The sequence below is a fragment of the Eubalaena glacialis genome, chromosome 15 (genome assembly GCF_028564815.1).
Source record: "Eubalaena glacialis isolate mEubGla1 chromosome 15, mEubGla1.1.hap2.+ XY, whole genome shotgun sequence".
NCBI classification, from domain to species: Eukaryota; Metazoa; Chordata; class Mammalia; order Artiodactyla; family Balaenidae; genus Eubalaena; species Eubalaena glacialis.
The window spans coordinates 82,904,031-83,192,388 of record NC_083730.1 but is presented as its reverse complement, the minus strand read 5'-3'; the positions used below and the strand labels follow the sequence as shown (position 1 = coordinate 83,192,388).

The following is a 288,358-nucleotide window of genomic DNA, read 5'->3' as shown; positions in this document are numbered from 1 at the left end:
CCAGCATCATTTTTGGTGGCCAAAAGTGTTATCGTAAATGGATTTGCTTAACCAATCCCTTATCATTGGACATATACGTTGCTATCATTTCTCTTTTCTGTTAGATGGGACTTTAGGATGAATAGCCATGCCAAGAGTCCCCAGGAGAAAAGAGAGCACAAGAAGAAAGGGTGGTTCCAGCAAATGTCCTGGTGCCAACAGGTGGAGAGCCAATGACACATGAGTTCCCAAGGGGGAAGGGAGGGGAGAGGAGGGACACGACACCTGAAATCACTCAAAGGAGGACAAACAACTGTTTTTCATTCTTACACTAACTGACCCAATTGTTTCACTGGATCGGAGACAAGAGTGATGGAACAACCTACAGCCACCAGAGTGATATTTTAAAATCTAATTCAGACACACTTTCTTCCTTAAAACAAAACCCATTCCCTTTATCCTTGTAGGATTTGGCATCTGTCCCCCTCTCTGACTGCAGCTCCTATCACTATCTCCTTTGCTCACACCAGTCTGAACACGCTGGCCTCCTTGCTAGTTTTCCAACTTGGAATGCTCATTCCTGCCACAGGACCTTTGCACTTGATCTACCCTTTGCTTGGAATACTCTCCCTTAGATCTTTGTGTAACACACTATGCATGATGCAGGTCTTTGTACCTGCTCTGAAAGATCTTCCCTGACCTATAATTACAAAGCTATAGTAATCAAAACAGTATGGTATCAGCATAGAAACAGACACATAGACAAATGGAACAGAATAAAGAGTCCCAGAAATAAACCCACACAAATACTGTCAATTAATATTTGAAAAGGGAGCCAAGAACACTCAGTGGGGAAAGGACAGTCTCTTCAATAAATGGTGCTTGGAAAACTGGGTATTCACATGCTAAAGAATGAAATTGGACCGCTATCTTACACCAGTCATAAAAATTAACTTGAAGTGGGTTAAAGACAAATTAAAAGAGTTGCAATCATAAAACTCCTAGGAGAAAGCACAGGAAAAAAATCCTTCTGACACTGGCTATGACACTAAAGCATAGCAACAAAAGCAAAAATCATTAAGTGGGACTACATCAAACTAAAAAGCTTCTACACAGCAAAAGTGACAACAAAACAAAAAGGCAAGCTACAGAATGGGAGAAAATATTTGCAAACTATATATCTGTTAAGGAGTTAATATCCAAAATATATAAGGAACTCATAAACTCAACAGCAAAATCATCATCATCATTCTATTTAAAAATGAACAGAGGATCTGAATAGACATTTTTCCAAAGAAGACATACAAATAACCAATAAGTACATGAGAAGGTGTTCAATGTCACTAATCATCAGGGAAATGCAAATCAAAACAACAATGAGATATCACCTTACACCTGTTAGAATGGCTATTATCCAAAAAAAAAAAAAAAAAAAAAGACAAGAGCTGGCAAAAGCTGGTGAAGATGTAGAGAAAAGGGAACCCTTGGGCACTGTTGATGGGCAAGTAAACTGGTACAACCACTATGGAAAACAGTATGGAGGTTCCTCAAAAAATTAAAAGTAGAACTACCATATGATCCAGTAATTCTACTCCTGGCTATACATCTGAAAGAAATGAAATCACTATTGTGAAGAGATATCTGCATCCCCATGTTCAGTGCAGCATTATTCACAATAGCCAAGACATGGAAACAACCTAAGTGTCTGTCCATGGATGAATGGATAAAGAAAATGTAGCATATATACACACTGGAAGATTATTCAGCCACAAGAAGAAGGAAATCCTACCATTTGTAACAATATGGATGGACCTTGAGGGCATTATGCTGAATGAAGCAAGTGGGGAGATGTTGGTCAAAGGGCACAAACTTCTAGTTGTAAGATGAATAAGTTCTTGGGGCATCTAATGTACAGCATGGTGACTATAGATCACTGCACTGCAGACTTTAAAGCTGCTAAGCGAGTACATCTCAAATGCTCTCACCACCACCACGACCACTGAAAAAATGATAATGACGTGAGATGAAGGATGTGTTCGCTAACCTTACTGTGGTGAGCATTGTGCAATATACAGGTGTGTCAAATCACCACACTGTACACCTTAAATTTATACAATATTACATGTCAATCATATTTCAATAAAGCTGGGAAGAAAACAAATATTCATCCAACTATCTGCTCATTTTTCAATGATTTTCTTCTTGTTTCACAGTTCATACATCTATCTATCAACTGAATCCATCCAGCCTCATCCATCCATCTATCCATCTATTTACGGTTTAAACTAGTACTTATCAAGCTTATTTTGAAGGATGCTGAGGCAACAACAGAGAGATTAGAAGCATGAGACCATACTAGTACCAGCATTTTTAAACATCCCTCTGAAGCCAGCCCAATTATGCCTGGGGGCCCACCCCAAAATGTGCCCCTCTCCCCCCAATCCAATACCTCCTCCTTCCAGCCCAGGGACACAGGCCCCAAGACTCAGCATCCATCCCTCTAGCTCCCTGCAGCCTGGGGCCTCCATCCCTCTCTCAGCTTCTGCCAGTGTTTAGTTTGCAAACAGAGCTAATGCCTTCTGGGCCACGGGAGTACACGTCACCCAGCCTGAAACACTAGTGAGATCTCTTCCTCTGCCTTGTGCTGGGATGGCACTATTCTCCCAGGTGCCTAAAACACCCAAAGCTTTGGCCATCTGTCCCTACCCCAAATCTAGCAGTTATTCCTGAAGTCTCATTCTCTGCATGCCGCCAGGGTGGGGAGGCCAATGGGGCTCAGGAATGATGATGAAGATAATCATGATAATGATGATGGTACTAGAACTGGTGTCCATGAAATTGGCTCCTGCCAATTAGCGAGAACAATATCCAAACATATTTATCAAGTGGGACAATCCAACCAGTCAGAGGAGATGCTCCCTGCAAATAACCATTGGGACCAGCACAGCTATCCCAATGCCTACCAGCTGACTATCTGCCTGCTTTGCATATCTATCAATTAATGAAACCCCTAAATAGGCCAGGAGGCAGTATTATGAGCCCATTTCTCAGATGTGGAAACGGAGACTCAGAGAGAGAAAAATCACTCACAGAATACGTAAGCAGATCTGGAATTTGCTGAGTCCTGAGTTAGCTTGCTGAGCTCATTTTGTATGTTTGTATATTTATTTGTATTTATTATGAAAATATTTGCTTTATTTGGTAAACACCTTAGCTGTATTTTTCCCCATTTTTTTTTACTTTTGAAAAATTTCAAACCTATAGTAAAATTAAAAGAATAGTTTTCTGAACACCCATGCATGCTTCACCCAGAGTCATCAAATTCTCTCTTGCCTTCTCTCCCTCAGAAGGCACACGCACACCTTTTTATTCTGTTCCATTTCTAATTAAGTTATAACCACCACGATGGTTCATCCTTAACTCCTGCATCAACTTTACACTGGTAAGCACTGCCCCACATACACTCTTGTTCACACAGCCCATTACAGGGCTTCTCTTCCTTCCCAGCCAGAAGCGGTCTCGCCTGTGCTTCTAGACGAGCTTCCCGCCGTCTGCTGCTCACCCGTGCCGCCTAATGCGAGGCTCCTCAGCCACAGCTCCGCTGAGTGGATCCCATCCCCTGACATGGGGACCAGGGAGGGTCTCTGACCCAGAGGGATCCCAGCCACAAGCTGGCAGAGGCCTGTGATTTGGATGGAACGAGTCAATCAGATTTCCCCTCTCAGCAACTTGAACTAAGAGGAGAAGATAGTATTTAGGGAGTTAACAGGCACTAGCACTTAGAAGGTCATGTTGATTCAGGGGCTACTGTGAAGGTGGAAGCCATGAGGAAGCAAAAGAAAGATGGAGCAGCTGCACAAAAGTAATGTAGAAAAATATAACAATAACAACAATAGCAGCTAACATTTATTGAACAGATAGAATGTGCTAAGTACGGCACAGTCAGTAACCCATTTAATACTTGACATAGAACTACATACAGTGTCATCTCCCCTGTTGAGACTGAGACACAGAGAAGTAAAGTAACTCACTTGAGGTCACACAGCAAGCAGCTGGAGGAGTCTGCTTGCACCCAGCACCCTGCTGGCTCCAGGTACTCTCCCTGCCCTTCCTGGGTCCCCTGTCCTGCTGTCTCTAGATTCCCACGAGACGCGTCTGCATCTCACAGCAAAGCCTCAATTGCACTTGAGCTCGCTGGAGTGGGTTTCTGTTGACTCCAATCAAAGGGACCCTGACTAAAGCCCCTGGCCTCCCAGGTGACTTCGACGTGCCTCTACCCTGAGACTGGATTTCCTTAAGAACACTTATGCCCACCACTCTGACTAGTGGCCTTGAAGTTTGCAGAGATAGGCCCGCACATCTAGGGAGCTGAGGGTGACGCGTGAAGATAAATTATACATGACCTGTTATCAATAATTTAATATGCATAACCTGTCTTTGATGATTTCCTTATTTAGATGCCACCTTTGCTTTATTTTATGTAAAAGAAAATTTATCAGGACTCTCACACTTTTACTTGTGACCTTATACAACATAACCCATTTTCCCAGAGAAAACCCTAAGCTTCAGGGCTTGAATTTTTCCACCAGTGAAATTTTCAGGGAACTACCGCTTGCTCGATTAGGGAGAGACTTTTTTTAAAATCATATTCAGGTAACCAATTATTTGAAAATTAGCATTCCTCAAAGTACAGTTAACACTAATGACAGCAAACATAATTGAATCTCTCTCCAATGATTTAGGAGGTACTTCTGAATGTCACTTCCCTTTATTTGAGACTGTAAAAAAAAAAAAAAAAAAAAAAAAACCCGGATAATAAAATTAAATCCTTACCTTTGCTTGCTGGAGCTTTCTGGGTGTTATATGGTTGCGAAACTAAGTCAAGCACAGATGTCACATCTGCTATGCTGGGCTGTTTGTCAGAATCATCAGAGTCGCACTGAACAGTGTGAGAAGATACTCAGCTCCACTGTCTGGGGTCACTCTACTGATTCTACCGTAGATGCCTCCACCAAGCTGGTTACATGCCTAGATCAGCTCCTTTAGAAGTTGGACATTAGCTCTGAATTCCAAGGTGGTTGGGAAAAAGCAGGGAGTTCTCATGTTTGGGAGATAAAAATTCCCACCTAGCAGAGCTCTTTTGAGGATGGGTGATTTATATGTCATGTTTATAATACAGTGTCTTGTGCTTAATAAGTGCTCACTAAATAGTAAGTGTTATTAAGGAAATAAGTACTTGAGAGTTTGAGAGGAGCCAAAAATCTATGCTTCTGGCTATCTCCTAAATATTCTGACTAGTATTTGTTTTCATAGCAGATAGAAAATCAATTCTACTCCATTATATTCTCCTCTTTAGAGAACCATTCAGGTCCCTCTTAGCGGAGGAAGATCCAGAGGGAAGGAAAATGAATGCAGGAGGAAGCCACAGGTTCGAGGAAGCATTGGTGTCGTGGAAATTCACGGGACCTGAAGGCAAAAGAGTGGGATTCGTGTCCCCACTCTCCATGGCCAGCACTTTTGAAGCAGCCAGTTTCACAACAGCCCGTGTTGGACATGGCTCAATACTACATAGTGTTTTGATGGAATCCACATCCGTTTCTTTTTTAACTTGCACCTCCTGGCTCATTTGTTTCTTCTTTCATCGGGCAAAGGTACATTAGGCACCTGTTGTGAGCCTGGAGCTGTTCTTGGTACTGAAGAAACACCAGGAAATGAATCGGACTGGGCCTGCCTTTACAAAAGGTTTCAAAGGAGAAGTGCAGATGAGACAAGAGAGTGTGAGGACCTTGTCCAGTCCTGGGGGTGGCGAGGAGGAGCTTCAGAGAAGACATCCCGGAGAAAGTGACCTTTAAGCTGAGACCTGGAGAACAAGAAGGAGTTAGCATCCAAGGTTTTCCTTGAAGAGCAGCACAGAAAAAGTCTTTACCTTCCAAACATTTGAGGTCAGCTCTCTGACCTCATTTCCTATTACTTTCCTACTCTCTCAGTCTGATTGGACCACACTGGTCCACACCGAGGATTTCCCTTCTCCCAAAATAACATTCTCTTTCCCCCAGATGACATGATTCTAGGCCCTTTACCACCCTAACCAACCCACCATCCACAGCGCCATTGGTCAAAGCTTCTTAAAAGGTGGTGTCTCATGAGTTTCTACCCCTGGCCACAAGGCTATATGATGAAAAATTATACCTTGATGCCAACACGAGGATTGGAGTCTCCTTGTGTGACAAATCTCCACATCAAGAATGCCTTTCTTACTTATGTCCACACAAACTTGTATTCAAATGTTCATAGCAGCATCATTCGTAATAGTCGAAAGGTGGAAAAACCTGACAAAGGGATAAATAAAAGGTGGTATATCCACACAGTGGAATATTACTTGGCCAGAAAAAGCAATGAAGTACTGACACATGCTACAATACGAATGAACCTCAAAAACACGCTAAGTGAAAGGAGCCAATCACAGAAGACCACGTATTATGATTCCATTCATATGGAAGTCCAGAATAGGGAATTTGTAGAGACAGAAAATAGATCAGTGGCTGTGGGTGGGGTGAGGAGAGGGATGATAGCTAAAGAGTAGATTTCTTTTTAAGGTGATAAAAATGTTCTAAATTGACTGTGGTGACTGTTTCATATTTCTGTGAATCCATCAAAACAATGGAATTGAACACTTTAAATGGGTGAACTGTATGGTGTATGAATTATATCTCAAAAAACCTGTTAAAATAAAACTTAAAAAAAAATGTCTTTCTTCTCTTTGTTTGTTTGGAAATGTTTCTAGAACTCCAATGATGTGCCAACCAATGTGCCAGACACAGTGAAATTATTTTGTTGAAAAGAGTAACCTTTTCAACAAATGGTGATAGGACGATTGGAGAGCCACACACAAAAGAATGGAGTTGGAACTCTAACACATACAAAAACTAACTCAAAATGGATCAAGGACCTAATTATAAGAGTTAAAGTATAAAACTCTTAGAAGGAACCAGAAGTATAAATCTTCATGACCTTGGATTAGGCAACAGTTTCTTAAATATGAAAACTAAAACACAAGCAACAATAACAACAACAAAAAATAGATAAATGAGACTTTGTCAAAATTAAAAACTTTTGTGAGTCAAAAGTCATTATCAAGAAAGTGAAAAGACAACCCATAGAATGGTAGAAAATATTTGCAAATCGTATACCTGATAAGCGTCTGCCTAGTATCTAAATATATTAAAAACTCTTACAACTCAACAACACAGGTAAAAACAAACAACTCCCCCCCCCAAAAAAAAACAATTTAAAAGTGACCAAAGGAATGGAATAGACATCTCTCCAAAGAAAATACACAAATGGCCAATAAATACATGAAAAGATGCTCAACATCATTAGTAATAAGGGTAATGCAAATTGAAAGCAGAAGAGAGACCACCTCACAACCAGTAGAATGGCTATAATAAAAAAAAAATAGAAATTATCAAGTGTTGAAGAAGATGTGTGGAAAAACTGGAGCCCTTGTATATTGCTGATGAAGATGTAAAGTGGTACAGTATTGTGGAAAACGGTTTGGCTGTTCCTCCAAAAGTTAAACAAAGAACTACCATAAGACCCAGCAATTTCATTCCTAGCTAAGAGAATTAAAAACATATGTTCAAACAAATGTTTATACACAAATACCCGCAGCAGCATTATTCATAATAGCCAAAAAGTGGAAACAACCCAAATGTCCATCAATGGATGAATGGATAAACAAATGTGGTATTTCTATGCAGTGGAATATTATTCAGCCATAAAAAAGAACGAAGCGCTGACTCATGCTACAACATGGATCGACCTCAAAAACATTATGAAAAAGGAAAGAAACCAGTCACGAAAGGCCACATATTGTATGCTTCTATATATAGGAAATGTCCAGAATAGGCAAATCCATAAGAAACAGAAAGTAGATTAGTGGTTGCCAGAGGCTGTGGAGAGAAGGGAATGGGAAATGACAGCTTAATGGGTATGCAGTTTCCTTTGGGGTGATAAGAATGTTCTGGAATGGGATAGTGGTGATGGTTGCAAAACATTGTGAATATACTAAAAACCAGTGGTTAAAAACCATTAACTTTTAATGGTTAAAAGGATGAATTTTGTGCTATGTGACTTTTATCTCAATTTTAAAAAGGGGAGGAGAAAGAAGAGGAACAGGATGTGGTGAGAACAATCTACTAGGGGCATCACACAAGGCCTGTGGAAGAAGGGCTTGTTTATTCTTGTCAAACTCCATCTGCTGACTTTCAGGTGGTGTCTTGCCTGAGAATGGGGCTAAGAAATTTTTTTTTTCTGAACAATGGAAGAAAGTAATTTAGGAGTTAAAGAGATGGTAAAGTGAGAGTTGGGGAAAGCTTGTATGACCTCTGAGGCTTTGATGACCCCAGTGTCCAAGGGAGGATGACCTAGGTGAGAATTTCTGGCCAGATGACTTTATGTTCTGCAACTGACCATCAGGACAGAATAGGGAAAGAGGAAAGGGAAGAGAGGAAACAGCACAGAGGCATAATCCAGGAGGAGGAGGAGGAGGAAGAGGACAGACAGAGAGAGAGAGGAAAACATTCTTTTCTTCCTTTTGTCTCCAAAGCCGGGTGATAGAGAATGGAAACGGGGGATGTAGATCAGAATGTACTTTTCCCTTACAAGCTGCGCTGAGGCCAGGGGCTGGGGAGGTAGCTTGCCCCGGGGAGCTGCTCACTCGGCCACAACTCATCGGCAGCCCTGCACAAAAGCGCCCTTATTAAAGGTCAAACGGAGCCAGCAGGGGAAGGGTTGATGGAAGCAATAAAGGGGCACAAGAGGGAAGAGGCCACGGGGGCAGCTGGTTCTGATTGAGAAGTTTTCCCAAGCAGGGCAGAGGCCAGTCATTCAAGCTAGCAGATGATGCCTCTGACACCCACCGGGGACCCCTGGGCTGGAAAACGCTGCCTTTGTCTTCATGGCCCAAGAATTTCCCTGGTCTCATGCAGAGATCAATGGCCAATCAATAAAACACTGGCTTGTATAAGAAACAATTATCAGCAAGCCAGAAACACAGGACTGGGAGCCCTCTGCTCCTGTCTACCTGCCAGTGGATGCGAAGGTTGCTAACCTCTCAGAGGTCAGGTAGCTAAAGAATGACCGAAGTTCCCAGGTGCCCAGCTCAGGATAATTCATCATCATTATTAGTTACTTCTACTATCTGTCAAACATTCTACACAGTTCATGATCTCATTGGATCCTCTCAACAACATACACACAAGTGCTGTTACTAATCCCATTTTACAGTCAGGAACACTGAGGCTCAGAGAGGTTAAGTCACCTGCCCAATAGCACTTACCTAGTGAAAGGCAGAGTCAGGATGTGACCCCTATCTGTCTGACCTCAAAGCCTGTGCTCTTAATCACAATATCTGTTTCTCACAATGACCAAATTATTATTGAGGGCCTACTATGTGCCGGGTCATGAATGCTTTGTTGGGATTTGGGTAATTCATTTCTTCTCTCGGGGCCTCAGTTTTCTCATCGATCTCATGGAGAGTTGTCACTGATGTTCTCTCCTAGGAGGGAGGTTCTGAGCATCAGGTGATAGTCATTGGTACCCATTTGGATATCCAAGTCGTTATCCATTTGGAAAATGGAAACCCTGAGTGTCTCAGAGGTTGTCCCTCCCAGGGTCTTTCGCACTGCAAATGCTGTCCTACCTAGAAAGTAGCACAATCCTGACACAGACAGGCATCAGAGTCCCAAGCTGAGACTAGGATAGATTATTTGATTTGTCACTGATCCCGGAGTAGAAAACAACAAAAAAAGTGGAGGTCACAGGGTGGGAAAAGAGGAATGAGGAATTGCAGTTGACTGTATGATAATCAAATGCAACATTAAATAACAGGTATGGCCCAAACCATCAGGCCTCTGACCCTTCCCTGTGAATAGATAACCAATAACCACTTGCTAGTCATGGTCTTGCCCCCATAATGATGAGCTACCGTATTTTTAACATGTGTATATCAGTTTTCTTAAATTTTTTAAAACATGAAGCATTATTTTTACTTTTAAAAAGCCCTAGGTGGACGCTTTTATAGCCCTCACTTGGCTGGCTAGAAAGGGCTGCTTGGAAAGTGTGAGACGCATCCACCTCAGCAGAGAACAGGGCTGCAGAAAAAAATTTTTTTTCTGAGCAATGCAGGAAAGTAATTTAGGAGTTAAAGAGATGGTAAAGTGAGAGTTGGGAAAAGTGTGTGTGTGTGTCCATAACAGATCTCATGATAGAACATTAGAAAGCTCTAGACCTTTTATTTAATTTGTCTTTTAAATATACCTTTAATGCCATCTTATTTGTTTCCTCCTGACCCGATGGCATCTATGAGACTTGATCTTGCAAACAAAGACTTCGCCAGGGATAACAGATGCTTGTGGTGCTCAAGTCACAGCCTTTCAGCTCACCCTTGACTGTGGCCCCACCAGTCTGGGCACACTGACACCATTCAACTTCAAGCTCCTGCCCAGAACCCAGAACCTCTCTGCTTCAATGCCCTCTCTAACACCACAAGGACCCGCTCAGCCTCAAGTAGGTGAATTCTGAAAGTTTGGGGCAGTTAACACCCTCGGGGAAACCCTCAAATGGGTGACTGGAGTCAGTGGATACATAACTCAGCTGTCCTGCCTCCTATGCTTTAAACAGGGACTTCTGGGAGACAGTGTGTACACTTCTCAGACGCCCCGATGGACTTGAGCCCCACTGTCTACAGCAGCAGCTTGTAAATAATGAATTCTTTATTGGCTTTTCATCATTTCCTGATTTCACTCTCCCTGATCCTTCACTTCTGCTTCCTGGGATTAGCTCCCAGATAAACTACTTGCCCCCAAGTACTTATATCACGGTTCTTCTCTGGGGGAATCCAAGATAAGACCCCCAAGCATGCATCTTTCAGGAATAAAACTTCCCTGGTAGGTGTATCAGTCGGGGTTCAATCAAAGAAGCAGGTCCACTGGGAGGTGTATATATATATTAAAGAATTCGTCCCGGGCATGTGACCTTACTCAGTTGTGATTGATTAAACAGTCTCCATAAGGCCGTTGTTGTCTTTGCATCTGTTGCTGGAGTTTGAAATCTGCAGGGCAGGCAGTCCCGAAGGGCGGACAGATGAGAAGTGAGAGAGAGCAAGGACAAACTGGAATCTGTGAGCACAAACTAGGACCCACAGAACACAGACTCAAACCATGTTGCGTCTCACTGCCTCTGACCTTGTTAGAGTCAAAGAAGAAAGAGTCATATTTGTAACTGGTACACACTTATGGTTTGTTACTGCCCAATATCCATCCTCATTTCTCCTAACAACACAACAGTTTCCCTTGTGGAACAACTCTCCTCAGGCCTCAGTCAATGGGAAGCCCAATTCAAGATTGGGAAACTGAGGCCCACAGACATGTGAAATAACTTGCCGCATGTCACACGGCATGGTGAAGCCTGGTTAAGACCCATGACTTCAAGGCTAGGGCAGTGAACTCTCTGTAAGTCCACCAGCAAACAATGGTGAGCTGACCCTACAGGGCAGGCCCGGTCAGCTGTGGGAGGAAATTCAAACAGAAACTGGAATTTGTTTTCTCACCTTTGCTCTCCCTCTCTTGTTCAGTCAGGAGTAAATGCTTGAATAGCATGTGCAGGAAGAGAACCCAGCTCGTTAAATTGCTAATTCTCTCCCTCCTGCGCCATCCCCAACAAGGCCCCAAAGTCAGCAAAACCCGTTATCTACTTAATCTGATTTTATGCCATGTGGCAATTTATTTTTGAAATTTTTTTCTTGTTGGATAATGGCAACTCTTGAGAAAGCTCTATTGATTTTTTTGACTGCAGGTTTATCCGGGCTGAGTCAGCCCAGCCTTCCACCACCTGGAGTCTCCATTTAGATCTTTATCTTGTCTCTTCATAGATTGAAAGAGTAAGTTTAGTTAAGGCCACAGGGATGGGTCCTGAGAGTCACATTCACACTCATAATGAAACAAAATTAGAAACTGCTTTAGGTTCTAATGACCACTGTATTCACCGTGCTAAACTATACACCGAGGAAAGAGTATGAACACGGAGGTGAAGTTGGTATTTCCCGAATGCTTGTAGTCTAACTGCAGCCGTATAACTTTCAGGGGGTTAAAGCAGACAGAAAACCTAAACTTGGCCCTGATGCTGACACTGTGCACCCACACTGAAGTGCTCACCATCTCCAGATCTGTTCTTCATCCCCAAATGAAGGAAATATTTTCTACCTTCCTTATGACACCACAGACTTATCAATAAAATTGATCATCCTCAGTGGAAAAATACTTGAGAATAGATGATCAGTATCCACACGGTCCCTGGTCTCATCCTTCAGACACTGAAGGGGGGTCTTAAAATCTTGCTTTCTCCAAGAATCTTTCCATCATTTTTCCTTCATTTATTCATTCAGAAAACATTCATTGAGCAGATACTAGAGATATGAATTATTTCCACCCACACTTACACTCTCTTCTTAGACATCCTGCCCATACCTCCTTACTGGACGACTTGTTTGCTCCATTTCACATCTCACATCCTCTTGGCCCACCTCTAGTCACTGCTGCAGCAAACCACCAGCTCACAGGTCTATTCTGATAGCACCTTGCTTTAGCTGAGCCACGTACCTCCTGCTTTCTGCTCTAGGGATTTGATCTAAGGGCCATTCTGGTACAAGTACAAAACTGGAAATGAGATGAAGATAACACCCTTTGGGGCAATCCTTTGACCAACAGGGACAAGGAGCTGATGAATAAATTCTTCCCTCTCCCATTCTCAGGAGGGCATCTCTGAGGTGCATTCTACATAGTTCAACACGGGATCGCTGTTGAGCATGAGCCTCAGTTTCCCACATCAGCTCAATAACACACCTTTGGACTGGCTTGCCCTCCTTCTCTATTTGACTCTTCCAAGTTCCCCCTCTCCTATTCCCCAGCATCTCTTTCCAACCAAACCAGCTGCATGCGAGCCCTTCTCATAAGCTCTGCTTTCAGGGGGGAATTTCAGCTAAGACCTCCATACTGCAAAGAGATACTTCCAATCTTTAGAGCAGCACGGCACATGATTCCATTCCCCTGCCCCTAAAACCAGTTGATTGGCCCAAGAGTAAATGTCTGGCAGGAGTTAAAGCCAATCAAATTTTCTCTTCCCTGGGAATTTAGAATCAAGATGCTAATCTCTGTGTGTTGTTCGAAGTGGAAAGCATTGTAAAGCCTGGGCTGGGGACATCCATGTGCCCGTGGAGCAGAGAAAGCCAGTTTGCAAAGAGACAGAAAGAGACATCATGCAGTCTTAGAGAAACACAGGGGGAAACTGCTGGGTCATTTTCTATTTTTTTTTGGTTCAAGTTCCTTGCTAGCCCAACTCCCCTTCCCACCTTTGGGCTCTCTGAGACCCTGTTGTCCTTCCAATAAATTCATTTTTCTGCTTATACTAGCTTGAGGGGGATTCCATTATTTGCAATGAAACAGTTGCTAAATCCAAACATCCTCTTATGTGACAGGCACTGTGTTAAGCTCTGGATGTACAATAATGAACAAGACACAGCCCCGGCCTTCAAAGAGCTTAACATCAAACTGATCAATAAAAAATGAGGTAGTGTCTCATAACATTTCCTATGCTGCCAGAGCTAATTCTTTTCAACACAATCCTGTATATTATGCCAAATAACTAATTAATCCATTCATAGTAATTGCAACCATTTCCTAATCCTTAGCATGTGTAGAGCACTGTGCTTTATGTGTGTCAGATCTTTTCAGCCTTTACTGAAATGGTTCTTTAGTGTTAGGAATATTGCAGTAAATAACATCATTTCAAGTTATGATAAGTGCTGTAAAGAAAATCAACCAGGTGATGTGACAGAGAGATAAGAGTCAGGGTGGAGCAAGTGGATGAAAACTATTTTAGATGATGAAAGGAGAGGGTCAGAGAGAGCTTCCCTAAAGAATGAACATTTTCACTGAGACTTACAGAATGAGAAGCAAGTAGATGTGCAAACAAACAAACAAACAAACAAAAACCCAAGGGAAGAATATTCTGGGTGAAGGGAAAGGAAAGTGCAAAGGCCCTGAGGCAGGAATGGAATGAAGGAATAAATGAATGACTAGACTCCACGTAAGACAACTCTTCCTGACCCTTGAATTACACCTGTCATTCTCAGCTCTCTAGGTGCACAGTGAGTTTTTAAAATACCCATGTTTAGGCCACTCCCTGCCAAGATTTAGATTTGATCAATCTGGGGTAGAACTAAATCATCTTTTTTTTTTTTTTTTTAAAGCTCCCCAGCAACTGTGATTCACAGAAAGGGTGGAAAATGACTAGACTAGATGGACATTGGTGTAGCAGAATTTACATAAAAAGGAAGCAAACATGATGGGGAAATGTGATGATTGGTTATCTCTCAAATCTTGGATCAATTCCTTGGTTCCTATGGCAATAGCCTGTATCCAGGCAACAGTCTCCCAAATGTGGGTTTTTGGAGACAGGGTGAAGGGATGTGATACATCCCAACCAGGAAGTGCTTCACTATAAGAAACTTTGTCAATGTTGCCAGACCCTCCCCTAGGCTGGGTAAGGCCTCACCTCTCTTCTCCTCAGCCCCCATACTTAGCCCCACAAAGCACTTATCACATGATGTGATATATGCCTGTATATTTGCTCATCCAGTAGAATTCCACGAAGGTAGGAACTGTGTCCTCTTCCCCAAGGCATCTTACATGTCTTTCAGGTCTCAGATTAGATACTACTTCCTCCAGGAAGCCATCCTTGACTTCACCCCAGGAAAGTTTAGGTACCTCTGTTGGGGGTCGCTTTATCATAGAACTTATTGCCCTATATTCCAACTGTATTTACACATATCTCCCTCAGTAGTCCGGGAACTCTTTGAGTCTGAGACCATATTTATTGATTCATTCCACTAATATCTATTGATCACCTTCTATGTGATGCATATTGTTCCAGACACTGGAGATACAGCAGTGGAGAAAAATGGACCTGCTCTCATAAGGCTCATGTCACTGTGGTGGGAGGACAGGCAATGAACTCATCAGGCACACAGTATGTCAGACAGTGGTAAGTGCTCTCAGTGTGATGGGAAGACACGGAAAGCCACTGGGTGGCTTTAAATAGAGGAGTGAAATGACCTCACTTTCCTTTTAAAAGCATCATTGTGAATTCTTTGTTGAGAAGAGAGTGTGAGAAACCAAGGGCAGGTGCCAGAAGGGCACGGCATGGGGCTATTTCAATTAACCAGGTGAGAGATGAAATGGTAGCAACAGAGATGGTGAGAAGTGGTCAGATTCTGGGTATGTTTTTAACAGCTTAATTGAGGTAGAATTGGCATACAATAAACTGTACATACTTAAAATACAACTTCATAAGCTTTGATATATGTTATACTTGTGAAACCATCACCACAATCAAGGTAATGAATATATCCGCCACCTCCCCAAAGTCTCCTCGTGCCCTTGGTCATCCCTCCTGCCTCCTCCTATCCGCAACCATTGATCTGCCTTCTATCACTATGGATTAGTATGAATTTTATGGAATTTTATATAAATAGCATCATATAGTACTCTTTTGCATCTGGCTCCTTTCACTCAGTATAATTATTTTTGAAATCCACTCAGGTTGTTGCATGTACCAATAGTTTGCTCTTTTTCATTCTTGAGTACGATGCCATCGCATGGAAGTACCACAATTTGTTTATCCATTTACCTGTTGATGGACATTTGGGTTATTTTCAAGATTGTGGGTATATTTTGAAGGTAAAGCTGAAAGGATTTGCTGGTGGAGAGGCTGTAACATATTACAGAAAGGGCAGAGTCACGAATGACCCCCAGCTTCTTCACTTCAACTGGGGAGATGGACTTTCCAATTGCTGAGATGGGAAACACTGCAGGGTTAGCTCAGAAGACCTCTAGCGCCCAGTATACTGCCTAGCGTATAGCAGGAGTTCCACAATGTTGGCTGAAGAAGGATGAGGACAGGAAGAACAAAAAGAAACGGTGTAAACTCAGTCTGGGGTGCTGGTCATTCAACTCTGAAATTTCAAGCCGAGCTATACCTATTCTCTCCTTTTCCACATCCCCCATCCGTTCCTGAAGCCCAGGCAGTCATAAGCATAAAGAGACTCCTTGGGCACAAAGGAGGTGGAAGGCAGGTTCAATTAGAGCAGGGCCCCTTGTTCTCAAATGGCCTCGGGTCCAGGAAGCATTGTTTCCTCCCCAGCATGGGGCTGAATGCACAACTGTCCTCTTTGGTTTCTGAACAATAACTTCCAAATTACTCTCCACCTGGCAGATCCACTTGAGATCTATGGGCCACAAAGAAGCGTCCTCCCTCTCCCCCATTTACTCTGTACTTCCCAAATGCTCCGGCTTGAAATGTGTCTAAATGAGCTGAGCCCCAGCGTGAACTGTTACTAAAATCCGCACACACCAACGTTTTCTATGGCAAAAAGATATAAAAGACAATCCACAAAACAATAGATACAAATAGCCAATAAACATAAAGGAGGGAGGATGCCCAGCCTCACTATACTCGAAGAATTGGAAATTTCTACAATCTTGAGAAAACATCTTATTCCTATTAAATTGGCATGATTAAAACAAATGCAAATAAGCTAGCATTGGCAAGAGTGTGAGGACACAGACAGGAATGTACTTTGCTGGTGGAAGTGCAAATTGGTACAACCATTCCGGAGGAAGCTTAAAAAATGGCCAGAGTCTTTGATCCAAAAATTCTATGTTTAGGAATTTGTCCTGAGCAAATTTTTATGGACGTCCGTAAAGATATTCATCACATGATTACCTATAACAGGAAATGTCACCAACCACCTTAACATGTAAAGAAATTATGACACTGCCCATCAACAGAATGGATAAATGCACTGTGTATATTCATACAATGAATTTTACAGCAATGAAAAGGAACAGAATAGTATACATGCAACAACATAGTTGGAGCTTTCAAACATAATATTAAGTGAAAAAAGGAAAAAAGAGAATACATAGAGTATGATTCCATCATGTAAAGTTCAAAAGTAGACAAACTTAAACTATATTGTTTAGGGATGCAAACACAAATGGTAAGACTGTAAGGAAAAACAAAGTGATTTCAATAAAAGACAACATAGTAGTTAACTCTAGGGAGGAGAGAGGGGGTACATACAGGGAGCTCCTGGAGTTTGGCAAGGTTTTATTTCTTGCCCTGCATGGTAATTATGTGGGTACTCAAACTGCTATCATCCTTTATGCTGTATTTTCCTACCCCTGGTCATTTCAACGCTAAGCAAGATCAGGGAATGAGCTTCTTTCTTTCAAAGCTTATGATGGAACCATACACGGAGCAAGGTTTGACCACTTGTATCTAAAAATTCTAACAGGCTTGGCATGAATAATCTGTCCTTAAGATTTCTTCCGTTAGACCTTTAGAAGATCTAAATTCTAAATATCAAATTCTACTTTGATAGGATTGTTCTGGAAGATAACAGGGCCACCTCATCTCCGAATTCGCTGAAATTTGGCATCACTAAGAGAGAGAGGGAGAGAGGGAGAACAGGTGATATTACTCACTAAAGTCCTTCTTTTTAAACAAGTTAGTTAAATAAAAATGTGGCTGAGTTTGGGGCAGTGTTGGAGGAGACAAAGACATCCCAGATAATCAGGAGGTCACAGGCTGAGCCACAATACACAGAGCTCTGCTAAGTGCTAAGCACTCTCCTTGACATTGGGGCAGAATAAGAGATAGCATCTGGCCTTAAGAAACTCATAGAGCAAGGGAAGGTGGCAGAATAGCAGTGAAATAGTCCATTTGGGGGATGAGAGAATAGTTTGAGGCCATAGAAGAAAAAAAGGAAATGAGGGCATGTGTTTCTTTTCTGAGCCACTACTTCTATCCTAGCCCAATTCAGCAGGATTTAGAAACCAACGGGTACCCAGAATGAAAGAAACCAACGGGTACCCAGAATGAAAGTTCAAGCACATCTTTTTTTTTTTTTTTTAATTAATTAATTTATTTATTTATTTATGACTGTGTTGGGCGAGCACATCTTGAGGCATCTAAAGCCTTCTGCTAGGAGGTAACGAGACTGCCGGTCCACAGGAAAATTGGGCTCTCTCTTGTCAAGAGGATATGGTATCTCAAGCACTCTTCACGTTAAGTATATTCTGCATCTAATTCAGAAGCTAAAGTGTCAATTTGTGACGATCATTAATTACGACAAGAGCAGCAGCAACAACAGTGAGGAGGAGGACTGTGAAGCTTACTGAGGAGACTCAGAAGTGTCAGAGGCTTAATTTGCATTATTTCATTTTCTCACGTAACATAACAGGTAGTATTTTTAGATATTATTAATGTTCCCATTCTACCAATGAGGAAACGGAGGGAGAGAGAAGGGAAGCCACTTGATCAAGGTCACACAGCTGGTTGGTGGCAAAGGTTGTGTAAAACCAGGTCCTCCTGACTCAATCACCACGCTAATTAGTACCACGTGAACACTGCCATGGCGCCGGCCCATCCTCCACGATGGGAGGGAAACTTAGCCATTGTGCCTTGCTCTGCTCACTCCAGAAGCACTGGTTTGTGAGTGAGGGGATCTCCAGGCTAAGGAGATAATACAGCAGGGCAGAACTGGAGTGATGTTGAATGGCTTTGGTGACTTATTCTCTGGCAACAATTGCGCAGCTCAGAGGGATGGTCAAGCATCTTGAGGCCCTAGAGACAGCTGACTGCATTCCTGATGTAATGGTGGTTTATTTAGCAATCTCCATCCTCTCTGTCATGTTGTCCAGGGTCCTGTGCATTGGAATTGCTGGGTGGTAAGGGAGTGGGAGAGAAGTTCTCGGGCGACATCAAGTCACTGGAGGAGGTATTAGATGAGGTGTCCCAGTAAGATCTTTGAATAATTCTCACCAGCACCAGGAGGAATGAGGGAGACAGCAGATTCCATACCACTGGTTATTTCCTTCACCTCTTGTGTCAAAGTGATGGGGCTTCTGCTGTCTTCCATCAAATCACCTTCTCAGCATGCTTTGGCGCCAGGATACAACACTTGGGACTCGTGGCTCATTCTTATGCCTCTGAGAGTGGGGAGGTCATTGCCAGTGACTAAGCCTTGGAGAGGCAGATAAGACTAAGGAGGAAGATCAATAGAATAAGGAGACTTGGGATGATTGGGAGGGAAAAGAGGAAAGTCATACAAAGAGTCCAAGACTGGTTCCAATAATGACCACCATTTGCTAAGAGCTTACTAGATGCCAGACCCTGTGCTTAACACTTTACCTATATTATCTCATTAAAATCTCACAAGAAACCTAAGAAGTAGGCATGAGCTCCATTTTACAGATGAAGAAATTGAGGCTTAGAGAGGTAAGATGAAGTCCCCAGGGTACACAATCACTAAGTTGTGGGTTTGGGATCCAAACCCTGATCTATCTCTTTCCAATGGTCCATGGTCTTAGCATTACAAGATACTGCTTCTCAACCCAGAACAATTAGTTCTGAAATGAATTCTGTAGCTCCAAGACAAAATTTAAGAAATTAAATAGATGAGGAGAGAAGAGAAAAAGAGAAAAAAGGAGAAATCATCAGAGTGCATTGTGTGTAGTGAAATATGAAACAAATAACGAATGTTTTGTTTCCCACTGTATGTGTGCACAGGCACATCACCAGGTTGTGGCGTAAAATGCATCTCTTACCATTGATTATGGTAGAAAAAAGTTTGGAGAAGCACTGCTTTAAGGTCTTCAATGTCCTCATTCATTGTCTCAACAAAGTTTCAAACAGGTACAATGTGCTGTCCAAGGTACTGAAAACACAAATATCAACCCAGGAGCCCCAAGGCATCGAAGCCCAACAGGGGAGCAGATTCTGTGCAAATAATGCCACGTGCAAAGAGATTTGATGGAGAAGCCCAGGAAGCTGAAGGAAAAGCATGGGGAGAACAGGGAAAGCTTTGCAGAGAAAGGTCTCCACGAGGCGAGTTCTGAAGTTGTCGAAGCACATAGGTAATGAGGCTCCTGGGAGAGAAAACTGCTCTCTCATTCATATGAAAAAGGAGAATGTTGGGTAGACTAGGAATCCATCCCCATTCTTGCTTCATGATCATGATATTGGATATTTACTGAGTACTGACTATGAGCCAACATACTTGATCCCACTTAGAATCATGTACATAGCAAACACACAAGGCAGGTCCAGGATTTTCTCCTCCAATTTACAGATGAGGAAACTGGGCCTAGAGAGTGATTTGCCCAGGGTAGCACAGCAGAAAAAGACAGGGCCAGGATTAATACCTGAGCAGGTAACTTCAGTGTGTGTGCTCTTAATCACTACCATATCACCCTCTCTAACCAAATCATTCAAGAGTCTGGAGAGAGGGGAGAAAAAGCAAGAGTGAGAAATGAGGCAGAGGTCAAGTGATCTTGAGATCATCACTCTATATACACAATCCCGACAGGTCTGTGAGGTAGGTACAATTATCCTCCCATTTTACAGATAAGGACAGTGAGGCTCAGAGTGGTGTGGTGTTGTCCTTCTCAGTAGCCACACCCACGTAAGCTCCAGTTCTGAGTCCCCACTGCTCAGGCTCTCAACTCCCTGCTCCAGAAGCTGGAAAATCCCTTTCCTCCCAGGCCTCTGTGGCGAAGCCTTCACTGCTGGCCCATCTGAGGAGGCGTCTCGTCTCTGCCTGGGAAACGTGGAAGCCGCGCACCAGTGGCCCCAGGCCCCAGAGGAGGCGAGGCCACTAGTTAGAAGAGTCTGTTCTGGTGTCTGCCCAGATGCCAGCAGACAGACGGACATGAGACGGGAATCCCACATCACTCTGTTTTAGGGCCTCGGAGTCTGGCGCCCAACTAAGATGACATTTCTGAAACATGGCAGTGGGGCCCAGCTCTGGGAAGAGAGAAGGGCGAAGGGCTGCAAGAGGGAAGAGAGCCGGCAACTGGGTGGGCGTGGGTGATGAGTTGATCCTTTGTCCCCTGAAGGCAAAAGAGAGAGAAGCATTCATTGACCTGGTTTTAAGTCCTGGAGGGGCTGGCATGAAGAGGTAGCTTTGTAAAGAGGGAAGAGCCCAGAGTTTAGGCATGGGAGACAGGGTTGAAGTCTTCCTTCTCCTCATAGCAGCTACCAGTATCCTCCTCTATGAAATGGATGTAAAGATTGCCAAATCTAACACTGACAGAGCACACACCATGTGCTGCTTTCCACTGTTAACTAGGTTAACCCTGAAAACAGTCCCATGAGAAAACAGTCCCATCATCCCCATTTTACAGATGAGGAAACTGAGACTTAGTGGCAACTCAGGTCATAAGTACAAGAGACAGGGCTTGAACCCCAATATATGTCCTTAGCTATTATTTTATGCTGCCACAAGGAAAAGTAAATCAGTGTAGCAGCTGCTGCTATGTGCTACTGAGCACGTATCATACCCACCTCCTCTCATTTGGTTTTCTTGGTATTGGTCTCAGCAGCCCTATTTTACGGATGGGGCAACTCTAGGGCCTGGCAATCTGTAGAGATGTGTGCAGGGTCCCACAGAAGCTGACTTCCAAGCCCACATACACAGCCACCACACTCGTGGTTCCCCTGCCTGGATAATCATAAAAATCACCTGGGAGAGGGCTAAACATTTGGACTTCCAAATTCCATTCTTAGAGCTGGTTTGGAGTAGGTCCTAGGAATGTGTATGTTTGAAATACACCCAAGGTGATTGTCATTATCAGTGACTTGCCAAAAGTGACATGTTAGAATTATATGAAATAATGAGGGAATGCATTAGTAAACTTCAAAATGCTATAAAAATGCGATAAAGTATGCTTTTAACAGTAATATAGTTCATCATTATTAATAACAACAAACCACTGTAAATGTTGCTGGAAGCATCGGTGAACATGTGCTAAGTTCTAATGAGCATAAAAGCTGAGAAAACAGAAGTCGCGGTGACTAACCTTAAGGAGCTAGCAGTCCAATAACTGAGATAAAGGATGTTTTGGTGTTTTTCCAAGAGTGAGTTGCTAAGGAACGTGTCAAGAAAGAATGAGATAATTCATGCTGCTGTCAGCATGTGAAGCCAGTGGACTTTCCATTACCAACGTACAGAGCGGAAGGATGCTAACGTGTGTCTGGATTCCTTGAACTCACTCTGTCAGAGGGTGAGAGAAACAGGTTGAAGATGCTGTAGATGGCAGGGAGGAGTGGCCATCTTAGACTATAAGCTTGGCATCTGGGCATGGAGGTGGGAGACTGTGTCAGAAATGGGACAGAACTGGCAAAAGAACATGAATGGATTTGCTAGTTGTCTGACAGTGTGTAGGAATCACCCAGTTGTCATCAAGATAGAAAAGAAAAACAAACATTCCAACCGGTTTAGCATTATTAACTCATATTGAGCTGCATCCACTTGGCTAGTGTTCTGCTTACGTGTTGATGGGAACTATGACTTGCGTTCTTAGGAACGTGCCTTCCTCGCTCTCCTTGCACTGTACAACTCCTAATAATGCTTGGCTCTAAGACTGGCCAATCAGGTGTTCACAGTACCCTGGTCTTATTGATTGACTAAATGATGGTGTTATGGCCCAATCAGAACCAAAGAGATTCTATTCTTTGACTTTTGGGGAAATGCTGGTAAGGGAGAATTACTCCCCTCTTTATTAATGGGCTTGCTGAAAGGACAGGATATAAGCCTGGAGCTGCTGGTGGCCTTCTTGTCATCACTGGGGAGAGCCTACCTGAGAGTGGAGCCAACACGGAGGAAGTAAGAGCTGAGATGGGGGAGAGGAAAGAGTGAGAGAGAGAGACTGTGGAAGATGTCATTTGAACCTATGGATCCAGCTGGAACTACCAAAGTCTCCATTGTACGTATGCATGTGTGTATATATAAATAAATAAATAGCTAGATAGGTAGGTAGGTAGGTAGACAGATAGATAGACAGATAGATAAATAAAATTTTGTGCCTAATTCTCTTTGAATTGGGTTTCTGTGCCTTGCCACTCAAAGTCCCAACTTTTACAGATGCATTCTCCCTCCCTCCTCAAACTCTCACTGCCCAGGCTCAGCAAGATTTGGAAATAAATGAGATGCAGGTGGATCATGCCGAGTTACGTCTACATTGGCTCCTCCCGTTAGACATGAGTAACTGGAGAGTCAGAACTCCCATGATGGGAAAAGAAAGAAGAGTATGCAGTGATGCAATTGTAGCAGGCGTATTTCAAGCTAAACTTTCACAAAGACTTTTTTCAACAAGAGGATTCTATTTAAAGAGAGTACCATTCCTACCAATAGCCTTTCCATGGTCCTTCTCTTAAATGCAGCAGGCAGCTCTTTTTTTTTTTTTTCCTCTTTGCCAATAGTTTATTTAACACATGTTCACTGCAGGAATTTCACAAGCCACTAGTATACAGGGTCATGTCTCTTAATAAGACAATAAAGAAATAATATACTCTAAACCAATGATAGGTTAATCACACTATTGTTCCGGGCAAGGGGAGATGACAGAAGTAAAGTCCAAATTAAGTCGAGGTGTACCTTTATGCAAGTTTGGTTTCTAGGGAAAGAAGGCTTAACCAAATGGGAGCTGACTTTCAGCTGCCAGTACGAAACGAAAGTCCCTTGTTGCTGGAGCTCGTTGCTAGGGAACCACAGCACCTGTGGGGCAGGATAGGCTCCTCCCAGGGTTATCCCTCCAGGGACCGTTGCCCACCTTACACCACTGCGAACGAGGAGTGCTCAAGACAGGAAAAAGATGTCCCTTCTCTTCTTTAGACTGCTGTACAGTTTAACACCACTGCCGACCAAGAGCAGCCTGGCCACGGCAGGAGCAAGTGGAGAGCTAGATCATCAACTCAAAGTCTGTAGCTTTTGCCCACACCGAAACTCTCGGATATTCCTCACAAACTCTAGATGCCCACAGTCTAAATGTCCCCTTGCCTTTAGTCCCCTTGCTTCTCCACGTGCTCTTATCGATAGGCCCCCAGCGGAGCCCCTCAGCAGCTGTGCATATCAAGGACAACTGATGTGACGATGACATCCTGACACTACTTCTAAAAACAACTTTTTTTTGGTCTTTGTCATAAATAAGTGCATTTGAAATCGTATCAAACCAATACACAACACAGGTAGACAGAGAGATGCTGAGTGAGCCCACCCGTTCTTGTCCCCAGTGGTTCAGGTCTTCCCAGCCTAGGAGCTAGACTTGTAAATGGATGGTTCCAGCCCCAGACACTGCCTGACTGTAATTCCATGAGAAACCCTAAGGGAGACTGGCCTCGTGGAGGTTGGTCAGCCCCAGAACCATGAGAGATAAAAATAAAATGATTGTTGTTTTAAGCCACAAAGTTTTGTGATGAATTGTTATACAGCAATAGATAACATAAACAGACCCCATTTCAGAATAATGTTTCCAAATGCTAAAAGAGCATATATAGGATTACAAAGGCACACTGAGAGATTAAAAACCCAGTATATGACAATACATGTGCTTTTCATCAATGTATTAAATAAGATCTAGTGTTGCGTATAATGACTACTATAATTTCAAAGTGTTGTTTGGAGTTGTCCACACAGCAGACATTTTTTGTCTGTGATATAAATAACATGATATAAAGATATTTGCTACTTTTTGATAAAGTCACAGGTAGTTCTAATACTATGGCCACATGCTGCCTTTATTCATTATGGAAGGAAAAGCTAAATGTCAGTTACCAATGAGTGAAAAGAAAGGAATAAAGGTGTAATTTTTTTCCCATCCAAGTTCATGGACTGCTTTCCTCCACCCCCCACACCCAACTGAGAACCACAGGAAGTTGGTGCTTGCAAGAATCTCAGGAATTATAAACCAATCCTGTCTTTTCCATATGTTGGAAGCGAGGGGTGTGCCATTAAGTCTGATGATAAATTGAGATTATAATGGAGTAATCATAGCTCAGGCATACAAAAATGGAGTCAGGTGGCCATTGAGGATCTGGTCTCAGACATGTCCCTGCACCACTGAGAACCAGAACTTCCTGTGAACTATGCCTACGCCAAGGACACCGGCCATTTTTAAAACAACATCTGGTAATTGCAAGCTTTAGTCTCAAGGTTGCTCCCCCTTGTAACTAATTATGCAACCATTTCGGACCCCAACCAATCCTTACTTCATAAGCACCCCTACTTCTTGCCAGCTCCATTTATGATTCTTGATAAACCACTCATGTAACTAACCGGAACCTTGCAGTTTTTGCCTTTATAGACCTACCCCATTTTGTAGTTTGGTGGAACACAATTCAAGTGCTTCTTGAATATGTGGTCCCCTGGGCTTCTTGAATCTGTGTCTCCTGGGCTGCAGTCCTAACAAACCCCAAATAAACACCTTTTTATTTCAATCAGGTCTCCATTTCTCAAATTTTGGTTAACAAGTCTTTGCTCAATATGAGTGGCTCTTTGGTAGCAGTGTATTTTCCCAAGCCACTCCTCTGTTCCCCTTCTCTAGAGTTATCTGTCTTGTACTCTCCCTTTCATGGATCTGTCTGCATCTCTTTTTCCATGGCCTTTTCTTCTTCTGTGAGCCCTCCTAGTCATGAAATTAAATGGAGAGCTTTACAATCAAAGTTGTGTGTATACTCACTTCTTTCTCAATCTTGCCCACGATTCAAGAATTCATTTACCGGGTACTCAGATTTCTTCTTTACGTGCTGCGATTTGTCTCGTGAACCCTCTACTTAGATTAAACAGATCATGAAACCATGTACATCCCTGTGCCCCACCCCCAGAATGCTCTGTCCACTCCTCCCCTTATCTAAATTAGTGTCTCCGCTGTATGTAGTCTGCGCTCTGCTCGTAGCAGAATCACTTGGCTCCACCTCTAACCTATAGACCGCCAGGGTGCAGATCTTAAGAACCTGCTTCTTAACAAGCTGCCCTGGGTGGTTTAATGGCCCTGACAGCTTGAGAACCCCCCACCCTGGTCGACAAATGTCCACACAATTTCCACCTCTTCTGCTCACCACAGCCTCACCCGCCTCTGACATTCCCATTTTCAGAATTGCTATTTACCTTATCCTGCCCTGCCTTCTTGATGGAAACTTTAGAGCAGCGAGGAAGAAAGAAGAGGATCAGGTGGTGAGCACTTGTCATGTGCCAGACATTCTATGAGATCCAGTGAAGTAAATGTTATTGACCTTGTTTTACAAATAAGAAAATTAAAGTTCAAAAAGTTGAATGACTGGTTCTGGGTCACACAGTTACTAAATGGTGGAAATAAACTTAGAGCTTTGATCCTTTTTTTTTTTTTTTTTTTTTTTAGCTCCAAAGCCTCTGTTCTTCTCCTGACACAGACCTTATTCAACTGAGCATCAGGGTTGAAGCATAGCCACTTTCCATATGCTAAGTCCCAATGTATGTTCCTTTTTCCCAATAACCTGAACTTAATAACCTGAGCTTTCCCTTGAGCCTTTACAGATTTTTCTCATTTTATGCCCCGCCCTCCCCATTCAACATATGTCTTTCTAAAAGTTCTTCTCCGGTGTCTTCTCTTTTCTCACTCTTCATACTGACCTCATTTTTTGACCTATATGCTGGATGCTCAAATCTATCTCCAGCCCAGACTTCTTTCTTGAGCTTCAAACCCAGATGCCCGATGCCTTAGGTACTAAAGTTCAACAAGCTGGATTCTATTTCTTGGCCCTATTCCCATCTACAAACCATCTCAGTCACTGTGGCAGATTCTGAGGAAGTGCTCTTTTAACATCTCTTCCAGCCTCTATCTAGTGGACATCCCCAATGCAGAAGCCGGAACGCTCCTTCTCTTCAACTCGACCTCTAAATTTTCCGGAGCCCAGAGCTCAGTCCTACACTTATACCTTAGGTGTTCTTTCGGTTCAAAGGCATTCAATAGCATATATTTGCTGATGAATCCTGAATTTCTCTACCAGACCTCTCCCTTGAGGTTCAGACTTGTATATTTGACTTCATAAGGGCAGTCTCCATGTGGGCATCTAATCAGCGTCCCAATATGTCCGGAAGAGAACATTGAGATCCCTGCTGCCTGCAATGCTCACCTTCCACACTGTAGATGACTTACTCCTCTATCTCCTTCAGATCTCTGCTTGGAGATGCCTTGCTCTACTCATCCTGTCTAAAATAGCAGGCAGCTCTTTCTTAATTCAACTCTCTGCTCTGGGTCCAAGATAATATCTCAAAAAAAAAAAAAGAGGGAAGGAAGGAAAGAAGGGAGGGAGGGAGAAAGAGAGAGAGGAAAGAAAGAGAGAAAGGGAGAAAGAAGAGAGAGGAAAGAAAGAGAGAAAGGGAGGCAAAAAGACTATTTCCTAAATCAACACTTCTCAACCCTGACTACAAGTTATGGAGCTTTTGAAAAATACTGATGCCCAGGTTCTACCTCCAGAAATTCTGATTTAATTCATCTTGGGTGGGAGGAAGTATTGGTATTCTTTGAGAACCACTGAGTAGTACTGGTGTCTTTCCTTGTGTGGCCCTTGGACCTAAAACATCAGCGTCACCCAGGAGCTTGCTAGAAATGTACAATCTCAGGCTCCACCCTGGACCTGCTGAATTGGAATCTGCATTTTCACATGATCTCTAGATGATTCCTGTGCACATTCAAGTTCAAGATACAGGGACTCCCCTGAAACCAGCTTCAATTCTGGGGAGAAAGCTGGCATAGCTCTGTACCCTGTGGCCATCACCGCATCTACAGGGGAGCCATCTGTCTTGGATGAAGCAGAGAGGAGAGGACCGTCTGGGTGGCCCACATCAAGGACAGGTGACTTCAGTCAGTGCCCCCCCTACCCCCGCCAGCCTTTCTATTGCTGCTGCTTTTCCAAGATAAGTCACGGTGCTGTGTAATGGTCACTTAAATCACCCAAAGCAGAGCAGCCCAGCTCCAGCTCCAGAGCAGCATCATACAATTACACCGAGGAAATCATTTTTATGTTTCATTAGTACTCTTTAACAGAGATGGCCTGCTGCCAGGTGTGACTGCCGAGGTGACAGGTGGACGGTCTGCGTCCCCTTTCTATCAGCCAACTTTAACGTGCACGTGAATCACCTGGGAGATTCTGATTCACGGTATCTGGAGTGGGGTTGGGCGCTGGGGGTGGGAATGTGCCTTTTTAACCAGGTGGTACTGAGGCTGCTGGTCCTTGGAGTATCGAGAAGGCCTTGGACTCCACAGGTAAACCCAGAAGGCCCACTTAGAAACATGCTTGTGCTGAGAGTTTTCTCTAGTGTGATCTCATTTAATCCTAACAATGCTGTAAAGTAAGGTTATTTAAAAGCTATTCCCATTTTCCATCTGAAGCAACCAAGGTTCAGAGCCCACTCGAATCGCAGCCAGCTGATTTCCCAAGTCTAGCTGTGCGTCAGAATCACCTGGGGACTTTTTCAACATACACTCCCTAGAAGATTTTGATTCTGAGGTGGCTTCAGGAACATGTATTTTTAAAAGGTCCTCGAGCAATTACAATGCAGCTACTCGGTGGACTGACTTGGGGGATTACAGATTAAGATGTCACTACCTGTCTAGAGCAGATCAGAGCAATTCGTGTGCGTCCCACTTCCTTTAAAGAGTAACTGCTTCTTATTTTCTTTACGTCCTTGACACCTAGCCCAACACCTGCCAAAAAGCAAGGGCTCCCTAAGAGTTACTGCCTCTCTAAATGAGTGGAGAAATGGATGGTGGATGGACAGAGGCATGTTTGCAGGGAGAAAGGAGGCAGAAAGGAGGTGGGGAGGGGAGGAGGAGAAGGGAGAGATGAACCAAGCTAGGGGCTCCTAGAGCTTGGCATTTACCCACACACTTGCATCGAGTCCTCAGAAGCATTTTTTAATGTCACAGATATAAAACAGGGGGTACTATCTTAGCAAGTGAGCTATCCAAGATGAGATGTCTGTATTTACAGGATACACTGAAACCCTTACCGACTAACAGACAATGTAGGCAGGGACGGGGGGAGCTGGGAGAACCTGACTCCGCCATAAGACGTGGAAGGATGGTGTCAGCCTCTGTGCCAACCAGCGTGATGAGCTCCCTTGCTGTGAGGCACTAACCTACAGCGGTGGCCTACTTGCAGAGAACAGGCCTGCCGTTCCCCAGGCTCATTTGCCACCCTCTCTTCCTCTCCCACTCTCCTTCCCGAACTCGCCTCCTCCTTATGTCAATTTCCTGCCTTCACTTCTGTCTTGTTCCCTGGGGTCTTAGAACCTTCTTTTCAAGGTTCTAGGCTCCCCACCTCCACCTCTCTCTACAGGTGAATTCGGAACCACTTTCTCATCAAGACCCATCCTGCCACCATCAAAAGCGTAGATCCAGCCTTTAGCACAACCATGAATTATGAGAAGGTAGTCTTCATTTTCCCACCTCCCCCAGCCCTACTGGAACTCAAGCTACCCTTCCCCTGACCCTCACCAAAGAGCCATTTCCGCATCCAGCCCCACAGCTTTCAAGAGCATCTCTGCACTGATGATTCTGTAATTTATATCTTCTGCCTCCACTCATCCCTTGACCTCCAGGCTTGTACATCCCGCTGGGTGATTAGGATCTCCAGTCGGAACTCTAACAGGGATCTCAAGCTTAACACACCGCAAACCCAACCTCTAACTCTCCTCCACTCTCCCCCCACGGTCCTCCCCACCGCACTTGCAGCACCACCACCTGCCCAGTTGTTCAGTCATTCGTGACCGCTTCCCCCTCTCACTCCAAGAGCCAAGTCTTCAGCAAGTTCCCAGAACGGCACCTTCAAGACATAGCTCAAACCTGACCCTTCTTGCAGCCCCTCTGCTGCCCCGCCTCTCTCCCGGATCATCACGACACCCTGCAAACTGGCCTCTGGCTTCTCTTCTTGCCTCCCACTAGGGCCAGTCTCCACCCAGAGCCAAAGCGAGCCCTTCCAAAGAGACATCAGCTCGCACTGCTCATCTGCTGAAGACCCTCGCAAAACTTGCCATCCACCAGCCACACACCCCACCGTGGCTTCTGAAGGTCTACACAACCTCAAGTCTAAGTTCCTCAGCCTTCAATCACATCTGCTGACACCCTCCCTGCTCCCAGTGCTCTAGAGTGTTTCTGTCCCCAGCGCCACGACCCTTCCCACCCCCCGCCTTTGGACTTCCTGCTGGTCTAGTCTTCACTCAGATACTCACAGGGTTCACTTGCTATCTTTGCTCAAATGTCACCTCCTCAGAGGGCATTTAATATGGTGTCTCACCATCCCTACCCTCTCTGCTGCCCCTGCCTTGTCCTTCATTCCACCTTCACCATCTCATTGTATTCATAGACACACACATGCACACACACCTATTCACACATGTATTTGTTGATTACCTGTCTCCACCCAACAATATGAGCTTCATGAGACCTTTTCTGTACTGATCTCAGCTGTATCCCTCACGCCGTGCACAGTGCCTGCAACACAGTAGATATTCAACCTAGCTGTTGAACAAATGGGTGAACTGCCTGCCCCTACCTTACTCAACGGTGTGTGAATCTGGATTGTAAGAACCAAGCTTTGTCCCTTAGCCTGTAGTTCATCCTCCTGGCGTCTTGCTTTTCAGCAAATAAGCTTGATAAATGCTTGCTACCACAGAGCATGTTAAATAAATAATGAAGCATTCACATCACAGACTTCTACATATTCTTACTCCATTTTTCTTAAAAAGCCATAATCCTTATAGAGAAGAAGACAAGGAGGATATACCCCAAACGGAGAATGAGATCATCTTGGCACTGTGGGATTATGTTTAAAGTTTAGTTTCTTCTTTGCCTTTTCTCCATTTTCTAATTTTTCTACAATGAAAATGTACAATCAGGACTTCCCTGGTGGCGCAGTGGTTAGGAATCCGCCCACTAATGCAGGGGACACGGGTTCGAGCCCTGGTCCGGGAAGATCCCACATGCCGCGGAGCAACTAAGCCCGTGCGCCACAACTACTGAGCCTGCGCTCTAGAGCCCGCGAGCCACAACTACTGAAGCCCACGCACCTAGAGCCCGTGCTCCGCAACAAGAGAAGCCACCGCAATGAGAAGCCCGCACACCGCAAGGAGTAGCCCCCGCTCGCCGCAACTAGAGAAAGCCCGCGCGCAGCAACGAAGATCCAACACAGACAAAAATAAAATATAAATAAATAAATTTATTTTTTTTTAAATGTACAATAAAAATCTAATTTTTTGAAAATTTCAATGTGCTCCTGTTTAGAGGTAAAACAACTAATCATCTAAGACTCTGAGAGTCGTTGTGCTGAGACCTGAATTCTCACTTCTGCTCCTTACGTTGCCTCAGCCAAGTCACAACTTCTCAGGACTCAGTTTACTCCTCTGAAAAATGGGGGCACCATCTGTTGTTCTTGATATAGAAGTGTGATGAGGCTCAAATGGCAATGTCTCCACACAAATATTTGGAAAACAGTAGTACATTTTGAGGGGTTATCACTAGTGAATTGTTTCTAGGGCATTGGTGGGTATCATAGAGCTTACCCCCTCTTAGCAAAGATGCTCGCACATCCATGCTTCACCCGAAGGCATGACTATTAGTAGAAATGGTAGGCACCGTAGGGAGGCAAACGGAGAAATCAGTTCATCAGGCAGACAAGGTCTTGTCTTGTTTACAGACAAGACCTGAGTTTCAGGGTATGTTCTGAAAGGACCCCTCCTGGGCGGAGGGATACAGTGGCAGCTCAAAGCGGGAGATGGAACCAAGTCAAACCCCCCTTCTTTGCCTTTCTTTTTCCCTTCAAGTCAGATCCAGATTCCCAACTACATCCATAACCTGCCCAAACACACACACACACACACACACACACACACAGGTGTATGACTAAACAGCCTTCATTTAAGTTCTGATGATTTTCCCTTTAAAAATAAAAGTGGGTCTGAGAGTCTGTAATATTTTGTGAAAATCGGGCTGAGTGCTGCAGACCAAGGATGACAGCAGACACAGGCGCTGGCTCATTACCCTTGCCTAATGTCTCCCATCACAGTCTCAGAGAAGAAGGCTCATTGGGCAGCCATCAAATGAGAACTCCATTAGGATCCTTCCCCCTATAGGGGTCTCAGTTTCCCCATCTATAAAATTAGGAGGATAGACTAGAACAGGGAAGCAGATAGGTGAATATCTCACATATATCAACTTGTACTCTCCCATTCTTTGAAATCCAAAAGAAATTAGCCCTAACCCTTATTCCACATGCAGCAACAGACCCAGTGTCCTTCCCATTCGTCCAGGGTTATTTGGCGGTGGGGATGAACGGTGTATTTCTCCAACTCTGGCTTCTCCATTTTTACTGAGTTTGGTTCAGTTTATGGATCATCAGTTCAGCATCCACATGTTCTCTCGTTTTCCTGTAATATGGCATCTCACACTGGACACCGCCTCTATTCCTTCATTCCCCTAAATGCCACCAACACAAGGCTCCATATGTAAAACAGACTTTTATTGTCAGTTTGGGGAAACAAACTACTTAAAATTGGAAACGAGGATCCAGCTCTTTGAAATCTTTGGCCACTCTGCCATCATGAAGTTCCTGTGTTGTCTGCCCTTCTCTCTGAGGTTCAGCTACCCACCATGTGGTGCAGCCTCTCCTCCCCTACAAGCTCTTTCACCCTCTCTCTTCCCTGCTCATCCATGACCTTGAATTCCTATTAATTATGCAAAGCAATTTAGTTCTCTCTTTGTTTTGCTGTGTTCTTACAGCTTATGTTCCTCATGGCCCATCTTCAATACCTAAAAGAGCCTACAAAAATACATTCTGAGACAGACAGTTTTCTCTCTTAGAGGAGTTCTGATGCCAACTGTGTCTAGCTTTTTTGACCCTACTCACATATCTGCCATCAATTCCTAGTTCCATGCCTGAAGCAGACATCACTAATCAATTCACCACTATTTGCCACTAATGAGGTCTCTTCCCAACAGAGAACTGTAAGTAGACACCACCAGTCAATAACAGCTGTCACCCTAAGTGCAACATTTTTGCAAATGTTTTGCATCTGAGCCCCAGATGACCTCAAAGTTTCCTTCCAGATTTGACTTTCTAGGGTCTGGTGAGAACAGAATATTCATTGAATAAAATTAACTGAGGACCTCATTAGTCATTTGCATGGAAATATTCCAGGCAATCTGAATAGGATATACTCCAACCTCAAACTTCCCCCTTCCCTCAGCTCCAAGAGTCTGCCACAGATCTGAAAGCAGCCCATATTTGATCATTCCTTTGGATTAAAATATGAAAGATCCTAGTTAAATAAGAATAGCACAACTTCATTCTCTGCTCAGAATGTTTTTCCCTCATCCTTTTCCTTGACCTGACTTCCTCCTAGTCAACCTTCTGGGCTCAGCTGAAATGTCACTTTCTTCAAAAAGACATCTCCGAACACTGCTCCCACCTCCAAAAATAGATCAGGTCCCCCTCCCCTCACTATGGACCCTTAGAGCACCATGCACTCCCCTCTATAACCCTTATCATCATTTAATTATATAATTATTATTTGTCCACCTTCCATCTAGACTTCAGCCCTAGCACCAAGACGTGCCTGCACATAGTAGATGCTCAGTAAATATCTGCTAAATGATAAATTGATTACCGATTAATTAATATCTACTTTCTGGGGTGGTTGTGCGACTTAGAGATGCACACTGTATATAACATGTTTAGCAAAGTGCCTGGCACATAGTAAGTGTTCCATAAAGGATAGCAGTAAGAATATGACTGATACAGGGCTCTGTGCCCTCTCTCTGTATAGCATCTCATTTAATCCTCACAAAATCATACACGAAGGCACTGTGACTGTTCCCAGTTGACAAGTGAGGAAACTGAAGCTCAGAGAAGTGAGGGGTGCCGATGCTGCAAAGTGGCACTGATGAGATGGAGGCCTAGGCAGCTGAGCCTCAGAGCCTCTGCCTGCAGGTTGTCCAAGAGGGACCAGGGGAGGGGCCTTAGGATGAGGACTTGAGGGTGAGTGAGGTTTCCACTGAAAGGAAAGGACAAGTGTAGCAGATCAGCTAAGGCTTGAGCCTTAGAGTCAGAACAGCCGGAGCTCAAATCCCTCCCTCGCCACTTCCTAGCTGGGCGCCTTGGGCAAGTGACTTAACCTCTCTGAACCTCAGTGCTCTCCTCTATAAAATGGGGATAATAATACCTCTGTCTGTAAGTGTATTATGTAGATGAAACAAGATCCCATAAGCGAAGCACTTGGCACACTGCCTGATACATGATACAGTGCTCATAAAAACAGAAGCCAAAATTATTACTTCCTCCTCATTCTCTTCCTTTCTCTTCCCTTCTCCCCCCTTCCTCTCCCAAAATTATTATTTCCTCCTCATTCTCTTCCTTTCTCTTCTCTTCCCTTCTCCCTCCTTCCTCTCCCTATCCCCCATACCCCCCCACACGCACACTTGTATACAACATCTGATTCTTAGAACATCATTTTTAAGTGGGTAAAGTAGTTAAGTAGAGGCTTCTTTACCCACCACCCAGTGGTATGTGTGTTTTGGGGAGAACTGGGGCTTTTTCCCCTAATGCCCTGAAACAAAGAGAGCTTACTGGGCACAATTAATTGTTCAAACTGCCAGAGATTTGAGAGCGGAGGGGTAAACAGACGCTGCTCTGAGCACTGCGCTCAGTAACGCAGAGAAAGGACTCATCTTCCAGGCATGATTAACTCCCCATCGCCAATGATTTACACAGCAGATGATCAAATGAGAACTCGTTATTCCACAGACAGAGAGTTTGGGCACCAGGCATTCAGCCTCCTTGGGACAGCTCTGTGCCCCAAATTCCTGGGGTGTCTGTGGTTTGTGCCTTGACCCAGGAAGATGCTGCTTGTCTTTGGCCCGGTTCTCCCAAGGGCTCTAAAAAGAGCAGCTATCCAAAGCAGCTCAGGGTAAGCCACAAGACCTCCCTCTGTCCCATGACTGGAAGGGACCCAGAGCCCAGCTGCCTTTGGTCTCCATGATGTCTTGCGATTGCTTAAAGGAACGCCTGTGCTTTGGAATATAAAGCCAAGAGTGGCAGGGCTCATGTTCAACCAAGAAGGCTCCCAGGACCAAAACAAAGAGTCAGCTTCATAGATTTCGAGATCCATAGAGAGTTGTCAAGTATTAATTGAGCACCTACTATGATATTACAAATTAAGAACATCGTAGCCTCTTCTTTCTCCATTGGATGGACAATGTCTTCCTTGAAGGCTACATGAGTACCTTCAGTACTGAGTTAGCAGGTAAAAATCCGAGGGGCTCTACATTGCCCTTACCTTCCAGAAAAGGGTAATTCTACTGCAAGGGCTTTCTTTAACCATCAGTGGCACAGAGGCCAAAGAATCAGGAACCAAAAGTATTCCAGAGAAAGGACAGGGCCTCTGCCCTTCATGAAGTTCAATCAAATAGCCTTAGATTAGTCACCATGAGCCAGGCTTTGTCAGGAAGATGGTGCTGAAGTAGACACATTCCCTACCCATGAGAAGTGGTGATGGGGTAGGGACATGGAGAATTAGAAGACAAAGTTTCCAAATGTTCCATTCCAGATCAAGGCTTATCTGTGATGAATTCCTTACTAGGACTCAGAAACAAGAGAAAAATAAGAACCATCCTTGTGTGAATTTTTCGTAGAACTAAATTTATTTCATTGTTAAAATGATTCCTTATTTTGAAATAATGCTCTTCCTCCCCTCTTTTCTCTTTTTGTGTTTAAATAAATTTCTTTTATGAAATGACGGTGGTGATAAGATTTGAGTGTTTCAAGGTCTTTTTGGCAAAGTCAAAAGTTGCCGAATCTATGTCAGACACCGCCTGCACCTTCTCAAATGTTAGTGGTTCATGAAGTCTCTACATCAGGCACCCACAGCTGTGTATAAAAGCAGTACAGATAAAGCTCTATGGGAACTCAGCAAGGAGGGTGAGAAATCTTCTCATTTGGGTGAAATCAAGAAAGGCTTTAAAAGAGTTGACATTTGGGCTGAGACTTTAAAGATGGATGGGCTTTGTATACCTAGAGTTTGAGGTAGATTTGAAAGGGAGGACACAGCTGGAACAAAGGCACAGGGGTGGGAACAGAATCCCACAATGAGTCATGCTGCAGGAATAGCAAAGACCTAGTTTAACCAGAGTAGTGGATTCCAACCTGTGAGCCACCGCCTCCTAGAGGACTGCAGAGGTATTGCAAGGTATCTGCCAATTTTGGGACCAATTTGCCAATGCCTCATCCCTAGTAGAACTACTTTTCAAATGTCTGTAGACCTGTTTATTCAAAAGCATTATTGAATTCATAGATGCATTTGGTCAACAAATTGTTTCCCAAGCCAAGTATATTAAAATATCAACTGTTAGTTTGGCGATCCATGATTTTTTTTTAATGTCAAAAAGGGAACTTTATGCCATTTCCTAACCATTCATTCATCAAGTATTTATTGAGAGCCCATTATGTGTCAGGCACCATGCTAGACACAACTTGCTGAGGTAAACAAGATCCGGAGCAGGGAGACCAGTGGGGAGGATGTTGTAATCTGGGTGAAAGATGGGGAAAAGACTTAGACTAGGATGATAGCAGAGGAAAGAATGAAAAGTGGCCAGACTTGGGCATATTTTGAAAGTAGAATAAAAAAAGTAGACTTGCTGGTGGATTTGATGCTTAAGGGTCAGAGGAAGAGGAATAAAAAGTTACTCCTAGGATTTTAGCCTGGACAACTGGTTAGATGATGACAGACAGCACTGTATGAGAAAATGAGAAAGGGTTGGAACCATTGGACAACAGAGTGAGGCTTGTGAAGGTGGGTGAGAGGGTCACTGGAACTAATCCTGGAGGTCAGATCAAGAGGGTGGGGACCTTAAATGCCACAGCAAGAAGTCTGAACATTCATAACTGAAGGCACTTTCTTTAATCACCCCCCAAAGTGGGAAGCTTGGGATCCCTGAGGATGCTTGGGGGAGATGCTCTTCATTCAACTACACTTGCTGAGTACCAACTATATGCAAGACACTGCACTTAGCATCGTGGGGGATACTAAGAAAGGCAGGACATAATTTCTGCCCTGAAGGCACCATCATCTGATCAGCTGAGTTTCAAGATTTACAGATGAGAAGAGCAAGCATCCCATCTTTGAATAGTGGCATAATAAGATAGGCTCTGGGGGGAAGTTGGGATTCCGGAAGTTGCCAAGATCTCTATGAGGAATCAGGTGGAAATATCCTGAGTTACATCAGGGTGGGTCTCCTCTGTATCTTTTTGTCAAGAGAGTCATCCTCATGTTACATAAAAACAGTCTTGATACACTCACTTTATTCAGTTTCCACTCTGCATCCTTCACCCTGACCACTGGAATGGACTTCATTGGTGCACCCAATCCGGACCACCCCTTACTAGCCCAATGCAGCCATCCCCCAGATGCTGTGAGTACTGGCTACTAGGCTCACATCTGCCCTGGGGGAGAACTGCTCTCTAACAGGAGCCACTTCACCCAGAAAGCCCACTTTGGGCACAACCCTCCCCCAAAGCATCCTGTATACAATGACTAACTGACCTGGAGTTTAAAAAGGCTCACCCCGGGGCCCCAAGGCAGATCAATTCTGCAGCACAGTTCATGCTCCAGAGCTCCCTGTGGGATTGGGCTGTGGCTAGTCTCCAACTGAGACCACATCCCTGTTTAATTCCTTCTCCTGGGCTTTCCTGCTTCCCCCACTCCCGCTTGCTTCTGAGAGCTCAATCTATCACATGCATGAGAACCCCAGGGAACCCAACCTAAAATATCAACTCTGTACTTTACTCTCTAACACAGTACTATTATTAATCATAACTAACATTTCTGAGCTCCTACTACATGCCAGACAGCATGCAAAGAGCTTCACGTACCTTCTAGGATCCCAAAGGTTCAGTGCCATGACCCCCATTTCACAGGTGAGGAAATGGAAGCTCTGAGAGGTTATCATGTGTGGCATCCCTAACACGTTTCCTCTGGCCTCTCAGAAGGAACCCAGACATAGGGGGCTGCACTTCTCCTTCTGCAAAACAACTGTTTCCTCCCCCTACATGTCCCTTGGTCCTCATTTTTCCTCTTACTACCTTTGCACCCATCCCCCTCTGAAATCCATTGGTCAATTACATGGGTTTCATTGCTCAAGATCTCCTAGGGCAGAAAATTCAATTGATTTCCATCTATTTTAGTTTTCTCTCAGAATGGCTTTCTTAAATTGGCAATAAGCACTTTAGTTCTCCCAAGAATTGTTTGCTCAACAAAATGTTCGTAGCATTCTTAACAGTTATGTGTGTTGAGGGGAGAGAGGATGTCCCACCACCATCTCTTCTAGATGCTGAAAATAATTGACAAGATCTGGGTCTGCTGTAGAATCAGAGGCTTCTCTCTCCCAAAGAATCAAGCCTCAGTGCCAGCAGAGTCAAAGGGGAAATATTGTGAAATTCCAAGCCCTTCCCTGAAGGAAGGGGCATAAGAGAATGAGGATGACTTATACCAGTCGTCTCTACAAAAAAAAGGGGGGGGGGGCGTGTGGTGGGCAGAGGGCTGTTCCTTTTGCCTGGAGTGTCTTTTCCCTTTCTCCAACCATTGAACTCCTACTCATGCTTCAAAACCCAGTTTAAACGTCATCAACTCTAAGATTTACATGAGCTTCCCCAGCCCCCAACACAGTCATTGATTTCTGTGGACATACAGAGTACAATCCACTCTCAGAATATAGAATGGCAGCAAGAGCTCATTCCTGGGTGAGATAACCCAGGATCAAATTCTCACTCCTTCACTGGCTGTGTGACTTTCTGCAAGTCATTCAACTTCTCTAAGCCTCAGTTTCCTCATCAGCAAAACGTTAGTGCACACAAACAGCACTCTGCCTGGAACACGATAAATGCTCAGTAAAATGGTAGCAAATTTCCTCTTTACTATCATCATGATCACTCCTTCCTCTGAATTCCCATAAGCACCATTTTCCTATTGTCCATTCCATTAATTTGCTGTTTACCCTAGATGGCCTTGTTTTGTTAATTAACATCTCATGTGTGCATATCTCCTCTCCTTAAATACACTGCAAGGTCCCTGGGGACAGGAATGCGTCTTATACTTTTATATCCTGTACAGCTGTGAGAACAGTACCAAACACGTAATACGTGCTCAAATATTTGCTGAATAAATTCTTAAAGCGTTGGCTATGAGTACAGGTACTTATTTTGCTTGGCAACAGAATAACATTTTGTATTTACATTCTCATTTCCAAGGCTAATTGATGTGGGTCTTATAATCATAAAAACCCCTCTAAACCCTCCCCTAATAATGGCAGAAGCCATCAACTAAACAAACCATTAGATGTATCAACAATCTATTAATCCGCTCTTAGGAGGGACACTGGTTGATTTTTCAGCTGTCTGGCTGCACAGAGGGATTGGATTTAACTGGAATATTCAGTTTGGTTTCCAGCTCTCCATCAGCACTGCTTACTCTATGAAATGAGGATTAGGTGATAATGGAGCTAATATAAATATGGAGTTAGAGAAAGTTATGCAGATAGCATCTAACGCAGTTCCCGGCATATTGCAAATCTTTAATACATGGCAGCTCTAAAAATCTGGGGAGAAAGCAGAGGTGGATAACAGAAAGGAGGTTCAACCCTGGCTCTGCCACTTGCCAGCTGTATGACCTTGGGCAAGTCATTTGATCTCACTGACATCCAGTTTTCTCGTAAGTAAAACGGGGATAAAAATATCTGCATTGTGGGGCTATTATGAAGATTAAGTGAGATTATATGTATAATACGATAGCTGTCTGTATTGGCACAGCTGGCACAGTGGAGGAAAAGGGACAGAGTACCTGCCCTCATGAAGTTCATAATCTAGGGGAAGACACAAACAATCAGTTAGGACAAGAGGATAGTAAGTGCTGCTACAGAGGTGGTACAGAGAACTGAGGAGACACACAAGAAGGCAAGAGAACAGCCTGGGCCCCTGTGGTGGTGTCACTGAAGGCTTCCCCCAAAGAAGGATTCGCTGGCCATTACAATTTCATTGCCCAGCTTCACATCCATCTTCCATCATCTCTGTGATGAAGCTGAGCTGCAACTACATCCCTACTTTTCAAGCTGCATCCCTGGCAGGTTCTGTAAGATGTAAGCCAGAGGTGACTACAAGGCTGGAGGAGACTGTATTCGCTTTCCAGGACGGCCGTAGCAAAGTGCCACCAACTGGGTGGCTTACAAAACAGAATTTTATTCTCTCACAGTTCTGGAGGCTAGAAGTCCAAAATCAAGGTGTCAGCAGGGTGGGTTCCTTCTGAGGGCTGAGAGAATCTGTTCCATGCCTCTCCCCTAGCTTCTGGTGGTTTGCTATCAATTGTTGGTATTCCTTGGCTGGTATAAGCATCATCCCAATCTCTGCCTTCATGTTCCACTGGACTGTGTGTCCAAATTTCCCCTTTTAATAAGGACAACAGTCATTTTGGATTAGTATGACCTATTCCAGCATGACCTCATCTTGCCTAATTACATCTGCAATGACCCTATTCCCAAATAAGGTCCCATTCTGAGGTCCTGGGGGCTAGGACTTCACCATATGAATTTGAGGGTTGGGGGGATACAATTCAACCCTCAGAAAAGGCAGAAGGGATTGCTCCTTCCAGTCTGCGTCCTGTTCCCATCAGTGTCAATGGTTCTCCCCTGACCCTGGGCAGTGCCAGTTGGTTCCAGAAACAGCAGTTAGCTCCTGTGTCCAGGTGTTTTTTCTCACTCTGCCGGGAACAGCTTCATTGTGCCCCATCATTCACCAGTATCAGCTGGCCAGGGCCACCCCCTCTGAGGCAGTCTCAGCCCTGTGGGGACCCTCCTCCAAACATCTAGATTCTAAAACCCAGCCTCTTCCCTTTAGGTATTAGCTTCTTTCTGCCCGTGAGAGGTAGTCTCTGACATGGTCCCCCCATGATCCCTGCCCTCTGATATTTGTGCCCTTGTGCCGTCACCTCCCCTGGCGTGTAGGACGGACTTGCTGACTCGCTTCTACTAGAAAACGGCAGAGATGATGGGATGTCACTTCAGAGATTAGATAATAGGACTGTGGCCTCTGTCAAGGATGTTTTCTTTTGCTTGTTCAGTTGATGATGTTTTGTTTTGCCACACTGCGAGCTGCCCTATGGAGGCCCATGTGGCAGGGAACTGAGGGAGGCCTCCAGCAAATAGATGGGGATAAACTGAGGGCTTCGGTCCAACAGCCCACGGGGAACTGAATCCTGCCAGCAACCACGTGAGTGAGCTTAGAAGCAGATCCCTCCTCAGTCGAGCCTTCAGAGGAGACCCCAGCCTCGGCTGCCACTTTTACTGTTGTTATGAGAGACCCTGATGGAGAAGATCCAGCTAAGCCATGCCCGGGTTCCCAAACCACAGAAAATAGGAGATAATGAATGGTTGTTTTAAGCTACTGAGCTGTGGGATAATTTGTTACATAGCAATGGATAACTAATCCACTGCAGTTACTATCTCTGTGACCTCAGTGTTCCCTTTTTATCTTTTCCATCTTCCAATAAGTGCTTAACCAACTCCCTATTAAATTCTCTCAGTTAAATTAGTTCCTGTGATTTCTATTTTCCTGATTGGACACCAACTGACACAAGATGACATCTGAATTGTGACCTTGAAGATGAGTAGGGGTTAGCTAAGCAAAAGGATGGGAAGAGTGTTTCAGGAAAAGGATAAAACATAGGTAAAGCCTTGGCACCATTCATTCTTTAAACATATTTATTAAATACCACTATGTGCCAGGCCTGGTCCTAGGAATGAGATTATGAATGAGAGAACAAGGTCCTACCCTCACAAAGACTATCCTCACGTGTAAGCCAAGACCGGTACATCAGAGACAGCCCCACACATGCATCCTGTCAAGATAGGAGCACTTGCCTTGGCGTCCCTAATCTAGGCACGAGATGAGGAACTACCTCCCAGCTTCAGCATCTCATCTGTGAAGCAAGGATGACAATGTCTCCCTCCCAGGACTGTAGCACTGACCAGATGAGGTTGGGGGTGGGAGGCGCTTAAAGAAGCTTTGTGTAGGAGTCCTACTTTAATAACTGGCACTCTCAACTCAGAATGATTCAAGTTCTTCATCTGCCCACGTGGCCAGCGGCCCTCTGCTGGCCTGGAGCTGGCTGCAGACAAGGCCTGGGTTAACAGGATTAAACAAAGAGCCTGTTGCTTCTGGCCCCAGCCAGCGGGTTGCTGGTCATTGATAAAAACCAGCTGTAATAAAAAGAGCAACCTCCCCCTGGCCACCCACCCCATAAATCATCAGCTACCAAGGGCTATTGAATTACCTTTAGAAGATGGATGACACCAAGCTGGAAGGCTGCTTGATAAGGTTTCCCTTTGAATAACTCCATGTAGAAAGCTGGGTTTGAGAAATGGGGTCCTTCCGCCAGCTCAGCCCCATCCATGCCGTCTCTGCCAGGTGCTTTCAAGATAAACATGTTTCCTTATGGGCTGCCAGAGCATCTGTGACAAAGGAAGAAAACTTACTGTCAGGTCCCAGGAAAGAATCTACTTCTGCCCAAGACATAAAAGGTGGTTTTGTTTTATTATTATTGTTCATGATTTGTAGTACTAACTTATTAATAATAGCTATGATTTATTAAGCATATTCTATGTGCCAGGCAGCGTGCAAAGCGTGTGATCTCATTAAATCCTTAAACAACCATATGAGGCAAGTCATGTTATTCTCTCCATTTGGTTGCTGGGAAAATTAAAGCTCGGAGAGGTAATATGACTTTCTCAAGGTCACACAGCTAGTAAGTGTTGGAACTGGGACTCAAACCCATGCCCTTAACAGGAATCAGCAAACTTGTTCTGTAAAGTGTCAGACAGCAAATATTTTGGGCTTTGTAGGCCATCCTGTCTCTGTTGCAACTACTTACATCTGTCCTTGTAGTACAAAAGCAGCCACGGACTATACATAAACAAATGGGCATGGTTTTGTTCCAATAAAACTTAATTTACACAAACAGACAAAGGACCTGATTCGACAGGTCAATGGACCATGACCTACTATGGCAACCTCTACTCTTAGCAGTTATATGGCACTAACTCTACATTTGGACTTTGCAGTTTCCTCCACTTCTTTATTTCCACGTAGAAAATGTACTGGCTCCTCATGGAGTTATTTCATTTATTCAATTCATTTATAATTCTTTTACTGCTTTCTTGAAGGCTCTAGCTTTAAGGAAAATAACAGAGATTCTGTGAGGTGGAGAAGCAAGATTTGTAATAGATTTCAATCATTCACTGTATAAGTGAGGAAAAGACCTGTTGAGCTACGGTAACAATAAATCCCCAAATCTTAGACTTAGAAAAGGGCTTCTTAAACTCGGCATTATTGACTTGGGGGGCTGGATAATTCTTTGTTATCCTGTGTATTGTTGGGAAAGGGGTGGAGGGGGAAGGTTAGGGAAGTCTTTCCCATAGAAGTGTCAAGAACTCTGAGGGGTGTGTAGGAATCAACTAGATAAAGAGGAGGAGGAAAGAGTTGTAGGCAGAGAAGTGGGAGTGAAGGAGCCTGCTGTGTCTGGGGGAGCTGAAAGGTCAGTGGGATGAACACCCAGGAAATAAAGGGTGAGTGGTGTATGAGGCGGCTTAAGAGGATGAGGGCCGGATCACCCAGGGATGCTATGAGAGTTTACAGAGTTTGGTTTTGCTCTTACAGGCAATGAGAAGTCACCCAGTTTTCATCAGGGAGTGAATAATTTACTTCGCGTTTTGAACAGATCATTCAAGCTGCAGTGTGGAGAATGAGGTAGAAGGGGGTGGGGGTGGATGCAGGGAGACGGATCAGCTGACTGCTACCGCCCTTCCAGGTGAGAGGTGATGGGAGCTCAGGGTGGTGGTGGGGAAGACAGAGAAGAGTGCATATATTTCAGAGATAATTAGGAGGTGAGATGTCAAGAGGGGAGAGGTTTTCAGACTGTCATCATTTCTGGCCTGTACAGCCAGATGGATGATTGTGAGGCTCACTAAGAAACACTGGAGAAGGACCAGGTTTGGGGGTAAGGGAGTAGGGAGACAATACAGTCTGTAATAGACTGCGAGCTTAACAAGTCTTTGAGGCGGCCAGGTGAAAATATGAAGAAGGCAGCCAGATATATTTGTCCGCAAACCAGAGGAAAGATGAGGCTGAAGTTACTAATACAAGAATTATCAGAACAATGCTCAACCCTTGCATTGCAGCTTGTGGTTTGCACCCCAATCCGTGGCTTCATCATTTGTGGCTGGTTATCCTTGACTAAATGGCAGTAACTATAACAACTCTACAAAGACAGAACATTTGTCTGCTTCCCTCCGAATTCATTCATTCATTCAGCAAACAGTTTTGGATCTCCTCATTTGTGACTGGTTATCCTCGATTCAGTGGCGATAAACCTAACAACTCTACAGAGATAGAACCATTTGTCCGCTTCCCTCAGAATTCACTCATTCATTCATTCAACAAACAGTCTGAAATGATACTGTGTACCAGATTTTGTCCTTGGGGGGGCTGATGCTACAGCAGTAAACGAGGACCAACAAGGTTACGGTCTTTACAGGCATTTGGTATTTTATGGCTTCTTCCTTTGTGTGAGTTGCTCACAACAAGGAACTCTTGTTCTTGCATGTCTGGTCTGGAGTAAATCACCCCACACTGAAGTAAGTGCTTGCCTTCATTGTAAAATGACCTCAAATTTTTAATAGGAAGATAGAATTAGAGTATCTCAGCCTTGTACTGTTAGGATCCATTTAATTCAATGACGTCAAATAGATTTCTTCTCACATGCCAACTTTAACTGATTGATATTGACTGCCTGGAGAAATAGACTGAGAATGTTTCAGCCAGAAAAAAACAAAGTGATCAATTAGTGATGTCTGTCAGGGGTTTGCTATGGAAGAGTGAGATGCAATGTGTCCATGGTTCTGATCTCAACTCTACCTTTTCATGTATTGCTGAATTCTGTTTGATAATATCTTGTTAAGGAACTCTGAGTCTATGTTAAAGATATTGGTCTATTATTTTCTTTTTTTAAGTCAGCTTTTCTTATGAGAGTTATGCTGACCTAATGATATGAGTTGGAAACAATTCTCTTCTTTATTTTCTGAAAGGGTTTGTGTAATCTTGGCATAATTTTGTCCTTATATATTTGATAAAATGGGCCTATAGTTGTGGCGGAGAGAAGTCAAGAAGAGTTTTTAAATTGTGAATTCAATTTCTTAAATAGATACAGGGCTTTTTAGATTTTCCATTTCTTCTTCTGTTAATTTTAGTATATTGTATTCTTCCAGGAATTTGTACATTTCATTTAAGTTGTCAAAGGTAACCCATTAATTTAAAAGGTGTGAAACTAAACCTTAGATATGACAACTGACAGGCCCCAGGACACAGAGTAAATGACAGATGATCAAATATAAGAACGCAGGGCTTCAGAGGCTGAGTCAATTGTTCTCAATCTGGCACATCCAAATGTATCCTACTTGCAAAAGCCACAGGGAAATTGACAAAGGATCTTTCCCCAAATGACACACACGTGCATTTTAAATGCCCACATGCTGCAATATTTAGCATGATCTGGTGACTTAGAGAAAAAGAGCTGCCCAGGGTAAAAAAATCACCATTAGCACCAAACTGGAGCCTCAGATTTTAGCGATCTTACCTGCCAAAGCCTGAGGCTTTTTGAAAAAACTCGTGGTTCACAAGAAAGAGAAACCCACTCCATTTAGGTTGCCCTGGGAAGTATCCCAGGCTGCTTTCCCCTCAGTTGAGTACAAGAAGCCAGGCTGTCCATGCAGATTATTGCCCCCTGAATCTAGGCCTAGCCATTGGAAGAAAAGTCCCTGAGGACCTTCTCTGCCTGGCCTGACCTACTTAGATGCGATGTGCCTAGTGAGAATGGGAATGGAGCTGATGGGGATGGACAAGAAGGCAGGCCCGGGGTGGCCCAAGGGAGATGAGCTCACAGGACTCGGCTCAAAATGCCTCTGGGGGAAGGTCTCTCCAGAGGAGAAGCATCTGTTAAATCTGGACACTCAGTGCCCTGCTTAAAATTTTTCAGTGACACCCCTGTGCACTCATGAAATAATCCAAACTCCTGCACATGGCCTCCAGGGCACTGCATGACCTGATCGCTCCACGCTTCTTTCCCCATCCTTCCCCAGACCACTGTCTTCTTTGAGTGAGACTGACCTACTTTTACCTGTAAAATGGTAACACGCTCTCCCTTCCCTCGGGGCCTGGCATGGGCTGTTCCGTTTGCCTAAACTCTGTTCTTCCTCTATTTTCACTTGGCTTGTCCTCCTCGATCTTCAGGTCACAGCTTAAAGATCACTTACTCCATAGTGCTTCCCAACACCACAAGTCTGGGGCCCTCCTTTGTGCTTCCACAGCCTGCTGCGCTCCCTCGTTGCTCCGGAACAACCTGCCTATCCACGTGCCAGTATCCCTCCCTAGTCTGTGAGCTACCTGGCCTCTCCGCTGAGTCCCACAGTCCTATGATCAACTGCCTACTTGATGTCTTCTTTTGGATGCTTACAGGCACGTCGGACCTAACCCGGCCGATACCAAACTTCCACATCCCCTCCCAAACTGTTCCTCCCACAGTCTTTCCCATCTCAGCAAACCGCACCTCCATCCATTTAACTGCTCAAACCAAAAACCTTGGAGTCATCCTTAACTCCTCTCATTTCATCACATCTCACATCTTATTCATCAGCAATATACCTTTCCAAATACGTCCAGAGTCTGGCCACATCCCGACGAGAAAGTAAGAGAGAAAAAAGAGAAAAGCCAATAAAGTTTGCATAATAAGCAAGTTACCGCTGGGGGAAACTCCTGGGGACCCTCTGGGAGACTGTGGTGAACACACCTCAGAATATTCCCACGGAGGATGGGGGAAGGGGCATTAAGCCACCAACTCCCATCCCCCGATGGTTAAAGGTTGCTCTGAGAGTGTCAATTTCTCCGCACTTCCAGGTTATACCAGAGCTCAGCAAGATGAGCTCTCAGGCAGAGGAGAGGCAAGCACTTGTGGTAAAAAGCTGTCAGCAGCACACTCTGAAATGTCTGAAGCTTAAGAAAAACTCAGGTGGACCAAAGAGATGCAAGGTGGGGCATCTACTATATTGGCGAAAAAAGTCTCCTGTAAGAAATCGGAACCCCAGGCATACTGTTACCAAGGCATGGGGGTCTGATTTTTATATTACCTGAATGATATAGAAATCCTCAGCCAAAAAATTAGCATAAATATAAGTCTGGATTTTGAAGCTCTTGAGCCTCAGGAGGAACAAAAGCAAAAACATTGCATAAAGATGGAATCCATTACCAGGAAGGTCTGTTGGGGTTTCCACCCCCCTGCACAGAGTCCATGGACAGCAAGCCAGACAGTGGAAATGACCAGCAGAAAGAGGACAGCTCCAGCCCCTCCCCCCGCCCCCAGCATGGAGCTTCTCCCACGTGGATACAGCAGTTAGAACTGAGAGGACAGTCAGCTCACCAAGGACATGTTAAAAAGAAACCTCCCAACAATGAGATACCACTGCACACCTATTAGAATGGCAAAAATCCAAAAGACCGACAACAGCAAATGCTGGAGAGCATGTGGAGCAACAGGAACTCTCCTTCATTGCTGGTGGAAATGCAAAATGAAACAGTCACTTGGGAAGATGATTGGGCAGCTTCTTACAAAACTAAACATACTCTTACCCATGTGGTCCAGCAAACACGCCCCTTGGTATTTTTCAAAATGAATTAAACACTTATGTCCACACAAAAACCTGCTCGCAGATGTCTGTAGCAGCTTTATTCATAACTGCCAAACCTGGAATGAACCAAGTTGAGCTTCAATTGATAAATGGGTAAATAAACTGTGGCACATCCACACAGTGTAATGTTATTCAGCGCTACAAAGAAATGAGCTGTCAAACCATGAGAAGACATGGAGGAACCTTAAACACATCTTACTAAGTGAAAGAAGCCAATTTAAAAAACTAAATACCTTACGATTCCAACTATATGATATTCTGGAAAAGGAAAAACCAAGGAGATGGTAAAGAGATCAGTGGTTGCCAGGGGCTGGGGCAGGGAGGGATGAAAAGGTGGAGCACAGAGGATTTTTAGGGCAGTGAAACTATTCTGTACGATACTACAGTGGTGGATACATGCCATTACACATTTATCTGAACCCACAGAACGTACAACACAGAGTGCACCTCAATGTAAACTATGGGCTTTGGGTGATAACAATGAGCCAGCGTAGGTCCGTTGATTGTCATCAACGCCCCACTCTGGTAGAGGATACTGATAGCCGGAGAGGCTGTGTATCTGTGGGGACTCTATGCTCTCCGCTGAGTATGCCTATGAAACTAAAACTGCTCTAAAAGATAAAATCTATGAAACAAAACAGAACAGAACAAAAAGAAATATCTCTTCCCCTCTCTCTCCTTCCCACCTCAACACAGCAGGAAAAAAGGAGCAGGAAAGCGTAGGGAGCAGGGGCGTAAGAGGCCAGAGCCATCCCCTAAGTCCAGTCCATGCTGGCAAACAAAAGGGGGAACTCTGAATGAAATATGTCAGTTGAAAAATGGCCTGGTGACTAGGCTATTTTAATAGCTCAAGGAGATTGAAGAGTTATGGAATCCAACTGACTTAGCAGGTGGCAAGAAGGTGGGATGGGGGTGGGAGGTGTAACAGAGACTGGCTTCATAATAGTTACTGGAGAAAATAAAATAATTTCATGTTTTGTTTTCTCAATGAGAAAAGACTTCTCAATCAATCAGGCTCCAGAAGCAATTTCTGAGCTCTTTTACAAATCAGATAAATTCTCCCTTGTTTCTACACTGAATGTTTACCCGTATATATACCGCAGGCGCGCACACACACACACACACACACACACACACAGCTGAGAAAAGCCTTTATGGCTGGCAACATCCTAACACCTGCTCTGGTCTTGTTGGCAGCACACAGGCCATTTAACAAGAATATGCTCTGGCTCTGCTGAGAAGCAGAGTATCAATAACAATCATAATTACAAAATCTCACACTTCTATTCCATTTTGTTTCAGGAGGTTTAAAACACTTGGCAGACTTTAATTCATTAGCATGGGTACACACACTCACCAACCATGGGAGGAATAGCAATTGTGAGATGCTCCTGCCCAAGCCTGATACGGTGTGATAAGATCCCAGGACAACTGTCAGACAGTTACACGTAGCACCATGTCCTGCAACTGTTCTGCAAAGGTTGAGACAACTTCCCTCAAGGCTTTCCATGTCCCCAGCGGTCAATGGGCTGCCATATTGGTTCTTTGAGTTTTATCCAAAGTGGTTATTTCTTCTCTACTTTGACTTGGGTCTCATCTCACAGCTTCTAGGGATATGGAAAGACTGACAAGGCCCCCAGAGAATAGTTTTCTAACAACAGTGAGGGTCTTGGTCATGACCCCACCTGCTACAGCATACCCTTCCTCTTCCCCACAAAGCACAGTAGCCTGATCAAGTAAAAACTTGGCCAAGTGCAGCAAAAAATGCCCTGATCCTTATCACTTTCCAGGATCAGAGAGACAGAGATGGAAACGAGTTAAGGCTGGGGGCAGGGATGTGTTCCCTCACATGCCACGTTCCCCCCACCACAGGACCTTTGCATGGGCTGCTCCCTCCACCTGGGACACACCCACCCCCATGCTCTCCCCCTCACTTAATTCCAGCACCTCCTTTAGAGCTCAGCACAGGTCACCTCCCCAACTCTGATGCAAACTTCTTTGTTAGACACTCCCACAGAAAGAAGCAAGTCCATTTCTCCACATTTTGTTCACTTTGTAACAACTTACTCATTTTTGAGATTATTTGATTATGATCTGCCCCCACACCACCTGGACTTTAATTTCCAATAGAGCAAGGCCTGTGGCTAATTTTGTTCACCAACGTAGCTCCAGAATTTAGCACACTGCCTGGTACAGTAGATACTCAATAAATATTTTAATGAATAAATCGATGAATCCTATTTTACTGAGAAATACAAACACATTCGATAAATACTTGTTGAATAAATTAACCAATATCTTTAAAACTGGCTTAATATTAGTACCTACTTAATAATAGGACCTACCTAATAGAGCTATTAGAATTACAGTGTTAACGCAAATAAAACTCTTAACAGTGCCTGGCACATAACAAGCACCCAGTAAATATGAGTTAATCTTATTGTTCATACTGGTAATCCCATAATAGGAAGATACTTTGAATTACTATGTAAAGGGAGTTTTCTTCTTTTTATTTTCTGGTAACCCAGCCCTTCTTTCAGCCTGGGCAACATTTTTCAGATATGGAAACAGAGGCTCAAAGAGACCCTAAACTGTACAGCTGGTAAATGGCAGAACTTGGATTCCAATCTACTTCTCTCAGACTCCAGAACACTAGTGTTTAACCCACATTTTCTCAAACCATCTAGCAACTGTCCAATGAATAAACAAACAGAACTTCAACTTTATTCATTTGAAAGATCAGCTTATTTTTTTATTTGTCCTCTGAAGAGAAAATATCATTTTACTGAAGAATCACTGTCATTACAAAAAGTACCTAAAACGATAATAATCCCATGTCTAGCTGCGAAATAAATTCTCCTTTTTTATTACAACAAAGACAATGGTGTACTGATGCATTATTGGAAACAATTATCTCTATCCTTGGTTTGGGCTGTAGCTCACCACAAGTTGCTGCCTCAGCCAATATTACTTAAAGATGGTGATTTTTTGTTTCAGTCGCATGAAGTGTACTTTAAAAGCAAACAGGAGGCCCTGCTTGAAAAATTGATTACATGTTTCCATTTTAATGTAAACATTTAGTGTCCAACCCTCCACCTCACCACCTCATTAGCATTTGAAGGCAAACCCTCACTGCAGACAATTACTTCAAAACCTTTTTTAATTTTCAGGCAGAGAAAGCAAAGACAGCAAAATAGAGACCTTAGCTGATAGTTGATCAAATGCAATAATCGTGATGAGGGCTGTGGGGCAAACTGCAGGAGAAATGGGAAAATATCAGCTTCAAATCCATCTCTGCCTCCAGGGAGCTACTCAGGTGCTTATTTGGATTTTTAGAGAATCTTTCAAGTTCTGTTTTGCAAATATTGCACCTCCAAAACATAACAATAAATAAGGTGGATTTTATCATGGTCAATTTATGCCCTAAATGACCAAATTTTCCTTTTCTCCATGCTGAGGAGTCACCCCTCTGAGGATACTAGAGAAGACTCCTTGGCTAAAACCCACAGGGTCAGAAACGAAAGTGCTGTTTGAAGCCCAGTGCTGTCCCCCCCTGGTGACATGGTGTCCTGCCTCCAAAGCCACAGAAAGCAGCCTGCACTCTTCCTGAAAAACATTCAGCCTGTCTGCGCCGCCATCCACCCAGCACGCCAGGTGTGATTGAGGCAATTTAGGCTGAGTGCAGTGTGCTCCATTTCAGGCTGAAATCACGCCAAAGACTCCTTACAAAAGCTACATTCAGCACCTCCAATTCCACATTCCATCCTGCGCATTGTCTGCCATTATCACCCAGGATTCCAAAAGCACTTGGCCGCATTAAATAAAAGTCAGGAAGGAAAAGCATAGCAAGGGACTGCTTGAGGACGCAAAGCTGGAATAATGAAAAGGGACGCAGCCAGAGACGTCAGCTGAGCTCTGAAAACAGACGCGGCTTAATGAGCAGGAGGGAGGTTGCGTTTCTCCAAAAAGGCAGATTCAACCAGGTAAGAACTGGATCATCACGCTCTACAGATGGGGGTGCGCCTTGGTTCAGCACCTTTGGAGGTTTGGCAGTACTCATTAAAACTAAAAAAGGCATGTGCTCTAGGGTCCAGACGTTTCTCTTCCTGGCAACTCTGCTAGAGAAAAATGCAGATGGATGCAATGCGCACAAGGAGGGATACACAAGGATTTTCAACACTGAGTTGCTTGTAAGAGCCAAAAGGTGGGAAATGATCTAACATCTGTCTACAGAGGAACAGTCACACTGTGGAATACTATGCAGCAGCAAAGGGATTATGCCCGAAGTGGAATTGATAATAATATCCACACATACCTGTCCAGGGCTTGAGATGTTCCAGAAACTCTCGTAAGTGCCTTCCATGCATTAAACCGTTTAATCCTTATAACCGTCCTTGAGTAGTTCTGTAGTTCGGCTCACAGAGCAACTCGGGCACCAAGACGTGAAATGACCTGTTACCCAATGCAAGTCCTTGTGCCCGACGCACCGTGAGGCCAAACGATACTAAAACGTCGGAGTTTGGAGCAGAGAGAGGTTTACTGCGGGGCCCAGCAAGGAGAACTGGGGGCTCATGCCTTAAAAAACCCCGAACTCCCGAAAGCTTTCAGCAAAGCCCTTTTATAGGAAAGGTGAGGGAGGGGCGTGGTTAGTTGCTGCAGACTTCTTGGTGGCAGATCCTTTGTTCTTGAGGCCAGGTCCCAATGTTCCATAAACCTCCACCAAAACAAATGTTCTCTCTGTTCTGACAAGAGAGGGAAAGGTCCCAAGGCTCAACTTTCCCCTCCGAGGTCCCGGCCCCCGGCTAAGGGGGGGCGGGGTGGCGGGGAGGGTCCCTGCGCAGGCCGGTTACCCTGCCTGGGTCTTCCCGCCAGTGGCTAGGCCTGGCTGAGCAGGCACATCTCAGCTGGCGGCGCCCTCAGGGCCAGACCCCAGACCCTGCCCAGCCGTCATCACTGAGGGAGCCAGGCGCCCAAGACCCCGCCGGCTCTCGGGCTCCTCAGGCTGCCCAAAGCGGGGCTGGGCCCGAGGACCGCAACCCATGGAGACCACCGCCACCATTAGGTCGTGGAGCTGGGGATGCGGGAGAGGTTCGCGGCTGCTCCGAGGCCTGTCCCCGGGCCCCCCAGCTCACCCGCTGGCCGGAGGCCAGAGGGCCCCGGGGAGAAGGCCGCGACCCGCCTCGTACCGCACTCTCTGCCGGGAAGACGCCTGCGAGCCTGGGACCAGGACCACTAACCACCAAGCTAATGGTCTCGCGCTCGCAGCAAAGGTTGCGGGGCTGAGGCTCTCGCGCTAATGGTCTCGCGGTAACACTAACAGCGGCGCACACGCCCCGCCCCTGTTACACACCTGCCCAGGATCACGCAAGTCCGCAGGGCATTTAAACTCACGCCAGCTGGATCCAAAAGTCATACTGCCCCTCAAGGAATTTTAAAACAGATTTTTGCCCTTTAAATTAAAAAAAAAAAAAAAAAAGCATGATGTTGTGGAATGGTACCTACAATCTGCATCTGCCAGCTAGAGTCTCAGGTGCCAAAGAGCCTCATGGCCTGTGGCCTCTCGTTGCTTAAACGGCATTGAATGAACTTGGCCACCAAACGCCACTCTCTCACTCCTTCCTCTGCTTCCCGGGCTCATCATTCCCTTCCCATAGCACATTATTATTATGTTTAGATACGTTCATTCATTCAGTCAGGTCTCAGTCAAGTTTGTCGTCCTGGGGGCCCTTTTGTTTCTTCAACATGTGCCCTGCGCCAAACTGGAAGTGGGGGGGAGGGAGTACCTGGAAGGGTGGATTCTGGAGTCTGACAGGCCTAGGTTTGAATCTGTGCTCTGCCTGTGTGTCCTTGGGCAAGTGACTTCGCCTTTGTGAGCCTCATTTTCCTCATCTGTTAAATGGGGACATTAATAGTTCCTACCTCATGGGTTGTGACGATAATGTTTGGGAAATGTTTAGCATAATTCTTGGTACATGGTAAGCCTCTCTCTGGTCCATGCTCAGAGGGGAAAAAAAAATCACATTTTCTTATGTCTTCCTTCTTTGGGATGCGCCTGACTCTACCCAAAGGAGGAAAAGTAGCAGATTCAGTTCAACATATAACATTCACTGACCACCATCCAGTCTACAACTCCTCTTCCTGTTGGCACATGGACTTCCATTTTGGAAACTCTCCCACTGAGAATGGTTCTGGGATGAGTGTCCCTTCCCACTGTTGAAACCCATAAGGGGACAGGAGAATGACATAGTTTCCTCTAGTCACCTGCTTTCTCCAGAGGCTTGGACTCTTGAGCTGGTGACGAAAGGATATAGAGATGGTTGAGGCTGTGAACTGGACAATTTCTGCTGATGGACATGTGCTATAATTCTTGATGCTTATTCCCTTGCAAGCCTGGTCCTCCAGCCCGTCATTCATTCCATACACCCCATAGCCTTCCACATATTCTCCTTTAGTTGAAGGAAGCTGGAGTTAGGTTTGTGTCCCTTGCCACCAAGAATGTCGGCTGATACCTGCTATCCACAAGATGCTGTGGATATGGGAACTAATATGATGTCATCAGTCCCTGTGCTCAAGTTGTCCACAGCCTTGCAGGGAAGTTCAGAGCACTCTCATTAGGTGCATGGTTAGGTAGTATTCATCCTCCCCACCTCCCAAAAAAGGCAATATCTGAGTGGAGCTGAGATGAGAGAGAAGGGCAGGAGAGTCATGACTGAACCAGTGATATTTGATTTCTCTGCATACTACGACCCCATTCTAGAGACCAGAGACCATACCCAAGCTTAATCTTATGGGCCTATTTAGAAGTCTGGCTAATTAATGGCTGTAAAAGCAGTTTGAACTTTGCAAGTCTTTTATAATATGCCTCATTTAGTCATAATGGGCTCGAGACTGCCTCTGGCATCTTCAAGAAATTAAAAATCCAGTAGGCAGTGGAATTGCCTCTACCTGGTTTTCCTATTAGCTTTATTTTTATTATGATTGCAAATAGCGGCATTACTAATGGTACCTTGGACCAGGAAGCCTTTCCAGGGAAGGCCTTGCTGTTTCCCCATGTCCACAGCATGATTTATTGGTCTTTTAGCCAGCAGTGTGCTGGCTCCTTCCTCGTGGTATTAAACTCTCACCAAATGGAGGGGAGCTGCAGGGCTCCTGAACACGTGACCCACTACAAAGGGAAACACCGTGTATTACCCTCCAGCTTAACAATACAAGTCCTAATTGATCTTTGTCTAATCCTTGGCTCCAGACAAGCAGGTGTCTGGTATGCATGGGCTGGACAAGATTTGGTATTCTGGAAGTCTGGGATAGCACGTGGTGTAGAAAGATGGCAGCAGATAAACTGGGCAGAGGAGGAGGCACGACTAACAACAGTAATAACAATAACGACTCCATCCATTATTTGCAAATAATCATAATACTGCTACCAACTGAACAGAAAAAAATTGTAGTGATATCAAGAAGTTCCTGGCATCTCCAATGAGAATCAAAGGATTACGATCAGGGATGATATGCCCAGGAATGAAACCCAGTCTGTACCACTTCAGCACAGACAACTGCTACCACTACTCGTTACAGACACTTCAGTTAACATTAGCGCCTCCGGGTTTGAAACACCACCACCTGCCAACGCTGCTCCTAAAAAGCTGGGTGTGTCTGCCACCATGCTCACTCAAAGATGGAGTTCACCCATACCTGCTTCCCAACACTGCTCACCTCCAAACTGAAGTTTTGCATAGGTGAATCAAATTGGTGGGACAAGGTCAGAGGCATGCCAAGGGCAGTGGGAGTGGTCTGCCCCTGACACAAAGAGTAAGAGAGTGCATGGTTGAAAGAGAATTTAAAAGCAATATAATAAGACTGACGACACTCACCCAGCTTTATATGTTTACCACGAGACAATAATTCTAAACAATGTCAAAGATATAATACATCTCTGGGTGGGACACCCCTCCTCCTTATACGCCATGAGACTAGTTTACGTTTTTGTGCCTCAGCTGCAAAAGAGGGATGCATTTGTCAATGGGGATAACAATAGAACCTACCTCATAGGGTTGTTGTGAAAAAAAAAATGAATCAATATTGTAAAAACGTCATTTCTCATCAAATTGATCTAGAGACAGTAATCCTAATAAAAATTCCAGCAAGTTTTTGTTTTGATGGAAATGTACAAGGTAACACTAAAATATGTGTACAAAATGAAAGAGCCAAAATTATCACAAAGAAGAACAAAGTCAGATGACTTTCACTACTGGATATCAGGAGTTATTACAAAGCCATAGAAATTAAGGGAGCGTGCTTTGATACGAGAAAGATAAATAGACCTGTGAAACAGCATCGAGAGCTCAGAAACAAATCCACACATGTAAAAACACTTGATTTATAACAAAGGTGCCACAGGAGAGCCAAGGGGAAACGATGGCTTTTTCAATAAATGGTGCTATGTCAATTGGCGATCCATATGAAATAATCTGAATATTGATCTCTAACTCATAATATACACAAAAATCAATTCCAGGTGGATTGTAAATCTGAATGTGAAAGGGAAAGAAAGATAAAGTTTCTAAAAGACAATATGGGAGCATATCTTGAGCTTGAAATACACAAAGAAATTCTTAAACAAGACAATGGAACCAGGATGGCTGACTCCCCACTGTGCATTTGGTTCTGCATAAGAGGGAATCCACAAATCAAACTCCTTATCTAAGTCCCATCGATTAAAGTTTCACTGCCTAAGAAGCTTTTAAAATCTCAGAATGTTCAGGCTGCAGCATTCCAAAGGAAGAGGGACTTCCCCATGTGCTCTCCATGGGGAGCATCTATGTATAGGCTACTTTTATAGAGGTAGCGACTCTGATGTCATATATAGTGATTGTTTACTACATGCCAGGCACTGTGTAAAGCACTTTGCAATCATTTTCTTATTTATCTGTTTTTCAGCCAGTGGTTGATGCTTGCCAGTTGGTGACCATGGAAATCACAACACAAGAAATTCTATCTTCCAAACTCCCCTCCACTATCTCACCCCTTAACATCTGAAATTTTTAATTAATAAAATTAAGACCCAAAGAATCAATCATGAAATTGAAGTTTAAATCAGTGCTTCCTGATTGTTTTGTTCAATTTACAGTAAACCTTAATATCAAGTTGATGACTTCAACTTTCAGAAATACATTCCCCACATTCAAAGAAAGATAGACAAAATGAAAAGGCAGAGGACTATGTACCAGATGAAAAAACAAGATAAAACCCCAGAAAAACAATTAAATGAAGTGGAAATAGGAAACCTTCCAGAAAAAGAATTCAGAATAATGACAGTGAAGATGATCCAGGACCTTGGAAAAAGAATGGAGGCAAAGATCGAGAAGATGCAAGAAATGTTTAACAAACACCTAGAAGAATTAAAGAACAAACAAACAGAGATGAACAATACAATAACTGAAATGAAAAGTACACTAGAAGGAATCAATAGCAGAATAACTGAGTCAGAAGAACAGATAAGTGACCTGGAAGACAGACTGGTGGAATTCATTGCCGCAGAACAGAATAAAGAAAAAAGAATAAAAAGAAATGAAGACAGCCTGAGAACTCTGGGACAACATTAAATGCACCAACATTCGCATTACAGGGGTCCCAGATGGAGAAGAGAGAGAGAAAGGACCCGAGAAAATATTTGAAGGGATTATAGTCGAAAACTTCCCTAACATGGGAAAGGAAATAGCCACCCAAGTCCAGGAAGCGCAGAGAGTCCCAGGCAGGATAAACCCAAGGACAAACACACCAAGACACAGAGTAATCAGACTGACAAAAGTTAAAGACAAAGAAAAATTATTAAAAGCAACAAGGGAAAAACGACAAAGAACATACAAGAGAACTCCCATAAGGTTAACAGCTGATTTCTCAGCAGAAACTCTACAAGCCAGAAGGGAGTGGCATGACATATTTAAAGTGATGAAAGGGAAGAACCTACAACCAAGATTACTCTACCTGGCAAGGATCTCATTCAGATTCAACGGAGAAATCAAAAGCTTTACAGACAAGCAAAAGCTAAGAGAATTCAGCACCACCAAACCAGCTCTACAACAAATGCTAAAGGAATTCTCTAAGTGGGAAACACAAGAGAAGAAAAAGACCTACAAAAACAAACCCAAAACAATTAAGAAACTTGTAATAGGAACACACATATAGATATTTACCTTAAATGTGAATGGATTAAAGGCTCCATCCAAAAGACACAGGCTCGCTGAATAGATACAAAAACAAGACCCATATATACGCTGTCTACAAGAGACCCACTTCAGACCTAGGGACACATACAGACTGAAAGTGAGGGGATGGAAAAAGATATTCCATGCAAATGGAAATCAAAAGAAAGCTGGAGTAGTAATACTCATATCAGATAAAATAGACTTTAAAATAAAGGATGTTACAAGAGACAAGGAAGGACACTACATAATGATCAAGGGATCAATCCAAGAAAAAGATATAACAATTATAAATATATATGCACCCAACATAGGAGCATCTCAGTACATAAGGCAACTGCTAACAGCTATAAAAGAGGAAATCGACAGTAACACAATAATAGTGGGGGACTTTAACACCTCACTTACACCAATGGACAGATCATCCAGACAGAAAATTAATAAGGAAACACAAGCTTTAAACGACACAACAGACCAGATAGATTTAATTGATACTTATAGGACATTCCATCCAAAAACAGCAGATAACACTTTCTTCTCAAGTGCACATGGAACATTCTCCAGGATAGATCACACCTTGGGTCACAAATCAAGCCTTGGTAAATTTAAGAAAATTGAAATCATATCAAGCATCTTTTCCAACCACAACGCTATGAGATTAGAAATAAATTACAGGGAAGTAAAACATAAAAAACACAAACACATGGCGGCTAAACAATACATTACTAAATAACCACTAGATCACTGAAGAAATCAAAGAGGAAATCAAAAAATTCCTAGAGACAAATGACTATGAAAAGAAAACGATCCAAAACCTATGGGATGCAGCAAAAGCAGTTCTAAGAGGGAAGTTTACAACAATACAATCCTACCTCAAGAAACAAGAAAAATCTCAAATAAACAATCTAACCTTACACGTAAAGGAACTAGAGAAAGAAGAACAAACAAAACCCAAAGTTACTAGAAGGAAAGAAATCATAAAGATCAGAGCAGAAATAAATGAAATAGAAACAAAGAAAACAATAGCAAAGATCAATAAAACTAAAAGCTGGTTCTTTGAGAAGATAAACAAAATTGATAAACCATTAGCCAGACTCATCAAAAAAAAGAGGGAGAGGACTCAAATCAATAAAATTAGAAATGAAAAAGGAGAAGTTACAACGGACACCGCAGAAATACAAAGCATCCTAAAAGACTACTACAAGCAACTCTATGCCAATAAAATGGACAACCTGGAAGAAATGGACAAATTCTTAGAAAGGTATAACCTTCCAAGACGGAACCAGGAAGAAATAGAAAATATGAACAGACCAATCACAAGTAATGAAATTGAAACTGTGGTTAAAAATCTTCCAACAAACAAAAGTCCAAGACCAGATGGCTTCACAGGCGAATTCTATCAAACATTTAGAGAAGAGCTAACACCCATCCTTCCCAAACCCTTCAAAAAAATTGCGGAGGAAGGAACACTCCCAAACTCATTCTACAAGGCCATCATCACCCTGATACGAAAACTAGACAGAGATACTACAAAAAAGAAAATTACAGACCAATATCACTGATGAATACAGATGCAAAAATCCTCAACAAAATACTAGCAAACAGAATCCAACAACACATTAAAAGGATCATACACCATGATCAAGTGGGATTTATCCCAGGGATGCAAGGATTCTTCAATATATGCAAATCAGTCAATGTGATACACCATATTAACAAACTGAAGGATAAAAACCATATGATCATCTCAATAGATGCCAAAGAAGCTTTTGACAAAATTCAACACCCATTTATGATAAAAACTCTCCAGAAAGTGGGCATAGAGGTTACCTATCTCAACATAATGAAGGCCATATATAACAAACCCACAGCAAATATCATTCTCAATGGTGAAAAACTGAAACCATTTCCTCTAAGATCAGGAACAAGACAAGGATGTCCACTCTCGCCACTGCTCTTCAGCATAGTTTCAGAAGTCGCAGCCATGGCAATCAGAGAAGAAAAAGAAATATAAGGAATACAAATTGGAAAAGAAGCAAAACTGTCACTGTTTGCAAATGACATGATACAATACATAGAATATCCTAAAGATGCCACCAGAAAACTGCTAGAGCTAATCAATGAATTTGGTAAAGTTGCAGGATACAAAATTAATGCACAGAAATCTCTTGCATTCCTATACAGTAACAATGAAAGATCAGAAAGAGAAATTAAGAAAACAATCCCATTCACCATTGCAACAAAAAGAATAAATACCTAGGAATAAACCTACCTCAGGAGGTAAAAGACTTGTACTCGAAAAACTATAAGACACTGATGAAAGAAATCAAAGATGACACAAACAGATGGAGAGATATACCATGTTCTTGGATTAGAAGAATCAATATTGTGAAAATGACTATACTACCCAAAGCAATCTACAGATTTAATGCAATCCCTATCAAATTACCAATGGCATTTTTTACAGAACTAGAACAAAAAATCTTAAAATTTGTATGGAGACACAAAAGACCCCGAATAGCCAAAGCAGTCTTGAGGGAAAAAAACGGAGCTGGAGGAATCAGACTCCCTGACTTCAGACTATACTACAAAGCTACAGTAATCAAGACAATATGGTACTGGCACAAAAACAGAAACATAGATCAATGGAACAAGATAGAAAGCCCAGAGATAAACCCACGCACCTATGGTCAACTAATCTATGACAAAGGAGGCTAGGTTATACAATGGAGAAAAGACAGTCTCTTCAATAAGTGGTGCTGGGAAAACTGGACAGCTACATGTGAAAGAATGAAATTAGAACACTCCCTAACACTATATACAAAAATAAACTCAAAATGGATTAAAGACCTAAATGTAAGACTGGACACTAGAAAACTCTTAGAGGAAAACATAGGAAGAACACTCTTTGATATAAATCACAGCAAGATCTTTTCTGACCCACCTCCTAGAGTAATGGAAATAAAAGCAAAAATAAACAGATGGGACCTAATGAATCTTAAAAGGTTTTGCACAGCAAAGGAAACTATAAACAAGATGAAAAGACAGCCCTCAGAATGGGAGAAAATATTTGCAAACGAATCAATGGACAAAGGATTAATCTCCAAAATATATAAACAGCTCATGCAGCTCAATATTGAAAAAACAAACAACCCAATCCAAAAATGGGCAGAAGACCTAAATAGACATTTCTCCAAAGAAGACATACAGATGGCCAAGAGGCACATGAAAAGCTGCTCAACATCACTAATTTTTAGAGAAATGCAAATCAAAACTACAATAAGGTATCACCTCACACCAGTTAGAATGGGCATCATCAGAAAATCTACAAACAACAAATGCTGGAGAGGGTGTGGAGACAAGGGAACCCTCTTGCACTGTTGGTGGGAATGTAAATTGATACAACCACTATGGAGAACAGTATGGAGGTTCCTTAAAAAACTAAAAATAGAATTACCATATGACCCAGCAATCCCACTACTGGGCATATACCCAGAGAAAACCATAATTCAAAAAGACACATGCACCCCAATGTTCATTGCAGCACTATTTACAATAGCCAGGTCATGGAAGCAACCTAAATGCCCATCGACAGATGAATGGATAAAGAAGATGTGGTACATATATACAATGGAATGTTAGCCATAAAAAGGAACGAAATTGGGTCATTTGTAGAGACATGGATGGACCTAGAGACTGTCATACAGAGTGAAGCAAGTTGGAAAGAGAAAAACAAATATCATATATTAACACATATATGTGGAATCTAGAAAAATGGTACAGATGAACCGGTTTGCAGGGCAGAAATAGAGACACAGATGTAGAGAACAAACGTATGGATACCAAGGGGGGAAAGTGGTGTTGGGGGTGGTGGGATGAACTGGGAGATTGGGATTGACATATATACACCAATATGTATAAAATAGATAACTGGTAAGAACCTGCTGTATAAAAAATAACATAAAATAAAATTCAAAAAAAAAATACAGTCCCATGCATTTCTTTATAGAATCTCTATGAGATAGCTATAGTGGGCATTGTAATTTCACTTTTCCAAATGGGTAAACTGAGGCACACAGAAAGCATCTATCAGGGTCTGGAACCAGCACTAAATATTTTAAGCCATATCCAACGTGAATGGAAGAGTTCGTCAGTTTTGCAGAGGCATGCGCAAGTGAAAAATGGGATTGTTATTTGGGATTGTCTCCTTACAGGTGAGTAACCACAGAGGGTGAGACAGAAATGTACTCGGCCTTCACTTCATTTAGCCTCATTCAGAACCTCCTCACCTCATTCCTAAACTGGTCCTCCTGCCTCCAGTTTTCCCCTGATTCCACACACCTCTTAGCAACACTTTCAGATTTATCTTTCTACAAGAGAGTTCTGATGTGTCATTTCCTTGCTCAAAAAGCATCAATGGTTCTTCTTTACTTTATTTTTAAATATGGGATTTGTAACCAAACACCATCAGAAATAAATCTTGGGTTCATTGAGTGGTTTTGGTCTACTTAATCTCTCTAAGTCTTGGTCTTCTTGTCTGTAAAATGGGGTAAGACTAGGGTTGATGAGAGGGTTAAAAGAGATATTTTAAGTGGAATGACAGTGCATTGATGTGCTGGTTTTAAAAGATAGAATGAAACACTTGATTCAATTAACAGTAAAACTTAAAAAAATTTTTTTTTGCTATTTAGATCTTGCTGTGCACCAAGTTCTGTGCTCACACTTTTCATGCAGGCCGTTATCAAATCTGCACAACTACCCCTGAGGTAGGAATCACTATTTTTGCATTTTATATATACACAAGGAAACTGAAACTCACAGGTGTCACCCAGCTGGTAAATGGTAGCATTTAGTTTTAAACTCAGATCTCACTGAGTTCAAAACTCATTCCCTTCACTGCTATGTTTGGACCACCTACATCAAAGTCACCTGGGGTGGCGGGGCCTTGCAAAAATGCATTCTGGACTGGGGCACAGAGATCAGCTAGACTACCGACAGAATCCATTCTCCCTTTTCTTAGTGGCTGATAAGATGGGGGCATAGCTAGAAGACTGTATTTCCTCATCATTTTTGCAATTATATGCGGCCATGTCACAAGCTCTCACCAATGGAAGGTGAGCAGAAGTCATGGGGACCAGCTCCAAGCCAAGGTGAGTAAGAAATAGATGCAGCTTCTCCATCTTCTTCCACTGACTGGAAGCTGGACATGGTAGGAAGTGAGCCTTGACTGAGCAGATGATGACAAGTTTATAGAAGGCAGAGGAGCCTCATGACGGAAGGGTCTCTGGACCCTTCTGGCCTATGTGTTTTGGTTATCAAAGCTGCACAACAAACTGCCCTAAACTGGCCCAGTGTTGCTTCCGTAACATTCTGTTGGTCACAGAGCAGTGACAGAGCCTACTCAGATTCAAGAGGAGGGCACATCAACCTCATTTCTCAACGAGAACAGTGTCAAATAATATGTGGCCATCCTTAATCTGCCACATCTCATGAAGATATCCACCAATAAGCAACACTCACCTTGGATTGCAATGTGTGTGAGAGAAATATGTTCTTTGTTCTCTAAGCCATGCTGTTATTGGGCCTCTAAATAGCCTTTTGCCATAACAAATACTCCTAGTGAATTAAAACAGGGGGAGGGGGTGAAGAATCTGCATTCTGACAAGGAACCTGACGGCTTACCGCACACCCGAATTTAAGATCCACTCTGCTAAGCCGCACGGCTACTCCGTCCCATGTCTGACCTCCCAGCGACTCTGAGATAGTTAAGCCCTTTTATCTGATTGTTCAAGGGGTTCACATCTTAGAACAGACAACATCTCCACGGGGTTGTTCTGAAGATCCACGATCTTGCTAAATCCCACTTGGAGATACTCAGAGGGGACTTGGAGTTCACCTAGTGAAACCCTCACTGGTCCGGGAGCTCTTAATACTCTAGGGCTCCAGGATGCTCACTTCAGGGGCAAAAATACAGAAGGCCAGGCAAAAGGAAGTGTTTTCTAATGCAACTCCTATAGGCACTCAAATAAAAGGATTGAACTATTTCAGAGGCATAGAGAAGTTAGAAACTAGAGGTGTAACAGTGTTGCTTAGCTGAGTGGATCTTGAATACGACAGACTTGCTGTCAACCAATAGTGAATGACTTTGTGGGTTTCACACATGTCACATAACAGGGGAGCCAGGCTTCTACACCAGCATGTTAAAACTCTCTAAGCAAGAAAGTTGCAGGAAAGAGCAGTGGTATTTAAAGCAATTCGTGAAGGTACCCAACCCAAAAAAAGGACAGTTTTGTTTTTAAATTTTTGGCTGCGTTGGGTGTTCGTTGCTGCCCATGGGCTTTCTCTAGTTGCGGCGAGCGGGGGCTACTCTTGGTTGCAGTGTGCATGCTTCTCACTGCGGTGGCTTCTCTTGTTGCGGAGAATGGGCTCTAGGCACGCGGGCTTCAGTAGTTGTGACACGTGGGCTCAGTAGTTGTGGCTCACGGGCTCTAGAGCGCAGGCTCAGTAGTTGTGGCGCACGGGCTTAGCTGCTCCGCAGCATGTGGGATCTTCCCGGACCAGGGCTCGAACCCATGTCCCGTGCATTGGCAGGTGGATTCTTAACCACTGCGCCACCAGGGAAGTCCCAAGGACAGTTTTGAGCCCAACGTCTGGCTATTCAAGTCTCTTAGCACCTGGAGGGTCTCATAAAATCAGGTCTCTAATCCAAAAGCCTTATCCTCCTCCTAGCTCACTTCTAGTTCTGTGTGAATATTAAACTTCCTCATGGCTAATATCGGGTCCCTGCAGACTTAAGTTGGCAGTCTTCCTCAACAGAGATGATAATACCAATCCCATGAGGTTGTTGCAAAGATTAGAGAAGATAATGGAGATGTTCATGCGATGAAAATTCATGACGAAGAGCCACAGAACGTGCAGTGCAGTGTTGAGAACGACGTGGCTGCATAGTGAGTACAAGTCCCTCTTAGTCCCTTTCCATTTTTAGGAAATAACTTCTAAATCAGGAATGGCAGCTGTTATAGACTGAATTTTTATATCCTCCCCAAATTCACATGTTGAAATTCCAACCCCCAAGGTGATGGTATTAGGAGGTGGGGGGGCTTCGGGATGTGTTTAGGTTATGAAGGTGGCGTCCTCATGAATGGGACTGTGCCCTTACAAAAGAGACCCCAGAGTGCTCCCTCACCCCTTCCACCATGTGAGGACACAGTGAGAAGTCATCTGTCTATGAACCAAGAAGTGGGCCTCACTAGATACCAGATCGGCCAGCACCCTGATCTTGGACTTCCCAGCCTCCAGAACTGTGAGGGATGAATGTTTGTTGCTTAAGCCACCCAGTCTGCAGTATTTTTGTTATAGCAGCCCAAAAGGACTAAGACAGCAGCCCATAGATATTTGATTTGCTGTACACAATGACCTTTTTTAAAAAAAAAAGTTGCAAATTAGGTTCAAACATGAAAATTAGAAGGGCTTACATGAAAATTCAGATTTCTGGTTTCTTCTAAAAGAACAGAAGCTCTAGAAACACAGTCCAACCTGGCCCCTACAGGCATGAATTTGAGAGCCTGGGACTTGGTTCTCTCTCGTCAACTTTTGCCTCCTCAGTCTACTTTCCTGGGCTCAAATTTGTCTTCTCAGTTTGGGGGAATGGGCAGGGCAAGAATCTGTTGAAAGTTCTGACATCACCATGAATGTTGAGTGGAGAAATTTGTCTTTGATTCTTGGCCAAATGCTAGGTGCAGGCAATGAGAAAACACATGCCAATAGTACTGTTTGCTTCGGAGTCATCATGTTTTATTCCTCACAGAGTTGGTGACGCCCTACTATGCTCAGGGCATTATGCTCTAACCGATGGAACATACAAAACTGGCAAGAAAGAGACCTCATTTAGCTAACTCCTGTTCATTGCTTAAGTTTCACTATTAATGTCCCTGCCTCCAGAAAGCCCTCTCTAATTCCTCCAACTAGGTTAGACTGCAGGTCTACTCTTCTGAACTTCTCCTTTGTCACATTCCATGAACTCTGTCAATGTCTTTCTCCAGCTCCCTCCTCCGAGTTCCTTACGATGCCCTGTGAACTGCTGCATCCCCAGTTCCTAACATGGTGCCTAGTATGCAGTGGGCCCTTAACCATACGCTAAAAGAAAGAATAAATGAATGATTACATGAATGAATGAATGTACGAATGGCAGAAGATTGGATGTTTATGCAATTAATTGCAATAGAAGTGAGAAGTAGGGCAAGTGTATTCATTGGTCAATTGCTCATTTGTTAAACATTTTAAATATCACCCCCGAATACAGGAGAGTTAAGTGCCCAGTGTACCAGTAGCTGTAATTAATTAATAGCTATAATGATTACAAGCAGATAAAGTATTTTTCACTAAAAGGGCCAGTTCTCTCCCCACAAGGAATTTTGGTATCAAGTTCCTTATATAAATTAAGCTCCTAGAACACAGTAGGTGCACAGTAGGTGCTCAACCCATGACACAAAGTTATTATGAGCGCTGTGATTTACAATATCGCATCTATTATCTTCACTGCTATATACTCAGCACAGAATATGGTACACAGTGACGAATCAGAGGCAGAGACTCGCAGAGACACACCCAGCAACAGATCCAGGAACGGGAGAGACAGAAGAGAAACAGAGAGAAGCAGAGACTCAGAGACATCCCCCAGAGAGATGACACAGAAAACAGAGAGACAGAGTTGAGAGAGAGAGAGAGAGGTTGTCAGGGAGACACAGATAGACTAGAGAAGGACAAACACAGAAGGACAGAGACAGAAACATAGGGGATTAAAACAAAATAAATCACAGAGACATAAAACGAGAGTTCTACAAAGTAACAGAGAGAAGGAGCGAATGGAGGGGATGCACAGGTGAATCTGCGGGTCAGCTTTATCTGGAGTATGCAGCACTCGCCAGGGGTCCTGATCCTGGAGTCCTGGGGGCGGGGGGAGGGGTTGGGGAGGGCTGGGTGGCACAAGTTTCAAAAGCTCCCCAGGTGACTCTCCTGTGCAGCCCGGACTGAGAACAGTTGCCTAAAGCAAGGTTTCTTGTCAGAGGTGGGACTGTACCAGAATCACTTGGGTGTTTGTTTAAAATCCTTGGACCCTTCCTGGGCTATGAATCAGACCTATGCAACTGCATTTTGACATGTTCCTCTGGGAATTCTGAGGTACACTTCAATCTGAGAACCACTGTCCTAACCTGGTGGCTTTAGGGAAGACACACACACACACACACACACACACACGCACACATCTCAGAGCATGCTTGGAGATGATGTTCCCAGGTGCTGGGGAGAGCCCAACCTGTCCTTATGTGTGGAAGCACAAGACTCAAGGTCAGAAAACCGGGTCACAGCCTTGCTTCCTACACACTGAATCACCCTAGACTTGTCACTTAACCTCCGGAGCCTGTAATTACTCATCAGTACAGTGAGGTTAATAACTGCAGCTCTGCCTACCTCACAGGCCCTTGGGGTGATCACATGAGACAGAGAACGCACAAGAGCTCTGTAAGCTGAAGAGCCCTACACTGCCATCACTAGTATGACTAACAGCATCATTATCATAATAGGTATGTTGTCTTTTTCCAACACCAACAACCAATGCTCCACTTCTCTGACTCTCTGACACCAACTAGGTGTCCAACAGTCAACTCTAACACCACCCACAGGCTACCCACACTTCTGTCCAGCCAACTACAAACTCAAGGGCTCCCAAGACCCCTTCCTCAGGTTTGACAGTTTGCTAGAACAATTCACAGAACTCATGAAATTGCTATGCTTGCTATTACAGTTCACCATAAAGGCTGCAAATGAACAACCAGGTGAAGAGGTACATAGAGTGAGGTCCGGAAGGAGCCCAGGAGCTTCTGTGCCTGTGGAGTCAGGGTGCCCCCCACTCCCAGCATGTGGGTGTGTTCACCAACTATTCAAGAGCGTTTATAACCGAATCTTCAGGCCCCTCCCATCCCCAGGGATTGGGGGAGCTGAAAGTTCCCACCCTTTAACCAAGAGTTTGGTCTTTCTGATGGCCAGCCCCTATCCTGAATCTATCTAGGGGTCCCACCCTGAGTCATCTCATTATCAACTACTCCAGTGTCTAGAAAGGGGCAGAAAGTTATGAATAACAAGAGGTACTGCTGTCACTTAGGAAATTCCAAGGGTTTTTTAAGCTCTGGACCGGGAACCAGGGACAAAGCCAAATATATATTTTATTATACTGCAATGTGTAAATTACAGAGTGCTTTCAATCTTCTCAGTGTCCTGATCACATGCTTTGTTTCATTGGTTCCTTATAACTACTTTGTGACATGGATAATTTACTATGATTAAGCCCATTTTACAAATGAGGAAATTGAGGTTCATAGAGATCTAGTGTTTTGCCCAGGATCACAAACAAGCAAATGGCAGAGCCAGGTCCCTTATCATCTTAGATTTGAAAGGAATCTCAAAGACCAGTCCATATAATAACCTTCCTCTACAGGTAAGGACCTCCAAAGTTCAGAGAGATAAGGTGTCTGACCTAGGTCATAGAAGGAGTCACTGCTACACTCTACTGCAAATTATTTTAAACAAATTGCAGTCATGACAGACAACCTGATTGTGCATGTAGAAAATCCTATTAAATTCACACCAAAAAATCTACTAGAATAAGTGAATTTAGTAAAGTCACAGGATACAAGTCAATACATAATAAAAATAAATTCCATTTCTGCTAGTAAGAAATAATTGGAAAACAAAATTAGAAATACAATGGGATTTACAAAAGCATCAGCAAAGATATAATAATTAGGAATAAATTTAATTAAAAACGTGTAAGTTACTGAAAACTAAAGAAGAATATTAAGGGAATTTAAAGATGACTTGAGTAAATGGAATGATACACCATGTTCATGGGTCAGAGACATAATGTAGTTAAGATGCCCATTCTCCCCAAACTGACTGCAAGCCCAACCAAAATCTCAGACTGAAGAAACTGACACGCTGATTCTAAAATTCCATGAAAAAGCAAAACACCTATGTATTAGTTTGCTTGGGCTGCTGCAACAAAGTACCACATGCTGGGTGGCTTAAACAACAAACACTTATTGTCTCACAGTTCTGGAGGCTTGGAGTCCAAGACTGAGGTGTTGGCAGAATTGGTTCTTTCTGAGGGCTGGGAGAGAAAATCTGTTCCATGCCTCTCCCGTAGCTTCTGGTGGTTTGCAGGCAATCTTTGATATTCCTTGGTTTGTAGAAGCATCACCCTGATCTCTGCCTTCATTTTCATGGGGTATTCTCCCTGTGTGCATGTCTACATCCAAATTTCCCCTTTTCAAAGGACACAAGTCATATTGGATTATGGCCCACCCTACAGATCTCATTTTAACTTGCTAACCACTATAAAGACCCCATCCCCAAATAAAGCCACATTCTGAACTACTTTGGGTCAGGACCTCAACATATGAGTTTTGGGAGGACACATAATCTAGGAAAGCCAAGACAATCTTGAAGAAAAACTTACATTACCTGATTATTATAAAGTAACAGTAATCAATATAATATGATAGAATGATATAAAAGAAAAGAAAAATGTATCAATGCAACAGAAAAAAGATTCTAGAAATAGACTCACATGTTATAGTCAATTGTTTCTCTACAAAAACATCAAAGCAATTCTATGGAAAAGGAGTCTTTTTGATGGTGCTGGAATAACTAGATACTCATATGAAAAAAGTGAATCTCAATTCCTGTATCATACCATACAAAAAATTAATTTTAAGATGAGTCATAGGTCTAAACGTAAGAGTTAAAACTATAAAGCTTCTAGAAGGGAACATGGGAGAATATGTTATAATAAGCCAACAGTTCTTAAGACACAAGAAGCACTAAGCATACCTTTTTTAAAATTCATAAACTGGATGTCATAGAAATTTTAAACTTCTGTTCATTCAAAAGACACCCTTAAGGAAATTAATAGGGAAGGCATAAAGTGAAAGAAAATGGTTACAATACATGTATCTGATAAAGTCCTTGTATCCAGAATATAAAAGAAACTCCTACAACTCAATAATAAAAAGAAAAATAATCTAATTTTTTAAATGGTCAAAACTCTTAAACAGATACTCCACAAAGGAAGATATACAAATAACCAATTAGTGCATGAAAATGTATCTAATGCCATTAGTCATCAGGGAAATGCAAATTAAAACCAGACTGGAAAAAAAACACTGACTGCCCATCAAAATGGTTTCTTAAAAATCTAACCAACATAAAACATTGGCTAGGATGCAGAACAACCAAAAATTTGAAACATTCCAAATCGGGATACAGAGTGTACAACAATTTTTAGAAAAGATCTGGAAGTGTCTTATAAAATTAAACTTGCATCTACCTTGTAACCCAAAGAAACTCATTCCTAGCAATTTACCCAAGAGAAATGAAAACATATGTTCACACAAAGACTTGTACATGTTTTATTTATAATAGCCCCAAACTGGAAACAACCCAGGTGTCTATTAATAGAAGAACAGATAAATAAACTGTGGTACATTTGTACCACGGAACACTAGGCAGCAATAAAAAAGGATAAACTGCTGCTTCATGCAATAAAACGGGTGATTCTCACTGACAATGATGACCAAGAGAAGATAAAACAGAATACACACAGCATGGTTCCATTTTATATGAAGTTCAAAAACAGGCAAAATGAATCTAAAAGTGTTAGAAGTCAGTGGGGCTTCCCTGGTGGCGCAATGGTTGAGAATCTGCCTGCTAATGCAGGGGACACGGGTTCGAGCCCTGGTCTGGGAAGATCCCACATGCCGCGGAGCGACTAGGCCCGTGAGCCACAATTGCTGAGCCTGCGCGTCTGGAGCCTGTGCCCAGCAACGGGAGGGGCCGCGATAGTGAGAGGCTCAGGCACTGCGATGAAGAGTGGCCCCCGCTTGCCGCAACTAGAGAAAGCCCTCGCACAGAAACGAAGACCCAACACAGCCATAAATAAATAAATAAATAAATAAATAAAATTTAAAAGTGTTAGAAGTCGGAAGAGCTGATCACCTCTGAGAGTGGAGTGTTCACGGAAAGAGACATGATGGGGCCTCCTAGGGGACTGCGAATGTTCTGCATCTTCATCTGGGAGCGACTGCATGTTTAAGACCTGAACACCCTACAGATGAGTGGATAAAAAACGTGCAGTATATAGAATATCTCTTTATTAATTTTTTTACAACCCCATGGCGACATATCATACCTTCCCAGCATATCCAAGTGTCCCAGCACAGGAGTTGGGCAACCACAGTTTCGTCCAACGTTTTTCAAACTGAGTGCTGCAACCTATTCCTGGTGCCATGAAATTAGTGCATTGAAACTAGCATTTTTGAATGGAATGGAATGGAACATATCCTAGTACAACAGTTACGTGTGTGCCTATGTGCGTGACAGCATGCGTGCGTGCACACGTCTACGCACACAAGGCCACGTACTGGTTGTGATGTGAAATGTATCTTAGCAAGGATCGAATCAAAATATTTGAACCTGACTCTAGTCCGTTCCCCACTCCCACAGCCCCGTTTGGAGCACACACACACCTGCACCAAAAGGCACCTTGGCTGTTGATTTGTAGGTAGACTTCCTTGCTGACCGTCAACAATTAATTGATCCAAAAGGCAAACTCACCTGCAGCTATGGAACAAAAAGAGGTCTTCTGTGTTAATTGAGACGTTTACTCTAAGCAAGGCAGCGACCACTTGTGTGTGCTCACACAGTAAAGAGTGTGTACTTTTTGCTTTGTTTAGTTACCACGATCCCTGGTCTATGGAAGAACCCACAGACGCAACCAACATCCCTCTGGGTCCAGATACAACAGGTAGGGGAGGGGCTGGTGGCTCCCTCTCAAAAAAGGGCCAGGCGCCTCAAAAGTGGAGTTACTGGGATCAGACAGGTGTAAACTCCAATCCTAATGTTGTTACCTCCCATCTGTGTGACACCAGACAAGGGAAATCACTCCTTTGAGCCTCAGTTTCCTCATCTGCAAAAAAGAGATGATGGTAGTACCAACCACATAGGATTGTCGTGGGTTAATAATAATGATGGTTTATACCTAATACAGCGCTTACACTGACTATGCCTATTGACCCAGGTAATCCTCACTACAACTATGAGAAATGAAGGATCTATTTCCCCACTTTACAGGTGAGAAAACCGAGGCCATAGAGGTTCAGTAATTTGCCCAAGGTTCCCCAGCTGGTAAATTGGGTGGGCTGGGCTTCCCATTCACTCTCTCTGCTCAGTTTTAGCTACTTAATGAAAAAAATTAGTGACAGAGAAAATGATATATAAGAGATCATGCTAATCTTTAAGGCTGTTTACCGAGAATTTGGGGTTCTCTTTTCAGGCACATAGTTGGATTACTGTTCTCCACCCTCTTGAATTTCGGTAAATCCATCTGCTTGCTTTAGCTAATAAAATGTGAGTGGAAGTGATGAGTGCCACTTCTGGGCAAAAGGTTTAAAAGAGAGCATATTCCTCTCCTTCCTGCTGAGAGGATCATGAAAATACATCAACACGGAGCCTCCATTAACCTGCTTTCCTGAAAGGCTAGGGTGAGCGCAGACCTCCTGCCAATATGCCTTCGTCACACTACATGACTGAGAAATAAAGCTTTGTTACGTTAAGACGCTGAGATTTGGGGTTACCTCTTCTTATAGCAACACCTGGGCTACCCTGACTGACACAAGCCCTTCACAGATACCATTTACTGAGCTCTGTGTGTCAGATTAGGTGCTAGACACTTTACATACTTCAACTCATTTAACCTTGACCACAACCACAGACAGAAATCCTACGAGTGTGCCCATCTGCAGATGAGGAACTGAAGCTCCAAGAAGTTAAGTAAGTCACCCAGGTTCACACAGCTCCTAAGTGGCACGGTCAGGACCCAAACCTAGACCAAAATGATAACTGCCTCTCCCCCACTCGTGGGAAGTGAACACGGTCGTGTGCTGGAGCCAGCTTGTACCAGCTTGTGAGAGCGGGTTGTGGGCATCCCTTCCCAAGTTCACGTTCAGTGACACTGCACTGGGACCTTGAAATCCACCATGGTGGGAGCATTTACACCATGGAAATTGGCAAATGCTACAAATCAAGGCTTTTCTTTTTTATTGAAGAGCCAAGTTACCATGACACTACTGATTGGACCCCTCTTATCAGAGCCAGCCATGCTGAGCTCCAATCCACTCAACGTGCCCAGGGAAATTCCCAGAAGCTCATCCGGGACCCCTTGGGATTCCCCAAAGTGTTTTTAGTTAATGGGAAAGAATCTGTAGCACTACTAGCACAAAGCAGGGGAACCACAAGTTGAATTGTTAAGAGCAAGAAGAGAGAAGATGCTCTGCAGGGTGGCTGGAAAACAGGCTTAGAGAACAAGAGAGGGAAAATCTAGCGGAGGAAAGAAAGGTCTTCCAGTAAGGAGAACGGAGTCTTTAATCTGTGGAGCACACATTTCGTTAAGTCTGCGTAATTCATGAAACACAGGAACTTCCCAAGGACAGCTCAAGTTCAGGGCAGAAGATCAAGTTGACAAGATTGGCTGTGGGGTAAAACAAGCTGGGGGGGGGAGGGTCAGGAGGGTTGGCTGCTGGAACTGACCTATATTTCTCTGTGTTTACACTGCAGCAGGAGCTGTCTCTGCTCATCCATCACCTCAACTAGGCTTCACCCGCAGCCCAGTTTTCCCTGGGGGTGGGGGGCCTTTGGAGCACTGAACCACAAGGATGGCTATTGTGTTGGCTTCCGGTGGCTGCTCCCGCATCTCCAGACCACTATTCATTCTTGGGATGACAGTGAGAGTAACTCTGCCACTTCCAGGCAGGGTGTCCTCGGACAAGTGATCTTATCTCTCTAAGCCTCAGTTTACTCTTCTGTAAAGTGGGGCTGATAAGAACTCCTAATACATAGGGCTGTAATGCACAGTGCCCGGCACATAGTTAAGTGCTTAATAAATAGCGGCTTTCAAATTTTATTAGTACAAGGAAGACTAATAATAGGAATAATAATTATAATATTTAATAGTGTCCGATACTATTCGGAGAGCCTTGCTTAAAATAAATCCTTTAATCCTCACAGCAAGCTTTTTAGATAGGTACTATTACTATCCCCATTTTCTAGATGAGGAAACTAAGGTGGGAGAGGGAGTGTCGTTTGACCTCGGCACAGTAAGTGGTGGAGCCAACCAGCTATCGAGCTCCTAAGTGCCAAGGAGTTTCTCAACAGTATCATTCATCCTCACCTGCACACCTTTCAGAGTTAGGTATGTTTGTTTCCATTTTAAAGATGAGGAAACTGAGGCCAGAAGAGTTAAATTAGCTAACCCTGGGTCACTGAAAGAGTAAGAAGCAAAGTGGGAATTCAAGACTAGGTCTCCTCGTCTCTGAGTGTTTGTTTCATTCAACCATCCTTCATTCCCAGAAACAAAAGCAGCAATCCTTATGAAGACTAAATAATGTTTATTTGGCACTTAGGATATGCACGACACTAGACTAAGCATCCTCCTATCCCAACAGCTACAGGTGGTAGGCTTAGCCCCATTTGACAGAGTAGAAAACTGAGGCACAGAGAGGTTGACCACTTGTCCAAGGTCACCCAGCTAGTAAGTGGCACAGGTGGGATGCAAAACCAGCTGTTCCAAGGCAGAGCCTCCTCACCTAACCACTGGGTTAAATTCTGTCCAGCTCCAGTATCTATTCAACAAACATCCTTGATCTGCGATAAAGAATGGTAAGGCAGACTTTGTTCAGGGGGATACCACTGTAGGAATAGGGACCACTGCAATGGGATTTTGCAGCAGGGAAGAGAGATTGGGCTCAGCTCCAAATACAAGGAAAAGTGGGAATTTATAGCCAAGGAGCAGGGTGGAGGTCAGTGGATGGAAAGTCACTCAGAGAAAACATCAGGGCAAGGATTCTGGCTAAATTAGGATTCTCGTGGGATGAAGGACAGGGTGATCAGACATCCCCTGGGGGATGGTGGAGGATGAGGAACCCAATCAGATATCCAGGGTGATCAGTGAGCACGGCTAAACAGACTGAGAAGGATTCTTGCGAAATACAGAACGGAACATTAAAGTCCAAAAGTCAGGGTTTAGTCGAGAAGAGAATTCAAAGGAGACCAACTAAAGTTTGGTTGAGAGAATCTTAGTCACCTGCCATGAGGTCCTCTCACTCTTTTTGACCAGTATCAGAGTAGGATTGAGGGGAAGAGGAGGGACAGGGGTGGAGAGAACCCAGAGCTGGAGAGAGAAGGGCAGATAGTTGAGAGAGGGGCAATGTTGGAGCTAAAGATGACTGACAGGGAGCTCGACCAATGGCCCTGGGGGCTGGGCCAGCCCTCCTCCTCCCCTGGACACTCCTCCTTCCCTCTTGCCTCCAGAAGGGAAATTATCCCAGGTGTGTCCTGGAGGTCTCAGAACTACCAATTAAAATGGGTCTGGAAAGATCCCTCAGTGTCCTTGGAGATAAAGCGAATATCCCCACCTCACACCTCACTTCCCCCCTCCTGAGAGGGCAGCGGCAGAGACCCGGGAGGTCCCTGCCTCGGCTTTCTTGGCTGGAAAGAGTTATTAAAGCAGAACCTTCTGAAATGACAAAACAAAGGTCGGAGGCTGCCGGCTGAATGGACTTCCGGCTGAGTCTGACAGAGTCAAGCCAGGAGCCGGAGAAACACTTGGCTTGATTAACACCCCCCTCGCTCACCTCCGTGCAGGGTGGGCCTGGGGGTGGCTCAGAGGTGGGGCCCCACCTGGGGAGGAAATTTCGTGTCTCCTGTAGGTGCCAGACTGAATTCCAACCAAAGGAGAAGCCAACCCCGCAGGAAGCTCACCCTCCAGAACCTGCAGGCCTGCCCATGTCATCGCCGTGTCTCTCCCCTGTCTCCCCTCAAATGTTCCCTGGTCCCCGCATGAAACCCCCAAGTTTCTCGGCTGGCCTACAAGACCCCGTGTGATCTGGGCTCCGCCTGCCTCCCCAGTCTCATCTCACAATAGTCTTGGCACCGTTCTAGAAAGGCTGCCCCGCATGCAGCTCCTTGCCTACCCCGGGCTGTTTCTCCTCTCCTGGACTTTGATGGGGTCGTCCCTCTGCCTAGAATGCCCTTCCCCTGTCCCCTCCCATCTGCCACTTTCACCAGGAAGCCCCTAATCATCCCTCCTGATTCTCCTCATTCTTCCCAGTCGCTGTCTTCCTCCCCCAGTGCAGGGTCGGGTGCTGTTTGTGTCTCCTAGGGCTGCCGTAACCAATACCACACCGGTGATTTAAAACAACAGAAATCTACTCTCTCACAGTGCTGGAGGCTACATATCTGAAATCAAGGTGGCAGCAGGGCCATGGTCCCTCAAAGCCACTAGGGGAGGATCTTTCCTTGCCTCTTCCAGCTTCCGGCGGCTCTGGCTTTCCGTGGCAGGTGGCAGCATCACTCCAACCTCCATCTTTGCATGGCCTTCCTCCCTCTGTGTCTCTTCTCTTCTTAGAAGGACACCAGTCTTGGGATTTAAGGCCCACGCTAATCCACTGTGACCTTATCTAACTACTTACAACCTGTTGGGCTGCACCCCACTGGCCTGCAAGCCCTGTACTTGTCCAGCCTCAAGGCCGAAGAAAGAGCCCAGCATCAGCAACAGCGGCATCAGTGGTTTAATGGATGGGGGATCTTACACATCTGAAGCAAGGTCCTGGAGCGACACCCCACCATGTTCTGCAGATGCAGGCAGGACATGGCGGCAGTCTTTGCTATGGCGGGAGAGGAGAGGTATGGAAACTAGCAGAGGAGCACGCCAGCCCCATGGCCCTCACCCTCATGGTGGAGATGTTCTGATCTAAAGATTAGAACAATCACTAGCTGGGCCATAGGCAAGTATGCAGGCATTTACTGATTAGGCTCTATGTTTAAGAGGGAAGGTCAGTCCTGTGGGTAGGGTATAGGTGACGCAGGCACTGGTTGATCAGGGGATGTACAGAGAGCAAGACAACAGCCATCTTGGGTGGCCTGATCATACACATCTGCAAAGACCCTATTGCCAAATAAAGTCACATTCAGAGGTTTCCAGGTGGACATAAATTTTGAGGGGAAACTATTCAACCCAGTACATGCACTTAAAAAAAAAAAAAAAAAAGGCTGGGTCTCTGAGTCTGACTACGATGTCACAGGCAGATATTCCATTTGAGAAAAACGGCTTAAGTGAACACCCAAAGGTGGGGAGCCAGTGACCCCTTTAAAGCTTCCCTGGTAGCGGGCTTCCCTGGTGGCACAGTGGTTAAGAATCCACCTGCCAATGCAGGGGACACGGGTTCGAGCCCTGGTCTGGAAAGATCCCACATGCCCCGGAACAACTAAGCAAGTGCGTCACAACTACTGAGCCGGCGCTCTAGGGCCCGCGAGCCACAACTACTGAGCCTGCGTGTTACCACTACTGAAGCCCGCGAGCCTAGAGCCCGTGCTCCGCAACAAGAGAAGCCACCGCAATGAGAAGCCCATGCACCGCAACAAAGAGTAACTCCCGCTCGCCACAACTAGAGAAAGCCTGCGTGCAGCAACGAAGACCCAATGCAACCAAAACTAAATTTTAAAAAATAAATTTGAAAAAAAAAAAAGCTCCCTGGTAGGTTCAAGCCTGTGCCTGATAACATCTTTTCTCAAGGCCCTGATGACCCCTTCTTTTTGCTTGCCCCACTTAAAACAATCTGGCAGGAGAGGAGAAATACTCAACATCTGTAAACAGACCCCATCAGCTAATAAAGCAGAAAGCAATAATCTGTTGCTTTGAAAGTATGAGCCAACACGTTTCTCAAGAAGCTTTCCATTCTAGTAATAACATTAGGCTAGTAAACGGCTTGCCTCTCTCTGTCTCTCTCTCTCTCTCTCTCTCTCATCTGTGCATTTCCATATAATGAATGTCAGGTCATCTTTGGCAATATTAAATATCCAGGTGGCCCATGCAATTGGAGAGCAGGCACATTATTAATTCCAAAGGCAAGGGGGAAAAATGAAACCCAAAGCAAGAGAGAGTGATGGAGTCAGCGACTTGGGGGTTCAAATACTGGCTTCATCACTTACCGACTTGTGACTCTTGAGCCTCAATTTTCTCATCAGTAAATGGGGATAATAATCACACCTCCCTCCCTGGCTTGTTTCAGGATTAAGTGCCTGGCACCAAATGAGCACCTGAATAAATGCTACCTGGTGATGTTTTTTAAATAAAATTTTTTTGAGTAATCATATTGTTAGTTTGTTATTGTATATTTCTGAAACATGATATATTTGTATTACCAAAAAAGCAAGTAAGAAGCTAATTTCTTGTCATTAGGAGTTAAGGTTTTTCAGCTTAAAAGAGATACACATATAAAATCAAAATAAAAACAATGCATCCCAAGTGTGAATTAGAAATACATTTATGAACATGATGCAGTTTCTCCCACAAAACATATGCATTCTCTAATTGTCCTCTTAAAATCCCTGGAAACAATAGCTAACCCAGGAGCAATGAGCCCTGCTAACACCCAGATTATGGTCTCAAATATCATTTTCCTATTCAAAGAAAATAGGGCTCCTTGGAGAAACAGCTGACTCCTGGCCTTGGGCAGAAAATGTACGCTTTCAGATGAGTCTGAAAGCATCCTCATACCAGAGGGTAAGAAAGCTGTTGATATATTAGGGTCATTTCCAAAGGACTCAAGGGCCAATGTTAATATATTGTCTCCCACCAGCCAAAGATGAGATAATTTGAGCACTAATAAGAATAATGCAACGGAGTTAAGCACATCAAATATGTTAAAGATCCACGAATTCATAGTGGTATAAACAACTAATTCAGTTGTTTCATTTAATCCTCAATTCAATGCTATGAAGGAAGATCTAATTAGCTTCTATGTCACAGATGAAGAAACTGAAGCTCAGAGAAGTGAAGTCTCTCATCCAAAATCACACAGTTTATAAATGGAGGAGCTGGAATTCCAAACCAGATCTGTGACACTGCAAAACTGCAGGAAGTGTTCAGCAAAGTTTAACTTTCCCTCCACTACCCCACCACATCGGGGCAACAGGAAGGCAGGTAATAAACGGTGAGAAGAAGGAACTCTCAAAGTTGTATCCCGAGGTCTCTTACTCCCTGGTTATAAGCAACAGGTGCTGGCGGTTGAGTGTGTAGCATGATATATATGTAAAATGATAATGATGAACCAATTATAACCACTCTTGTGAAAAATCCATGAGAGCCATTAAATGGTCTTTGGTTTTAAAGTGGTAACCAGCAAGCTGTTTCTCAGATACTTCCTGATTCATGACTGTACCTTCCTGCCCCTTAGACCAGAGTTTCTTAAAGAGTGGTCTGGGAACCACTTTTACCCATGACCTAGGGTACTATCTAAAAGATGCAGATTCATGGGCCCCATCTCAGACCTACTAAATCGAGCTCTCTCTAAAGAGCCCTGTAATCAGTATTTTTAGCCAAGTTCCCTGGGAGGAATGTGAGAGCATTAAAATTTGAGGTACTGCCTAACATCCCCCAATTGTCATATGAAACACCCTCTGTCTCTTCCTGTCTCCATCCCCCCCACCCCATTCAATCTACTCTGCACTACAGTCAGAGTGATCTTTCTAGAAGACAAATCTGAAACAGCACCACTGTTAAAAGCTTCCAATGGCTCCCCAGTGTCCTTAGGACAGAGGCCAAATATTTTAGCTCCTTAACAATCTCCAGCCTTGTTTGCCATTGCTCCCAACACCACCTCAAACACTCCCTGCACCCCCATCACGGGGCACTCTGAACCTTCCCCAAGTACACTCATGCTTCTACGGCTCTTCCAGAATGCCTGTGCCCCCCATTCACTCTAACCCTACCCTTGTCCGCCTCTCCAAATCCTACTCATCCTTCAAATGTCCTTCTGGATTCACCGGTACTTGGCCTTCCTTGGTACTTTTAGCTGAGTTAAGGTACCCCTTCTGATCCCATTCTCTCTCTCATCTCAAGATAGTTAGTAATGGGCAGGTTATGTGCCCATCACCCAGCCTCCGTGCATCCCTGGAGAACAGAGGCCATGTCTTTTTCATGTATCTCCATCACCCGGCACAGTTCTGGCACACTGTAGGCTCACAGGGCTTATTAAATGAGTGAATGAATTAATGAACAAATGGCATCCCTCTCCCCATTCTCACTCCATCATGGTATACACCGTGGCTCACCCATCCTCTGAATTCCCCTTACCTTGCTTCACTCCCTCATCATTAATAATTTTCTCCCATGCTGCCCCATCGGGTCAGGGCCATGATCTTAGCAAAGGATGTGATGGGGGGATATTGTATCTTCCAGACGCTCCCTTTAACCTAAATAACGACTGGCCCTTCTGAAACACTTGCCAGTTTGCAAATTCCTTTGATAAATATGCCCTCCCTACAACAGTCCTTGAAGGCAGGCAAGGCTAGTCTTCATATCCCCACGACAGAAATGAGTGTGTTTATATATATAACTCAGGTTGCCTGTCCTGTCCACATCCGCTGTTTTGACCGCCCATGCTAAAGAGTTGGCCACAAGTAGCTGGTCATGTTATATGCTCGGAGCCTCCCCTCTGACCACAGCTGATTGGACCAGGACTGTACACTTGATTCAAGTGAGCCAATCAGGTTCAGTCTTGAAAATTTCAACTGGAAAAGAAAGAGGATTTTCTTGAAGGTCATTTTAGTATTTATGGAACCTGTAAGCTGAGCCAATGTGCAGAGAAAAGCAGAAAGGAGCCACTAGGTGGTTTGAGAAAGAGACAAAGAAAAAGAATGGTTTTCTTGGCTTCTGATCTCTGTTCAGTGCCCCGATGGGAATCTTGTGAGATCCAGCTCTGCATCCTGCCCTTGGGTCTCAGGAGGCCCTTCACTGTTCTTCCAATAAACTCTCCATCCTACTAGAGTTCATTTGTGTAAGTTTTTGTTCCCTGTAAACAAACAAGCCTGGCCCAGATAGGGCTGTAAGCAAAAGGAAGAACACTTGGGAATCCGAAGACCTTAGTGACTTTGCCACTGAGTGACTGTGTGACCCCCTAAGACCTCAGTTTCCACTCCTGTCAAGTGGGAGTAGTGATAATACCCACCACACAGGATCATATGAGTAACACCTGGAAAAGCATTTTGTAGCTACAGAATTATTAAATTAAGTAACCTGTCCAAGTCCACTGTAATGGTAGGAGATTCAAGCATCCTGATGGGCAGCCAATGAGAGAGCTACAAAGGAGAGACCCACTGCCCTTCAACCAGGAGTCACTTTCTACAAACAGCCCTCCCAGGACACTGCCTGGAGACAGGAGGAAGAATGTAATGGCCCGACCCAGAGGTTACCAGCTTCTGAGAGACACCAGCCTTCAGAGTAAGACCTGGTTACTCCATGAGGGAAGACAGCATCTCCCTCTGGCTCCATCAGTTTCTCTCTCTGGGTCCGTGAGTTCCAGGGGTAGGCATGGTGTCCGTCTTGCTAACAGGCCTACCTCGCACAGCAGGTGCTAATAGGTGAATGAATATCTCCGTAATTCTCTGTCTCCAAGTGTCTCTGTTGTGTCTACCTATGTTTTAGTGGTTCTGCCTGTCTTTTTCTGTCTCTCTCTGCCTCTCCCTCCCCCGCCCCACCTTGTCTTTCCTTTGTCTGCTTCTCTGTCTCCCCCTCTCCCGTCTAGCTCTGTGTCTGCCTCCCTCTCTCTCATGCCCTCTCGGTCTCCTCCCCACCTCGCCCGCACACACTCACACCTGCCCCGGGCCGCTCCCTCATACCGGCTCCCTTTGTCTCGGGCCCTCCTCCTTTGCCTGGAAACCGCCCTCCCTAGCAGCCCCGCGGAAACCATAGCAACGGGCCGCCTAAGTCGCCGCCATTCGTCTCCGTTTTGTCCCTCGCAAGCTCGCGGACGCTCCAATTACAGGTACTCGGTCGGCGGCGATGCCTTTGTCTGCAGCCCATTCACAGCGAGCCGGCTCCAGGCCCAGAAGCTGCTGGGCGCTGCCTCGCAAAGCGCCTTTTGTGCCTCCTCCGGGCGCCCCGCGCCGCGCTCAAGGACAAGGCGAGCTCTGACTCTTGCTCCGACACCCTACGCAGCCGGCGGGGGGAGGGGGAAACGGAGAGGGGAACGCGGGTAGAAGGTGCTACAGACAGACTGACCCCCCAGCCTCTGCAAGAGAAGCCTTGGGCCAGAAGGGCGGGGAGGGAACGGGCTCGGGCTCCCCACTTCTGGCTGTGTGCTCCTCTGGGCTCTGACCTTCTGTCCATCCCTCCAGCCTGTAGGTCATCCTCAAGCCACAGAACCTTCCCACGTTCTGTCCCCTCCAGCCCAGATCTCCCCTCTCTTTGCACACTGAGCTCCTACCCCACCTTCAGAACCCGCTCCAGCGCCCCTTGCCCACCTCCATCCCACTTCACTGGCGACCACAGCTCCCTGTGTGGTGCTTCCCCGTGTGCAATGATATGTGCATTTCTTGAGCGGCACATTAAATTCCTAGGGCTTCTTTAACAAATTACCACAAACTGGATGGCATTTATATCTCACAGTTCTGGAGACCAGGAGTGTGCAAGCCATGTGTCAGCAGGGCCACGCTCTATCTAAAGGCTTTACGGGAAGATATTTCCTTTCCTCTTCCAGCTGCTGGTGGCTGCCAGCAACCCTTGGCGATCCTAGGCTTGTAGAAGATCACTCCAATCGCTGCCTTGGTCATCACACGGCCTCCCTGTGTGTCTCTGCGCAAATTTCTCATAAGGACAGCAGTCACTGGATTAGGGTCACCCTAATCCAGTATGTCTTCATTATAAATTGATTATATCTGCAAAGAATCTATTTCCAAATACGATCACATTCTGAGATTCAGGGGGAACATGAATTGGGGCTGGGGGACTATTCAACCCAACATAGATTTATAAGCCCTGGACCTCAGCAAAGGCATCTCCCTTGCTCACCCCTCTTGCCTCAGTGCACAGTAGAGCGTCTGGTCAGTTAAGAGGTGGGTCAATATTTAGTGAATGAATGACTGAGCATGAGTCGCTTTGCCCGCACAAGGCTTAGTACTCCTTAAGCATGAAACAGAAATAACAGCATCGCTTCAAAGCATCACTGAGGAGAACGCCACACCTGGCGTGGAGAGAAGGCTCAAAAACCGGTAACCATGTGTATTCGTTTCCTGTGACTGCTGTTAACACCTTTGTGACTTAAACCACGGAACTGTATTCTCTCACAGTTCTGAAGGCTAGGAATCCAAAATCAAGGTATTGGCAGGGCCACACTCCCTCTGAAAGCCCTAGGGGAGAATCTTTCCTTGCCTCTTTCAGCTTCTGGGGGGGCGGAAACAGATGTTCCCCGGCTCATGGCTGTACCTCTGCCTCCATCTTCACATGGCCTTCTCCCCGTTCCGTTCTTCTCTTCTTCTTATGAAGACAATTGTGCTTGGATTTTGGGCCCACCCAGAAAATCCAGGATGATCTAATCTCCAGGTCCTTAATTACACCTGCAAAGTCCTTTTTTCCAAATAAAGTCATATTCACTGGTTCCAAGGATTTGACATGGATGTATCTTTTGGGAGGCCCCCATAAGACCTACTACACCGTGATTATTTTTTCTGTAACTAAGGTCCAAGCTCCGGTTGCTGACAATTTATAATTAATCAGTACTTGTGAGAACCAAGTAGCTGCAGTTCTGAAACGTACTCATTTTTATTTACTTTTCACAATGACTCTGAGAAGGGAAAATCTGTTATTCCCAACTTAGAGTTGAGGCAAATGAGGCAAGAGGGGTGAAGTGATTTCCCTGCAAGTCACAAACCTGGAAATCAGGGAGAATCCCCCCAAAGCATCCTGCTCTTCATCCCTGTGTGCATAAGCCATCCCCCTGCAAAGCCCTTTCTTTCTCCTGATTTCACTGCCTGGGTCGACTCATCCTTCAGGTTCCGTCTAACTGGATGTCCCTTTTCCAGAAAACCTTCTCTGCCCCCATAAGTCTGTGTTAGGACCCCTCTTCTGGTTTCCAAGGTATCCTCTATTTATCACTCGGTGTCTATGTGTGTCTCCTTCCTCTCAACTGTGATTTCCTTGAGGGTAAGCACTGAGTCTAGTTCAGTGTTACATCGTCATAACTTAGCATGGAGGCAGACATTGAGCAAGAGCTCCATAAATATTTATTGAAGCGAGGGACTTCCCTGGTGGCGCAGTGGTTAAGAATCTGCCTGCCAATGCAGGGGACACAGGTTCGAGCCCTGGTCTGGGAAGATCCCACATGCCGCGAAGCAACTAAGCCCATGAGCCACAACTACTGAGCCTGCGTGCCACAACTACTGAAGCCCACGTGCCTAGAGCCTGTGCTCCGCAACGAGAAGCCACGACAACGAGAAGCCCGCGCATCACAAGGAAGAGTAGCCCCCGCTCGCCGCAACTAGAGAAAGCCCATGTGCAGCAACGAAGACCCAATGCAGCAAAAAAAAAAACTATTGAAGTGAAATTATGCATGTAATGGCATCGTCATAGACATTCAACTGAAACACATCAATATCAGTTATATTATCATCATTATCATTATTATTATTATTATTACCTGTTTAACTGAGATCTCAGTCTCACAGAAATCTTGGTTTGGGAGGAGGCTAGTGGATAGTTATTCCTAGGATTTAAATAATTGCAAAGTTTTAAGACTTGTGTAATTGGTAAAATGCTGGTGCCATTAATAAAACGCAGAGAATCAATATGTAGACCAATGCTTATCAAACATTAATGTGCCCACAAATCACCTGGGACTGGTTAAAAATGCACATCCTATTCAGCTGGTCCGTGGCAGGACCTGAGATTCTGCACCCATGTGCTCTCAGATGATGCCCATGCAGCTGGCCCTGGAGAGAACTTGAGAAGCAAGGATGCAGTGGATTTGAGCAGAAGGTCAAAGATGATGAGTTAGATTTGGAAATGCTTAGTTTGAGTTGCTGAAGTGATTTGCAAGTGAATATTTCACTGAGGCAGCTGTAAACACAGGCCAGGACTTGGAGAGAGAGGTGTGGGCTACCGCTTCCAATATGGCGCATCATATCAGATGTTGGTGAGTTCGCATATGGGCAAGAAAAAACAAAGATATTGGGGGAGTACCCACATTTGGGAGGAGGAAAATGAGAGAAATAGAGAAGGAGTAGTTGGAGAGAGAGAGAGAGAAACCAGGATAGTGCAGAGTCACAAGACAGCCCCCTGCTGCAGGCCACGTGCACAGTGAGCCAAGAACTTGCTAATGGAACCTGTGACCTTGAAATAAAGGTTTTACTGGAGTCCAGGGATGTGTGAAACAGACACTGTTGCCCCCACCCCATATGCCCTTGGCCCACCTGAATTCACCTGCAGCTGCAGCCCACAATATCCCCATGCACAAGCTTTCCACCTCGAGCACCCGTATCTGTCTGTCCTCTTAGCCTGAGGGCCTCCTCCAGCAACCAGGGAGCTCGCTTGGCCTCAGCCCGGATGTATAGGGGAGTTAACACCCAGGAGGCCAAGGGGGCAACCTTAAATGATACAGTGTGGGAGTGGATGGATAAATACCCCAGTCCCTCGGTTCTCCAGGGGGTGGTTCTGAGGTGTGGTTCTCAGTAGAGCGAAGCTCCAACCGCCCACAGCAGTCATCCCCTCAATGACACTCCTCCTCTTCTTGGTTTTTCTCCCTTTCCCATCTCACTTTTCCACTCCCTCACTCATACTTCCTGAGATCACCTCCTTAATAAATTCTTTGCACATTAAGTCCTTGTCTCAGGGTCTGCTTTGGTGGGAGAGAACTCACCTGAGACAGGTTAGTAGCCATAAGGCAAGGGGTTAAGTCTGAATGGCTAATACAAAGAACAAGTGCATTAACACAAGAGATGCAAGGAGTTTTAAGCCAGTCTTGCAAATAGCCCCTCATCCACTAGCCCAGGCAAGTAATAAGCTGAGCCAGGCAAGTGATCTGGTGATTAGGTTGAGTGATTTCTCCTGCATGAGAGAAAGCCTTGGGGGCAGGTCCACCCGAGCACCCCCCTGTTCCCAGCATCACCACCACCACCAGTCCACCTTAACACTGGTCTGCACACAAAAGAGCAGACTTTGTCCCCGGAAATGGGCCAAACTTGAGGGAGAGGGTAGAGTTTGCCTTGGTTCACCTCTCTGGAGGGAGGCTCTGGGTGCAGCTGAGGTTGCTTCTATATGTAGCACACAAGCACAACTAATAAAACTGATTGTAAAGCACTCTGCAGATCCAGAGTGCCACATAAATGCTAAATATGAAAATTAATCTTAGCTACAAAGAACTCACATTGTGAGACTGGAGTGGTTTTGAGACTGTGCCAGGGAAAGGGCAGTGTGCGCCCTCTCCTGCTCCCACTCTGCCCTCACTCTGCCCCCAACCAACACAGGCTCATGCACTCCTGAGGAGCACGTGTGTTCTCCCGCGTGCACCCCTGACACACGCACACATACGCACACATGCTCTAGTACATATACCCGACACACATGTACACAGAGACATTTTTATAGCCAGACATGTACACCCAGATGCACCCTGATACATAAACACCTGCCAACACATACGCCCCCCACACATACTCACCACCTCACACATATGCACCCAGAGACACCTTCATAGCTGCACATGTACACCTACATGCACACCCAATACATACATCACTAAGACCAGAAGTCACCCATTAAGTGGCAAGGCTGAGATGTGAACCCAGACAGCATCTAGAATCTACACGTTGAACCCCTGTCAGGTGGGAAAACAGAGGCTCTGAGAGACGAAGTGATTTGCCCATGATCACCCAGGTCAAAGTGCAGAGCTGGGAGTTGGACTGGGCCTCCACCTCCTGACTGCGTGGTGCGTCTTGCTGAGCTGACGTGCCACGGACGTTTCCAGCCTAGACCCGTGATGCTAGAAGCTTCTGCTGATAACTTGCTCCTTCAGTCTGCTATTCTGTACCAGTTCCAGGATGACAGCTGCGTGAGACACTCACCAGTCGCAAGGCAGCTGGGTTGCCTCCTGAGTGTCACCTGCTGTCCCCAGCCCCCTCGGGGGAAAGAAAATGCCACCAGCTCTCTGCTGCTGTCTGAGGACGGCTGTGGTCTCTAGCCCCCTTCACACCAGCTTCAGATAGCACAGACCAGGCGGAAGGAAACATCAGCCAGATTTTCTGCAGGGCACGGAGACTGTGGAATAGCTTAGCAGATAGGGATGAACATTATGGCTGCCTGGAAAGGTTCTCTGTGGAGCCAAAGGGGTATCAGTCATCCCCTCTCTTGCAGGAGAGCAAGCTGGCCACAGGGCTAAACGCAAGCCAGGGTCCCCAAGGTCAGAGCCTCCTTAATTCTCAAGATGAGGAAACTTAACACCTGCAGTAACACCAGCTGGTCTTTACTGAGCACCTACTACACACTAAGCACTGTGCTAGGTGCTTTTGCACTGAGTTCTCTATAATCCTCACTATACTCTAGGGACATAAACCGTCATTAGGCCCCCTTTACTGAAAAAGAATGGAGGTCGGGAAGGCTTGCTCAGGGCCACACAGCCAGAACTGGCTTTCTGACCCCAGAGATATAGGTGCCCACCCACTCCAGACGGGAAAGTTCCTTGTCCCAGGTATCCTCCAAGTCAGTGACTGGCTAAGACCACAACTTCTGCACCCTAACACCTGAATTATCTTATACATCATGAAGCCTACTTTACAACTAGTAATGGACACAGATAGAGGATGAGTCATAGGGCCAGAATTAAGAGTATAGTAGTCACAAGTGTGGAGGGAGAGAACAGATGGTTGCCCATCATGGCCATTTCTCGACTCAGGAGTAGAGTCATTGTCTAAGCCATTCTCACTCCCTTGCCAGGGATTGGTTTGGGAACGGGATAGGGGACTTAGTTTTTGGCCAATGCCTTGTTGGAAATGTTTCCTTGCTCTTAAAGAGACAGAGTCGGGGTGGGGGTAGGGACAAATTAGGAGCATGGGATTGATTAACAGATAAAATAGATAAGCAACAAGGATTTATTGTATAGCACAGGAAATTATACCCAATATCTTGTCATAACCTATAATGGAATATAATCTGCAAAAAAAACACAACTAATCATTATGCTGTACACTTGAAACTAACACAATATTGTAAATCAACTATACTTCAAAAAAAAAAAATTAAGAGAGACATAGTGAAGAGAAGGCCTCTCATCTTCCCTGGATGTTATATGTGGATGTGACACCTGGAACCACAGCAGCCATTTTGTGACTTTAAGAAGAGTCAGACTAAAGGCAATTCCCATGAGTTTAGAGATGGAAAGAATCCAGGTTAGATGACATTGTTGAAATGCTAATTAACTAACCACAGAACCAAATTTCCTCCAGACTGCCTGTTAGGGATATTATGAAAGTCTTTCTTGTTTAAGTAATTGAGTCAAGGTTTTCCATTACTTGCAGCCAGAAGCACCCTCACTAATACAGTGAACCTTAAATTCTGGTGTCAAACTGCACAGGTTCTAATCCTCACTCCACCACCAATTAGCCATGTGACCTTGGGCAAGTCTCTTGATACTTCTGAGCCTTGGTTTTCCTCCTCTGTAAAATTTGGTGGGTCATAATAATCCAAGGTCATTGTGAAGATAAAATGAGAGGATACAAATCAAAACGCTTTGCAAACAGAAAAGTCTGAGGTATTGCTGGATATTATTACTGTTGCTGATGTTATAGACTCAGCAGGGCCAGAAGAAGCCTGGGGCATCCCAGGGGGCCCAGAGCCTGCCCTTGTTCCCGGCGATGGACTCAAGGAAGACAGCAGCTGCACACACTCAGATAAGGCCATATTTGCATTCCCCCAGCCTCTCCTGCCCATGATCTGCAGGCTGAGCCAGACCACAACCCTTCCCAGGGGCACAGGGCCAGCAGTGAGCAACTGATGGAGGGAGGGATGCTGAGGTGGGGGCTGAGAGGAGGCTGCACCTCAGCCATGGAAGCCCCACCAGAGAAGCTCACATGCCAGGAACAGCACAACATTCTAGCTGTCATATTCGGACAGTCTCCTGGGTGGCCAGATCCTTTGTTTTCAGCCTCTCATTCAACCCTCATAACAACTCTATGAAGTAGATTTATTCCTATATTATGGATGAGGGAACCAAAGCTCAGAGAGGTTAACAAACACGTCCAAGTTTAAACAGCCGGGAGTGGGAGGGCCAGACTCCAAAGCCATGCTCTTAACCACTGTGCTGTAGCCAAGAAAATTAGGTGCCCCTCAAGCTGCACAGAAAGAAGAAAGCATGAGCAGTACTGGGAAGAGCTGGCCTCCTGTGTTCACTGACCTGGCCTTCGTGGAGCTCACCGCCCAGCCGATGACGGAAGCATTCAGGCTTCAACTCTTCCTGCATTTCGCTTTTGACATCCTGGCCTATCTCAGAACTTTCCATTTCCTCCTGTGTCAGCTCTCTCAGTAAGGGTCCTGGTCCCCAGGAGAGAGCTCCTGAGGGAGACAGTGATCTCTGAAAATGGCTCCAGAAAAGTGGAGACACCACCTTTCACTAAGAGCCTGGGGGCCCAAGAGGGCAAGCGAGAAGGAGCACGTGGGAGTGGGCTGGTGTCACTCCCCCAGCCAGATGCGCCCTCTGCCATTCTATGCACTGCTCTCTGCCTCGGGAGGCTGACGCATATGAACGGCACCCATGGGCCCCCTGCCCTCTAGCTGCCCTGTGAGTTTGGCCAGTGGGAGGCACCGGGAGAGGCTGGAAAGCTAGGAGAGTTGGAGGTGTTTCTCCCATCCCCTTTCCTACTCCCTAACTCAGCACTGTGGTTCCGGCTGTGGCTAAGCCCTTCCATCACCACAGCTCCTCTGGCCTCCTCTCCCTGGCTGCACCTCTCACCAGGTTCTGAGAGCCCCATTCCTCTCCTTTATATTCAAGCCTTATGTTCAACTGCTCCCAACTATTGCTAGTGTCTGTGTCTCCCCACATCCCTCATCAATCCCCCTAACCTTGCTCACTCCTCTGTGAGCAGTCCTTTCATCAAATGTTCTTCAAACTCCCAGCTGTTTCCTCACAGGGCTCTGAGCGGTGGGATGTGTGCGTGGGAGAGGAGATGAGGCCAGAATGTAATGTGTTCTTAAGGAGTTGGAATGTCTTGGCTCAGCTATTCAGTAAATTGCCAGTGGGAGGGGTTTAAGGAATCACCAGAGGTTGGCAATGTCCCGTTGATGCCATTGGAAGAGGGTGGAGCTCGGTGGCTAGGGCGGTTCTCTATTTCTGAAGGATGCAAGCTTTGACAAGCCAAATTCCACCTGGCCTAGTCTGCCTGGCTCCCCGTGAACTTCAGAATGGTAAAGAGAAAACAGCCTATGACAGTGAGATGGTATCCAGCTCTCACACACAATAGCTACATGGCACTTTTAAATTGACAAAGTATTTTTTCATGAATTCACTCAGCTGAGGCTCACAATTATCCTGTGAGGCAAACAGATAAAGGCCACTTCCCCCCACTTTACAGATAAGAAAATTAAAACTGAGAGAAAGGAAGGGACCCAACTAAAGTCACACAGCCCCAGAAGGTCTCAACCACCAGCCATGGTGATCAAAGTCTGAGACTCCTTCCAACACACCTCACACTTCTAGCCAATGTACTCTCTGCCTCAGTGGCTGAAGGATCACTTGGCAAACCTAAGAAGGCTGTCCTTCCCTTAGACTCAAAAATAAATAAATGAATAAGAGCTAGCTAGCATTTGTCCACTGAGCACCTATTATGTACCAGGCACTGGGCAAAATACTTTATATACACTTTATCCTTTTTAACCTTCAACAATGCTGTGAGGTAGTTATGATTATCCCCATTTAAATGTGGAGGAAGCGGAGGCTCAGAGAGTTTAAGTGATTTGCCTAAAGTCACACATCTGGTAAGTAACAGACCTAAGATTTGAAATTAGATCCTTCTTATGCCTCCTCTGCTTAACCACTGCACTGAACTGCCTCTAGGCCAAATGTTCCAAAAAGAGAGCATTGACATGATGCATGAAAGGCATGTCCTTCCCCTCTGCCAATGCCTGGAGCTATGTTAGCAAGTGCAGTGAACTGCATATTGAAACTTGATCATTCTGCAAACAGCACCTGTAGTAAGGCAACCCCTGTCCTAGCAGTTTTCCTTAAGTTTTCTGATCCCGTACAATGTTGCCCTGGACTTGGGGGGATGAGAGAGTCAAGTTTCCACGGATGGAATGAATGATACCGCATACATCTCCAGCATTTCACATCTCAGGATGTGTTTTGACATTCAATGGGTCATTTCATCCTTACAGCAAACCTGTTGGGAACACTGGACAAATATTCCCTATCCTATCTTTCTTTGGAGAAAACTAAGGATGCAAAGAAGTAAACAGATTTTCCCAAAGTCACACAGCCGGTACAGGGGGAACCTGGATTCCAACTTACATAGATTAGATTCCAAAGCTTATGATCACTCTACTCTAACATGCTGTTTGGCATGGGATAAGAATCCGAGAGGGGAAGTGACTTGCCCACGGTCACACAGCAAGACAGTGTTACTGGGATTAAACTCAACCAACACACCACGCTGCATCCTGTCAGCCACCCAGACTTCCTCCTTTCCATCTCCTCCTCCCTTCCTGGCAGTTCTCCCCTCTAGGAGCTTTCCCTCAAGTCCCTCTTCTAGAAGCAGCTAGAACTAAGAGATGTCTCCCAACCCATAGCCTCCTTGGGGAGAAATAAAGGAGAAGGAGAGACTAATGAGAAGGGGGGAAAGCCCTGATGGGCTTTACTTGCATGAGCTGGTTACAGCACGGCTCGGGAACTCTTGGCAGTATCTGCCTGCTCTCGGTCTGCAGGAAGGAGGTGGAACAGCTGTGTGCACATCTGCTGGAGGAATTCTTTAAAGAGCAGAGATGATGCTATTTTTCTACCAGCAGTAGCAGCAGCAGGGCAAGTGCTTGAGGCTCATTTTGGGTTCATTCTCTCTCTGTCTGAGGTTCATGTCTTTAGAACAGCTGTACACACAGAGCAAGGCTATAAGGCAAGGAGGCCTCTGAAGCAAGATCAGGAGCCCCCAGTCAAATTCATGTAACTGACTATTCACAGGGGTTGCTTACAAACAGAAAATAATAGCTAAGACACACTGTGTGCCAGGCACTCTTCCACGCTATATACATATTTCATTTCCATATTCATATTTGTATTTCATATATATTAATTTAATCCTCAAAACATATAATCCAAAAGAATCTCTATGCCATAACTACTGTTACTGTGATCAGTAGTTCTCAAATTTTAGTGTGTTCAAGAAACACCCCCAAGACATTGTTTAAAAATCAGATTCTTGGGCTCCTGCCCTCTGAGCTCAGGAGAGCTAGACAGCCCAGGAATTTGCATTTTACTAAGCTCCCCTGTTTGATTCTTGTACAGATAGTGGAGAGACCACTCTTTGAGAAAGACTGGTAAGGAGATACATTCATTTGCAAACTTCATGGGCAAAAAACAATAGGCCAGCACCTGGGATAGGCATATAGGAGTTGAGAAGTAATTATAATGCTAGATGTTACCTGGATGTTAACTATATTCCAGGCACCTTGCTAAATGCCTTACATTCACTAATGCTTAATTATCAGAACAACCCCCTAAGTCAGGTAATATAACCTCCACATTACAGACAAGGAAACTAAAGTCCACAAAGGTAAAGTAACTTGTCCAAAGCCTCAGTTGTCCAAAGCCTCAAAGATAGCAAGTAGAGGAACTGGGATTTGAATGCAGGTCTGTCTGATTCCAGACACTGTGATCTTAGTCATGGATGCACATTTCCTACCCTTATGGAACTCCCAGACTAGTGGAAGAGCCAAGCTAGGGACCTAAATAGTCAAAGCAACACAGTAAAAAATAAAAAGAACCACAGGGTTTTATAGTTCTAAGAGTTGTGAAGGTTAGTAGGGGAGATAGATCACTTCCTATCAAAGGACAACCCTGGTAGGCTTCCTAAGGGAGGTGATCTTTATATAGGGTCTTTTTTAAAAATGGTAGGGTTTGAACACAGTAGTGATGGGAGTTGTAGGGAGACAATTCCAGGAAGAGGGAGTATCATAAGCAAAAGCACTGATGTGAGAAAGAACAGGGATTTGATGGGAAACATGAGCAATACCACTTGGTTGGTGTGAAACTATAGGCAAATGTGAATAATTCACCCCCTCATCGCTTTCAAATGTTTATTCAAATGTCATCATCTCCATAAAACCTTAGCTGGCCACCCCATTTACAGCTGCAGTGAAAATTCTGCCCTCCCTGTTCCATTACTCTGCTCTATTTTTTTTCCAAAACACTTTTAATCTTCTAATATATAATTTGCTTTTTTTTTTTCTTAACGTCTTGTCTGACTCCACCCACTAGAACAAAAGTTCCAAGAGGGCAGTGATTTTTGTCAGTTTCATTTATTGTTGAATCCTGGGTTCTATAACAGGACCTGGGATGTGATAGGTGATCGATTCAAATTTTTAAAATTTTGAATGAAGGAAGCAAGAAGGAGCATGAAGAGAAGAGTGTGCTCGGAGATTTCAGCACCTCAGACAGAGACCACTGTTGTCGCTCCTGGGAGTTTCATACCTGGCTGCCCAACTGATTGCAATTTGGTAGATCTGGGATAGGGGACCAAGTTCCTCCTTCCCTCCCTCCCTTTCTTCCTTCCTGCCTCCTTTCTCATTCTCCACTGATGAATCTAATGTACATCCAAGATGAGACACCAGGTCATATCCAGCTGTGGCAGCCTACATAAGCCACTCCTACTGCAGACATCAGTGGAGTTTCCAGGATCCTGACATTCTGACCAGGCTGGTGACATAAACAATGTCCCAAGTCTGGGGGATGCAGGAGGAGTTCTCCCATTAAGGCAGCCTTAGCCCACAGGAGCGATTCCCGAATCAATTCCCTACCACAAGACGGCCTTCTGCACTCTCTTCTCCACCACAACATCTTCGACAAATCCTATTCCTCTCCCTCCTCCTTTCTGATGAGTCCTCAGGGACTCCCACCAGTCTGTTCTGATTCATATTTATCAGCTTGGGGCTGTCTTCCCTTCCACCACCACCCTCATATTCTCCCCCAAGTTAATCAGGAAAGGCAGATGGATGATGGTACCCTGTGCAACCTAATTAAGATAAAAGCTTCCACTCATCTCCCTGCTGATGAGACAAAAGATGTTGCCAGCAATAACTCCTGGTGCCGACACGTCTGATATGTGTAGCCCCATGGAGGCTAGGGTCCTGGTAGCTGCCTTCAGAACAAAAGGATCCCAGTTACACAAGCTCCCAAGACATGGACAGCTATGGAAGATGGAGAAGATAAATCCTGAACCTCATGTTTGCTAAAAACTCTTAGTTTCTGTATCCAGAATCTGGCTACTCCTCACCACCTCCACCTGGTCCAAGCCCCCATTGTGTCTTACCTGGACTATTGCAGTGGCCTCTTCACTGGTCTCCCAGATTTCATCCTTGCCCCTCTATAGCCTATTCTCAATGCAATAACATTGCCATACCGTTGTGTTCCTTTTGAAACAAATTGACTCATGTCACTCCTCTTTTCAAAACCCTCCAATGGTTCCCCAAGTCACTCAAAGAAACAGCCAAAGTCTCTATATGGCCCTACCTGTTTGGCCACAGCTACTGCTATGATCACACTTCTTCCTACTCTCCCCTACTCTGTTCCAGTCGTATTGGTCTCCTTGTTGCTTCTACAACACCCAGCATACACTCTGGCCATCTGCTTTGCACTGGCTACTCCCCGTCGTGACCTTCCCCCAGGTAGCCAACTAGCTCATTCCCTCACCTCCTGACCACCTTATTTAACACTGCAACATACACCACCAATTACCCTTACTCTGATTTATTTTTTTCCTATAGCAGACATCGCCTTCTACTATACCAGATAACTCATTTGTCCGTTATCAGACAACTAGCACGTGAGCAACACAAAGACAGAGATTTTTGTCTGTTTCATTCCCTGCTGCTTCCCCAGCCCCTTAAATTGCGCCTGGCACATAGTAAGCACTCAGTAAACATTTACTGAATAAATGGATAAATAAATCAGCAGGGAAACAAAAATTTACATTACTCAAGATGGCTAGAAGGAACAAAGGCAACTGTGGCAAAAACATGGAAACCAACATAAGAAAACATTCCCTGAAGTGTAATCATCAAGGGCTTGACAGTCTACAGGTGTGCAACCTGACTGTATCAGTCCTGCATCTTATAAGTACACCTGAGGTCACATTAACGTCCTGGCTCTGCCATTCCCTGGCTGTGCGACCTTGAGCAAGTTACTTAACCACTCTAACCTTTGATTTTCTCATATGTAATAAGGGGATGATAATAGAAACCCACCTCATGAGTTTGTTGTGGGACTTAAATGACGATGTATCTAAGGGGCTTAGAATAATGCTATAAGCTTAGTGAGCAGTTACTACTTGGAGCCCTCATGTGCTGACATAGGTCCTAAGCCACTCACTGGAGGAGGGACACAGAGCGGAACACTGGGTCTCAGAGTTGCTCAAAGCTCTCTCTATGACTCCTGCCCCCTGGCTATATCCCCTAGAGGGCACCATGAACCCTCAGAGGCCAGAGCAGCACTGAGGCCTCAGGCAAAATTGTAGAGATGAATTTTCCTTAAATCAGGCTCCCACTTCTTTCCCTAAGAAGCCCTGCTTGGGTCCAGAATCACGTATTTCTTGCACCTGACAGCTCTGACTTTTCATCTTAACTGCTAACTTCACTGGAGATCAAAATTAGGCCATTAGCTAGGTGTGGATGGAGGTGAATCTGGTTAAGGGGAGGGACAGACACTTGGTTATTCTTATTTCCCTCTTCTTCTTCCCCCAGCCCTCCCCGGCCCCAAATCTCCCTTCTCCTTAACTACAAAGCAACAGTCCCCATGCATGTCAGTGAAAGCAAGCAATTCTAGCCAAAATAGTAACTGTTTGATGTTTAAGCTGCTAAGTTTCAGAGTTGTTTGTCATGCAACAATAGATAACTAATACATCTGGAAAGAGACCTGAAAATCTGCACTTCTAACAGCTCCCAGGGGATGCCCTGCTTCTATGGACCACCTTCTGAATAGCCAAGAGATTAGATGATTTGCTCAAGAAAAATATAGCTAGTCTAAGTGGTAAAACATGACTTTGAACTCAGATCAACCTGTCCACATCCCCCGGGCACTCACTGTTCCAACATATGCTGAGAGTGCTGGACAGCAAGCATTGCCAGTCTCCACCTGAGGGCCTCCTTCCTGCCCACTCAGGACATTCCGGGAGTTCTGCAACTTAATGCCCAATGGCAGCAGTTACCCGATGATGGCTGGGAACTGAAAGGGAAATACCCCAGCTTCCTTACCTCTTAAGTGGGATAACTGAGGTGTGTTCTACAACGCCTCCCAGAAGTCCCCAGAGAGACTGAGTTCCAGTGGTCCTAATTTGCTCAATATTAGAACCACTGGAACTCAGTGCTAATTTGCTCAATAACAACCCTTATTGACTTCTTTTCCCCTTCCCTATGTCACTTTCCCACTACCCTACCGATAATTCTTGGGTTCATCTCCCAAATAAACTACTTGAACTCAAATCCTTGCTCTGGGATAGATACAATGTGCCAGCCGCTGTGCAAAAAGCTCTAAATATATCATCTCACTTAATCTCTACAACAAGTAATATTTCCATTTTATAGACACCTGAGGCACAGAGAGGGTGACTGACTTACCAAAGGTTACACAGCTAGGAATGAGCAGCACAGGATTTGAAAACAAGCCTCTCTGACCTGAAAGCCTAGGTTCTTATACTTCTAGCCACACTCCACCCATTGCCACCTGCTCTCAGTCTAAAGCCATCCATCTCCATTCTCAGGTCCTTCTCCCCGCCCCCGCTTATAAAAACTTCCACGCCTCAGGCCCCATCCCAGTGTGTCTCTCGCCCTAGGAAGAGGCCACTAAATCAGTATGAATGTTCCCCAAACTAAGTTCCTAAGTAACTAAGATCTTCTCAAGACTTGTCCCCCAAAAAGCAATCCCAGCAATAGGGAATATCATCGCGTTTTCCGGCACATCTGAGGATCCAAACAGAAGAGAATCCACTGTGACAAGTGGATCTTAAATCAGTCCTCACAGGCGACAATAATTCAGCAAACTATAGGGCTTCTTTCTGGGGATGCGGGTAGGAGTTTAGCTTAGTACTCTCTGCTCCAACTCATTCCCACAAATGTTAAACAAAATCTACCCTGTGTCTGGCTCATAGCAGGCTCTCAGTAAATGTTTCTTGAATAAATGAAACAATCAGTGAATGGATCAGTGAACCGATGAATACAGGTGGACCGCCTAGCTGGGCACAGAGACACCCTGCCCACTCCCAGGATACCTCCTGCCCATTTGATTTCACAAAGGAGCAAAGTGCTGAACCACCTGTACTAAGAATCACAACTCTATATTCATGTGGAATGCTTCCCAAATTTTTCAAGATTACCCCCATGTGATGTCTCATTTTATACTCATCCCTCGCACAACAGCCTTTGAGCTTGTCGGAATGGGAATGGAAGGCAACTGAGTGTGAATGAAAGAACTTCAGCCCCTAAGTCCAAGGGACGTTAGGCTCTAGCCCTGGTTTTGCCACCATCTGCCACTAACATGCTATGTGACCTGGGGATGGCCTCGTCCCCATTCTGAGGACCAGTTTCCTTGTCTTTAAAATGAAAAGGGTCAAACTGAATTTAAGATCAGAGTCCCTTCTGGTGCTAACATTTTAGGATTCCAATATCTATCCAGATAGAAAGGGAGGGCAGAAGAGAGCCAAATTTTATCTATCGCAAATTTCCCCATGATTCCGCAAATCTCATCTGTGAATCTCGGTACAGTTATTCCTACCAACAGTAAATGCTGTTTTACTGTTTACTCATCGTGCTCTTGGGACTATGCAGGGAACGCTCTATACATTATCTTACTTATTGCTCACAACAACCTGTGAGCCTGGGCTTGATGTGTCATTTATAAATGCTTTCAACTGCCAGAAGCAGGAAACCTGACTACCCATGGCTTAAGCCACAAGGACATTCTTTTTTTTTGTTGTTGTTGTTGTTTTTTAAATTTATTTATTTATTTATTTATTTTTGGCCGTGTTGGGTCTTCGTTTCTGTGCGAGGGCTTTCTCTAGTTGCGGCGAGCGGGGGCCACTCTTCATCGCGGTGCGCGGGCCTCTCACTATCGCGGCCTCTCTTGTTGCGGAGCATAGGCTCCAGACGCGCAGGCTCAGTAGTTGTGGCTCACGGGCCCAGTTGCTCCGCGGCATGTGGGATCTTCCCAGACCAGGGCTCGAACCCGTGTCCCCTGCATTGGCAGGCGGATTCTCAACCACTGCACCACCAGGGAAGCCCACACAAGGACATTCTTAACAAGGAAACTGGATGTCCCACCGCTGGTTCAGTAACTCAATGACATCATTACGTATCTAGGTTCTTATATCCTTCTCTTCTATCATTCTCAGAGTGCTGGTTTTTCATTTACAGATTTGTTGCCTCATGATCACATGATGGCTACCATGGCTCCAGACATCATAATCCAGACACTATAACCCCACACAACAACATTCAAAGCAGAAAGGAGGAAAGGGAGAGAGAGAGATCCATCCTCAAGTATGTACTGCTCTCTTTTTTATGGGAAAAAAATCACTCCCAGAATCCTCTATACCAGCTTCCTTTTTATCTCATTGGACAAAACTCAGTCACATGGTCACCCTTGGCTGCAAGGAAGGCTGGAAAAGTATTTGGCTTTTTCAACCGTTACAATGAGAGGTAAACTCGAGAAAAAATAATGACACATGCTATTGGCTAGGAAACCAACAGTCTGCCCTACTCTTTATTTCCATTTGAAATTCAGGAAGCTGAGGCTTAGAGAGGTTAAGTAACTTGTTCAAGGTCATGCAGTGAATAAGTGGCAGAAGCATAAGCATAATTATCCCCACCTCCAAAGCCTGTGCACTTAACTACTGTCACAAACCACCCTGGGAACCAATTAGACCTTAAAAGGTTGAATGGTGGGCAATTTAAAGGGAGTTGTTTTTTCTAAAAGGATATTGAAAGAGAACAAGGATTTCAAATCAGGCTTGAAGATCCAATGATGAGAGAGATAGGAAATGAATCTCCTCTGGAAGGCAACAGGATTCTGCCCAGATACCTGGCAGGCTGGTGAAGATGAGGCAGCATTGTCCCAAGCCCTTGGCACCCTACCCCAGTCACAAGTTTGGCTGCACACAGCTTTGCCTTGCCCTCATCAGCATAAGCAGCTGAGTCAGAAGATGGTTCTCCTGGGGAGGGAAGCAGGAACGCTGGAATGGGCTGGTCATTCCTGAGCCATGTGTCAAGGGGCTTTTAATAGCATAATCACTCTCTCCTATGAAGGCCAGTGGTGACAGACCTTTTAATGAAGGATAATGGTATTTTGCATTTAAATATACTCAGCCACTGACTCATTACTGCAGTAGCCATTGGAAAGACAAGTAAATCAAAGGGAAGGAAGAGTTTATCAGGCTTGGGGAGAAACCAGGCTAAGATGTGGACCACCAGGGACCCACATGACCGCTGCAGCCAATGCAAGTAGCTCCTGAGCCCTCTTTGGCAGAGAACTGGACTGCATGGAACATTTCCATCATCGCAGAAAATTCTATTGGACAGTCCTAAAATGGAATGAGGCTGGAGGAGGGTTACTTTCCCAAAGGAAAATCAAGACGCTGGGACCTGAAGAAGGGTGGATGGATGTTGAAGAAGCAAAACAGATGCCCACTGAGAGTCATTCTTAATTTAAGAGTTGCAGACTTCTGAAACTAAAGAGAGCTATGGACCTTCTCCCCAGGCGGGATAAAATTGCAAACAATTCACAGACACAGAATTCTGCTTAGCATTTCGAAGGGGTCATAGGCTCTCATAAGCTCCCTTAAGTCAAGCAATGAGCAGTGACCCCAGTTCAGAATGGCTGGTGTTCAGCGAATTTTAGCAAGACAGTGGGTGCTGGAGGGAATAACTTTTAAAGGCTTTACTGCCTGAGGGCTGTCTCCAGAGCTTCCTTTATTCTCCACCCCAATGCCCTTAGTCTGGGAACAAGAAGAATTTGCCTCTACTCCTAATTATCGGGTAAGACACAAACGATGCAAATATTATGCTAAATGAGGCCCCTTAAAATAGCAGAGAGCAAACCAGGGCTGAAGATGCCTTGTCATTTGCAATTTGCAAACGAGTTTGATGCCTTTCTTCATTCTCTCCCCACTCCCCACCCCTGTGGTTGATGTTAATCTGAATTCCTGAAGGAGTCACCTTCCCCCCAGAAAGGTGTCTCTTGAGGGGAGGCAGGGAAGAAAATGGGGGGATGGAAATGCAGCTTGATTGCCTACATGTGATTAGTAATTACACGCCAAGAGTCGCTCTGGAGAGAAACACTGTCACCCTCTGATGAGGAAAAGGCTTTGAGAGGCAGATCTCCCAGGTGGAGAGTGGAAGAGGAAGGTGATGAGAAGGGGAGGGAGATGGTAATAGATATGCAGTTGGGGGGCTGCTGCTAGTTGGGCTGGGGGAGAGGCAGGCAGGTTATTCCATCCTTTGCCAGTGTTTGCACTCCACCATTCATCAGCACGGGGACCTTGAGCTACGTGTGGCTTAAACTGTGTGCCTCAGTTTCCTTATCTGTAAAATGGGGATAAAGCTGGTACCTGCTTCCTAGAGCTGTTGGAAGACTGAATAAAATCTTATTACAGTGCATGCATCCAAACAAGCTCCAGTTCAGCCTCCAATTGACAAGACATTGTGTTTGGGACGCTACAAGACCTCAGGAAGGCCACCCTGGTCTCTGCCAACACAGGCCCACATCCTTTAAAAATGGAACATGATAGTCTATAACCAACTTCCAACTACTTGTGTCACCAGAAAGGAATGCTGGTTTGGGCAATCCTAGACAAAAGTAACCCAAAATCGCATATTTGGTTTTAGCTGTTTTCATGAACTTTCTCACCATGGGTGATGAATGAGAAAGGTGATTCAGCTCACCCAGCATTCTCAGTTGTTCTAAATGCAGAAAAGACTCTGGAAGGAAGGACCCCCATTAAGTACCTCTCCCAAAAGGGCATGGATGGCACAATACCTAGTCAATCTCCCTCCCCATTCCTCAAAAATTGGAACATGTCACTCAGTCTACAAATTGCTGCGTGACCTTGGGTAACTGGCTTAACCTCTCTGGTCCTCAATTTCTTCGTGAGTAAAATGGAGATACTAAAACCAGGCTTCTGCACTGCTTGTTCTTCCCTCTGCATTTCATTTTTTTCTCTAAATGACTTAGATCAGAGCCCCTCTCCTCTGCCTCCCACCTACCTCCCCCCCACCTACCTCCCCCCTGAGCATACAGCCCCATAGCATTCCCCGAGATCTGCCTGGCTTCACCACACCCTATTTTCTGTTCCAAAAAGAAAGAGGTCCATTTTGGTATTGTGTGTACAGTACACGGGTATAGTGACTAGACTGCATTTTCACTGATTTGTACTGTTTATATCGTTCCGACGATGACCCTTCCCACTGAGGGAAGAATGCGGCTAAAGCAGTGGTCCTCAGTTGCGGCTGCCCATTGAACTCACCGGGGGGGTTTTAAAATATTGATGCCCAAGTTCAACCCCATCTCTCTACCCCCTCACTCCCACCCCCCACCGAGATTCTCATTTAATTCATTTTGGGTATGGTCTAGGCATTGGGATTTTTTTTTAACCCAGGCTATATTAATTTGCAGTTATATTTGAGGCCCACTAAGCTAGAGAAACTAGGACTAATGAATGATATACAGTGATAGGGTAAAGTCTTAAATCCATATTTTTAAATTTTATCATGAGGAAAATAATGATATATTTGACCACAATTTTTAAAAAAATCTTTTTTGCTCTCCCCCAAACCATAAGACAATTTAGGAAGCCAAACAGTCAACTTCTTAAAAAGAAACTGAAATAGATATGGAAGACCAAGGGGAAAGTACATATCCCCCCAATTACCCCCAGACAAATTTTAAAGCTCTGTCATATATAAAGAGCCACTGTAAATCAATAAGAAATATATAAAAAACCCTAAAACTCCAACAAAAGAAAATGAACAAAAGACATGAAAAACAATTCTCAGTAGGATAAATATACGTGTCTAATAAGTGTATGATTTTTTTAAACTCAGCCTTTTCAATAATCAAAGAAATGCAAATGGAAACAAGCCACTGGCTTTAAAGCTATTAAATTACCAAAGACAAAAAGAAAACCTCTATGCTGGCCTGGGTAAAGGAAGCACTCTCAAACCCTGCTGGTGGGATTGTAAATTAGTTCAACCTTTCTAGAAAGCAATTTGGCAGGACAATCCCAATTATGTTAAAAATATTTATATGTACATTTAGGCATATGAAAAAATACTGGGAAGATAAAAAACAAATGTTAACAGCAATTTTCTTCCTATAATAAGATTAGGGTGATTTTTATTTTCTTCTTTATACTTTTCTGTATTTTCCAAATTTCCACAGTGAACATGAATTGCTTTCATAATGAGGAAAAAAGAAAAACAATGAAAAGAGACACATTTTTTAATGTTATGTTCTTTTTTAATATATAAATTTATTTATTTTGGCTGCATTGGGTCTTCATTGCTGTGCATGGGCTTTCTCTAGTTGCGTTGAGCGGGGGCTACTCTTCGTTGTGGTGCGTGGGCTTCTCATTGCGGTGGCTTCTCTTGTTGCAGAGCACGGGCTCTAGGCACGTGGGCTTCAGTAGTTGTGGCTCACGGGCTCTAGAGCACAGGCTCAGTAGTTGTGGCGCATGGGCTTAGTTGCTCCGTGGCACGTGGGATCTTCCTGGACCAGGGCTCGAACCCGTGTCCCCTGCATTGGCAGGCGGATTCTTAACCACTGCGCCACCAGGGAAGTCCAAAAACCTTGTTATGTCCTTTTGAAATGTGTTTTTTACCATTTCATTCCAGGATGCTTGGTTTTGCAGTGCTAAGCTCTATCTGAAGAGTTGTACTTCATCCTGAGAGAGTTGTCCAGTAAAAAGAACTGGTTATTTTAGTACCTCTAGCAAAAAAGAAAGCACACCTGCTCTGTACTCAGCAGACCTGTGTAGGTGTTCTGGTTTTGCCCCTTCTTGGCTGTGTGAACTTGGGTGAGTCATTCAAACTCTCTGAGGTTTGGATTCCATATAATCATTCCTACATTGTGGGACTGAACGAGACAGTTTATTTAAAGTATCTGGGACCATGCCTGGAGCAGAAGAAGGGCTCAATAAATGGTAAATCGTACAAACCACATGGTGGGGAAAAGGCATGAAATCCTTACAAATGGGAAGCAATCATTACAAATGGGGGGGAAAACCCATCCCACTTGGAGAAAATTCTCCTGATAAGTACACCTCAGGTCACTGTTCCCATTTTACAGAGGGGGCTCTCTCATGAGGGAGAACGCTTTGCTTAAGACACTCCCAGGACTTCAGGGTTAGGAGATGAATGAGCAGCAAAGCCCAGCCTCCTTTACTCCTGGAATATACTCTGCTGTTTCCCAAGCCCAGAATGACGTGTCGTCCATCTTCTCAGGTCTCCCCAGACCAACGGCAGCATCTCCTCCCACCTTCCACCAGCATGATTCTCTCGTGTTCACCGCAGCACAGTCACAATGGGAAAAGTTTAAAGCCACCTAGATGTCTGTGAGCTCCCCGAGGACGAGAACCATGTCCATTTTGCAATCCCCATGTTGTGTCCTTAGCTTCTTTGAGTCAGAGTTAAGCTAGAACAGAAAGGGAACAGGGAGAGTCAAATGGCCCCTGGCCCCTGGCTTACTGGCCACTCCAAACAGGCGAGCTCGTTCTTCATTCAGCTGCTCTCAAGCAGAAGCGAGAAAGTCAGCTACTGGCTGAACACCAGGGGCAGGTTGTGTAGGGTCTGTAGGCCGTGGTGAGGACTGTGGCTTTTAATTGAAAGGCAGGGATTTTTGCCTTCTTGTTCACTGAAGCATCCTCAACACCTAGAGCACTGCCTGGTACAGAGTAGACACTCAATAAACAGTTGCAAAAATAAAAATAAATACTACGCAGCCAGCAAAAATTCCTGCCACAGGAAGATATGTGTAATATTAATATATTCTTAGGTTTTGTTGTTTTTAAAGGCTGATTACAAAAGAGTATAAAACTGGGCGATCACAAATTGTTGACGGTGGCCGGTTGTGAATTTGACAGGGGTAGTGAATTTGCTCGCCCCCCCCAACTTCTTTTCTGTTTTTCTAACTGAATATTTCCAAAAAAGAGCTTATGATATTTGTGTAAGAAAGGAGAGAAAAAAATGAATAAATTGGATGGAGGAGTGGGAGGGAAGAAAGGAAGGATCTAGGAAGAGGAGAGGTTAATTCAGGCTGTGAAATCCAGAACATGTCCTGTCACTTCCGTCCTCCAGCTCACACACACGCTCACATACACACACACACACACACACACACACACGCACGGGCGCGCACGCAGGCGCACATCTGGAAGCCAGCTTTCCCTTTCTTAGCCTTGCCCCTGGAGGCATTCCAGACTCTCTGCTCTTGGCGGCTCCCTCTCCCTCACCTCCTCCCTGTGCCCAGGCCACAGCAGAGGCTGCGTTCAGATCTGCAAACAAAAGCAATTAGCAAGGGTCTGCCGCCTGGCTCCTCTAATTGCCCACACTCCTGAAAAGAAAGAAATGATGGCTCTTTCTGAGGAAAATAAAAACATCTCAACCATTAGCCCCACAAGCATGAAGAACAGGCCTCTCCTAGGGACACCCAGAAATGGTCAGAGATGGGACTCACATGACAAGAAGGCCACTGCCCCAGGAGAGATGAGGCCAACTGACCAGGATGGCCCCTTGCCTGGCTCTCTTAGGACTGACCATTAACCCCCTAATGTGAAATCAGGCCTCTAGAAAGAACTGGGTTCAAATCCCATCTCTACCATTCACTAGCTGGGTGGCCTTGAGCAAATCACACAGCCTCTCTGAGCCTTGACTGTCAGTGGGAGCAGTGACAGCAGCAGCCTCCAGGGGTTACTGTGGGAGCTAAGTGAGAAAGCACCCAATAAAAGCTACTGACCATTGTCACTTACGAGCATATTTTCCCTCTGCCTATGCACCCTTCCCCCATCACTTTTCTATCTCACTAATTCTTATTCATCCTCCAAGATTCAGTTCATATGTTACCTCTCCCAAGATGCCTCCCTGACCCCTTCAGGCTGAATTGGCTGCCCTCGGCCTGTGCTCCCAGTTTACACACTGCTTATTTGTGTGTGGTCAGGGCTCATTGGTTGTGAGTGACAGAGACAGCCCCTGGTGAACTTAAGCAGCAAGGGAGTTTATTGGAAGGATATCAGAGCTCAAGAAATCCATGTGAGGTTGGAGACTGGGCCTTGAGAATGAACTAAGGACGCTCCAGGGAGCCGGGAAGTAGAATCTGGGCATGAGGCCACTGAGAACCTTGACCCTTTCGGATGCCTTGTCCCTCTGTTCAGAATCAAATTCCAGAGAGAATAGTGGACTGCCCTTGATAAGGGCACAGGCCCATCCCTTGTCCAGAGTAAAGCAGAGCCTCCAATAAAGCAGGCCCTGCTATGGGGAGAGGTTACCCATAAAGGAAGTGATCTGTGAAATATAAGTGGGTGCTGGTCAGTGAACAAACAACTGAAATCTGTCTCAAATACAAGCAGGGATTTCACCTCATTCACTTCCCTCTGAGTCTCTAGCACTTTACTCAGTGTCTCGCAAAGTTTGCATGAATGAGTGATGGAAAACCATAGCCTTCAAGGTAAGTAGCGCTAAGGGCCCCATTTGGGCACCAAGGGGGTTAGTGGTTAGAACCATGGACTTGGTAGTCGGACAGAGCTGAGTTTGAGTTCTAGCTCTGCCTCATTTTTGACTTTGTTATCTTTGACTTTGGGCAAATTGCTTTCTAGGCTTCAGTTTCCTTACCTGTAAAGATATCTTTCTAAGCTTGTTGCAAGGATCCAAGAAGATTTATGTAAAGAATTGATACAATGCCTGGGACATAATAAGTGCTCAATAAACCACACTGCTACTACTCCTTGGTTTTTATCACTGTTGTGATTACTGCAGGAGATGAGGGGAGGGAGGTGGTCTGCTGACTGAAAACGAGAGCCTTAGGGAGAAGGAATCACTGTGATATGTGTGTGGGCCCTGAGGGAGGCCCCTAGATAACTCCGCCCCAGGGATGCTCAGAGCTGAGAGAGGGAGACAGATGAATTCTCACCCAAGATAAAGTGTGAAAGTTACATTTTAAAAAAAATGAATAAAAAATGAAACTAACATATGATGAAAAACATATGCAGCCAGTAGAACCAGGTGCAGGAAGAAGCAGAATCGAATGTAGTCAAGGACCGACTTACTCAACTCACTAAATTCTGGGGGTAGTGACGAAACGCCCAAGCCCTGGGGAAGGGGGGAGACTCTGCTCCAGAAGTTTTCTCAAGTCGGAACTTGAGCTGAGGTTTGGGATAAGTTTGGAGAGGTCAAGAAGAAGGGGGGCACTCTAGGCAGGGGGCATGGAAGCTAGAGTATCAAGCCTTAGGAGGCTGTCTTAGCTCAGGCTGCTATAACAAATACCATAGGCTGGTGGCTCCAACAATAGACACTCATTGCTCACAGTTCTGGAGGCTGGGAAATCTAAGATTAAGCTATCCGTAGATTCAGTTCCTGGTGAAGACTCTCTTCCTGACTTACAGACAGCCACCTTCTCGCTGTGTCCTCATATGGTGGAGAGAGAATGAGCTCCTGTCTCTTCTTCTACTTATAAAGGCACAAATCCCACCATGGGGGCCCCACCCTCAAGACCTCATCTAAACCCAATTACGTCCCAAGGGCCCCACCTCCAAATACCATCACATTGGGTGTTCTGGCTTCAGCATATGAATTTGGACAAGAAGGGGACACAAACATTCAGTCCATAACAGAGACTTACATGGTGGGCGGGGAGAGCTAAAAGGGAGATGATGATTCTGCAGGTGGCTTACATTTTTGGCAAATCCTGTCTCTCCTCTAGATCTTTAGCTCAGACAGGGGAACCTAAACCTGGTCTTACATAAAAAGCAGTGCTGAGGTCTCCTTCTACAATTCAGAGTCCCCGTCTCTGCCCCAGATATACTAAAGCAAAATCTCCTGGGACAGGGACAGGAAATCTGGACTTTTTCATTTCCTCAAGTGGTTGCTTTTTATTGAGATACAATTCAAATAACACAAACGTAACCATATTAAAGTGTGCAACTCAGTAGCACTTAGCACATTCACAATGATATGATATGCAACCACCAACTTTATCTAGTTCCAAAGCATATTCATCATCCCATAAGGAAACTCCTTACCCATTAAAAGGAAACCCCCAGGGACTTGCCTGGCAGTCCAGTGGTTAAGACTCCACGCTTCCAATGCAGGGGGCGCAGGTTTGATCCCTGGTCGGGGAACTAATATCTCACATGCCATGTGGCATTGCCAAAAAGTAAAAAAAAAAAAAAAAAAAAAAAAAAAAAGAAACCAAAAGGAAACCCCTATATCCCATTCCCCCTTCCCACCAGCCCCTGGCAACCACTAATCTGTCTTCTGACTCTATGAATTTGCCTACTCTCATTATTTCATATAAATGGAATCATACAATGTGAGTCCTTTTGTGTCTCTCTTCTTTCACTTAGCATCATGTTTTCAAGGTTCATCTATGTTGTAGCATGTGTCAGAATTTCATTTCTTTTTATGACTGAATACTATTCCATTGGATGGACCACATTTTGTTTGTCCTTTCGTCCACTGATGGATATTTGGGCTGTTTCCATCTTTTGGCAATTGTGAATAGAGCTGTCCTCCAAGTGATTTTGAGTTCGCGGACTTGAGAGTTGCCATTTTGGAACCGTGCTGAGGTGACAATCACTTAAGAAAACCAGAGTTCTCAAACTTCAGTGTGCCTCACTCAGAACCGCCTGGAGAGCTTGCTGAAAACACCCGTGACAGGGCCCTACCTCCAGATACTCTGACTCAGTAGATTTGGGTGGGCCTCGATACCTTTATTTTCGATGAGGTCCCCCCCCTCATCCCCACAAATTTTGATGCAAATGGCCAAACCACCATTCTGTAAGAAACGGTGACTTAAAAGAAGGAAGTCAACCATGGTTGCTCGAATTGCACATTGTTTTTTTCCATTTTTTAAACACTTGCCAATATTTGTCAAATATTCAATAGTGAGCATGTTTTACTTTTACATTCAAATTTATTTTAAGTATTAATGAATTTTAAAAAAGGAAAAGGCTCTAATGCCCTGCTAGATTCCTAGCCTCTGCCTCTCTCCAACCCCCTCTCCCCACCAAAGAAGACTTCCTGACCCCCCTCCTGGGCTCCCCCAAGCTCAGGCTCTTTCTAAAAAGCACGCACACACACATTAAGAAAGTGAACCTCTGATTTCTATGCACGGGACACTTTTGCCTACGGCGTGTCATGCAATTTGCTTACTTACTGTGTGCTTTTTGGAGCATCTGAGGAAATCAAAGCTGGGGGCTGGATCTCTGTTTGTTTTCCTACAGATAATGATATTCTCCCACCACCTAAGTTAATAGATTGAGGCTTGCAGGCATTTATGAGTGGTGTCTTTAATACGGTGCTGGAATATTTGCCCTATAAATTCTTAAGAACAGACTTATAGATTGCCTGTTACCAGCATTATGGGCTATTAATAAATCAGTTACAGCCACGTATTTTTTTGAAATTGCATTTTCCCTTTGTGTTCACATTCTAAGCAGCTAAAAATCGGAGAGAGACAGAACACCCGTGCTGGATGACGGTTGCAATTTCCTACAGAGAGATGGCAGGGGAAGGGGGATGACAACTAGGTCTGCAAAGGCAAACAATTTGGAGCAAGGAAGAAAGAGGAGCAAAGGGCCCCCAGCAGCTGGGTGTTGTTGCAGCGTTTTAGAGCCACAATCCATCTCCTGGTGTCCTCCGGTAGCAAGGCTGAGTCGGGCAGTGTCATCGTGATTCCTTTGCTGTAAATCCCCCGGTAGTTCTCGACTCAGGCTGCTCTGTGTTAACTTCACATTTAAGGATACGCTGGTGTGGATGGTCACCTGAGCCTTGCTGGGACTCTCCAGCTGGTGTGCACAAACACCGTCACATGGGAGGACAGATCTCCACAGCCCCTTCCCCGGCAGGAGGAAGCCTGGGCCTCCTTCAAGGCTCCTGTCCCAATCTGGAAGCTGGGGAGTCCCCAGGGGCTGACACTGCGTGCATGTCTGGCACTTCAGGCAGCTGCTCTTTCCCCACCCCCACCAGCGCAGCACGGCTCTCCAGCCGTGGGACTCGGAGCTCCCTCGACTGGCACTCACCTCACGGCTGAGCGTCATCCACCCCTCGGCCTGCTCCACGGCTGAGCGTCATGTACCCCTCGGCCTGCTCCACGGCTGAGCGTCATGTACCCCTCGGCCTGCTCCACGGCTGAGCGTCATCCACCCCTCGGCCTGCTCCACGGCTGAGCGTCATCCACCCCTCGGCCTGCTCCACGGCTGAGCGTCATCCACCCCTCGGCCTGCTCCACGGCTGAGCGTCATCCACCCCTCGGCCTGCTCCACGGCTGAGCGTCATGTACCCCTCGGCCTGCTCCACGGCTGAGCGTCATGTACCCCTCGGCCTGCTCCACGGCTGAGCGTCATCCACCCCTCGGCCTGCTCCACGGCTGAGCGTCATGTACCCCTCGGCCTGCTCCACGGCTGAGCGTCATGTACCCCTCGGCCTGCTCCACGGCTGAGCGTCATCCACCCCTCGGCCTGCTCCACGGCTGAGCGTCATCCACCCCTCGGCCTGCTCCACGGCTGAGCGTCATGTACCCCTCGGCCTGCTCCACGGCTGAGCGTCATCCACCCCTCGGCCTGCTCCACGGCTGAGCGTCATGTACCCCTCGGCCTGCTCCACGGCTGAGCGTCATGTACCCCTCGGCCTGCTCCACGGCTGAGCGTCATGTACCCCTCGGCCTGCTCCACGGCTGAGCGTCATGTACCCCTCGGCCTGCTCCACGGCTGAGCGTCATCCACCCCTCGGCCTGCTCCACGGCTGAGCGTCATCCACCCCTCGGCCTGCTCCACGGCTGAGCGTCATGTACCCCTCGGCCTGCTCCACGGCTGAGCGTCATGTACCCCTCGGCCTGCTCCACGGCTGAGCGTCATGTACCCCTCGGCCTGCTCCACGGCTGAGCGTCATCCACCCCTCGGCCTGCTCCACGGCTGAGCGTCATCCACCCCTCGGCCTGCTCCACGGCTGAGCGTCATGTACCCCTCGGCCTGCTCCACGGCTGAGCGTCATGTACCCCTCGGCCTGCTCCACGGCTGAGCGTCATCCACCCCTCGGCCTGCTCCACGGCTGAGCGTCATGTACCCCTCGGCCTGCTCCACGGCTGAGCGTCATCCACCCCTCGGCCTGCTCCACGGCTGAGCGTCATGTACCCCTCGGCCTGCTCCACGGCTGAGCGTCATGTACCCCTCGGCCTGCTCCACGGCTGAGCGTCATGTACCCCTCGGCCTGCTCCACGGCTGAGCGTCATGTACCCCTCGGCCTGCTCCACGGCTGAGCGTCATGTACCCCTCGGCCTGCTCCACGGCTGAGCGTCATCCACCCCTCGGCCTGCTCCACGGCTGAGCGTCATCCACCCCTCGGCCTGCTCCACGGCTGAGCGTCATGTACCCCTCGGCCTGCTCCACGGCTGAGCGTCATCCACCCCTCGGCCTGCTCCACGGCTGAGCGTCATCCACCCCTCGGCCTGCTCCACGGCTGAGCGTCATCCACCCCTCGGCCTGCTCCACGGCTGAGCGTCATGTACCCCTCGGCCTGCTCCACGGCTGAGCGTCATCCACCCCTCGGCCTGCTCCACGGCTGAGCGTCATGTACCCCTCGGCCTGCTCCACGGCTGAGCGTCATGTACCCCTCGGCCTGCTCCACGGCTGAGCGTCATGTACCCCTCGGCCTGCTCCACGGCTGAGCGTCATGTACCCCTCGGCCTGCTCCACGGCTGAGCGTCATGTACCCCTCGGCCTGCTCCACGGCTGAGCGTCATCCACCCCTCGGCCTGCTCCACGGCTGAGCGTCATCCACCCCTCGGCCTGCTCCACGGCTGAGCGTCATGTACCCCTCGGCCTGCTCCACGGCTGAGCGTCATCCACCCCTCGGCCTGCTCCACGGAAGGACCCCGCGGCACTGGTGCTGGACCACAGTGTCGCACACTTTGCATTTTACACAGACACTTCTTTCCTCTCAACAGTGCCAAGTCCAGTATGACAAAAGTCAAAGCTGCATTTTGGGGTTTTTAAAACATTATTTTCTCTTTGTTTGTTTTTGTCAGAACTCCTCTTTTCTTCCAACCACTAAGCCTTCTTGCAGGGACTGAGTCACTGTGCCCACGGAATGTTTTCCCCACCGGCAGATTCACTGGAACAGATCCCTCTGTCACCTTACAGTCTCTTCTCATTGAGCCTCCCCTCCCCCTGCCACACTGTGGTGTGTGCGTGCTTGTGGTGTCTGAACACCACGCACTAAGGCTGGTGGAATTTTTTTTCCCAGAAGCCTCCAGTGCAAATCAGTGGATGCAAAGAGATACAGGGAAGAGCAGTTTCTGGCATCACAGACCCTGTGTGTGATATAAGAAGGTGTGGCCACTTGCTCTAACAAACCAACCCCATGTCTCAGTGGCCTAAGACAATCAGGTTTATTTCCCACTGACCTCACAGTCTGATGCAGATGGACAGGCTTTCCTGGTGGCTCTCCTCCAAGTGATGACTCAGGGATCCACGCTCCTTTCATCAGGAGCTGCTGCAACCTTAAATACTTCACCGCCACTGCAGAAGTGAGGGGAGAGGAACTTTCAAAGAGATGCCCACATTTTAGCCAAGGGCCTAAACCCAGTCATGTGGTTCCAACTTAATTGCAAAGGGAGCTGGGAAATTTGATGTGTGCCCAACAAGTGGAAATGAGATTGCTGGGCCATTTACCCAGGTTTCACTTTGGCTCAGCCAGGAATCCAGACACATATGGGTTCCCAAAGATTATGTATATTTTATATACAAATAAAATGTATAGGGGGCAGCCCCTACACATCCTGTCCCAACTTCCCAGCCAGAATGGGACAATTTGACAGTTAACCAGGAGACAGGAGAGTCCGAGACCGCTTGGAAGCTTCCCAGAATGTTCCCTACCCAGGCACCTGTTACTGAATCAGAACCTTCCCTAGTGGAATCACTCCTTGGATGGAGGCATGGTCAGAAGGCCCCTGATAAAATGCTCCTTCAGGGGAGAGTCCCTCACATAGATTTGCAAAGTTCACTTATCAAATGAGCTCATTGATTGATTCATTCATGTCATTGATGCCTACAGGGGCAAAGGACTGGGGATACCTTGTGACAAGAGTGTCCCCTTGGAGAATAGCAGGCAGAATGAAACAGGATGAGGACGCAGGATGGAAATAGGCAGCACAATCTGGTCCTGGGGCCCTAGAGCGGGGGGTGGAGGGGGGCTGACCTGAGGCATTAAGGAGGCACCGAAGGGCTCTGGGTATGAAACACAGGGAGCTAGAGAAGGGTTATTTAGTGATTTTGCCTGAGGCCAGCACTGCCCGAGATGACTTTGTCCTCCAGCCTCTGTCACATCCTCTGGCCTATTTCTTTGAAGATAAGGTCTGGGGCTTAAAACCAGAGGCTTTCAATTTATGTAAACAGAAAACCTTCATTGGCAAGATCTCTGGGCACAGTGGAAAGGCTGAACTGGAAAGCAGGAGCCTGGCTCTGGCGCTGACTCGAACTGGAGATGGTGGGTCTGTCACCTCTCTTCTCGGGGCCTCAGTTTCCCCGTGTGCAGTTGGGCCACACTACAGACAACAAGAGGATTGATGGAGCTGTGGGAAAGCCTGAGGCTCTAGTCTTAGTAAGAGCTGGGTTCACATCCTCAGACACACATTTAGCCCATGCGGCCAACAAGATGGATTCACGCCCACAGCCATCCACAGCCCTTCCTCTTGTCTTCCTCTTCAACAGAGGCCAGAAGGCTAACTTCTCACACTTCTAGAGGCTCTTACAGCTTGAGGCAGTTACGGTCTGTGAAGAGACACAAGTATCTAGGGAAAGCACCCCTCCTAGAATGAAAAGACAAAGCTTCAAGAGAAAGGGCTTGGGGGGACCTTCAAGATGGCAGAGGAGTAAGATGTGGAGATCACCTTCCTCCCCATAAATACATCAAAAATACATCTACATGTGGAACAACTCCTACAGAACACCTACTGAACGCTGGCAGAAGACCTCAGACTTCCCAAAAGGCAAGAAAATCCCCACGTAACTGGCCATGTGGCTGACAGGGTCTTGGTGCTCTGGCCTGGAGGGAGAGCCGAGTTCAGGACACTGGACCACCAGAGACCTCCCGGCCCCACGTAATACCAATCAGCGAGAGCTCTCCCAGAGATCTCCGTCTCAACGCTAAGACCCAGCACCACCCAACGACCAGCAAGCTCCAGTACTTGACGCCCCATGCCAAACAACTAGCAAGACAGGAACACAACCCCATACATTAGCAGAGAGGCTGCCTAAAATCATACTAAATTCACAGACACGCTAAATGCACCACCGGACACAGCCCTGCCCACCAGAAAGACAAGATCCAGGCCCACCCACCAGAACACAGGCACCAGTCCCCTCCACCAGGAAGCCTACACAACCCACTGAACCAACTTTACCCACTGGGGGCAGACACCAAAAACAACACGAACTACGAACCTGCAGCCTGCGAAGAGGAGACTCCAAACACAATAAGTTAAGCAAAATGAGAAGACAGAGAAACACACAGCAGATGAAGGAGCAAGGTAAAAACCCACCAGACCAAACAAATGAAGAGGAAATAGGCAGCCTACCTGAAAAAGAATTCAGAGTAATGATAGTAAAGATGATCCAAAATCTTGGAAATAGAATGGAGAAAATAAAAGAAACGTTTAAGAAGGATCTAGAAGAACTAAAGAGCAAACAAACAATGATGAACAACACAATAAATGAAATTTAAAATTCTCTAGAAGGAATCAATAGCAGAATACCTGAGGCAGAAGAATGGATAAGTGACCTGGAAGATAAAATAGTGGAAATAACTACTGCAGAGCAGAATAAAGAAAAAAGAATGAAAAGAATTGGGGACAGTCTCAGAGACCTCTGGGACAACAATAAATGCACCAACATTTGAATTATAGGGGCCCCAAAGAAGAAGACAAAAAGAAAGGGTCTGAGAAAATATTTGAAGAGATTATAGTTGAAAACTTCCCTAACATGGGAAAGGAAGTAGCCACCCAAGTCCAGGAAGTGCTGAGAGTACCATACAGGACAAACCCAAAGAGAAACACACAAAGACACAAATTAATGAAACTATCAAAAATTAAATACAAAGAATAAAAATTAAAAGCAGGAAGGGAAAAGCAACAAATAACATACAAGAGAATCCCCTTAAGGTTAACAGCTGATCTTTCAGCAGAAACTCTGCAAGCCAGAAGGGGGTGGCAGAACATATTTAAAGTGATGAAAGGGAAAAACCTACAACCAAGATTACTCTACCCAGCAAGGATCTCATTCAGATTTGACAGAGAAATTAAAACCTTTACAGACAAGCAAAAGTTGAGAGAATTCAGCACCACCAAACCAGCTCTACAACAAATGCTAAAGGAACTTCTCTAAGTGGGAAACACAAGAGACGAAAAGGACCTACATAAACAAACCCAAAACAATTAAGAAAATGGCAATAGGAACACACATATCAATAATTACCTTAAATGTGAATGGATTAAATGCTCCAAACAAAAGACACAGGCTTGCTGAATGGATACAAAAACAAGACCACTAAATATGCTGTCTACAAGAGACCCACTTCAGACCTAGGGACACATACAGACTGAAAGTGAGGGGATGGAAAAAGATATTCCATGCAAAAGGAAATCAAAAGAAAGCTGGAGTAGCAATTCTCATATCAGACAAATTAGACTTTAAAATAAAGGCTATTACAAGAGACAAAGAAGGACACTATATAATGATCAAGGGATCGATCCAAGAGGAAGGTATAACAATCGTAAATATTTATGCACCCAACATAAGAGCACCTCAATACATAAGGCAAATGCTAACAGCCATAAAAGGGGAAATCAACAGTAACAAAATCATAGTAGGGGACTTTAACACCCCACTTTCACCAATGGACAGATCATCCAAAATGAAAATAAATAAGGAAACACAAGCTTTAAATGATACATTAAACAAGATGGGCTTAATTGATATTTATAGGACATTCCATCCAAAAACAACAGAATACACATTCTTCTCAAGTGCTCATGGAACATTCTCCAGGATAGATCATATCTTGGGTCACAAATCAAGCCTTCGTAAGTTTAAGAAAATTGAAATCGTATCAAGTATCTTTTCCAACCACAATGCTATGAGACTAGATATCAATTACAGAAAAAAATCTGTAAAAAATACAAACACATGGAGGCTAAACAATATGTTACTAAATAACCAAGAGATCACTGAAGAAATCAAAGACGAAATCAAAAATTACCTAGAAACAAATGACAATGAAAACACAACAAACCAAAACCTACGGGATGCAGCAAAAGCAGTTCTAAGAGGGAAGTTTATAGCAATACAATCCTACGTCAAGAAACAAGCAAAATCTCAAATAAACAACCTAACCTTACACCTAAAGCAATTAGAGAAAGAAGAACAAAAAAACCCCAAAGTTAGCAGAAGGAAAGAAATCATAAAGATCAGATCAGGGCTTCCCTGGTGGCGCAGTGGTTGGGAGTCCGCCTGCCGGTGCAGGGGACACGGGTTCGAGCCCTGCTCCGGGAGGATCCCGCATGCCAAGGAGCAACTAGGCCCGGGTGCCACAGCTACCGAAGCCCACGCACCTAGAGCCCTTGCTCTGGAACAGGAGAGGTCACCGCAATGAGAAGCACGTGCACTGCAACAAGGGGTGGCCCCTGCTCGCTTGCAACTGGAGAGAGCCCTTGTGCAGCGGCGAAGACCCAACGCAGCCAAAAAATAGATAAATTAAATAAATAAATAAATAAATTTAAATTAAAAAAAAAAAAAAAAAAAGATCAGATCAGAAATAAATGAAAAAGAAATGAAGGAAACAATAGCAAAGATCAATAAAACTAAAAGTTGGTTCTTTGAGAAGATAAACAAAATTGATAAACCTTTAGCCAGACTCATTAAGAAAAAAAGGGAGAAGACTCAAATCAACAGAATTAGAAATGAAAAAGGAGAAGTAACAACTGACACTGCAGAAATACAAAGAATCATGAGAGATTACTACGAGCAACTATATGCCAATAAAATGGACAACCTGGAAGAAATGGACAAATTCTTAGAAATGCACAACCTTCCAAGACTGAACCAGGAAGAAATAGAAAATATAAACAGACCAATCACAAGCACTGAAATTGAAACTGTGATGAAAAATCTTCCAACAAACAAAAGCCCAGGACCAGATGGCTTCACAGGTGAATTCTATCAAACATTTAGAGAAGAGCTAACACCCATCCTTCTCAAATTCTTCCAAAATACAGCAGAGGGAGGAACACTCCCAAACTCATTCTACGAGGACACCATCACCCTGATACCAAAACCAGACAAAGACGTTACAAAAAAAGAAAATTACAGACCAATATCACTGATGAACATAGATGCAAAAATCCTCAACAAAATACTAGCAAACAGAATCCAACAACACATTAAAAGGATCATACACTATGATCAAGTGGGGTTTATCGCAGGAATGCAAGGATTCTTCAGTATATGCAAATCAATCAATGTGATAAACCATATTAACAAACTGAAGGAGAAAAAGCATATGACCATCTCAATAGATGCAGAAAAAGCTTTCGACAAAATTCAACACCCATTTATGATAAAAACTCTCCAGAAGTAGGCATAGAGGGAACTTACCTCAACATAAATAAAGGCCATATATGACAAACCCACATCCAACATCATTCTCAATGGTGAAAAACTGAAACCATTTCCACTAAGATCAGGAACAAGACAAGGTTGCCCACTCTCACCACTATTATTCAACATAGTTTTGGAAGTTTTAGCCACAGCAATCAGAGAAGAAAAAGGAATAAAAGGAATCTAAATCGGAAAAGAAGAAGTAAAACTGTCACTGTTTGCAGATGACATGATACTATACATAGAGAACCCTAAAGATGCTACCAGAAAACTGCTAGAGCTCATCAGTGAATTTGGTAAAGTAGCAGGATACAAAATTAATGCACAGAAATCTCTTGCATTCCTTTACACTAATGATGAAGAACCTAAAAAAGAAATTAAGGAAACACTCCCATTCACCACTGCAACAAAAAGAATAGAATACCTAGGAATAAACCTACCTAATGAGACAAAAGACCTGTATGCAGAAAACTATAAGACACTGATGAAAGAAATTAAAGATGATACAAAGAGATGGAGAGATATACCATGTTCTTGGATTGGAAGAATCAATATTGTGAAAATGACTATACTACCCAAAACAACCTACAGATTCAACGCAATCCCTATCAAACTACCAATGGCATTTTTCACAGAACTAGAACAAAAAATTTCACCATTTGTATGGAAACACAAAAGACCCTGAATAGCTAAAGCAATCTTGAGAAAGAAAAATGGAGCTGGAGGAATCAGGCTCCCTGACTTCAGACTATACTACAAAGCTACAGTAATCAAGACAGTATGGTACTGGCACAAAAACAGAAATATAGATTAATGGAACAGGATAGAAAGCCCAGAGATAAACCCACGCACATATGGTCACCTTATCTTTGATAAAGGAGGCAAGAATATACAGTGGAGAAAAGAAAGCCTCTTCAATAAGTGGTGCTGGGAAAACTGGACAGCTACATGTAAAAGAATGAAATTAGAACACTCCCTAACACCATACACAAAAATAAACTCAAAATGGATTAAAGACCTAAATGTAAGGCCAGACACTATCAAACTCTTAGAGGAAAACATAGGCAGGACACTCTATGACATAAATCACAGCAAGACCCTTTTTGACCCACCTCCTAGAGAAATGGAAATGAAAACAAAAATAAAGAAATGGGACCTAATGAAACTCAAAAGCTTTTGCACAGCAAACGAAACCATAAACAAGATGAAAAGACAACCCTCAGAATGGGAGAACATATTTGCAAATGAAGCAACTGAGAAAAAGATTAATCTCCAATATATACAAGCAGCTCATGCAGCTCAATATCAAAAAAACAAACAACCCAATCCAAAAATGGGCAGAAGACCTAAACAGACATTTCTCCAAAGAAGATATACAGATTGCCAACAAACACATGAAAGGATGCTCAACATCACTAATCATTAGAGAAATGGAAATCAAAACTACAATAAGGTATCACCTCACAGCGGTCAGAATGGCCATCATCAAACAATCTACAAACAATAAATGCTGGAGAGGGTGTGGAGAAAAGGGAGCCCTCTTGCACTGTTGGTGGGAATGTAAATTGATACAGCCATTATGGAGAACAGTATGGAGTTCAGTATGGAGAACAGTTTTTCCTTAAAAATCTAAAAATAGAACTACCATATGACCCAGCAATCCCACTACTGGGCATATACCCTGAGAAACCCGTAATTCAAAAAGAGTCATGTACCACAGTGTTCACTGCAGCACTATTTACAATAGCAAGGACATGGAAGCAACCTAAGTGTCCATCTACAGATGAATGGATAAAGAAGATATGGCACATATATACAATTGAATATTACTCAGCGATAAAAAGAAACTAAATTGAGTTATTTGTAGTGAGGTGGATGGACCTGAGTCTGTCATAGAGTGAAGTAAGTCAGAAAGAGAAAAACAAATACCGTATGCTAACACATATATATGGAATGTAAAAAAAAAAAATGGCTCTGATGAACTTAGGGGCAGGACAGGAATAAAGACGCAGATGTAGAGAATGGACTTGAGGACATGGGGAGGGGGAAGGGTAAGCTGGGATGAAGTGAGAGAGTAGCATTGACATATATACACTATGAAATGTAAAATAGATAGCTAGTGGGAAGCAGCTGCATCGCACAGGGAGATCAGCTCGGTGCTTTGTGACCACCTAGATGGGTGGGATAGGGAGGGTGGGAGGGAGACACAAGAGGGAGGGGATATGGGGATATATGTATACATATAGCTGATTCATTTTGTTATACAGCAGAAACTAACACAACATTGTAAAGCAATTATACTCCAATAAAGATGTTTAAAAAAAAAAAAAGAGAGAAAGGGTTTGCCATGTTTCTTCCTGTTGCCAAGGTCATGGAAAAGATACTTGAAGGTGCAGCAGCAGCCATCATGTAACCATGAGGAAGAAAGGCACACTATGAGAATGGAGAGTAGTAGAGCAGGAAGACAGAGGGAGCCTGGGTCCCTGAGGAAGTTCTTGTGGATGAAATCTTGAGCAGCTGACAGCAAGCCTCTTATTTCACGGGCCAAATAAAACCCTGACAGATGTGTCAGGTCTCAGTTACTTGCAGCCACTCGCAATTCTAACTAACCTTGAGCCAGTTCTTTAATGTTTTTTAAAATTAATATTTATTGAGCACTTACTTTGTGACAGGCATGTACCAGGCACACTGTATCTATTCTGTCCAATTTGTCACAATAACTCATTTCATAAATGCAAAATTTGAGGCTCAGACGGGGTAAGTAATTTGCTCAAGGTGAAACTGCATGAATTTGACCTCTAGAAACTGGGCTGTTAACCATGACCCATGCTCTACTTTCCTGAACTTCAGTTTCCCTATCTGTAAAATGAGACAGCAGGAGGCAGCGTTGTAAAGGAGCCAAGCCTATGGGCTTTGAATAATTCAGAGTGACATCAGCTCAAATCCTGCCTCCACCACTTGGTGCTGTGTGACTTGAGGAAGTAACTAAACCTCTCTGAGCCCTGGTTTCTTTTTCAATAACTGGGACAATTAGGGGACCTACCTCATAGGGTTGTCCTAAAGATTAAACATCAGGTAAAGCTGTGAGCACGGAGCCCAGCAGAGAGCAGGCACTTCTCTGCAGCTGAGATCATCTCCCCTCTCCCTTCTAGCACAGGATTTCCATGACCTTGGCGGCTGGTTGTACATCAGTGAAATATCCGACATCTTTCCTGGAGAAGAAGGACTACTGTGGCTTTCTAGGTACAGATGACAAACTGAATACAGAAATTTTTCATCTGAAACCAACTATTTTTTAAAACAACTGTTTACAAGTTAAAAAAAAAAAAAGGGACTTCCCTGGTAGCGCCATGGTTAAGAATCCGCCTGCCAGTGCAGGGGGCACGGGTTCGAGCCCTGGTCTGGGAAGATCCCACATGCTGCGGAGCAACTAAGCCCGTGCACCACAACTACTGAGCCCGCGTGCCACAATTACTGAAGCCTGTGTGCCTAGAGCCCGTGCTCCGCAACAAGAGAAGCCACCACAATGAGAAGCCGGCGCACCACAACGAAGAGTATCCCCCGCTCGCGGCAACTAGAAAAAGCCCGCGCGTAGCAACGAAGACCCAACGCAGCCAAAAATAAATAAATAAATAAGTTTTTTAAAAAAAGTATTAAAGCAACTGTTTACAACTTTGTTTACTCCCAGCAAGGGTTAGATCAAAGCATCCAGCCCCTCCCTGCCGCAAGTAACGGAGGAGGGAGAGAGGGAATCACCCTCCAGGGGGCTTCGCCGGACTCCACGGCTAAGCTCAAAACTTAAAAACCTGCAAATGGGAGGGAAAGGGGGAGGCGTGGAAATAATAAGAAGCCGGTCCCAAGAAGGTTATATAAAAACAATGAAATCGTAATATTTTCCACGACAGATTTCATCAGTGCCGACTGAGTGCATTTTATTAAACCTCATTTATTAAATTTTGAGGAACATAATTTAGATATAAGATCCCGGACAAACAGTTTGCAAACTAGCTGAATCCGGACGCATCACCGTCCCCCCATGCATGGAAAACAGGCTGCTTTTCATCTTGATGGTCTCAGGGCTCTCCCTCTACAGTTTGTGTGGGGGAAGGAGACAGTGAGACAGGGTGGGTGTGGAGGGCTCCATGCTGTTATTTGCCATCTTTCTCCCCCCTGGAGCCGTTTGGACGTGTTGGGCTTCCTGCCCTGTAGCATAAACATCTCTGAAGTTGAACGGGCATGCTTCGTTGTGTTCTGGAATCTGCGGGCTGAGAGGAAATAGGTGCACAGGTGCCAAAAAAGCAACATACACGCGCAGCACAAATTGTTGATTTGTTTATCTAAGGGTCTCCCCTGAGCCTCCCAAGACTCCCCCCACCCACTCGGAGAATCTCATTTACTGGGATTTACAAAGCAGGAGTTGACCCAGTGGATGAAACAGATGATATTTTCATTCTAGGATTTCCAGGTCACTGGGAAGTCTCCCTACTCCCACTAAACTCCCAGCCCAAAACATTTCCCCAGCCCTGCTTTCTAAGGCCTAAAATGCCCCTTTGTGAAAACCAAAAGAGTTAAGGCATGCCAGAGACTCTATGTTATTTCGTCTATTCCTCTCCTTGGTCCACTCAGGGCATGCATTAGTCATCCTGCTGCATGGAGGAAAACACAGACTCAGATTGGTGAAGCGACTTTCCCAGGGTCACTCGGTGATTAAGTGGCAGAACCAGGAATCCCAGCCCAGGGGATACTGTATACGATTTAAACATTCTTTTAATGGCAGGACACAACACACTGACACTCAAATAGAGGAAGGGCAGAAGTCTTTGTCACTGACAGCTCCAAATGAGAGAAGGCCACCATGCAGGGCCTCCCAGGGGTTTGCACTGGGTGCAGGGTAACGTCGAGTTGGAGCTGCTGCAGGGGCACCCTATGTACGGCAAGCACAGCGGGGCTATCTGGGTCTCTGGGGCTCCCTGTGGACTGGCTGCTACTTGCTCTGGCATGATTAGGGCAGGTGCAATGGGACCCCAGAGTGTGAGAGCCCCATCATCAGCTGCTCAAGAAGAGGAACTAAAAGCCTCCAGACAGGCCCTCAAAACTGGGTTAAGACAGCATTTTAAAAAAATATATAATATATATTATACATATATATATCTCATACATGTTATAGGTGGGTCTATTTCTGAATCCCATATCCTTTTTCTCTCTCTGTGTTGAAAATGCCTATCAACCTTGGGGTCACCCATCCGCAAGACATTCACTTGGTCACCTTGTCTTGTTTGCCCCATCTCTGAAAAGTCTCTTGGATCAGTCCCCTGCTCGAGAAAGTTATGCTCAGATCTCTTTCATGAACTACAAGGCCCTTCGAGAGAGCATCACAGGGTTAAGAGAAAGAAAGTGCGCTCAGAGGTCAGCATAGGGGTCAAATTGTGGCAGTGCCACTTGTTAGCTGCATGACCTCAGACATCAGTCTCCCGCTGAGGCTCACCTGCATCTGCAAAATGGGAATTAGAGGACGGCCCGCCGCTGGAGATCGGCAGGAGGGAAGAAGGCAGATTATCTGTTGGCAATCCTGGCAGAAAGTAAGTCCTCAGTTAAGATACTCAGTACTGCCGCTGCTGTGGTTCTGTCCGCTCCGGCGCAAACCTGCATTTCAACCTCACCAGCCACACTCTGCCCCCCAAACACTACCGTGCTCCTCCTTACCTCTCTGCCTCGGCTGGGGTATTTTTCTCTACACCTTTCCCACTTCCCAGCATGTCCTGGTCATCCTTCAGGGCTCACCCCCATGGTCTTCTCCTCCGAGAAGCCTCCCGGAGCCACTACCGACCCCAGCAGAATCCACCTCTCCCTGCCCAGCGCTCCCTCCCACTCCGTCAAAGTCTGAACTCGGGCATCTGGTGGGAAGGAAGTCGGGTTCCTACCTGCTCCCCCCACAGTGAGCTACGTGAGGAAGTGCAGAATGTTATCACACAGTGCAGTGGTAGCTGGCTTGATGTATTAGTCAGGGTTCTCCAGAGAAACAGAACCAGCAGGACAGATAGATATAGATGTAGATTCTTTGATATTATATATATAGATGGTCTATCAATAGATTATAGATCTATATCAGTCTATATCTATATCTACATGAGGGTATTTATTCTAGGAATGGGCTCGTGTGATTATGATCTGCCCTCTACAAGCTGGAGACCCAAGAGAGCCGGTGGTGTAATCCAGTCCACGTTCAAAGATCCAAGAAGCAGAAGCATCAATGTCCAAGGGCAGGGGAAGTCAACATCCCAGTTCAAACAGAGAGAGAGCAAATTCGCCCTTCCTCCACCTTTCTGTCCTATTCAGGCTCTCAACACATGGGATGATGCCCACCCACATGATAGGCACATCTTTACTCAGTCTGTAGATTCCAATGCTAATCTCTTCCAGAAACACCCTCACAGACACACCCAGAAATAATGCTTTACCAGCTCTATGGGCCTCCCTTAGCCCAGCCAAGCTGACACTTAAAATTAAAAATTATAGTTGATGAGGCACCTTTGAGTAGCTGCCTTCCCTTTCTTGTCTCACTCCTCCACTCTGTCACCTTCGCTCCTCAACTTGCACTCAAGTTCTTATCTCAGGGGCTGCTTCTGGGGGAATCCAGATTGACACGTAATCCCCGCTAGCCGTGAGATCTGGAGCATGTTACTTAAACTCTCTGTGCCTCTGCCTTCCCTTCTGTAAATGAAAATACTTTTACTTATGGAATTGTATTACGAGGATGAGATGAGCTAAGTTGAGCTTGGAAAAGTGCCTGAAAACTAGAAAACACTACAAATATTAGGTCTTATTATTCTCAAGGTCTAGCTAAGGACCTGGCATATGCTATGGCTTCAAAAAAGTGTTTGCTGGTTAAAGCATATTGAATCTCTCAGGATGGAGGAAGCCTGTATATTAAGCCTTTTCATTCCACATTAGTTAGGTTCTTCCAGTTGCCAAGAACTCACTCAAGCAAACACAAGCAAGGCAGCCTGTTTCAAGGATGTGCCTGCAGGAACAGAGACGGGCATCTCTAAGGAACTGCAGAACCACCAGCCAGGCAGACTGTACCAAGGCAGGAGCATGACTGGGGAATAGGAAGGTGTCTCAGATTCCGAGAACAGCCCTAGTGAATGGGTTATCTTGCCATCCTCCAAGAGCTGCAGGGTGTTTTTGTGTCTTCCCTCTAGAGATCTATCGCTCATACATCTCATCTGCTCCCTCTGTATTGCCTCTCTTTGTACAACTTTCTGGTTCCACTGAGGTCTCTGAGTTTCCAGTAACATCTCTTCCCCCCATGGGTTCTGATCCAGTTGAGAAATAGTCATAGGAGTCAAACTGGGATGAAGACATCAACTTTGGGGGTGGTAAAGCTGCACTTAGGAACACAGTGTAGACTTGTGACAAGAGGCAAGAATTCCACTCCTTCCCCCCACCTCCAGTCTAGACCTTGATTCTTCCCTCAGCAAGGAGTCTGCTCTCCAGCCAGCCTGGCCCACACCTGCTGACCAAGAAGAGACCTGACGGAGGAGAGAATACAGGTCATCTCACTACAGAGGAGCAGGAGCTGAGAACAGACGTCCTGAACAGCAGGGCAACTCTGAAACCAGAGCTTGACAAAGACACCAAGCTGGCCACACTCAGACCTGTTCCCAGCTTCACCAACAGATCATCTATTCACCCCACTGGTAGAGTGAGAAAAGGAGAAGGAGGAATGGACTGACGCCCTCCCTGGTACTTCTAGAAGGGTAGAAGTTGTTATTTTAATGGACTATGGCAGACTAGACAGGGGAGGGTTGGAATTTTTTTTTCCTGCAGCTACTAACTGACCAACCTTGCCTGTGTCTATAGTTCAAATTCCCAAGAGAGAGGACCTGATTGGCCCAGGGACTCATCTTCATCTCTGTTTGAACAGCTAGTTCATAAACAGCTAGCACAAAGGCCATTGGCCAGCCTACCCCTTAGTGCAACATGAAATTGCCCTGTTCGTTTATTTGTTTATCATCTTCCCACACCCCGACTAGGGTGTTCCTGAGGGACAGGAATCTTGTCTGTTATGGTCATTGTTTCATCCCCAGCATCTAGAAAGGTACTTGGCACAAAGTAGGAGCTGGATAAATATTTATTGAACATAAGATTGAAGGATTGATTAATGCAACAAATAAGTGAGTGAATGAACAAACCTAACAGGTTTATAAAAAGCCCTACCTACATCATTGGAGCCTCTCCTCTATCACCCAGGGAACTCAGCTTCAGCCCGCAGCTTGTTTAGCCCACGGGGCAAAGTCCCTCAGGTAATGAGACCCCACTCACCTAGAAGGCAATTGAGTGAGTTTCCATTGTCATGGCAGCGAGCCTCCGATCCCCATCAAAGCAACTCAGCCAAGTGTTCCTTCTAACCACTGGAATCTTTCTGAGAGATGTTCTGGCCAACACAATTTCCTCCATCTTATTCTATTTCCAGTGATGTTTTAGCCCTTCTTGAAACTGGACCAGTTCTCTGATTACCTGCTTCTTAATCCAACTCTGTCTGCACCAGTACCCTTGATTAACGCCTTTCCCACAGACAATAAAGTCTTCCTCCAACTCACTACCCAGGGCATTATTTAACAGAAACCTAAACCCAACATGCTAATGAAAACAGCTCTTGCAAATAATCCTTTAAAGGGGTTTTCAGTACCCAGTTCCTACTAAACTGATGTAAATTAATGACCTTTAGGAGGCTTCTAAAAACTCACTATTCTTTTACCCAGAATGGAGTAGCGATGAGGTCACAGATAATAAACACCAGAACAAATCAGTCCCAAGTTTAATCACTGCTGAGCCTGACACAGTGGTAAAAGGGGACAGTGCCCTGGAGAGCTCTGAAAAAGGAGACCTCAGTGTTGCTAAAAGAGGTAGACGGGGATGCCCCAAAGGAAGGGACTTTGTCCCAATTTCCTCAGCGTTGGTAAGAGGGGCTGGGAAACTTAAAGGCTGAGCTATACTCATGAATAAATAAGACCTCCAGGGCCATTGTGCAGATCAGAGATAAAATGTAAATGTAAATGTAAAATGTAAATGTAAATCTGCACATAGCAGATGCTCAATAAAGGCTAAATGTTGTTATGATGAAAACCACACGCTGGTGCCTGTGACAGCAGGGACCTGGAGAAAGAGGGTCAGCCCAGGGGCAGGGGTGTCTTGGCACCAAAGGGCTTGTGTGTGCTCAGCAAAGTGGAGGCTTTGGAGCTATGAGGTTTACAGTTCCAGGACATGCATTTAAGGGCCCCTACAGCCAAAAGGGCCAATTTAGGAGGGTCCTAAGTTAGCTGACTTGTTGAGAGGGCAGAGCAGAGGCTTCCTCTCAAGGGAGCTGAGGTCAGGGTGAACCTCTCCAATTCTGTGAGTCTACACTGGACCAGAAGTGACTTTCCTTGTATTCCTCTTCAAATTCACAGTGCACTCTCTACCCCTTCTCACCATCCCTGTCCTCTGATTTACAGCTCTAGGTTCACCTCCTCCAAGAAGCCCTCTTAGACTTTTGCAACCTACGTACTCTTTTTCCCGTCTCTATATCCCTATGACATTCACAGTCTGCAGCAAACAGTCTAGCCTCCTTTTTCCACTTTACACCTTACTGGTTTCTGGTACGTGAGATCTGGGAGTCCTCTTTTTTTTTTTTTTTTTTTTTTAATTACAACCGCGTGGCTTATTTATTTTATAACTGTAGGTTTTTACCCTGTATTCCCCTTTACCTATTTCTCCCAGTCCCCATGCCCTCCCCTCTGGCAATCACCCATTTTTTTCTCTGTATCTATGAGTTTGTTTTCTTTTTTTAATTTTTATTTTATTAATTTTTTATACAGCACGTTCTTATTAGTTATCCATTTTATACATATTAGTATATATATATCAATCCCAATCTCCCAATTCATCACAGCACCACCACCATCCCCCCCACTGCTTTCCCCCCTTGGTATCCATACGTTTGTTCTCTGCATCTGTGTCTCAGTTTCTGCCCTGCAAACGGGTTCATCTGTACCATTTTTCTAGATTCCACATATATACGTTAATATTCGATATTTGTTTTTCTCTTTCTGACTTACTTCACTCTGTATGACAGTCTCTAGATTCATCCACGTCTCTACAAATGACCCAATTTCGTTCCTTTTTATGGCTGAGTAATATTCCATTGTATATATGTACCACATCTTCTTTATCCATTTGTCTGTCGATGGGCATTTAGGTTGCTTCCATGACCTGGCTATTGTAAATAGCGCTGCAATGAACATTGGGGTGCATGTGTCTTTTTGAATTATGGTTTTCTCTGGGTATATGCCCAGTAGTGGGATTGCTGGATCATATGGTAATTCTAACTTTAGGTTTTTAAAGAAATTCCACACTGTTCTCCATAGTGGTTGTATCAATTTACATTCCCACCAACAGTGCAAGAGGGTTCCCTTTTCTCCACACCCTCTCCAGCATCTGTTGTTTGTAGATTTTCTGGTGATGCCCATTCTAACTGGTGTGAGGTGATACCTCACTGTGGCTTTGACTTGCATTTCTTTAATAATTAGTGAGGAGGAGGGGCAAGATGGCGGAAGAGTAAGACGCGGAGATCACCTTCCTCCCCACAGATACATGAGAAATACATCTACACGTGGAACTGCTCCTACAGAACACCCACTGAACGCTGGCAGAAGACGTCAGACCTCCCAAAAGGCAAGAAAATCCCCACGTACTTGGGTAGGGCAAAAGAAAAAAGAAATAACAGAGACAAAAGAATAGGGACGGGACCTGCACCAGTGGAAGGGAGCTGTGAAGGAGGAAAGGTTTCCACACACTAGGAAGCCCCTTCGTGGGCAGAGACTGCGGGTAGCAGAGGGGGGAAGCTTCGGAGCCACGGAGGAGAGCGCAGCCACATTGGTGCGGAGGGCAAAGCGGAGATTCCCGCACAGAGGAGCGGTGCCGACCAGCACTCACCAGCCCGAGAGGCTTGTCTGCTCAGCCGCCGGGGCGGGCGGGGCCTGGGAGCTGGGGCTCGGGCTTCGGTGCTAGCCGGGAGGGAGTCCGGGAAAAAGACTGCAGCTGCCAAAGAGGCAAGAGAATTTTTCTTGCCTCTTTGTTTCGCGGCGCGCAAGGAGAGGGGATTCAGAGCGCCGCCTAAACGAGCTCCAGAGACGGGCGCGAGCCGCGGCTATCAGCGCGGATCCCACAGCAACAGGGACGCAGAGGGAAAAACGGAGAGATTCCCGCACAGAGGCTCGGCGCCGAGCAGCACTCACCAGCCCGAGAGGCTTGTCTGCTCACCCGCCGGGGCGGGCGGGGGCTGGGAGCTGAGGCGCGGGCTTCGGTCGGATCCCAGGGAGAGGACTGGGGTTGGCTGCGTGAACACAGCCTGAAGGGTCTAGCGCACCACAACTAGCTGGGAGGGTGCACGAGAAAAAGTCTGCAGCTGCCGAAGAGGCAGGAGACTTTTTCTTGCCTCTTTGTTTCGCGGCGTGCAAGGAGAGGGGATTCAGAGCGCCACTTAAACGAACTCCAGAGACGGGCGCGGGCCGCGGCTATCAGCGCGGACCCCAGAGACGGGCATGAGACGCTAAGGCTGCTGCTGCCGCCACCAAACAGCCTGTGGGCAAGCACAGGTCATTCTCCACACCGCCCCTCCCGGGAGCCTGTGCAGCCCGCCACGGCCAGGCTCCCGTAATCCGGGGACAACTTCCCCGGGAGAGCGCACGGCGCGCCTCAGGCTGCTACAACGTCACGCCGGCTTCTGCCGCCGCAGGCTCGCCCCGCCTCCTCCGTACCGCTCCCTCCCCCCGGCCTGACTGAGCCAGAGCCCCCGAATCAGCTGCTCCTTTAACCCCGTTCTGTCTGGGCGGGGAACAGACGCCCTCAGGGGACCTACATGCAGAGGCGGGTCCAAATCCAAAGCTGAACCCCGGGAGCTGTACGAACAAAGAAGAGAAAGGGAAATCTCTCCCAGCAGCCTCGGAAGCAGCGGATTAAAGCTCCACAAACAACTTGATGTGCCTGCATCTGTTGAATACCTGAATAGACAACGAATCATCCCAAATTTAGGAGATGGACTTTGGGAGCAGGATATATTAACTTTTCCCCTTTTCGTTTTTTTTGTGAGTGTAGATGTGTATGCTTCTGGGTGAGATTTTGTCTGTATAGCTTTGCTCTCACTGTTAGTCCTAGGGTTAGGTCCGTCCGTTTTTTTTTTTTTTTTTTTTTTTTGGCTTAAAATTTTTTTTTTCCCTAATAAATGTTTTCTTAATGATTTTTTCCTTATTTTCTATTTTTAAAAAAATTTTTAATAAGTTTTTTCATATTTTTTATTTTAAAAAATTAAAAAAATTTTTTTCTTAATAATTTTTTCTAAATAATTTTTTTCTTATTTTTAGTATAAAAAATTAATAAATCTATTTTTAAAAATTAAAAAAAATTTTTTTTTCTTAATAAATTTACTTTTAATAATTTTTTTTCTTATTTTTTATTATAATTGCTTTATTTTATTTTATTTTATCCTCTTTTTTCCTTTCTTTCCATTTTTTCTCCCTTTTATTCTGAGCCGTGTGGATGAAAGGCTCTTGGTGCTCCAGCCAGGCATCAGGGATGTGCCTCTGAGGTGGGAGAGCCAACTTCAGGACACTGGTCCACAAGAGACCTCCCAGCTCCACGTAATACCAAACGGCGAAAATCTCTCACAGATCTCCATCTCAACATCAAGACCCAGCTTCACTCAACGACCAGCAAGCTACAGTGCTGGACACCCTATGCCAAACAACTAGCAAGAGAGGAACACAGCCCCATCCATTAACAGAGAGGCTGCCTAAAATCATAATAAGGCCACAGACACCCCAAAACACACCACCAGACGTGGACGAACCCACCAGAAAGACAACATCCAGCCTCATCCACCAGAACACAGGCACTAGTTCCCTCCACCAGGAAACCTACACAACCCACTGAACCAACCTTAGCCACTGGGGACAGATACCAAAAACAACGGGAACTACGAACCTGCAGCCTGTGAAAAGGAGACCCCAAACACAGTAAGATAAGGAAAATGAGAAGACAGAAAAACACACAGCAGATGAAGGAGCAGGGTCAAAACACACCAGACCTAACAAATGAAGAGGAAATAGGTAGTCTACCTGAAAAAGAATTCAGAATAATGATAGTAAGGATGATCCAAAGTCTTGGAAATAGAATAGACAAAATGCAAGAAACATTTAACAAGGACGTAGAAGAACTAAAGAGGAACCAAGAAACGATGACAAGCACAATAAATGAAATTAAAAATACTCTAGATGGGATCAATAGCAGAATAACTGAGGCAGAAGAACGGATAAGTGACCTGGAAGATAAAATGGTGGAAATAACTACTGCAGACCAGAATAAAGAAAAAAGAATGAAAAGAACTGAGGACAGTCTCAGAGACCTCTGGGACAACATTAAACGCACCAACATTCGAATTATAGGGGTCCCAGAAGAAGAAGAGAAAAAGAAAGGGACTGAGAAAATATTTGAAGAGATTATAGTTGAAAACTTCCCTAATATGGGAAAGGAAATAGTTAATCAAGTCCTGGAAGCACAGAGAGTCCCATACAGGATAAATCCAAGGAGAAACACACCAAGACACATATTAATCAAACTATCAAAAATTAAATATAAAGAAAACATATTAAAAGCAGCAAGGGAAAAACAACAGATAACACACAAGGGCATCCCCATAAGGTTAACAGCTGATCTTTCAGCAGAAACGCTGCAAGCCAGAAGGGAGTGGCAGGATATACTTAAAGTGATGAAGGAGAAAAACCTACAACCAAGATTACTCTACCCAGCAAGGATGTCATTCAGATTTGATGGAGAAATTAAAACCTTTACAGACAAGCAAAAGCTGAGAGAGTTCAGCACCACCAAACCAGCTTTACAACAAATGCTAAAGGAACTTCTCTAGGCAAGAAACACAAGAGAAGGAAAACACCTACAATAACAAACCCAAAACATTTAAGAAAATGGGAATAGGAACATACATATCGATAATTACCTTAAATGTAAATGGATTAAATGCTCCCACCAAAAGACACAGACTGGCTGAATGGATACAAAAACAAGACCCATATATATGCTGTCTACAAGAGACCCACTTCAGACCTAGAGACACATACAGACTGAAAGTGAGGGGATGGAAAAAGATATTCCATGCAAATGGAAATCAAAAGAAAGCTGGAGTAGCAATTCTCATATCAGACAAAATAGACTTTAAAATAAAGACAATTACAAGAGACAAAGATGGACACTATATAATGATCAAGGGATCGATCCAAGAGGAAGGTATAACAATTGTAAATATTTATGCACCCAACAAAGGAGCACCTCAATACATAAGGCAAATACTAACAGCCATAAAAGGGGAAATCGACAGTAACACAATCATAGTAGGGGACTTTAACACCCCACTTTCACCAATGGACAGATCATCCAAAATGAAAATAAATAAGGAAACACAAGCTTTAAATGATACATTAAACAAGATGGACTTAATTGATATTTATAGGACATTCCACCCAAAAACAACAGAATACACATTTTTCTCAAGTGCTCATGGAACATTCTCCAGGATAGATCATATCTTGGGTCACAAATCAAGCCTTGGTAAATTTAAAAAAATTGAAATCGTATCAAGTATCTTTTCTGACCACAACGCTATGAGACTAGATATCAATTACAGGAAAAGATCTGTAAAAAATACAAACACATGGAGGCTACACAATACACTACTTAATAACGAAGTGATCACTGAAGAAATCAAAGGGGAAATCAAAAAATACCTAGAAACAAATGACAATGGAGACACGACGATCCAAAACCTATGGGATGCAGCAAAAGCAGTTCTAAGAGGGAAGTTTATAGCAATACAAGCCTACATCAAGAAACAGGAAACATCTCGAATAAACAACCTAACCTTGCACCTAAAGCAATTAGAGAAAGAAGAACAAAAAAACCCCAAAGCTAGCAGAAGGAAAGAAATCATAAAGATCAGATCAGAAATAAATGAAAAAGAAATGAAGGAAACAATAGCAAAAATCAATGAAACTAAAAGCTGGTTCTTTGAGAAGATAAACAAAATTGATAAACCATTAGCCAGACTCATCAAGAGAAAAAAGGAGAAGACTCAAATTAATAGAATTAGAAATGAAAAAGGAGAAGTAACCACTGACACTGCAGAAATACAAACAATCATAAGAGATTACTACAAGCAACTCTATGCTAATAAAATGGACAACCTGGAAGAAATGGACAGATTCTTAGAAATGCACAACCTGCCGAGACTGAACCAGGAAGAAATAGAAAATATGAACAGACCAATCACAAGCACTGAAATTGAAACTGTGATTAAAAATCTTCCAACACACAAAAGCCCAGGACCAGATGGCTTCACAGGCGAATTCTATCAAACATTTAGAGAAGAGCTAACACCTATCCTTCTCAAACTCTTCCAAAATATTGCAGAGGGAGGAACACTCCCCAACTCATTCTACGAGGCCACCATCACCCTGATACCAAAACCAGGCAAAGATGTCACAAAGAAAGAAAACTACAGGCCAATATCACTGATGAACATAGATGCAAAAATCCTCAACAAAATACTAGCAAACAGAATCCAACAGCACATTAAAAGGATCATACACCATGATCAAGTGGGGTTTATTCCAGGAATGCAAGGATTCTTCAATATACGCAAATCAATCAACGTGATACATCATATTAACAAATTGAAGGAGAAAAACCATATGATCATCTCAATAGATGCAGAGAAAGCTTTCGACAAAATTCAACACCCATTTATGATAAAAGTCCTGCAGAAAGTAGGCATAGAGGGAACTTTCCTCAACATAATAAAGGCCGTATATGACAAACCCACAGCCAACATTGTCCTCAATGGTGAAAAACTGAAACCATTTCCACTAAGATCAGGAACAAGACAAGGTTGCCCACTCTCACCACTATTATTCAACATAGTTTTGGAAGTGTTAGCCACAGCAATCAGAGACGAAAAAGAAATCCAAGGAATCCAAATCGGAAAAGAAGAAGTAAAGCTGTCACTGTTTGCAGATGACATGATACTATACATAGAGAATCCAAAAGATGCTACCAGAAAACTACTAGAGCTAATCAATGAATTTGGTAAAGTAGCAGGATACAAAATTAATGCACAGAAATCTCTTGCATTCCTGTATACTAATGATGAAAAATCTGAAAGTGAAATTAAGAAAACACTCCCGTTTACCATTGCAACAAAAAGAATAAAATACCTAGGAATAAACCTACCTAAGGAGACAAAAGACCTGTATGCAGAAAATTATAGGACACTGATGAAAGAAATTAAAGATGATACAAATAGATGGAGAGATATACCATGTTCTTGGATTGGAAGAATAAACATTGTGAAAATGACTCTGCTACCCAAAGCAATCTACAGATTCAATGCAATCCCTATCAAACTACCACTGGCATTTTTCACAGAACTAGAACAAAAAATTTCACAATTTGTATGGAAACACAAAAGACCCCGAATAGCCAAAGCAATCTTGAGAACGAAAAATGGAGCTGGAGGAATCAGGCTCCCTGACTTCAGACTATATTACAAAGCTACAGTAATCAAGACAGTTTGGTACTGGCACAAAAACAGAAATATAGATCAATGGAACAGGATAGAAAGCCCAGAGATAAGCCCACGCACATATGGTCACCTTATCTTTGATAAAGGAGGCAAGCATATACAGTGGAGAAAAGACAGCCTCTTCAATAAGTGGTGCTGGGAAAATTGGACAGGTACATGTAAAAGTATGAAATTAGAACACTCCCTAACACCATACACAAAAATAAACTCAAAATGGATTAAAGACCTAAGTGTAAGGCCAGACACTATCAAACTCTTAGAGGAAAACATAGGCAGAACACTGTATGACATAAGTCACAGCAAGATCCTTTTTGACCCAGGTCCTAGAGAAATGGAAATAAAAACACAAATAAACAAATGGGACCTAATGAAACTTAAAAGCTTTTGCACAGCAAAGGAAACCATAAACAAGACCAAAAGACAACCCTCAGAATGGGAGAAAATATTTGCAAATGAAGCAACGGACAAAGGATTAATCTCCAAGATTTACAAGCAGCTCAGGCAGCTCAATAACAAAAAAACAAACAACCCAATCCAAAAATGGGCAGAAGACCTAAATAGACATTTCTCCAAAGAAGAGATACAGATTGCCAACAGACACATGAAAGAATGCTCAACATCATTAATCATTAGAGAAATGCAAATCAAAACTACAATGAGGTACCATCTCACACCGGTCAGAATGGCCATCATCAAAAAATCTAGAAACAATAAATGCTGGAGAGGGTGTGGAGAAAAGGGAACCCTCTTGCACTGTTGGTGGGAATGTAAATTGATACAGCCACTATGGAGAACAGTATGGAGGTTCCTTAAAAAACTAAAAATAGAACTACCATATGACCCAGCAATCCCACTACTGGGCATATACCCTGAGAAAACCATAATTCAAAAAGAGTCATGTACCAAAATATTCATTGCAGCTCTGTTTACAATAGCCAGGACATGGAAGCAACCTAGGTGTCCATCATCGGATGAATGGATAAAGAAGATGTGGCACATATATACAATGGAATATTACTCAGCCATAAAAAGAAATGAAATGGAGGTGTTTGTAATGAGGTGGATGGAGTTAGAGTCTGTCATACAGAGTGAAGTAAGTCAGAAAGAGAAAAACAAATACAGTATGCTAACACATATATATGGAATCTAAGGGAAAAAAAAAAAAAGAGGTCATGAAGAACCTAGTGGCAAGATGGGAATAAAGACACAGACCTACTAGAGAATGGACTTGAGGATATGGGGAGGGGGAGGGGTGATATGTGACAGGGTGAGAGAGTGTCATGGACATATATACACTACCAAATGTAAAATAGATAACTAGTGGGAAGCAGCCGCATAGCACAGGGAGATCAGCTCGGTGCTTTGTGACCACCTAGAGGGGTGGGATAGGGAGGGTGGGAGGGAGGGAGATGCAAGAGGGAAGAGATACGGCAACATATGTATATGTGTAACTGATTCACTTTGTTGTAAAGCAGAAGCTAGCACACCATTGTAAAGCAATTATACTTCAATAAAGATGTTTAAAAAAAAAATAATTAGTGATGTTGAGCAGCTTTTCATGTGCTTTTTGGCCATCGGTATGTCTTCTTTGGAGAAATGTCTATTTAGGTCTTCTGCCCATTTTTGGATTGGGTTGTTTGTTTTTTTAATACTGAGCTGCATGAGCTGTTTATATACTTTGGAGATTAATCCTTTGTCCATTGATTCATTTGCAAATATTTTCTCCCATTCTGAGGGTTGTCTTTTCGTCTTGTTTGTAGTTTCCTTTGCTGTGCAAAAGCTTTTAAGTTTCAGTAGGTCCCATTTGTTTATTTTTGTTTTTATTTCCATTACTCTAGGAGGTGGGTCAAAAATGATCTTGCTGTGATTTATGTCAAAGAGTGTTCTTCCTATGTTTCCCTCTAAGAGTTTTATAGTGTCCGGACTTACATTTAGGTCTCGAATCCATTTTGAGTTTATTTTTGTGTATGGTGTTAGGGAGTGTTCTAATTTCATTCTTTTACATGTAGCTGTCCAGTTTTCCCAGCACCACTTATTGAAGAGACTGTCTTTTCTCCATTGTATATCCTTGCCTCTTTTGTCATGTTAGTTGACCATAGGTGCGTGGGTTTATCTCTGGGCTTTCTATCCTGTTCCATTGATCTATGTTTCTGTTTTTGTGCCAGTACCATATTGTCTTGATTACTGTAGCTTTGTAGTATAGTCTGAAGTCAGGGAGTCTGACTCCTCCAGCTCCGTTTTTTTCCCTCAAGACTGATTTGGCTATTCGGGGTCTTCTGTGTGACCATACAAATTTTAAGATTTTTTGTTCTAGTTCTGTAAAAAGTGCTGTTGGTAATTTGATAGGGATTGCATTGAATCTGTAGATTGCTTTGGGTAGTAGAGTCATTTTCACAATATTGATTCTTCCAATCCAAGAACATGGTATATCTCTCCATCTGTTGGTATCATCTTTAATTTCTTTCATCAGTGTCTTATAGTTTTCTGCATACAGGTCTTTTGTCTCCCTAGGTAGGTTTACTCCTAGGTATTTTATTCTTGTTGTTGCAATGGTAAATGGGAGGGTTTCCTTAATTTCTCTTTCAGATTTTTCATCATTAGTGTATAGGAATGCAAGAGATTTCTGTGCATTAATTTTGTATCCTGCAACTTTACCAAATTCATTGATTAGCTCTAGTAGTTTTCTGGTGGCATCTTTAGGATTCTCTATGTATAGTATCGTGTCATCTGCAAACAGTGACAGTTTTACTTCTTCTTTTCCAATTTGTATTCTTTTTATTTCTTTTTCTTCACTGATTGCTGTGGCTAGGACTTCCAAAACTATGTTGAATAATAGTGGTGAGAGTGGACATCCTTGTCTTGTTCCCGATCTTAGAGGAAATGCTTTCAGTTTTTCACCATTGAGAATGTTGTTTGCTGTGGGCTTCTTGTATATGGCCTTTATTATGTTGAGGTAGGTTCCCTCTATGCCCACTTTCTGGAGAGTTTTTACCATAAATGGGTGTTGAATTTTGTCAAAAGCTTTTTCTGCATCTATTGAGATGATCATATGGTTTTTATTCTTCAATTTGTTAATATGGTGTATCACATTGATTGATTTGTGTATATTGAAGAATCCTTGCATCCCTGGGATAAATCCCACTTGATCAAGGTGTATGACCTTTTAATGTGTTGTTGGATTCTGTTTGCTAGTATTTTGTTGAGGATTTTTGCATCTATATTCATCAGTGATATTGGTCTGTAATTTTCTTTTTTTGTAGTGTCTTTGTCTGGTTTTGGTATCAGGGTGATGGTGGCCTCATAGAATGAGTTTGGGAGTGTTCCTTCCTCTGCAATTTTTTGGAAGAGTTTGAGAAGGATAGGTGTTAGCTCTTCTCTAAATGTTTGATAGAATTCACCTGTGAAGCCATCTGGTCCTGGACTTTTGTTTGTTGGAAGATTTTTAATCACAGTTTCAATTTCATTACTTGTGATTGGTCTGTTCATATTTTCTGCTTCTTCCTGGTTCAGTCTTGGAAGGTTATACCTTTCTAAGAATTTGTCCATTTCTTCCAGGTTGTCCATTTTATTGGCATAAAGTTGCTTGTAGTAGTCTCTTAGGATGCTTTGTATTTCTGCGGTGTCTGTTGTGACTTCTCCTTTTTCATTTCTGATTTTATTGATTTGAGTCCTCTCCCTCTTTTTCTTGATGAGTCTGGCTAATGGCTTATCAATTTTGTTTATCTTCTCAAAGAACCAGCTTTTAGTTTTATTGATCTTTGCTATTGTTTTCTTTGTTTCTATTTCATTTATTTCTGCTCTGATCTTTATGATTTCTTTCCTTCTGCTAACTTTGGGTTTTGTTTGTTCTTCTTTCTCTAGTTTCTTTGGGTGTAAGGTTAGATTGTTTACTTGAGATTTTTCTTGTTTCTTTAGGTAGGCTTGTATAGCTATAAACTTCCCTCTTAGAACTGCTTTTGCTGCATCCCATAGGTTTTGGGTTGTCGTGTTTTCATTGTCATTTGTCTCTAGGTATTTTTTGATTTCCTCTTTGATTTCTTCAGTAATCTCTTGGTTATTTAGTAACGTATTGTTTAGCCTCCATGTGTTTGTGTTTTTTACGCTTTTTCCCCTGTAATTCATTTCTAATCTCATAGCGTTGTGGTCAGAAAAGATGCTTGATATGATTTCAATTTTCTTAAATTTACTGAGGCTTGATTTGTGACCCAAGATGTGATCTATCCTGGAGAATGTTCCGTGCGCACTTGAGAAGAACGTGTAATCTGCTGTTTTTGGATGGAATGTCCTATAAATATCAATTAAATCTATCTGGTCTATTGTGTCATTTAAAGCTTCTGTTTCCTTATTTATTTTCATTTTGGATGATCTGTCCATTGGTGTAAGTGAGGTGTTAAAGTCCCCCACTATTATTGTGTTACTGTCAATTTCCTCTTTTATAGCTGTTAGCAATTGCCTTATGTAATGAGGTGCTCCTATGTTGGGTGCATATATATTTATAATTGTTATATCTTCTTCTTGGATTGATCCCTTGATCATTATGTAGTGTCCTTCCTTGTCTCTTGTAACATTCTTTATTTTAAAGTCTATTTTATCTGATATGAGTATAGCTACTCCAGCTTTCTTTTGATTTCCATTTGCATGGAATATCTTTTTCCATCCCCTCACTTTCAGTCTGTATGTGTCCCTAGGTCTGAAGTGGGTCTCTTGTAGACAGCATATATATGGGTCTTGTTTTTGTATCTATTCAGCGAGCCTGTGTCTTTTGGCTGGAGCATTTAATCCATTCACGTTTAAGGTAATTATCGATATGTATGTTCCTATGACCATTTTCTTAATTGTTTTGGGTTTGTTTTTGTAGGTCCTTTTCTTCTCTTGTGTTTCCCACTTAGAGAAGTTCCTTTAGCATTTGTTGTAGAGCTGGTTTGGTGGTGCTGAATTCTCTTAGCTTTTTCTTGTCTGTAAAGCTTTTGATTTCTCCATCAAATCTAAATGAGATCCTTGCCGGGTAGAGTAATCTTGGTTGTAGGTTCTTCCCTTTCATCACTTTAAGTATATCATGCCCCTCCCTTCTGGCTTGTAGAGTTTCTGCTGAGAAATCAGCTGTTAACCTTATGGGAGTTCCCTTGTATGTTATTTGTCGTTTTTCCCTTGCTGCTTTCAACAGTTTTTCTTTGTCTTTAGTTTTTGGCAATTTGATTACTATGTGTCTTGGCGTGTTTCTTCTTGGGTTTATCCTGTATGGGACTCTCTGCGTTTCCTGGACTTGGGTGGTTATTTCCTTTCCCACGTTAGGAAACTTTTCGACTATAATCTCTTCAGATATTTTCTCGGGTCCTTTCTCTCTCTCTTCTCCTTCTGGGATCCCTATAATGTGAATGTTGTTGCGTTTAATGTTGTCCCAGAGGTCTCTTAGACTGTCTTCATTTCTTTTCATTCTTTTTTCTTTATTCTGTTCTGCAGCAGTGAATTCCACCATTCTGTCTTCCAGGTCACTTATCCGTTCTTCTGCCTCAGTTATTCTGCTATTGATTCCTTCTAGTGTAGTTTTCATTTCAGTTATTGTATTGTTCATTTCTGTTTGTTTGTTCTTTAATTCTTCTAGGTCTTTGTTAAACATTTCTTGCATCTTCTCGATCTTTGCCTCCATTCTTTTTCCGAGGTCCTGGATCATCTTCACTATCATTATTCTGAATTCTTTTTCAGGAAGGTTGCCTATCTCCACTTCATTTAGTTGTTTTTCTGGGGTTTTATCTTGTTCATTCATCTGGTACATAGCCCTCTGCCTTTTCATCTTGTCTATCTTTCTGTGAATGTGGTTTTCATTCCACAGGCTGCAGGATTGCAGTTCTTCTTGCTTCTGCTGTCTGCCTCTCCTGGAGCCCTCTTGAGGGTTGAGACTCTGGCTCCTATGCCTCATGTATCCCTCACAAACATGTTTTCTAATCTAGGGCCTCTCACACTGTAATATGCACATGAATCCCCTGGAGATCTTGTGGGAATGCAGATTCTGATTCTGTAGGTCTTGGCTAAGGCCTGAGACTGCATTTCTAACAAGCTCCCAAGTTATGTCAATGCTACTTTGAGTAGCATGGATCTAGAGCATCTTACCAACACTGTTTCTTCAAGCTTTTAATGTGTTACATATCTAAAAAGATAGAGAGAGAAACAAGTCTACTCCAGGAGTTCTCAGAGGCTTTAATGGACATTATGAATCTTCAAGAAGGGGCTATGGTGTGCAGCATCTCCCAACAGAAATCTCTGTTCAAGGGACTGTCCTACAGCATTTATCTCATTATCAGGTACACGTCAATTGCTAATAATAAGAGCAAATATTTATTGCATCCTTACTGCAGGGCAAGCATTTTACACACACCATCTTATTTAATTATTCCACTGAACACTACGAGGTAAGCACTACTGGGATCCCCGTTTTAGAGGAGGAGATGGAAGCTAAAGGGGTTAAGCCGTTTACCCAAGTGTGTGTGGCAGAGTCAGGAATTGAACCCCATTAGTCTGACTCCAGGGTTCGCCATTTTAACCATCCCACTTGACCTCTAAGCCTGGGCCCACAAATCTTCCTTCTGCCATGAATAACGGCTAAGAGGCCAAACTTGGTGAGGACAGACCTCTGCCTCAACTGCAATCAGTTTTGTCCAGGTGCTCTTTTTTTACATAGCTATAAGTTGTTTGTTTGTTTTTCCCCCCCTATGGTGAACATTTACTAATCGTATGTAAGAAAGAAAAAAAGCACATTTCTGTTTCAGCTCAGAATGTGTCTGGCTGCAAGTAACAGGACAGACAGGTATTTGTTCTTATTACACTACAAGATGTCCAGAGATAGATGGTTAGAGACTTTTTAAGTCAGCCATCAGAAACCCAGGCCCCTTCTTTCTTTCCAGGTGTGTGGGCAATAACAGAGAAAGCTTATGTCTTGGTTCTGGAAGAAGTTGGTGTAAGCACCTTCCTCATTCATCCTTTCATTTGAAAGGCATGTTAAGGTCCTTCCATGTGCCAGACAGTGGGCTTTGGAACAAAGATGAAAAGATACAACCCAGTCTATGGGTCAGATAAGATTATACAGATATGCAATCTCCTCATTATGATACCATGAAGTGACTATTATTTATTTCAACCCTGGCTTTCTACAGAAAGGATCTGAGGTGCTAATGTACTGTGATAGGTGTTATAAGAGAAGTGAGCACAGGATCTGTGGAAGCCCAGAGAAAGGGCCCCTCACCTACCTAGGGGTGAAGAAGGGCAAAAGGAGTCAGGGAAGGGGTGGATCTGAGTCTTGTAGGGCAAACAGAAATGAGCTGGGCAAGAGAAGGTCAGGTAGGCAGGGCATGCCAAGCCAGGAAAAATAAAAGGACAGTGTAAGTAGTCAGAATGCTTTGTGCTGAATCCTGTTTTGGCTTTTTAAAACAGGTGAGTTTTTTTTTCCCCTCATGAAAAAGAAGCAGAGGGGTAAATAGCTCCAGTGTTGTTCCAGTGAATCAACCACATAAGGATCCTGGATCAACTTCTCTGCAATTCTCTTCTCCCTCCCCTCATGGTTGTAAGATGGCTGCAACTGCTCTGGGTATCACAAAAGGACAGAATAAGCTTCCCTGACGGCTTTGCCCTTCCACTACACACTGTAGTGTAGCACAGCAGTTTGTGCATATGGGCTAGGGGGTTAAACTAGATGAGATTCACTGGAGACACACAAAGTTTTTAAAAGAATTATATCTGAAGAAACAAATGCGATCTTGAAATGAAAGGGACAGAAAGGGTACAAAGCGAAAAGAGATATTCAGATCATCAAATTTCTACAAGCAGGAAGCAGGCTGAGAAAACTATTCAGTATAAATGCACACCACCTTTTATATAAAAGGAAGGATGACTAAGAGGGTAGAACCAAGAGTCTAGAATTTGGAGTCAAGAGCAATGGAGAATTATTCCCAGGCCTTGAGACTGAATCAAGGAACTGTCAATCTGTGCCCAGCTGGATTTCAAAATTGCTATGGACCAGTGACTCCTGTGTGCCTCACATCTTCTGCTTTGTGAACAAGAATGTCTACAGTGGTTATCCTATGTCTGTTCCAGCATAGTATCTAAAGATAGTTTGTCTTCAAATCCTGGCTCTGAGCTTGGTATTTTGGCCACCTACAACCATAAGCCAATTTCTTCATCTGTGGAATCAGGACAATAATGCCTACCTATCTCATAGGTTGTTATAAACACTCAATATACTAAACATATAATCACTCCACAGTGCCTGGCACAAAGTAAGTAGTGTTCAGTAAATGACAACTGTTATTATTTTTCATTATTCTCCCCTTTGTATTCTGAATATACTCTTACTATAGCACCTGTCATTCTGCACTGGAATTATATGCCATATGTCTACCCCATATATATGCTACTGTTTACTCCATTAGGCTCTGAGCACTTGGGGCTTAGAGAAGATATTCATGTTTGTATCTTCAACAAACATAAATACCCTGGCATATGGTAGATGATTGGGAAGTGTTTGTTGAATGAACAGAATAGAATGGAATAGAAGAGAATGGAATAGAAAATGATAGAAAAATGTATACCCATGATTCGGCATTCCTTTCTGCTAGCTTTTGGTATTGAATAGCATGGTTTTCTTTCCTGGCTGTTGTTGTGGGAAATGATTTGAGAAAGGCAGGGGACCTTCCTGTCAGTCATGATGACTGTACAATTCTGAAAACCTGTGATGCTGAAGTTCTCCAGAAGCGGTCCCTACAACAGGAATCCACTGTGGCTGGGGCAAAACCCCTGGAAAATGAAGAGCTTCTCCCATTTTGGAGACATCAGAGCTCCAGAAACACGCAAAACAGGCAGCTCTCCTCCAGCCACTTCCCTTTCCCAGAGTACTCTGCTGACCACCCTTCTCCCAGCTCTGTGTTGTGAGCAGATGAAGTTCAGTGAGTCGAGATTTCTCTTGTGGCCCCAGACAGCTGAAGGCAAAATGGGATGTGGACACAAGGATGTTTTTACTGACTCTTCTTTAGTGCTTCAGGGAGCATTACGTTTGGCTAATTTAGGAAGAATATCAAATTAAGAGATACCCGTCTGCATAAGATCTATTAGAAATAAAACTCTCAAGAAGCAAGGGGCTATAGTGCCCAAGGTCATGACCTATGACCTCCTTCAGAGCTAGGATCCTTTACCAGCACCAAAAACAGTCCTAGCACAAATGCCAACAACAAATTCCTAGCATAAATGATGCCACTCACTCATAGCAGACATTACTAATCAATTATAGCATACTTTCACCCTAGACATAGCTTCACATGCTTCTCATCCCATTGACTGAAGAAAGTCACTACTAATTGATTGGGAGTGCCATGCAGGATTAAACCCACTTTTCTTCCCTGACCTAGATGTTCACACTACCTGTGTAGTCCTCACAATTATAATAATCTCCTTAGATGGTTCTTCTTTAGGTCCCTGACAACATGATCCTAATAGTATCCTAAGACATCATGAGCAGACTACTTGCATCTCATCATATTGCCTCCTCTCTCTAGGATCCTCTTACTTTCCTGAATTGCACTTTAGTAGGACATAATATGAAACAGTCAAATAAAATCACATTTACTGTAAGAACACTGTTGAGGATATTGTTCATTACTTTACACACCATCTTCTCTATGAGGCTCCAGGAGGAAAAAAATGCCTTTCTGATCTTAGGATCAATAATGGATGTGTCTCTCCTGAGCCACCAGACTTTCTTGCCTTATGAACCACATGCATTCTGTAACGGACATGTTTCCCTCTTTGCACTGGCTGCAGGAAGCTTACAGACCAGGATGGCACTACTTCCCTTATAATTCATGCATTAATCTCTTTACAGAATCCAAATTATTTTTCTTGGCTGTTTCCCTCCTTTGTCTTACTTATCTTAATTTTCATTTATTTTATTCTGCTACATTTTGTGCATCCTTGTAAGCCACGTTGAATACTTGGGGAAATAAACTTGGTATAAATAAACAGATGGATAACTAATATCCGGACGAATGTGAAGCATTATTCAGGTTTTTAAATATTCATTTCACGTGCAAATGTTGGGGATGGGGTGCATCAGAGTGTGTTTATTGGGGGAGTGGAGTGCATAAGACCATCTTTCTCTTTAAGCATCTACCCTTGTTCCTCTTACTCTGCAGGACCTAAAAAAGGTGTGTGTGTGTGTGTGTGTGCACGCGCGCGTGTGTGTCCTCACTTCCCTGCTTCACACGTGTTCCTACAGACCTGAGACCACCTCACAGCAACCTAAATCAGCTTGCCAAGAGACACGTAGTTTAACCTGAACACCAAATGCCCAGGGGGTTCTTGAAGCGCCAAGATGAAAGAACGGTCACTCTCATTATTCCCCAGAATCACAGCTCTCCGTTGGCTAAACTACTTGTCTAAACCACTTTAAACACATGGACTTTGAAGCTACATATATCTGTGTTTAAATCCTCATTCTGCCATTCAGAATGTATTTACTTAACCTCTTTTTATAAGCCTCAGCTTCCTCTTCTGTAAAATGCCTACTCTCTGGAGTTGATGGCTTAAGTGAGATAATATATAAAAAGCATTTAGCACGATGTTGGGTACGTGGTGAGTCCTTAATAAATGATAGCTATTACTTTACAGCTCTGATTGCTCTTGTCTCCCTTAATCTTGTAAACTATAGGCTCTGCTTCACTATGGTGGGGGTAGAGAGTAATTTGGTTTATTACATCCTTATTAGCATCTAGCCCAGGGTCAAGAACACATAGGTGTTTAATACCTGGCTGCTGAATATTTGGAAGAACGTGCACCTGGAGACATTAACAATCAATATATTTACCATGCTGTGCAATATTCCATTATACTATACTACTTCCTCCTTCCTAGAATGGTCTGTCTTCAATTGGCATCAGTTATATTGATAGCGCCCTCTGCTAGCTGGCAGTAGCAACAAATAACCTCTTAAACTTAGCGTGAGATTTTCTCTGAAGGAAAAGAAAGGAAGAAAACAGACATGTACTGAGTGCCCACTGTGTGCCAGCCAATGTCCTGGACATGTCCATCATCTGTGCATGAAACTGTGTGGTTAGTGAGTGAAATCCACATCAGCCCCCATCAGGTCAATTCTCCCTGTGTGTAAATCCTACAACCTGAGCACCTAACAATCTATATTCTTTTCCAGGTCAAATGAAATGCCAAGAGGATTAAAAATGTGTCTCAGAAACCTGTAACCAGAGCTCAAGAAGCCAGCAACAGGGAGAGCCCTGGTTAATTTCAAGATGCCAAACAGCCAGCTTTCTATCAGTTTCCAGGACCTTATTTCCCCCCGCCACCTTCATTCTCAGAATTGATGTTTATGTTTCCACCAGGATAGAGACCAATTCTCCTTGGCATCCTCCGTCAGAAAGAATCAGAAATTTTCCACCTGGGATGCTACAAATTGCATTTCTCAACACAGTTCTGGAATACAGGATATGACCAGCATAGCTAATGCTGAGTGATCAAAACTCAGGTGCTCTAACTTTATAACAATCATGATCAGGCAGTCAGAGTTTCACCAAGGGATGGAGCCTCTTGTCCTCTAAGATTCAGAGAGCAAGAGCACAGCAGTCAGAAAGCAGCTCCCAGGGGAGACTGCAGCGCGAGGGGAGGCTGGTGGAAGGCTCTGCCAGCTCCACCCACGTGACTTGGGGCACACTGCCACATTGCTCTGAGCCTCAGTTTCCCCATTTATGAAATGAGGATCGGAGCAGGACCTAATTCAGTGAGCTACTGGGAAGATTAAATAATAAAACACGTATGAAGTTCTTAGCCCAGTGCCTGGATCATGGGAAGTGCGTGATAAATCTTAGCCAAGCTCTAGTAGGCAGCTTGTCTGGTGTTTGTCCTCCTTCTCTAAAAATATTCCTCACTCCACACCCCAGTTAAACCCTTGGGAGCTATATTTATCCTATCTGGAACCCCTTCCCCCGCTCCAAAGTTCCCAGCCAATGGTGGTTGGAACGTAGAGGAAACATCACCCAAACCAGACCAATCAGATTCTCCCTCCCAGAAACCTGGGATGGAACTAAAGGAGCTAGTCTCTGCTGGCTGTTTCAACTGAGGACATGTAAATTCAAGAGCCAGGTGGGTGCCATCTTCCACATGTGACTAAAAGAAGCACAGAAAGAGTCTGGAGAGAGAGGGTTCTCCTCCAGGTCTGTGGCTACTGAGGGAGAAAGGGAGACAGACAGAGACAGAGAATATGAATTTGCCTTAATTCCAGACCTTTTCTGGCTCACAGTTCCAGGGCCATGGAAGGCCAGGCTGCATCTGTTCCCTGTAAGCTTCCTGAGTCAGCACTGTGGGCTTTTAACAAACCGCACTTTTTCCTTAAGCTACTCTAAGATTTCTCTTAGTTGAAGAAAAACGTTTTGATGCCAAAGCAAAGAGATTTCAGGCCCCAAACTCTTTTCTTGGGACTATGCTACTTCGTGGGATTTAATGAGGAATTCTATGAGGAAGGAAAGAAAAGGGACAAAAAAAAAATACCATATAATGAGCATCTATTGGGTACCCGCCTCTCTGCTTGGTGTTCTCTCATATCACCATCCAGATGTGAGACAAGTGTCTATGTCAGGGACAGTCATCAATATTTTATGCAATATTTTATCAATATTTTAAAGCTTAGAATGGTTAAGAGCCCGGCCCAAGATCACACAGCCAAAAACATGGTGGAGCTCAGAATTGAACCCAGGTCTGTCTGAACCCATGTAAGGGTTTTTCATACATCTGGTATGAACAAACTGGGACTTAATTCAGTGTCTGCTGCATGGTCACAATCATCACCACCGTCATCACCATCACTATCATACCATCATCATCATCACTCATCACCATCATCACCATCATCACTGTCATCATAATTATCACCACTATCACTATTATCACCATCACCGTCATCATCTCTATCATCATTACCATCATCACCATCACCACTATTATCACCATCACAATCATCACCATCATCGTTATCACTATCATCACGATCATACGCATCCTAATGACTAACATTTATTTATCAATTCCATTCAATCAATCTTTGTATTGAGCATGGTACATATACACGTTAGCACACAACAAGCCTCTGAAGAAGATATTAATATCATCTTTATTTTACAGCTGAGGAAACCGAGGTATTGTGAGGTTAATCACTCATCTGAAGTCACTTACCTGGTCAATAATACAGCAGAGATTCAAACCGGGTCTATCTGAATCCAAAGCCCACTCTGTAAGACTATACTGTCCTGGAGGGCAGGGGCTGCATCTCCTATTTCTTTTGCATCCCCCATGATGCCAGGCATTGTGCTGTGCATGCAACAGTTACCAAATAAATATCTGCTGAGATGATGAAAAATGTGGAAAGGATCACGGAAGTGCTGAACAGGAAAGGGTTAAATGCTCTGCTCCGGGTCACCAGTAAAGACAGCAGGAAAGCCAGGCTCTGAACACAAATCTCCAGGCACAAAAGGGTCTCTTTCATATTGGTAATAAAGATGTGTGTCAAAATGCCTTTCGACGTGGGCGAGAGGCTGACAGGAGCGTGCTGAGCATCTCAAAGGCTGAGGTTCACTGCTTAGTCCTTAACCTTGTCTCCTGAGCTGAGCCAGGCCATGAATAAATGCCAGGGAATTCCTCTCTGACCTCCAGCTCAAGCCAAGGAGACAATTAGAAGAGAAGACCCAATTTAGTGAGTGCTTGTATGTACCAGGTGCTTTGCTAAGTACTTTACTGAACAGGAGAAGATATGCTGAGGTCACCTGACAGTATAGCACAGTGATTAAACAATCAGGCTCTAGAGGCAGACTGCCTTCAGCCCTGGCTCTACCACTCACTACCTGTGTGTCCTTGGACCTCAATCTCCTTGGCTATAAAATGGGGATGATGTTAATGCAAATCAAAACTACAACGAGGTATCACCTCACACCTGTCTGAATGGCCATAATCAAAACGTCTGCAAATAATAAACGCTGGAGACGGTGTGGAGAAAAGGAAACTGCACTGCTGGTGGGAATGTAAATTGGTGCAGCCACTATGGAAAACAGTATAGAGGTTCCTTAAAAAAAAAACTAAAAATAGAGCTACTATATGATCCAGCAATCCTGGGCATATATCTGGAAAAGACGAAAGCTCTAATTCAAAAAGGTACATGCAACCCAATATTCACAGAAGCACTATATAAAACAGCCAAGACATGGAAGCAACCTAAGCGTCCATCACCAGATGAATGGATAAAGAAGATGTGGTATACATATACAATGGAATGTTACTCAGCCATAAAAAAGAATGAAATAATGCCCTTTGTGGCAACATGGATGGAACTAGAGATTATCATACTAAGTGAAGTAAGTCAGACAGAGAAAGACAAATATATGATATCACTTATATGTGGAATCTAAAAAAACAGTGCAAATGAACTTATTTACAAAACAGAAACAGACTCACAGACATAGAAAACAAACTCATGGTTACCAAAGCGGAAGGGTGGGGGAGGGATAATTGGGAATATGGGATTAACACATGCACGTTACCATATATAAAACAGATAAACAACAAGGATTTACTGTATAGCACAGGGAACTATATTCAATATCTTGTAATAAACTATAATGGAAAACAACTGGAAAAAAGAATATAGATATATACATATATGTGTATATACGTATATATATGTATTATATAGATGTATAGGTGTATATATATGTATTCATGTATATATGAATCACTTCGTTGTATGCCTGAAACTAACACAATATTGTAAGTCAACTATACTTCAATTAAAAATAAATAAATAAAATGGGGATGATATTATTTTCTTTATTTTTTATTTTTTTATGCAGCAGGTTCTTATTAGTCATCAACTTTATACACATCAGTGTATACATGTCAATCCCAATCGCCCAATTCAGCACACCACCATCCCCACCCCCCCGCTGCTTTCCCCACTTGGTGTCCAGACGTTTGTTCTCTACATCTGTGTCTCAACTTCTGCCCTGTAAACCGGTTCAGCTGTACCATTTTTCTAGGTTCCACATATATGTGTTAATATACGATATTTGTTTTTCTCTTTCTGACTAACTTCACTCTGTATGACAGTCTCTAGATCCATCCACGTCTCAACAAATGACTCAATTTCATCCCTTTTTATGGCTGAGTAATATTCCATTGTATATATGTACAACATCTTCTTTATCCATTCATCTGTTGATGGGCATTTAGGTTGCTTCCATGACCTGGCTATTGTAAATAGTGTTGCAATGAACATTGGGGTGCATGTGTCTTTTTGAATTATGGTTTTCTCTGGGTATATGCCCAGTAGTGGGATTGCTGAGTCATATGGTAATTCTATTTTTAGTTTTTTAAGGAACCTCCATCCTGTTCTCCATAGTGGCTGTATCAATTTACATTCCCACCAACAGTGCAAGAGGGTTCCCTTTTCTCCACACCCTCTCCAGCATTTGTTGTTTGTAGATTTTCTGATGATGCCCATTCTAACTGGTGTGAGGTGATACCTCATTGTAGTTTTGATTTGCATTTCTCTAATAATTAGTGATGTTGAGCAGCTTTTCATGTGCTTCTTGGCCATCTGTATGTCTTCTTTGGAGAAATGTCTATTTAGGTCTTCTGCCCATTTTTGGATTGGGTTGTTTGTTTCTTTAATATTGAGCTGCATGAGCTGTTTATATATTTTGGAGATTACTCCTTTGTCCATTGATTCGTTTGCAAATATTTTCTCCCATTCTGAGAGTTGTCTTTTCATCTTGTTTATGGTTTCCTTTGCTGTTCAAAAGCTTTTAAGTTTCATTAGGTCCCATTTCTTTATTTTTGTTTTTATTTCCATTACTCTAGGAGGTGGATCAAAAAAGATCTTGCTGTGATTGATGTCAAAGAGTGTTCTTCCTATGTTTTCTTCTAAGAGTTTTATAGTTTCTGGTCTTACATTTAGGTCTCAAATCCATTTTGAGTTTATTTTTGTGTATGGTGTTAGGGAGTGTTCTAATTTCATTCTTTTACATGTAGCTGTCCAGTTTTCCCAGCACCACTTATTGAAGAGACTGTCTTTTCTCCATTGTACATCCTTGCCTCTTTTGTCATGTTAGTTGGCCATAGGTGCGTGGGTTTATCTCTGGGCTTTCTATCTTGTTCCATTGATCTATGTTTCTGTTTTTGTGCCAGTACCATATTGTCTTGATTACTGTAGCTTTGTAGTATAGTCTGAAGTCAGGGAGTCTGATTCCTCCAGCTCCGTTTTTTTCCCTCAAGACTGCTTTGGCTATTCGGGGTCTTTTGTGTCTCCATACAAATTTTAAGATTTTTTGTTCTAGTTCTGTAAAAAATGCCATTGGTAATTTGATAGGGATTGCGTTGAATCTGTAGATTGCTTTGGGTAGTAGAGTCATTTTCACAATATTGATTCTTCCAATCCAAGAACATGGTATATCTCTCCATCTGTTGGTATCATCTTTAATTTCTTTCATCAGTGTCTTATAGTTTTCTGCATACAGGTCTTTTGTCTCCCTAGGTAGGTTTACTCCTAGGTATTTTATTCTTGTTGTTGCAATGGTAAATGGGAGTGTTTCCTTAATTTCTCTTTCAGATTTTTCATCATTAGTGTATAGGAATGCAAGAGATTTCTGTGCATTAATTTTGTATCCTGCAACTTTACCAAATTCATTGATTAGCTCTAGTAGTTTTCTGGTGGCATCTTTAGGATTCTCTATGTATAGTATCGTGTCATCTGCAAACAGTGACAGTTTTACTTCTTCTTTTCCAATTTGTATTCCTTTTATTTCTTTTTCTTCTCTGATTGCCGTGGCTAGGACTTCCAAAACTATGTTGAATAATAGTGGTGAGAGTGGACATCCTTGTCTTGTTCCTGATCTTAGAGGAAATGCTTTCAGCTTTTCACCATTGAGAATGATGTTTGCTGTGGGTTTGTCGTATATGGCCTTTATTATGTTGAGGTAGGTTCCCTCTATGCCCACTTTCTGGAGAGTGTTTATCATAAATGGGTGTTGAATTTTGTCAAAAGCTTTTTCTGCATCTATTGAGATGATTATATGGTTTTTATTCTTCAATTTGTTAATATGGTGTATCACATTGATTGATTTGTGTATATTGAAGAATCCTTGCATCCCTGGGATAAATCCCACTTGATCATGGTGTATGACCATTTAATGTGTTGTTGGATTCTGTTTGCTAGTATTTTGTTGAGGATTTTTGCATCTATATTCATCAGTGATATTGGTCTGTAATTTTCTTTTTTTGTAGTATCTTTGTCTGGTTTTGGTATCAGGGTGATGGTGGCCTCATAGAATGAGTTTGGGAGTGTTCCTTCCTCTGCAATTTTTTGGAAGAGTTTGAGAAGGATGGGTGTTAGCTCTTCTCTAAATGTTTGATAGAATTGACCTGTGAAGCCATCTGGTCCTGGACTTCTGTTTGTTGGAAGATTTTTAATCTCAGTTTCAATTTCATTACTTGTGATTGGTCTGTTCATATTTTCTATTTCTTCCTGGTTCAGTCTTGGAAGGTTATACCTTTCTAAGAATTTGTCCATTTCTTCCAGGTTGTCCATTTTATTGGCATAGAGTTGGCTGTAGTAGTCTTAGGATGCTTTGTATTTCTGCAGTGTCTGTTGTAACTTCTCCTTTTTCATTTCTAATTTTACTGATTTGAGTCCTCTCCCTCTTTTTCTTGATGAGTCTGGCTAATGGCTTATCAATTCTGTTTATCTTCTCAAAGAACCAGCTTTTAGTTTTATTGATCTTTGCTATTGTTTTCTTTGTTTCTATTTCATTTATTTCTGCTCTGATCTTTATGATTTCTTTCCTTCTGCTAACTTTGGGTTTTGTTTGTTCTTCTTTCTCTAGTTCCTTTAGGTGTAAGGTTAGATTGTTTACTTGAGATTTTTCTTGTTTCTTGAGGTAGACTTGTATAGCTATAAACTTCCCTCTTAGAACTGCTTTTGCTGCATCCCACAAGTTTTGGATCGTCGTGTTTTCATTGTCATTTGTCTCTAGGTATTTTTTGATTTCCTCTTTGATTTCTTCAGTGATCTCTTGGTTATTTAGTAATGTATTTTTTAGCCTCCATGTGTTTGTGTTTTTTACGTTTTTTTCCCTGTAACTCATTTCTAATCTCATAGAATTGTGGTCGCAAAAGATGCTTGATATGATTTCAATTTTATTAAATTTACTGAGGCTTGATTTGTGACCCAAGATGTGATCTATCCTGGAGAATGTTCCATGCGCACTTGAGAAGAAAGTGTAATCTGCTGTTTCTGGATGGAATGTCCTATAAATATCAATTAAATGTGTCTGGTCTATTGTGTCATTTAAAGCTTGTTTTTCCTTAGTAATTTTCTATTTGGATGATCTATCCTTTGGTGTAAGTGAGGTGTTAAAGTCCCCCACTATTACTGTGTTACTGTCGATTTCCTCTTTTATAGCTGTTAGCAGTTGCCTTATGTATTCACGTGCTCCTATGTTGGGTGCATATATGTTTATAATTGTTATATCTTCTTCTTGGATTGATCCCTTGATCATTATGTAGTGTCCGTCCGTGTCTCTTGTAAGATTCTTTATTTTAAAGTCTATTTTATCTGATATGAGTATTGCTGCTCCAGCTTTCGATTTCCATTTGCATGGAATATCTTTTTCCATCCCCTCCTTTCAGTCTGTATGTGTCCCTAGGTCTGAAGTGGGTCTCTTGTAGACAGCGTATATATGGGTCTTGTTTTTGTATCCATTCAGCAAGGCTGTGTCTTTTGGTTGGAGCATTTAATCCATTCACGTTTAAGGTAATTATCGATATGTATGTTCCTATGACCATTTTCTTAATTGTTTTGGGTTTGTTTTTGTAGGTCCTTTTCTTCTCTTGTGTTTCCCACTTAGAGAAGTTCCTTTAGCATTTGTTATAGAGCTGGTTTGGTGGTGCTGAATTCTCTTAGCTTTTGCTTGTCTGTAAAGCTTTTGATTTCTCCATCGAATCTGAATGAGATCCTTGCCAGGTAGAGTAATCTTGGTTGTAGGTTCTTCCCTTTCATCACTTTAAGTATATCATGCCCCTCCCTTCTGGCTTGTAGAGTTTCTGCTGAGAAATCAGCTGTTAACCTTATGGGAGTTCCCTTGTATGTTATTTGTCATTTTCCCCTTGCTGCTTTCAATAGTTTTTCTTTGTGTTTAGTTTTTGCCAATTTGATTACTATGTGTCTCAGCGTGTTTCTCCTTGGGTTTATCCTGTATGGGACTCTCTGCACTTCCTGGACTTGGGTAGCTATTTCCTTTCCCATGTTAGGGAACTTTTCGACTATAATCTCTTCAAATATTTTCTCGGGTCCTTTCTCTCACTCTTCTCCTTCTGGGACCCCTATAATGCGAATGTTGTTGCATTTAATGTTGTCCCAGAGGTCTCTTAGTCTGTCTTCTTTTCTTTTCATTCTTTTTTCTTTATTCTGTTCTGCAGCAGTGAATTCCACCATTCTGTCTTCCAGGTCACTTATCCTTTCTTCTGCCTCGGTTATTCTGCTATTGATTCCTTCTAGTGTAGTTTTCATTTCAGTTATTGTATTGTTCATCTCTGTTTGTTTGTTCTTTAATTCTTCTAGGTCTTTGTTAAACATTTCTTGCATCTTCTCGATCTTTGCCTCCATTCCTTTTCCGAGGTGCTGGATCATCTTCACTATCATTATTCTGAATTCTTTTTCTGGAAGGTTGCCTATCTCCACTTCCTTTAGTTGTTTTTCTGGGGTTTTATCTCGTTCCTTCATCTGGTACATGGCCCTCTGCCTTTTCATGTTGTCTAGCTTTCTGTGAATGTGGTTTTCATTCCACAGGCTGCAGGATTGCAGTTCTTCTTGCTTCTGCTGTCTGCCCTCTGGTGGATGAGGCTATCTAAGAGGCTTGTGTAAGTTTCCTGATGGAAGGGACTGGTGGTGCGTAGAGCTCGGGGATGATATTATTAATAGTGCCTTCTTCATAGGGTTATTTTAGGGGTGAACTGAGCACACGGTTAGTGCTCCATAAACAGTACCATGTATTAATCCTCCTAATGACCCTGTGAAGTAGGTACATCCACCCATTTTGCAGACGAGGATACTGAGGCTCATGGGCAGAAATGACTTGCCCAATACCACACAGCTAACAAGTACAGAAAACAGATTGGAATTTAGGTCACTCACATCCCAAGGCTGGGCCCTTTACCATTCATACTGCATGTTACTATAGGGTACCTTGACATTGTGTCCTCAGCCTTGGGAAGAGGGGAAAGGTCAGACCCCTTTGTCTTCTACAACCTTCGATCACTCTTCCAGTGGTTTAAGTTTGTCACACGCACATATACATGGGTGCTGTAGGCACAGAGAAGCCAAGTGTCAGGGTTTCTACCACTCATTTTTTCATTTATCACATATTTACTGTGCCATGCCCTGAGAAAGGTGCTGGGAATAAAGTCACTGACAAAACAGACTCAGCCTCTGACCTCATGGAGCTCAGTTTAGCAGGGGATGCAGACAATCAGTCATGCAGATGTACGACTGTGGCTGTAACATGTGTAACATGTAACATGAAGCAGTGATGCTGGTGCTCAGAGGGCCTGTGATAGAAAGAAATGACAGAGAAAGGAGTCAGGGAAGGCTTCTCTGAGGAGGCGATGACTGAGCTAGCGTATATAATAGTCAACACCCACAGGAAAAAGGGAGGGAAAGCCATTTCAGGTAGAGGGGATTGCATATGTAAAGGCCCTGTGGCAGGAGGGAGTATGGGAGTCAGAGGGACTGAAAGGGGACCTGTGTGGCTGGAGCAGAGGGAATGAGGGATGCATATTATGGGAGGGAGCTGGGGCCATCATCAGGAGGCAGGCCACGTAGGACTTGAGGGCAGAGCAGAGGCTCAGACCTGTGCAACAAAGCAAATCAGAGCTGCCTTATTTAGTTGCTTGTTCATTTTGTGAGCTTCATGAGGACAGGGATGTTGTCTGTTGGTTTACTGCTGCATCCTATGTCTACAATAGTACCCAGAACACAGAAGATACTCAATAAACATTTTTGAATGAGTGAATTTATATATTCATTCCACAAATTCCACCGCTTCATACAAGGCCGTGGCCTAGGTCCTGAATGAATGATGGACCTTGAGTAGTTCTGGGTTAATGAGAAAGGCAGACAGTCCACCAGACTGTTAATGCCCTAAGGACAGAGGCCATGTCCTTAGTTGACTCTGCACCTGTACAAGAGCAAGTCTTCACCTTTATTATGCAGATCCCTGGGTCCTAGTCTCAGACAGTCTAACCTGGTAGTTCATATGTGGAACCTGGGACTCTGCACTTTAGCAAGGGCTCCTGTTGATTCTGAAGCAGGTAATTCCCCCAAACACTCTTGAGAAACACTGTTATAGAACATTGCCTGGCACAAAACAAGTGTTCAATATAAAGTTGACAAATGAATAAGTAAAAGGAGTGAGTCATTGACTGAAAACAACCTATAATATAATGTTATGCGATGAAATGCTGTAATAACAAAGGTAAGTAGAAAGAACTACGGAAGTGCTTATAGGAATGCAATCGCAGGCCAGGGAAGGCTTCCAGGTGGAGGTGGCTTTTGAATTGAGCCCTGGAGCCTGAGAAGACATTTTCCAGGTGGAGATGTCTTTATATGTCTGAACCTCATTTTTCTCAACTGTACAATGGGAATAACAATAGCTTCACTGGGAGGAGAATATGAGAATTACATGAAATTTACTCATTCATCCCATAAATATTTATGGAGCATCTACCACGTGCCAGGCACCATTCTAGGCACGTGGGCATATCAATGAACAAAGCAGTGAAAGAATCCAGTCCCTGAGTTACTTACATACTAGGAACGAGACACACAATAATCCTAATAAATGAGTATATTATCTAGTATTTTAAAAGGCAAGAAACGCTATTGAAAAGCAGTAAGGTGGAGCAGGGTCACGGGGACACTATAAATGTATCAAATCAACACATCACACACCTTAAACTTACACAATATTGTAAGCCAATTACATCTCAATAAAAATTAAAAAATAAAGACAGCCATTGCTGCTATCATGATCAAATATTTGTCAAGTAAATAATTGCTCTTTTTGACAGATCTTTTATTTTTATGGCTTTCCTTGCTTGGGATAATAAATCCTTGCTCCCTCGACTGACTCCATGAGGACAAAAGAAGTTCTTCCCATCCAGAGAAATGCCTTTTCGCCATTAAAAACAAAAACAAGCAAACAAACAAACAAGCAAATCTCCTACTTCAAGCACTTGACAAGGGAAATGTAAGGTCTGGTGCCCAAGGGCACCCCTTGTCCTGAAGCATAGGTTCTCAATGGTGGTGGTGCTGCCCCCTAGGGGGAGATCTGAAAATGCTGGGAGGAGATTAGATCATCACTAGGTCTGGAAGTGTGCAATGCTTTCACATCAATGCCCTGCCAGACACTTAACATCCGTGAAAAGTAAATTTATCATAACCAACTGAGCCTAACTCTAAGTTCTTTGTACATAGAAACAAAAAAAAGTATTTTCTGCATGGTTTAGGTATACATTGAATTTTAAAGGAATATTACTACTGGATAAATTGAGCAAAGATTGTTCTTTGCTTTGTTCAGAACGTTACCGAAAGTTGTGCACCATTTCAGAAAACCAGGTCATTGACGGCAGCGCTGTGCATGGCATTTTTTGTAGGTGACACAACACATCTGTACAAGTTTGCCTCCGTCAACAGTCACAGTGATTATATATAGAAGCAATTATCTGACTATATCATTATGTTTTATTGTAGAGTCATATGCAAACATTTACCTGTTGAAATATATACTGTCTTATTATAGACTACATTCACTTTACTCTCTGTTATAATGCTATTAGGGCATTATATTGATTTTTTGAAGCTACGTGTATATATATAGATTCTATTATCTGTGAATTTCATTTCTGGATAGTAAAGAGGATGTTATAAAGTGTTTCTTCTTTTATGGAAAGCGGCATTGAGTCTGACTGAGGACTGATTCGTCTAAATGCTACTACTGAGCTTTAGAAAGTATGCCCTGTGGATTTTGGCACTATTATTGCCTGATCTCTCCATATTTCAAGAGAAACTGGGCATCCAGATATTTATGTGCAAGCTCCTGTTTTTACAGAAATGGTAACAAATTTTAAATATATTTAAACACACAGTGAAAAGATCAGTGGCGTCAGGGGTTTGGGTGAGGGAGGGACAAATAGGCAGAGCACAGAGAATTCTTAGGGCAGAGAAACTATTCAGTATGATACTGTAATGGTAGACATATGTCATTATACATTTGTCAAAACCCACAGAATGTACAACAGTAAGAGTGAACCCTAAAGTAAACTATGGCCTTTGGGTGACAATGATGTAGATCCATCCATTGTAACAAATGTACCCTCTAGTGTGAGATGTTGATGATGAGGGAGGCTGTGCATGGGTTGGGGCAGGGGGTGTGTGGGAACTCCCTGTACTTTCCACTCAATTTTGTTGTGAACCTAAGACTGCTCTAAAAATAAAGTATTTTTCCTATAAACACTATACAGGCCAAATAACCACACGCCAGACTGTGATCTCAACTTTGAAACTAGATGTATTTGCAAAACTGATAACACAAAACCTAAAGAGCGGGTATAAGAACATGCAGATGGACCAATGGAACAAAATAGAAAGCTTAGAAATGTATCTAAGGGAACTTGACGTGTGAAAAAGATGGTGCCTCAAACATGGGGGAGGTGGTGGATTTTTCAATAGGTGGTACTGGGAACACTAACTCACTAGGAAAAATAAAGCTTACCATCTTTATTACTCTATTTACAAAGGAGGAATCTCCATGGATTAAAGATCTTAATAAGAAAGACAAGATTATAATGTCAACAGTTTGTTCCTACCAATAGTTTGTGCCGTAATTTAACTCCACCTCATGAAGGACATCTGGGTTGTTTCCAGTTTGGGGCTATTATGAATAAAGTGGCTAGAAACATTTGTGTACAGATAATAAATAAATAAATAAATAAAACTAGATGTATTTGATGGAGAAACCAGGAGAAATGCATGAACCTCTCCAGGGTGTGTATAATCATTCCAACTGTCAATGGCTAAGAACATATGTATTGTGCAGTTTTATACATATTACATTTCACAAGAAGCATCTAAGATACATAGTGTCCATGTCACAGATGAGAAAACTGAGGCTTGGAGAAATGAATTGACTTGGCTTGAAAGGTAAAACCAGGATTCCCACTGAACTCTGGAGTCTTGTGATTAATTATAGTAATTACGGCCAAAAGCATTTTAGGGCCCACTGTTTGCCTGACCCTGTGCACAGTGCATTTCAAATACTCTCTTGTCTAAGTGCTATAATCATGTTTTGAGGCATATAGTTTTATCTCCACTTTCTAGACAGTGAAGCTGAGACTCAGAGAGCAACACCTGTGCAGACCTTGCAGCCAGAAAGTGTCAGAGTAATCTCAGGATGATCCCAGCCAGACCTGCTTGATTCCAAAGCTCACACAATCAACTACAATTTCTATATTTCCTCTCAAAAAAATAAGCAATACTAATAGATTTATTCACTGAACCCCTTCTATGACAGGGACTTCATCCACTGTGTCTATACCAGAGACTGTCACACATTAAAATCATTTTAGACACTATTCATGCCTGGGTCTCCCGTCATTGGTCTAGGATATGGCCTGAGCATCAGGATATGTAAACGCTCCCCCAGGTGATTCCAATAATTGGCAATAATTAGTATAATGAATTAAAGATTCAAAGATGGGTGGGAATCCCCGCTTCACCTCTTCAGCCAAGTCAGTTCACCTCTCCAAGCCTTAGTTTGCTCCTTTGTGACATGGACACTACTTATCTTAGAGGGTTTTTGTGAAATTAAGTGTGACCTCTAGCTGATGCACACGACTTGGCCGGGTCAATGATTCTCAAGTCTGTGCACTAGACTCATCTAGAAAAGTCTTCTTTTCTAGTTACAGATGGCCGGGCTCCATCCCCAAAGATTGTTTTTTCCAGCTGGTCCATTCACTGGGTGCGGATAAAAAGCCTCCCAGGTGATTCGAATATGCAGCCAACGTTGAGAACCACTGAACCAGGTGTAACTGATGTCCTATTTTGCTTATGCACTAAGTGAGGCTCACAGAGGTGAAGTGACTTATTCAAGGTCACATACCTAGTAAGTTGTGCTTTTAACCATTATTCTACAATATCCTGAAAAATTAAAAACCTCTGTCCTTTGCCACTAAATCCAGATTGTTGCTAGAACCTTCTTGCCAAGCCAGAGAATCATCAGATCTCAAGGTAAGTGTGCTCCTTAAAGGCCGCCGCAGTCCAACCTACCACCTGATGCTGATCTCCCTCTCTGAGGGGTTACCTTGTTCTAAGTGGTTCCTTCAGAAACAGGGAGATCGTTAGCACTTGAGCAGCCCGCTCTGCCTTTGAACTGTTCTGACTCTTAGGAAGAGCTGCCTTACTTACTACACGGCTGCTGAGAATTTTGAGATAGATCTGTTTGAACTGACACAGGGAAATCTCTGAGATAAATTATTAAAGGCAAAAAGCAAAGTTCAAGGACTATATGCCTAGTATGATCTAATTGTTATGCAAAATACAAACCCTTCTGAATGTGTATGTAATTGCATAGGGAAAACAAGCTGGAATCATAAGAACAAGTCAGTAACAATGGTTAACTTTAATAGGGAGAGGGAAATTTAGAAGGAGTAAGTGTATTTTTTCCGAATAGTAATGATACGTACCTCGTGGGCTCCTGTGAGAGTAAAATACAGAAAGTAAGAGACTTCACGTGATCCTATCATAAACACTCAATAAATGTTAACTGAAGATTTTTTAGTCATAGAAGAGTTTCAAAAGGATGTCAACAGTGATTATTTATGGATTTTTTTGTTTATCTGTTTTTAAATTTTTTTTCTAAAATGAGCATTTTATTAGTTGTCAACAAGGAAGAAAAAGAAGTCACTTCTGTAGCAACTCAGAATACATTTGGCTGCAAGTAACAGAAAAGCTAATGAACAGAGGCTTACACAAAGAAAAAATAATAAAAGGAAGTTTGTTTTTCTCTCTTAAGATGTCCAGAAGTAAGTGGCTCTTGTTAGTTCCGTCATCAGGGACGCGAGGCCACTGGCCATTTTAGCACATCTATGTTTAGCCCCCTGCTTCTCACCGCATGGTTTCAAGGTGGCCGTGGCTTCTGCAGACACCACGTCCTCTTTCCAAGCAGAAAAGGGGAGGAGAGATGGTGCCGGCTGCATGTTTTCCCTTTTATTGGGAGACACCCTTGTTCCCAGAAGCACTCACAGCAGAGTTCTGTTTAGGTCCCATAGATCTCATTTGTGTCACTTCTGCCTTCAAGGGAAGCTGGCAGAGTAAGGAACAGGACTGTCGTAATTGGCTTCAGCTCGTCATAACTCATAGCCTAGGACTGGGTATACCACTGCCTATTTTTTTAAAATGTTCTGCTCTCAAGGAAGAAGGGGGTTTAGGTACTGGGTGTGATACACAAGTGTCTGCCACAGCTTCCATTTATGGAGCCTACATTTCTCCCCCAAACATCCACCATTGATCCTAGTTGTTGTTTACAAAATCACATGCACTGTTAATAATTGCACTTGTAGGCTGCTTGCAGTGTGACATACAGTTTATGTAAAATCTCATGGGGAAACCCAGCAGGGTCAGAGCTGGGATTTGCAGACTTCCACCTGTGGAGATGAGTAATACTCTTACCCCCATTATTTATTTACATCCAACCGAAACACAAAGCCGAGGGGAAAAAAAACTTGAATCCCATCCCTAACTGGGATTTATACACATTCAAACATCATCTGAAAGAGAAATGGACACGGAGGAGCAGGTAACGGAAGCTGGGTTTTAGGGAGGGACGGCTCCGGTTCCGAGAGAAACGTCACCATAAAAGGAAAAGGCGACTGGCACAGGGAAGGCTCGACAGCAAAGCCTGCAGGGCGGAGGGAAGCAGGAGGTTCAGGTAACAGGTAACAGGCAGAGCACAGCAAACCCAGATGATGGGCTATATGTGTGTGAGTGTGTGTGCGCTGCGAGAAAGGGGGCTCTCAGACAGAGTGATGTGAAAGCTCAGCTTCCAAGGAAGGAACAGGGAATTTGTCTTCTCACTTCACAACACAATACTCAGCTCCTGCAGCACTGTGAGAATCGAGAGCTGCTTACAAGAGGGGTTGAGAACTCTGGTTCTAGAATCACATGACTTTGGTGCACACCCCACTTCTACCATCAACTATCTGTGACCCTGGGCAAGCTGTTTAACCTCTCTTTCATTAGTTTCTTCATCTGTAAAATGGAAATAATAAAAATATCTACCTTAAAATATGGTCATGAACGTTAAGCCTAGACAGTGCCTGGCACTTGGTAGGCTCTTGCTATTGGTTAGCTAGTGGTATTGCTATGCCAAAGGGTGAGACCACCAACAATTACAGGGGATCTCAGGATGGTGAAGGCCAGGAGTTATTAGAAGCCAGAACTGATTTGAGAGTCCACACGTAACCCTAATCAAACTCAGGTTCCCACGTGGCCAAGTCTGGAGCACTGTAGAATTTAAAGAAACTCAGCCCAGCAACCAAAAGTATGTCAGTCTGGTCTTTCTGCATCTCTTGGGCAGCATTAAAGAGGGATCAAATTCATGATCCACAGATACACTTCTTTAAAGAACCCCCTTCTCTTACATGCCAGCTCTCCCGCATTCCTCATCACATGTTCCTCACTCCCAACTCTCCCCCAAAACCTTCAAACCCCCCTTCCATGTGTGCCTCACAAAGCCTCTCTCTCATAGAACTCTGTTCTCTCTCCTCTCTGACAAGTCCATCTAGGTCTTTTCAGGACAAAATCCCACCATCTCTTCTCTGGTTCTTCATCCACGGATTGGCACAGTCTGCGTTTGAGCCTGAGGTAGGGAGACAGGGGATGATACTAAATGGGCAACGCCAGAAATCATCCCAAAAGAATGAGGGATGGCAAGAATATTATGGATAGTCACTTGGTCTCTGCTTTTTATGCAAGGCACCTTTCCTTTGCTAATGTGGTCATTCAACAGATATTTATCTGTGCCAGGCACAGTTCTTGTCTCAGGGATAGGAGGAGGGTAATACGTGGTCCCTACTCTTAGGAGCTTACCGTCATCTCCTCCTATCTCAGCCACTTGCCAGCATAGGGGATGCCCCAGGTCACCCAGGACCTGAGCCAGGAGCGGACGCGCAGCCCCCCAGAAAGTCCTCCTAAAGACCTCTGGTGGAGGGTTCCAGCCTGATGACTATTTCCAGCCTCTCCATAACACTCTCGGGAAATGAAGATACCGAGTTAACAGTGGCCTTGGCAGAGCCAGAGAGAGATCCCAACACATTTATCACCAGCCGGGGAGCTGCTGTTCAGCCTCACTGACCTGTAAAATCCACACTAAACTCAGGCCTGGCTCTTCAGCTTCTGAATTTGATTTAGACCTCAGTAAAGGCCCCCAAGGCCTGATACTGACAAATCATCATTTCTCAGGACTGATCTACTTAATGTGGATGTTTGAAGGATGCTAGTGGGAAGAGCCAGACTTGCTTCATCTACTAGGCACAAGGGGCCACAAAGTTACCTACCTTCCAAATGCCCCCTCAATTTGGCACTTCTCCCCAATAGCGCTCATCACATTTGGAATTATCAAACCAAAAGCTGTCTCCTTTGATGGAATATGAGCTCCAGGAGGGCAGGGACCATATCCGACTCATTCATGGGCTGTACACTCAGCATCAAGCCTATGTGTAGCCCACAGTAGATACTCAATAAATATCTAATCATTTCATCATACGTGATACTACTCTCATAACATGCCTTGAAAAAAAAAACAAAAAGTGTGATAATAATAATATCTAGTCAACATTGACTCAGCACAAAGTAGGGTACTAAATGATTTACATTCATTATCTTAAATAAAAAGTCAGAGAGACAGGATTTATATCCTGACGTAGCAATTTCCCAAATGCATAACTTTGAGCAAGTGATTTAACCTCTTTGAGCCTCAGTTTCCTAATCTGTAAAAGAGATAAACAAGAATAATACTAATATGCCTGTGACGTGCACAGCACAGGAACAACTTTTTAAAAAAGAGCCCAGCCCCCTCCACTTATCAAAATTTTAACTGCTATTCCCATTAATTCCCAATAATTCCATTTCCAGGAGTTTCTCAAATAGAAAAAAATGTGCAGCCATACTATAAAAAGACAATGTACAAGAGTGCTTACTGCAACATTGTTTGAAATGAGAAATTTGGCAGTAACCTAAATGTCCACCAACAGGGGATGGTCACATAAATCACAGTATAGTGTATTGGTTTCTCAGGGCTATTGTAACAAATTACCACCAATCGGGTGCCTTAAAACAACAGAACTTTATTCTCTCACAGTTCTGGAGGCCAGAGGTCTAAAATCAGTGTGTCCGTAGGACCAGGCTCCCTGCACAGTCTCGAAGGGAAAATCTGTTCCTTGGCTCTTCCAGCTTCTGGTGGCCGCCAGCATTCCTTGGCATGTAGCCGTCTCTCTTTCTGCTTCATCTTTACATGTGCCTTCTCCTCTGTGTGTGTCTGTGTGTGTGTAAAATCTTCCTCCACATCCCTCTTAAAAGAACATACGTGATGGCATTTAGGGCCCACAGGATAATTCAGGATGATGTTCTCATTGCAAGACTCTTAATCATATCTGCAAGATCTTTGTTCCAATAAGGTAACATTTACAGGTTTATTATAGACTGACGGTTGGTATCTCTCCAAAATTCGTACGTTGAACTCCTCACTTCCCAATGTGATGGTATTTGGAGATGGGGCCTTGGGGGTTCATTAGGATTAGATGAGGGTAGAGCCCTCATGATGGGATTGTGCCCTTATAAGAAAAGACACCAGAGAGCTCACTCACTCTGTGAGTGAACACAAGAGAGACGTCATGTAAGCACTCAGCAAGATGGCACCTGCCTACAAGCCAAGAGAAGACACCTCAGAATGAAACCTATGTTGTTAGCACCTTGATCTTGGACTTTCTAGCCTCAAGAACTATGAGAAATAAATGTCTGTTGTTTAAGCCACCAGGCTACAGTATTTTGTTATGGCAGCCTGCTCTGACTAAGATAAGACTCCAGGGATTAGGACATGGACATATATTTGGGGGCCACTATTCAGGTCATGACTTGCAGTAGGTGGTGGAATACTATACAGACATCAAAAAGAACAAAGCTATTTCATTGTCCAGATGACAGGTGACAATGACCTGCACTAAGGAGGAGAAGTGAAGATGGAGCAAAGGGAACAAATTCTAGATGTTTCTGACAGTAGAGCTTAGAAGACTTAGTTTTATTTTGAATGTGGAGGATGAAGGAAGGAGAAGAATCCTCCTTCAAGTCACTGCAGCAAGAAAAAGAGACCTGGAAGATCACACAGGATGATTTAAGGGCTAAGCCTAGATTCTGGATACATAACCATTCTTAACTTATTACTGAAGCATAACATAGAGTAAAATAAAAAAACCTTCACTGTACAGCCTGGTGAAGTTTTACATTTGTCTTCATCCATTTAACAACCATGCAGAGCTCCTTATATAACATTTGCAGCATTCCAGAAGTTTTCCTTGTGTACCTTCTAAGTCAATGCCCATGCAAAGGTAGCCATTTTGATTTAGATGTTCTTTTATTCTTATAGATGTTTTTGTATTTTGAATTCTATAAGTTTTAGATGTTCTTGAACTTCCTACAGATGGGACTCTTTTATATCTGGTTTCTTTCACTCATCATTATGTCTCTGAGATTGATCCACGTTGTTGCATGTATTTGTAGCTTGTTCTTTTTTTGTTGCTGTGTAGTATTCCATTGTATCTAGATGGAACCTATAGGATTTACTGATGGGGTATGAGAGAAAAAGGAGTCAGGGCTTCTGTTCTGAGCCACTGAAGGGTGGAGTTACCATTAGCTGAGATGGATTACATTGTGGGAGGAGGAGCTCAGGGGCTCGGTTTCGGACATGGTGAATTTAAATTGCTCATTAGACATCCAAGTGTTGATAGTGAGTAGGCCATTAAATCATCAGGCAATGATGGGGAGTGACAGAGGGGAGGCAATTACAACAAGCTGGGGTAATGGGTGATGGAAAGATGGCAAGAGATTCCGAGCTAAAGAGGGGTAAGAAGGACAGGGAGGTGGCAAGCACGAGAGAGAGGAGACACACCTCACCTCCAGGAGTACTCCAAGGGTAGGAGGCGTGGGCACGGAAAACAGCCACCACTTGGGAGGGCTCCATCAGCAGAAGAGGTTGTACTGTGCCAGACGCACACATTTTCCAGGGGCTCCTCATCCGCTCACCAAGCAGACACCCTAACACCCACCTGCAAAGGCATATTAGCAGCCCTAACTCTTTTATTTAAGGCTGCTTCCCGGCCTTAGCCATCCAATCAGTTTTCATTGCTGTTTATCTTCCTGTTATTCTTAATGTCTAACAGGTAATAAATGAAATTACAAAGGCAGGCACATTACCATTCCCCATGCTTGACAAGCAAATTAGCTCCTCTGACAACCGAGTCCCAAACCCAGCTCTGCCGCTAACGTGACATGTGACTTCCAGGAAGACCCTGCCCTTCTCTGACCTCAGCTCCTATGTCCATAAAAGAGAAAACCATAATTCAAAAAGACACATGCACCCCAATGTTCATTGCAGCACTATTTACAATAGCCAGGTCATGGAAGCAACCTAAATGCCCATCGACAGACGAATGGATAAAGAAGATGTGGTACATATATACAATGGAGTATTACTCTGCCATAAAAAGGAACGAAGTTGGGTCATTTGTAGAGACGTGGATGCATCTAGAGACTGTCATACAGAGTGAAGTAAGTCAGAAAGAGAAAAACAAAGATCGTATATTAACGCATATATGTGGAACCTAGAAAAATGGTACAGATGAACCGGTTTGCAGGGCAGAAATAGAGACACAGATGTAGAGAACAAACGTATGGACACCAAGGGGGGAAAGCAGCAGGGGTGGTGGTGGTGTGCTGAACTGGGAGATTGGGATTGACATGTATACACTGATGTGTGTAAAATGGATGACTAATAAGAAAATAAATAAATAAACATTAAAAAAAAAAAAGGGACAGGAAGAGTGTAGATAAAGAAAGTGTGGGCTCTGGGATCCAGCAGGCCTCACACAGTAAACGGGGTGTGGCCTCTTTTGTTGTTTGGCCTCCCCAGCACCCACACCCTCTTCTGACAACAGTATCCTGATTTTCTTTAAGGAACCCCTCCTCCTCCCTTCTCAGCCCTTGGGGTTCAGAGAGAGCTAAACCCACCCCCCAGATCCACACGTGGCCAATCAGAATCACAATCGTTTGTTTGCGGATGTGCACATGACCTAATTAAGGTCAAAGGGACATCAACCCTGGAACTTTTATTGAAACCACTGGAGAATGATGTTCTCTTTTACCCTGTGGCTCAGCTAGCAGCCTATCAGCCTATGGCTGCTTGAGGGCATCTTGCGTCATGAGATTTGGGCTGAACTGTGAAGAGCTTTTCATGCTACGCTATGAAGTATGAAGGCTTTACTCAAGTTGAGCATCTCCAATTTTTTCACCAAAGTGTCTGTACACAGCAGAGAACAACAAATTGAGTATGTCCATTCTGAAGTGCTGAACTATGACCTCAACTACAAAATTTCCCCAAAAAGTCTTGTCTTAGTGTATATTAATTATTTGTTTCAATGTTTAATAAATTCTCCCCTCCAAAGGTATTAGTTCCAGGAAGTTCTTCCTGTTTAACCTGTGGCTTTCTGTCTCTCCTGGTTCACTGTCACCCATCTTCAAGGCTACAGCTGCCCCAGTTTGAGAAATATGACTTTAAATAAGAGGCAGCCACCAAAGGTTTTTGTGGAGTGGTGTAACCTGATCTCAACTCTATGTTTAAAAGGTAACTCTGGACCATGATACGCCTTGTCCATAATTTCCAGGGTCACTGCAGCAAATGCCTATCATCTCCCACACGAACCTTGACAATGAGTTAAGCCTGTGACTTTAGTCTGGAATGTTCAAGCCACGTCACTCACTCACATCACAGGGCTCTTTCACATATCAAGCTGACCTTTCCCAAGGACACCTGCATCCTTGCTGCTGCCACCAAATTTTTTTTTTAATTATTTAATATCTTTTTTTAATATTTATTTATTTGGTTGCACCAGGTCTTAGTTGCAGCAGGCAGGCTCCTTAGTTGCGGCTCTCAGTCTCCCCAGTTGTGGCATGCGAACTCCTGGCTGCGGCACGCATGTGGGATCTAGTTCCCTCACCAGGGATCGAACCCCGGCCCCCTGCATTGGGAGCACGGAGTCCTATCCACTGCGCCACCAGGGAAGTCCCTCCCACCAAATTTTTATTTCCCTGTGGGGCTGCACGCTGCTGGGAGATAGCTACATCCCTGCTAAACTGCTTTGATAAAGTTGATTGTGAGCCTTAGATTGCTGAGCTTTTCTGGAAGTTACGTGAAGGTTTTGAAGTGAAATCTGTCTTAGCACTGACCTAATCCTCAGGAGGGTCAACTTCTACTTCTTCAGGATCACCCTAAAATATATGGAATCCTTATATTCTAGAGGAATGATTCATAACTGTTTAAAAGGGAGGGGTGTCACAGACCCTTTTAAGAACTGATGAAAGGTCTGGACCCCTCTCTCCAGGAGAAAACACCTTTGCACAAAGTGTTAAATACAATGTCAGGAGTATGGTAGACACCCCAAAAACCCCATTCTGAGACTAGGTTAAAACTCAGGGATGAGAACATCAGAATTGGAAGAAATCTTAGAAATTATCTGGCTGAGCTGGTCTACTGAGCACTAATGATAACAACAGTAATGATCATGATTATAAAATCAATTATCTATTAAGTACTTACTATGTACTAGGCACTCTGCTAAGACTTTACATACATCATGTCTTTAAATCCTCACAATGACTCACCCTACTAGGTACTATTTCATCCGCACTTCACAGACAAGGCACCTGAGGCTCCTGGAGTCTAAGCCACTTGCCTGTGGATAGGGAACAACTGAGCGGCAGAAGCCTGCAGACTCCTAGATTCATGCTCATAACCGCTGTGCATTAGCACCGTCATTCATAGTTCTTGTTGTCACCCTTGGTGACAAGTAACAGGAACCCACTAAAGCTAGCTTAAGCACAAAGGGGGTTTGTTATAAGGAAGGATATCAAGGTGTCTTACAGAATCCATAGGCAAGGAATTAGCTGGACTGCAGGAATCACTTAGAACTAGACATTGGTTTACTATAGGAACCAAAAAAAAGGCAATCCATCTATTATGGACTGAATGTTTATGTTCCACCAAAATTCACACCATGAAGCCCTAATTGCCAGCATGACTGTATTCGTGGCTGTAAGAAGGTGATAAAGGTTGAAGGAGGTCATAAGGGTTGAGTCCTAATCCAATAGGGCTGATGCCCCTATAAGAAGAGGAAAAGACACTGCAAGAAGGCAGCTGGTCTGCAAACCAAGAAGAGAGCTCTCATCAGGAACTAAACCTTGCCAGAACCTTGATCCTAGACTTTCCAGCCTCCAGAACTGTGAGGAAAAAAAATTTCTGTTGTTTAAGCCACCAAATGTATGGTATTTTATTATGACAGCCCTAACAGACACCCTCACCCTCCCCTACTCTCCCTCTCCCAACAAAGAAAGAAAATCAGCAAAGGGAAATTTTAGGAGCTGGGCTTTCCTAGCATGAAGGCTACATCACCAGCTAAAGACGGCCCCTCAGAATGGCACATACCCAAAATAGTGAAACACTGAAACTGCAAAGGTCTCAAATGCAGATGTGTAGAGAAGCCAGGCAGGGACCAGAAATGAGTGAAGTGGGCTAGAGGTGCAGAAAAGGGAGGGGCAGGAACTGAGAGCCCCACAGAAAAGACACAGCCACTTCTCGGCATCAGCCAGCCTTGTTGTAGATGGACCTGTCAAGTGTTGGCAGATTGCGCCCTTTCATTTTTAAAAAAGAAACTCTTAATCTGCATTTGCATGTGAAACCTCCAGACTTTTAAACACTGCACACTTGTACAGTCCAAACTAAACACATGTATGGGCTGTTTCTAGACTGAGGGCAGCCAGTTTGTGAGCCGTGTGTACAAAGCCCTATAGAATCCAGCTGGGAGGGAGGGGAGTAGAAAGAGAATGTGCTATGGACTCACAAACCTAAGTTCACATCCTAGGTCCAACACTCACTGTGCTACTTACCCGGTCACTTAACCTCTCTGATCACTGTGAGCTAATCTCTTAATCCTATTGTTTCCAACATTTCGCCAATACAAATAATGCTATTATAAATCATGCTGTACACATGTCATTTTGTATTTTACAAGTCTATCTGGAGTATAAATTCCTAAAGGAGAGACTGCCAAATGTCACAGGTTGGATTCTCTGGAACAGACGCTGAGATGGAGTTTGGGTTGAAAAACGTTTACTAGGAACATATGTCCACACGAAAACTTGCACGTGAATGTTCATAGCAGCATTATTCATAATAGCTAAAAAAAGTGGAAACAACTCAAATGTCCATCAAATAATGAATGGATGGATAAAATGTGGCATATCCATACAGTAGAATAATATTTGACAATAAAAAGGAATGAACTACTGATGCATGCTACAGAACGGATGAACAATGAAAACATTGTGCTAAGTAAAATAAGCCAGACACAAAAGACCACGTATTGTGCGATGCCATTCATCTGAAATGTCCAGAACGAGCAAGTCTTTAGAGATGAAAAATATATTAGTGCTTGCTTGGGGCTAGAAGTTCTGGGGGAAATGAGGAGTGAATGACACTGAGTGCGGGGTTTCTTTCGGGGGTGATGAAAATGTTCTAAAATTGACTGTGATTCACAACCCTGTGAATATACTCAATACTAATTACACGCTTTAAATGGGTGAATTATATTTGATTAAAGTTGCCCCCAAAATGTTGAAGGCAAGGGGGAGGAAGGAGAACTGGGCAGGCAAAAAGTCTAAACTGCAGCGCAGGTCCAGTGGGGCCAGCCAAGCGAGCAGAGAATGGCTGAGCCGAGACAGCCAAGCCTTTCCAGCCGTCTCATTCAGCCGGGATGCTGACCGCTCCAGAAGGCGCAGCCTTGGCTGGGTGAGGGTGCCCTGGGCAGCTGACGGCTGGAAGCCCCCTGCTGTCCACACTCCCCAGAGCAGAGCAGCAAACCCTCCCCTGAAGGGGGGATCTGGGAAGTGCATCTCCACGTCTACCTCACCAACTCAAAAGGCCAATTTAATTAACTTTGATAGATAGGGCCACACTGCATGATTGTCACTGTTACTGCTGTCATCCAAGAACTCCCCAACCACTGGCAATATTTTTATATCTGGCAGGTGGGATCCTATTGGACTACATCGGGGGATACCTTTTAGAAGACCACACCGAGGAATACCCGAACTGACTGCCATATGAGAGACTTTTCATTTTCTCCTGTGATGACTGGTTCTGTGGTTTTCCAAAGAGAGCTGATATGATGTAAAGCTGTGTTTTAGAATACTTATTCTAGTGACAGCGTGCAAGATGGACCGGAGGGGGAGACCCAGAAGACCGGGAGACTAGTTGATTATTGAAACCTCCCAGCCATGGAGTGAGGAGGGTGGGTGGTTGCCACAGAAAGGGATAGAAGGAAGAAGGAAGTTTTAGCGCACCTGGAGACTGACTGGACCAGCTTGTAAGGGAGAAGGTAACTCCTTTTAGTTCAAGTTCAGGGGCACTGGATGGATGCCTTGGCCCTATCCCACCATGATACCAACCTCCTAAAAATCTTCCCCATCCACTCATTTCCCTCCATCTCCACTATGACCACCTCCATCTCTTGCGTGGGCAACTCTACAGCCTTCTAACTGATCTCAGAACATCTATTCTGCTTGTTGCAATCTATTCCCCTACAGCAACAAGAGGGATCTTCTTAAAACTTTAATCAGGTCCTGTTACCCCCAGATTCAAGCTCCTCCAATTGCACCACATTGTCCTTGGGATAAAGCTCTATGTCTACAAGGCCCTTCACTAGCTGCCCCTGCCCACCTCCCCAGCCTCATATCTTACCAGTTCCCACACTCCTGTCCTTGCTGAACTTCCTTGAAGTCTCTGAAAGTTCCATGTTCCCTTTTGCCCCTGAGTCTCCACACACACTGTTCTTCTGTGTTCAATATTCCATAATCTCTAGCCTATTCCTACTTAAACTGGAATAGATGTTGCCTATTCCAGGAAGCCTTCCCTGACCACCGTACCTTCAGATTGGATGAGTTGACTGTGGCAGATGATCTACAAAGATGGCATCAACAATCCCCTCTCCCTGTTTGCACCCACTCTGCCCTCCTCATCACGAGGTGGATGCTGTTTCCTCACTCCTTGAATCAGGCTGGAGGTTGACTAGCTTTAACCAATAGAATGTAACAGAAGTGACTTTCTAGGGTGTCAGATCCCAGACCTTAAGAGCCTACAAAGCCTCTTCTGCTTTCACTCAGGGGGAACATAGCCCCTGGGTAAAGAAGTCCAGGAGAGAGAAGCACCTCATGGAGGAGAAGCAAGGTCCTATACTATGTGAGAACCAACACCATGAGAAGAAAGTGGCCCCACCATCTGAACAAGTCCCGGGATAGTCAAACCATCCCCATGAGGTGCCAGACATGTGACTCAGGCCATCTTGGCTCCTCCTGCCCCAGCCAACACCATGTGGAAGAGCAACGAGCCATCCTACTGAGCCCTGCCTGAATCCCTAACCCAGAGAATTGTGAGCAATAAAATATTTGTTTTAAGCCACTGTATTTTGGAATGATGCACGGATAATTGATAAAATGTCCCTCCCCTTAGTTCCCACAGCACCTTCTGACTCCTTCTATCACGGCATCTATTTCATTGTCTTAGAGTTGTTTGTTTAATCCCTTCCACCTCTCCCATCCATATACACATTAGCACCAGGAGGTAAAGGACTAAACTATGTCTTGTTCAGCACTATCTCTCCAGGGCCAGGCACATGGTAGATGCTCATTAAATATGTTAATAATACAATCAATCAAGATAGGGACACCCTAAGCACCACTTCCCTTAATAAAACCAAGCCATCTCCCCAGGTTGCCAGGGAAGGGTGAATTTCCACATGGCAAGAGGTGACTAGACCTCATTACCAGGCTCTTTCTCTCCTCCCCTCCCCCTTATTTACCCAACCATTGGCTCTTTGGAGAATCTAGATGTTTTTATGAAAGGAACCATGGGTGCCCATATATTTTTTAAAAATTACAGTAAACTCAAGATCATCTATTGCATGTTAAATACATGCTTGGAAGCGTACCAACCACCTGTATGAGTTTCCTAGGGCTGCTGTGACAAATTATCACAAAATCTTTGGCTTAACACAAACTTATTCTCTTAAAGTTCTGGAGGCCAGAAGTCCACACTCAGTCTCACTGGGCTACAGTCAAGGTGGCAGCAGGGCTGGTTCCTTCTGGAGGCTCTAGGGGAGAATTCTTTTTCTTGCCTCTGATAGCTTCTGGAGGCCACCTGTAATCCTTGGAGCATGGCCCTTTCATCACATCACTCCAACCTCTTTCTTCCATCATCACACCCTCTACTTCCTCCTCTGTAGTAAGATCTCCCTTCGTCTCCCCTTTTTAAGGACACTTGTGACTACATTTAGCATTTATCTGGCTATTCCAAAACAATCTCCCCATCTCAAGATCCCTAACTTAATCACATCTGCAGAGGCCCTTCTGCCATATAAAGTTACAATCACAGGTTCTGGGGATTAGGATATGAGCATCTTTAGGAGTCACGATTTAGCCTTACACCTACTGACTCACTCATTCACAGCAACACCATGACTAAGTTCTTTTGTTATCTCCATTTTACAGATGAGGAAACTGAGACCCAGAGAGGTGAAATGACTATTCTAAAGTCACACAGCTAGGACTTCCCTGGTGACGCAGTAGTTAAGAATCTGCCTGCCAATGCAGGGGACACGGGTTCGATCCCTGGTCCGGGAAGATCCCACATGCCACAGAGCAACTAAGCCTGTGCGCCACAACTACTGAGCCTGCGCTCTAGAGCCCGCGTGCCACAACTACTGAAGCCCGTGCACCTAGAGCCCATGCTCCGCAACATGAGAAGCCACCACAATGACAAGCCACCACAGTGAGAAGCATGCACTCTGCAATGAAGAGTAGCCCCCGCTCGCTGCAACTAAAGAAAGCCCACCTGCAACTACGAAGACCCATTGCAGCCAAAAGTAAATAAATAAAATAAATAAATTAAAAAAAAAATAAAGTCACACAGCTAGAGAGTGGTCAGGCCAACCGAGGAAACCAGTTATGTTTGACTCCTCACCACTCTGCTACACTGACCGTATATCATTGTTTATTACATGGGCTGACAGCGCTATTTAGGGAGAGATCCTTTAAGGGAAGGTGAATCTCAGGAAACAGTGGCTACAATGTCCAGCCACCCCTCTCCCTACATGAAGGGTTTGTTGGTTTTCTTTGGGGCCACCTTGGAGGATTAGGGTGCTGTTCACTAAAGAAACCAGTGGTAAAGGCTACCATTTGGGATGTGTTGAGTTGGAGGCAACCTTGGCAAGCTCTCAGTACAACTTGAAACACCTGAGAAACCAGGTCTCTACTCTTATGCCTGTAAACCATGCACATGTGGCAGGAGAAATTAGAGTTCTTCTTTCCCCATGGGCCTTTGGAACCCCATTCATCTCCCAGGTCTGCAGCTTAGTCATGAGGTGAAGCAAGGACAGATTTGCCCCAACTGGAGGGGGATCTGACAGTGAGGAGTTCAAGGCAGCCTGTGCCTCTGGGACTTGCCACTCCTCCACTACCTTTTGGGTATCCCACACCCTCAGAAGTACCCTCCAGACCCCTATCAACACTCATCCCTCAAAGACTATACGATCCTTAAGTGTAAGGATTATACACATTATCCTTTCATTTCTGCCCCTCAGAACCTAGCACATTTCTTGGCTCACATTCAATAATCAGGCAGTTCGTGTATGAGAAAGAAAGAGAGGAAACAGAATGGACTAGATAGAAAGGAAGGAAAGGGATGGCCATTTGGTGCCAATTGTGCAGTCTTGGGCAAGTCACTTAACTTTTCAAACATCCTTTACTATCCTTACCTGTAAAATGGGCGTAATGACTTTCTGATAGCTAACATTTATTGAATACTTACTATGTGCCAAGCACAGGTCCAAATGCACTATCTCACTTAATCTTTGTAGCTTATGAAGTAGCTACTATTAGCTACTCACGTATTCTTTTTTGCCTATTTTTATGACCAAAACTCACTCTAATTTTGTTTTGTTTTGTTTTGACCTTTGCAGTTCAGTTTAAACACACACGTGCATTTCACAGATGAGGAAAGTGAAGCAGAATGTAATTAAGTAACTTGCCCAGGATCACACAGCTTCTAAGTGGTGGAGTCGGGATTCAACCCCAGTACTCTGCTAGCACATAGAGTGGTTATGAAGACTAAATAGGATGATGGATGTAAGGTGCCTAGTACAGGGGTTAGTATGTATGGATTGTTATTAGGAGTAAGGTAGGGAGAGAGGGAAACAGGATATCATACCTAGTCTCTCTAGTTGCTTTCTTGTGTCTGTCTCCCCTTTCCAGGTACACAGAATCAGATTAATTATTAGCTAATGATAACCATTTTGTTTTATTTATTATTTTTTAAATAATACAATGAACACCATGAACTCATTGCCCAAACCAAGAACCAAAATGTTAGCAATAATTTCATCTACTCATGTGCTCCTCCCATCCCATCTCCTGCCTTTCTCTTAAAGGTAACTATGATCCTAAATGTTGGATCAAACATTCCATTGATTTTTTTTCTTTAATTTTTACACATATATATGCCTAACAATACATTGTTGCACTCTGTTTGCCTTTAACTTTCTAATTTCTAGGTCTTTCAATTATAGGCTCTTACTTCTTTTGTTGTGGTTGAATTTTACAAGTTCACTCAGGCTGCCATGTTTGGTTCTATGGGCTCTTTGGTGCACAAGGGTTCCCAGCTGAGGGCACAGGTGGGGACTGAAATTCACCCTGCAGTTCCTCTGGTCTTTTTCTTATCAGCACAAAGATGCCATTCTCCCACCAAACCATGTACTATGAGGCAGCAGCCACTGGCGGGGGCGGGGGGGAGGCTTTCTCTAATTTGCACAAAGGCACCGTAAGGGCTAATGGGGGGTCTGAGTTCACCTCCCCTGAATCACCAGCAATCCCTGTCAGACCCTCCACATGCAAGGTCAAGATCGAGCCCATTGAGATTCTAGATGGGAAATGACCCACAGTGACAGCCTGTGGAGACAGCTGCATTGTGAGATTCACTGTTCCCGCTGGAAGCTCGCTGGCCTTACTCCATCAGTCCATCTCTAACCCATCAGGAGGGACTTCCTAATCATGTTCCAGGGGCTTTAAGATTTATGTCAAGGGGTCTCGATTTATTGAATTAATGCTGCTGAGCAGAACTGTAGCTGTTAAACAGTGTGGAGATCTGGATTTTACAGCAATGTAACTAATAAGGCTATTAACACAAACAGGGCCTGCTGCTGGCATTTATAATACCATAAATCTCTCTTCCCTCTGGAAGTATTTATGGGATGGTATGCACCCAGAGTCCACTGCCTTTTCTGTGCTCTGCTCTCAAGGGTCGGCCAGGAGGATGTGTTGCCCAATAAGGGAACTAGTTAGGCGGAAGGAGGGAGAGAACTGAACCTGGGCTGATTCTCAGCTTCCATCCCTTCCATCAGTTGGAAAGGCTGGTCATTGCTGTGGGCAGATGTAGATCTTTTAAATTATTATTTATGTATTTATTTCCCATTTATGGAGTATTTACCACGTGCCAAGACCTTTGAAAATTTAGTGACTATGATTCCCCAACACCTTCTCAAGAATGAAGTATGTGTTCTCCCACTGAACTTAATTTCTGTCTTGAGCCCCCCCAAACCCTCTGAAGCAGAACATTTAATATTGTCACTTCCAGCTAAACTCAATCATTTTAATGATTTTTATTTTTCTCATTGATTTCAGTTTAAACCAAGTCAGATTTTGGATTTCCTCACTCCTTTCCTCTTAGTGGAAAAGATTCCAAGTTCCAGGGGGGTGTGCAAATATCCCTGTGCCATCAGTGGAGAGGCATGGCCACGTCTTTATTTTCATCTGTCCATGTGCTCTACTGACAACCACTGAGATGGAACCCCCAGCTCAGTGTCAGCCTCCAAGCTGGCTGACTCCTGGGGTGGGACACACCTCACCTGGTCCGCACATCCTTCACTGCGGTACCTGCACCCCAGCCAGAGGCAGCCTTGCAGAAGTGCTGTCTCACTCTCTCCCTCCCCTCCTCCTAAACTCCCAGTCCCACTAAGGGGCCAGGGACCACGACACTCCAGGAACACTGGAAAGACACTCTCTGTCCTTCACATGCTGGCCAGACCACCCACCATGTGTGCTCTCTCCAGCTAGTACACTACAATGCCACAACGGCACTGGGGACATCTCCATAAAGCCTGCCATCTCTCTCGGCTTGCTTGCTTGCTTTTTTTTTAAACAACATATTGAGCCTTTCTCAGGTACCATTCTCAGCTTTACAAGGTGTGCTTCATCTACTCCCACCAACAGCTCTATAAGGTAAGATCTATTATTATCCCCCCCATCAAAGATGTAGAAACTGAGGTCCAAAAGCTTGAGTCTCCTGTGTAAGGTCACATGGCCATTAAGAGAGGGAGCTGGATTTGAACCCAGACAGCTGGACTCCACAGGGCAATGAGACATCTGCAGAATCCAAAACTAAAAGTGGGGTCCTGCTCCCTAACACGTCTCCAGAGCTTTGCCCCAGAGAGGTACTGTCCAGAGTCCCATGTGCATCCAAGTGTATACTCCTCTCCCTTTTTTAGGGAGTTTGGGGAATAAATGGTTTCCAAGGAAATCTTCCTAAACTTTCCCAAACACCTCAGCCTTTGGAATTCCAAAGCTACAGATGTCACTGTGATCCTTTTTTCTCTTAGGGCAGTGGAGGCTAAGGCTTGATCTGAACTGAGTCTAGGATGACAGGTGAACTTGAATGTTTCAGGGAACAAAGAACCCCACAAAGGTGGAAGCTTCATGCCTCATCCATATTCACATTATCACATTCAACCTCACAGAAGTTCCCTTGAGGAATATGCAGTCCTCCCCTTTGTACACGGGAATAAAGATTGCAGAAAACTCAAGGGCTTCTCCAGAGAAGTGAAAACTCACAAGTTGGGAAATGAGAATTTGGACTCAGGTCTCTCTGAGTTTCTGTGGGATCACTAATCTCTCTCCTGGGAGCAGAAACTTGGTCTTGATTGGTTTTTCCATACAGCCAGATGGTGGAGAAACTGGTCTGAGTAGAGAGTTGTCCTGAGTTCAGGACAATGGAAGGCATAAGGAAGTGTGTCACAGGGGATGCTCAGCTGTGGACCCTTGCCAGGAAACTTCCGGTGAAGCAGAATTCAGAAGATCCACTCTTCTGATGCTTCTTAGCTTTTCTCCTTTCTGCTCCTTCCTTCTTTGGCTCCCATTGTTTTATTAAAAATATTTGTGAGCCCCTACTGTGCGCTAGGCTTTGTTCTAGAAACTGGGGAGACAGCAGGGAGCAAATCAGACTCCTTCTCTCCCTCAAGATCTTAGAGCCTCAAGGTGACCAGGAAGACTATTAGTTCCCCCAGAGGGCAGGGCCCTGGCACAGAGTAGGTTGTTAGTAAATTGATCAAGGGTTTTCAGTTTCCATCAACTATACAACTTAGAGATACAAGGTGAAGACCCCACAGGTGTCTCAAAGATTTGGACAGTGCTGTGCTCCCCAGATTCCTAGTAATACATGGACATCCAAGAGTGGTCATAACGTGCTTCAGTGATGGCTGATGTAAAAGGAGACAAAGCAGACGAGGAAGTACTCAGACTAGGACAGGAACCCAGATGTGAGTCGCTGCCAGGGGAGGAGAAGGAATCTCACATTTTCTGAAAACCTACTCTGTGCTAGACCCTGGCCTAGACAATTAACCTACATTATCTAATTTAATCTTACGACAGCGGATGAGGTAGGCACACTCACCAACCCTGCAAACTATTGCTCATCAATAAAGAGGGCCTATTATTGTTCAGTCTCCTGCGGACGATGACTGCCCACCTCCCGTGGGTGCTGAATTAATTTTATGAATGGAACTAGGGTGGAATCCTGAGCCAAGCTGAACCTGGGAAATGTGGCCCCACGTACAGTGAGGATGTGGCTGGCTCATTTGTTTTATTTAATCAAACATCTATTTTGTTAAAATAATACAATGGTGTTTTGGGGGTTATTTTGCTTCATCAATACATGTACATGGTGTGAAACTGGAAAAAGAAATGGAAATAAAGAAAACAGAAGAGAAAAACCACTATTAATCTCATCATCAAGAAATATTCACCCTCACTACTCTGGCATTTACTTCCTAAGTGCTACCCAAATGGATATACATATTCATATTCATGGACATATACATATGTGTACACATACAATATCATATACATACATATATGTGCATATCATATACACATATATCTCATGTGCATATATGATTACATATCATACATGTATCATATACATATACTTAGGTTATATTTTTTTCAATAGATAATTTTTCTACAACATTGTGATCTTGCTGTTTTAAAATTTTCTCATTTCACCAAAAAATATATCATAAATATATTTTCCTAATATTAAATATTCCCCTATAACAAAATTTTGAAGGCTCCAACAAAAGCCATTATATGTGTACGCCACGTTTTGTTTACCTAGTCCCAATGGTTAAACATTTAGCGAGTTCAGTATTATAAAAAATTCTACCATGAACATCTTCATGGCTTTATCTTTGAGCACATTCATGATGATTTTCTTAGGATAGATTCTATAAAAGAACTTGCAGTCTTGGGGGCTGTGCATATAGAAAAGGCTTTTTGATGCATTTTATCAAATTCCTCTCTATAAATTGTGCATGAGTTTGCCCTCCCACGCCACTGGATAAGACTGCCTACTTTTCCACATTTGTCCCTTCACCGGATGCTGTCATTTTTTACATATGTTTCAATTTAAGAAATGAGAAATGATGTTTCAAGGGCACTTTAATTTGCAATTTTTATTACAAGTAAGGTTAAATCAATCACCTAGAGTGCTCTGAGTTCAGTACAGAGAGGGTGAGTTGGGTGGAGTGGTAAGTAACACAGATAAAGTTATTTACCCACACAAGGACCACACAGAAGACAGCAACCCAGAGGGTAGGCAGCATGAGTTGATAGAGAACTAAGTGCTAGAGGGGTCAAGGCTTGTTCAAGGGGAAAGGGCTCAGTGTCTGTCCTGGAGCTGAAAGCAGACCTTGAGGGGGAGGCATGACTGGAGCCGTGAACAAGGGAAGGTGCCCCTCATGTCACTCTCCCCTCACATGCTCCGTTCCCCAAATGCTTCAGCTCCTCAAATGCTCCCACCTCCTCATCTCCCAGCCTTTGCACCTGCTGGTTCCTCTGCCTCTCCCTTTCTCTTTGCTAAGTCATCCTTCTCACCCTTCAGGCTATATCTTAAGTGTTTCTTCCTCAAAAGAAGCATCTCAGCCCCAAACAAGTTCATGTCTCCTGTTATGTGTTCTCCCTCTGCCCTGTACTTATTATATCAGTAATTAATTGTGTTTGTAATTATTCACGTAATGTTCCTGCTGGACTACAAGTTCCAAGAGCCTGAACTGCATCTGCCTTGCTCACCTCTGGGTTCCCAAGACCTAACATGAAATCCTATTCACTTCTCCCCTCCCAGCTCCAAAACCGCCCCTCATTAACCTGCCTTCTGCTGCTGTTGCTGCTGCTGCTAGGTCTGAAAATTACAGTTCTCCTTTGCCAGCTAGATTTCTTTATCGGTTCTGTCAACAGGGGGAGACGTGAAGGCTGGAGGAGGGAGAAGAGACTCGCTCCTTCTTCCTGTTAGCATCCTGTCCCTTTAAGCACCTCCCCAGCAAAGCAATGCCTCCCAGCCCCCATCACCCCCTAGCCCCAGCACCATCACCTCTACAACCCACCACCCCGCTTTGGCAAGTGGTTCTAGTCTACAGTTGCTTTCAGCACTCCCTGCGTCAGATTATTTGTGCCCTTTCACAGGTACCAGCACAAACCAGGGCTGTTCCCTCATCAGAAGAATAAGCCCCAGATCCATGAGCCCCTCCTCCCAGCTTCTAGGCTTTGATAACCATACGTTCTTCCCTTTGTTTCCCCAGCTATAGGGAAGAAGCAGATTCCCTCAGCTATTACATCTGGGCTATCTTTGTTCTACTTTTGCTTTTCCATCCTCCACAACCTGTCCATCCAATTCCCTATATTAAACTCTCTCTGTTCAAATACCTAGTGTGGTTTCTGTCTTTCTCACTGGACCCTGATGATACAGTAGACATTCAATTAAAATTTCACTGAAGCCAGGCATCATTCTGTGGTTAGAAAACAGCATGAACAACTCAAATCAATCTTGCGAGATTGAGCACCTAGTATGAGCCTGGCATTGTGTGGGGTCCTGGAGGCCCAGAGATGATACAGAAACAGAATGAGCCGGGAGTGCCCAAAACACCTTTAGACTGAGAGTCAAACCCCCTTTCTCCCACCTCCATACCTAGATCAGAAGCCTCTTAAAGGGGAGCAATTTAAGCTAAGGATTCCTCCTGCCTTCTGCATTTTGCAGGGTTTTTCAGTGGGTTTCTATTGACATACTGACAATAGAAACTCTTTACTGTGCAGGACTGACTCTGTAAGAAGTTTAGCATTTTTGACCCCCTCAGATAGATGCTCATGCCCCTCCTCCAGTCGTTCTGTCAGTCAAAAATGCCTCCACCCATTGACAAATGTCCCTTTGGCGGTGTCCACCCTCCCTGACCATTACGAGATTGCCCATTGAGGAGATACCTCCAGGGGATGAAGAATTTGCTGCTGATTTCTGACATTATCAGCCCCAGCAAAGAAGACTTTAATTAATGTAGAGGATGGAGTAGTTCTGCATGATTTCTGCAAATTAACAGAGACAACCAGCAGAATGAAATCCACAGAGGGCATGACAGGGCGGCAGACTGGTAGGGTGTTGGGTAGAGGAATAAGGCAGCCGGAAACCTAATTAGCCAGGACTGCTCATATCTGATCCGCTCTGCTCCCAGCTGCCTCCGGAGTCGTAACATGCTGAAAATGAAATCATTAAGGAACACTCACACACAGCCCCCTTGTTAGAAATGGGTCCTGAGTGGGCTTAAATGGAAGAAGAAGAATAGGGAGAAGGGAGGGCATCGAGGAAGAGAGAGAGTGGGTGACAGCTGACTGTGAGTCCCCACATATACAGTATAGTCCAAGCCAGGGTATGTTTGAAAGAATTGAGGTTTTCTCCACTTCTCCCCACTCCTTTCCTGCTATTCCACCCACTGGTGACTTGTAGAGCACCAGTTTTCAAAAATGTAGGTTGGTACACTCTAGACTGCATGGAAATTGACAAGGAAACGTGGTTAAAGTTAACCCTATTGTGGGTAAAAATCACTAACAACAGTTTTCAAAAGATGATTTTCTCCCTTCCTTCCTTCCTTCTATTTCTTTCTTCAATCCTTTAAAAAATTAATTAAAATAGATTCCAGTTGTCTCTCTAATAATATCATTTTTGTGGCACTTCTATTCCAAAATCCCGTCTCACAAGGGAGAGAAAAAAGACAGAGTTCCACGTGTGGATCGCAACGCCAAGCAGTCTCATCTTCCCAGCCCAATTATAACTGATGTTTGTCTTTTACTCCCTATACCTTTCACCCCCAACCAAAGAAAAAAGTTTTCACTTTTGAGATTAGCATAGCATAACATGATAAAGGACAGTGGAGTCCTAATCCTCTCGGACATTTAGTGGCTCTGGGATTAATAGCAAATTACTAGCCACTCTAAGCCCTAGTTTTCCTCCCCAGCGGATACAGCCACTGGCTTCTCAGCCTCTGGACCCTGGATGCTGCTGAGAAACGGGGACCCTGTGTTGCCAAATCTCACAGGGTTGTTGTGGGGGTCTAGGAAGGTAAAGGATAGAAGGGTTCTTTGTAACATTAAATCATTACATGCACAGATACTGTAGGGCCTTGGTTATTTGCCAATGACTTATGCATTCCATTGATTACCTATGTCTACCTCCCTGCTCTGCCTCTCAACTAATCCTAGACGGGAGAACTGGCCAGAGTGAGTGAGTGGCAGCCCTTCTGACTGCCTACCCAACAACCTTCACTCCCACCTCTTTCCCAACAGAACTCCAATGTTACTTACTCTCCTAACAGCCAAGTGCTTGAATTGGGGCTGTGCCCCGCTCTTAACCCCAGGAGAGAGGTGAGTCTTGACTGGTCAAAACCAATTATATTAACTCCACTGCTCTCATCAGTGATTGGCTGAAGCATGGACATGTGACACAATTGTGATGAATGGGAAGTCTGCTGGGGACTCTGGGAAATGCATTTCTTGCTCTTACAAAGTCAGTGCCTTTGATGATGATGTTGCCTTGATGCTTAACACTCTTGCAGCCATCTCTGAGCTCAAAGGGAAAAGTATAAGGACAAAAGCTAGCCACTGAGACTTTGAGAGCCTCAGTGTCTTTGATCCTCAGAATTAACTCTAGATATGCCCTGCCTACAGATGTCCTGATACGTAGGATAACGTAAGGTGATCACACATCCTTGTCTTAGTCAACTCAGACTGATGTAACAAATTGCCATAGACTGAGTGGCTTAAACAATAAACATTGAATTCCTACAGTTTTGGAGGCTGGAGGTCAGAGATCAGAGTGGTCAGGTTCTGGTGAGAGCCCTATTCCAGACTGCAGAAGACCAGCTTCTCCTTGTGTCTTCACATGATGGAAAGAGAGGGCTAGCTAGCTCTCTGGCCTCTTCTTACAAGGGCATTAATCCCATTCATGAGGGTGGAGCCCTCATGACATAATGACCTTTCAAAAGCCCCGTCTCCAAAATACCATCACATTAGAGATGAGACATATGAATTGGGGGTGGGAGACATAAACGTTCATTCCATAACAATCCTGGTTTTCCTGGAACTGTTCCAGTTGACATTTGTGCCAGCGTACTTTCTGATTGAGCACTTGTCCTGAACAACATTTACCGGTTAGAATGATAAATCATACGGTCTGCCTACTGATAATAAATGTCCTTATTATTTAAGTCACGTTGAGTTAGATTTATTCTATGCAGCCACAATATTCTAATTAAAACAGGGCTAGAGAGAGGTATAAACGATGCGTGTATGCATATGTGTGAATATTTATGCATACACACAAGCACATGCAGGACGATACTAAAGCTTAGAATGAATGTTTTATAGTAACCTCTACTTTAAATTTTCCATGCTTCTTCTTCTTCCCTCCTTAGTAAACAGTATTATTGTGGAAACAGGAAAAAACATGAGAGAGAAACAAATCATGACATTATAATCTGAGAATTTGTCGTCTCCCAAATGTTTCAGGAATCTTTAAGGCAGAGCTCTGTGCGTCCCCACACTATTTTCACTACTGTCTCGTGCTGCAAAACCCTGATCCCTCTCAATGCACGGAGCTCTTTCACTTTGCCCAAAGTTATACATCCACTGTTAGAAAATGCACCTGCAAGTGCTCGTTCTCACTCTCTCCTTCATCTGTCCTTCCCCAGTCACTACACTAAAAGCTTCAATTTGCCAGTTGCCCTCTCCCCTTATGCTGTTGTCAGCAGGTGGGGCTGACTTGGCCAGTGTCACACAGAAAACTGAGCAGTCTGCTGACGTAGTCTGTCGAACAAGTGCCCCATTAGTTTTCCTATCATCTGATGAGCCTCATCCATTAGCTTGGCTGATTTGAGGCTGGGTTTCAAGGTAAATCTAGCAGGCAGGCATCTAGTTAAGACAAAAGCAAGTTAGAACACTCAGTGCCTGCCCAGCCTGTAAATGACCCTTGCAGATAAACTCTCTCTTTTATTCCTCACATGATGCAAATCCAAGTGTCTGAAATCAACCTCTAACCACCCAAGGTCAGGAGTATCTAGACTTGGAAACTGGAATCAAGAAACTCAGAGGACGCTCACAGCTGTTACCAACACTCTTTCCAAATCGAAACAGGCACTCTTCTGTGCTGATGGTAGTGGTATAAAAAGGTTCAACATTTTTGAGAGGGAAATATGATAGTATGCACCAGAAACCTTAAAAGAGTTCACATAGTTTGATTCAGCAATCCAATTTCTATGAATTTATCCTAAAGAAATAAGGGGACAAATATACGTGTGTATGAAATATTCATTACATTTCTGTAATGGAAAAAATTAGAAGTGCTCACTGGCAGGCAACTGATGACATGACTTATGATACATCCATGAAATGGAGTATAGCATAGTTATTAAAACAAGTCCTTGTCATTTTAACACATGAGAGGGTAAACTGGCACAACCATTCTGTAGGAGAGTTTGGTAATATGCACCACAAGCCTTAAAAATGTTCACACCACTTAAAAGAGTCACTAATGCTGTTCACAAGGTTTCTGGTTTTCCACCTTCCAGACACATGGTAGAATTGAACTTCATGGCCTCCTAGTCATTATCTACTTAGTTATTATCCATGGCTCTGGCTAATGAGTTGTTAAGAAGGAGAGTTGAATACCACTTCCAGGCCAGAACACTGAACTGTCAATGTAACACCCAGAGAACTCTTTTCTTCTTCCACGGTGACTATCAGTGATTGAAATGGTGGACGTTCCATCCGTCTTGGTCCCAGTGTGAGAAGACATAAGCATAACATAGATGGATATGTAGGATGAATGGGAAATAAACCTTTGTTGTTTTAATATTTTTAGAGTTGTTTGTTACTGCAGCATATCCTACTTGTGCTGACTGATACACCCTTTGACCTAGCATGCCCATCTCTAGAATTACAAGGAAACACTTGTACACATAGGTATACATATTGGAGGATCTTTTGTATACATAGATACATGTTGAAGGATATTAATCACAAACTTGTTCTTAACACACATACAAAAACATACAGCAATAAGCCCTACAGCACACTTACAGTGCCAAGACAGCTAGATCAGAAGGCATGGCAACATCACCCATGTGCTACAACATTTCCTTAGAAGACCTGGGCCCTGATGTAGAACCAAGTCACCATCCCGGCTTCTTCTGTCTCTCCTACATAATGAGTTCCCTTCAGAGTCCCAACAGTCCAATCAGCTGACTTTAGTCAAGGTTTCTCTAGTCCATTAAAGATGTTCTAATAATATTACATTTCAAAAAGTAAGGGTTAGGGGACTTCCCTGGTGGCGCAGTGGTTACGAATCCACCTGCCAATGCAGGGGACATGGGTTCGAGCCCTGGTTGGGGAAGATCCCATATGCCACCGAGCAACTAAGCCCATGTGCCACAACTACTGAGCCTGTGCTCTAGAGCCCGTGAGCCACAACTACTGAGCCCACGTGCCACAACCACTGAAGCCCATGTGCCTAGAGCCCGTGCTCCACAACAAGAGAAGCCACCGCCAGGAGAAGCCCACGCACCGCAATGAAGAGTAGCCCCCGCTCGCCGCAACTAGAGAAAGCCCGCGTGCAGCAACGCAGACCCAACGCAGCCAAAAATAAATTAATTATTTTTTTAAAAAAAGAATCAATTGTCAGAAGATAAGGGTTAGAACCTCAATCTCTTTTCCTCCCGAGAACCTCTGAGGTTCCTATGCAAAGTTATCCAACTCTCCCTCTCCCCCACTCCCCCATAAGTCATCAAGATCTGTTTAACAAGGAATATAGGGAGAAAAAGCCTTTATCTATCCCCAAACATACCTGCTATGCTCTTCCCCTGGAACAAGGTACATACTTGCTTTATATCTACATAACCCACTCAAGCAAAGTCTCCACCTTTAGAAATAAAAGCAGCTGGAAACGTAGAAACTTCTCTCAACTTGGAGGGAAATAACTTTGTTCACTACAGCACTATTACTATGAATTATATTGACCAGATTGACAATGATGAGAAATAAAACAAAGATGTAGCAGGGAGAAATGACATGTCTCACCAACCAGATTAGAATTTGCCTTGGGGGGGGAGGGTCTCAGGATGCCCCTTTCAGCAACATCTCTAAAATTTAATGGCCCTACTGGATATACCTTCTGAGCCCTAGAAGGTAGTTGGTTAAGAGAAAAAGTAGAATGAAAATCCCTGAGGCTCTGAAAGGGATGGTTTCTCGGTTGCTGGAAGACCTTATAGAGTTGCTGGTGGTGGCAACTGTGGCAATGGTAGTAGTAGGGGTGGTAGGGGTGATGGTGGTAGTGGTAATGGGTGAACATCAGCCTAATCCTGACCTCTCAATTCAGAAGACTGAATTAATGTGACAGTAATGAAGCATTAATATTTACAAGGATTTAATATTTTATAGCCAGTCACTCATTCTAGAAATGGATTGAAAACAGAGAGGTCAGCTGTCATCAGGGAAAACAAACAACTCAAAAGCAACAAGAGAAGACTAGGGAAATAACAGGGGAGTGGTCAGAGCAATGAGTAGAGAGGGGAGAACGGCCAATCCCACAATGAGAGTGGAGGATCTTAGGGCACCTGCCCTCATAGGCTCTCAGCCTGTGAGACAGAAGCATCACCGCTCTTCCCCTCCTGTTTTTCTTCTTCCTATAATATTCTGGTTAGCTCACCTATCTCTCCTCCCACGTGAGGCAGGAAAGGAAGAGAATGTACCCTTTTATACCTGGAAAGCCAACAGGCAGACTTCAGGGAGCAAATCGAACTGGGTCAAGGCTACCATGCAAGGCCAGGACTAGAATCTAGTCACCGATTGCCTCTGGGATACCCCCTCTCTGGGAATAGGTGAACCCTACTAAGTATCACAGTTTTCCCCAAAGAGTATTTGGAGAAGTGGTCTGTAAGCTGACTGGTAGCTCTGTCAAGGCAGGGACCAGGTCTATCTTGATCACCGATGTTTCCCAAGAGCTAGAAAAGTGCCTGCCATATGGTCAGAGCTCAACAATGTCTGAGAGATGAACAATTGAGTGGATAGCTCTATGGGATGTTTTATTTTTAAAGGTTCCATACTCAAATAATCGCAGGAAGCACGCAGATCCTAGCCCTCTCTTGGAGAATTACAATGTAACACCAGAGAAGCCTTTGTCTAACTCTTTCTCACAGAAGGTCTCAAATTTGTTTGAACATATCATCCCCCACCTTTTTTGGAATGCCTTAACTATTCCTGTGGGACGTGCTTTGGGAAATGCTGATATATAGCATTACAGCACAGTGGAAAGAGCAAAAAATCTGGCGTTGGACAAATCAAGATTCAAAAATCTCAACTTTACTATCTTCCAGCTGAGTCACCTTGGACAAGTTGCTTAATCTCTCTGAGCTTCAGTTTCCTCATTTGTGATAGGTACATAATGCCTGCTTTATGTACCTCACAGGGGTTGTTACAGGAATCAAATGAGATACCACATGTGAAAAGTAAACTGCTTTCACATTGCAGTTGTTGCTGTTTCTAAAAGCCAGAATCATGTCAAGGTGACACTGCCCAAAGCAATTTCCAGTTTCAGACCCTGCTGAAGATGTCCCAAGATATGCTGATCTCTGGGAGCTTCCTGGGCCTTGAAGGTACATTTCTACGTGCAGGTGAGTCCTACTATCATAAAAAACTAATATCAGAGTTTTTTTAAAGGCCACTTGAAATATTTTAGCAGGTACTGGTCATTCACAACACCTTTATCCCTTGCCATCTCCCACTATTTGAAGGCTGAAAAACCAAATACTCAATTCCCAGATTCCTTTGAAACTAGGGAAGTTATGTCTTGTGAAATATAAGCAGACATCTTCAATGAAGCTTCTGGGAAAAGCTTCATTCAATTTTCTGATTTAATAAAGAATCAGGCAAGACCAGCACAGCCTTCTCCCCATTCCCTTCTTGAATTGAGTACAGATGTGAAGGCTGGAACAGCTACAGCCATCCTGCAACTTTGAGGGAAAATACAAGAGAATTACAGAGGCATTATTATGGAATTATTGAGCCAATGCACCTGAGCCAGAAACCACCTTCACTCAACTTCATGTTATTTAAAAAAAAAAGTTTAAATCACTACAGCTGAAAAAAATCCTAGTTGATTAAAACTAGTGGGGAAAAGGGTTTGAGACTTTATTAAAATCAAACCTAAAATTATGAAAATATGTTTATATATCATATTAAAATAGATTTAAGTTATAATTAAGTTGCTCTATAATTCCACGCTCTAATTCTTAAAACCAAGAATATATTATTGATTTATTTGATACAGAGCACAATTCTTCTAACCAAATTATATCCCACCATATTGTAGAGATGCTTCACCTCATATTTGACTTTTACAGCAAGTTCATTAATATCAGCTTCATCAATTTTCCTGCTAGTCTCTTAATCCTCTGCTATCCTCATCCCTCCCCTTGGCAGCTCCCATTGTAGGGTCACTCTTCTAGATTTTTCTCTTCTTTAATTACCTAACTCTGCCAGGTGCTCAGTTTGTCAAGGGCTGCATGAGATGTGAGCAGTTCGCCAGCATCATTGTCATCAGCTTCATGAAATCCCACATCTTATGCAAGATTTGCAGGTCCACTTTGCAGTCAGTTTTCATTACATTTCTTTAACACTGTTAGATGTTTACAATATCTGATAACTGAGGAAGAGGCTGACTGAGACACTGGCTAGAAGGTAGGGATAGACTAGCGTTGAATGAAAAGAAATATCTATAGGGGGGTTGATTTTTTTTAAGTGGACAGTTCATTGGTGAATATTTTTATGCACTGATGGCATTCAAAAGTCTACCATCGGTGTTCACCCTGATAAAGCCATGAAGGCAATAGACTGGGAGTCAGAAGACTGTGCTCCACTTCTACCTCTGTCTCTGATCTGCTGTGTTACACTGAGCAAGTCACTTCATCTCACTGGGACTCAGTTTCCTCAACTGCAAAGTGACTAGACTGCATACGTTCTAAAAGCCTTCAACTTCTGAAAAGTCTATTATCCTGCAAACAACTGGCAATGAGTAGGGAGTGGCAAGCTTGAGTCCAGAAGCTAAGAACCTCTGAAAAGGGTGACAGACAATCCTGGACAAGGTCCTCCTTTGCTAAATCTGACTCGAGTTACACGTTTTCATCTTGAGGATTCCCTCGATCTCTTAGTAGCAGAGAAACTAATTAGATTTAATAAGAGACAAGGCTGCTAAATGAAAGTACATGAGAAATATCACCCTGCTGAAGATTAACACATGTTCTGGTCTGTCCTTTTAATAAAACCAGGACCCTCATTTATCCTGGAATCTGTGACCTAGACAGAGTGAAAGGAATAAGCAGTTTATTCATCTAGGATAAATAAGGATTTCATCCCAAGGAGTACAAGTGCCATCTAGAAACAGAAAATACGTAAGTGGTAACAGGCCAATCTTACCCCATCTTAATGCTCAGAAAGTCCCTAATGCTTGAAATCGTTCAGTGGTTCCCCACTGACCCAGCATATCCATCCAGCATGATGTTCAAAGCCTCCACCATCTGGTCCCTGTAAGTATCTCTGCCCTTGTCACTCACTATTTCACTCCTTTTACTTTGTATTTTAGCATCAAGGAATTTAATATTTTAAATATCTGGGAACATCCCATTTACACTGAGCTCTTCCTCACTTCCATGGTTGTATTTCTTCTGTATTTCTCAGAATTCTCTTTCCTACCTTCCACCCTATCCTGCCGCCAAACTATTTACAGTTCCCTGAGCATGTTCCCTGCAGCCTCCTCTTCCGACGACACCGTTCAGTTACAATGTATTCTACTACAATTAACAGAATACCCAACTAAAAATAGCTTAAACAATACAGAATTTAAAACAGTTTGTTGAGTGACTCAACATCCTCAGGCTTGACGCACCACCCCCCCCAGGGTAGCAAAATGGTTGCCACAGCTCCAGGCACCACAACTCACATAACAGCATCCAAAGGCATTCAAAAGAGAACTTTATCTTCTCAACTCTCCTTTTTTATGATGGAGAAAAATCTTTTCCAGAAGTTCCTGCCCCCAGCAGAATTTCCCTCAGATTTCTCTGGTCAGAAAACTTCTTTAGTATGAAATTAGAACACTCCCTAACACCATACACAAAAATAAACTCAAAATGGATTAAAGACCTAAATATAAGGCCAGACACTATTAAACTCTCAGAGGAAAACATAGGCAGAACACTCTATGACATAAATCACAGCAAGATCCTTTTTGACCCACCTCCTAGAGAAATGGAAATAAAAACAAAAATAAACAAATGGGACCTAATGAAACTTAAAAGCTTTTGCACAGCAAAGGAAACCATAAACAAGACGCAAAGACAGCCCTCAGAATGGGAGAAAATATTTGCCAATGAAGCAACTGACAAAGGATTAATCTCCAAAATTTACAAGCAGCTCATGCAGCTCAATACCAAAAAAACAAACAACCCAATCCAAAAATGGACAGAAGACCTAAATAGACATTTCCCCAAAGAAGATATACAGATGGCCAACAAACACATGAAAGAATGCTCAACATCATTAATCATTAGAGAAACGCAAATCAAAACTACAGTGAGATATCATCTCACACCAGTCAGAATGGCCATCATCAAAAAATCTACAAACAATAAATGCTGGAGAGGGTGTGGAGAAAAGGGAACCCTCTTGCACTGTTGGTGGGAATGTAAGTTGATACAGCCACTATGGAGAACAGTATGGAGGTTCCTTCAAAAACTAAAAATAGAACTACCATATGACCCAGCAATCCCACTACTGGGCATATACCCTGAGAAAACCATAATTCAAAAAGAGTCATGTACCAAAATGTTCATTGCAGCTCTATTTACAGTAGCCAGGACATGGAAGCAACCTAAGTGTCCATCAACAGATGAACGGATAAAGAAGATGTGGCACATATATACAATGGAATATTATTCAGCCATAAAAAGAAACGAACTTGAGTTATTTGTAGTGAGGTGGATGGACCTAGAGTCTGTCATACAGAGTGAAGTAAGTCAGAAAGAGAAAAACAAATACCGTATGCTAACACATATATATGGAATCTAAGAAAAAAAAAGGTCATGAAGAACCTAGGGGCATGACGGGAATAAAGACACAGACCTACTAGAGAATGGACTTGAGGATATGGGGAGGGGGAAGGGTAAGCCGTGACAAAGTGAGAGTGGCATGGACATATATACACTACCAAATGTAAAATAGATAGCTAGTGGGAAGCAGCTGCATAGCACAGGGAGATCAGCTCGGTGCTTTGTGACCACCTAGAGGGGTGGGACAGGGACGGTGGGAGGGAGGGAGACGCAAGAGGGAAGAGATATGGGGACATATGTATATGTATAACTGATTCACTTTGTTATAAAGCAGAAACTAACACACCATTGTAAAGCAATTATACTCCAATAAAGATATTAAAAAAAAAAAAAAAGAAAACTTCTTAAATGTCCCAGGAGTAAAACTTATCAAGCACTTACCCTCTGCTCCCTTCCTAAATGTCACCAGGTCCCCCGTAGCTTGACCTCTGATTTTGTTTTTTATTTTAGCAACATTTACCTAATATTACCAAATGCTAGGCACTCTGCTAAGCGCTCTAAAAACATTACCTTATTTAGCTCTTAGAACAACCCGGCGAGGCAGGCACTGTTATCCCCATTTTAAGTCGAGGCAATGGCCCAGAAAGGTTAATCAACTTGCCCAAGGATGCACAGCTAAAAAGAGGAAGAGCCAGGATTCAAATCCGAGTATGTCCAGCTCCAAAGCCCAAGCTCTCAGCCACTCTTTGTCCTTCTCATTCCTGTCTCCTCTTGACATTCTTTACCCCTCAATGGCCCCTTCTCTTTTACACAGAAGTCTCCCTGTCTAATGGACCCTTTCCCATTGCTTAGCAACATTTTCAGATCTTCCCTGTAATTAAAGAAAAGTGAGGGCCATTTTCCTTCACCCTATTCTCTCCTCAATCTATCAAGTTTCTCAACATCTCCTCTTCACACTCACTGATTCCACATCCTCAGGACACGTTCACTCTTCGCTTAATCTAGCATCCTCCCCCGCCTCCCCACTGAAATGGCTCTGCCCAAGGTTATCAACGACAGCCAATCGATTGGCTTCTCCCCATGCTCCCTTCTCCTGGACCTGATTAATTGGCACGGCAGGCAGGCAGATGCCAAGGGCTCCAGTCCATATGGGACTCCAAAACATCACTGGAAATATAACGAAGAAAATTGTGTTTACCAGAACTCCTCTTAGGAGTTAGTACCGTGTGCAGTTGGCAAGCAAACTTTAATCAGTTACTCTGGGAAGGGCTGGGAGATCTCCCCAGGAGGCATGCCTGAGTAACAACAAATGCTTCCCAACTGTCTACCTATGAGGGCTGGTCTCTTTAACTGCAGGGCTTATGTTTTGTTGAATACGAAAAGCAAGCCTGGAGCCAGAGCTAATTGCTTGGGTCACTAGAGGAGAGGCCTCTGCCCCAGGTGATGCTCAAGCTCTCCTCCAAATTAATGCCAAGCAAATATTTAAAGAACATCAGTTTAAAGGGTACAAAATGATTAGCCTACTCTATGGACCTACATTTCTCAGTCCAGGTAAATCTGCTGTATGTAATATGACTGATTCACTTCCTCCTTCCCTCGATGGTCTGGGCTGCTTTTTTCTGGGCCCCAGCATCCCACTGGTAAGTCCTTTCTCTCTCTCGTTCTCTCCTCTTCATTTCAGTGGTTCCTCTGCCTCTTCCTACACCTATAATGGGGACAGGCTCTGACTTCAGACTCTGACTTCAGACTTCTTTCTTTACATCTTCTCCCTCCTGGTCTCAACCATTCCCAGGTATATTAGTTATCTAGTGCTGCATAACAAACGACCCCAAAACTTAGCAGCTGAAAACAACAAACATTTGTTATCTTACAGTCAGGAATCCAGGAGTGGCCTAGCAGGTGTTTCTGGTTCAAGGTCCCTCAGGAGGCTGCAATCAAAGTATCAGCCAGGACTGCAGTCATCTCAAGGCATGACTGGGAGAGAGAATCCACTTCCAGTTTCACTCATGTGCTTCTCCACAGGGCTGCATCACAACATAGCAGTTGGCTTTCCCAAGAGTGAATGATCCAAGGGAATGTACCCAAGATGGAAGCCACGTCTTTATAATCTAATCTCAGATTGACATCCCATCACTTCTGCTCTATTCTGTGCACTGGAATCAAGTCAAAGTCCCATCCACACTCAAAAGGAGGGTATTACACAAAGGCATATATACCAGGAGGTGGGGATCATTGGGGCCATTTTAGGGGCTGCATACCACCCAAGGCTCTCCCATCAACTCTAAGGAGAGTCACTACTTTTCTCATGACCCCTTCAACTCGATTCCCAACTGCCTGCTAAATCATTCCATGTGGACATGGGAGATGGCTGGCACCTCACGTTCCACCTACCTCAAACCAACTTTTTTGTGTTCCCTTAAAGCAACCCAATTTCCCTGCCTTTCCCCACTGATGGCTGTTCTCACAGTCCCTGAAGATTTGGGGCTCTGAGTCATCCTTTTATTCTTCAATCCAAAAAAAATCCTCATGTTGCCATTTACTTAGCCCCTGATATGTGCCAGGCTCTTTCACAGACATTATCCTATTTAATTTTTGTAGTGCTGTAAGGTGAATGAACTCATTTTTCTTTCAAAGGGAAGTCGATTTCCTGGAGTTGGGTTCCATGCTGTGTGCTGAGAAAAAGCAATGAACAAGACAGGTACAGTCCCTCGGGCACTTATAACCTAGCAGAGGAGAATTTTCCTGTACTAACTACCCCATGGCTGAGATCCTATGTTGTATATAGTGAAAAACTAGTGCTTGAAATAAAACAAATCTAGGTTCATGTCCCAGTTTATCCATTTACCAGATAGGTAACCTTGGGCAAGTTACTGAATCTTTCTAGGCCTCAATTTCCTTCTGGGACAAAATAACAGGGCCCACCTCATGCAGCTATTTTGAGGATTAAAGGAGATAATTCAAGTATTCCACTTGGCACACAGCCTAACACACCAGGGTTCAGCAAAAGAGAGGTTTTGATGAGGACATGTGATGATGATCATAGAACTAACTTACCCAACTCACAGCAGCAATAATCGCTAACATTTATGGAGAGCCACTGCACCAGACACTGTTCTAAGCACCATGCATGAAGTAATTCACTTAATCCTCCCAGCCACTCTATGAATTAGACATATTATTATGTCCATCTTATATATGAGGAAACTGAGGCACAGAGAGGTTAAGTGACTTGACCAAGGATACAAAGCCAGAAAGGGGCAGAAACAGACTTTGAACCCAGGCAGACTAGCCTCACGGCCAGGAACTTGATAGAATTTTAGAAGCAGAGACGCCTGAAAAACCCAGTGCTCGGGGAATGCTAGAGGTGTGTGTGTCTGTGTGCATGACTATGTGTGTGCATCTATTTGTGTGTGTGCATGTGTGACTGTGTATGTGGGATCATGTGTGTGGCTATACACATGTGTAGACCATGTGTGTGTGTGTTCAAGCTCACTGTATTGGGTAGAAAGAAAGAAATTCACATTCTGGGTCACAGTTTGCCTTCATTTGCATTTGGGCATGGAGCTTTTTTTTTTTTTAATGAATTTTTCTCTTTTTAAAAAAATTTATTTATTTTTGGCTGCGTTGGGTCTTCACTGCTGTGCGCGGGCTTTCTCTAGTTGTGGCGAGCGGGGGCTACTCTTCATTGCGGTGCGCGGGCTTCTCACTGCAGTGGCTTCTCTTGTTGCAGAGCACGGGCTCTAGGCGCGCGGGCTTCAGTAGTTGTGGCACGTGGGCTCAGTAGTTGTGGCTTCCAGGCTCTAGACCGCAGGCTCAGTAGTTGTGGCGCACGGGCTTAGTTGCTCCATGGCATGTGGGATCTTCCCAGACCAGGGCTCGAACCTGTGTCCCCTGCATTGGCAGGCGGATTCTTAACCACTGTGCCACCAGGGAAGTCCCGGGCATGGAGCTTTTGGTTGTGAAAAATCTTGCTTGTTTGTTTTTCTTAGAATTCCTCTCCTTTTTCTAAAGCGTGCTCCCCACTTGTGGTTCAGGGAATGATGAAAAAGCTCCCAGTGGCAAAGTAGAACCTGCCTCTTAACAGCACATTAAAAGAACTACAAAACTCACTTAAACCTTTCCTACCGATAAATTATAGGGAGATTTCGTCAGTAAAGAAGACAAATGAATTATACAGTATTTCATTCCAACGCTCTCTCCTCCTTCACACCATATATTTCTGAGACATAACTGGAAGAAGAACAGCTCTATGGGAGGCAGCGTCCCCCGCCCCCCAGGCCCAGACTTGGTGTCTTTGTCATAATGGCTTGACAATTTGTACACCCCTCCTCCACTGAATATGTCTCCATTTGGAAGTGACCAATTCTGGCATCAACAAAACCCACCTGCCATGTCTCTCCCTCTTTCCCTTCTCTGGGAAAAAAACCTTAGGTTTTTTCCCCTTCCCTGCCATTTCCAACCCCCTTCCCCACCCCGACCCCCCATTCCTTCCTTCTACTTCTCATAAAATTAGGAAGCAGGAGTGGCTAACAGGTAGGGAATTGGTGTCAGACTCAGCTCTGCCATTTACTACCTACATGACCTTGAGCAAGTGGTTTAAGCTCTCAGAGCCTCAGGTCCTTCATCTGCAAAATGAAGGTCATTGTGACGATTAAGTGAAATAAGTAAGTAAGGTGCTTGGAATAGTGCCTGACAATGTGGTAAGCACTAAACATGTATTAGAAGTAACTATTAAGTGCATAGTGAATCACGGTGGGGACTCAAAAATTTTCTGATTTAATGGTTATACATCTGTTAAGAATAGGCCTCTGGTCAAGAAAGAATTTAGTCTGGCATCATGCAGTGGTCAAGAAGACAGACCTGGGCTCAAGTGCAAGCTCTACAACATAGTGGTTTTGTGACCTTGGGTGAGAGACTTAAGCTCTCTGGGTATCAGTTTCCTCAGCTGTCAGATGGTGACAATAATAGCCCCCACCTCTCGGGGGTGGTGTCAGTCATTAGATTTAAGCCCTTAGCTCAGAGTCTGGTGCATAGTAGATGTTCAATAAGTGGTAATTATTAGGACTGGGGTATACCCTTCCCTTTGCAGCCCATGAACTCTCCTTGCCCATTTTCAGCCCTCTTCTCTCTGTTTGGTCTTTAACTCTCCTCACTCCCTATTTACACACAAAACAAGGAGGGTTCATGAGAGTGTTTATGCAGTGCTGTATCTCCTATCTATTGCTGCCCAACAAAACACCCCAAAACTTAGTGGCCAAAAACAACCACAATCATTTATTTTGCTCACGAATCTGCAATTTGGGCAGGGCTTGGCAGAGATGATTCTTCTCTGCTCCAAGCAGCATCAGGAGAGACAACTCAACTGGGCACTGGCAGATCCACTTTCAAGAGGGCTCATTTACATGGCCAACAAGTTGGTGCTGGTTCTAGGCTGGGAACCCAGCCAAAGCTATGCACTGGGGAGCTTGGTTCCTCTCCACAGGCTACCTGGGCTTCCTCACAGCATGGTGTCTGTGTCCCAAAAGTGAAGGTACTAACAGAACAAGAGGGAAGTGCGTAGTATTTTTATGAACTAGCCTGGGATGTCGTACAGCACCACTTCCATTGATATTCTATAGCTCAAGGTAGTCATGAAGGGCCACCCAAGTTCAAGAGGAAATGACATAGATTCTTGATGGCTAATAAATCATGTAGCATTGGAGATACTGTTGTGGCCATCCCTGGAAAATACAATCTGCCATACTTGGCTACGTTCTTTCCTCCAAACCTCCACCCTCTAAGGAAAGCATTCCATCTTAAATGAGTTACCTCTCCCAAACAGGCTTAATCAGGTTATAGCTAAAGAAACCCAAGCTAGGAGCCTCATAAGACAGTGAACTGACTCATGGACGCTTTCTAATTGGTTTGGATTATCTGTGTGAATCTGCTGGTTTGGACAGGTTTGACTAAATTTTCTTCATCTGGTCATTTACAGGAGGTAGTTCTGGGAAGGGGGGGCAACACAAGAGAGTATCACAGATACTGTGGTCAAGTTTAACTCCTCACTTAGGAATGTAAAAATGGAGGCTTAGGAAAGTGAACTTAAGATCAAGAGCAAATGTGCTAGGACTTCCCTGGTGGTCCAGTGGTTGAGAGTCTGTGCTATCACTGCAGGGGACACAGGTTCGATCCCTGGTCGGGGAACTAGGATCCCACATGCCACGTGGCTCGGCCAAATTAATTAATTAATTAACTAATTTTTAAAAAAAAGAAAAAAGAACAAATGCGCTGGAGCCAGAACTTCTAATTATCTCCTAATTCCAAGGTCAGTGTTCCTTCCCTACTACTGCACTGCCCTGGACCCTAAGGACTTTTTATAAAGTATTCATTAAAAGGACTAGCTAATATGCACCTCTAGTCCTATGTAGCAGCCATGCCTTGCCCCAGGCCCTTTTTTAAAGATAAAGTTATTTATTTATGGTTGCGTTGGGTCTTTGTTGCTGCGCATGTGCTTTTCTCTAGTTGCGGCGAGAGGGGCTATTCTTCGTTGTGGTGTGCTGGCTTCTCTTGTTGCAGAGCACAGGCTCTAGGCACGTGGGCTTCAATAACTGTGGCTCGCGGGCTCTAGAGCTCGGTAGTTGTGGCACACGGTCTCAGCTGCTCCACGGCATGTGGGATCTTCCCGGACCAGGGATCGAACCTGTGTCCCCTGCACTGACAGGCGGATTCCTAACCACTGCGCAACTAGGGAAGTCCCTACTGTCCCTTCTGACGGGAGTCTTAGGCAATCAGATTCTAAGTGATATGATGTGAGTCTACCCTTCCATGGACAGCTGATTGGCTTAGGTTTAATCACCTGACCTAAAGGCAGCCAATCCAGAGGCCTGGTGCATAAAGGTGTGCTAAACCAATCAGATTCTCTCTCTCTGGAACGTGAACCAAGAAACGGAAGGCAGCACCTGTTCATGGGAATGAAAGCTGAAAGTTCATGAGGCAGAGTAGGGATGAAGCTGCCTTCAAAGTCTTCTGCATCCTAATGTTTTGATGAGCAGAAACTACCAGTTACGGATGAGGTAGTCCATAGAGAGAAGACTGGAGCAGTCCCAAAATAAAGATAGAGACAATGAGTTACAAAAGGAGGGAGAAAATAGTCATTAGAACCATTTCAGATTCTGAGAACTTTCCATTCCAGTTTCAGGGACTTTATATTTTTTAACACCTTTATTGGAGTATGATTGCTTTACAATGGTGTGTTAGTTTCTGCTTTATAACAAAGTGAATCAGTTATACATATACATATGTTCCCATATCTCTTCCCTCTTGCGTCTCCCTCCCTCCCACCCTCCCTATCCAACCCCTCTAGGTGGTCACAAAGCACCGAGCTGATCTCCCTGCGCTATGCAGCTGCTTCCCACTAGCTATCTATTTTACGTTTGGTAGTGTACATATGTCCATGCCACTCTCTCACTTTGTCACAGCTTACCCTTCCCCCACTCCCCATATCCTCAAGTCCATTCTCTAGTAGGTGTGTGTCTTTATTCCCATCTTGCCCCTAGGTTCTTCATGACCTTTTCTTTTTTCTTTTTTTTTTTCCTTAGATCCCATATATATGTGTTAGCATATGATATTTGTTTTTCTCTTTCTGACTTACTTCACTCTGTATGACAGACTCTAGGTCCATCCTCCTCACTACAAATAACTCAATTGCATTTCTTTTTATGGCTGAGTAATATTCCATTGTATATATGTGCCACATCTTCTTTATCCATTCATCTATTGATGGACACTTAGGTTGCTTCCATGTCCTGGCTACTGTAAATAGAGCTGCAATGAACATTGTGGTACATGACTCTTTTTGAATTATGGTTTTCTCAGGGTATATGCCCAGTAGTGGGATTGCTGGGTCGTATGGTAGTTCTATTTTTAGTTTTTTAAGGAACCTCCATACCATTCTCCATAGTGGCTGTATCAATTTACATTCCCAACAACAGTGCAAGAGGGTTCCCTTTTCTCCACACCCTCTCCAGCATTTATTGTTTGTAGATTTTTTGATGATGGCCATTCTGACTGGTGTGAGATGATATCTCATTGTAGTTTTGATTTGCATTTCTCTAATGATTAATGATGTTGAGCATTCTTTCATGTGTTTGTTGGCAATCTGTATATCTTCTTTGGAGAAATGTCTATTTAGGTCTTCTGCCCATTTTTGGATTGGGTTGTTTGTTTTTTTGATATTGAGCTGCATGAGCTGCTTGTAAATTTTGGAGATTAATCCTTTGTCAGTTGCTTCATTGTCAAATATTTTCTCCCATTCTGAGGGTTGTCTTTTCGTCTTGTTTATGGTTTCCTTTGCTGTGCAAAAGCTTTTAAGCTTCATTAGGTCCCATTTGTTTATTTTTGTTTTTATTTCCATTTCTCTAGGAGGTGGGTCAAAAAGGATCTGGCTCTGATTTATGTCATAGAGTGTTCTGCCTATGTCTTCCTCTAAGAGTTTAATAGTGTCTGGCCTTACATTTAGGTCTTTAATCCATTTTGAGTTTATTTCTGTGTATGGTGTTAGGGAGTGTTCTAATTTCATTCTTTTACATGTAGCTGTCCAGTTTTCCCAGCACCACTTATTGAAGAGGCTGTCTTTTCTCCACTGTATATTCTTGCCTCCTTTATCAAAGATAAGGTGACCATATGTGCATGGGTTTATCTCTGGGCTTTCTATCCTGTTCCATTGATCTATATTTCTGTTTTTGTGCCAGTACCATACTGTCTTGATGACTGTAGCTTTGTAGTATAGTCTGAAGTCAGGGAGCCTGATTCCTCCAGCTCCGTTTTTCGTTCTCAAGATTGCTTTGGCTATTCGGGGTCTTTTGCGTTTCCATACAAATTGTGAAATATTTTGTTCTAGTTCTGTGAAAAATGCCAGTGGTAGTTTGATAGGGATTGCATTGAATCTGTAGATTGCTTTGGGTAGTAGAGTCATTTTCACAATGTTTATTCTTCCAATCCAAGAACATGGTATATCTCTCCATCTATTTGTATCATCTTTAATTTCTTTCATCAGTGTCTTATAATTTTCTGCATACAGGTCTTTTGTCTCCTTAGGTAGGTTTATTCCTAGATATTTTATTCTTTTTGTTGCAATGGTAAATGGGAGTGTTTTCTTAATTTCACTTTCAGATTTTTCATCATTAGTGTATAAGAATGCTAGAGATTTCTGTGCATTAATTTTGTATCCTGCTACTTTACCAAATTCATTCATTAGCTCTAGTAGTTTTCTGGTAGCATCTTTAGGATTCTCTATGTATAGTATCATGTCATCTGCAAACAGTGACAGCTTTACTTCTTCTTTTCCGACTTGGATTCCTTTTATTTCTTTTTCTTCTCTGATTGCTGTGGCTAAAACTTCCAAAACTATGTTGAATAATAGTGGTGAGAGTGGGCAACCTTGTCTTGTTCCTGATCTTAGTGGAAATGGTTTCAGTTTTTCACCATTGAGGACGATGTTGGCTGTGGGTTTGTCATATGTGGCCTTTATTATGTTGAGGAAAGTTCCCTCTATGCCTACTTTCTGCAGGGTTTTTATCATAAATGGGTGTTGAATTGTGTCAAAAGCTTTCTCTGCATCGATTGAGATGATCATATGGTTTTTCTCCTTCAATTTGTTAATATGGTGTATCACATTGATTGATTTGCGTATATTGAAGAATCCTTGCATTCCTGGGATAAACCCCACCTGATCATGGTGTATGATCCTTTTAATGTGCTGCTGAATTCTGTGTGCTAGTGTTTTGTTGAGGATTTTTGCATCTATGTTCATCAGTGATATTGGCCTGTAGTTTTCTTTCTTTGTGACATCTTTGCCTGGTTTTGGTATCAGGGTGATGGTGGCCTCATAGAATGAGTTTGGGAGTGTTCCTCCCTCTGCTATATTTTGGAAGAGTTTGAGAAGGATAGGTGTTAGCTCTTCTTTAAATGTTTGATAGAATTCGCCTGTGAAGCCATCTGGTCCTGGGCTTTTGTTTGTTGGAAGATTTTTCATCACTGTTTCAATTTCAGTGCTTGTGATTGGTCTGTTCACATTTTCTATTTCTTCCTGGTTCAGTCTTGGAAGGTTGTGCATTTCTAAGAATTTGTCAATTTCTTCCAGGTTGTCCATTTTATTGGCATATAGTTGCTTGTAGTAATCTCTCATGATCCTTTGTATTTCTGCAGTGTCAGTTGTTACTTCTCCTTTTTCATTTCTAATTCTATTGATTTGAGTCTTCTCCCTTTTTTTCTTGATGAGTCTGGCTAATGGTTTATCAATTTTGTTTATCTTCTCAAAGAACCAGCTTTTAGTTTTATTGACCTTTGCTATCGTTTCCTTCATTTCTTTTTCATTTATTTCTGATCTGATCTTTATGATTTCTTTCCTTTGCTAACTTTGGGGTTTTTTTGTTCTCCTTTCTTTAATTGCTTTAGGTATAAGGTTAGGTTGTTTATTTGAGATGTTTCTTGTTTCTTAAGGTAGGATTGTATTGCTATAAACTTCCCTCTTAGAACTGCTTTTGCTGCATCCCGTAGGTTTTGGTTCATCGTGTTTTCATTGTCATTTGTTTCTAGGTATTTTTTGATTTCCTCTTTGATTTCTTCAGTGATCTCTTGGTTATTAAGTAGTGTATTGTTTAGCCTCCATGTGCTTGTATTTTTTACAGATTTTTCCCTGTAATTGATATCTAGTCTCATAGCATTGTGGTCGGAAAAGATACTTGATACAATTTCAATTTTTTAAAATTTACCAAGGCTCGATTTGTGACCCAAGATATGATCTACCCTGGAGAATGTTCCATGAGCATTTGAGAAGAATGTGTATTCTGTTGTTTTTGGATGGAATGTCCTAAAAATATTAAGTCCATCTTGTTTAATGTATCATTTAAAGCTTGTGTTTCCTTATTTATTTTCATTTTGGATGATCTGTCCATTGGTGAAAGTGGGGTGTTAAAGTCCCCTACTATGATTGTGTTACTGTCGATTTCCCCTTTTATGGCTGTTAGCATTTGCCTTATGTATTGAGGTGCTCCTGTGTTAGGTTCATAAATATTTACAATTGTTATATCTTCTTCTTGGATCGATCCCTTGATCATTATGTAGTGTCCTTCTTTGTCTCTTGTAATAGCCTTTATTTTAAAGTCTATTTTGTCCGATATGAGAATTGCTACTCCAGCTTTCTTTTGATTTCCATTTGCATGGAATATCTTTTTCCATCCCGTCACCTTCAGTATGTATGTGTCCCTAGGTCTGAAGTGGGTCTCTTGTAGACAGCATATATATGGGTCTTGTTTTTGTATCTATTCAGCCAGTCTATGTCTTTTGGTTGGAGCATTTAATCCATTTACATTTAAGGTAATTATCAATATGTATGTTCCTATTCCCCCTTTCATAATTGTCTGGGGTTTGTTCTTGTAGGTCTTTTCCTTCTCTTGTGTTTCCTGCCTAGAGAAGTTCCTTTAGCATTTGTTGTAAAGCTGGTTTGGTGGTGCTGAATTCTCTTAGCTTTTGCTTGTCTGTAAAGGTTTTAATTTCTCTGTCAAATCTGAATGAGTCCTTGCTGGGTAGAGTAATCTTGGCTGTAGGTTTTTCTCCTTCATCACTTTAAATATGTCCTGCCACTTCCTTCTGGCTTGCAGAGTTTCTGCTGAAAGATCAGCTGTTAACCTTATGGGGATTCCCTTGTGTGTTTTTTGTTGTTTTTCCCTTGCTGCTTTTAATATTTTTTCTTTGTATTTAATTTTTGATAGTTTGATTAATATGTGTTTTGGCGTGTTTCTCCTTGGATTTATCCTGTATGGGACTCTCTGTGCTTCCAGGACTTGATTAACTATTTCCTTTCCCATATTAGGGAAGTTTTCAACTATAATCTCTTCTAATATTTTCTCAGTCCCTTTCTTTTTCTCTTCTTCTTCTGGGACCCCTATAATTCGAATGTTGGTGCATTTAATGTTGTCCCAGAGGTCTCTGAGACTGTCCTCTATTCTTTTCATTCTTTTTTCTTTATTCTGCTCTGCAGTAGTTATTTCCACTATTTTATCTTCCAGGTCACTTATCCGTTCTTCTGCCTCAGTTATTCTGCTATTGATTACTTCTAGAGAATTTTTAATTTCATTTATTGTGTTGTTCATCATTGTTTGCTTGCTCTTTAGTTCTTCTAGGTCCTTGTTAAATGTTTCTTGTATTTTCTCCATTCTATTTCCAAGATTCTGGATCATCTTTACTATCATTACTCTGAATTCTTTTTCAGGTAGACTGCCTATTTCCTCTTCATTTGTTTGGTCTGGTGGGTTTTTACCTTGTTCCTTCATCTGCTGTGTGTTTTTCTGTCTTCTCATTTTGCTTAACTTACTGTGTTCGGGGTCTCCTTTTCGCAGGCTTCAGGTTCGTAGTTCCCGTTGTTTTTGGTGTCTGTCCCCAGTGGCTAAGGTTGGTTCAGTGGGTTGTGTAGGCTTCCTGGTGGAGGAGACTAGTGCCTGTGTTCTGGTGGATGAGGCTGGATCTTGTCTTTCTGGTGGGCAGGTCCACATCTGGTGGTGTGTTTTGGGGTGTCTGTGGCCTTATTATGATTTTAGGCAGCCTCTCTGCTAATGTATGGGGTTGTGTTCCTGTCTTGCTAGCTGTTTGGCATAGGGTGTCCAGCACTGTAGCTTGCTGGTCGTTGAGTGAAGCTGGGTCTTGGCATTGAGATGGAGATCTCTGGGAGATTTTCGCCATTTGATATTACGTGGAGCTGGGAGGTCTCTTGTGGACCAGTGTCCTGAAGTTGGCTCTCTCACCTCAGAGGCACAGCCGTGACACCTGGCTGGAGCACCAAGAGCCTTTCATCCACACAGCTGCTAGTGTTGGGGGGTCTCCTGCAGAGGCGGGGGGTGGCTCTGCCTCACCGTGAGGACAAGGACACTGGCAGCCTCAGGGACTTTAAAAAGCCCCTTTTATTCCCAGAAGTGGGACGGTTGGATCATATGGTAGTTCTATTTTTAATTCTTTGAGGAACCTTCATACTGTTTTTCCACAGTGGCTGCACGTCGTACACTCCCACCAACAGTACATAAGGGTTCCCCTTTTTCCACATCCTGGTCGACGCTTGTTATATTTTGTCTTTATGATAATGGCCATCCTGAGAGGTATGAGGTAGTCTCTCACTGTGGTTTTGATTTTCATTCCCCTGATGATTAGTGAATTTGAGAATCTTTTCATATACTGGTTGGGCACTTGTATACCTTCTTTGGAGAAATGTCTATTCAGGTCCTTGGCCCATTTTTCAATCAGGTGGTTTTTTTGTTTGTTTGTTTGTTTTTGCTATGGATAGAGAAAATGTGCTATATACGTACAATGAAGTATTATTCAGCCTTTTAAAAGAAGGAAATTCTGTCACATGCAAGAACATGGACGCACTGAGGGGACACTATGTTAAGTGAAATAAGACAGTCACAGCATCACTGCATGATTTCACTTACACGAGGTATTAAAATGGTCAAACTCATAGAACCAGAGAGTTGAATAGTGGCTGCCAGTGGCTGGGGGAGGGGGAAGTAAGGAGCTGCTATTCAATAGGGATCAAGTTTCAGTTACACAAGATGAATAAGTTCTAGAAATCTGCTGTACAAACTATTGTGCCTACAGCTAACAATACTGCAGTGTAGACTTAAAAATTTAAGAGAGCAGTTCTCATGTTGAGTTCCTACCACAATTTTTTTTTTTTAATCATCTACACTGGCCTATGTTCTTTGCCAGTTACTTCACTGCCTTTGCTCACTAAAATGTAGAGTATTCACCCATTTCATAGATAAGGAAACTGAGACTCAGAGAGATTAACCAACTTACCCAAGATAGCACAGCCATTGAGTGACAGAGTGGAGCCTAAGCCCTTTCTTCCACATCTTTTTGGAAGGTCATTCCTCTCTGACCTGTCCCTCTAATTAACAATACCCCCTCCAGAGACTTGTTCCTTGGAGGCTGCTATGAAGATATCTTAGCAATAACCCTGTCCTTGAAAGATGACTTTGCCTTAGGATTCCACCTCTTACTCAAGCTGAGTTAATTGCCAAGACTGTAGGGAAATCTCACCACCGCCTTAGTTCACGCAGCAGGACCCTCATCCTTAACAAGGCAACTTTCTGACAAAGTACGTTAGATGGCCTCAGACAAAACTTTCCTAGCAGGGGATTGGAGAGGAAGGAAAAAATTAAAAGCAGAATAGAACGGAGGGAAAAAGGGGAGATTTCTTTGCATTGATTTCTTTGCCAATGAGAAGTCTTTTAAAATCACTCTTTAGCTGCAGCCCTCAGATGCATGAGCTGTTATGCTGAAGGAGGGAGAAAAATCAAATCTGAATCAGATCGAACTGTGGTCTTTCATTCAACTGAACAGGCAGCCCTCTTGGTAAACAGAAAATTAGAAATTCCCACAAAAGGAAGAGGGAACGTCTGAGACAGCGTTGGCCTCGGGCAGAATTCTGAGGTTGGCAAAGTCTGACTTCAGAACCCTCTGGTGCCCCATCCCTGGCCCAGGAAGGATCTTCCTCGAGCTAGGTGAGGAAGAGAGGAACTTGGCTTTGCCTCGCCCTCAGCTTCTCCTTCTGCTTCGTGGTAGACCTCCTGTTCCTTGTCCCATCCAGTTTCGGCAGTCATCTGTCCCATTAGTGTTCTCTGATGCTAGCAACAGACCCCCGGGAAGGACTAACTGATAGTTCAACCAACTGTTAATTAACTGATAATGAAATCTACGCTCAAGATACCCCTACCCCACCAATCCAAGGATGTTTGAGATTTGAAAAAGGGAACTCTTGGAGAGCCCATAGTCTTCAAGACACAGACTCTATGATGGCGGGACAGCAGGCAGTGTGCTGACTGAGAGGTGCGGTGGATGCCGTGAGTTGGTGCCAAGATTCCCCTTCAGAAACGAAGGGTGCGTTATCCCACCTGCTGAAGTACTTTTTAGAAGAGCCCTTTGCAGTTCGCCCTTTCAGGGATTGCCTCAACTGAAGAGTAATACCTCATCGAAGGTCACGCCCCCTTCCCTGGGCAGCCTGCCCCCTATGACTGATGAACGGAGGTTATGTAGGCCCAGCCTTCTTGTTGAGACAACTTCAGACACAAGTTGGGAAGATCATCCCATCTTCAGAACTCCCCCTAAGGCTGGCTGAGGTTTCTGCTGAGACTACATTACAGCTCAATTTCCTCCTCTTTTCAATCCTGCATCCTTCCCTTCCCCCATAAGTACTGATCCCAAGGGCTCTCCCTAATGAACGTCCTGCATGCCAATCCCCATCTCAAAGTCCACTTCCCCAAGGAGTCCACCCTGAGACAGGACAGTGAGAGAAGAGCCTTCATGGCAGAGCCAACATGTCGCATCAGCCCAGGGGCACCACTTCCGCCATTCTGTTCGGAAATGGTATGCCTTAGTGTTATGCAATCCTAAAGCCCTGCATTCTGTCATTGCTTCAAATCACACCATCTGCTCTTAAGCACGCATTCATGACCACCCAGCTATCCACTCTACTGACCTCTAAGATGGTCTCTTCGGGTACCTGACTCTCTCACTGTGGCCTGTTTTTGTCACTCAGGGCTTTGCAGTGTGTTTTCTCTGTACGACTATCTGGCCTGCCAAGCTATTTCCCCACATCCTGACACTTCTCCCACATCTAGTCCTCCTCAAAATGTGCATGTTCCATCTGTGCCACTAAATATATGGTACTGGACAAATATTTACCCTTCTGAGCCTCCATTTCCTCATCTGTGATTATGGCACAGACTGCTGATTAGGTCCCAAATATCCATTATTCCCTCCTTCCTTTCCCAGAGCATGTGGCCACTCATGTAGACATTTCCCAGTCTGCCTGGCAGCTAGGTGCCACGGGACCACATTCTGATCAATGAAATGTAAGTAAGAGAAACTGCATAGTATATTTAACTACTATTGATATATTGTTCCCCTAAAGGCAAGCTGTTTTCCCTCCACATTCCTTTTCTCCTTTCTGCTGGCTAAGAAATTCCAAGAAGTAGAACAGCTGCCTTGAATTCATAAATGCAAGCCAATTTCAAATCAACAAACTCTGCCAGTTATATGAGAGAAATAAGTTTCTATCTTAAGTTCCTGTAGTTGGGGGTTATAGCATTTTTTGTATGTATCATAACCAATATACATAAAAAGAAGACAATAACTCTTATCTCACAGATCTCCTAACACCTAATCATCCTCAGTGAGCATTTCTTCATCCTATTTCTGTTTAATCTCATCTCTAAATGAGGGGTTTAAAAAGAACAGATCTCACAGGATGTAAAATAACACAAGGAAAGATGCTGAGCTTAGAGCCTAGATAAGCCTGAATTCACCCTACATAAGCTCTGTAATCCAGGGCCAAGTCACTTAACCTCTCTGTGTTTTTGCTTCTTCGCTCTTTGTAGTTATCTCATAGGGTTGTTGTGAAAATCAAATGAGAAAATGTATGTAACATGCTTGTGTAAACCCATGTTACATGATGGGTGCCAGTTTTGCAGAAACAGACTCTCAATCAAGGATAGCTATTATTATTAGAGAGGCCACAGGCCAATATTATTATCACTAGATGTGGGAGAAGTGTCAGGATGTGGGGAAACGGCTTGGCAGGCCACACAGTGGTACAGAGAAAACACACTGCAAAGAGACCTCAGGCCAATATTATTATTGCCTGAGGGATATGAGCATGTGCTCTGGAACCAGGCTGTCCAGGGTTGAATCCAAGCTCCCCCACTTACAATATGTGTGAACTTAGGTGGACTACTAAATCCCTCTGGATCTTAATTTCCATCTCTATAAAATAGGGATTGTAATAGCATCTATCTCATAGGTTCATCATAAGGATCAAATGAATTGATAATTTTAAAGCCCTAGTAGAGTACCTAGCAGATGGCAAGTGTTCAAAATTCTACCTATTGATTATTGTTATCAAAGACTCATTCCAGGGCTGATAGGTTAGGACTCTCCTCACAAAACGGAAAAGTAACCAAAGCCCCAACCAAGGGATAATGCATACTCCAATGCTTTATGAAAATGAGATCTGCCCTTGCTGACCTGCTGTTAGCTGAAATCCGCATTATTAGAACCACACCTTCAAATTAAGATGTGTTTTTTATAAAAACCCTAGCCCTGAGCCAAAATATCAATATATTAACAGAAAATGAGACTGCTTGGCCTATTTTATAATTCAGCAGAAATACACTCAGTCATTTATTCATTTAAACATTTTCTAAACAGCTATAAACATAGTTCAAGGCTCTTAAGGTATTAAAAAAACTAATAGAAATCAGTTTCCCCAGACTACTACCTCAGATTATAAAGAAAAAGGATCATGGAAGACACTGTTAATTGCCTCAGCAATATCTATTCCCCTTCTTTCTTGATAACAGAACCAAATCTTACTTGGAAAAGTAAAGTGTCAATTCGAGGCAATGGATCATGACTGCTCGAAGTTGATCATGACAATCTCGTCCCTCTTTCCAGCCTCTCTTGTAGCTAAGGTGGTCATGTGGCCCAGGTACAGCCAACAAATGTAAGCAAAATCTACTGAGGGGGCAGTCCTGAAAAAGCATTTGCTTTTCTGGTAAGAGGAGACAAAGCAGCTGGTTTGGTGCCTTTGCCTTTTTCCCTGCCTGCCTTCTTTCTGTCTTGAACATATAAGAGATGTCTGAAACTGAAGCAGCTATCACATGATCTTAAGATAACAGGCATAAAGGAAAGGCTGAGGAAAGAACAGATACACTGGCCCTGACATTCCCAAGCCACTCAATGAACCAACACCAGTAACCATTTACCTCCTGACCTCTTGTTATAAGCTATTACAGACGAGTTTTACTTGCAGCTAAATGTATTCCTAAATATACAGGTTCTCCCACAGAACATGGAGCTGTAGCAGGCAGGTCCAGACAGTAGGTTCTAAGACATGGGGATATGTTCTTAAATCCAAGTTGTGGGATGATATAAAGGCTGTGAAGAGGGTGCTAATACTAAACCTTTCCTATTTCATCATTTTATCTGTGACCAGCATCTAATTCAACCCAGTCTTTTGTGTATTCCTCTATCATGGATCCAAGTGGCTTATTGATAATCCTAAGGGGCACGATCCACCTATAAGTATAACAATATGTACTCCCTGCGCTCATATAAAACCCTGCTCTATTCGGACAGACACTCTCCCCAACCCACAGCTTTTTTCCTATCATTTCTGTTCTAGCACATAGCAATTGTCCCAAAGGCTTCCTGTGCCTTTTCAACTCTGCAATCACATAGCAGTTGATAAGACCTATTAATATTTCAGCTCATTTTTCAATTGCAGGGCCACGATACTCCTTGAACACAAACCATCTATTTGTCTACCACAAAATGCACCCAAGTGTCTCAAAATGTAACCTCTGGTTACAAAATGAGACAGTGCTCAGGACCTCGGAGAGCACCCTTCCAGCACCCTTCCATGTCAATGCAAGGGCAATATCTCCAGGACCTCTTCCACAATCCAGGGCATGGAATTGCCTCTTCTTGACATTATTAACCAGAAAAAAATTTTTTAACCACTGGGTGGAGGGATATAGCCATTTTCTTAACCTGAAATATGGCAATCCACCTCAGAGGGAGCTTGGGGGAAAAAATGCTTCCATTTAGCAAGATTAAGATAATAATCAGAACCATTCACTGAGCACCTGATATGTGCCAGAAACATCAGATATTGTTGCCATTTTATAGGCATAAAAACAGAGGAGTAAAAAGCTACCACATTATAAACACTTGCTAAATGCCAGGCAGTCTGCTAAGCCATATATTCACACACACACACATATATATACGTCTTATATATAAACTAATATATATATTTACACACACAATCCTATCAATTTATACTTCTATATATTTTGCTATATTGATCTATTCAGTTCTTGAATTTGAATAAAAATAATTTAGATAGTAGTGAGAGATACTTCTATTATTAGCCTCATTTTATGTGAAGAAATTGAGACAGGTAGTACATAGCTCTTAATAGCAGTATTAGAATTTAACCCAGGCAGTCTGACCATACCTAAGGTGACTATATAATTTACTGTGCAAAACAGCATTCTTTTGAGGGTGAAATGAGTGCTAGTAATGATAAGGCCAGAATAGCAGGTGTGAATCAGGACTGTCCCACATAAACTAGAATATATGGTCACTCTAGTTGTATTGACCTCAATGAAATAATGACACGAAATAATATACTTAAAGCATTCATCTCTATGCCTGAAATGTAATGTGTGCTCAATATATTTTAGTTATTTTTATTATTACCCATCTCTCAGGGTCACTTTGAGACCTTCATGAGATGGAAGGTGTAAAGTGGTCCAGAGATACACAGTAAATATCATCAAGTGTTTCCTTAACATGCCTCCTCCATCCTGTCCTCTTGCTTTCCAAGGAAGCATCAATTCCGGCACTTGACACCTGTCACATGTGAGCAATGCAGAGGCAGAAGAATGTGAGATGACTAAAGGCCTGCCTGCCTCGGGTTGATGGATGGGAAAGCAGTGAACTTCTGAGACTGGTCCAAACACCCACTGCCGCATGCCAGGAAAGAAGCCGGTGCTTCTGGAGCAGCCATTGATGTCTGTCTGGGCATCTGATATCTCAGCTAAATTCAGAATGACAATCAATACAGACTCCTCCGGAGACCTAATTTTCACAGGTTCCCTTAGTTCACCAGCATGTCATTTTGCATAGGTGAGACCTTCATTCAGGGTGGCTGCTCCTGTTTCTAAGCAGTTGTCTGAAGTTTCCCAGTTCTACCTCCACTCTCCTCCACGTCTTCAATCGCTTCATTTTACAGCAAGGAAAACATTTTATCAATGGCCACTCTCCTTAAGGTGGGATTACAGATATCAAATCACAAAATCATGGAAATTCTAGATAGAGCTGGATTGCTTTAAGAGTTTCTAGTCTAGAACAAAAAATCTTAAAATTTGTATGGAGACACAAAAGACCCCGAATAGCCAAAGCAGTCTTGAGGGAAAAAAACGGAGCTGGAGGAATCAGACTCCCTGACTTCAGACTATACTACAAAGCTACAGTAATCAAGACAGTATGGTACTGGCACAAAAACAGAAACATAGATCAATGGAACAAGATAGAAAGCCCGGAGATAAACCCACGCACCTATGGTCAATTAATCTATGACAAAGGAGGTAAGGATATACAATGGAGAAAATACAGTCTCTTCAATAAGTGGTGCTGGGAAAACTGGACAGCTACATGTAAAAGAATGAAATTAGAACACTCCCTAACACCATACACAAAAATAAACTCAAAATGGATTCGAGACCTAAATGTAAGACCAGACACTATAAAACTCTTAGAGGAAAACATAGGAAGAACACTCTTTGACATCAATCACAGCAAGATCTTTTTTGATCCACCTCCTAGAGTAATGGATATAAAAACAAAAATAAACAAATGGGACCTAATGAAACTTAAAACCTTTTGCACAGCAAAGGAAATCATAAACAAGACGAAAAGACAGCCCTCAGAATGGGAGAAAATATTTGCAAACGAATCAATGGACAAAGGATTAATCTCCAAAATATATAAACAGCTCATGCAGCTCAATATTAAAAAAACAAACAACCCAATCCAAAAATGGGCAGAAGACCTAAACAGACATTTCTCCAAAGAAGACATATCAATGGCCAAAAAGCACATGAAAAGCTGCTCAACATCACTAATTATTAGAGAAATGCAAATCAAAACTACAATGAGGTAACACCTCATACCGGTCAGAATGGGCATCATCAGAAAATCTACAAACAGCAAATGCTGGAGAGGGTGTGGAGAAAAGGGAACCCTCTTTCACTGTTGGTGGGAATGTAAACTGATACAGCCACTATGGAGAACAGTATGGAGGTTCCTTAAAAAACTAAAAATAGAATTACCATATGATCCAGCAATCCCACTACTGGGCATATACCCAGAGAAAACCATAATTCAAAAAGACACATGCACCCCAATGTTCATTGCAGCACTATTTACAATAGCCAGGTCATGGAAGCAACCTAAATGCCCATCGACAGATGAATGGATAAAGAAGATGTGGTACATATATACAATGGAATATTACTCAGCCATAAAAAGGAACGATATTGGGTCATTTGTTGAGACGTGGATGGATCTAGAGACTGTCATGCAGAGTGAAGTAAGTCAGAAAGAGAAAAACAAATATCGTGTATTAACGCGTATATGTGGAACCTAGAAAAATGGTACAGATGAACCAGTTTGCAGGGCAGAAATTGAGACACAGATGTAGAGAACAAACGTATGGACACCAAGGGGCAAAGTGCGGGGGTTGGTGGTGGTGGTGTGAATTGGGCGATTGGGATTGACATGTATACACCGATGTGTATAAAATTGATGACTAATAAGAACCTGCTGTATAAAAAATAAATTAAATTAAATTAAAAAAATTTTTTTTAAAGTTTCTAGTCTGATGCACTCAATTTACAGATCAAGGAACTGAGATACAATAAGAGACTTGCTTAATGTAACAGGCAAGTTATTTTAGCATCAGAATGGGGTTGGGGGCAGGACTCTGAAGTTGGACTACCTAGATTCAGATTTTACCTCCATCATATTCAATTTACTTTCTCTCTCTGTGCCTCACTTTTCTCAGCTATAAACTGGGACTAATCATAGCACCTACATCCTTATATTCTGATAAGGATTAAAGGAAACAAAACCCCCCTAGCACAGTTTCCTAGGACTTAGAATAAACATTAGATAAAGGTAGCATTCTATTATTAATATTGATGGAGCTGGTACAAGATTCCACATCTCTTAGTAGGAAAAACTGTGAATTTGTCAAATTCTGGGTGCATCCTTAAGAAAAGGGCATTTTTTTTAGGTTTTGGATTTTTAAATGTTTTTCCTTTATGGCATTTAATACTCTCAAGGTTAATGAGCTTGGCCATCATTTCTTAAACTGTATTCCTCAAAGTAGCAGTTTCTTACAAAGCTAGGAATTCTTTGAAATCCCTAGTTTGGTGGTCATACAAGTCTGAGAAATATTGGACCTTCTATTTCTTCCTCCCCTGAAGATTCATAATGCATACGCACATATTATCCAAGAAGTCCTGCAGGAAAGAAGTCTGCATGACATTATTTAAGCTGCCATTTCCCAAACATACTTGACCACAAAATCCTTTCAAATATCCCCACTGACACTAGTGTCCCAGAACACGGTTTGAGAAATTCTGAATTAGATCAAAGCTTCTTCAAGTCTCCCTCTCAAAATCAGAAGCCAAGCCATGTCACCTGACATTCCACAGCTTCCCAACCTGAAAAAAATAATCTAGCAAATAACCGAGATTTGACATCTGCCCAACCCAAGATTCCCACAGCACTGAGTCTTGACAACCATGTTTGTGTAACTCTACTCTGCCACGCTACCCCTTAGCTATAGCTAATTGGACAAGAAGTGGATACTTGACTGAGGATGAACCAATCAGATTCTCTCCAGAGACAGCCCGGTGTAGGGAGGTGTCCCAGCTCTGAAGTTGAAGTCTCCAAACTCCTACTGCTGGAAACTCAGAAACTATTCTGCTTAGAGCTTCTTTCTCAAAGGTTCCCCATCTAGTGGTAAAGACGGTGGTTAGCATCTCCTGCCTACTATTCTATTTCTCAATTCCCACAATTCCATGAAAAGTCCCAGAATTGAGTCTTGTTGGCCCTGATTGGCCCCGCTCAGGTCACTGACTCATCCTAAACCAATTGCAGAGGACAAGGGATATGGGCCTCTGATGGGCTGGGCCTGAGTCACGTGGCCATTTCTGGAGCCAGGATTGACAAGAAACCCATCTGAATCTCCCAGGACTGAAGATATAGGAAGAGTGGTTCCCAAAAGTAAAATGGAGGTTTTGTAACCAGAAGAGGGTATAGAGGATGGACAGATAAAAATAAAGATGTCCACCATACCCAGGGCCACATTATGACTTTTATGGGTCTTAGGCACTTCTGTCTTCATGAGTCCCTTCCTCCATAAAAACATATATATTTAAAATTGTAGGGGCTTCCCTGGTGGCGCAGTGGTTGAGAATCTGCCTGCTAATGCAGGGGACACGGGTTCGAGCCCTGGTCTGGGAAGATCCCACATGCCGCAGAGCAACTGGGCCCGTGAACCACAACTACTGAGCCTGCGTGTCTGGAGCCTGTGCTCCGCAACAAGAGAGGCCGCGATGGTGAGAGGCCCGCGCACCGCGATGAAGAGTGGCCCCCACTTGCCGCAACTAGGGAAAGCCCTCACACAGAAACGAAGACCCGACACAGCCAAAAATAAATAAATAAATAAATTTAAGAAAAAAAAAAATTTTTTTTTAAATGTATTTTACGAATGTGTTGGCATAAAGACAAATATAACCCAGGCTGGGTTATATTCCTGTTTGTCTTCTGATTTTAGAGGAAATTAAAACATTTTTGTGGACTCTAGGCACTGCACCTACTGTGCCAATGGATAAATCAGCCCTGACCACACCAGCTCTCAGACGGAGACTTTTCCAGCAGAAACTCACTGATCGGCAAGTATTCTTCCTGTGCCTGCCTTCCACACCACCCTTGAGCTTGGCCCAAGAGCTCATGAGGAGGGGCAGCCAGTTTTCCTAAAGAACCAACCGGGAGAAAAGGGAACCAAGTAAATTATGGGCTTCTTAATAAGCATAATCTTCCTGCTAAGGTGTTTATCTGCCAGACTGCCTTAATCTGCTTCCAAAGTTCACATCCATTAACTGCCTAATCTCTGAATGGTGCTGACAGCCCCCTTCACAAATCTCTCATCTGCCCTAACCCAAGTTATATTCATGGTTGTTATTTTTAGGGTTACATGAAGTCAGTAACCTTTTACTTTCTCCCTACCCCAACCGCCCCCATAGTTTAAAGAGAGATGAACCAAGGGGATGTTTTCATGGAGAGGAAAACCAGAGAAAGAAACAAGCTGATAGGGAGGGTGGGAGGGAGGCTCAAGAGGGAGGGGATATGGGGATTAAAAAAAAAAGAAAAAAAGAAAGAAACAAGCTGAAAAGGGCCATGACTGCTTTGAAAGCAAAGTCCAAAAGGGACTTTCTGAGGTTAGCTAGAAAATCTCTTGTCCCTAGTAATTTACCCTAAACTACTATGGGCAGAGGGTTGCCAGTCAGCATAGTGCGGTTCACGCATTCCTATGTGTCAGCCATTTGCTTAACACATTGGTGGGTTCTGCCACATTCGTGTGTCGACCGAAGAATTATTTATTAAGCTTTTGTTTACTTTAAACCACCTCACTTTTCCCACATAACCTCATCTAAGCATTACCATCCATGAGATCAAAAGTTTGATAAACAATATTTTTCCTGATACATTTAATTAAATATTAACTATTCAAACAGAAAATACTCCTGGTAGGATACCTACCACTAATTAGCTGTGTGACTTTAGCAAGTCACTCACCCTCTCTGAGCTTCAGTTTCCTGGCCCTGTTGACCTCTCAAGCTCCATGATTCTGAAATTCCAGAGATACGTTTAGGCAGTTGTATTTTGTGAGATTATGTTCCACTTTTTCTCCCACTTTTCTAGCTTTTATTTTCCTGAGTATTAATTTTTAATTGGGGGGGGGAACTATATAAAATTTAAAAATAAAATATATCTTAAACTACTCTTTTCCCTTTATTCTCTATATTCCAAATCTATTGGGTTTTTTTTTTTTTTTTCAGATTTCTGTCCACCCAAGCTCCTTCAAAACTTCAGAGGTTTTGTACGTGCTGTTCCCTCTGAAAGCAATGCTCTTCCCACAAGTTAACACTTACTCACCCTTCATATCTCAGCTCAGTGTTCTTTGCTCAGGGAAGCCTTCTCAACCTCTTACCGCCACTTCCACTATGAGTCAGGTCTTCCTTCTAAATGCTTCCATATCATTCTGTTTCTCCGGATGTAATTTTTTTTTAATTTGGAGGATCATTTTAGTGTCTGACCTCCTCACTAGACTATGTTTCACGAGGACAGGAATAGCACTTGATTTTCGTGACACTGTGTTTCCAGAAATTTCTGTAGTGCCTAGCACACAGTAGACACCTAATTTGTTGAATGAATAAAATCTCCAGGAGAGGGTGGTTTTGGAATTTCATAGAAACTCACATTTCTTTTGGTAACCTATTCTAGGGACTCCCAACCTTTTCAGTCACAAAATCATCCTTAATGTCTAGCCTAAATTCTTCCTTACTCTTGGCAGAGAAAACATTTTAGAAATAGAGTTATACCTGAATGCTGTAGTCTTGGAGAGCCAAAGAGAAATTATAAGTTGCTTCTCTGATGAAGCCCTGGGAATTTCTTCCCACTCCCCACGCAAGGCAAAATCCAAATGTTCTTTTTTTTTTTTTAATTGTGGTATAGAAATCCAAATGTTCTTGATGCATGTTAATTGCAAATGGAGACTACTGTTACCTGTTTCCATGCAATTATCTACAAAGTTCAGCCCAAGGCTGTGACTCTGCCTGAGGGCTTTCTCTGGTAACCGGAGCCCAGTGAGCCTGTGCCCAGGAAATGCCGGAGAGTTAGTGCTCCTGGGGATTAGCACTCAACCAATGACTGATGCTACCTGATGGATAAATATGCCAGCTCCCTTGCCATCCCAGGCGGGATAATCTGATTGCCCACCGTGGTAACCTGCTGAATAACACATCCTTATTGGCTTCTTTCCTTTCATTGCCTCATTTACCCCACCCCTTACTGCGTTGGACACTGTGAAGCGCCATCCATACCTCCCTTCACTAGCCCTAGCTGCTGGGAGTGCTGCTGGCAGACGACCTTCCATTGTCAGTCCCTTTAGGAATTGTCTCAGCTGCAGAGAGCTGTCTTGCCCAAGGATGCAACTTGTTCTGGGAAGCCCATGTCCAATGACTGATGGATGCGTGTTTATGAAGGCTTAGCCACCCTAGCCAAGTTTAGGACAACTTGGAGGGTCGTCCTAGCTTCAGAGCTCCCTGTAGGGTTGGCTCGGGCTGTTGCTGAGCCTGCACTGTGGCTCGCCTTCCCCACTGCCCATCCCTGCTTCCTTCTCTTTCCTTTTATAGATGTTGATTCCACGGGCATTCTTTAATAAACATCCTGGCACAAACTCCATCTCAGAGTCTGCTTTCTGGGGCCTCGCCTCTCTACGAGGGGGAGAGCTAGTGAGCCAGCCAGCTATCCAGCTGTCCCCCTCATCGAGAGGGAAGGCTCTACAAGGAGGAAAGTGAGCTTACTAGTATTTGTAGCCTGTGAAGCTGCACTAGGATTATCCCTATTAATAATAGTATCAAATACCTGCAGTGTTGATTACCTACAAAATCTTAACCTTCTCCAATGTTAAAAATTATTGCCCCAACTATTATATTAATGCCATTAATATGATTAGCAAAAAATAATATAACTTGAATCACTACCACAACCTACAGCTTAGTAATTAGTTTTATCAGCCTATTTCTTCTTAACCAGTTTAACCACAACAGCCTTTACTTTTCATTAATCTTCTTCTACTCCCTATCAGCACCTTTACGAATTCTAGAAACATGACTCCTACCACTAATACTCATAGCCAGACAATGCCACCTGTCTAAAGAATCACCAGCTTGGAAAAGGTTATACTAATCGTCCTACAGATGTTCCTAATTATAATATTAACAGCCACAGACTTGATTCTATTCTACATGTTATTAGAAGCAACACTAGTCCCAACATTATTATTATCTCCTGAGGAAACCAAACAGAATGACTTAATGAGGGACTTTGCTTTTTATTTTACACACTAGTATTGATAGCATCTCTTCCACTTCTAGTTGCTCTCGTACATATCCAAAATACTATAGGTTCACTAAACTTTTTAATAATCCAACACTGAACCCAAACAATATCTAACTCTTTATCCAGTATTTTCATATGACTAGCATGCATAATAGCTTTTATAGTAAAAATACCCCCCTGACTGCCAAAAGCACATGTCAAAGCCCCCATTCTATAGTTCTTGCAGCCATACTACTCAAACTTGGGGGCCACGGTATGCTACGAATCACAATGATCCTACACCCCTTAACAAACCACACAGCATATCCACTCGTCACATTAGGAATAATCATAACCAGCTCAATTTGTTTGTGCCAAACAGACTTAAAACCACTCATTGTCTACTCATCCATTCGACACATAGCACTTGTCATTGTAGCTAACCTCACCCAAACATGTTGAAGTTATACAGGGGCTACCGCCCTAATAATTGCCCATGGCCTCACGTCATCTATATATCATTCTGTCCGGCAAATTCAAATTACAAACATATTCAGACCCGAACCATAATTTTAGCCTGTGGCCTACAGACGTCTCTTCCACTAGTGGCAACATGATGACTACTGACAAGTCTTACGAACTTAGCATTACCCCCCAACAATTGACTTAATCGGAGAACTATTGGTAGTAATAACATCTTTTTCATGTTCCAACATCACCATCATCCTAATAGGGATTAAGGCAGGCATTACTGCCTTAGACTCTCTATGTATTCTAATCATAACACAACATTTACATGAGAAAACACCCTCTTAACTCTGCACCTATTACCCCTTCTACTATCACTCAACCCCCAAATTATTTTGAGACCCATGTACTGTAAATATAGTTTGACAAAAACATTAAATTGTGCATCTAATAACAAAAGCTCAAATCTTCTTATTTACCGAAAAAGTATACAAGAACTGCTAATTTATGTCTCCACATTTAACCAAAGTTTTAAAGAACAGGAGTGATCCATTAGTCTTAGGAACCAAAAAACTGGTGCAATTCCAAACAAAAGAAATAAATTTATTCCCCTCTTCCACACCAGTCACACTAACTATATTAACTCTACCAATTAAAATAACAACCTCCAGTGTCTACAAGAGTAACCTACGCCCATTTTATGCAAAAAGCATTGCCTGATATGCCTTCATTACCAGCTTAATTCCCATGACAATATTCATTTACTCAGGCCAAGAAATAATCATTTCAAATTGACACTGAATTACTTACTATCCAACCCTAAAACTATCACTTAGCTCTAAATTTGACTACTTCTCAGTGATATTCCTACCAGCAGCACAATTTGTCACATGGTCAATCATACAGTTCTCAACATGCTATACACCCTCAGACCCTAACGTTAATAGATTCTTCAAATATCTACTTGTATTTCTCATCACTATGCTAAGTTTTAGTTACTGCCAACAATCTTCTCCAACTTTTTAGCTGCAATCATGTCCTTTTTGCTAATGGGACGAACGGTAGGGCCAAACAGACACAAACACTACCTCTCTTCAAGTCATTTTACATAACCGCATTGGTCTCTAATTGGATTCATTATATCAACAGCATGGTTCTTACTCAACTTAAATGCATGAGACTTATAACAAATTTTCAGACTTAACTTAAATCACACTAATTTACCCCTAATCAGGCTTCTCCTAGCTGTAGCTGGAAAATGTACCCAATTTGGCCTTCATCCATGACTTCCCTCAACAACAGAGGGCAACAACACTCCAGTCTCAGCCCCACTCCACTCAAGTACTATAGTTGTAGCAGGTGTTTTCTAACTTATCCGTTTTCATCCACGAGTAGAAACAGTAAAACAATCCAAACAATAACATGATGCCTAAGAGCCATCACCACCCTATTTACGGCAATCTGTGCTCTCACCCAAAACATCAAAAAAATAGTCGCCTTTTCCACCTCAAGTCAACGAGGCCTTAAAATAGTAACCCTTGGCATTAACCAGCCCTACCAGCCTTCCCCCATACCTGCACACACACACTGTTCAAAGAAATGCTATTCATGTGCTCCAGATCCATTATTCACAGTCTAAATGACGAACAAGATATTAGAAAAACAGGAGGTCTGTTTAAAGCAATACCTTTCACCACAGCCTTGCTCATCATCAGAAGCCTTGCATTAACAGGGATGCCTTTCCTCACAGGCTTTTACTCCAATGACCTAATCATTGAAACCGCCAACACACCCTATACCAGTGCCTGACCTTCCTAATTACACCGATTGGCACATCCCTAATGACTGTCTATAGCACTCAAATTCTTCGCACTCTTAGGACAGCCTCGCTTCTCTACTCTAACTCGAATTAATGAAAATAATCCACTCCTAATTAAGTTTATTAAACGCCTTTTAATTGGAAGTGTTTTCGCTGGATTCTTTATCTCCAGCAACATCTCTGCAACAACTATTCCACAGGTAACTATGCCTTATTATTTGAAATTAACAGCCCTTGCCGTGACTATTTCAGGGTTTACTCTGGCACTCAAAATCAAGTGTAGATTTTTGTGTAAAAAATACACAAAACCTAAATTTCAATTATCCTTCAAACCTATTCAAATTCTCTAATCTTCTCAGATACTTTCCAACTATCATACACTGTCTCTCACCATATCTAAATCCATCAACAAGTCAAAAATCAACATAACCACTGTTAGATCTGATTTGATTAGAAAATGTGCTACCAAAATCTACCTCACTTTCCCAAATAAAAATGTCTATACTAGCCCTAGACCAAAAAGGCCTAAAGTTTATTTCCTCTCCTTCCTCATTACATTTGCCTTAAGCATAGTTCTATTTAATTTCCACGAGTAACTTCCATAATTAGCACACCACCAATAATGACCAACCAGTAACAAACAATCACCAGCCGAGTACCATGACACAGCAATTCCTATAGCTTCCTCACTAAAAAACCCAGAATCTCCGGTCTCATAAATCACTCAATTCCCCAACCCATTAAACTTACACACAATCTCTACTTCTTCATCCTTTAAAATACAAAGAACCACTGCAAGCTCCATTATCAGCCTTGAAAGAAACATGCCTAGGATGGTTTTACTAGAAACTCAAATCTCAGGATACTGCTCAGCGGCCACAGAAGTTATATAACCAAAAACTGCTAATATACGCCTAGATAAATTTTTAAAACCATTAGACCCCAAAACAACCCAACAAAATTTATTACAATACCACAACCAACTCCACCACTCACAATTAATCCAAGCCCACCATAAATAGGTGAAGGTTTTGAAGAGAAACCTACAAAACTAACTACAAAAATAGTATTTAAAATAAATACAATGTGTGTCATCATTATTCTTACATAGAATCTAACCAAGGCCAATGCCATGAAAAATCATCATTGTATTTCAACTATAAGAATGCTAATGACCAACATTCGAAATCTCACCCATTAATTAAAACTGTTAACAACACATTTATCTATCTACCAGCTCCATAAAATATTTCATCATGAGATATCTACACACATGCATTGTTCAGAAAACAATGGTGAAATTTCAGTTCCCTACTAGGTATTCCTTTAATTCTACAAATCTTAACAGGGTTATTCCTAACAATACATTGTACATCAGATACAATAACTCCCTTTCATTTGTAACCCATATCTGCCGAGACGTAAATTACAGATGAATTATCCAATATCTACATGCAAATGGAGCTTCCATATTTTTTATGTGCTTATTTATCCATGTAGGGCAAGGCCTGTATTATGGATCTTACACTTTCCCAGAAACATGAAACATCAGAATCATCCCTACTATTTACAGTAATAGGTTTATGTGTTACCATGAGGCCAAACATGCTTCTAAAGTGCAACAGTCATTACAAATCTCCTTTCAGCAATTCCTTACATTGGCACCAGCCTGGCTGAATGAATCTGAGAATTCTCAGTTGACAAAGCCACCCTTACACGATTCTTCTTCCACTTATCGTTCCATTTATTATTGCAGCTTTAGCAGTTGTCCACTTATTATTCCTTCATGGTACAGGCTCTAATAATCCAACAGGAATCTCATCCGACATGAACAAAATCCCATTTCACCCATACTACACAGTCAAAGATAACCTTGGTGCCTTGTTCCTATTTCTGATGCTACTAGCAGTAGTACTAGTACTATTCTTACCTGACCTTCTAGGGGACCCAGACAACTATACCCCAGCTTGCTCCCTCAACACTTCTCCCCTCACATCAAACCAGGTTGATACTTCTTATACCCATACGCAATCCCACAATCAACTCCCAACAAACTAGGAGACGTACTAGCCTTAATCTTCTCAATTGTAATTTTACCAGTTATCCCAATACTTCACATATCAAAACAATGAAATATAGCACTCGACCCCTTAGCCAATGTATATTCTGAGTATTCATAGTGGATTTACTAACACTAACATGAATCAGAGGATAACCTGCTGACACCCATTTATTATCATTGGGCAACTAGCATCTATTTTATACTTCCTTCTAATCTAGTTCTTATACACACACACACAAAACTGAAATTCTACTTAAATTATTCCCTGAACAATTTGTTGTGGGACATTTACACTATCTTTAAGTACTATATAAGTATTAATAATGGCACCATCGGGGCTTCCCTGCTGGCGCAATGGTTAAGAATCCGCCTGCCAATGCAGGGGACACGGGTTCGATCCCTCGTCCGGGAAGATCCCACATGCCGCGGAGCAACTAAGCCCGTGTGCCACAACTACTGAGCCTGTGCTCTAGAGACCGCAAGCCACAACTACTGAAGCCCTCGCGCCTAGAGCCCGTGCTCCTCAACAAGGGAAGCCACCGCAATGAGAAGCCCGCGCACCACAACGAAGAGTAGCCCCCGCTCACCGCAACTAGAGAAAGCCCGTGCACAGCAACGAAGACCCAACACAGCCAAAAATAAATAAATAAAATAATAATTAAAAAAAATAAAATAAAATAATGGCACCATTAAAACCAACACTGCTATGTATTTTGTGCATTATGTTACCTTCCACATACGTAAGTACATATATGCTTTATTGTACATAATACACGCTATGCATAATCGTACATTAATTATCTACCCCATGCTTATAAGCATGTACATTATCCTACTGACATTACATAATACATTATACTGGTCAACTCACATTAAACCCTTGTCCCTGTGAATATCCATGAAGTAAATGGACAGCTTGTTATTACATAGGACATATACGTTTATTAATCGCACATACCACATTGAGTCAACTCACTTCCAGTCGACATGCTTATCATAACTGATAACCAGAGCTTAATCAGCAAGCTATGAGAAACCATCAACCTGCCCACAAACATGTCCCTCTTATTGCTCCAGGCCCATAAATCACGGGGGTTTCTGTGAATGAACTATATCTGGCATCTGGCTCTTACTTCAGGGCCATCTCAGCACACACTTTCCCCTTAAATAAGACATCTTGATGGACTAATGACTAATCAGCCCCTGCTCACACATAACTGGTTTCATGCATTTGGTATTTTTTAATTTGCAGGGTGGGTGGTGGGTGGGAATGCTGTGACTCCGCTATGGCTGTCAAAGGCCTTACTTAACATAGTCCAGCAACTTGTAGCTGAGCTTAAACTGAATATTATTTACCAACATCATCAACCATCAGTTGTTGTTTAGCCAATGGTTATGGGACATAAAGCAATTACACACATACATACACACGTACGTACACTTGCACACGCATCAGGTAAATAGCCTGTTTAATCAAACTCCCCTTACCCCGCGCTAAACTCACACTTTATATGCCATCATCACCCTGCCAAACCCCCAAAACAAGGCAAAATATATAAATATATAACATTCAGCTAACTCATTAAACAAACACATTACCCTTATTTTACCAACCCAAAGCTAGCGTAACTACAAACTAGCCTCTGAACTGTACCAATGAATTACTTACATATACAGCTTATATAGACAGACATCCCCCTAGATCTGCCACTTACCTCAGACAAAATCAAAATTAAGTATATTTTAATGTATAAATTAAAATACATTTTAATAATACACAAAAGAAAAAATTATTTCGATACTAATTTTAACACAATCCAAACTATTACACTGAATACCAATATATCACTTAAGTACATAAATCTTCTACGTACAAAATTCTACTCAACCTGTTGATGTAGCTTAATAATTAAAGCAAGTCACTGAAAATGCCTACATGAGGTTACCTACTCCATAAATACATAGGTTTGGTCCCAGACTTTCTATTAATTTTTAATAAAGTTACACATGCAAGCATCTGCATCCCAGTGAGAAAGCCCTCTAAACCGTAAAACATTAAAAGGAGCAGGCATCAAGCACACCAAAAAGTAGCCACCGTGGTCATATGATTGATTAACCCAAATTAATAGAAATCTGGCATAAAGCGTGTTAAAGACCACCCCCAAAAATAAAGTCCTTGCTAAGCAGTAAAAAGCCATAGCTAAAATAAAAATAAGCTACAAAAGTGACTTTAACATTTCTGACTACCCGGCAGCTAAGATCCAAACTGGGATTCGATACCCAACTATGCTTAGGCCTAAACTCAAATAGTTACAACAACAAAATTATTTGCCAGAACACTACTAGCAAAAGCCTAAAACTCGAAGGACTTGGCGGTGCTTCTTAGCGCTCTGCAGGAGCCTGCTCTATAATCAATAAACCCCAATAACCCTCACCAACCCTTGCTAATAATACAGTCTACATCCCGGCACCTTTAGCAAACCCTGAAAAGGAAGAATAGTAAGCGTAATTATCAGAAATAAAAATGTTAGGTCAAGGTATGGGATGGGAAGAAATGGGCGACATTTTCTACCTCAAGAATGTAAAATAATTTAATATGAACGTTTTTATGAAATTAAAAACCAAAGGAAGATTTAGCAGGAAATTAAGAATAGAGGGCTTAATGGACTCAGACCATGGGGTACACACACATCACCCATCACCCTCCTCAAGTATGGATAACTCTCCAAAAGCTATTGACAAGTACCAAACATAAAAGAGGAGACAAGTCGTCACAATGTGAGCATACTGGAAAGTGTGCTTGGACAAATATAAAGCACCTAATTTATACGCACGAGATTTCATACTGCATGAACACTTTGAACTAAAACTAGCCCAAACGTCCCACCAAATTCAACTGTCATAAGCGAATTAAATAAAACATTCACTCAACATCTAAAGTATAGGAGATAGAAATTTAAACTTGGCTCTATAAAGTACCACAAGAGAATGAAGAAAGAAGCATTAAAAGTACCAAAAAGCAAAGCTTACACCTTCTACCTTCTGCATAATGATTTAACTAGAAAACTTCAACAGAGGGAACTTACACCCGAAACCAGACCACCTACTTGTGAACAGTTTACAAGAACAAACTCACCTATGTGGCAAAATAATGAGATTTATAAGCAGAGGCGACATGCCTAATGAGCCTGATGATAAGCTGGTTGTCCAGGAAAGAATGTAAGCTCAACTTTAAATATTACTTTTAAAATCATAACTTTTTTAAAAAAATAAATTTATTTCTTTTTGGCCGCGTTTGGTCTTCATTGCTGCACGCAGGCTTTCTCTAGTTGAGGCGAGTGGAGGCTACTCTTTGTTGCAGTGTGTGGGCTTCTCATTGCCGTGGCTTCTCTTGTTGCAGGGCACGGCCTCTAGGCACGCAGGCTTCAGTAGTTGTGGCACACGTGCTCAGCAGTTGTGGCTCGCGGGCTCTAGAGCGCAGGCTCAGTAGTTGTGGCGCACGGGCTTAGTTGCTCTGAGGCATGTGGGATCTTCCTGGACCAGGGCAATTTTAAATGTTACTCTAAAAAAGTACAGCTTTTTATACACAGGATACAGCTTTTCTTAGAAAGGAAACATAAACAATTTCATAGTTGGCTTCCAAGCAGCCACCAATCAAGAAAGCATTCAAACTCAAAACACATTCATCTTTTTTAAAAAATTTATTTATTTTATTTATTTGGTTTTGGCTGTGTTGGGTCTTCGTTGCTGCACGCGGGCTTTCTCTAGCTGCGGTGAGCGGGGGCTACTCTTCGTTGTGGTGCGCGGGCTTCTCATTGTGGTGGCTTCTCTTGTTGTGAAGCACGGGCTCTAGGCATGTGGGCTTCAGTAGTTGTGACACACGGGCTTAGGTGCTCCGCGGCATGTGGGATCTTCCCGGACCAGGGCTTGAACCCGTGTCCCCTGCATTGGCAGGCGATTCTTAACCACTGCGCCACCAGGGAAGCCCAAAACACATTCATCTTAATACCAACAATAAACCAACTCCTAATTTAATACTGGACTAATCTATTAATAGAAGCAATACTATTAACATGAGTAACAAAAAATGATTATCCTTGCATAAGCCTGTATCAGAGCAGATGGCCCACGAATAGTTAACAACAAAATAAACCTAAGCCAACACTTAATTATTTATTAAAACGATTATTAACCCAACACAGGCATGCATTTAAGGAAAGATTTAAGAAAGTAAAAGGAACTCGGCAAACACAAACCCCGCCTGTTTACCAAAAACATCACCTCTAGCATCACTAGTATTAGAGGCACTGCCTGCCCAGTGCCTCCAATACCAGTGGTTAATGCCCATGGTATCCTGACTGTGCAAAGGTAGCAAAATCATTTCTTCTCTAAATAAGGACTTGTATGAATGGCCACATGAGGCTTTTACTGTCTCTTACTTTTGATCAGTGAAATTGACCCTCCTGTGAAGAGGAAAGAAAAATATAAGACAAGAAGACCCTATGGAGCTTTAATTGACTAATCCAAAAAAATAATAATAATAAACAATAACTGAACCTCAGGGGATACCAGAGCTTTTAACGGATTAACAATTTTTGTTCGGGTGACCTCAGAGAATAAAATAACCTCCAACTGATTGAAATTTAGACCAACTGGTCAAAACGCATGATCACTTATTGATCCAAAATATTGATCAACAGAACAAGTTACCCTAGGGATAACAGTGCAATCCTATTCTAGAGTTCACACGGACAATAGGGTTTAGGACCTCAGTGTTGGATCAGGACAGCCCAATGGTGTAACTGCTATTAATGGTTCATTTATTCAATGATTAAAGTTCTAAGTGATCTGAGTTGAGACCCAAGTAATCCAGATAGGTTTCTATCTATTATACATTTCTCCCAGTACAAAAGGACAAGAGAAATAAGGCCTACTTAACAAAGGCACCTTCCAATTAATTAATGATATCATTTTAATTCAATTAATTTACTCAAAGAACAGGGTTTATTAGGGTGGCAGAACCCAGTAACTATGTAAAATTTAAATCTTTATTGCCAGAGGTTCAATTCCTCTTCCTAACAAAATGTTTATGATCATTCTTTCACTCATTATCCCCATCCTACTAACTGTAGCATTCCTCACATTAACTGGACAAAAAGTTCTAGGCTATATGTAACTCTGAGAAAGGGTCAAACATTGTTGGCCCCTATGGATTACTACAGTCCATTGCTGATGCAGTCAAGTTATTTATTAAAGAACCACTACAACCACCAACATCATCAATTTCTATATTTATCATTGTACCAATTCTGGCCTTAACCTTAGCTCTCACAATATAAGTCCCTCTTCCCATACCCTACCCACTAAGTAACATAAACCTATGTGTATTAGTTACACTAGCCATATCAACCCTAGCCTTTTATTCCATCCTCTGATCCGGATGGGTTTCAAACTCAAAATACACACTAATTGGAACCCCACAAGCAATAGCACAGACAGTCTCATATGAAGTAATATTAGCAATTATTCTCTTATCAGTCCTGTTGATACACATATCATTTACACTTTCAACCCTAATTATTACACAAGAACACATATGACTGATTTTCCCATCCTGACCCCTAGCCGTAATATGATTTATTTCCACTCTAGCAGAAACCAACTGAGCCCCATTTGATTCCACAGAAGGAGAACCAGAACTCGGATTTGGCTTCAATGTAGAACATGCAGCACCCCATTCACTCGGTTCTTCCTAGCAGAATATGCCAATATCATTGTAATAAATATTTTCATAACAATCCTATTTCTAGGTGCATTTCATAATCCCTACTTACCATACCAGTAGACGGCTGATTTCGTCATTAAAACACTCCTCCTAACAATTGCCTTTCTATGAATTCAAGCATCCTACCCATAATTCTGATATGATCAACTCATCCATCTTATGAAAAATTTTTCTACCACTAACACTAGCCCTATGTACACAACATGTTTCACTACCTATAATCACATTAAGCATCCCACCACAAACATAAGAAATTTGTCTGTGGGACTTCCCTGGCGGTCCAGTGGTTAAGACTCCGAGCTTCCACTGCAGAGGGCACAGGTTCGACCCCTGGTCGGGGAACTAAGATCCCACATGCCATACGGCCAAAATAAAAAAAAAAAATTTTTAATTAAAAAAAAATAATAAATTTGCCTGACAAAAGAGTTACCTTGATAGAGTAATAACAGAGGTTTAAATCTTCTTACTTCTAGGGAATTCCCTGGCAGTCCAATGGTTAGGACTCGGTGTTTTCACTGCCAGGGCCCGGGTTCAATCCCTGGTCAGGGAACTAAGATCCCGCAAGCTGTGAGGCACGGCCAAAAACAAATAAACAAACAAAACAAACAACAACAACAACAAAACCTCTTATTTCTTGAATTATAGGAATTGAACCTACCCATAAGAATTCAAAATTCTTCAGGCTACCACATTACACCACATTCTACAGTAAAGATCAGCTAAACAAGCTATCTGGCCCATACCCCAAAAATGTTGGTTTATAGCCTTCCTGTACTAATAAACCTTATTATCTTTACTATCATTCTACAGACCATCATTTTAGGAACCGTAATTGTAATAACTAGCTCACACTGGTTATTTACCTGAGTCGGATTTGAAATAAACATACTAGCTGTTATTCTCATTCTAATAAAAAAAAAAAAATTCAACCCACGAGCTATAGAAGTATCCACCAAATATTTTCTAACACAAGCCACAGCATCAATACTACTTATAATGACTTCATTATTAATCTAATATACTCCAGTCAATGAACTATTACAAAAATCTTTAATCAACAAGGAGCTCTCCTCCTCATAGAGTCTTTCCTCTCTTCCCCATTGGTCGTATTTATAAACTGCATTATATTTTTGTTGTTGACATATCTGTCTCCCCCACTAGACTGAGCTCTGCAAGGTCAGGGACCATGATTTGCTCACCAATATATCGCCGGTTCCTAGCACAAATGCCTGGCACAAGGTAGTTACTCAGTAAGTTGTGGTGGAATAAATGTGAGGCAAAGTTTGCCCCACACACACATTAAACAATGTCCTAAACCCTTCCCAGGGACTTCCCTTGCGGTCCAGTGGTTAGGACTCTGCGCTTCCACTGCAGGGGCACAGGTTCGATCCCTGGTCGGGGAACTAAGATCCCGCATGCTGCATGGCCGGCCAAAAAAAAAAAAAACCCTTCTCAATTTGGCCTAGTTCCAGTTCCACAATCATCACTCTAGAGCAATAAAGACAACTTCTTCACTGTGGGCCACGAAGGAAGTCTTTGCTGTCTAGTCTACTTTTATGTCAATGGATCACTACTTTTCATGCCTGGCTATTATGAGAAAACTGACATTTGGCATCTCAAGAGGAAGGACACAATGATTCAAGTAAAAAAAAAAAAAGACTTTTACAACTTCCAGTCATGGGAGTGAGGTGTGTGGAGGGAGGGAAGTTCCTAATAAAGAAGATGATTTGGTTAATCAACAGGGAGAAGTGTGAATTTAATGAGGACTCTCCGGCGGCTGAGGTGCAGACCTCATCTTTTACAGCTGCCTTCAACAAGAGAAACGGAGATGATAAATCAGAAATCTGGAATCATTACCAAGCTGCAAAGGTCCAGTCCAAACACTAATTGGCCTCCCAGAGTGACATTAGAGTTTTGGAATCTAAATGAATCCAGATGTCCAAGCAATCAGTAATCCCCAGTTGAATTAGCTGGGACCCAGCAGACTATAGCCTGAAAGAAACTGGACAGCAGGGCCTAAAAGAAAACCATTTGTAGGCCAAAATTGGAATGGAAATCAGAAAACAAGAGCTTGGCACTGGTACTGCAATTCTTCTGACAACGGATACTTCTATTTCCAATAGACTATAAACTCCATGAGGACAGGAATTCTGTCCATCCCTTTACAGATATATCCCCAGAGTCTAGCACAGTGACGTATATGTAGCAAATCTTCATCAAATATTTGTTGAAAGAGTGACTGAATAAATAACTAAATGCTATAGCACCCTTTCTTAAAATCTTGCAGCACCTTGCTGCTGTCAGTTTCTCCAGTTTTGTGTCTATTCTCCACCATGTAATTGGCCCTCTAGCCAAGGTGCAGATGCGGAGGAAATGGAGCCGCGAGGCATTACCAACGTGGAAGCCTCTTCCGCATGGACCCTCACTCTCTACTTCCTCTCCCCTCTGGACCCTTAGCTTATTGAAGCCAATGCTCATTCTTCCTGGGTTCAGCGCAGTCCTTCAGCCATGTGTATCTTCCTTTTGTTCCACTGTTGGGTTAGAAGTTAGGGCATGCGGAGGGGACACAGATCCTTTGAGGAGGAGATGAGTGGTACTCACCCTGGCCTCCCTCATGGCTGACCATCAAAAGAGCAATCAGATATGTCACGCTGCCAAGATTAACCGCCCATTATCTCATCCTCTCTGCATTACTGTGCTAAAAGAATATCTATCTCCTACCGTTATACTAGCATTGCAATGTGCCATAAGGATGTGTGAGTGGAGGGGGAAAAATATATCTTTCTCCTCTTTTATCATAATAATCATCACACTGTAATTTGACTTATTGTATATAATCTGCTTCCCCTAGGAGACTGTGACCTCGCTAAGGGCATGGGCTACGTTTTATATTTCTACACATCTAAGGGTCCTCGAGGCACTCACACAGGGGTGGAGGTGGGTGCCATATGGTGATGTGCTCTGCTGGGTAGTGGTTGGAAGAAAAGCTGCTGCTACTGGTGAAAAAGGAGCATTTTAAAAACAAATTCATGTTTGCGTCCAACAGACTGCATCTGCTCGATGTTCTATATGGCTGTACTTACGCTACAGAAGACAAAAGGCACAAAGGGGAGTTTGGGCAACTGAAAGATTGCACCATTCAGAAAGATGGGTCGCATAATAGCTCTCTCCACTGGAAGCTTTGGGTGCCCACCCTGCCTCTGGTGTTCAGAATACTGCATGCAGGGTAGAAGATTTAACATGCCATACATACACTCCCTGGCCTGTAAGAACCACCACAGGCACCACCAGGCACGAGTACCGTACACAGCCTAACATGGGGTGGAATTCCAGCCAATACTTTTAAATTAAAAATAGTTTTTTCTTGATACAAGCATAAAATATGTTAATTGTGGAAGATTTAGAAAATACAAGGAAGCACAAATAATTTTTTCAAATACATGTGATACTAGTACCTAGAAATAAACACTGTAACTCCTTCCAGACTTTTATATACCAATCCTAGCACTTATCTCAGAGAGTGCATTAGTATCTTCATGTTAATTCAACTCCGTTCCACATGGTTTCTGCCAGGTGTGGTCCTCTCCTCAGTGCCCAGTGCCACCTCCACTTCCCTCCAGTGAGAAGTGACTCTCCTCTCTGGTGGACCACAAGCATCGTCTGCTGCCCTCTTTTCATCCTATGACACACATGCTGTTAGGGCGTAAACTCTCTGTCCTACTCCTCTCAAGCCCTTCCCTTTAGATTATGAAGAGCCTATTTCACAAACTAAAAAATTTGGTATTATGTCCCTGCTACATCCACCCTAACGCTCCTCAAGGCACGATAGATACCTCTTACTTATTAGGGAAGCATGCATGCTAGGAAAGAGAAAATACGCCCCCCTATGCACACACATAAACATTTCTGCATTTCATCAAATCTAAAAAGCTAGTAATTACAGGACACACTATTTTTAAAAATTTTATTGAAATTAAAGCCCACAGAGAAATGTGTATAAAACAGAAATGTATAGCTCAATGAATAATCACAAAGCAAACATCTGTGTGACTGCCAGCCAGGTCAAGAAATAGAACGATGCCAGGCTTTCAGAAGTCCTCCCCCCGCCCCGCATATCATGTTTCCTCTAACCTCTCAGAAGATAACACCTACACCTACCTTGAGGTGTAACACTATATCTTGGTTTTGCCTGGGTTTTTGAACTTTATGTAAGTAGCATCATACATTATATATTCTTCTGTTAATGACTTCTATCATTAAACATTAAATTTGTGAGATTCATCCTTGACTCGCCACTGTTTTATGCAGCCTTAAGAGAGAAAAAACACTACCAATTAAACTGTGGCACAAAGCTTTCTTATCACTTATAATTTTTCTTTTATACCTATTTAAAGAGCTCTTTTAGACTTATTTGTTCAGACTTTTATCACATATTATTCTTATGCACTCATAAAAAAGGGAAATATAAGCAAAATAAATTGGCAGGTTGTTCCTAATACTCCTTTATTTTCAGAATTCAATTCTTCTTGACTATTATGCTGCAGGGCTGTGCCCTATACAACCTGCCTGACCATATGCAGCAGCCCCTGCTTACTTCTCCAGCCTCCTCTGCACCACTTTCCCTCTTGCTCTCCATAATGGACCCACATGCACCTTCTCTTAGTCTCCCAGACACGCCAAACTCCTTTCCAACTTTGTCTATGCTGCTCTGTCTTTTTAGGCACACTTACCCTCAATTCCCCCTTCACTTAAATAACTCCTACTAACCCTCTATGTCTCAGTTTGAATGACACTTCCTCAAGAAGACATTCCCTGACTGTCCAGGCTTTCTGTACAACCATGCCTAGACTTGGTTAAAATGTTTCATGTGCTTTATGGTTTAGTATCTGTATTCTTGCCTGGCACTTAAGCTGCCCAAGGAAAGAAGCTATCTGTCTCCTCACTGATATACTCCCAATGCCCAACACAGTGCCAGGCACAGAGCAGGTGCTCAATAAGTAGAGAACGTATGAATGAGTAGAAGGATAGATGTAGGGTAGATGGATAGATGAGTAACTGAATGAATGAATGAATGAATGAATCCCTTTAAGACAAACAGAGGCAAAATTAATTCATTTGGTGAACTTCAGGGCTGTCTGATATCTCCATTCTTCTCTCCTTTCTCTCCCTTACCTGCCACCCACCCAAATTGGCCTGAGAATTGGGACCCTCCAAGGGTTCAAAATTGCCTTCAACCTAGAGTGGCCAAACGTAGCAAAGAAAACACAAGATACCCAGTTAAATGTGAATTTCAGATGAGCAATGAAATTTTTCTAGTGTGTCAAAATGAATAATAATTAATGAAATAATCATTTCATTTTGATATAATACTTATACTTTAAAAAGTCATTGTTTATCTGGAATTTACATTTAACTGGGAATCCTACAGTTCATCCAGCAACCATAATTCAACTTCTTCAAACCTGGATCTTCAGCTCCATCCTCTGCCTTCTTCTGCTCACCTCTGTGTCACAGGCGTCTGACCTCTGCAAAGTACATTTCCCAGAACCTTTTGCTAGCTGGCTTCTGGGTTTGGCCAGTGGGAGGCACGGGGGCGGGGAGAGTGGTGGGTGACAGTAAGAGAGAAGTCACTCTTTCTTCCCATCTTCTCTGCCTCAGGCAGCATCTCTAGTAGCAGCCATGTCACCTGTAAGTCCAGTTCCTGCTAGAAGGCTCTCTGTGGTGCCAGCTTCCAAAGGATGACCGCAACTCCTGGTCACACCACCTCCTCTCTCTGCTCCTCTGGCCTAGGAATAGAGCAGCTCCCTGCTGTTGCCAATCTCTGAGTTGCCTCACCCTTTGTTTGCCTTCTCTGTTCTTTGCTCATCTATATAATCTATTCCCTGCATTTAATTCCTTTTGCGTTGAAACCTCAGAAGGTTTCTGTTTTCCTGATTTGAACCCTGGACTCATACACCCCCAAGTCTCTGACTCCTTGTACAGCCTCCTGACCTCATTGCTACGTATAACCCTTCCTCCTTGGTGAGCCAAGTGTAACATCCCCAGTGCCAGCTCCGTTTTCAAGTCCTTTCACTCCTATTGTAGAGATTGTATCCCTGGTCTAATGTTTGGGGAAATGGCTTCAGTATTATTTTTATGAGTAATAATAATAGAGCTAGTATTTATTGAGCCATTAGTATACGCAAAGCACATCTCACGTGCTTCATCTCATTTGCCTTCCAGTATAACTTTATGACCGGATGCTATCGTCCCCACTTGGCAGACGAAGGACCTGAGAGTCCAAGGTGATGCCTTTAGAAAGGGCAAACCTGAGCAAGTGTGACTCTGTGCTCTGGACTGTTCCACTCGACTGCCTGGGAATCCAGTCCCAGCTTCCCTTGCCCCTGCTCTTAGAGCCAGTGCCAGTTCTCTCAGAGGATACAGGCATCTTTAGAAGCTGCTGTGTGGGCTTTCTCTGGAGGGGTCTTTGAGTGTTTTAGCCGGCAGGCTATATCTTGAGCTGCTTTAAATGAACCAGTCTCCACAGTGTATGTGTATGCAGGGGTGGGTGTAACAAAGAGGGAATGACCTTGAAATTTGCAATGAAGTCACTCTGTGTCAGCCGTCATCATGGTGAGAAGCCAGCTCGGCAGGGGACCCAGGGAGACACGAAAGGCACAAAGAGTCAGATTGAAGGAGATATCATTAATCAGGCAGAGGGGCCGTTGGCACCAAGGGAGTATCTGCTCAACAAAGTATGAAGTGTCACCCAAGCAGCACTGTGAGCTGGCCTCCTGATGTATGCTACCTCAGAAAGGCCCATTTTATGGCAAAAATAAATAATGAGATGAGGTTGACATCCATCCCTCCATCACTCTTCCGCGTTTCTGGGGAAATCGCAGCTAATGGAGCACTGCATGACTCTGAGCTTCACAACCAGAACACGTGGAGGTGCCCCCCACAGGGATTCAAATCCCATGGGGCAGTTCAGACACTGCAGACCTCAGCCCTATTAGCCACCAGCTGCTGGCCTCACACAGACCCAGCTGTTCAACATTTGAAAACCAGTATCAATTTTTAACATGGCACAGGTGTCAGGGAGTGGGCAGAAAGCCAGGCAGGAATGAAGTTAGCACAATTTGATTTGGCCAAGCTTCCTGCTCCAGGGAGTAGTGGGGGAGAAGAGGTAGAATGTGATCTGGACAAACTGGGAAGCAGATGGAGTATATGTCTGGCAGTTTCTTTCCTGGCACTCCCCTCATCAAATGCCCAGGGCTCACAGGTCACTGCTGTGGTGCCCCAGGAAGGCCCATCTCCAAAGCCTGATTCATTCATTCACCACTTAAAAAGTATTTACTGAGCATTTACCATGTCCTAGGCATTGTGCTGGGGGTAATCCCATACTCCCTCTATTAGGGAAGACTTTTCCCATCTTCTGTCCCACCCCGTCAAGATCTTGCCTTCTGGTCATTTGTTTCATTCTGGTCAAGAATATTAATTGAGCACCTACTCTGTGCCGGGCACAACAGTTGTATATACAGCAGTGAACAAGACAAATCCAGTCAGTGACATATAGTGGAAAGAAAAACAAATTTGGAGGCCAAAGATCAATTTTGGACAGGTGGGGTTAACCTCTCAGAACATTAGTCTTCTTGTTGGTAAAATGAGGCTGATCCTACCCATTTACAGAAATACTATGAATCTCAGAGATAAAAGATGTGAAAATTACTAATTATACCTACAAAGACCCTATTTCTAAACAGTCACATTCTGAGGTGAATGGTAGATATAAACTTGGGGGACACTAACCCACTATAATTATACAATGTTATCAATTAATCAATATTTTTAAAGGTTTTAAGGGACTATATGTTTATGTCTCTTATTACTCAGCCAGAGTAATTAAACTCCCAGAGATCAGGAAGCATGGGTAATATTGTCTTGGATCCCCATTTTCGCAAACATGTAAATATCTGTTGAATGCATGAATGATTGAATGAATGGACTCAGGGATAATAATAGGGGATGGAAAACTCCAGGGCCAGGCTGGTAACATAAACATGGGCAAGAATGGCCCTGGTGGGGTGGACTTGAGGGCACTTGTCCTAAATGAGGGCAAGGCTACTTAACTCCAGCCAATGCTTCCATGCCACAATCAAGCCCAGCATTGCCAGACCTTCTAAGTTTTCAATAGAAACAGAAAGTGTGGCTTTTTATGTGAAATCTCCCAAGTCTTAACTGTTGGCAGTAAACTGAATTTTTAAAAACACAGTACAGAATAACCAAAATGCACTGATGAGCGGTACGTGGCGACCACCAGCTCATAACCTCTACTAAGACCTAAGGAGTGACTCTGATGGTGTCATTTCAGGCAGGCCAGTGATAAACACATCTTTGAGATGGCTGGCCTTGCAGTGTCTCTCCCCTGCCTACCTGTGTGTTCAGTGTTTGCGGAACCCTGCTAAGATTTACAAGTGAAAGATTCACGTCCTCATCGATTCATGCATTCAAGAAGTATTTATGGAACCTCCACTCTGCATGATGCTATGTGCTAGTCTGTGTTTTGAGACCAAAACAGACATAATGCCTGCCCTCAAGGAGCCTGGAAAGGGAGAGAGAGATTAAACTGATCATTATGCAAATAATTATTTAATCACAACTATGTTGAACTGAAAAGAAGACAGAGGCAAACGTTTCCTCTCTCAGTTTTTCAGTATTTTTGTTTAGTTTATTTGAGAATGGGGATACGTGGAAAGGGTCACTGTTATAACCTGCAGAACCCAAACAGGGGAATAGCATTCTTTAAGAAGTGATTGGAAAAGTCAATAACAACAGCTACCATTTAGTGAGCATCTACTATATATCCATCATTGTGCCAGACATGTTGAATGTGTTTTCTTAACTTCCAAAACAAGCCTGCAGGGTAAGTTTATTTCCATTTTCTAAAGGAAAAACACTAAGGCTAAGGGAGATTAAGTAAACTGCCCAAGATTGGGAGTCGATGAATGGCAGAGCCGAGACTTTAACCCCTGTCTGTCTCACTCTGCAGCTCGTGGTCTTTCAAGCACATAATGTTCTTTCTCTGCAAACACTACACACACCACCAAGTGCAAACTCCCTGTCCAGACTTCCAGCCAGCACAGCAAACAATCCCCCAAAGGTATGATAGCTCCAACATAACAGTTTATTTCTCACTTATCTACTATTCCAAGGCAGTGTTCCTGAATGGTAAGGGCCGCTCTGGCAAACAGTAACTCAAGGACCCAGAACCTTTCCATTTCCTGACTCATCACCTTCAAAAACAAACTGGCTTCCAAGGTTGCCAGGGTGGGAAAAGAACAAGAAGGATTGTGGGTGTGAGGTTTTTATGGGTCATGCAGGAGGTAGACCACAACATTTCTGTTTACATCCCAGTGGCTACTACTCAGTCACATGGTGGCAGCTACCGCAAAGGAGGCTGGGAAATGTAGTCTGTGTGCCGAGAAAGAAGGGAAACTAGGGATCGGCTAGTACTCCCGCCACACTGCTTCCCAATAATCCATTTATTCTGGTGGTATGTTTTGAGTACTTGCAAAAGTTCACCCAGGCTTACTTTCCCTTCTGGAGTGTTCAAGGAGCTTTTATTCATGTGCCTTACAGTTTTATATTTACACTGATAGCTATATAAAGTCTGTATAACTGCTTGACGCTATCATTATCTTGCATGCTTTGCTGAGGTTGGAGTCTCAGGGAGAGATATGCTTTCTTTTCCATGGATTAGAAATGAATATAGCCCCCTAAGCAATCTTGCCAAGGACTAAGAAAACGATATAAAGAATGAAAAGCTTTCAAAAGGAAGATATTACTCACAGTCATCCAGAGCTAGGTCTGCAAAGGAGATACGAACATACCATAAGCCAATTTCAAGCAAATGTCATCCAAGACTCTTAAGAGGTTCCCTCTTGTCAAGTTTCCCTTTATGACACACTGAAAATTTTAGGGTACATCAACAAATCATGATTTGCCATTGCCCTCCAAAACCCTCCCTGTTGTGAAATTCCAAGTAGCTACTCCCTAGAACAATATATTCTAGAAGATTTTACTGGGTATGTCTGGGTTTATTTTATGTTGCCCTTTTTGTAAAGAAAGAACTGTTGCCTATTCACCACCAGCAGGGGATGCACGTTGAAATGGGTTCTTCTCCCCCAGTGTGGGGAATACACACAGCCTATTTTAAATGCCTCCCCTACAAAGGGAATTACTCAAACCCTGTTTCATGGAATACCCTTCCTGTGGATGCTAATACATGTTCTAAAAGAAAATGGGAAGCAAAGAAGAGATTCTGAAAGAAAAACAGGGTGGGACAAACTGGGTTAAAGAAAAAGAGGCTTCTTTACTGTAGGACTTTCAGAACCTTTTGTATGTTAATTGCAGATTGAATATTAAAGAGAGGGCACAGGTTGACAGCTGCTCTCCTTTCAAACGGACCATGAGACACCTACAGAGAGTGAAACAAAGTCCTCTGCTCTGCTCAAAATATTCCTAGAAGAGGGGATATTGGACACATTCTCTGACCACCCCATTGCAAGTCAAGGATTTGGGGAAAAAAACTCTTAATTCAAGTTAAGAACAGAAGCTTTGGGTTCAAAAGACCTGGGTTCAAATCCTTGTTTTTCCGCTCACCTGCTGTACAACCTTGGGTAAGTTAACTAATCTCTCTGAGCACCATTTCTTGATGTTTCATTTCCACGCACGTGAAATGGGGATTATAATAACCACTGTCCCTACCTTATTGGGATATTGTGAGAATTAAGTGATACAAACTCTGGAAAATACTTAGTATGCTTGCTGGCACACAGAAGTCACCTGCCCTCCAAAAATATTAGCCATTATCATCGTTACTCTAGTATGCTGTATTTCCCAGATTTATATGTCATGGGAACCTTTTAACACAGAATATCCATTAGCATCTCAAGGAACACCATAGAACCAAGTTTGGGAAACGCTAAATAAGAGGGCATCCTACGAAGATGACATCCTATGATGAAGACAGACCACAGGGCATTACAGGACCCAGAGAGTTCATTAGGAGCTCAACATCATGAACATGGTCTCTCTCCCCATCTCTCAAAATCCAAAATGGTACATCTAGAGGTGGTGCCAACTTCCCCGGGACCACCTGCAAAGCCCTGGTGTCCAGGTCTTCCGCTAACCAAGTCCCAATCCCAGCCAGGGCTGACAAAGTGTAAGGCTGACCTTTCTCTGTTCAAAATGAGATTCGGCTGGCTGAACACACATGGAACTCTTAGACCCCACAGATTACCGTTACATCCACCGCTGAGGGCAGTGCTTTCCTGTCTCCTCCTGGGGCTCATTCTGCTCCCGTGGTAGAGGGCCCTTTCCGCTTTGAGTCTACTCCAGCCCGTCTACTCCAGGCTCTATGAGAGATGACCTGTCACTAAATGCAGTTATGACCATTCAAGTTCCAGTGGATGTCAGTAGTAAAATAACTATAGTCACCCTCTCCTTAGCATTTCCAATATGCCAGGCAGTATACTAAACACCTGAAATGCACCACCTCCTTTAACCCTTGCAAGAACTCAAGAAGTCGGTTCGATTATTGTGCCCAAGTCACAGATGAGAGAGTGCGGTTCCAAGAGATATAATGACTTGCCCAAGTTCTCACAGTCGATTATGATCTGAACCTGAGCCAGGTCTCCTGAATTTGGTTCATCTACTTCACACCACCTCCTTTTTCTCATGGTTTCCCTCCCTCTCCTGCCTGCTCTCAGCAATGTTCTCCGAGAAAGAACTGGATGGATTTGGGTGGGGAGGGAGAACGCCAGTCAGACACACTGATTTTCAGAAAAACAGCTGTCTTCTCATTGATGTTCAGCAAATTGGCCTGCTTCCAGTATCAGAACTAGTGGTTGGTCGGTGACTCAGGAAAGCCCCAGTGAAGAATCATGAAACATAATGCCTTCATATCTTAAGTGCTTTAGTTTAACCTAAAACAAAGCAATGTCATTTGTCCACCCATATTTGGAGGCAGGGAGAGGTTTTGTCTTGGAGCATGGGAGTCCTGCTGGAATTTCCCTGCCTTCTTACATGAATCACAACCACAGTATATTACCTCTGATATCCAATCCCAATTTCTTAGGAGTGGAGCACTTGAAAGAAGGCACACATGAAGGAACCTGGGTACCGCACTCTTTTATTAGAGTGTTGTGAATTTTTTTTTTTTTTGCTAATCTTTTCATTTTCGTCCCCTAATTTGACAGCATTTCTTTGCAACTCACCTTTTCAAGTCTTTTCAAAGCATTTAACTTCGTGTTCTCAGAAACAACTCCTCTCTTTTAGCTCTTGTATTTCATCTGTGATTTGTAATGTTTAATTAAAATATATACTCGTAGTAGAACAAAATGTAGGAGCCGTGAACTTCCCCCCCTCCCACAGGACTGCCCGCCTCATTCCCTCACCTCCTTCTGATTGTTACCTTCTCAGTAAGATAAAATGACCACACTCCCCCTTCCCGGCTCACTTTTCCCTAGAGCTCTTCTAATCATCTCAGGTACTGACCGTTTTATTTCTTTTGTTTATTGTTGTCTCGCCCCATTAGAATGTAAGTGCTGTGAAGACAAAGATATTAGTCTGTTTTGTTTGCAGATATCTCCTTAGTGCTGGGCACATAGTAGGTCCTCAGGAAACATGTGCTGAATGAATGAACAAACGCTCCAAAATGGTGACTAGGACTAAAAGCCATACCAAAGAGATCTCAAGAACCTCCGTGCTTTAAAGTGAGCCACTAACTTGAAGTCAGACACCTACCTCTGAGGCTCACCAAGAGAAGAACAACCTGACTTTAGCACCCCCAGTTCTCACCCATCCCCAACCTCTTCCCAGACTATGAAAGAAGGCAGCCATGGCCCTGTGAGTCATGTTCTGTGTTGACAGCTGCTCCCACCGTCCACTGTAGGGTGAGGTAGATGGGGGCTGGGGGAGGGAGCGGTATTTTGCCCACCCCGAGGCCAGGTAAAGAGAGACTTTCTCTTTGTTCTGGTTTTCTATATTTTTTCCCAGAATGTGCCTCCGTATTGGTTTCTTTATATTTATCCTGCTTGGGGTTTGTAGGGCATTGTCTGGCTGATGCCTTTCATCAGATTTGGAAAAGTTTTAGTCACTATCTCTACAAATACCTCCTTCTGCCACACTCCCTTCCTCCCTTCTCCTTCTGAAACCCCAATTGGACCTTCTCACCATATGCTTAAGTCTCTTCCTTCTCTTCTGAATTTGCCATTTTTGTGTCTCTCCATTCTTGATTTTGACTATTTTCTTCTGACCCATCTTCCAATTGACCAAGTCTCTTCGAACTATGCCTAATTTGCTGAGTTCTTAATTTATTTTCTTTTCATTTCTAGAACTTCCAATTACTTCTTTTTATTATTTTTAGTTTTTCACCAACATTCTCAATTTTGCCTTTTATCTCCTTGTACATAGTAAGCAGAGTTATCTTAGGGTCGTTGTCTGATAACCTCAATATTTGGAGGTTCTAGGGGTCTGTTTCTTTTGTCCATTGTTTCTGCTGGCTGCTCACCTCTCATGTGCCTGATTATCGTTTTCTTGCATGCCAGACATTGCATTTGTAAACCTGTTTGTAGAAATAATTTGAGGCTTAGAATGATGTTATTTTTCTCCAGGGAGCACTTACGTGTGCTTCCTCTGAGTCCCTGTGGAAACCGGCAATCTGGGGTCCTCTCCATACAAACTTCAGGGACTGAGATGAGTCAGTGCTGAGCTGCATCCCTGTAAGAGCCTGTCTGCCTCTATCTCACCTTTACCCCTAGGGTGCAGCCCCTCAGGATGCCAACCAAAAGGAAGGAGGGCTCACCAAGCCCTCTCCCCCTCGGCAAGCCCTGAGTTCTCATCTCTGTGCCCCCAGCACTAGGTGCGGGCTAAAATGACCACTCAGCCTCTTCGCCTCTCATCACACCCAGAACTGCCAGATACTGGTCTCACCTCCGTAGACCTCCATCCCGGTGAATAATTTTCACTACTTGTTAGCTGTCTGATGTCTTGAAGTAGTGTGTGTGTGTGTGTGTGTGTGTGTATACATACATACGTATACATGTGTATACGTATGTATGTGTGTATATGTTTATATATACATATGGGTGTATATGTATGTGTGTGTGAATATATATTCCAGTCTGCCTAGTGGGAGGGTTGGTCCAGATTACCTAGTCTGCCATTATCAGAAGCTGAAGTCTCTTCATTACCTGTGTCAGGGCCTGGCTAGGGTAAGGCAAGTGAGGCATCCGAACACAAAATTTCAGGATGTTCTCACTCTCAGGTCCGTGCAAATGCGGGGCTGGCACCTTAAACTGTGCACCCTCGGCACCTTACACGCCTCTCTCACATGCCAGTCCTGACCTGCACATGTTTGCAGAGGTTCAAATACCTGGGCAGACACTACTAGGTGAACTTATATCTAGAAAATGGGCTGGGGGATACTTTACTTCTTTATTTACTTCTAGGTTGTTTGATTGTTCTTATGTCACCAGATCTTGTCTACCATGCATCTTACATGCATCATCTCACGCAACCCTCAGAGCAACCCTAATAAATAGGTAGCATCTTCACCCTTGGTTTGCCTATAAGGAAACAAAAGTACACAGAGATTTAGTAACTTATCCATGTACCCCAAACTAAGAGGGGATGGAGCCAGATTTTGAACCCAGGCAGCCAGGTTCCTAAGCCTCCATGTCTAATCACTACACACACAGCCAGTCATTATGACTCCTGTTAAAAGCACTGAATTACGTACTTTCAGAATTTTAAAAACATGGTGCAATATAAAATGGAAAATAATATTTTAATTAACAATATACAGGGACTTCCCTGGCCATCCAGTGGTTAAGACTCTGTGCTTCCACTGCAGTGGGCACAGGTGGGTTCAATCCCTGGTCGGGGAACTAAGATCCCATGCCACATGGCACGGCCAAAAAAAGAAAAACTTAATAATATACAGATATGTTCTATATATTAAAAGTCTTTGGCCAATGGTCAAAGCTACTTCCAGCCCATCCCGCAGCAGGGGAGAAGCAGGGCTCCGTAGCCCCTTTCTCACTTCCTTGGCCTTTTCACGCTCTCCAGCACAGAGGAAAAATGACCCAGGGCCTGTTCTCAGATGTGTGCTGGGGCCAGACTACTGCCCAGGCCACATCGGTCTGCCTGTTGTTACGACGTCAACTCAGGCCTTTGTCCGCGACACGGTGCCCAACTCCCACTACTCACTCTGTCCTTTCCTGTCCAGCTGTGCCAATAAGATGATTTATCAGCAGGAGTTTGGGACGGGCTGCCAGGTTCTGGGCAGAGGAAGGAGGCAGGGGAACTGTTTTATGAAATAAAGGCCTGGCTGCCAAAGGACACACTTTGCAATCACAAGTGCCTCTCCCACGAGCTCTGGACGTTGCCTTCATTCCTTCGTTCACTCACTCGTTCATTCAGCATGTGTTTACTGAGGACCCAGCGCTGAGCCAGGCCTGTGGGATACACAGGCGAGGCCTCTGCCCTCTGTTCAGGGGCCTGGGGAGCGGCAGGCACTGAGCGAGTTAATCACAGGTGCGTCAAGTAGGCGTGGGAGGCTATCAAGGCAAGAGGCAGGGGCCTCAACTAGCCCGGGGCCAGAGAAGGCCTCCCTGACGAGGTGATTGTTGAGTCGTGATGGGGCTCAGGCCAGGCTGCCCCAAGATGCGTCACTCTGGCACTCGGATTATTTTAAGCTGAAAACAATCAGGGCCCAAAAGATTCAGGAAGAATCTCTGAACCTCCCCCTTACTGCCTAAAAGAATTTAAGACAGGAGGCCTATCCCAGGAAGAAGCTATCACCATAAACAACTGTAGTACGGTGTTAGGAGTGGTGGACCGTGAAGAACCATCTGATCAAAGCCCATTGTCTTTGGATGCCCAGCTAACGTGTACCAAGCATTAACTCTTCTTAGCACCCTGTGGGTTACTTTCCTTCCCCCTGAATCCCCAGACCCCTACCTCCTTCTCCTTAGTCCAGAATATATGTACATATGTATGTGTGTGTGAGACATATATACATCTCATCTAGCCTTGCTGTCTTTGGAATTCTTCATTATGTGGATTCCCCATGCACACGTGATACATTTGACTTTCTCCTGTTAATCTACCTCATGTCATGTTAATTGCCAGCCAAATGAACTAAGAGGGGAAAAAAGAGAAATTTCTCCACCCCAACAGCTGTGATCTGAAGGCAGAATAGGAGTCAACTCCCCCAAGATGGAGGCGAAAGCGTGCCAGGTAGAGGATGTCACACGGGTAAAAGTCCTGAGGTCAGAAGGAGCTTGCTGTTTGTAAGGATATCGGAAGTGTGGGGAAGAAAGCAGAGGGGAAGAAGCTGGGGAGGTGAGCGGGGACCAGATGATGCAGAACCTTCCAGGCCCTTGTGAAGAAGTTGGTCTTTATCCAAAAGAGCTTGAGAAAATCAATGGAGGGTTGTAGAAGGAGGCATGTCAGGATCCCACTTGCGTTCTAGGAAGACCACTAAGGAAAACAGATTAGGAGGGACCTGCACGGAATGAGAGAAGCACTTAGGAACCCAGCACAGTGCTTTTCAGACTATCTGCAGGGACAGACCATTTTCTCTCCAATCCATCACAAACCGATGCTTTTGTAAAATACAACAGAAATTCACTTGGATGTCACAGCAATGTCAAATTGCTATAAAAGTTTCTAAACACTAACTCCCAGTTTCTTTACTTACTCACTGTGGACCAGTAATACTTTGCTGACTGTCGCTAGTCTGTAGATGACTGTTTGAGGAGCACTGGGGTAGCACAAATGAGGTTCCCAAGCCAGACTCCAGTGTCCAAAGAGAAAACTACTTCATCTTCCAGAACCTAGGCGAGCCTCTGGCACCTGGCCTCTGATCAGCCTGATGTAGGAAATATCCTGAGCCCTTCTGGACAAGCCTGCAGGTTACCACTCACGTACATGTGAGTGTTTATTCTCCTCCGAATCCCTCCTCGGCGCCCTCCTCCTGGAAGCTCCTGCACACGCCAGCCCGATGGTCTTGGTGGAAGGCGCTGTTCCGTTTAGTCTTCGTCGGCCTCTGCCTGGTGCCACTTCCTGCTCTGCATGTAACTTGTCCTTTTCAGTCCTTGAGCTCATCTCCTGTCCTGCACTGACTTCCGCTGAGGTGGCGCTGCACCCTCCTTCAGGCCTCCCTGGTTCAGCTCATCAACACAACCTCTGCTGCACAAGTCCCTGCATCCCGGGACCAGCCTTCCCCTGGCCCTCTCTCCTTACCTCCCTCCCCCCACCGGCTCCTTTCCCATCCCGCCCGGGGCCACACACAACCCCCATGCTTTTGGCCAGCTTTCCCTCTGCCCAGCACAGCCACCACGACCTCTAGCTCTCTTGCCATTGAGAGGAGCAAGGCTGCTGGTCATCGGAGATCACAGGGGGTCAACAAGTCACAGGCGCCCCTTGACCCCTGGGTCTCTGTACTCAAAATGGTGTTCCCAGCAGTCAGCTCAAGGAGGTGGAGCAAAAACGTGAATGTAAAATTCTCTCTCTGCCTCTCTCCGTAGCTTTCTCCCTCTCAGTCTCTCTCTCCCTCTGTCTCTCTCCCTCCTTGTCTCTTTCAGTCTCTCTTCTCTTCTCCCCTCCCCACACTTCTTTCTCCTTCTCCCCTCTCCCTCCTCCTCTTCCAACTCACCTCCCACCTGACCTCTAATCAGAGGTGAGAGGAGGAGAACTGGGTCTGGCTGACGTTGATTTCCTGAATCTTTCTGTCTCACAGCCAGATCAATCTCCTGAATTAAAGAGGTAATAAATCACCACCCTTATTATGAGCTCCTATTCTGCCACCCATTCCCTGGGGAAAGTGATTAGATAAGATTGCTGCACACAAATATTTCCAATTCCTCCTCTTCCAAGTGCTCCTCTGATCTTTTGAATTAGACATGGTCCTACGACTTGCGGTGGCCAATAAAATGTGAGGAGTGACACGTGTCACTTCTGGGTGGAAGCTTCTCAGAGCTGTCAGCCAATTCTCTCTCTTTTCTCCTCCTGCAGCAATCATGGAAGCATGTTCCCTGATGTGAAAGATTCATAAGACGAAAGCAGCCTGGAACGTTGAACCTGTCCCAGAGTGCAACTGTCCCCGGGCATCACCAGCACTGCAGCAGACTTTGCATAAGCACAAAATTTTGTTTTGAACCCACTGGTTGTCTGTTACAGCACCATAGCATTGCCTGTCCTGACGAACATACCATGTTTCTGGCCCAAACAGCAGATGGTGAAAGTGAAAAGAAAAAGCACTCAGTAGCTAATAGCTCAGCAGGTCATCATCCAGGGGAGTTTGTGGCCGTTCTCCGAGCTACAAATAATGGCGGCCTGGCTTGTAAAGGTGGTGCCAGCAAAGATGACAGAAGTGGATAGATAGGATACAAAGTGAAAAGAGACAAGTCTTGGTGATGGACTAGACTGAGAGGATGAGGAGAGGGGTCTGTCAGGTTGTGGCTTCAGGAATCAGGGGGATATAGAGCCATTAGGTGAGGTGCAGAGCACCAAAGAACACGCCGACCATACCTCCCAGTCCCAAGAGCTCTGAACACGGCCAGTTACAGCAGCTGGAACAAACAGCCTTCTTTCTGGGCACTCTCCTGACTCCAGTTTGCAGGCTTGAGGCTGAGCTTTCCCGGTGGCGAGGCAGATGCTCCGTGAACAGCCAGCAGAACTCTGCTGTAATCACCTCCATTTATAACCATCAGGAAAAGACCAAACTACAAGGAGGAAGGCTGTACTCCAGAAACCGCTGGTGTTTGAGCACCTGACAGAGCTGCCAGTGCTGAGGGTTTGATGGATGGCAAAGGCAAAGAAGAGTGTCTCATTTAATTGTTCATTGTATCAACTAATTACCAGGCGTTCATCCATCAACACAGGACGGTTAAAGGGAGAAAGTCCTGAAATTGAGATCCAGAGGCCTGGGTCTTGGTTCCAATTCTGTCAGTCAGGACCCTGGGCCAGGTACTTCCCCTCTCTGGATTTCCCCAGCCCTACAGGCAGAGGTCCTTCAGTGGGGTCCTGTGCACTCCTTGGAGATTCATGAATGGGCCTTAGAGATCCCCAGAAATTATATTCAGGACACTGTTTGAATGTGCAGATGTCTGTATATTGGAGAAGTGGGTCCATGCCTTTCATCGGATCCCCAAAGAATTCCATGACTTGGAAAAAAGTTTTAAACCACTGAAAGTAGAGATGGACAGCCCGGAGGGCTGGGGGGAAGGAGGTGGAAGGAGATGGCAGGAGCCAGATCACGAAGGACCTCACGAGCTGTGCTAGGGAGCCTGGCACCACCCAAAATGAATACAGGAACCCCTTCTGGATCACTTTTCCAGTTGTGCCCAGGCAAGCCAGAACAACAAACACCTAGATATCTAGGGACAGGGCAAGGAGAGAATACCTGAATCACCCCTGCGCTTATTCATCCAATAGGCATTTGTTAGACACCTATTGTGAGCTGGGACCTGATACTAGAGGCTGCGTTATTGTGATAAAGAAACAGTGAATGGGACAAACGGGCAGAGGAATGTGTGTCTGTGTGTGTCTGCATGTGTCTGCGTGAGTGTGTCTGTGTATGCGGCCCTTGGAGCAGCTGTGGGCTGGGAGCCCCGCTGCAGGCTCTTCTCCACCAGGGCCTGACTCCGAAAAGCTCCAAGGAACAGTTTGCATCGCGGTTATAAAGAGCTGACACTAAAGCTGCAAGGCACACAGGAGGATGCCAGGGAGCGACGGTCTGGGAACCAAAAAGTCCCGTTCCTAAGAGGCAAACCTGGCTTAGAGAGGACTGGCTGTCCCAGGCCCTGCTCGGGGCTCCTGTCTCCACCACTGCTGACAGCCAGCCCTGTACTGCCAAGACCTGGAAACTTGCTGGACATGGAGTCCCTAGATTTCTCTACCCCTTGCTAGAAAACCTACACCGTCATCAAAATTTGAGTTGCAAAAACTCAGAGTTCTTGGTATATCTATTTACTGCAAACTGAGAACGCTTTGAATATCAGGTGCCTTCCTGCAGTAGAAAGCCATGGGACACTGGCCTCTGTGTGAAAGCTGTGAGGCTGGACAGCACAGCACAGGGAGGTGGCGAAGGAGCAGTCAGGACCAAGGGCCTTGGAGTCAGGACGGACAGGTTTGAACCAGTGACCAATGTGTGCCTCAGTCTCCTCCTCTGTCAAATGGGAATAACAATAGCACTGACCCTCTAGGGTTGTGTGAGAATTCAATGAGTTAAAATGCAAAAGGGCTTGCAGTAGTGACTGGCACATAGCAAGCACTAAATAAATATCATCTATTATTTTTTATTATTATTGTTCATGAAAAATGGTTTCCTCATAGTCATTTGAAACTATACACTGCTGGGAGAGAGAGAGAGAGAGAGAGAGAAAGAGAGGAGGAGGCAGGGAAAAGGAGGCAAGGAAATAAGATGTTCCATATCTACCCATTAATGACACCAGGCAAGAGAAGGGTGAATCAATTTTTATGACACATTAATATAAATATTTTACATATGAGAACTAGCTCGGGCTATAATATATCTATTTCTCAACTGTAAGGCATTTCTTTTTCTTTTCTAAATTAATTATGCCATGTTTCACTTAGAAGAAAAGAAGGAAGGAAGGAAAGAGGAGGGGAAGTGGGGGAGGAGCCTAGCAGAAATCTGCCCCTCACCACATAGTGACTGATGTGCCCGTGCACCATCTCCTAGTGTTTTACAGGTTCCTGAGCATCTGCAGTTCATCAGCTCCTTCTGGCTGCTTGAAAACTGTCCTTGAAACAGGTCTTCTCAGCTCCATCCAACAGATGAGGAGGCTGAGGCTAGAGAGGCCCACGTTACGTGACCAAGCCCCAGCTCCTCTGATCTCCTACCCGGAACACCGGGCATTCCCCCCACTGCCTCTCAAAATTCTCCACTTATTCATTCAACCAGCAGCACTAAGTCCTGCTCTGTGCCTGGCCTTGTGATCAGCGCAGCAGACACAGGAATGAATAAGCTACTGCCCTTTCATCGAGGCAGGTTATAGTCTGGTTACGAGGGGTATTTGGAAGTGCTGTCTCCTAGAGTGACCTTCTGAGACATAAGGAAGCCCAGGCCCTGGAGCCACAGGATCACACAGTCCTGCGGTCAAGTCTTGACTCCTCCACATCCTGCTGTGTGATATTGGGCACCCAAACAACCCTTCTAAGAGCCGTTTTCCTCAAATGTCAAACAAGGACGATGATGATAATAGGGCCTAATTCACAGGGCTATTGTGGGTCTTAACATAAAACACTTCCTACAGAAACACTTAGCCTGTTCTCGGAGAGACACCTTCTGAAAGGCAAACTTGATAGATTTCCTCCCTGATGGGCCTGAATATCTTGAAAGGAGATTTAGACAATTGGCAAAGAGTTGAGGGTTGAGTTAGTGGGAAGTACACAGATAACAAAGCCAAGGGAAAAATGAGGCAGTTATTAACTTCAGAGAGAACAAAAGATGTTGCAGGAGGGGAAGGTAATCTGAGCTGACTGCAGCATCAGCAGCGCAAACCATTTACAGTTAGGGTAATATAAACACTGAATATTGATCCAACAGAAATCACAGCGGATCTGGGGGGAGGGGGAGCCACGTGTGCAGGCGGTCACAGGCAGGGGCTGAGGAAGGAGAGCTAACTCCTCGCCTTCCACAGTCAGAAGCCAAGGGATAAAGTCTAGAATGGAATCATCAGGAAGCCACAGTACAAGCAGGCTATTTAGAGACGTATAGGTAAATAAAATAACCCACCCAAAGGGCAAAAGTAGTTGCTTCGGAGGAGGTGAAGGGAAGAAAGGGGCCAAGAGGCTGCTGTTTTATATAACATGCTTTGCAGAACTACCTGAATCTAAACAAGGATTTCTCAACCTCAGCCTCACTGACATTTGGGAGCAGACAATACTTTGTGTTGGGAGACGTTCTGTGTATTGCAGGATGTTTAGCAGCATCTCTGGCCCCTACCTGCCAGATGCCAGTAGTAAATAACACCCCCGCCCCCAGCTGTGACAACCAAAAATGTCTCCAGACATTTCCAAACATCCCCTGGAGGCAAAACACACACACACACACACACACACACACACACACACACACACACACACATTGAGAACCACTGATCGAATTAAGCACATGTATAACTTTAATTTTTAAAAAATTTTTATAAAGTGTTTACTGCAGTGACAGATGCACGGTTAGTGCTTAATGAATGGTACCAAGGATTGTTATTTCCTTGACCTTGCTGGGGATGCCTTCTCAATCCATCAACAGTCATTTCCTGCACCGCCACAGGAGATACGTCATGCCCCAGTGAGCTCCTGATCCTTCATATTCACAGACAGTACCACTGCTGCTAATCACATTAGTATTGATAACAATAACTGTCTACCATCTCTGGGCCTGGCACAGTGCGCTGCACACAGAGGGTGAGTGCATTCATTCACATCTAGCAATACCTTGTTGCCGGGCTCTTGTACATAATCAGTGTTAATTTCATCCTCACAAGTGGGAGAGGGAGTGGGGAGGATCATTCTTCTCAGGTTACAATGAAGAAACGGAGGATCAGAGAAGCTAAGCAACTTGCCTAAGATCACACAGCTAGTAAGTGGAAAGGTCTTAGCTTCAAACTTAATTCTCTCCAACTCCAAAGCAAGTCAGCCCCCACCACACCTGGGATAACCCCATGCTATGCATTGAAAACACCTGGGGAGATTTTAAAAAATATTGATGCCTGGACCCCACCCCAGACCAAGGGACCAAAATCTATGGGGGTGGGGCCCAGTCATCTGCATTTTTTAAAACTTCCCCAGGTGACCCTGATGCACAGGGAAAGCCCTAAATCAGTGCTTCTCAAACTGTAAGGTGCACATGAATCCCTCGGGGACCTTGTTAAATCCAGATTCAGCAGATCTGGGGTGGGGCCTGTGACTCTGCATTTCCAACACGCTCCCAGTAATGCTCCTGTTGGTGCACAGGCCACACTTTGAGCAACAAAACACGAACCTGCTGCATGTCCTCACTTGTTAACCCTTCACGCCAAGTTTACTTACGGAGTTTCCTAGGGAAGAGGTAAACTGAATTTCTTCTCCAGGGAACAACAACAACAGTAACAACACCATTTACTTAACATCTACTATGTGCCAAACACTGTGCTAAGTATGTTTTAAATACATCAGCTCATTTAAACTTTACAATAACCCTGTGTAGTAGTTGCTTCTATTAGTATTCCCATTTTACAGGTGATGAAACAGAGGCACAAAAATTAAGTGACTTGTTTAAGAGCAGTACAGTTAGTGAAGTAGCCAAAAGTCATACCTGAGTCTCTCTTAGGACCCTTGATCCCTGGTTACCATGCTTACCTTAATTTAAGGCCATTATCCACCTATGCTCTGCAACCTTAGGCAAGTCACTTGACCTCTCTGAGCTTCATATGTCCCAATTGAAAACTGAGCACTGAGCACAAAGGTCATCCCTAGATAACTCACATCAGGAGAATGCATTTTGATGTCAAATAAGACCACATCCCTGAACAAGGCACTCACTCTTTAAAGACACAGCATGTTACAAACACCCGATCTGAACAGTTGGGGGTGTGCTGTTTTGCTTTTAACCTTGAGTGGGTACGTGGGATTCTGGCCCCTGGGAACACACTGTGTGAAGGGGCTGGGAGGCAGATACGCATACCTGCAGAAGAAGATGAGGTTTATGACTGGAAGCTTATTAGGAGGGGCGGCAGGAGAGATGCTATCACCCCAGCTGAAATATCAGCCAGTTCATCTCTGGCAGTGACTCAGCCTGGACAGGGGGGCAAAGGCAGCAGGGCGATCAATTACAATGCTTCCTGCTCTCCAAGGATGCTGAGACGCCACCCGCCCGCACCTGGTGGGGCTGAGCACTGGGTCAGGGGCGGAGGAGCAGTCTAGCCTTTCAGAGAAGTTAGATGAGCTGCAGGTTCAAACTCTTTCTCAGGGAAGAATTTGTATCCAAAATTATAGAGGCAAGAGGTGGAGCCAGAAGGCCCTGTTCCAGCACCTTCTGGCTGTGTGAGCCTGGCAGGTCAGTGCACCTCTTAGAGCCTCAGTTTAATCCTCAGTAAAAATTGAGCCTGTCTCAGCTGATGTGCCTTGCTCTTGGGGGTGTTTGAAGGTTTTCTAAATGGCAATATGTATTTTGTATGGACCTGCTGGTATAAAGCAAGTCCAGATGGTACCTGAACCGACGGTTTTTTTTTTGGCTACACTGTGTGGCATGTGGGATCTTAGCGCCCCGACCAGGGATCGAACCTCTGCTACCTGCAGTGGAAGCACGGAGTCTTAACCACTGGACCACCAGGGAAGTCCCATGAACCAACATTTTTATTCTAACAGTTATGTGTTGATTTTATATGCATCGGGGGAAAAATATATCTATATATACAGTTATTGTAATACATTGTTGGTTTCTTTTACCTTCATCTGCTTTATTTCACCTCATATCACATATCACCACCTGACACTGTATAAATGTATTACTTCATTCATTGTGTATCTCCCGCCACTACTCTCTTTTGGTGCACTGATGTACTCCCAGCGCCCAAAATAGTGCCTGGTATAATGTAGGTGCTCAATAAATATTTTAGAATGAATAGCAAACTATGAATTCACTTGATATGATTGCCTAGGATGGGTCAAGATATTTTTGTTTTCAGTTTTGGTTTTTAAGTAAGCAGATTTAAAGAACAGTCAAAGTGGATGCAAAAGCCCGAAGGCGGGGGACCACCAGGTAACAGACGCGGAGATGCTTAAACTACTGCGTCTCCAGGGTGCTGGGGGCTACTGGCAGCAGTGACAGCAGCAGCCCTGGGGGCCAAAGAGCGACTCGGGGCAAATGCCAGATCCTCAAGTCACCCACCTGTAACATGAAGGAATCCCTCCTGGTCCTGCCTATTTCCCAGGCCTCCTGTGACAGCCAAGTGAATTAATCAAGTGCAACTGTTCTAAAAACCTTCAAGAGCTACTGACACGGTAGTGAAATTCTGTTACTATATAAACACTCTGGGTGTCGCCCAACCTGATCAGCGCAAGGATCTCAATTCGTTCCCATTGTAGGTGCTCCCCAGAGGAGTCTGCGTGGCTCCAGGGTGGAGCCAGACTTGGGTTCAAGGCCCAGCACTGCCACTTGGCACCAGTGTGACCTGAACAGTCTCTGGACCTCGTTTTCCGCACTCAGCAAATATTTTTTGCTCTGTGTCTATAAAATAGGGATAGCACAGCTGCCCCGCAAAACAGCTGCTCTGTAAACAGCAATAGTAGGTCCTAGGTCCCTGCAACAACCTATTATGCCCAGTGTACAGATGGGGAAATTGAGGCCTGGGGAGGTGGGATGATTATATAGCTAATAAGAGATGGAGCCTTCCCTCAAACTCAGGAAGTCAGATAACCAAGCTCCAAGGTTGTTCACACGAAGCTACACTGCCTCCCTTTAAATGTGGGTATCTATAGCTACTATCTTCATTCATTCATCGAAGAAACATTTACAAGCAACGACTGTGTGCCAGGCAGCAGGTTAGTCACTGAGGAATGAGGATGTCAATGAGTTGGATAAGTTCCCTGCTCTCAAGGAGAGGGGAAGGCAAGGGTATTAGAGGGTGGCAAAGGCTACAAAGAACAAGTGGCTATGGGGGCTCATTCTGATGGTTGCGGAAGACCTCTCTGAAGATGAGACGTGAGTGACCAGAAGGGATCAATCTTAGGGGAAGGTTTCAGGAAGAGAAATCCAGAAGGAGGGAACAGTTAGTGCCGAGGTCCATGTGGGGAACAGGCTTGGCATATTCAAGGGACAGACAGAAGGTCAGGGTGGCTGAAGCACCATGAGAGGGGGAGTGGCTCAAGAGAACCAGGAATGGCAGGTAGGGGGCAAGTCAGGTATGGTTTTCTGGGCCTGAGTAAAGAGTTGGGGGTTATTCTAAGTTCAAGAGGAAGCCTTTGGAGGCTTAGGCAAGGAGCCACACATCTTATTTAAGGTCACCCTGACAGCTATGTAGAGAACAGATGAAAGGGGGGAAGTATAGAAGCTGGGACATTAATATGGATATAAAGAGACTATTATAGTTGTTGGTACAAGAAATGATGGTAGAAACAAAGGCTTGTGTCCACCAAAAGCCACGTGCAGGAATGTCCACAGCAGCATTATACATAATAGCCACAAGCTGGAAACAAGCCACATGCCCATCAGCAGCAGAATGTATAAACAAACTGTAAGACATTCACCCAGTGGAATACTACACAGCAGCGAAAAGGGGGAAACTCCCACTACCCACAAGAACACGGCACAATCTCCCAAACGCAATGTTGAGAAGCCAGACAAAAAACAGTACATGAAAAAAAAAGACAAACAGTACATGCTGTTTAATTCCATTTATAGGAAATCAAAACAGGCAGAATTAATCTGTGGTCATGGGAGCTGGGGAGTGGTTACCCTTGGGATGATCTCGACTGGGAGGGAGCATGAGAGAGCAGCTGGCCTCTGAGTAATGCTCTCTATCTTGATCTACACGGTGGTTATATGACGATGCTGGTATGTAAAATTCATTGAGCTGTGCACTTAAGATCTAAAACAAGAGAAACATTAAAAAGGAAAACTGATGATAGAGTGGGTCAGGGTGGCAGCAGAGAATGAGCTCGACAGGTCTGGTCCCTCCCTTAGGATTCTGGAAGTGAAACTAGCCTCCTGGGGCTCTGTCCCATGACTTACGAGCAGCCCTCTCTCCTGTAGCTGAGGCTGTCACCCAAATGAGGGATGACTATGCAGCACCCACAGCCACAAGAGACAGGATTCCCCAGGAGTGTTGGAAATCTCCAGCAAGAGGTCCAGAACAGCGAGCTCTGGCTTCCCACCCTGCCAGCTGAACCGGGAGGGCTTGGGCTCCAGAGGGAAAAGGCCTGATCCCATCCACGGGAGCCTCTGCAAACAGCCCTGGCCAGTGTTAAACAACTTTCCGTCTCTGTCAACCAAAGGGCCACATCAGAACTGGAGGAACCAGGGCAGCCAGACTCCTTCTGCCTGTTTTCAGCCTGAGCTACCTGCACTGTGTTCCCTGTCGCATCAGAACGACTGCAAGTTGGAGCCCTGCTGCTCGGGGAAGCCTCCAGAAAGGACCCCGTGGGCCAGTGGAAGATGGGCTGAGAGGTGCTTTGCATCCTTGCAGTAAGATGCGTGTCTTTAATATCACTTCTAAAACTTTAGGAAATTTTTTAAAGCAAGAAGAAAAAATATATTATATATACAATAATAACAATACACACACACACATACACACACACACACACAAATGGGGTCCCTTCCCAACTGCCTTTTTTCACTTAATAACTGATCTTGACTATCTTCCAGTGCCATTTGAGAGACTTCAAGTGCATCTGTTTTATTAGCTCCATAATAAAGTAATAAGCAATAAAGCTGGAATTCATTTGCCACACACAGTTCTAAGCCCTTCTCGTGTCTTTTTGCCTTTGATACTCACCTCAACCCTATGAGGTCAGTTGTATAACTGTCATCCCCATTTTACACGTGAGGAAACTGAGGCTCTCCAGAGGTCTGCCCAAGGACAGGACACAGTACTGTCTTAAATGTCAGTGCGTCTGACGTCCAGGTCTGCCCTTGATCAGCACATGTGACGGACAGCCTCAGGGTCCTGTACGATGAAGGTGCTGTGGTGTCTTGAATCAACAGGCCCCTCATCATACATCCAGATTGAGTCCATGTTTTCCCATTTGTTATACGACTGTGTTGAATAAGTCCTTGTGAATAGATAAACAGGGGTCAGCATGACTATTTTCTTAGGATAAATGCTTGGCTGTGGGACGGCTAGGTGGAAAGCTAAGCCCCCTGTCCAATTAACTGCCCTCCAGGAAGGGTGTGTTGTTGACTCTCCCACCAGCAGGGTGGGAACTGTCTGCCTTCACAACCCCGCCCCCCTGCTTGATAAAACCTCAGTCAAGAGTGACTCTCATCCTCCCTCTCTCTTTCCTCTCCTTGAACACACAGATGCACCATTCGCTGAAGCCAACTACCAGATCACAGGCTCCCAGAAGGCGGAGACCACAACTTACTCCGCTTTATGACCCTCCATGCTGCAGGGGGTGGGGGAAGGCATTTGCACTGGGAAGAGGCCATGTCCTTAAAATGAAAAACAGATTCTCAGCTCCCAGCCTTGGCACATGCTGTTTGCTCTGGCTGGGTCACGCTTACTCCACTCTCAGTCCTACTCATCCTCAGAGCTTCAACTTTGACATCTTTGCCACCCCTGCCACCATCTCCAGGAGGCCTTCCTTGCTTCCCCAGGTGGGCCAGGATGGCTTCTCGGCACCTCCGCAACCCCATTTTCACCCCTGACAATGTAACATGGACCACATCACATTACACCCAATTTCATCAAAACGAAGCCGCCCTCATTATTTTATTAACCCTAAGAAACACACTGACCCAATGCTTTCCTTTTTTCCAACAGCTCTGTTAAGATATAATTCATATACCATACAATTCACCCATTGAACCCGTACAACTCAATGGGTTTTAATACATTCACAGATATGCATGATCATCACCACGTCGATTTTTAGAACATTTTCATCACCCCCCAAAGAAACCCTGTACTTATTAGCTACCACCTCCCTGTCCCTCTACCCCATACCCTTAACCCAATCACAGGAAACCACTAATCCACTTTCTGCCTCCAGACATTTCCCTATTCTGAATTTTTAAATGAATGGAATCATGTAACATGTGAACGGATGTGACTGGCTTCTTTCACTTAGCATAATATTTTCAAGGTTCATCCACACTGTAGCATGTATTGGTACTTTATTCCTTTTTATGGTAGAATATTTCATTGTAGGGATAGACCACATTTTGTTTATCTATTCATCAGCTGATGGACATTTGGCTATTTCCACCTTCTGTCTATTGTGAACTATGATGTTGTAAATGTGTACATGTTTTTATGTGGACATATGTTTTCATTTCTCTTGGGTATATGCCTAAGAATCACAATGCTTTCTTATCATTTTATTTCTACTTATTTTTTTTTCTACTTATTTTAAAAGTGCTTTTAGACTTATTTAGACAACAATTTTTTTATCACATATCACTCTGGCACATACTTTTAAAAAAAGAAGCAAAATACATCAGCTAAGATATTCCAAAAATGTTTTCAATACAAAGTCTGGGTCTTCTAAATCATTTTTAAAATCATAGTTGCCTGCGTCCATGTTTTCCTGTAAACTATTGTCCTCTGTGCCATTCTTGTATTAGCAATACAAGAATTCTTAAGAGAGCTCCACTGTCATCTCCGGTCAAGACTAACCTCATCCTGACTGCTGCTGGTCAACGGTGATTTCACACAATTGATCGTAAGATGCATCCCAATCTCGGAGAGGTTAATGTGTGGGAAAATGTGTGCCTTAGAATTGATGAAATACGGACATTTCCTGTCTGCTTGTCTGTATCCCGCACAAAAGATCACAAGTGTCTTGAGGACAGGAACCAATCTTCTCCACCCTTGTACTCATTCCCACTTTCAGTCAACAGAAATACATGAAGCACCTAGCCCACACATAATACACTCTTAATGAAAATATATCAAACGAATGAATGAATGTTGACCTACTTTGGAAAATGGAACTCACCTCCTAGCTGGGGGACCACCATCAATTTGTTTCATCTCTCTGAGTTGTTTCCCCATCTGTGAGATGACGTAATGATAAGGAAGAAAATGAGCTCACGTGTGCAATGAACCTAGGAGAGTCCCTGGCACAGAGCAGGCTACTGAAAAATATTTGTGGAATCAAAGGATGAATAACCAAATGAGAAAATAATTTTTTTTTAATTTATTTATTTAATTTATTTATTTTTGGCTGTGTTGGGTCTTTGTTGCTGTGCACGGGCTTTCTCTAGTTGCGGGGAGCGGGGCTACTCTTCCTTGAGGCGCACAGGCTTTTCACTGCAGTGGCTTCTCCTGTTGCGGAGCACTGGCTCTAGGCGCGCGGCCTTCAGTAGTTGTGGCACGCAGGCTCAGTAGTTGTGGCTCGCGGGCTCTAGAGCTCAGGCTCAGTAGTTGTGGCGCACAGGCTTAGCTGCTCCGTGGCATGTGGGATCTTCCCGGACCAGGGCTCGAACCCGTGTCCCTTGCATTGGCAGGAGGATTCTTAACCACTGCGCCACCAGGGAAGCCCGAGAAAATAATTATTATTGCAGCTAAAATTTATCACACACTTTCCCGTGTGCCAGACACTGTTGTATGCACTTTATGTGTGTGAACTCCTTTTTCTAACCCCTCATGTCATCCTCACAACAAGCTTACAAGGTAGGTACTGATATTATCCCCAGCTAAATGAGAACAATGACAAATGAGGAAACTGAGGCATGGAGCAGTCAATCAATGAATAAATGAATACAGGAATGAACAAATGTTGGACCTACATTAAAATCCCAGGCATCCAATCTCTAGAGGGGTAAGCTGGTCAGTCCCTTCACCTCTCCGAGCCTCACCCCTGTCTGTAAGATGGGGAAGTAAATCACCTGCACCTCACAGGCAGGTGCTGAAGAGGAAGTGAGTAAGCATTAAGTAAGCACCTGACTCACGTGCAAACGGGCAAAATGAAGGCTGACCCATGTGATAGGAAAATCCCTTCAGTGCTTGGCCAGGTGACCTTGGGCAAGTCATGTAGCTTCTCTGAACCTCATTTCCTCAGCTGTAAAAAGGGGATACCCTACATCCCCAAGGTGGCGATGAGGCAGCCTGCAATGACACCTGCAAAGCCCCCAGCTCAGCCAGTGACTGCCACAGAGAAAGTCTCACGACGACAGGTGGCCCTCACCCAGCCAGACCTGCTTTCCAGGACAGCACATCAGCTGAAAGGGGCTCCTCCCTCTGGAGGCAAGTCCAACATGTGCCCGCAGCGGCAACCTTTCAAGCTGTCAGACAGGCGGGGCACAACCCAGTAGGTGCACTCTTGCTTCCCCCAGATGAATATATCATTACAGGAGAGTGGTATGCATCCCACCAGCATCCATAAGGACCTGAATTATATATGAAGGCAGCAAAAGCAATTTATCCCAGACACGTGCAAGTCATAACATGGGAGTTCTTGGGCGCCCAAGACAACTTTCAGATATTGCAGTTTTTATCAAAGCAAAAAGGCCTCCAAAGGAGCACCCTGCCCCACGGGTGCGGGGATGCCTTACTCGGGCTTATTTATTATCAGAGGAGAGAAATCTACTCTCCCTCCCGGTTCTGCCACGTCCCCCCACCTGCCGCCCTAGCATGGCTGCTTCTCAGCTCAGGAGCCCTGGGATTTGAGGGTGAGCGGCCAAGAGCAGCCCCCTTCCTGGTGGGAATCATCTGCTGGCAGGCCGGGAGCGGGACCAGGTGTGCTCCAGATCCCTGGAGGGAGAGGGGAGAGGAAGAGGGAATTGCAAGACGAGAAAATGGTCCCGTAGCAAGAGCTCTAAGGCAGAGCTCCAGAGTCCCCCCTTCGCCAATGATTACATGGGAGGAAACCGAGGCACTGAAAGGTTGGTCAAGGTCACGTGGAGAGAGAGGGGAGGAGCTGGAATGAGAACCCAGTTACATTCAACAGACATTTATTCAGTGTCGACAGTGTGCCGGCCCTAGGGATACATGGTAGAGATGCGCGTGTGACTTCCGGCTGCCCCTTCCAACCGTCGCCCTCCGGCCCTGGGCTTCTGCTCCGCCTGCCTGCCTTGCTGCTGCTGCTCAAATGTGCCAAGTCCACCCCTACCTTAGGGCTTTTGTATGTGCTGTTCCTTCTTTTTTTTTTTTTAAACATCTTTATTGGAGTATAATTGCTTTACAATGGTGTGTTAGTTTCTGCTTTATAACAAAGTGAATCAGTTACACATATACATATATCCCCACCTCTCTTCCCTCTTGCGTCTCCCTCCCTCCCACCCTCCCTATCCCACCCCTCTAGGTGGTCACAAAGCACCGAGCTGATCTCTCTGTGTTATGCGGCTGCTTCCCACTAGCTATCTATTTTACATTTGGTAGTGTATATATGTCCATGCCACTCTCTCACTTTGTCCTAGCTTGCCCTTCCCCCTCCCCGTATCCTCAAGTCCATTCTCTAGTAGGTCTGTGTCTTTATTCCTGTCTTGCCCCTAGGTTCTTCATGACCATTTTTTTTTTTTTTTAGATTCCATATATATGTGTTAGCATATGGTATTTGTTTTTCTCTTTCTGACTTACTTCACTCTGTATGACAGACTCTAGGTCCATCCACCTTACTACAAATAACTCAATTTTGTTTCTTTTTATGGCTGAATAATATTCCATTGTATATATGTGCCACACCTTCTTTATCCATTCATCTGTTGATGGACACTTAGGTTGCTTCCATGTCCTGGCTATTGTAAATAGAGCTGCAATGAACATTTTGGTACATGACTCTTTTTGAATTATGGTTTTCTCTGGGTATATGCCCAGTACTGGGATTGCTGGATCATATGGTAATTCTATTTTTAGTTTTTAAAGGAATCTCCATAATGTTCTCCGTAGTGGCTGTATCAATTTACATTCCCACCAACAGTGCAAGAGGGTTCCCTTTTCTCCACACCCTCTCCAGCATTTATTGTTTGTAGATTGTTTGATGATGGCCATTCTGACTGGTGTGAGATGGTATCTCATTGTAGTTTTGATTTGCATTTCTCTAATGATTAATGATGTTGAGCATTCTTTCATGTGTTTGTTGGCAATCTGTATATCTTCTTTGGAGAAATGTCTATTTAGGTCTTCTGCCCATTCTTGGATTGGGTTGTTTGTTTTTTTGATATTGAGCTGCATGAGCTGCTTGTAAATTTTGGAGATTAATCCTTTGTCAGTTGCTTCATTGGCAAATATTTTCTCCCATTCTGAGGGCTGTCTTTTCGTCTTGTTTATGGTTTCCTTTGCTGTGCAAAAGCTTTTAAGTTTCATTATGTCCCATTTGTTTATTTTTGTTTTTATTTCCATTTCTCTAGGAGGTGGGTCAAAAAGGATCTTGCTGTGATTTATGTCATAGAGTGTTCTGCCTTTGTTTTCCTCTAAGAGTTTGATAGTTTCCGGCCTTACATTTAGGTCTCGAATCCATTTTGAGTTTATTTTTGTGTATGGTGTTAGGGAGTGTTCTAATTTCATTCTTTTACATGTAGCTGTCCAGTTTTCCCAGCACCACTTATTGAAGAGGCTGTCTTTTCTCCATTGTATATTCTTGCCTCCTTTATCAACGATAAGGTGACCATATGTGCGTGGGTTTATCTCTGGGCTTTCTATCCTGTTCCATTGATCTATATTTCTGTTTTTGTGCCAGTACCATACTGTCTTGATGACTGTAGCTTTGTAGTATAGTCTGAAGTCAGGGAGCCTGATTCCTCCAGCTCCGTTTTTCGTTCTCAAGATTGCTTTGGCTATTCGGGGTCTTTTGTGTTTCCATACAAATTGTGAAATTTTTTGTTCTAGTTCTGTGAAAATTGCCAGTGGTAGGTTGATAGGGATTGCATTGAATCTGTAGATTGCTTTGGGTAGTAGAGTCATTTTCATAATGTTTATTCTTCCAATCCAAGAACATGGTATATCTCTCCATCTATTTGTATCATCTTTAATTTATTTCATCAGTGTCTTATAATTTTCTGCATACAGGTCTTTTGTCTCCTTAGGTAGGTTTATTCCTAGATATTTTATTCTTTTTGTTGCAATGGTAAATGGGAGTGTTTTCTTAATTTCACTTTCAGATTTTTCATCATTAGTGTATAGGAATGCAAGAGATTTCTGTGCATTAATTTTGTATCCTGCTACTTTACCAAATTCATTGATTAGCTCTAGTAGTTTTCTGGTAGCATCTTTAGGATTCTCTATGTATAGCATCATGTCATCTGCAAACAGTGACAGCTTTACTTCTTCTTTTCCGATTTGGATTCCTTTTATTTCTTTTTCTTCTCTGATTGCTGTGGCTAAAACTTCCAAAACTATGTTGAATAATAGTGGTGAGAATGGGCAACCTTGTCTTGTTCCTGATCTTAGTGGAAATGGTTTCAGTTTTTCACCATTGAGGACGATGTTGGCTGTGGGTTTGTCATATATGGCCTTTATTATGTTGAGGAAAGTTCCCTCTATGCCTACTTTCTGCAGGGTTTTTATCATAAACGGGTGTTGAATTGTGTCGAAAGCTCTCTCTGCATCGATTGAGATGATCATATGGTTTTTCTCCTTCAATTTGTTAATATGGTGTATCACATTGATTGATTTGCGTATATTGAAGAATCCTTGCATTCCTGGGATAAACCCCACTTGATCATGGTGTATGATCCTTTTAATGTGCTGCTGGATTCTGTTTGTTAGTATTTTGTTGAGGATTTTTGCACCTATGTTCATCAGTGATATTGTCCTGTAGTTTTCTTTCTTTGTGACATCTTTGTCTGGTTTTGGTATCAGGGTGATGGTGGCCTCATAGAATGAGTTTGGGAGTGTTCCTCCCTCTGCTATATTTTGGAAGAGTTTGAGAAGGATAGGTGTTAGCTCTTCTCTAAATGTTTGATAGAATTCACCTATGAAGCCATCTGGTCCTGGGCTTTTGTTTGTTGGAAGATTTTTAATCACAGTTTCAATTTCAGTGTTTGTGATTGGTCTGTTCATATTTTCTATTTCTTCCTGGTTCAATCTCGGCAGGTTGTGCATTTCTAAGAATTTGTCCATTTCTTCCAGGTTGTCCATTTTATTGGCATAGAGTTGCTTGTAGTGATCTCTCATGATCGTTTGTATTTCTGCAGTGTCAGTTGTTACTTCTCCTTTTTCATTTCTAATTCTGTGGTTTTGAGTCTTCTCCCTTTTTTTCTTGATGAGTCTGGCTAATGGTTTATCAATTTTGTTTATCTTCTCAAAGAACCACCTTTTAGTTTTATTGATCTTTGCTATCGTTTCCTTCATTTCTTTTTCATTTATTTCTCATCTGATCTTTATCATTTCTTTCCTTCTGCTAACTTTGGGGTTTTTCTGTTTGTGCTGTTCCTTCTGCCTGGAATGCTGTTCCTCCAGATCTTTGCATAACTGACCCCCTCCCCTCGTGGTCTCTGCTCAAATGTCACTTTCTCAGGGAGGACTACCCTGACCACTTTATCCAAACTGACAAGCCCCTCCCGTGCCCTGAGGCTCCATCACCTTGTCGCATGTTGGGTTGTCCAAAAGCAAACACAGTGTGTAGAGGGGAAAGCAGGTTTGAGAAAAGGGGGGAAGATCAACTGTTTTGGTTGACAAAGCCTTGTCCACACGAGCAAAGAGCTCTGCAGGCAAGTACTGTCCCCCAAAATGTCCCGAGTCGCCTGAAATGTACCCCCCTCTTCTCGCAGTCACTGGATGCAGGTTGCCCTGGAAAAGGTGTGAGCTTGGCAAGGTGTCTTTGCGGCTCAGGCTGACCCTGAAGGAGCTGACAGGTGTGGGCTGTCTGCTGACCACCCTCCCACAGCCAACCAGCAAGTCCTTCTTTGTCAGGACACGTGGGTGGAGCATCCCCGTGTCTACAGCATCCCTGATCCTGCTTGAAATCTCTTCCCAGCACTTACCACCACCCAACACTGTATATAACTATATATTTACTTATTATCTTTCCACACAACTCGACTCTTGTCTTCAAGAATATAAGCAATGGCTGTCTTGTTCTCCTTGCCTAGAACACTGCTTGGCATAGAGCAGATACCTAATAAAAATGTGCCCCATGAATGAATGAATGAATGAGTGCCTCCCACTGCTCCCAACTTCACAGGGAAGACTGGACAGTGAACGGTTACACTTCAGCATGGTAAGCACCGTCAAAGGGGATATCCCAAGGGCAACGGGGGGCCTCTAACCCAGCCTGGGATGGGGAGTGTCCAGGGAAGGCTGTCTGACTCCAAGTCCACTGCTATTCCCACTTCACCAGGACAGGACAGGCAATGTGAAAGCAGCTGCCATTGCACTCAGGGCTCGTCCATCATCTTGATGTGTCAGGTACGGTTGCTTAACCATTTCATGTTTTTATATACTGCCTGTCCGACCACGTTATAACTTCTCTGAGCCCAGGGAGCATGTCTTACATTTCTTTTTTTTATCCCCCTCAGTGGGAGTGTGGTGTTTTGTGCACCACTGACACTCACTGCATAATTACTGAATATATGAATCGGGCCTGTAAGGATGAAGCAGCATGGCTATGGGTGACTAGGTTTTCTGACCTCCAGTTGGGAGACAAGGTCTATAAAAATAAAAACAGCTCTCGCTCAGTGAGCGCCAGCTCCAGCCAGATACTGTGCCAAGCCCTTTGCATATATCACACTATCAGTTCTCATGGCAGCCTTGCAAGGTAGAGGTCTGAATATTGTCTCCATTTTACATACAGATGAGGAAACTGAGGCCCAGAGAGGGGAAAACATTTTCCCAAAATCACACAGTCAATATGTGGTCGAGCTGCCAGACAAGCCTGCGCTGATGCTCTTAACCATTACACTGACCTTTTAAGGTTAACAAGACAGTTTTAAATCAGGATAGAATCATAAAACCTGGGTTGTGAGATCAAACATCTCCATCAGCCTGAAGTCACTAGGGTCTCTGGGTATTCAGGTCAGGGAGCATGACAAATGGCCACTCAGCCCCATTCATTCTCATCTCTGTAGTGATTCCTGATGTCTTCTCTCAGTCACTGATTGTGTCTCCACCAGAAGAAAGAACCAGAAGCTGTCTCCCAAAGAGATTTATGTGACAGCATGAAGGTTGGGTGATTGCACCCAGATCATTATAAATATGGAAACCTGGCTTTCTCAGCACACAGTGTGGTATCATCCCTAGGGATTAGACTCACATTAGCCACACTTTGAGACTGATGTGTAAACCAGATGACAACTTGTTCATGTGCAAAGAGAAATTACTACAGTAGGGATTGGTTCAGAAAGTCTACACAACCAGTACTTTCTCTCCTGGTAAGAAGACCAGCCTGGGGGAATAAATAATAATCTGGTTTCTTGATGAATAAGATCAGGACAAGGAGAGACAATGTTTCGTGGCAGCAGACTGAAATGGCTGGGAGCAAGCACTTCATGGAAAAGATAGTTCAGATGGGATCGTAACTAGTACGAGTCAATTGGCAGCAATATCTGCACCCATCTTGTGGCAGAGATTTTCGGTTGTTGCCAAAAGGCCATTGTCAATTCCCTTTCCCATGGTTGCTTCACACTGTAGAGATTAGATAAACATACACTCACTTTCCTTAGAACTATGGGTGGTCATAGCTGGCCAATGAAACACAATGGAGAGTCATCTTAGGGGGTTCTGGGAAGATATTTGCCTTCCTGGTGAAAAGTACAGAGGCAAGAGAAGAGCTCAATGGTACTACCTCTTTCCCCTTCTTTTTGCTTAAGCATGGATGTGATACCTGGAGCTGCAGTAGCCATCTTGCAACTATGAGGAAGATGAAAAGCCAATGTGCTAAGGTTTGTGGAATGGAAACCTTAGACGCATGGATCATTGATAATATTGTTGATCTGCTGCACCAAACCTGAAACTTCCTACATCCAGACTTCCCATTAGAGAAGATCATTAAATGTCTTTGTTGCTTAATCCACTGTTGTTTCAGTTACCTGTTGCATGATTACAAATCACTCCAAAATTAACCATTATTATCTCTCATGATTCTGTGAGTTGACTGGGCTCAGGCAGGGCAGTTATTCTCTCCACGTGGTGTTGACTGGGGTTGCGATCATCTGGAAACTCGACTGGGTTGAATGCCCAAAGGAGCTCGCTCACGTGCCTGGCAGTTGGCTGACAGCTCAGCCTTTCTCTGTATGGCTTGGGTTTCTCACAGCATGGCAGCTGGGTCCCAAAAGGGAGTCTTCCAAGTGTGCAAATGTAGAAGTTGCAGATCTTTTGCAGCCCAGCCTCGGAAATTACAGAGCATCACTTCCACCTCATTTTATTTTTCAAAGTAACTCACAGGGTGAGCCCAGATTCAAGAGGAAGGGAAAGAGACATTGCCTCTTAATGAGAGGAGTGGCAAGGAAGTTCCAGCCACCTTTAATTGACCACAGTTATCAACCTGCTTTTATACGACTTGTGGCTGAAAGCATATCTCTAAATGCAGCCTGGCAAAGATCAAGACTCCCTCTCCACTGGGACAACCTGCAGTGGCTACACTGCCAAGGTGGGCATTTGCAACTCTGTCCTTTAGGCCCCCATGGCAGATCATGATGGATACAGCCTTGCTTTAAATATGTTAACACATTCAGTCACATGACAGACAAGTCTTGCAGGCCTAGGAGCCATTCTGTCTCTTTAAGGTGACCCTGCATTGCTCTGCTTTGATCTATAATATATTGGCTTCATGGTTTAACTCTCAGAAGGCAATCTTTACTTCTTGTGTTTTCCAAGTTCTTGAGAAAACATCACTGTAGCCCCCTAAACCTGGCAGCAATCTCCATCAAGATGATTATCCTTCTTGCCCTGTCTGTATTGTAGGGTCACTGAAAGAATCAGATGGGATGATAGCTGGAAAAGTACCTTGGAATGGTTAAGAGGGATTATTACTATCATATTTAAATAAGCATGTTGTGTTGGTTACGGCTTTTTTGGTAAAAGTGACATAAAACCCAATTCAATCCAGTTTATGCAAAAGGGAGAAAGGTTGGCCGGAAGTCTGAGGGAGTCTTTCCAGTTTCAGGCATGGTGGGATCCAGCAACTCAAACATCGTCAGCAGGACCTATTTTCTCTCCACCTCTTGGTCCTGATCTCCTCCAGGTTGCTTCATTTCTCAACAGGACAAGCTGCCAACAAGTTCAGGTGCATATCCTCCTAACTCTTTAAACAAAACTCCTTCTCTTGACCATTACGGGTCCAAGTTGAGCAACATGCCCATCTCTTAACCAATCCTTATGGCTAAGGGCATGTAATGGGAAGGGGAGACACATGTTATAAAGTATGGGTGCTTTGACAGGTACACCATGAGTGAGCAGAGAACACAGATGTGCAGAGAGAAGCAGGGAGTGGAGTGGTCATGGTGAGAAGTGGAAGAGAAAGACCGTGCAGCTCCATGAGGAAAGGGGGGGCGGGACTTCCCTCCCTGGCTTTTTGTTTCTATCCTTGAGGAGAGAGTCAATCTCGGTAGAAGACATTTAAAGAGACTCAATACTGATCCCAAATTTTCATAGCAAACTGGGGGGAAGAAAAAGGGTTTGAGTTGGAAATTTATCTTGAAAAATGAAACTAAAGCTTATCAACCTAACAAAATTTAGGTTACCATTTCAACAACACATGAATTCTTATGAAGAACGAAAAGTGAATTAAGTAGTAAGGGTTTTTTTAGGGTAATTTTTCTGACAAAATCCTTCACTTCAGCTTTGGTTTTCATAGCATGATAGCAAAAAGGTCATTTAAAAAAATATTCAAGGGCTTCACCAATTTTTCCTAAGGCCTTCTTGAATCTTTTGATATTTAAATCTTTCTCTTTTGAAGTGCTCACCGTGTCACTTTCCTTGTCATTTTTTTTTTCTTCAACTGTTAACTCTTTGTGGGGAGGGATGTTCGAAACACTGAATAACCGATATGACAGCATGGAATGATCAACAGTCACCACAACAGCCAGCGTGGCTGAATCTGTGGGTTCTGGCTGGGTATCAGTACTGATTGTTCTAAGACCACCAGACTCCCAGGGATTGTCTGTGATTTTTCTGTTCTTTAAGCATGTTTCATCAACTTCATGGAATCCTGCACTTTGGGCAAGATTTCCAATCAAACATTTGCAGTTGGATTACACTGCATATGCACCAGGGTCAGACAGTCAGTGAGAGGCTGATTCTCTTTGATAGGACTCATTTGCTATAAGAAACAGCAATCCCTCCCAGGACATGTGATGGGCACTCAAAATTCAGGGGGTCCTTCAGAGAGACTAAGCCACAAGGAAGCTGATGTGGTATAAAAGGATTCATGCTAATATTAATCATTAAAATTTTTAACAATTGATGTTGTATAATTACTGAAAGAGCTGGAGGACAACTTTTACGTCTCTACACAACTCCATCATCTCCAGGACTCAGATGATAAATACTCAATAACAAACACCTCCTGAGTTTTGTTTGTGAACTAGCTTGCATGGATTGCCCTTTCTTGCAGGCAATAAGTCTTGCCAAAGACAGTCAGGATTTATGCATAGGGTCACCAGATGGTTTCGACAGAAATATCAGAACCACTTGGAAAAAATACGATGACCATGAATGGGTCTGATATTTTCTGAATTTGTTTCCTAAGTGAAATGCTCAAATATCAGCCTACATGGTTCAAACTGGAAATCCTATTTATAAAATTCAGGACAGATCCCTTACACAACTGTAGTCTTTAGCCCACCCATTCAGAGAGGTGTGGGGCTTCCCTTGCTAATCATGGGACAGAAAACAGAGTAAACACAGAAGAGGGAAAGGAGCAGCTGAATTGATGAATTCTCCATCTCGTCTCTGCTGAGGCTTTGGAGTTCTGATCCTCAGACTTAGGGGGCAGGGCTGGGGTGGTTACAGGTCACTGGATATCTTCCTGGCCTCAATTTTGAGGAACAACAGCAATTATTTCATGTTCTGCAATGCTAATTAACTCGAATCAGTCAAAGGCTTGCCCAGATCAGAAACAGTTCTGAAAATAGACTTGTGAATTCTGCAGACTATGAACTTTCCTTAATTAATATGTTAACATACATCCTTCCCATGCCTCAAGTCAAAGCTTTTTCAATCTTGGGAATAGAAAAGCAAGAGCATCTGAAGCTAGCAATCATTGGCTCTCAAAAGAGTCTAGCGGTACAAAGCTGCAGTTCTACAGCCTGACAGGTGTGGATGTAAATCTTGGCTCTGGTACTTGCTAACTGCGTGACCTTGGGTAAATCATTTAACTTGTGTGTGCCTCAGTTTTCCAATCTGTAAAATGAGGAAAATAATAGTATCTACCTCATGGGGTTGTTGTATTAAGTATAAATGTTTTCAAGACCTAACACATAATGAACGTCTAAAAATTATTATGAATCTGACCCAGTGGGTAGACAATCTAGATTTTTTTCCCCTACTGGGCCATTATTCTTCCTTGTAGTAATAGCCCCTTGGGTTTCCTTGGAGTAACCACCCCTTCTCTGCTCAGGGTGGTTCAAGAGGGACTAAATTCACCCCAACTCCAGGGCTGAAACTATGTATTAGTTTGCTAGGGCTTCACAGACTGGGTGACTTAAACAACAAAAATTTCTCACAGTTCTGGAGGCTAAAGGTCTGAGATCAAGGCGTTGGCAGGGTTAATTTCTTCTGAGGCCTCTCTCCTTGGCTTGCAGACGGTCATCTTCTCCCTGTGTCTTCACATGGTCTTCCCTCTGTATGTGTCTGTGTCCTAATTTCCTCTTCTTGTGAGGACACCAGTCATATTGGATTAGGGCCCAACCAAATGACCTAGTTTTACCTTAATTACCTCTTTAAAGACCCTATCTCCAAAATATAGTCACATTATGAGATACTGGGGGGTTAGGACTTCAACATATGAATCTGGGGGAGACAAAACTCAGCCCATAAAAACTTGTGACCCAGATCTGGCCAAAATATTTCCCTTCCCCTGGTCAGAGTGATTGATTCAATCCAAGACGTTTTTTAAAAACTTAAGTACAGAGAATTTCTTCATTTGCAAGATTGTGTGTTGCAAAAAAAAAGTGTGGAATGGAACTGCTGCGGTCACCATATGGAAAAGACCAATATAGAAGAAAACATAACAGAGAGATGGAAAGAGAGAGACAGCCCTGATGTCATCATTTGAGCCCCTGGAGCCAGCTGAGCCTGAAGCTTGAATGACAGTTCATTCATATAATTCACTAAACATCCCCTTTTGTGACTTTAGCCACTTCGAACTGGGTTTCTGTCACTTCCAACCAAAGAAGTCTTGCCTAGCATAGCCCCTACTTAGTTATTAAGCAGCTTGTAGATCCCAAAGAAACAGAAAGAAAAGGAGAGGATCGAGAGAGAGGACTGCAAAGTGGAAGGAATATTTACAGAAAAAACTAGGTAGGAATCATTAGCATATATTACAGGGGACAGGGTAGATTTAAGAACAGATGTGTATTCCTTTCAGCCTAATGTAATAAATTTGACTGCACAGTACTTGAGGCAAGTAGTTCTTCACTAAACCACAGTCTTCTGAGAGGCAGTAATAGTATCTTGTTCAGATACAATGTATCCTAAGTGCCTAGGTGCTCAAAAATATTTGTGGATTTGAATGAGCTTACTAAGAAATCTTTTGCATTTTATGATTTAACATAGACACCCTTTAAATAATGAATATGCCATAGCATTATACTTGCAAACTCCCAGTGCACTCATTGTTGGAGAATTACACTGATAATCACACAGTTGTCGAGTATTAATTTTAATGAGGCCTACTAACTCAAAGAGGAAACTTTCAAGTGCATCCTCTCACCATTAGCTGACCTGTAACTGGCCCCTTCTTTACCCGTAAATCACATTATAATTCTCTTTTGCAATCTGGAACTGCTTTGCTTGGGACCCATTACAGCCCCTCGTGAAAGAGGTTTGGGTGGGAGAAGGGAAGAAGGTATGTTTACGACATTGGACAGCAGCAGGGAGTGAGAAGAGTCTGGCCTCCTCTACTTGGCTTATGGCACTGGAGAAGAACCCTGAACTTGGGAGATGCTAAGTTTCTATCAAGCTGCTGGTTACCTGCCCATCCTCCCCTCTAGAGAGAGATTATTCCTTACCCTGGAAGGTAAGTAAATGTCTCTGGAATATGGGGCTTGCTGTAGGTTTACTGCCCTACAAAGGTAAGCAAATATCCTCCAGGAAGAGAAGGGAACTTTCTTATCTTGGAATGTCTCCTGGGAGAGAGAGTTTCTCAATCTTCAGCTTGCTATTCAATCAGCCTTGAACAAAACTTATCAGTGTCCGTTCCCAGGAAGGCCCAGACCATACAAGAACCCAGTGAATCCAAGGAGAACTCTCTCCCAACAGACATGTGTGGAGGTGACGATGACACAGGATGGAAGGAATCCCTGGATCCCTGAATCACCAGATGGAGGAGAGCCTTTGCCAACTCACATGAGGCTTTATCTGAGCAAAAAATAAACTTTTGTGATGTTCGACCACTGAGATTTCAGGTCTCGTCTACTGTGGCAGCTAGCATTAATAATCCTAACAAATATGACTTTAACATACATTGAACAAATTATACTTGTATGAGAAATAAGAGAGCTAGAAAATATACAGTAAACTGCAAATGACAAGGATGGGGTGGGATTTGGGAGAGGGTAGAACATTATGAAAAAGTTGTCACCTTACTAGTGACAGTGTGAAAGGAAACAGAATTTGAGAGACAAGCCACAGCCGTCCAGGACCACGTCCCCCCAGGCTCAGCATATCCAAGTGTAATCAGCCCACCTCAGTCATGAGCATCCATACTGGAGCAAAAGCCGAGGATGACTTTCACACCAGTTTAGACATTTCCAGATCATCCTAAGCTCAATTACAGCTAAACCAATAACATGCCCCAAACATCATTATTGGAAAATCACCAACCAGGCCTGCTAATTGTATTTGCGGCCTCTCCACCATATCAGTAAAGCAATAAGTGCAGCATGATCTTCCCACGGGATAACTATTCACAAGGCCAATTTCCTTAGGAGGAGACTTTCATATTGCACCAGCTTGGAACTAATACGTCTCGGGAAATCAACTGTCAGATCAATAACATTTGCAACCAGAAAATATTTGGAGCAAACAGTGGAGTACAGCCTGTAGTTGAGACCGATGTGATCCTTACCTGACACTTTCAAGCTGTCGTGACTCAGAACCTTTGGGGTCAATTTGGAGATACTGTTCACATTCCCTGGCAAGACAAAAAGAAGCCTCATTATAAGACTTTGCAACTCTTTCCTGGGAAGCTCACCATATTATCACTAAACTGAAAAAAGCAAACAACATTACTAAGCTCCTTCTGTGTTCCAAGCTTGATGCCTTGAGCAGTGTACATAGAAATAAGTGGTCTTTATGGAAGTCCGGAGGAAGTTCAAATACCAGATCTGAAGCTTCCTAAGGCAGTTTTCTTTACTTCTCTGAGTCTCAATTTTCAAATCTGCACAATAGAAATAATAATACCTATTTTCCAAAAGTGTTTCGATCACTGAAGAGAAGGCGTGTAAAGTGACCAGCGTAGTGCGTGGCACATAGTAGGTGCTCACTAAATAGTTATTGCTATGACTATAAGTACCTCTTTTTAATTGAACTTAACCAATGTTCATTAAACGAATTAACGTTCCCCCTCAACTGGACCATTTGAGGGAAATAAGGAGTTTACACAGTGATCTAGATTGACCTCCATAACCCTTCCACCCAAATATAAAAGGCATCTCATTTTGTTTTTGAAGTAACAGAAAGAAATTGTCAGCTTCTCTTCTTTATGCTTTTTTTTTCAGGCAAAGCCCTTGATGTAACCTAGCATTCTAGGAGTTTCAGATAAAGATTAAAAAGTCAATAAAAAAGGAAGAAAATACAAAAAGCATGGAAGAGTGAGAAGTATTTAACAATTCATAATGTTGGGGTTACTTCTGAATCAGGTAGGCCTGGGACTGAATTCTAGATTGAGTACTTAGCAAAGGTGTAGCTTGGGGAGAATAACATGATGTCTCTGAGCCATGGTTTACTCTATGCAAAATGGAAACACCATCCACTTCAAAGAGTTAAGGCAAACACTAAATAGGATGATAAAATTTTAATGACTGTTAGTTCTCGTCCCCTCCTTTTCATCTCCCATCATTATAAGTCTCAAATTAATTCGGTAAATGTGGATTAGGCACTGTGGTGGACACAGGGGATACGGTGGTAAACAAGACCAACAAGGTCACTGTCTTCACATTCCAGACCCCATTCCTGGAGGAGAATAGATAAATTACTCAACCAACTCCACAAATCAATGGAAAAGTGCACTTGTAAGAAGCACTAGGAAGAAATTAAGTAACATGTTAATGAGAATTTGCTAAGAGGACCTGGCTGAAATGTTAAGAAAGTCCTCTCTGAAGGAGGCCTCTCTTGCCCATTATGGGTTGTAAGCATATTTCCTAAGGGTGAGAGGCTGGAAAGTACCACTGAGAGAGTAAGCATGGGGCCAGATCATGCTGAGCCTCACAGGGTGAGCTACAGGGCCTCCACATCGCACAACCACAGGAGACACCAAGTACATTGAATACACAGCAGCGCTGGTAGGCAATATTCAGAAAGCAGAAACCACAAAGGACCAGAAGCATAAATAAAATATAAAGGGTGTAAGGGAAAGCATTCAGAGGAAAAAAAAAAAATCATGGAACTTCCAAGTGCAGCTGTGATGGAAGAACTGAGGCAGACCAATATTCCCAACAAGTATAACTAGAAAAGCTGGATAAAATATTTACAAACGTTCAAAAATTCTATTTGAGGGCTTCCTTGGTGGCACAGTGGTTAAGAATCCGCCTGCCAATGCAGGGGACACGGGTTCGAGTCCTGGTCCAGGAAGATCCCACATGCCGCGGAGCAACTAAGCCCGTGCGCCACAACTACTGAGCCTGCGCTCTAGAGCCCGCGAGCCACAACTACTGAGCCCGCGTGCTGCAACTACTGAAGCCCGCGCACCTAGAGCCCATGCTTCGCAACAAGAGAAGCCACCGCAATAAGAAGCCCGTGCACCGCAACAAAGAGTAAGCCCTGCTCGCCACAACCAGAGAAAGCCCGCGTGCAGCAACGAAAACCCAAAAATAAATAAAATTAAAAAAAAAAATTAAGGCAGGAAAGGACAGGGGAAAGAAAACAAAAAGAAAAAAAATAGTAATATTGTAGTTATAAAATCAAATATATCAGTAATTGTATTACATGTTAATTGATTAAACACTCCAATTAATAGACCTAGCTTGTCAGAGTGCATTAGAATAAAACAGTTATATGCTGCTTATATGACCTACACCATAAACATAAGGACACAGAAAGACTGAAAGTAAAAGAATGAAAAAACAAAAACAAAAAAACCACTAACCAAAAGAAAGGTGGTATAGTTAAAATAATATTAAGCCAAGTAATCCTAAAGTCAAGATGCATAACTAGAAATAAAGAGAAAATTTTCAATAAAAAGGTTAATTTGTGGCGATCATATTGTAATGCATACAACTACTGGATCACTATGCTGTGCACCTGAAACTAACAGTGTTGTAGATCAATTATAGTTCAATTAAATTTTTTTTTAATTTAAAAAAAAATTTTTTTAATTAATTTAAAATAAAGATAAATACAATCCGATTTTTTAAAAAAATAAGTATAGTGCTGAATTTCTTAGCAGTCACAGGTTTTCTAGCTTAATTCCACAGTGGTCAGAGAATCCTTGCTGAATAATTCCAATTCTTCTGTATTTTGACCATTCTATGTTTTGAATCATTTTATGATTGAACACTCTATATACCTTTGAAAATAATATGTATCCTTTCATTGTTTGGTATAGTGTCCTATAAAAAATAATATAAAATAAAATAGATTTTAAAAGGTTAATTCACCAGGAAGAGAGAGCAATTTTACATTCACATGCACATAATAGCATACTTCCAAAATACTCAAATCAAAAAACTAAGAAGAGGGAATTCCCTGGCAGTCCAGTGGTTAGGACTCCACGCTTCCACTGCAGGGGGCACAGGTTCGATCCCTGGTTGGGGAACTAAGATCCCACAAGCCGCGCGGTGTGGCCAGTAAATAAATAAATAAAAAGAAAAGTGGAAAAATCCATAGTAATAGTTGAATATTTTAACAACCTCTCTCAGTAGCTAATAAAACAAGCAGACAAAAAAGTGGTAGGAGTATACAGATGTAAGCAACACGATTAATGAATTTGACTTATTTGGTATTAGAATGTTTAACAATAGATTGGACACAGTTTTTTAAAAAAAAGGATTAGTGAAACAGGAGAGAAGTCAGTATAAATCATCCACTGCACCAAGGATAGCTGTATAGGTACACATTTTTTTCAAGCGCACATGGAACATTTACCTAAAATGGGTCATAAGATAAATTTAGATAAATTTCAAGGATTAATATTAATCAGAATATATATTCTAACTATAATGCATTTATGCTAGAAATCAACAATAACTTTAAAATCTTTTAAAACCTGCCTGGAAATTAAGAAAAAGTCACAAAGGAAAGTAGGAATATTTTGAAATGAATGATAATAAAAATAAGACATATCAAAAAGTATGGTAAGTAGCTAAACCTCTAGTTAGGCAAAAACTTACAGCTTTTTTTCTTTTCTTTTTTTCTTTTTTAATTTTTTGGCCATGCCTCGCAGCATGTGGGATCTTAGTTCCCCGACCAGGGATCGAACCTGTGCCCCCTGCAGTGTAAGCACAGAGTCTTAACCACTGGACCCCCAGGGAAGTCCCACAGCTTTAAGTGGATATATTAGAAAACAAGATAGGATGGAATCAATGATATAAATATCCATCTCAAGAAGTTAGAAAAAGAACAACAAATCAAACTCAAAGTAGAAGGAAGAAAATAACAAAGATAAAAGCAAAAAATCAATGAAACAGAAAACAAACTTACAATAGAGAAAATCAACAAAGCCCAAAATTGGTTCTTCAAAAAGGCTAATAAAATTGATAAATGCCAATCAAGATCCTATGGGCATTGAAAAGATAACAACATGATTATAAACAACTTTATACCATTAGAATTTGACAATGTAGATGACATATGCAAATTAGAAAAACACACCTTACCAAAACTGACATAAGAAGAAATAAAATATCTGAATACTTCTATATCTATTAAAGAAATTGAATCTGTAATTAACATTCCCACAAAGAAATATCTAGATCCAGATATCGAATCCTTCCAAGCATTTAAACAAGACATAATACTGACCTTACACAACATCTACTAGGAAATATAAAAAAAAGAAACATTTCTCAATTCATTTTTTAAGGTCAACATAACCTTGATACGAACACCTGGATACCAAAACCTGACAAAGAAACTATAAGAAAAAAAAGTACAGTCCAAACTCTCTCTCAGACCCAGATGCAAAACTCCCAAACAAAATATTATCAAATCAAATGCAGTTACACATAAAAAGGATGCTAGATCATGACCAAGTTTGGTTTATCCCAGGACTACAAAGTTGATTTCACATTTGAAAAGAAATCACTATAATTGTCCACATTTATGGAACAAATGTCAAAAGAGAATACAGAATCATCTCAACAGATAAAGAAAAGCATTTGAAAAAGTCAAATACCCATTTATGGTTTAATCTTAGCACACTAAGATACTTTTGATAAAGGGTAGCTACAAAAAACTAGCACCAACATCACATGTAATGGTGAAATATTGAAGATTTTCTCTATGAGGTTGGGAATGAGTTAGGGATACCTATTACACCACTTCTAACCCACCGTATCAGAAGTTCTGCAGACCAGCTGTTCAGCCCATGCTCTCTGGCAACTTCCTCCACCACCCAGAGGTAGGCCACTCCTATAGGTCAGGTGTGGCCCACATCTTCCTGTTTCTCCATCATTGGTGGACTGCGTATTTCTATGGGGCCCACACCTTCTCCAAAGAGCTCTGAATTTCAGCCTAGGCAGTGGGGATGGGGGCCCTTTTAAGTTTCCAAGCATCTTTATTTATTCACTATCTCTTGGCCCCAGGGGTAGTAACAACTTTCTGTAGTTGCTCCTGCTGTACCCCTTTGTCATCTTCTACCCTTTTAAATAATGATCCGCCTTTTTACTAGTCAACACATTTTTATATTAAATTTTCCCTATTCAAATTACTGGTCCAGCTTCCGTCTCTTCATTGGACCCTGACTGATACAAGACCTAAATAAATGCAAGAATAAATAATATTCATGGATTGGAAGACTCAACATTCTAAAGAAGTCATTCTCTCTAAGTTGAACTATAGATTTTAACAAAACCTCAGTCAAAACCCCAACAGGTTTCTTTTTGTTTGCATTGATATGCTAATTCCATAATGTATACGGAAATAAAAAGGGCCAAGAATATCCAAGATAATCTTGATGATGAACTAAGTTCAAAGATTTATACTTTCAGATATTAAAAACTATGATGAAGCTACAGTAATTAAGACAGTGGGGTAATGGTGCAAGGTAGATGAATAGATCAGTAGAAGAGAATACAGTCCAGAAACAGACTTATAATATATGGTTACTTGATTTATGACAAAGAGACCATTGCAGTGTGGTAGGGAAAGATACTATTTTTCAAAACTGAGGCTCAGTCAGTGGAAATCCACATGGAAAGAAGAAAGTATCTTGCTTCACACTATATATAAAATCAATTCCAGGGGGATGGTAGACCTTAAATGTAAGGATACAAAAATAAAGCTTCTGAAAGATAAACCTAGAATAAGTAAAGATTTTTTTCAACAGGACCTACAAAACACTGACTAATTTAAATGACTGATAAATTAGACTTCATTAAAATTAAGAACTTCTGTTCATTAAACTCATCAATAAGATACTGAGGAACTGCCAAACTGTTTTCCACAATATTTGCACCATTTTATATCCCTGCCAGCAATGTATGTGTTCCAATTTCTCCGCATTCTCTCCAACACTTGTTATTTTTCTTTCTTTTTTTAAATTATGGCCATCCTAATGGATATGAAGTGGTATCTCATCATGGTTTTGATTTGCATTTCTCTAATGACTCATAAAAAGGAATAAAGTAGAAACATATACTACAACTTAGATAAACCTTGAAAACAGTGAGCTAAGTGAAAGAAGCCAGGCACAAAAGTCCACATATTATATGACTCCCCTTATACGAAATGTCCAAAATAGGCAAATCTATAGAGACCAAAAGTCAATTGGTGGTTACCAGAGGATAGGGAGAGATGGGAATTGGGACTGGCTGCTAATAGGTATACGATTTCTTTTTGGAGTGATAGAAATGTTCTCGAATGAATAATGGTGATGTTGCACAACTCTGTAAATATACTAAAAACCACTGAATTGTATACTTTAAAGGGTGAACTTTATAATATGTGAATTATGTCTCAATAAAGCTGCTATTTTTAAAAGTACCTAGATGTGAGCTCACTGCTCTGTCGACTTTGTCTGCTTGCTCTCACCTGATATTCATTGTCTGTAGAACCCTTAAATATATTTTGGTTATTTTGCTCCTTAGTAAACTAAATGTGCTTATTCTTCTATAATAAATCAGTTTGCAAATGACCAAAGAGATTTTTTCTAAAAAACATAGGTCTTGCTTTTAAGAGAGTTCTTTTAAGTGTCCGTGGATGTAAAATGATGTCTTAAATAATTGAAAATAGTTTTTAAATAATATTAACCAAAAAACGGTGTGACGAAAACATTTAGTGGCGGTTAATCTGAAAAAAATAGGTTTTAAATCATAAAGTGGCACTTAATTGACCTGCAATAACTGGCTTGTTAAATCCCAATTAAATTATTATCTGAAGCTCTTTTTTAAAAAAGTAGAACTCCTAAAGATTTGCAGGAAAAAAATTAGTTAAGTCCAAGAAATAGCAATGAGAGTTGGATACTGAACCAATTGTTGAAGAAGCCTAGAAACTTTTGCATTACTCACTTGCCCAATGTTGTTTAATAAGAACTTACTGGGCCCTTGCTATGCACTAGGCATTGTGCTGGATGCTGAAAGCACAGTGTGAAGCAAGGAGATAGGTGTCTACCCTCTTGGACCACACAGTCTAGCCAATGGCACTGCCCAATAGAAAGAGAATATCAGCCACATCTGTAATTTTAATTTTCCACTGGCCACATTAAAGAATTAAGAAGAAATAGTTGGAATCATTTTAATAATTTATTTAATTTACCCCACTATATCCCAAATATAATTTACCCCACTATATCCCAAATATACTTTCAACATGTTACAATATAAAGAATTACAAATGATATATTTCACATTCTTTTCGTCATGCTAAGTCTTTGAAACCCAGTGTGTAATTCACACTTAAGGCACAATCTCAAGTCAGACTGGCCTCATTTCACATGCTCAGCAACACAAAGGATGTGACTAGTGGCTACCATGTTGGACAGTGCAGTTCTAGCTGTATTACTATCTCATTTTTGTTTTCTTTCTCTTTCATTCTATTTTCCCTAATGTTCTCAGTATGTCATTCGGACCCTGGCTTTGAGGTTAGAATTAATATGGAAAATAGGGCCTGCGTATGGGAAAGTACCTATTACCATAAAAACTTTACAATAAAAATAGCAGTATTGTCACATGATGTACTCATTTAATTGCCCTATATTTGGCATCTTGTTGGCTGCGGCATTGTTGGTACCAGGCACACAATAGGTGTCAAAAAATGCTTATTGAATGAGTACAAGTACTGTGAGTTTCCAAGTGGGAGGAATCCCTATAGCTGGAAGGGGCTGAGAAGACTTCTTAAAGGATTTTTTCATTCATTCAACAAATATTTTTTGACCAACCACTATGATGGGTTTGAACTGGGTCTAGATGCACCAACAGGACTAGAACAATGTAAGTAATCCTGACTAGTTGGTTCACCATGTTGACCCAACCATTGCTTCATAGACTTCAGTCCTTTTTCAAGGACCTTAACAATTTTCACCAAAAACCACGGGCACTATTGTGTATCTCCTTAAATCGACTCACATCTTTTGACTTAGGAAAATTCTAACATATAAATTCAAGCATATAACATAAATGTAAAACCACTAACCCTTGCCATTATTAACAACAACTACAAAAAAATAAAAACAACATATCCAGTACTATTAAATTCTCTAAAGGTACTGTTGCCCACTGGAGACTCTCAGGCAATGGCCTGGTTTCCTTCCTTGTTCAAAGGTAGATTAGCCAACACTAGAGAGGTGTTAGAAACATATTAGTACCTAACGAATACCGTCTCCCTGCCATAATCAGTAGGTAAGGCATTTGAAAACAGAATAGCTATGTGATTCAACTGTATGCAACGTTCAGTGCTGCCTAAAGTCATCCTGTGCGTAACCAGTGGTACACGTACCACATTCTGTTCCAAGAACATGAACGGCTTCCAGAAGGAGACCAGGCAGGCGGCCTGTTTTATGATTCAGTGAACATGCCACACTTGCCTATAAGCCAGACTCTCGAAGACGTCATTACCTTTGAGGAACATCCTGTTTCCAAAGCAAGCATACTCTCCTCTCTTCCTCTGCAGTTGGAGGATACACCAATGTTCACAGTGCAGAATAGCCATAAACTATACTCCTAATGTGAAGTCTGGCTAGAGCTTGTTTTTAAGGGAAGCGATACGGTGTTTTGGTTTAAAGCCCAGGCTTTGGAGTCAGACACACCCAGATTGGCATCAGTCTCTGCATCTCTATGATGGCAGTCAAGCGACTTAACTTTGTTAAGTCTGTGCGCCTCGTATGTAAAATGGGAATAACAGCCCTTGCTTACAGAATTATTGTGAGGATTAAATAAAGTGGTATGCCTGAAGTACCTGGCACAGTCCTGACAGTTAAAAAACATTCCAAAGTGTTTCTTGTTGCTGTTGTTGCAACTGCTGCTGTTATTCAGATGGAAATCCTTTTGTATCAACCAGAGAAGCAAAACCGCTAGGAGATAGATAGATAGATAGATAGATAGATAGATAGATAGATAGATAGATAGATAGATAGATACTAGCATACATATATACATACATACATATACACATACATTTCCATATATTTAAAAAATATTTTTACGTATAACATATTTTAAAATATAAATCTCTACATAGTTATATATAAATATATGTAAAACAAAAGGGATTTGTTATAGGAAATCGGCTTTATGCACTTGTGGGAGCTGATTAAACAGTCTCTGAAAGGCGGTTGTCTTCACATCTAATGCTGCAGCTTGATGTCCTTGGAATGGGCAGTTGGAAAGGGAAGAGGGATGTAAGGTGGGGAGAGCAAGAACGTGCTGAAACACCACGAAACCCATGACCATTCCTGTTGCGCCTGGTATAAGCGCTATGAGTGTCCTGAGGAAGCTGGGCCCTCAGTCACAGAGCTGAACACACACACCCAGCCCAGGAGTCAGAGGCACTGAAGCGGGAGGCGCTGCAGGCCCCGCCGCTGCTCACGTTGCCCCCAGGATGAGCAAGCAGATCAGCAAGAACACGCGTGAGCTACAAGCTGGCTGCTGCTCCCCTGTGCCCTCCAGAGCTCCCAAGAAGCGCCCTGGTGGCTCACCCTCATTGGAAACACACAAGAAAAGGACTGTGGGGACTGCAGTTCATACTAGTCACGTTGATGGATGCATTACAAAGCCACCACACCATCCAAAAACAAAAGAATTCCCACGAAGGAATTTTCACACTAGAAGGAGTTTTCACAGGGGAGTGCCAAGGAATGCTACTTGCACCACTATGGAACAGTGTTTTGGGGCATAACTGACATGAATCTTTCTCTCCCTCTCTTTCTCTGTCATGTATCATTCATGAATCTCTATGCACTGACATGGAAAGATCTCTGAGACCTCTTGTTAAGTGAAAAGAACTTGTCATAAAGCAATATGCCTAAGAAAATCCCCCGAGGTTAAACATACACGTACACACACACACACCAAAGAACAAAGCTGTGTACGTGTACTTAGTGTATGTAAGTTCACAGAAAATGAAAGGCCCAGAATGATACATACGTGGCTTACGGTGTTCATTTCTGGAGAGGGGGAGAAAATTGGGATGGTGGTGAAGGGGATCTTTCCCTTTCCCAAATGACTGATCCACAAACATTTTATTTGGACTAAACAGGTTGGTTTATTTTTTAATCGTTGCCAACACTTAGAAATCACAAGATTTCACGTAAAAATCTCCAGTCCTGGATTTTTTTAAATTACAAGTTCTGGTAACACTAGGCTCCCTCCCATGTGGCAACACTGGGCTGGAGCTGAGTGGTAGCTAGCTGATACTCTGGATGGAGCACAGGTGCTCCAGGTTCCCACAGTGGCCAAAATTTGCTGCCTGACCCATTGCCTTCCCATCTCTTGTTAACAGAACCCTGATGTTATTCATCTCATCTGTTGAGCAGCCACGTGCCCCAGGTGACCCTCCCCGCTCCTGGGTGCAGGTGTAAATCTTGATTGGCCTAAGTCAATTGCGGTGGGCACACGTCCCTGGCCAGGGACCTGCTTAGGCTTAGACATGGGATATAATCCTGGCCAAAGGGCCTGGGGGTGGGGCTTCTGGGAAATATTTCCCTTATCGATTACAAAAAACAAAACAAAACAAAACAAACAAACAAAAAATATATATATATAAAAATCAACAGAGGAAGACACAGACTCAAATTCATTCACTGGAATGGCAATGTGAAAGAAAGCTGACTTTTTTTCCTGCTGCTGAATTAGCCACTCTGGAACTACCTCCCTCCAGAGTTCTCATGACACAACATAATTTTTTCCTGACATTTGAACCTCTCCCGGCATGGCTTTCTTTTACTCATAAACCGAAGCCTCCTAACTGATATAAACTTACTCTCAACCCTGCTTGGATCTCTGGGCATACAACTCATCTCTCCCCAGACATGCCACCAAGATCCTCATCTTCATATCCTTATTCTGCTTTAAGCATCCTCCCCCATCCCCCCATCCTTAGATTCCTGGCTGGCAGATTCTTAGTCATCCCTAAAAGTCCAGGTTAATTATCACTTTTTCTCCTATAGCTTCTTCAATCTCCAGCTCCAGGCCAAATTAATTTCTCCTCTTCCATGTTCCCATAAATTGCTCCCAAAATTTCCATTTTTAGCACTTTCTTCCCAGAACTTTGTGAGTCTATCTCCCCAGCTGTATGCTACACATACACAAACTGTGTCCTAGTTCCTAGTTCCTAGATTCCTGGAAATCTGAATTCCCAGCAGAGATTTACAGAATTCAATCAATGTCTTGGTCATTGTCCGTGACCTCCAGCCTCCCCACCTGTTAAAGAATCCTGAGAGGATTCAGTCTAAAGACAGAAAGAGCGATTCTAGGACCCTTTGAGCCTCTTTCTAGCTCTGTGACAATTTTAAGACTCCCAGATCATAGGAAGCAGAATAATAGAAAACTATCTGAAGATTATGTTTGCTAAGGATCCAGAGAGCTACGTTCACTTATTTATTCATTTATCTCAATAAAGATTTGCTGTGCATTTACTACTCTGTGCCAGGCATTGTGCTAAGCACTAGGGTTATCATGGGAAACAAGACAATTGGCCAAGCCTTCATGAAACTCAACCCTTGGTGGGAAAAAGAGACCCCCCAAAAAAATCATGTGATAAATGTTATTAAAAGCTAGGGGCATGTACCCAGAAGTGGGATTGCTGGACCATAAAGTAGTTCTATTCTTAATTTTTTGAGGAACCTCTATACTGTTTTTCCATAATGGCTGCACCAATTTACACTCCGGCCAACAGCGCACAAAGAAAGGCTCCTTTTCATCCACATCCTCCCCAACACTTGTTATCTTTTGTCTTTCTGATAACAGCCATCCTAACAGGCGTGAGGTGATATCTCATTGTGGTTTTGATTTGCATTTCCCTGATGATTAGTGATGTTGAACACCATTTCATATACCTGTTGGTTATTTGCATGTCTTCTTTTGAGAAATGTCTACTCGGGTCCTTTGGCCATTTTTTAATCGGGCGATTTGGGGTTTTGCTACTGATCTGTATGAGTTCCTTACATATTTTGAAATACTAACATCTTACCCAATATATGGTTTGCAAATAGTTTCTCCCATTCTGTAGGTTGTCTTTTCACTCTGCTGATTGTTTGCTGTGCAGGAGCTTTTTAGTTTGATGCAATCTCACTTCTCTGTTTTGGCTTTTGTTGCCTGTGCTTCTGGTATCACATTCAAAATATCATTGCCTAGACATTAGCTTGATTATAGTGATTATTTCACAATGTACGTGACCATGAGCGCAAAGAAGAGTTGCTTAGCCCAAGCATGAGAAGTCAAGAGATTGCTCCCAGAGGTATGTTATACAAGATAATAACTAAAGGTTGCAGAAAGGAGCTTGGAGAGTATTCCAGGTAGAGGGAAGAAATTGTGCAAAAGCACAGAGGTGAGATAGAACATAAGAAGCTTTAAAAAGTTCGGTTTGGATAAAACACAGAGTGCAAAGGTGGCTGAGAAGGTAGCAGAAAGTCACATTGCAAAGCATATGGTGAAGCCATAGTAAAGCATTTGGTATTCATCCTGAAGGCAATGGGGAGCTATTTAAAGTTCTAGGCAGGAGAGTGGCACCGATTTTCCTATTAGCTCTCTCTAACTTGGTGTGGAGATACGTTTCGGTTAGCCTGGAGGCAGGAATACTAGTTAGGTGGAGGAGGATGGTGGTGAAATATTTGAAGGTGGAAAGAACAGAAGCACACAGCACTTTCACCAGAATTTAGAACACTGCACAGCTGCAAGTCACTTCCCCAACCTAGGTAGACACACCGACACACATGCGTCTACACTCTAACGCTGGTGTTATTCAAGGAAAGTCTGAAGAAACTTACCACATGTTCCAAGGGGCAAAGACAGACAGAATTACATGATCAAATTGGGAAATACTGGGTTAACCAAAGTGAAGCAGATGTCTTTACTGCAGGCCATCAGAAAACCTTTGATAGGCAACTGTGAATTTGCTAAAAAGAAGATACAATACGCGATGTTTTTCACGTGTAGTTGAATATGAACTGCTTCTCCTTCGGTCTTTCCCATCTCAGGAGATAGTACCTTTTATCCATTGAGACCAAAACTCCTCTTTTTTCCTCACACAGCACAGCAAGTCCTGTAGGCTCAACTTTCAAAATAGATGCTAAGTGCAACCACTTGTAACCACGTCCACTGCTACCCTCTGGTTCAAACCACCACCTCTCACCTGGATCAACACTTCCGAAATCAGCTCCAGGCTCCCACTCCTGCTCCCTACGGTCTACCCTCCGCACAGCAGCCAGAGCGATCCTTCCAAAATGTAAGTTGGACCATGTCATTTTCCTGCTTAAAACCGTCCAACAGCTTCCCATCTCATTCAGATGAACATTCAGATGCCTTATCGTGGCTCCCGGGCATTGTGAGATCCGGCCCTGCCCACCTCGCTGACCCTCTCCCCACTTCAGCCCCTGTGAGCCACATTCCTTCCTGCTGTTCCATGAACCCACCAAGCACATTCCCATCTCAGGGCTCTGCACTTGCCCACCCCTAAGGAATTGTTTCTTCTCATCATTCAGGTCGCCACAGACAGAGGGACTTGGCCTCATTTGTTACCGTGTCCCCGTCATCCAGAATAGTGCTAGGCACATGGCAGGAGCTCAGAAAGTACTGAATGAATGAGTAAATTTGTATTTGAATGGCATGGCACCCAACGACTCACTATTCTGGAGCACATTTAGCTGGATGAATGTGATAAAATATCTGTCCTCTTGCCACTTCCCAGGTGAGAAGAAAAAAAACAAAAACCCAAATAAATAAAAACAAGTCACCATTCTTCCCTTTGGTGTGCTGAAACTATTTCTTCACAACAGCTTCAGTTCATTTTACAGGGAGAAAAATGCACAGCCCAACTTCTGCAGGTTAATTCAAAGCTCCAGTATTAGCTGACATATGATGGATGCTACATAACAGCCCTTGTCGGTCTTGTGTCTTTGGCACAGAGCTCCATAAATACTGGAGGGAAGGGACAGAAAGGGAGGAAGAACTGATCTATCAGGTCAAAAGGTCTTGCTTCTCACTGCCTGGAAAGTCCACTCCTTGGCCCCAATTGCTTCATGCCAACCCTCCGTATTTTCCAGGTGCCTTTGAAGATCCCAGCACTATGATAAGCACAAAAGAACACAGAAGACAAAGAGCCTCAAGTTGGATCCTGCATCAACCAGAGGTTAGAAGCAAAATTCAAATCCCAACACAGTCTAATCGTAATCCAAGCACAGTCATCTCTCTCCTGTGAATGATCTCTTGCTAGTTTGGGGGCTTTGGACAGATTATATACATTTTGAGCCTCAATTTGTTTATCTGTAAAAGGGAGATATTAATCTTTGCCTCAAACAGTCATTGCAAGAATTTAATACACACAAACATCAATGTGCTTAGCAGGATCTGGCACACCAAGTATCAAAATGATCCACTATTAACATTAATAATATTATGGATGTTCAAAGTCTCAGTTTCCACATCTTCACCATTTTGTGTGGGGGGCGTTCATGGGTTTTTAATGATGATTAAATAAGTAGTTCTCAATCTTTGCTGCATCTTAGAATCACCTGGGGAGGTTTTAAAGCTCCTGACACTAGGCTGCCACCCCGACCCCAGTTACTCCCAATTACATTGTAATCTCTGAGGGTGGGGATCAGGTGTCAGTATTTTTTTAGCTCCCTAGTGATTCCAATTTGCAGCCAAATTTGAGAACCATGGACTAAATTACTGAAATCACATTTGTAAGCACATGGTAGATGTTAAACAAATGTCCCTTTCTTCCACCCTTCCAATGACTCTGGGAGAATGAGTTCCTCATATGATCTGAGATCTTTGTCACTTTTATGATTATATAAACAGAAATGACAAAGCTTTTGGAAATCAAATAAGATATAACTGCACAGACCAAGATAGGTCATGCAAATTATATTCAAATCAACAGTTATGCAAATGCTCTTGTGGCCCTTCTAACTATTTTATAGGCCCAGAGAAGCCCCAGAAAGACTCTGGTGGAAATACATGCCTTAAACGACAGATACAAAGAAAGTTACTGTCTCAACAGCAGATGTTCCCAAAACAAGGCAGCTCACCTGAGTAAGAAGAAAATGGAGAGACTCAGCAAAGAGGAGAAAGGGCAGGTTTTGGCTCTAATCAAGGAGTAGATTATCTTTATTTGGGTTTAATTATCTTAAAACTAGACACTACCTCTTCCTGCTTCAAGAAATACATCTGAAAGGCAGGCTGCAGGAGGGCAGTAAAGGAGCAATACCAATAACACAGGTGTTTTTACCTTGATTTTCATCTGTGGCTTTGGAAGCACTTTATAAATATTAGTTTACTAAGCCACCCAACAGTTTTACAAAGAATATATTATTATCCTCATCCTTCAGATGGATGAAACCACCCTTATTGGAAGACAGTGCTAATCCATTATCCCAGGACCAGCCTTGGCAATTCTCACAGCTGAATGGACACCTTTGGGGGAGGCGGGGGGCGGGGGGTGGGGCGGGGAGGCGGAGGACCACTTGCTCTCTGCATTCATTTATTCACACAGTCATTCATCCACAGGCTTTCCTTGAGGGCCTACTATGGGTTCTGGGCTTGGTGGGGAAATGCTAGACTCTGAGGACAGGGATTCTGTCTTAGTCTTAGCTGCATGCTTAGGGGCTAGAATAGTGCCTGGCACATAGTAAGTGCTCACTGCACATGGGTTTAAAAATGAAATGAACAGGGCTTCCCTGGTGGCGCAGTGGTTAAGAATCCGCCTGCCAATGCAGGGGACACGGGTTCGAGCCCTGGTCCGGGAAGATCCCACATGCCGCGGAGCAACTAAGCCCGTGCGCCACAACTGCTGAGCCTGCGCTCTAGAGCCCATGAGCCACAACTACTGAAGCCCACGTGCCACAACTACTGAAGCCCGCGCACCTAGAGCCCGTGCTCCACAGCAAGAGAAGCCACCGCAATGAGAAGCCCGCGCACCACAATGAAGAGTAGCCCCCGCTCGCCGCAACTAGAGAAAGCCCGCGCGCAGCAACAGAGACCCAACTCAACCAATAAATAAATAATAAAAATTAAAAAAAAAAATGAAATGAACAAAAATGAGTGAGACACAATCCCTGCTAAACACACACAGTCTCAGGGAGGGAGGGAGGGAACCCTGCTTCAGGCCTTACTCCCCGTATCTTAATAATAACAACTGCTAGTTACCCTGTGCCTGGCACCATGCTAAGTGCTTTAGACACACCAGCTCACTGAACCCTAAGAACAACCCTATGAGGCCAGGACTGTTATTCCCATTGGAGAGAGGAGGGAATTGAGACCTAAAGAGCTATTGATGGAAGACAGTAGAAAACCGTGATTTCAAAACATGGGCTCTGGAGTTCAGCAGTCTCTGGTGGGAGTCCCAGCTCTGCCCCAAATCCTAACCCCCAATACCCGTGAATGTGAACTTATTTGGAAATAGAGTCTTTGCAGAAGGAATTAAGTTAAGGATCTCCAGATGAGATCAGCCTGGAATTAGGCAGTGACCGGTGTCCTTGTAAGGGACCGGAGAGGGAGACTGGAGACACAGAGAGGAGGCCACACGAAGATGGGGTCAGAGACTGGAATGGTGAAGTCCTGCACCAAAGGAACGGCAAGGATGGCCAGCAGTCATCAGAAGCTAGGAGAGAGGCAGGGGACACATCCTCCCTCAGAGCCTCCAGAGAGAACA

General features: G+C 43.4%; 1 pseudogene; it reads left to right on the top strand.

Moving 5' to 3' along the window:
* Window positions 1–109,416: 109,416 nt before the first annotated feature.
* On the top strand, window positions 109,417–258,891 carry LOC133075194 (NADH-ubiquinone oxidoreductase chain 5-like; annotated as a pseudogene).
* Window positions 258,892–288,358: the final 29,467 nt, after the last annotated feature.